This window comes from Parambassis ranga, chromosome 21 (genome assembly GCF_900634625.1).
Source record: "Parambassis ranga chromosome 21, fParRan2.1, whole genome shotgun sequence".
NCBI lineage: Eukaryota > Metazoa > Chordata > Actinopteri > Ambassidae > Parambassis > Parambassis ranga.
The window spans coordinates 19,221,846-19,489,287 of NC_041041.1; the positions used below are offsets into that span (position 1 = coordinate 19,221,846).

Genomic DNA, 267,442 nt, shown 5'->3' on the forward strand with positions numbered 1-267,442 from the left:
TAATTAAAAAAGAATGAATAAAACCTGAAAGAGTGTACAGGATCTGAATACATTTACTTTTGTGTCAAATGGCCTTATTTAGGTCAAACTGCTTTGTGTATTACTGCCTGGCTGTATAGTTACAATGGTCCCACAGTCAAATATGTCGTGTCAAGCCAAATGTAGTCTTAGCTAAGGAGTGTGTACATACTGCACAGTCTGGATGTTGCAGCATCAAAGAATATGTGCAGCATAGGTGATTATTCATGTGTAGTTTTAGCAAAATAAACCACTGAAACACTGCACATTATAGACAGGTGATGCACATTGTAGCTGGCTGAATGTCTAGCCTTGCACATACAACGAGCCTTAATGGCCTCTTGGTATGAAAATGCTATATAAATGTTTATTTAAATGATTTGAGTCTAGTACATGTAGGCTAATTGAGAATAGTAAGTTGCATGACAGATGCAGCTGCGTTATCTATTAGCTGTGTGGTTATGGCAATGCGTCCATAGTTTTTTGAATAATAGGCTAAAATATGGTCATATTGTCATTAAACTGCCTAAATACACTTGTAAAGTGAGGTAGCTAAATGCTAACAGCTCCTCAAAGTGCACAGATTAAACTATAAATAAACAACAGTAAATGATTTCAATAATTAGATTTTACTCAGGCCTGAACAGCTGCCACTATTCACCACTCGACACATCACATGTACACATTCATATTATATTACATTCATATTTGTATTTTGATTTTGACATGAATATATTTAGTTTCTGCAGCAGTGCAGCTTCAGAGCTAACATGCATAAAAGACAATCGACAATGAAAAAGTTCCGATCTCACATTTTCCATGCTGGAAGTTTTGCAGGGTTTCAGTCTCTGTTGAGTTTTTCCTAGATGCCAAAAATCCTTGTACGTCGGTGAGAAATGTTCGCTTTCTGTCAGAAATCGCAGTGTCAAGCTAGATCTCCGTCAGGTGGAATCCTATCGCATTTTTTAAAAAGTTTGTATGTAGTGTGGTGATGACATCATGAAATCGTCACAGCAACAAAAACATTCCTTTAATGTTGAGTTTTAAATGTTTGGATTATAATTCAACTCATAAATTGTACCATTTCTTTTTCACTAGAAGTGACTGATTTGACTTTTTTGTATTTATTAGCAAAAACTACAATATAAAATATATTTTCTTTTTTGTCTCACCTGCAGGAGTCAGGATTGTGATCTCACGTGTTTGTATATTGAGTTTTATATTGACATTTGGTTTCCACAGCAACGGACGTTACGTGTCGCCTCATCAAGCTGTCATTCATTTGGCGGCTACTTGCTAACTATTTGCTAGGCTATATGCTACATGCTAACATTAACTGTCACATCAAGACAGCAGATTGACGTCACCTTCAGCTAAATGACGGCTGTTTGCATGGTGGCAGCTCCACCACTAACATCTGTTCAACTTGTAGTTATTGTCAGTGAGTTGTCAATAAAATGCAAACAGCTGCACACTAGGAGCACATTTCAGCTTTAACACATGAACTTTGAAGACAAAGTGTTCACTGCCCATGTTCACAGGTGTTACAATGACTTTAATGTGAATGGCTGATCACTTACACCCCACCATGTTTGTTATAATATTTTCACAGTGGAAAGACGAGGCCTCCGTCTCTGCAGCCAGCCTGATTTCAGTCCATCTACTCTGCAACTTAGATCTACAGCCACGTCAAAATACTTTAGATGATCTAATAAAATACAACAATTACACAAAGAAATCCAACCAGTGTCATGTGATTATAGTTTTTTCATCTAAGCATGTTAAAAGCCAGGTTAGGCCTCAAGCTACTGTGTGTGCTGCAGCAGTTCAGACTAATCAGTTCCTTTTGAGGAACTACTGGCTGCATGGGCCTTTTTAGGAGTGACTTATATAAGTAACTTATAACCTAAGTTACATGCAAATGGTCACAATGACATGTTTTCCTTACTAATGCCATATAACCCTCTTTTACATCAGACTTTATGTTTTACTGACACTGATCGTGGTCTGGCCACAAGCTGGTCTGGTCTGGCTGTTCAACAACTGTCATGTGTGAACTGTAGCTGTTGGCACACCTGCCTTTCCTGAGGCCATCGCGACATAGATAGGTGGTGGTCAGGTCTGTCTGTCTCAAAGACATGTATATCATACTTTACTAAGTTAAAGATGAATTTCAGTTTTAAAAACACACACTGTGCTTCCTGTTTTATTTTGACAGTCCTGTCCTCCTTGTGTCTTCTCTGTGAATTCACTTCCTCTTGTTTCCCTCCACTGTGATCACCTGCTCCGCCCTCATTGTGTTGACCTGTGTGTCGTCACCCTTGTCTATTTAAGTCTTGTTCCCGCCTTTGCTCTTGTTGGTTCGTCTGCTGCTTCACCTGCTGTCTGTCTCTCCCCTGTGGTCAGCCTTCTCCTCCCATCCTCCTGGATTATCGTTCCTTTGGTTGGTTTTTCTCTTCTTGGTTTTCATGTTGTTCTTTGTTTGAACATTTGGACTGAGTGTTTAGTTGTTTGGCTTGGAATAAAGCTCACCTTTTGTTGGACTTAGTTTTCATCTTGTCTGTTCAACCATGACTTTTTTCAGAGTTTTGAATATTGCAAAATGTTTGAATTTTCTTTCTGTTTTTGTGTTTTTGTGACACAATCCTCACTCGAACAAGGAAAAAAACAGTTGTTTGTGTATAACTCCTAACTGCTCTTTGCTGTGTTCTATAAATTGAACTCACATGATCATACAATGCCAGCAGTCAGCCAAATACTGCAGCACAAATACACAAACTTGTAATGCGCATCCAAGTCCGGAACATAAAGACAGGCCTGTCAGCGCCGCCTTCTCAGCAGCCTGAAGGATCCAGCAAGAGTGACAGAGTGGACGTGGACAAGCAAGCTGCCTCAAGGTTGTGTGTGTGTGTGTAGTGGGGGGCAGGAAAAGGGGAAACAGCTGCCAGCGGAGTTTACCACAAGTCATTACTGCGCACAAGGGACAGAGGAAATGTAATTTTTACACACAGACACTTAATGGGATGCACTCAGTGTTCTTAATACACTGTCCATGACCCTGTCAGGATGTGAATCTTGACTCACACACCAAGCAGAATTTACTGTAAGCAACACATCACCTCTGCTCTTGCTCTGCTTTTTTAGTTGTGGTCACTGGGTTGTTCACACATTCCCACAGTCACAGTGTGAATTACAGTGGGATCTGATGGACAGATGGGACCCTTCAAACATGGGAAAACATGTTTTTTTTCTAGCGTAGCTATGGCACTCCAATGCTGGTTAGTTTGCCTCCTAACATAGAAGAATGGATACACAAATATCTGTGTATCCATTCTTCTACCAGGTACACCACTGATCCAACCAACAAACTGTTACGACCCTGCTGAACAGCTGATCCTGTTGATTCTTAACCTGCTGTGTTTTAATGCCTAAAGAGCAGGTTGGACACATTGTTCTATAACTCCTCCTGATACATTGACAAGGAAAAACAAATAAGATTTGTGTGTAATGTTGATTCCATCCATCCATTTTCTGAACCCACTTTGTCCTGTAGTACATGGTTACTGAAAGCAGGAACCTATCCCAGTCGTTGATGGGGGAGAGGTGGGGTACGTCCAAGTCACCAGTCTATGAGCAGGGCCAACACAGAGACACAAACAACCAGTCACACTCACAGTCTGGGCAAAGCGTCCAATCATTGACATGATTATTGATATGGAGGAGAAAGCCAGAGTACCTGGAGAAACCCACACAGGCCCGGGGGGAAACATGCATGAACTCCAGGCAGAGTCCAACCAGAGACCCCCGTGATGTGAGACAGCAGTGCTCAACACTGTCAACACTCGGCTACTAAATTGATGGACTTCTCCTTCTGTCAAAAAAACAAACCCAGGAAACGAGAGAAAACAAAAAAGATGGATGTGAGATTCAAAGTCAAAGACAAGATCCCAAGGACCTGATGTAGGTTTGTAGAACACAAAGGGTGGATGCTAAAAGTGAACATTTCCCTCAACAAAAACTGCTGTTTAAATACACATTTCTCCAAAAGAGACTCTGACAACATTTCATAATCTTTCCTAATATTTCCTACTGTGGCTTTGGGTCCTGTATTAGAATATAAAATCTGATGACTTAATGGAAAACTGACAAATGACCTTGTGTGCCACTTCTGCATATGAGTGCTGATTTGCACAGAATTGAATTGCACCATCACTTTCAGTCAACGTTGATCTTTCAGTTCCAGAGGCAACGTTCCTGAAGCGAGTGGTAAATCTGCATTAACGTTTCTGCAGAAAACATGACGGTACACTGACAATAATAATTACTGAGGATTTTTTTTTTTTTTTTGGGGGGGGGGGGGGGGGGGGGGTCTGGCAGTTCCAAGGACGGCCTTCAAACACAGTGTGTACATAAAGAACAATCAGAAGTCAAGGGAACAAAAAGCAGCTGCCAGGCCGCCAATAATAGCTACAACTGAACAATACCTTGCCAAGTAGACACACACACACACACACACGTCCACAAGCTGGCAACCACTCATAATAGGAAATCCTAATTACAATGGCTTACAATGCTTATTAAAACTACTAATAATAACTGCTAATAATTACAGCATGCCAAACCTGCCCTGGGAAGGAGGCTGGAGCAATTACACACCCAGTCAGTCAATGATTATTTCATCCAGTCAGTCAGTGAGTCAACCAGGCAGTTTGACATTCTATCATACAGGATAAGTCAGAAAAATAATAACTAGCACAAAAAAACATCAAAAAGTCTCTCTCTAGCGTCTTCATGTCTCAGCAAAAATCGACCAGGCTAACTATTAGCTTTCCAAGAAACTACAGTTTTCAGGATTCAATTTTTGGGTGCTTGATGAGGAGGACCCCCTGTGATGTTGTTAGACACAGCCAGCTGGGTGGAGGTCCCGGCACCAATCCAGAACCCAGTGGAGGAATTATGTCTCCCAGCTGGCCAGGGAGCGGCTGTGGATCCCCCCAGGAGGAACTGAAAAGATCACTGCCTTAGACAGGGAGGACCGGGCATCTCTGCTCCACCTGTTGCTACCACGACCCTGACGAACTAATCTGTTTAGATAATGGATAGATGGAAGAGCAACATTTAGCTTGCAGAACAAGCAGGAAGCTAATGTGGTTCTCATCTATATAAAGATCTTTATGTAAATATGCAAATAAATATCCACGTGATGAGGAAAAGAGGGAAAATGTTACAATCCTAAGCACTTTATCCAAAATCCAAGCACTTTCAAGGATTTCAAGCGCCCGTACCAACCCTGCTACCAGAGGTACAATGCAATTAATCTTTACTTAATTTAAATTGGGATGTTCACTAATACAAACACCAGAACTTAATAGACATTACAATCACAAAACTGAATGTGGAAAATACACACACCCACACAAAGACACAATTTGTAGATCCATACTGAACCTTGGCAGTGACTCAGGAGAATTTAATTACTTCCACTCCCTCTCCCTATTGGCCAAGAAGTCTGGAATATGCTAATTAAGCCTTGACTGATAAAATGTTTTCCTTGGCCTCTGTGTCTCATTACTGCTAACTTCTCTGATTGCAGCCAGCGTCCTGCACCCACAGTGTCTCTGACAAATAAGAAAGCACCTTATAGCACACGCACTGTGACTAAACACTTATTAATCTGTAGGATATGACCTATAGCAGCGTGATGGCATTCCGCCAGACAAACTAAGAAAACTTTGCTGCAATCAGAGTTCCTTATCTTCTTTTTTTTCTAATTGATAATTAGTCTTACATTAATTTGGGGCCAACGTCTATCTCTTATCACAAAGGTACAATTTATCAGCTGCTTAAATGATGGACTAAATTGGGTTGGCAATGTTAATGATTCACCTTGCAGGGTATGGGGAGGGGGGGGGGGGGCATGTGGGAAATAATTTCTCCTGACTCATATTTAATTAACCTTTGCAGATGTGCTGGCCGTGCACTGTAACTGAAAGAGAACATTATTTACATTTAAAATATGACATCTTCAAACAAATGTGTTTTCAAATTTGGCTTTTAATGCAAAAAAGTTGTTATATACATAAATATAAAATGTTGAAAAACAATAATACAATTGTTACAACATTATAAAAAAAAGAGATTTGAGTTTTTAGATACAAGCAATGTAATAATAAAAGAGTTCTAAGAGATCTAAGAGGTTATTTGCTGGTTCCTTCATACACTGGTCTCTGTCAAGACAGAACCATGAGTACCAGAACCTCGTATAGAAGATTCTATTGAGTACCTTCAACTTGTGCAACTCATACTGCTAAAAACATCCGTCCAGAGCCGTGCAGGATGTTTGACTTTGACTTTACTCATGCTACTGTGCCTTTTGTGAAAAAATGCTTAATTCATTTATTGTAGATTGTTCATATAAAACACTGAATTAGTTCGAAGTGTGATCAGCGTACCTCGTGCTCACAGTAGCATGCCGACAACAGCCAAACACTCTGCTGCTCCCTCCAACTCAACCAACAATTTCAGTTAAAAAGAAACAAGAGGATAAATGCTTGTGATGAGTTACATACATATTAGCTGTGTGCTGCTAGTAACAGAAATACAACCGAAAAGCTTCACCAGGCACTGACCCAGCATATACACAGCTGAGAAGACGGCCATCTTTGATTGATTGATTGATTTTGCTTTTTCTGTCTTGAAGGAGTGCGGTGTTATTGAATTAATCGCACCAAGATCAGTCATGTGATGCCACTGGGTCACTCTGTTGCTCCATGCTAACTGGTTAGCATTGTTACCTATTTCCAAGAACAGAAGTTCCTGCTTGGCAAGTATCAAACAAATTTTTATGCTTTTTTTTCCCCCATAAGAAATAAGGTTCTATTAAAATAGCGCCCTGCTGTAAGAACAGTGTTTGCAGTGTGTGAAATAAAGCTAGGTAAACAATACTCACCACCGTACTGCTGTGCTACCCTTCCATGTTAGCAGCGAGCAAATAAATGACCTAAAGGGACAGGAGTTATTTTGGTGTCAGATCCCCTGTTCTAGTATTTTACAGGTGAGTTTAATCCCCTAAAAATAAGCTTTGTTATTATTCTTTCATATTATTGTTTATTATTATTATTCTTGTCATATATTGACAGTTGATTTGGAAAGTTTGAGTGTCCATGCTGGTGCTGAAAAGTAATACTAGTATAAAAAGGACAAGTATTTGTGCATAAGTCACTACATTCAGTCAGCAAAAGCCTGCTCTTATATCCTCATCTACTGCAGAACAAAGGCTGCACATTTATATCAACTCTCCTCTTTCTTTCTTTCTTTCTTCCTTCCTTCCCTACCTGCTTTTCTTTTTCCTCCTTTTCTACTTCTATTCCTCCCTTCCCTCCTTTTCATCAGACCTTCCTTCTTCCAGTAAAAATCCAGATTTTGTTGAAAAAAAAAAGAGTTTTGACACAAAATCTAATTTACATTCTTTTGCACTGGTTCCAGTCAACATTCACTTTAATAAAATTTCAGTCATATTAACAGAATCATAACCTACCTAATGCTGAAACATAATCTCCATTGGAATTAATACTGCTGAGTATTGTGTTGAGAAACACAGTAATGCTATGATAGACTCTAACTCTTAGTCGCACTTATATGATGGTTTAGTAAGTGGCTAAATGGATCCACGGTGCGGTGCGCCGCTGACAGCACTCTGAAGCTCACTTCAGCGATGCCCACACCATCGGGTCACAGAGACATGGGATAAGTGACACAGAGTGGAAACGACCTCTGTCACCGCTCAGTTAAACACCCGCACATATAAAAAACAAAGGCTTTGCTGTCAGGTTTTCTTAAAGAGACATTTCACCACAAAATCTAATATTTATATTTTTCTGTTTTTTTTCTTTTTGCATGCAATGCTCTGACTGCGTGTCAGTGCTGGTACACAATGCTTGTCTTGTTCTTATTGAGCTTCTTCCAGAATGTTTGTGCTGATATGATATGAACATTCTGACAGAAAGTGGTTTTCCTGTATTCACAGCAGCGGAGTGGATAATCTCTGAGTGACACAGGCTGGATTAAGATGACCAAGCATGTGTATCATACATTCAGATCTTTTCAAATAAGGATAACAATTAACAAATTCACAGAGAAGTGGAAGTGCAGTACTGAAAAGCCCTGACATGTAAATAAATAAATGTCAATGTCAGATTCAGTACTTCTAAGTGGTAAGAAATCCAGCAACATGCTCCGTTCATCAATCAAACTTAATGTTTTGTATAAATGAAGCATTATTAAAAGCATGTGTTTGACAGGTATATTAGATAATTGTTGTTTAACTGTTTCTATAATTCATTGACAAAACAATATGTAATTCATCAGTGGAGTCATGAGATTGGTTTAGTGGCGTTTACCCTGTTTGGCAAGTTGCAGCCCATCCTGATAAAAAGTAGTGACAGTAGAGTCACTGGTGATGTTTATGTAGCTGTGTGAGTGAAAGTGCATGTTGAATATTCAGCCGAAGCACGATCAGTTTAGAGATGGCAAAAAATGGCATAGATACTTGTTGCAGATGGGAAGAAGTTTGGGTAAAAGCCTGAAGTCGGTTTAATCTCATCAGCCCACTTCCTGCTTTTAAAGGGAGTCTTTAAGCCACCTTATATATATTGCATTTCATCGGCAATTCACTCTATATGTCTTATAAACTGAGATAATAGATGTCAAAATCAGCCTTTCATGTTGTTATCTTGTTTATTTGTCGTGACTAGATGCACTGTTTTATGATGCTAACACATTTTCTTCATCTCATCTGGCATTTAAGGGGCTAAGTGTTAAGAATAAATGTTACTTATTCATAATAATCATATCTAAATGTGCTGTGAATGTAACGTTATAAGGTGTAATATTATAGATATTTAATGATCAGTCTCATTTGGTCGGCAGTATGTGAGTAGGCAGAGCTGTATGTTTGCCCTGTAGAGGCTTCGTTTAAATGGATCCAGTTACCTTTGTGGCTCTGACTGATGGAGAGGCGACTTAATGGTGAAAAGTAAAAAAACCCTGCTAATTTTATACTCTGTGATGATTCAAATGACTTCAACCAACAAGACATTGCATTGCATTACGTGTGCCACTCTATAATTAACCTCCTTTACCTTGCTCGTCTGTGTATTACCATATACTTCAAACAGCACCGGCAGTGTTTGATAATAATGATGATTCAAATCGCATCATTAAGAGGTTTCGACTGGATTTCACCGAGTGCTGAAAGCAGTGCTGCAGTTAATGTTGGACTTATTTTAATCTCTGGACCTGATCTGTCTACACATGCTGCAGTCACGGCATTCTTCACTCCTGTGTTGATTTGGTGTTGCTGCGTCTAGCCACCCCCTCCTGTATGGTCCCACTGGTTTGTACTGTTCTCCACCAGGTGCCTGTAACCAACCAATATATTAAAATATAAAATATTTAAGTAATATATTATACATTATATAGTAATCATATTTTTTTTTCTTTTTGGTTAATAAGATTTTTTGCTTACCTGCAATTTTTGTCATCCACAAATCGCTCCTACCTGTAACCTCCACCCCCTGTTCCACGTGTCATAGTGTCGTACCGCAGGCCACGCAGAGGAGGGGTAGGAGATGGAGGCACATCCTGTCGTAGGGGCCCTCTCTGTTGGGAGCTAAGACAGAAAACAAGGCATGGTCATACAGAGGGAACGCATGCAACATGTGACCAAAAGTAAATGGACAGTATGTGCAACTTTAGTTGGATCCACATTTTACTGACAAAATGTTGTGATGCACTTGATTCTAGACTTAACAGTTCCAAACTGACTAATTGTTGACTTAACTCATATAATAACTACACTGCTGAAAAACTAAAGGGAGCACTTAAAGAACTCCAACTCCAAGTCAGTCACACTTCTGTGAAATCAGCCTGTCCAGTTAGGATCAACACTGATTGTGAATCAGTTTCAGCTGCTGTTGTGCAAATGGAACAGACAACAGGTGGAAATGAGGCAGTTATCAAGACAGCCCTATAAAGGAGAGGTTCGGCAGGTGCTGACCACAGACCATTCCTCTGCTCTCATCCTTTCTGCCTGATGTTTGATCACTTTTGCATTTTGTCAGTGCTCTCAGCCCTAGAGACAGCATGAGGCGGTGTCTACAACACACACAAGTTGCTCAGGTAGTGCAGCTCATCCAGGATGGCACATCAATGAGAGCTGTGGCAAGAAGGTTTGCTGTGTCTGTCAGCACAGTGTCCAGAGCACGGAGGAGATACCAGGAGACAGACCAGTACACCAGGAGATGTGGAGGGGGCTGTAGGAGGGCAGGAGCATGCCCAGGCGTTGTAGGGAGGTCATACAGGCACGTGGAGGCCACACACACTACTGAGCCTCATTCTGACTTGTGGAATTTCCACTCAAGTTGGATCAGACTGTACTGTGATTTTCCACTTTTATTTTCAGTATGATTCCAAATACAGACCTCCATGGGATAATAACTTAGAACTGGAACATTTCATTTATTGAGACTTGGGATGTGTTATTTTAGTGTTCCCATTATTTTTTGAGCAGTGTATTTAGATGACAACTTTGCCAGCTGCTTGTTTCAACGGCCTCAAAAAACACTCAAAGAAATGATCTTCCCAGGTTGGTGCAATAGAACAAGAAGGCCACCCAACACTTGAAGAAATCACCCACAAAGAAAACCAACATATGGTGGCTAGATGTCCACATACTTTTGTCTAAACATAAAAACAAACAAATATTAGACACACCTTGGGTGTGGATAGTACCCAGGATCGACTCCTCGAGGGTCACCAGGTCGTGGGTATGGCTGGGTGGGTGGGTAACTGGAATAAGGCTGACCAGGTTGGGAGTTGGAGTTAGGGTAAGTAGGGGATTGGGGGTATCCTTGCTGGGCTTGAGGAGGTCCGGGGTAATGACCTGACCACGGCTGGATGGGGTACTCAGCTGGATCCAACGGACCTCGTCTGGAAAAAAAAGGAAAAAAAAAAGGAAATATAACTATTGTCAATTCAACAGCTAAAGGAGCTTTGACAGAAAAAATATGACAACAACTATATTTATTTCCATATAATAACAAGACAAAATGACAATGTTATGAAAGGCAATCAGAATAATAAACATGATTGGCCTGCATGACACCAGAACAATGCACTTTTAACCTCCTGCTCTGTCTGAAATTGCTCACTTTAAAACAAATAATCAACCTACTGCTGGCAAACGGAACACCACATCAAGAGTTGTTTTTGTGCAGTTTTCGGGTACGACTTTAGCGTTTCAAAGCTTGTTGCCTGTTTCTCTGCTACAAAATCTGTCGACCTGAGCGAGACAAGCACCCACAGCCAGCAGCTCATCCCAGCCAAAGATCACATAGCAACAGAATATAAGTGACATGTGACAGTTTTAAGTGGGCTGGGGCTCAGTTAACGCAAGCAAAGACACACACACACAGCTGTGGTAATCCGGCCCATTCCTGTTAATAGATATCGATGTCCCTTGCCCAGTGGAAAGCGAGTACACAAACATGTGTCATCCACATAGCAAACATAACGAGGTATTAGATTTTATTACACTGTCTTTCTGTCTCCCATTTGTTTTACATTCTTTTTTTCTGCTTTGCTCTTTTTATCTGGCTCTGTGGGTTTGTGTGTTTTTTTTTTGTGCGTATTGTGTGTTATGTCCAGCACTGTTGGTATTTTGTGTAAGTATGCTGTGAAATCACAAAGTGAAGCATGCACTTGTGCTCAGAGCAGAATCACGTTACTCTCAATGAGCGCCTAATGACACTTATCGCTGATACACACAGATGAGTGGGAGGGGCTGCACGGCCTCTAACCAATCAATCAGTTGACCTGTAGGCTGGAGATAATTTGAATGCACTGCAAGGGTATGCAGACATACTGACTAAATGAAACACATATTTTCACTGTGCACATACAGAGTGCTGGTGGTCTTCATGCTGACGCTAGCGTGTGTCAATTTGGGTGGTCAGCGGTGGAAAGTGTCTAACTATCTACATGCCCGGCATGTTTGGGATGTCTCTCTCTGCCCTTCCTGGCTCCGTGTCCACCGTTAGCATGTTAATGTGTATGTGTGTGTGTGTGAGCATGCACACACACTACATTTCTGCCTAACTGTCAACTCATCTGTCAACCTCTCTGTCACCTGCTTTCTGACTCATTCTGCTACACTTATTGTAAGTCACTCAGGGTAAGTGGATCAGCTACATGTCTCAAATGTCTGTCTTCGTGATAGCTGCAGCCGTTCGGTCTGCTCTTCTGCTGGGAACCAGCATGTCAGTCTGCCAGCTGCTCTGTCTGCCCATGCGTCTGCCTGATTCTCTGTCTCTCTGTCTCTTTTTAGACATTTTATGACCGTGAATCTGCCCGCCAGCCGATCCGTGGGGCTCGCTATCCACCCGCTTAGCCTGTATACCTGTGCCCATATCAGTCAGTCAATCTGTCACTTAGCATTTGGCCCCCCTGGACACGATAACGTCACCGAGGCAGAGATAAGAGCAGCCGAGAGGTGATGGGGAGGTGAAGAGGACAGGGAGAAGAGGGAGAGAGAGGGAGGGGAAGAGGACGGAGAAGTGAGGGGAAAGCTATGAGGAAGATGGTGCGGAAAACTGAAAACAGGGGCATCATGGGAAAAATACACCATCACTAACTAACCTGCATTTAAGTGAAAAGGGCTGATAAGTTAAAGATGGGAGAGCCAATTAAAAAAAAATTAAAAAAAGGAAAGTGACATCAATGGTCACACATTTTTCATAATATCAATTTATAACACACACACACCCACACACACAAACTGTTAAGATGTGCCAAAATTTTGATTAATTAAATAAAGTTAAAGTGGAAATAATTTTGGAAGCCAAAGCAGAAATCAGTGTCAGCACTCACTATTAAAAATTAAACCAGCAGCTTTGGTGCCAACTTTTTTTTTTCCACTACACTACACTTTCTTGTCATCCATGTGTTTTCCATAGGAGTAACTACTGATGTGTTGTTGTAACAGATCACTCAGTCAGCTGGAAGTGATTCAGGATGCTGCTGCATGTGTCTGTCCGTCAACCCTGTTTTAATTCAAAATGTTATTTTTGGTTCACAAAGATATGAATCGGTTAAGGCCCAATACATTCCTGATCTGCTGGTTTGCTTTCTGTTCCCAGAATCAAAAACTTAGAAGGAAGAAACAGTGTTAAGTTTTTATATTTCACAAATCGAATCTGTGATATTTTTCACTGAACTGTAAATTGTATTTTCTGGTTTTATATCTTTTTTTCCCCTTAACTTCACTACTTCTCTTTTTTTTATTTATACTTTATTTGTTTTAATGTTCCTTTTTTTCAGCATGCCTTCGCTTTCAATATTTGTTGATTAAATTAAAAATCTAAAAAAAACCTGACAGCCTAATCAATTGCAGCTCTAGTGTGACAGGACTCTCCATATTGGGGATAGTGTAGAAATCCAGTGGTAATCTTTAGAGAATCCACTGTAAATCCGGTGGCAAGTTTGGAATTCTCCCTCCAGGAACCCAGTCAGCACTGCACAGCAGCTGGGGATTACGGGGTAATGTGGATGGACCCTATTACTGGCATGCACACGCACACACATACACACAAACACACACAAAAGGACAAAAATACAGCATGAGAACTAAAACACTTATGTAGACTAACACACAGGGAGAACATTTTGCATAAACACACAATGGAGAACACACACCCCCATGTACACTGGGGGGAGGCAAATTGGCACACAGCTGGAGAGGAGTTAAGCCCAAATGAGGAGGCCGGTGGGTGTGTGTGTGTATATACTAAAAATGTGTGTGTGTAAGAGACAGAGAGAAAGTTCGAATGAGAGAAACAGATGTAATGAATGAGAACAGCTTCCTGGCACATGCTACATCTACTTTCACATAATTGAGAGAGTCATCAAACCAAAATGGAAAAATTGAAAACATTCCAAGCAGAACAGAAAAAGCCATTGAGGACTCAGTTTGAAGTGAAATTCATCTATGTAATACCTGTTTGGGGATGACTTCCTTAATGCGGTTAGTTATGCAGATAGTACACAGGTCACATATTGGGGAGGATAATTAGAAGGCTTTCTCCCCAGGTCTGACAGTAATTGAGAGTAATGTGAGCCTTTCTAATTCCCTGGTATTTAAGAGATTTCAGAGGAAACAAGGACTTGTTATATGTCCACTGCACCTGCCCCTCTCCCTCATAAACATACACACACACACACTCACACTCACACACTTTCGCTTACTCCGTCTAAAGGCCTGCATACAGCTGTTCCACTTGTGGAAACACACACATCATCAGCTATCAGCCGTGCTGGTCTCTGTGCAAGCTAGATGTAGTCCAAAGACAACCACATTCTAGAATGAGAAGCAAAGAGTTAAAGGTAAAGAGCGATATTTAGAGTGAGCATGGGGAAGAAGAGGAAATGAACCAGCGCTCTTCACATAGATAAACCCTCACCGCGTGTTGATATCCACTTAAAAACAGCTTTAGATTTAAAGTCGGTAAAGTACTTCATATATTCAAATTGCATTCAACAGCGTCAGGATTCTTTGTCAATGAGAGGCATGATATTTTGACAGTCTAGTAATAAAACTGATTAATAGCTCAAATTGTTCCACAACTGCTGTCATAATGTCATTTTGTGAAAGCACGGTGAAAATGGAGCCGCCGCCATATAACGTCCCTGGAGTTAAACTAACTTTAACTTAGTTTCATTTTCCTAATGCGATACTTCATTATGAGGGTTTAATCACAGAGACGCAAACAATGAGGCAATAAAAGCTTAAGTGGAAAATAATGAAGGGTGGAGAAGTATCTATCTGAGGAAGAGTAGGAAAAGACAGCTAAGTCTATTTGTTGGAGGACTGTGCTGGAATATGGAAAGCAGAAGATGAAAAAACAGTAGCACAGTCAGAGGCTTTTGCAAGTTACATTTAATTAAACTTAAAGATTTTTTTAAATAAATATTAAGTTTAGTAAATTATACCATCATGTTGGCATCCAATGAGAAGAGTGGAGGGCTCAGAGATGTGGGACATCTTGTAGTCGGACAAGATGACGTTATATAAAGTGCAGGTAGTGACATTAATTTAGCCCATGCACTGTGAATAAAGATGGATGAACCTTCTATGACGTCACCCAAAGGTTTTCTAAAAAAGCCGTTAGACAGCTTAGTCTCTGTTGGTGCCACATTGGCAGGGCCTGAGTCTGCCTAACACCTGGTTAATCCAAAATATGCATAGTCTGAGATTGTCTGAGACGGCACCCATCTGTCACTGAAAGTCATCATGCCCTAATTATTCATAACTTTAAGCCTTAATATAATTTAAAAAAGTGTGTTAATAAAATGTTACCCTCATAAATAATGTATAGAGAACAAAATTGTGTTTGTATTCACCAAAATGTGACTAAATACACATTGGTTACACATTCTACACTTTATACAGGGTGATATTTGATCACAAAGAAGGATCCTGACTTAATATGCTCAAAATATTATACATTTCTACAATATTTTATGCATATTTACACTGATAAATTCGAGTGTCTTTTGATGTAATTTATGAATGGGTGTATGGATGTAGCGGTACTGCAAAGGAATGCACAATTTAAACACAGTGAAAAATACAACTGGAAACCAGTTTAAGGCAAATATATCTAACAGAGAATAAAGGTTTTCAAAGTGATTGGCAGTTGTCTTTGTTTGCCTATGTAAGACAACCCTAAGCTGCTGTGTGAACATCTTGCTCCAGGTACAGTGTGTGGCACCTGGAACTGTATTAACAGTGAGTGGTGAACCAAAAAAAAAAAAACAACTTTAAACAGAAGAGAGCAAAGTCATTAAGAGTGCAGCCTGAAGCAGCAGAGAGAGGACTTTCTGTTTTATTAGGAGAGACCCAATAAGACACTAAGCTGTTTTCCTACTTATGGTTAAGTGGTTACATACTGTGTGTCTGAGTGTATGTGTGTCTGAGATGGTATTCTGTTAGTTCAGCTGTCCGTGTGGTGTGTGTGTGTTTGTGTGTGTGTGTGACTCTTAAACCTTTCTCGACTTCTGACCCCTTGAAGTCACATGACACTCCATCAGTTCCCACTAAACGCTTAAAAAGATGGGGTCAGAGGCTAAGCAAGGGTATTATCAACCGGGATTAGGGGGCATTCCACATATAGACATAACATTCACATGTTTAATACCATTTGTGAAGACTTAAAAAGCATTTGGTGGAATATTGACTCACTGACAATAATTAAACTTCAGGGAAGTTTTGTTTTTTTGGATGTGGTAAACTACATGTGCAGGGGCTTTTGCCTGTAACACAAAAGCTAACAATACTACAAATTACAAAATTATAATTCAACATTTCAGCCTAATTAGTGGAGGCTAATATTAAAATATTAAAATCAGAAACATCCTGAACATCACTATAGAAGGATGCAAAGGATGCATCTGTGGGAAGCATTTAAAGAAGCCTGAAGCATTCAGTTCCTTCAGTTGGAAAACAGCTGAAGTATATCGGAATTCTTCTAATTACATCAAATGACACATGGCATTAGCACGGCATGCTAAAGTTTGCATTGTACAGAGGAGAACCTTTTGAGAGAAGGTGGAAACTTAACAACAATTAATTGCAAAAAAGGATGAAAACTATAAGAAGGAACACCCATGTAATCAAACATGAGTTATTGTGGTTTCACAACCTAAATCATCAGAAGAGCAGCTGTAAACAAAGCAAAACAAATCTGAACACCAGGCACATTAAAGTCAAGCACTGTGAGTGGAAGAGCAAGTTCAGAGACCAGAGATCATTTCACCTGGGACTGTTTTGTCAACTGAAATGAAGATGAAATGTTTTGTTTCTTCTGCCTACTAATTTCATGTTTAGTTTGAAGACTTCACAGCCAGGGGAAATTTGTGATAAGACGACTAGCCAATGGTGTGGAAGCAGAGTGCAGGCCACTAAGGAGTCAAAACTTCATCTGTATTCTGCAGAATGACCAAAGAGCAAAGGACAGAGAGAAGGGAGATGAATGTAAAGAGGATAAGAAGGCAGCATAAACAGAGGACAAAGAGATGTGGCCACAGAGGGCTGAGCCAGATGGGAGGAAACAGAGGACAAGGAGGGGAAAGAAGACATGGAAGAGGACAAGAAAGAGAAAGGAGATGATGTTTTCCAAAAAGCTACTTTAACCAAGGAAGGTATCATTCTTATAAGAGTCTTAAAGACCCAGATAATAAAATACAAGGTGGCGGTAAAAGACAGGAAGTACACATCAACAACAACAACAACAACAAAGCGAAGGTAGGATGATGGCTACAGGTAGGAGTGAGAGAGCCTTCCAGACGCAAAGTTGACAACGGAAAAGGAGAAGAAGGAAAAGTAACAAGGAGAGGGGTGATTGAGTAGAAGAGAAAAATGGAAGAAAAAAGGCAGAGAAACAAGTGCTGCCCTCCAGAGAGCTAGCAAGCTGAAGGTCAGCATCTGCTGAGAATAATGGGCCCTACTTTAGAGCAACACACACACACACACACTCTCACACACAAACATGCACTTGCGTGTTCACGTTTCAATGAAACTGAACACCTTTCAGGGGCTCCTATCTGTCTCTGTCAATAAAGTTCTGTCAAGTATAATTAATCCAGCAGTATATCATGCATGAATTACAAACTAGTATAGGAAACTAAGAAGATTGCATTCCCTTGTGTATGAAAGTGTTTGTGCACACACTACCACGCGTGTGAATGAATGTGTGATTGTGCATAAATCGAAGTACTCATATTAAAGAACTCTGCTGAAGTGTTAAGAGAAAAAAAAACACAAAGACAAGAAGAGAATGAAAGGAAATGACCACAGGAGAATAAAAAGGGGATAGAGGGGAGCTAATGAAACGGTATGGTAATACAGTCAAAAAACTATAATAAAGGAAAACTAAGAAAAGAGGGAAAGAGAAAAAAAGGATCAATTTAGACACAAAAAGTTAAAAAAGACATCTGAAAAGCAAGAGAACAGTACAGAAAGGAAAAGAAAATGAGATGGGAAAAGGACAGAGGAGAAAGCCATTAGAGGAAAATGAGAGGAACTGAGGGATGAGGGCCTTCCAGATGGTAGGAGACTGTTGCCTCGGAAACACAGAGAGGGCAGAACAATGGGGATTTGGAGTGGTGTTTCGCATCCCATCATAATACGGCCGTGCCATTTGGAAACTGAGCGGCAAAGCTACAGCCAAAAATGACAGAGTCTGACACATTACTGCAGGCAGCTCCTAAAAAAAATATAAAATTAAAAAGTATGATCAACAAGTCAAATGAGATACGAGCTGATGGACAAACCAAAGAACATGCTCTGTAATAACACTTTATTGTGCTGATTGTCTTTGGACCTTGTTTCTCTTTCTCCATTCTCTTCATTCACATTTCCATGCACATAGCACTTTTAAAGATAAATAAATAAATAAATAAATAAATAAATAAATTGTCCTCTGACGTGTTCTCGGAAGCACTTTCCTTTATATAGAAATAATATTGCACTGTACATTTACAAAATAAACAATTTTCCTTACAGATTTTGATCAATATATTGGGCCCAGTAATATGTAGGGGTGTATATAATACTACGATTTAAATGGTGAAATATCTATTTAAAAAATCATTAATAAAAAAACGCTTTAACATGGGTGGATACAGAAGATGCTAACCTTATCTCAGGGGAAGAACCTGGAAAACCATAACATCAAATGAATCCATACATCATGTTAAGTGGTGCCAACAGAGCTTCTAGCCATAGAAACTTTTAGAAATGTAGTAGCCATGAAGACAGACTGATCACACTGGCAGTGAGCAGCCTTCACATTGAGAGAATCTGAATAGGCTGTGCCCATCTCACCTAGCTGAAATTATTCAGATGAAAGATGACATCTACACTGCTCATAAAGTGAAGGGAACACCTAAACAACACAATGTAACTCCAAGTCAGTCACACTTGTGTGAAACCAGCCTGTCCAGTTAGGATCAACACTGATTGTGAATCAGTTTCAGCTGCTGTTGTGCAAATGGAACAGACAACAGGTGGAAATGAGAGTTAGTTATCAAGACAGCCCTATAAAGGAGAGGTTCTGCAGGTGCTGACCACAGACCATTTCTCTGCTCTCATCCTTTCTGCCTGATGTTTGATCACTTTTGCATTTTGTCAGTGCTCTCAGTCTCTGCTACCTCCTCCTTTGTGCAAGGAGGAGCAGGAGGAGCACTACCAGAGCCCTGCAACAAGACCTCCAGCAGGCCACTGGATGCATGTTTCTGCTCAAACTGTCAGAAACAGACTCCATGAGGGTGGTATGAGGGCCCGACGTCCACAAGTAGGGCTTGTGCTTACAGCTCAACACCATGCAGGGTGATTGGCATTTGCCAGAGAACACCAAGATTGGCAGATTCACCATTCTGGAGACGCCGTTACTATGTAATGAATGAAGATTTTAAACTGGAATATTTCATTAATTGAGATCTAGGATGTGTTATTTTAATGTCCCCTTTATTTTTTAAGCAGAGTAGTTATTACAGTATCATACATAACCACTTACAGAAGCTACAGTGGGTTACTTCCTGAAACATAACGAAATCCATTACTGATAAGACCATATCCCATTCAAACAGCCTTCATTATTTCACATCTTGAGCCAATAAGGTTCGCCTCAGCAAGATGTAATAGTTTCAAGCTGGGGGACATGTCGCCCTGTGCAGGACCACAGGATACAAATTGCTGACAAAATTACGATCCCTCGAAAGCCACTAATTTGGTACATGAAGAGGAGTTTCGAAATAGCAGATACAACAGGGTGATTGGGGGGTGGGGGATCCATATGAACAGAGGGAAGGCTTATAAAAACATTCTCAGTTTGCATATTAGAAGTTAGCTTTGCACTACATCTGCACAGTACAAAGAACAAATGTAGTAATATGATCTGCTTCCTGCTTCATAAATCATGAGAACTATTCTTTTTTTTCCCTATTAAAGAATTTGATGTGAGCTCAAATCGTGCACCCAGCCATAATGTTGCATGAGACATGAGTCTGTAACGGAGAAACAGAACGTTCCATGCATTCACAAACACGTTTAATTATCATTTGACTATCCAATAAAACTTTGAAACTACAGAATTTCTCCAGCAGCGCGGGGACGACAGATGGTCATTAGACTGTTGCCAGATGTTAACATCGCACAGCTGCAACTGTAGAGATGTATGAAGTGGAGTCCATCTTCTTGTTCTTTAGACAGAAGTAAATAACTATGTATAATACGCCTTAATGAATTTTCCACATTTTCATGATGGACTATCCAATGTAAAGTTTGAAGATGTGATATAAAGAAGTGATAAAGGAATTTTAAAAACGAACCTCAACACAACTTTATGTCTTCAGCCTTCCAGCACCATATCACTTACCATCAAGTTCAACTCCAGGATACCCCAAAAACCTGTTAAACATTTACCAGGCTGGGACCTGAAAGAGACATTTCCTCCCTCACCCCAGGGTCCATACATAAGAAAGCATATCATGCTCTTGTCATGCCCACCTGCTGGTCCTGCAACACATTATAGGTTGTAACCCAGCATTTCTGAGTCCACAATCAAGATCAAAGCTATGACCGACGCACCAACGAGAACACATCAGAGAGAAGCTACAAGTTAGGAACAAGATAGGGTCAAGGGGAGAAAAAAAGCAGGAGGAGGGGCAGGGTCTTTCTTTCTTAGGTCCCGTACATGTCTGACAAACAAGCAAGAGTCTTGATGAGTTCAGAGGAAAAAAAAAAGAAAACAACTGGACAATGGGCTGGATTGTGCAGCAGTTGTAAAGTGGTCTGGGAAACTCTCAGGCCTGGTTGGGAGGTCTTCTCAAGAGAGATGAAGGGAGAGACGTTTCATTTCCCCTCTCTCAGCAGAGTGAAATGATATTCAACAATGCCCTGTTCACCCCAGAGTTCATGAAACATGAAGGGGCAGACAGAGAAAGAGTGGTGGGGAATACACACGACTGAAATAAGCATACAGAGACAGAGCACAGTCCAACATCTGCTTTCTTATTACTAATCAGCTAATTATCATTATAATGAGGAAGTGACAGTCTCCCCAGAAACCTGAACAACAACTCTGATTGGCTCTTTTAATCTAATAAGAGCAATAACAAGGACAAATCGGAAAGGGTGTTTGGCTAATCCAATTGGGTCAAGGCTGTGTCTCCAACAACTGTCGTTAAAGGAAATCCTTGGAGAACACAACAAAGTTGCCTTTATGTGCATTGATACAACAGGAAAATGAAGACTTCAATAGCAGACAGGATGAGAGATATTAAAATAAGAGCAGCCACCACACGGCTCTCTTTTCTTTAGGGTTAAGATGAGCTTGGTGTGAAACCCGTAACCTTCTAACCTCCTTCTGTTTCCCTTGCTTTCCTTTATAATGTAAAGAATAATATTCAAACAACAGGCCTGCCTAACGTGCACCTCTCCTTCTAGCAGAGAGCATGAAAGAATGTGTTAATGGGCCAGTAATGGTGCACACATGGTGGGGGCACAACCTGCAAATGTTGACCAAACTCAGATAGCCATCAACTGACCTCAGACTGACCGAAAACATGCAGGTGCTGGCACACTCATTCACATAATGGGCATGTATGGTACAAATTCATAACGGTATGTGCATTCATTCTGAAAAATAGGTGCCGGAAGATCTGCACTTTTAATTTTTCATGTCTGAATGAGCACCATGGACACTTCTACTTTTGTAGTACAACAGACTTCAGATGACATGCTCATGGTTTTGGTTGACATAGACTGACAGTTGAATGGGAGACAAGCTGTCCACATACAGGAGCAGGAGGAATATGAAGACAGGGCTCCCACAGAGGCAGGAATGGGTCAGACAGATGGAAATGTGGAAGGAGGTGCTCAAGAAAACTCACATGGATATTGTGCACATACCCTCCATCACTTCTGTGAGTATAACTGAAGTGCTTTAATACAGAGCTTATGTAACTGCAACCTTTGGTCCTTCCTCACCAGGAAAATGCAACATGAAGTTGATATTTCAGTTCTTAATAATGGAACATGTGAGCGTATGTTTCCAATCGCATCTCTATGAATTTGTGGGGGTGGACACTCATAGTAATAGGAGCTGAAAATGGTGACCACGTGAAAGTGGTTTAAAATGTCTTTAATGTTATATATTTGTGTTTAAAGATGATCTTTACCTAACCCCTTATCCTGTTTTAATGCCTAATCTTAACCAGTTGGTTTTTTATGTTAAAACTAGCTGCACTTAAAAAGAAAAGTTAACCACAGGCAAAAACAAAAATTTGTAAAGTGTGAAAACTCAACTCAAACTTCGACATCCATAGTCAGACTTTTGCAGCTTCGTTGGTCCAACATTAAGATAATGTCGGCCAATACAATCACATGTTCCATTAATGTAACAGGAACCAGCCAAATGTGTGTTTTCATGAGGACATTGTGGCAACTGCAGGTGTAGAAATATATCGCTCTTATCTAATAATTAGAGATACTAGATACTAGAGACGCATAATTTCTAACCTTAATAAACCACTCCACTATGAATGATTGAAAATGTTTCACATTCAAACTGGTTGACACACAAGTAGAAGTACAGTGAGGCTCTCTCACTCTCAACAGCAGCACTAAGAGGAGCTATACAGTAAGACGTCCAGAAATAGGTGAAGAGCATGGAGAGGTATTTTTTTTTTTTTTTGAAAATGGCAGTGAGAGGAGACCTACCCTATATCTCCCCACTCTTAAAAGAAAAAAACTACCAGAGATGATGCCATCAAATCTGTGTAGCCACCATTAAACATTGAGTATCCACCTATTCTGAATCACAGAACACTTCAAGTCATTTCAAGTTATCACATGTATATGCTTGACAACTGAATTGCTTTGAAATGCATTAAGAAGGAAATGTGGTCATATTTAGTATGTAAGTTATGCATAAGAGATCTGTGCTACTGAACTCCTTTAGGCCAGTTGCCAGTACTGCTGATCCTAAATAATTGCTGGTGAGACCACCGGGCCTTTCCTGTAGTGACACTGACTAATCTGTAACCAGCTGTATTGTGACCAGGTGATAGATTTCCCTAAATTTGTTTCCATTACACCAATCAGCTCACCGTTTACATCCTAAAATAAGTGTTAATCATCTGCAAAGATGTTTATTTACTCTAGCAAAAATGACTTAAGCGCCTGTGCATCTATTTGTAATATATTTAATTACAAAACCAGTTAACAGTTTTATGGAGTAACAAAATATGCAACATACCCTCAACGGACTCCTCTCTATTTCAAGCAGTGACATTTGCTGACAGTTTGTTTGGTAAAGTGTTTGTGCTTTAGGCAGGGAAACATCATCCACTGCTGGGTCATGTTTTAATTTTAGAGCCATCAAAAACTTGTCTCACAGTGCACGCACGCACACATGCACACACATGCACAATTGCACGGCGCTCCAGTTAACAAATGTCGAGTCAAACATACACTACCTGATTAAGCAGCCCTGCAGCTATTTCTGGACTTGTTTGGAAATAATATAAACACGCAATAGACACAAAATCTTCAATAGACCTCCAACACACAAAATTGTGTACGGACTCACGCACGAGTACAGGTACACAGGCATGCAGACACTAGATACACACAGCCTGCCAGCTATTTCTGGGGCCAGTGGCAAAATAATATGTTTTCATAAGGTCAACAGCCTGGATGTGGTTTCCAAACATGATCTCTTTCTCTGCCTCTCTACATGCTGAAATATCTCAAGAGTTCACTGACAGCGGAAGAAAGAGTGAAGACAGAAATGCAGAGGAAGATTAATAAGGAGAGAACGAGAAGGACATTTTATCACATTAAATGTTTTTTTTTTTATTTGCACATAGCTAGTACAGATTATGCCATGAAACAGGTTGCAGCGCAGAGTCATAGAAGTGCAATGCTTGCATAATATTTGGCTTCTGCCATGTGAGACTGGGCAAGTTGAGGCATTACGTGTATGGGCGTTTGGTGTTATCTGAGAGAGGGGTGAGCTCTTCTGTAATTTAGAGCTCAGACCTTTAATGTAAATGATTTAACACATGGAAAAGAGATAGGCCTCTCTTTAAAGTGACATAAATTCTAACACTTTAATATACACCACGGCTGAACTGCTGACCCTTTTCATAGGTTTGCTATAAGAACCACACATTTGTGTTTGTTTGTGGTTACTCCCCCAGAAGAATTAAATATTTAAAGACAATTAAATCCACTGGGCTGCAGTGTTATTAAAAGACGTCATTGTCTGAATATGAAGTTACAGGATGTGAACTGGCATGGGGCAGCACTGCAGACTGTGACCTGAAGTGGGACTTTAAGTTAGGAAAATGTTTTATTGAAGTTCATGTTCTAGACTCTATAATGATTAATAATAATAATCATAATAATAATAATAATTATTATTATTTAGTTTAACAGTGAAAACATAACACTGTATGTTTCCGGTGAAAAAAAATGCTTGCATATTTATGCAGCATAAACAGTGTTCAAGATTATTATGTCATTGATAATTTTATTTTATTTTATTTTATTTATTTTACAGAATCGAACAAGAAAATATGCTATGTTTCTAGATAATATGTATATATATATATATATAATATTATTTGGTGTTCTTCCTTAAAAAAATAAATTTAAATCATATTTATTTTTTAAAACAATATATATAGCCTGTTTGTTGCCTATTAATCAAAATTGTATGGCATTTTAGGTCTTATTTAGCACTGTACTAATTTGTGTAAAATTACTAAATATTAACATTAAGTATTATCTAAATATTATCATCAAATAAATAAATAAATAAGGAGCCAGGAACCCAGTTCTACTAACAAATTATCCTTGTCTTGGCTTGTATGCAGTCAAAGGTCACACTGTACAGTGTTACTAAGCAGTAAGCAGGCAGTTCCATGAGACTTCCATGGAAAAAAAAATATATTGTGGTCTTTTTTCAGACATGATGAGTACATGTAAAATTGGCACAGCTTTTTACAGATTACAGTACATGTTTGAAAGTGGAAACAGAGACACAGTGTACTGTAATGCAAGTGTGTGTCTGTGTGTGTCTAATTTCCCAAGACTTTTCAGATACCACAGCCAGACCTCAAAACTATCATCACTGTTCTCGCTCCCATCTGCCAAAGTCATCACCGACACACACACAGACACACTCTCTCTCTCGCTCTCACACACACACACACAGACACACACAGACATAAAAAGGAGGTGCGAAATAGCCACCCTTCACCATTTTAACAGGGGTGGGAACCTGGCCATAAACTTTCCAGCGTTCTAAACTTCTGTCTGTCATTCCGCTTAGCTTAGCATCTTACTCTCCTTCTCTGACATCTCTCTCAATGACAAACAAACACTGGTTAGTCTCCTGAAGTGAAAAAAACTAGTAATAACTACTCACTGTTAATGTTAACACCTTCCACTGGGTTGTTTTATTTTTAGATAAGAGTTTATGATAAATGGATATTATGCTTTGGTAAGCAAACAAAGGGACAACAAAAAATGTGGAAGAGATTAAGACTTCACACAGAGGTGAGACACTAATGAGTAAAGGACTTAAAAGAGGAGAGTCTAGGGAAAAGGAAAATGTTGAGATGTAAAGATAGTGAAGAAAGAGTGGAGGATTCCGGCCGAGTCCTTTCAGGAAGAGAAAGTGGCAAATGAAAAATGAGTTGCTGAAAGACCCGGAGTGACTGATGATGCTCGCAGAAGGACTGTGTTTCACTTTGAGGTTTAACATGTGTAAATGGTCAAAGTACAGCTTTTGCTTTACTATGTATTCCAAGTAAAATGTTATAGAAACTTTTGCACCGCTGCAGCCATTCAGGGACACGGTTTTTATCTGACTACATCAGAAAACACATAATGAGAAATAAATGGAAAGGGTCTTTCAAGAATGGATTAATACATTCAGGAAGCTGTTATTGTTCTTGTGTTGGCTAATGTTAGCGATATTTCATGCTGTCCAAGGAGGGAAAACAACATAAATGCACAGGGCAACAGGCTAAAGCATTGTGCACAGTAATAGCGGGGTGGTTATGTTTTCCTGGTTGCTATATATATATCTCAATTAATACACAAGTAAGTAAAGGTGTTAATATTATTTAAATCTAAAAGTTATATAAATATAAGGAACAATGAACCAGTTGACTAAGTAAGTAAATGATAATGAGCTCACTCAGATATGAATAAGAAGCTCACAAAGACTTTAAAAACTTCTCACAGAGCATAAGCCAAAGTAACTTTTGGTGGTGGGGTGGGTGGGATGGGGAGTAGAGCCAGGAATCAGGGATCAGTTTTCAACCCTGTCTGAGTGTGTGATCCCCGGGGAGAGGAAAGGTGAGTCTCCAGGCTGAGACAGAGGCCTCTAGAGACACTCAGGAAGAGAGACAAAATACACAGATTTAATTGAAAGAAGAAGAGAAGAAGGGGGGAAGATGTGGTACCTTGGTAAAGAGGCATACTGACGCTCCACCTCTTCGTACCGTGGTGTGAGCCGATGATCCGTCCCCCGGCCTGCCATCTGCTGAAGAGAAACAAATGTACAAATCACAATTATTTCCATGTGTAACTGCCTTTTTTTACAGTATATTTCTCTGTTGTGTATACAAACACAACCGACGCATACCAACACTTTGAGTCTCAGCATCTGCAATGTGCATAAGCTTCTTGCTTTTACTGTGTGTTTGTGATACAGGAGTAATTTAGGATTGACAAAGGCTAGTTATTAAGGATTTAGCGCTAGAAATGTGGTCTTCTGAGGGTTTTTATTTTGGGCGTAGAGAGGGTCTCCATCCTAGATTAGGTTACTTCAAAACAGGATGGAGTTGCCTCGCTCAGACACACACACACACAAACATGCGCAGAGTTGTGTCTCATCTCCATATTGAAAAAAAAAAGATTAAGTCAAGCTGCTGACAGTTCAATCTCTCTACTTCCTCATCTCAATGGTTCTCTCTTTACCCCTCACATCATGCTTTTTTTTCTCCCCCCACTTATTACCATTCCTCTTTGCCCCTCTCTCTCTCACTCACACACACACACAGTCGCTCTCTTAGAGATTATCCCCGTCTATTCAGAGGGGAGATTCCAGCTGCAGTGGTGTTCCTTAAAGACGCCGGCTAAACCCCAAACGTCAACACGGTGCATTAACACAAACACACACACAGATACACACACACGGCATTTCTCTGTAAATGAGTCATTTTTTTCTATCATGTGAGATTCAGCTCTAAAAAATAATGTAGCATTAAACTATTTCTTTAGTGTGTGTGTGAAAACAGGCCATTAAGTGAAAAGTACTGCACCATTGCCACTATAAAATGGTACATTTGTTCACAACTCACTTTTCTATATGGCTATATTGGAAAGTGGACACATGGTGAAAGGAAAAGAGGCATTAAATCCAAAAAAGGGACAACAGGAAGAGGGTAAAGTTCACGTCTGTCCCAACCAATGGAGACAATAGAAATCTGGCTGCTCCTTCTTCTCCTTTTCCTTGAGGTTCTGTGAATTAGATATCACAGATTACTCCTCTTTCTCTTCATCTACTATTCTCGCTGCACTCCAGGGAATGATGCTAGAAGGTGTATGAAACAGATTTGCTGGCCCTGCTTTCCTTTTGAACCACCTGTCTTTATAGCTTCAATATCTCAGGTAGAGAGAGACAGCGGGATATTAAGAGCGAATAGAGAGGTGGAGCAAAAGAATGAAAAGGCATTACAAGGAGAAGAAAGGAGGAAAGAGAGATGGGATGAATGAGAAGCAAATGAGTTACAGGGAGTAGGTGAGGGAGATGTAGAGAGGAGGTGGATATTATGAAGCCATTGAGAAGTGGCAAAGGGAGAGAAAAAAGAGATGAGAGGTGAATTATAAAACAAGGGAGTGAAAGGGGTGAAGGCGAGGGCGACGGAACGGGGGAGGTGAAAGGGACATTAATGACGCGATTTGAACAAGATGTTTAAAGAGGAAACTGGAGATGAAGACAGGGAGGGTGAGAAGATGAGAGGGTGAATGATGCATCATCCGGTGGAGACAGAGAGGGGAGAGAAATGAGTAAGGGGGTGGGAAAAAAAGGAGCGTAGAGTCATAGGTGGAGGAGTGGAGTGAAAATAAATGAAAGAGGGAGGCAGGTGGCAGAGAAATGGCAGTACAAAGATACTTTTGAAAGGGTTAATACAAGAAATGCTTCCAATAGCAGAGTGAATGTTCAGTAAGGTTTAGCTTTTTTAATGCCTAAGGATGAAGGTGGAAACACTGCACAGAGAAAAGCTGCCACTTCTCTATGTGTCAGGAACATGCTCTTATGTGTGTTTGTTTTACATGCTCCATTCTAAAAAACTCATCTAGTCTCCAACATCCAACTATGTACTTTATTCTGGTTCACTTCTTCCAAATGTTTTGGATGAACTAGGAATTTTACAGATGCCTCATGAGCTTCAAGGAGCAGGAGCTATTTGGGTGGAGGATTTGGTGGATGTTTATTCACAGTCAGAGGGCAATCACATTTGTGTATCCAAACCTGCTGTCTGGCCACCTAGGGATACAGTTAGACCAATAGCAACCTCAGGGGCTAAGACATCCCGAATTTCCCTGAGGGACCTTCCCAAAGGGATTAATGAAGTTTATTCTATTCTATTCTACATACATAAAGCCCATGTCAAGTGCTAAAAAACTGCAGTTCCCCCAACTGCCTCTTCACTTCACATATCATCACATCATCATATAATTATGAACATGACTGCTTTGACTAACAGGCATGTGATGACTCACATCACAACCTTTCTGCTTTCATCGCTGCCCACCTCAGCTCTATCCTTGCTTCACCTCCTCCTTGCCTGTATTTGGATTGACAGAGAGTTTAGGTAAACTATGATGCTGCCAACGTGGCGACAGTCAGCGCCTCCCACAACACATGTCATTTTGTTGTTGCGCACAGTCTATGGCCGAGACGGGTGGTTAGCAGCAGCAAAACTTGCATATATCATCTTTGTGTATGCAATCAAAGCAGATCACATGACACTGTAGGATCCATCCCTATAAGGAGTTGGCATTTAAACAAATTTAATATAATATGCATTTGGTTTTTGTGCACAATTGTAACTAGGGGGTCTTTTCTGTGAGGACTTATGTGGGTTACCATAAAAATGACTAAGAACTGAAATTCCAGAAGCCAGTCAGCCAGAGCAAGAAGACTCCCTGGTTTGTTTATGAGCAGAATGACTTGCTGACTACTGCCACGACTGCCTATATTAGTCTGTCTGTAACTGTGGATGTGTGTGTGTGTGAGAGAGAGGAATGTTAGATGTTAGTAGACAACTGTGACAAGACTACAGGGCAGGGCAAATACTATGACAGCTGAGCCTGCGTGGGACATACTGTACGCACCCTCTCTATTTCCCCCTCTCACACACACTGGGTTACGTGCACACAACACGTAGCACCAACAAGTGCACACAATCCATCTCTCCCCACACACACAAAATGTGTGCAATCTTTCTCTTTGAGCAGCAGCTATACTGTACGGAACCCAAACACACAGTGTCTCTCATGCACACAGCCCAAAAAAAAACACACACTTAAACACACTCCCTCTCGCTCAGTGAGGGCCGTGGCAGTAGTGTAGCGCACTGGTTGGGGTAATGGTCTAGTGAAAAACCATTTCACGGCATAGCGAGCAGAGGAGAGGCAGAGAGGAGAGCGCGGAAATCAAGCAGAAGAGACTGATACTGAAGGGAGAGGGAGCAGACACACACACACACACACACACACTGACAGGCACACATTGTAAGAAGGGCTCATCTTTCTCCTTTTAACAGACCCTTCAATTTACCCATAAAACACATACCCCCATCACTTACACCACTGACACACACACACTTTCTCCCCTTATCTTACTTTTTTCTTTCTCTGCCTATCACACACACGCACACACACACACACACACAATGGCTCCAACGTCCCATCCTTTTCACTCGAGCTGTTTCAAGGATTTCAAAGGGATTTAGATCGACATGGAGTATTTTGTGAATGCGTACTGCCTAAATGAGCCCACTTAGTCCAAATGTGGAGTGTCTCTCTCTCTCTCTCTCTCTCTCTCTCTCTCTTTGCTTTGTGCCATTTTCTTCCACACTCCTTCATCATCATCTTCCTCTTCATCCCCTCATCAGGCTCTTTCTCATCCCCACCACCTCCTCTCTCCCTGTCCACACCTCATCTTTTCCCTTCATTAACCGAGTCTCCTTTAGTGAAGTAATGGCTTCCTTGAAACAGCGTTAAACCTCTTATTTTTTCTTCCTCCTGCACCCTACATATTCCTCTACCTCCTTTATTACTTCTCATCCATCTATCACTTATCCCTTGATTATAAAAAACCCTCTCTTACATTTATTTCCATCACAATTTTTTTTTCCAAAGCAACATCTGTTTTCGAGGAAACCAGACATGTGAAAAAGACATAACAAAAAAAACGTCTTTCCTTCACTTCCAATGTCATTTTCTCTTTCTGTAAATCAATAGAGAAAGATTTTGCCCCCCTCTTCATCCACTCTCCATCTTAGGCCCCCCCACCACCTCTCCTCCTCCTCCTCCTCCTCCCACCCTGGTAGAAATCGATGAATAAGGGAAGGCTGGTTCTAATCCTTATCAGCCATATCGTTCTGCTCAGCCAGCACTTTGGGCTGACTCAATTAAAACACAGCTCTCTGCGGTTTCTCTGTTTATATATGTGTGTGTAAGTGTGGGCATTTGTGTGACATTGACAGGTCATGATATGCATAATGCCTGTGTATGTACACACACATGCATGCATGTTATCAGTCAGGACCACCTGAAGAAGAGAGTTTGGGTGCACTATACAGTGGAAATAATGTGTCTGCTCAATAAGAGCCAGACTCCTTCATATTTACATCAAATGAGGCCCCAGAGTTTAGTTACCACTGGGAAATGTTGCACCATTATAACATTCCTTCTCTTATAGCAGCTTCTCATTTTTATTATCGGTATCAACACCTATTCTCAGCGTTAGCTCAGCTATAAAATGAAGTGTCGGCTGCAAATGTGTAAACTTGTGTCTAAATTCTATAGGTGATTATCCATATGAGGTCCAGCCATCCTCTACAGTTGCCTTGTATAGAGATACAGTGCATAAAAAACAATAGTAATATCTCATTGTCTGATTCTGCATGTCTATTCAGCCCATATTTACATTTAAACACATACAAATATCAGACCCCAGTCTTGTAAAGGAAGACTTCCAGCTTTCATTCAGTTTGTCACAAGGTGTAAAAAAGTGCTTCAGGGTGCTAGAAAAATATCACACCATGCTGTGTGCTATTAGTTGGATTTTGTCGCCAGTTTATATTGAAACCCATTCTTTGTGATTATTACTCCCTGAGCATGCTCTTGATATTTCACAGGGATGGACACACACACACACACACACACACAGAAAGAGAGAGAGAGAGAGAGAGAGAGAGTGTACTATAAAATAGGAAATCCACATGTTTAATCACACTCATGCAGTCCTGCACTGTGCGTGTTTGATAGATTAATGTGCCTTTTTAATCTAAAATGATATTAGTAATATGTCACCTGAGTCTCTAGTGAGGGAGAAATAATTACACCTGTCTCCTGTGTATGCACTGAGCTATGCTTCAGCTTTTTAAACGGCACACTTTGTGTAGTTATTCTTCTTCTGTTTATTTTCCAAACTTATAATATAGCTCCATAATCTCTACTCCCATTCTTGAGTACATACAGTCAAAGGTGATACTCCCAACTATCACTCCAGAAATAAAAAAAAATAAGATCATACTCCATCTTAGCTTCCTTCACCTGCTAACCATCCACGCACACTTCCTCCTGTTTATTCATCGCACGCCCCTCCCACCACAGCATCTGTACACTTATTTACTCTGCTCAACGTAAGTGTCCATCCGTTCATTTAATACTATATCTCACCCCTCCCGCCATCCATTTATCCATCCATTCATTCTGGAGAAAGCAGTAATTGCAGCTGCTGGCAAAAAGCCATCCATATTCTCAGACTAATTACTACAGCCTCTTAACAAAGTAGCACTAAAGGGAAAGGAGTCGACAAGAGCGCTCACAAGAACATGCAGTTCACCTCTGCACACACAAACTGCCCTTAAAAAGAGGTCTTTTTATGCTTAGTCCACGTTGACCACAGAAGACAAACCAAATGCTGTATATCTGATGTGAATCTTTTGTGTTTATGATCTAACCCATTTTTTTGGATATTAATTGAGAGATCTAAAAAAATAAAATACTTATTTTCTCAAGCTGATTAGCTTTGCACAAAGACAAACTGCCAAACATGGGGTAACGAAATCCACTTACCAGCACATGTAGAGCACATTCAAAAGTCAGCTATTAATGGGATTGTTTTTAATTTGAACAAAAACCAAAGTGCAGACTGCAACTCACTATTTCATGCAGGGTTTTGTGCCAAACTAATATTTCCTGGCTAGAAACAGAAAAGCTGCACACAGCACCCCATCATTCAACTTGTACATGGATTAAAAAGTGTGTGCGTCTGCATGTGAGGAAGAAGGAGAGAGAGCGAGGGAGAGAGAGCGAGCGGATTTTGCAGGATGGATTTGATACGTGAATATACCATGTTATAGTTCAGAAACATCACAGCAAGCAAGCTGATAAATTGACTTGAACTGAGTACTGTTTTTCTTCAAGCCTTTGGTTGAGATTGCAGCTATGTTCATGTATTGTTGCACAAAACAGTCACTACTGCTGCTGAGTCGTCCCCTGCCTGTACACACACCTAATGTGTGAATGGACGACTACGTCACCTAATTCTTCAGACTTCATCCTGAGTTAAAAGTAGCTTGAGTGCAATATGCAAACACAAAAACACCTGCTGTTGTGATCTTGCTTCTCCTCCTGTTAGACTAAGAAATTATATTTAGAGTACGGAAACCATTAAGTTCCCAAGAGATAGCGGCAGAGTTTGTTTCTACTCATTTACTTACATACAACTTCGTAGACCAATGGCCAAATGGCCCCTTGGTACAGGTTCCAGAATAAAGTGAATTTCCTTAGATATCTTAAAATGGGGGACTGGGGACCTGTCCAGGGTGTACCTTGCCTTTGCCTGTTCCTGGCCTGGAGTATGTAAAGGCTTAAAATTGTATGAAACGAAGCATGTTGGCTGAGTTAGGTTGACACACCACAATGCTAATGATGCTGAGCCTATATGGTTGGGGGGGGTGCATCTTTATATAACTATAGTCTATGGCAGCAGATGTTAATTAGCTATTAGAGGCTTTTGTAAATTATTCAATCAGAAGGATGCTTTCCTTTTTTCAGTCTTTGTGCTAAGCTAAACTGATCATCTTCGAATACAGGTTTATAATTAATATACAATTTACAAAGTGCTTCTTTATGATGCTACCTTCAAAGGGATTCTTCAATATCCATTATCTGTGTAAACCAGAAGCTCAATCAGAATCAATAAGGAAAGCCTAAGAATGAGAAAACACACTAACAATAGGGCTTTGTTTCTATCCCTTAGCTTACAACAAATTTGACTCTTGCATTATATTTCATCCTTAAGCAACCAAAAATGTGTCTAAGTAGGCGGTATTTGTGTATGTGTGTGTGTTTACAAAACACAGCAGCTGTGGGCTTCCAGTAAAGTTTCCCAAATTTCTAAAACCTGGCAATGTAATTGCTGAGTCACTACTATTGATCAGCAACCCCATGACACCGCAGCCAGACATACACTGTTGGGTCGCTTTGTGCTATTGGGCTGCTTCGCGGAAAGACACGAAGTGGCAGCCAAAAGAGCGAGTGGGAAGACAAAACAACACAACTGAAAGTCTCTGACTGAACTGTAAGCAAGGCAGAGACCGAAAGAGTAAAATAATCAGGGCAAAATGTGCTTATTTGTTTACGACACCAAAGAGGCAGCAAGCATCTTTATTCTCAACCCTCTTCCAAACTGAAATGTCAGCAAAGCACTAGAATAAAGGGCTAAAAATTAAGACTGGAGCACAGTTAAATGTCACAGCGCTGTTGAGCCTGTGGTACAATTAAGACCACAGAAGGTCAATTTTCCCTAAAGCACGCAGCTTAGAGCGTCTCCCATGAATACAGCTATTAATACTGCTTAATGCAAAGCATATCCCATTTACTCAGTGTAGGTGCAGGAAGTGGAAAAGACTGCAGTGTGTGTGCGTGTGTGTGTGTGTGTCTCTAAATTAGTGTGTAAACCCTTCAATCAAATTAAAAATTATTAAGCTGGAGGTATCCTAACAAGCCTTCAGCATGCTGACAACATGAATTGCATTGATTCACCTGATTTATTTAACATCTGATCAAGACTTAACCCCCCAAATTTTCAGTGTTTTCACAACTGTAGTTGAGTTTTCTTTGTTGTTGCAAAGGAACCTGGTGGAGTAGATACGGAGCTACATGGACCCTGACTTTAATCATTGGCAGTACAGGGTCCTACATGGAGAAACCAAATTTCAGTGACTGACAAGAGGTCAGGTTAATAGCACTTATTTAGCTTCTCTTGTGCCAGTAGACATCAGTAAAATGTCCTCATATATCATTAATAGTGACATATATTTAACTTGTTTAACTTCATTTATATTGAGTCTAAAATATACAGTAGGATACAGGAATAGCAAAACCTTCTGATACTTTACTGTATTTAGCCACAACCTGACATGAGGAAGGGATAAGGATGAGTGGACTGGCAAGTCTGTGGTCTAAGGTAGAAAGAGATGAGCTGAACACATGCACGTGCAGATCAACGTTCCGTGTCATTATACAGGAAATTTGATGTTCTGCTAGTCAGCATTGGCTGTGGAAGAGAACATCAACAATTGTGACAGCAGTGATGACATCATCTCTGCTGGGTTGCACGGCTGCTAAGTGTGTTTCTGTGGATTTTCTAAAAATTGACTCCCTTCATGAGGCCAATATCTTATCAGCTACCCAGTGTATACAGCTCAGTGGCTCTTCTCCAGTAGTAAGCCACCATCTTTGTTTCGTTGCCACCGTATCTAAAATTAGATGGCTGGATTAATCTGGCAAGGGACAACAAAGAAGGTGTGACTGCGGGTGAGAATACAGACTGCGAGAAAAAAACACATTGTTCATGGCAGAACGCTACACTGTGGTGAGGTTACCGAATGATGCGTGGCATGCATGCTAATATAAATCGGAGGAACAGTTTGAACAGCAGATGGATTTAATTGTTGTTTAGCTTACACAGTGTACATGCTAAAATCCCATAAACTTTGCTTTCACTCTAAGAATCAACAACATCACAACTGCCCCTGTTTGTTCATTCCACACAAGAGTTGTGACAACTTTAACACTGCACCAAACTTACTCAACCAAACGAGGGAACAAGGAACAGAAACCATTAATTTGATTAATTTGATTTGTTCGTAGCAAGGATACCACACACAAAAACGAAGATTAAAAAAAAAAAGTTTCAAACGGTCAAACAGCGCACACAAAACTCAGCTGCAGGTTTTTTTGTGTGTGCATATATGATTATTTATTTTAGAATCAGAAGGTGAGAAAAGTGAGGCATGGATGTGAGCAAGGTAGAGAACAGGGAAACGGTAAATGTGGTAGGTGGTAGAGAGAGAGAGATGGGGATAAATAAATGATAGTAAGAGAGAAGGTAAGGCGATAGCAGAGAGGATAGGATTAGTCTCTGCTGCAAAAGCCTGAGGAGAAATACACACACGTGTGCACAATGTGGCTGCACACCGAGCGCACATCTTCTACATGCAGTAAAAAAAAAGACACACTAACACAACCAACACACATGCTTGTGCACACACACACACACAGGTTTATCCAATCCTTAGTGTTCTTAACAGTTAAGCTCGTCCTTGAAAGTGCAAGGTGGGGAGTTGATAAGAGGCAGAAAGAGAGAGTCAGGGGTGACGGCATATACAGAGGGACAGAGAGAGACGAAGAGAAAGAAAGAGAGAGAGAGGGATGACGGGATGGGGAGCCAAAAAAGTGCTGGGAGATAATTTGGTTCTCTTCTAAGCCCCCCTCCTCTACCTCCACCTCCTTGCCACCCATATAGTATATCCCTCTACCCTCATTCCTCATTTGTGGCTCCTTCCTCCTAACCTAAACTTCTTGACTTAAAAAAAAAGTTCCCCTTTTAGGATTAGCGGGAACAAAGGAAGGTGAATTCCAAGGAAGACTGGGATGGTGGAAGATGTGAGCAGCGGAGAGTGGGAGAAGGTTGGGGTTAAAGGGGAGACAATTCACCTGACCGAGGCCTATGCAGACACATAACTGGAGAGAAGACAGAGACAGATGAGGGCAGGGTGCACTTTTACCTGCTCTGCCTTTTTTTTTTTTTAACAATGTCATTGCCTTAGGTCTAAATCTCTGCTGGGTGTGTGTTTGTGGATTTTCACATTATATATTTATTTCTCTATGATATCTCAGGAGCAAGACTTAGCATAAGAGCATAAGCACATAAGAGCAGCACAGACACATTTCTACTGTGTGCATGAGAGAATGTATGCAGGTCCATGTACGGAATATGAAAAAATATAACTTCAGTGTGAGTGTGTGTGTGTGTGTGCGATTATGATTGCGTGACAGTGGGAGCAGGTGGCTACAGTGGCAGGTATGATGGAGCTGTAATAGGATGAAAGTGGCACTTTTTCCCTCTGCCTCTCGCACACACTCAGTCCCTCTTTCAGATGATTGGCTCCAGTCGGGGGGTTGTGATGTCCGTGGAGTCTTTCCTGTATTTCTTTTATTCCTTCTAATTCCATGAAAGTTTCGACCTCTTCACTCCTGTTGTCTCCTCTGTCTAGTCTCAATATGTTTTATATCGTGTTCTTTCCCCCCCCTTTTTTTTACAGCGTCCTCCTTCTCTCTCATCTCCTGGGTTTCATTTCTTTTGATGCTTTGCTTCCCCCTCCTTCATTCCCGTTGCTTCCATTTGGGTTAAATTTTTCCATTCAGGTAACAGGGGACGGTAAGCCTAACATCCTCTTAGTAAAGTGATCTTAAATCCTACATTTTTTTTAGAAACTTTTTTTAAATCAAATATGTAAAAGTACTTAAAGGAGTAACTTCTAATGATGTGAATAAAAAAAGAAAAGCCCAGAAGGCCTAAAAAGAAGCTGTGCTATTATTCTCAACGTGTAACCATAATGCCTCTTGGATGCTGGTGCTAGATGGGCTAGTGAGCCAATAATCTGTATCAGCAGGCTTCTATTCCTGCATGATGCCTCAGAAACCAAAAGCCGAGCAAGCTGGAGGTCCATTCTCAGTCAAAAACAAACCCACATCAACAAATTGACTCTGCACTCTGATTTTTCCCTCAGAATAAATCGGATTTAGAAGGTGCTGCACCTTTATTTCACATAATGCTGTGATTCAGCTAGCCGGTGTGGTAAGGCTCAGAACAGTGAGCCAGTGTCTTTACATCCACTCAGTTCTTAGCTTCCTCTCATCACTGGTGAGGCGGTAGATCAGCTCTACAGGCCATGTTTTCAACTCATGCAATAATTACAAAGCATTGTTTTGTGATGATGAGACCATGTTGATGATTTGAATGCTGAATTTTTCTTTAAATAAGAACATCAAAAATGTCTACAATGTTTATATAAGTGTGCAGCAATCCAATATGCAATATTGGTGTTGAGGTGCCGTACGCATCAGGGGTGTTTGTGTGGATGTAATATGCGAGACTGGGTACATGCGAAAGTATGATACAGACAAAGAAGTGTGGAAAATGGAGGCAACATTTGCTTTTGTGCTAGATGACATGGCTGGGAAGGAGGCAGAAATCCACTTGCTACGGTGCGCTTTTGTTCACTATGTGGACCTGAATCCATGAACAGATATGTACACATATACAGGCGGCTGTGAGTTGTTCTTTCCATTGGTCTTATTTGGAAAAATGCACACATATACACACAACTATGAAGCTTAAGTCCTTTCTGACCCATATAATATGACCCTTTAAAAACCTCTTTCTAAGAATCTACATTTTTTTAAAATTGACTAAAAACCAATGGTTTAACTCTATAAAACTGCATACTTCCATAATGTATTTTTAAGGGTTTAAGTGCTGAAAACTTCATATTGCTCTTAAAATCCTGACAAAGATCAGTGAACATGTCAATTTGCCTGAAAGCCTTGGCTGAAAGGTCAGATATAATTTTTACTACAAGAAAAGATAGTGTCATCCATTAATTTTAGAAATAAGACATTCCTTTGCAGACACAAGTAATCTGCTGATCACACTGACCAGGAGGTGGACTTAAGCTCTATAGTCCAGGTGGGGTGGGATGGGCAGACCTGCAGACAGCAGGACGGGTGGGAAAGAAAGTGAAATTGAAGAAGGGAGCAAGGGAGGGGATTAGAATCCCTCTGAAAGGCAGTCACTTCATTTCCTGGCTAACGTGGCTATGATTATCTCCTGGGTGGGAATGGAACGTTTGATGTCCCGGGACCAGACTAATCCATGGTGACTAACCTCCACCTCTCATTTCCTCTGGATTAGCTTACTCTGCTACTTAATAAAAAAAAAAGTTGAAGGTGGCTGAATATTAGCCTACAGTGGAGGAGAGATAGAAGGAGACTGGTTATGTTTCTCTATCTCTGACTGTGCAGACTGTCAGCGCCAAAAAATGACAACAGTTGTTTAAATCACATATCTTTCCTCACAAGGAACACTTGAAAAACAAAGTGAGAGGCTGTTTTTGGTTGTCAAATACAACAACACATAACAATGTGTCCTCATGCTGCTGTATGAATGAATGCATATAAAGTATTTGAATTGAGGATGGGATTTGTGAAAGAAAAAAATGGTGGAGAAGTATGTTGTAGTTGGGAGAAGATTGCCTACTAACATGGGATTATAGGGAAAAAGGTCATTATAAGGTTGTAGTCCTAAACATAATCCCTTCCTAACCCAAACAAGTAGTAGGAACAAGAAGTCCCCCAGTCTCCAATGGGAAAGGCACCATCTGCCATATTGTAACATGCTCATAAATGTGAATTTTAAAAAGGCAGAATTGGATCCACTCTAAGAGCAAAGGACAGTGGATGAGACAGAACACAGCAGTAATTGGATACATATGAGGCGGAATAACAACCGCAGAGCAAAACAGGACAACTTGTTTCAATTTGTCAACAAGATAAAAACACACAAATGAAATACACAAGCTCCCACACTTCTGCTTGTCATGGTAACCACTTGAGCTTGTCATGGTAACCACTTGGCTGTGACTTCTTGCCTGTTTGGATTGATAAATTGGTAAATCTGAAGGTGACACAGTGCTTCCAACAATTTAGGACCTCATGATTGAGGGTTATTTGCAAATTCACACAAGGACTGCAAGAACTCGCGCACACACTTTTACATCATCAAAAAGCTGCAAATTAACCAACATTTTTTTTTCTGAAAAGCTGCTGCCAAATTATGCTCAACAGTCTTTTGCAGATTTTTTTTTTCTCACCAGGCGTTTCTCAAGAGGGAAAGCCTGAAGTGTTGCCAGGTTACCGGCCAATCTGACCAATGACATGTCACTTGACCCTTTCTCTCGGCCAATGCCCTGTCTCCAACAACCGGCTGGGCCCCAGCTGGCCAATTAGCTCGCCGGTTAGTGTGGAGCTCGGCCAATGAAAAGCCCCAGGAGACTTCTGTTCAACTGAACTCACAGATGGGAGGACAGAGAGGGAAAGCGAAGGAGAGAGAGGAGTGTGTGTGTGTGTGTGTGTGCAAGAGAGAGAGTGAAAGAGGGTGTGAGGGACTTGGCCTGAATTCCCAAACACTATTGAGACATCTTCACTGGAGAGGCTGGCTAGTTTTGAGTTAGCAGTTGGAAACAAATCTATCTATTTAAAAGGAACCAATGGGAGAGTGTCACTGCTAGTAGAGGAGATTAAAAAAAAAAAAAAAAAAAAAAAAACTACACTACTAGCCTGCCACATGCAATATTTAAAAAAAATCATTTCTGACTTCATTCTATAATACTAGAAGATGCTACATGACTTAAATGTTGAATATTTGAAATGCTTATTTAGGTATAATGTCAGTGGCAGCAGAGGTTCAGCCCCTCGTCACAGAGTGTGGCTTTCTTTTTTTTGTCTCTCCTATACTTTAAACATGAACAAAAACCGTTTCGTCAGACCAATGTTTCACTGTCAATTAGGCCTAATTTAATAAAGACCTCTCAAGTCAAGTGAAGTTTGGAATCTCGAGTACTAAATAAAAAAGGTCTAAATGTTACTGAATTGAAAAAGACAGCTGCATGCAAAAAAAAAGCACCACAAAATGCAAAGAAGTGCTTGAAAAGCCTTCTCTGCCTCACTAGCTACACTGATTTGGAGTGAAAATTCACCCAGCATTTTAACAGCGTGTCTATTTCTTTCTTTTTTTTTATCACCAAAAACATTAAGTGAGACTGGCTTTCATTCAGTCAGCATTTTGGACAGCTGTATTGAAATGTCACTGTTACATAAGCCCATCCTTCTCTCAATATCTCGGCATGTGACTTGAATTTCCTCTTTTTTTTCTGTACAACTCTCACTGGGTCCTCCTCTAAAATCTTCCAGCTAGCAGTTCCGGTTTGCTTTATTAGCATGACATGGAAACTCATCTATGTGGATATAGACACACAAAAGGAAACCCAATGGAATGGAGCATATAAATCTACAACAACCATTAAATTAACATATATGCACACACACACATCTGTGGCTATGGTTCAATTTTGACACAACTTGAATAGATGTCACATCCAGATACAAATAAAACATAATACTATACCATAAATTAAGACAGGGGGCGGGGTTTTCATGAAGATTATTTAACTCCTACCTCTCCCTGTCACTCCAGTAGACTGCATCTCTCACTCCTTCACTTCTGACATCTCTTGAGTCTCTTAAACCTGCACTCATTGCAAAACTTACTGTCTCTTCCTACTGTATCTCTGGCTCTTCCGCTCTCCTCTTCTCCCTTTTCCCCCTCCATCTCTCAGTATTTCTTATCTATCAGATGACTCACCATATTCCAGCATCAGATATTTCTCTCAGAAGCTCAAGAGCTCCACGCTGCTTTAAGATTTGCGGACTATCTCCAAATACACACTCACACGCGCACTCTTTATCTTTGCTCGCTCACGCACTGACAAAAGTGAGCGCACAGGTGCACGTATTTTGATACTTAGAGGTGTGTATGTCCTCGACAACACAGCTGAGCCAACAATCTAGGGAGAAAAAAAAAAGAAATAAAACAAGCACACAAGCACAAGTACAAACACACACACTCTCACACGCACATGCACACACCATTTGGCTATCTGTCCTGTCCACAGTGCAGTGGCCAGTGGTGATAACGCTCTCCACTGGACCAAAACTCATCACTTTATGCACACACATACTTGGTCAAAGCTTTGTGTGTGTGAGAGAGTGTGTGTGTGTGTCTGCACATTTGCCTGCTGGCATCTTTCCTCAAAGCCTGAATGGAAGTCATGAGAGCTAAATAGAAATCTAAATTTGATAAGATGTAACAACATCAAGACCCATGAGCTATACCTGAAAACACATCAGTGCTGATACACAACCAAGGCCACAACCACTGGTTTTCCAGGAACGTAACCTCGACACAAACTAAGTGAACTGTATTATGACAACCATTTCTGCCAACAGCACTGCAACAAGAGGGCCTTTCACATTAGACTAAAGGATTCCTGCATGTGATAGTGATAGGCCTTTTTGTTAAATAAACCTGATGAAAAGAGCATGCAGGACTTGGGAGAATTTATTTAAACAAAGACACCAGGAGTCATCACTTGTGTGTGTGTATGTGCTGTCTTTGTTTTAGAGGAGATGTCAGGTTTAGTATTGTGCATTAGTTTGTATCTCTTAATTGCTTTTTTCCTGTGGAAGCACCGTGGCTATGTCTGGAACCATGAGCAAATTAAGAATTGCATAATCCCAGATATCCTTAAAAACAGGACAAGATGGCAGTCATATAGCTAAAACATAAATGGACACCATATACAGGGGTGCATTTTTTGTAAAGGTGTGAAATCCTAATGTTGCATCCAACTGCATCTGCAGCTAATAATAGTTTGCTATATTGGCCGATTGAATAATTAATTGATGTATTCTGAAATGTGCAAACCAGTGGAAAATGTCCTGAAAATTCCTGTTTCCAGACTAACTGTACCAAACTTCTATTCAGATCATATAATGAGGATTTAGACAATAACTTTGTTATGTTTGACTTCCCATTGCATTATAGCACAAAAAAAAGCTCAAAGAAATGATCTCGTCTGTCCTGACCTCATCAGCCTTCATCATACTTTACAAATGCTGAGTGAGCCGGTCATGGGAACCAGAAAAATAGAGGCCAGGGAAGACTTTTTGAACTGGCTGACTGTCCACATACCTTTGTGGCAAAAAGTCCAAAAAGTCCAAAGTCCTATTTGGACATTGTTATCTAAGTGGACAGTGTCAGTGGTTACCAAACACATATCACATATTAAAGGGCCCTCCCCTGCCTGCCAACATCTGTAGGAGTGTTGCCTCCCCATTTTCATTATTCTGTTAAATTCTTAGCAAAGGTGTTATCATATCATTCATCCATCACTCCCGCACTGTACAGCCCTCCTCTACCTCCCAAATTCAGATCTACAACTGTCAGTACATCATGTGAACCACTGCTTAAGAGGGACCAAAGAACCATGCGCATTTGATAGCGCCTACTGGCTATCACTGTGTAACTGTAACTCCATACTTAGCAGTCCACAGTAAACATCATTAGGTTGCTGGGTGAAATGCGGAGAATTAAATCATGGAATTACAGCTTCATCAGTTTTTCATGTGCATGACCTACATGAAATAAATACATTTTGTCTTCCTGGGACTCAAACAAATTACAGAGGTAGTCATGTGGGGACCCAGCAACCGTCGATCCATGAATCGCGCTGGATCTTGACCCAAACATTAGAAGGCCAGGCTGTAAGGAATCATGGATGTTAAAAACAGATAATAAGTCATGACATGTTGACTCATTCTGCCCTGCTGGCAGAAAGAATACACAAATCACACATGCCAGTGAGGGAGTCTGTGTTTAGGGAGAAAATGTGTGTATTCAGACATGCTTTAGTACTTTTCAGTAAAACGGGAGTGCCTGCGTTCATTCTTGAATGCACTTTGTCTGCTCTGGCATATGTGTCTGATGTATGTTTTCATCTGTGTGTTTTATTGTGTGTGTGTGTGTGTGTGTGTGTGTGTGTGTGTGTGTGCGTCAAACAGGCGTTCAGCAGTCATCAGACCAGCCAGGCACCAGTCCCAGACAGCGAGGTCAGTCATTCACTAATCATATTAACATTCCTCTATAATGACCCAATGGGTAACTCTCCATTTTCAGGCATTTTTCCCTCTCTCCTTCCTTCCTTCCATCCATCTGCCTTATACTTCACCCGTTTCTTTCCATCTGTATTTTTCCTTGATTTTTATCTCATGGTATCACTCCTGCCTCTTATTAACTTTTCTCTCCATCTTTGAAGCTCATTTGTTTTCCTGGTTTCGCATAATTTTAACTCTCACTCTCTCTTGTTTTTTTTCATTCATTCCCTCAACTTAACCCCATGACATCTTTCTTTCCATCTCCCTTTCCTTTAGACACAATCCAAAACACCCAGTCTAAATGAATATATATAAACAGGACTGTTACACAGCTACTATTAACATAAATAGATACATACACAATATGGATAGTCAGTCACCACATGTGTTTACATGGTCTCCATTTTCTGGTTCCCTCTTCAGCCCTTTTAGCATTTGTAAAGTCTGATAGGCTGATGAGGTCAGGAGGCAGCTGACAAACACATAAAGGTATCATCTAAATCCTAATTATATGCTCTAAAGATAGATAGATAGATAGATAGATAGATAGATAGATAGATAGATAGATAGATAGATAGATAGATAGATAGATAGATAGATAGATAGATAGATAGATAGATAGATAGATAGATAGATAGATAGATAGATAGATAGATAGATAGATAAAGGGACACATGTGTAGTTACTGTCAGTTCTGTGTTGTTTCAGGCATATTTCCCTGCTTAGATAATGTGTGCGTGTGTGTTCATAAGTGGATCTCTATCAACACCAGGTTGGTTTCTACAGTTTTCCAGCCAAATCAAATGGAGGCTGTGTGACTTGGCTTCGACCGTTTTTGACTCAAAATGTATTTGGCTTAATGTTCCGCAGTGGTTTTCATTAGACGTCTGCAGTTATAGTAACTCCTCACTGTGTTTCCATCGCTTCAGAGGACGGATTTCATTTCCTGAGGACTAACCCTAACCACATACATACACTGACCATCTTCTCGTGTATCTTTTTTTTGTGGTTCAGAGTATTCAAAAAAAAAAAAAAACTGCACACTTTTCAAGTTTCTTTCAATTTTCTCAGTTACTACGTGCCATTATTCCACGTCACCTCCAGCACACACCTACACACAATCCTGCTCAGTCAGCTGTGTGTGTGGTGTGAGTGATTTAACTGTTAATGGCTCCAAATCTCTGACAATAAGCCAGATAATGATTGCTACAGCCAGTCATAACCACACGGTCTTGCAGAAGATTACCGCATGACTCAGTGTGTTTTAGTTCAATGGCACCGTGGTCCACAGGGACTGAAAGGAGACAGAAACGGCATGTAGAAGAGACAGAGAAACACCAACTGTCTTAACATAAGCACCTCAAGTCTCATCTCAACAGTGAGAAAACGTATATCTGTATTTGATATTATGCATGCATACAGTACGTTGACACGGATTTCAGCTAAAGTGACTTATACCCTCCGACCAGCTTTTTTGACACGATCACACTAACCCAGCAGAGAGAGACTGAGGAAAAGTGAAGAAGGGAACAGATAAATGTTTTGCATTGAGCTTTTCCTGGACTTTTCATGCTATATCCTGAAGACATCCACTTAATAAAAAACATATTTCATTCAGATTAAATTGCTGCACAATAAGAATGAAAACTGGTCAGATGTAGAATTCCTGTTCTCTAATTGTGTTTATATCCGCCTCCAGCCTCTCCCTCATAGTTTTTCATTCATTTCTCTTGTTTTCTCCGTCTAACAGTTGTTCTGAACCATCAGTGTAAGCCCAGTTTCCTTTCTGTTCCATTAGATTCAGCACATTTGTACCGTTCCAATGCTCTACTTGTCCTTATAAGGCCAGAGTGAGAAAACAGCGTTGGGCTCAATCCCGTGATCGCACAGGAAACACCACTGTCTGATTGAAAAGTATGTATTAGTCTGCAGATGCATGACCGCATACGTATGTGAGCATGAGCGTGATCGAGCGTTTCATGAGGGCACGCGTGTTTCCCAGGGAGCCATCGCCGCCTGTGTTACTGCTGGGTTTTCCACATAACCTTTGTAAACCAGCTTATCTCAGTCATGCAGATCTCTGCTCAAAAACAGCCTGACATATATTCTTTATTAGCATCAATTTCTTTATCCACTCAGTCATTGCTTAACTTCACTGAAGCCAACAAAAGACTGCAGGTCTTACCCTGCTGTTTCTGGAATAATGCTGATGTGTCAGATGATAAATTTACATCGGCTGTCTCCAGAGATGCCAAAAGCTAAACTTTATCCAATTTGTGCGGCGAGTGAAATTTATAATGTGATTCAATTCTTGGTTGAATCTGTCAGCAAAGTAAATAAAGGGCCCTTTTTTTCCTGAAAAAAATGCATAGCACACGGAAAATCCCCCAAGTTCTGTTACACAACTGAGCTGCAGTTAAATACAAGTTAACTGGAGTGAGATGAAAAGTGAACTGAGTAGTTTATAAGAGCCAAAAAGCACCTGTGGATTAGGCACTTGATATGGAAGGTGTGTGTTCATATATCGCATGTGTTAGCAAGGTAGGAAGCAGACTTTAACATTTGCTATCTGGGTGTAGAACAACAACAAAGATATTAGACTCCCTTTGAAATGAATCCACTTCAAATCCTCTGATTAGAAATGCTTTCCTGCGTGTGATATTTGTGTGTCCGCTGCCAGCTGCGCAGTCTTTGGAGATTGAGTGAAGGGATACAGTATATTCCAGTGGGTTTATGGTCATAGAGACACAGAGAAACATGGCCTTACTTGGTACAGTCAGAGCAAAACTCCATCTCTCTCTCTCTTTAAAACTCTGCCCTTACTATATACTGTATTTACTGTACATCTATCCTTTATTTTCTTTGTCTATGAGTTTGCAGATCAGAGTATGTATAAATAGACGGACCTATCAATCATCTAAGCCAACCAACAACAGTGTTTTTATTCCCCAATGTCATATTTAATAGAATAAAAAAGATGATGTACCTCTTACTGACGAGGGGGAAATGGGAAACAGAGGTTTAGAGAGAGAAAAATAATGCTGAAAGACCATGAACCAAACTGAATATGATGGAAAACTATATTAAGAGCAAGAGAAAAAGAGAGAAAATGGAATGAGAGGGAGCTGAAAAATAGTTTTTTTTTTTTATGTACAATGCAAACAACTCTCTTAACCCTGCCTGCTCGAACAAAGAGCACTCAGCACCAAGGTTTACTGCAGTCCCTTTTTACTAATAGTGAGCTGGGGGTTTAATCCCCTGCCTGTCCACCTATAAAACACCCAAGGTAGCCTGGCTATTTCGGTTTTATAATGGCTGAAATCACATGAACAGTTTCGAGGTCATGAAGGAAAGGGTACCTTGTGTGTGTGTGAAGGGGGGCAAAGGGTTTTTTGTTTGCCCCAGCGTGACTGTAAAACGACAAATACAAAGGCTTGCAAGTAAAACCCCATGGCCTGAAGAAAATATCTGATTTTAGAGGCTTGTGGCAGATTTATAAGACCAAAATTTATAGCATTATTCTGATAGATCAAAGCGCAACCTGTAAATGGAATTACAGGCAGTACAGCCATATTTATACGCAGTACCAATTACCGACAGCATGGACAAAAAGTAGACCCATTCAGCTGGGTTGGCTCTGTGCTGCAGCACCTGGATTTTAAATTACAAGTATAACTTTTAGGTGAAAAACTGGAGGTACCTTAAATGTTAGGTCCTGTCATGTAGTCTAAACTGTTCATCAAACACGCAGCACTTGTATTTATTGTTCCAGAATCAAGTGTACTTAACCTAAATCAATAAAAATGATCGGTTCTAATATTTGTGCTGTTGCAAACTGAACAGCATATTGACAGCATAAATGCACGCCCACATGCAGGTTGCTAATAATTGTGCATCAGTTGAAGCAATATGTGACTTAACCATGGACTTCAAATAACTGTGGATGGATCTAAACTCATGGTTAATCCAAATACAGGCAAAGGGGCGAAGGGCACGTTGAGCTGAAGTGGGCAGGCAGTCACAAAAGCAGGAAGGCTGTGCTATAAGTCAGCCAGTCACCTGCCTGTCATTCAAAGTCGTGACCATTTAATAAACACTTATCTGTATCTGTAAACATATGAATATCTGCTGTAAAGGTAAACATTTTAAAAAAGAGGTTTATAGGTGTCTCTCTTTTGGAGCCAGCATCCAGAAGCCACAGGTGGAACTGTACTCTGTGCTTCATTTCTTAACTCTGGAGGTGGCAGCTTGAACATAAGCCACTACTACTACTTTTTTAAAACTTTATGCTTGGTCACATCACATACTGTATTTTATGTACTGAGACAATTACACACCAACAGCTAACAGCATGCTCTGTGTCTAACGTCAAGTTTCTGCTCTATTTCTAGGTAGGATAATGCAGATTCTTGGAGAACGCTCTCTCCCTCCTGCAGTCACGTTGACATTTGCTATAAAGCTCTATAAAGCAAGGGGAAGATGCAGATATGGCTGATAATTCCCAGGGTGTGCATTAGAGTGAGACATCCTTTACACTTGCATATCCTTTTTCAAATTGCCATTGATACATTGCATTGTCCATGCATACTTAATAATTTTATCTGTTCTTTCTTTTTCTTATTTCTTCAACTAAAGACCTATGATATACATCTTTCCACTTTGCAGATTCATCCATTCTTATAGTCCCAGCATGTAGGGGAGGTCCTTTAAAAACTTCCCATTGATATTCAATGTTGCATGAAAATGGGACTTCACTCATATAATGCATACTCCAAATGATAATTCATGTAAACAAGGTCAACATTAATGAGAAGAACTACATGATACAAGGTCCTGTCAGAGGACAGAGTGTTGCACTCTGCCAAGCCAGGTCTCACCTGCATTCACCCTACACTCCTGAAATAGAGAAAAATAAGCTGTAGCTCGCCACTGTTTTATTCTGCTTCTACAGGATGGAAAAACTGTGTGCATTGTTAGTCATGGTTCTCAGCGGGTGATACTCGTGACTAATGTACCCACACACACTCAGATCACAGCAATAAATTGTGTTATTGTAAAAAAGGCTCTCGGTCTTTGCTCAGGTCAATGCATTTCTGACCCATTTAAAGCTTCTCTCTGGCAAGGAGGTGTTAACATGATGAAGGAAGTTGAATATTTATTCTTTTTATTGTTTTCCTCTTTCCTTTTTTGATTTCTTTAGAGATGGAATGTATGCCAGCGTACCACAAAATGCTAAATATTTGTTCAATATTTGCACTCACACAATGAGAAAAAAAGGAAGAACATTTACACTTGAAATTAAAAGAAGCAAGACATAAATAAGAAAGGTTATGGGAATAGCATGCTGGGATTTTCCCAAATTCTATTGTGAATCACACACAATGGTGTGACTGTCTGTGGATGGTCACAGGGACAAAGTTAGACTGAACATTGGAGCCAGTTCAGAGGACTGGAACCTTGAACCAAGCGACAAAGAGAAACAATCCCAGAAACACACACACACGCACACACACACACACACACACACAAAAAGAATACTTATAAAAATCACACAATGCACATAAGATCGTCTACATACAGGGCAGGACCGGACACGGGTCTGACAGCACAGGGAATTTGGTTTCCATCAACAGGATGTGATTCAAGATCCTCTCATAACTGTACATATTTGGAGGTGGCACAGATGAGCCAGTGTTACAGCAGGAGCATTTTGAGCTTCACTGCCAACAATAACCCAACCCAATCGATCCCACATGTATAGCAATTCCTCTTCAAAGTGTCCTGAATACACCATATATATATATATATATATATATATATATATATATATATATATATATATACAACCATGATGAAATGGCAAAGCGAAAGAGTTCCCAGCAGAGAACACCAAAAATTCAAAGCATACTACCCGCATCTTACACTATCAGCTGAAGTCTGCATTAAAGTCACCATGCTCACAGCCAAGAATGAAACCACCACAGAGACCTGCGTCATTTTAAACCATTTACCACCGGAGAGCTCGTCATGATGGCACGAAAAATTGTAAATGCAAGGGAACAAGTTGGTGTAGCAACTGTGACGAAGAGGATGCAGACATCATCAGAAAGCTGAATGGACTCAGAGGCTGCAGAGTTTGACAGGGAGCACATGCAGAAAGAAAAGAATCGAGGACTCACTCACAACCCCTGAATCTGCCAAATGATATGGATATGAAATATCTAAATCTTAAAACCAAGGTGAACCGATATATAGCTTGGGTGTGATTTTCTTGACGATGTTTCACATCTCACCAGAAAAGCTTCTTCAGCTCTACGCTGACTGGTGGGAGTCACAGGCAGTTAACCTCTAATGGACATGGAAATAACTGCAAAGTGAGACAAAATTGCAAGGAAGGACAAAGGAGTGCTGCAGGTATTCGTGGGAACAATGCCTAACTTGTCTACTCTTGTGCAGTGAAGGTCAGGGTCCACTTTGGATGCATTTTGTATTTGAACCATAAAGGACACAATAAACCACTGAATTACAGAATATAGTTAAAGCCCTCTTAGTGCTATTGTAATTTTATATATAGATTTGAAAATAAAACACTGTATTGCTTCTGAGAGCTTTTATTCTGTATCTGACTGATCTTTTTTACATGAAAAATAACTTTTGTCCCGAAACCATTCAATACAATTTGATAAAACTATAAAAACCTCAAATTGTGCATTAGCAAAATTGCTAAACAAATTAGCAGATATATTTTAGGTGAAAGGGTAGGAATCAGGAGATGAGAGAATAGAACTAAAGGGGAAAAGGGCAAGGATTAAGAATAAACTATAAAACAATGACATAAAAAAAAAAATAGAAAATGTCATGTTCTCTTCTGTCTCCATGCTGCCATGCTAGCCCAAGAGCTACATGGCAGAAACAAAAAGCCAAGGCTCAATTCCCATAAATAGAATCGTGACAGCAAGAATAAATTAATCAGACCCAATTACGGTATGTGGTTTCAGACTCGGAATCGGACATTACCTCCCGATCAGGACTCGGATATATATTTATTAGGGCTGTCATTGTTACTGTGTTTCCGCAGATAAATCCGGCATAGTGCTGCCCAGGATGACTCTATGTTGTAGTGTAGGGGTGTGGTTGTTGCTTTGGGTGCGAGAGGTCCTGGGTTCGAGACTGGGATGAGCTGTTTCTTTGTGAAATGTAACAGTTTGAACGGATGTATTTAGATTCTGCAAGAAAGCCATGGTATACAAACATTTAGAGTTTCTCGAATTTTGTAGAAGTAATAATGCAAATATTTAACATGTGGAGCTCTCCAAGGATGATAGATCTGCAGTTAGTTTATGGCTCCAAATTGTGTTATACTGCACAAAAGGCAGGCATAATGGGAGTCGAGCACCTTGCATGCCGTAACCAGGTGAATATGAAGCACTGTAAAGCTCTTTGAGTGCCACTCAGGTAGAAAAGCGCTATATAAATGCAGACCATTTGTCTGGCATATAGCCCAGCTAATTACAAGCAAATGCCCTCCTTGCTGTATTTCCATGTTTAACTACATGGCAACGTTTCTCTCACAGATATAGGCTCCAGTATATTTGCTTTCTTGCTCCTGCTCTATAGGGGGCACGTTGTTTGTAGTGATGCTACAACCCTTCATGAAAATGTACCCTAAAGTTAGAAGTTATAGAACAAATTACCAGCACAGTGATTAGTTATGAGTTGCTCTACTGCACTAAAGTAAAATTAAGTTACCATCCAATTTTATTTTTCATCACTCTGCAAAACGGCATTCCTAATTAAATGACTAACTGTAAATGAGCACACACAGTGGTGCCTAAAGTAGAGGAAAAGCTAGATGAAAGTTATTCATGATAATTTAATGCTATAATAACGGCTGTGTCACACCGCCCACCATAACCATTGGCTTCTATACAGTACTCTCTGTCTAAGGCTGTTTGTAAAAGTGTGTGTATGTGGCAACAAGCACAGCGCCCTGTTGATTTAGTTTCCCTCTCCTTAGGGAGAAAGTCTGTTGTTGTCTTCCAAAATACACACACGAACACACACCCACCGACTGAAGCACACAATGCACTCACTTGGAAAGTTGTGGTGCGGCTTTTGTTGCTTGATAATTGTTTTTAGGCAAACATAATTTTGCTAGCGGAGACAGCTAACCCATAACCATGAATCAATGAAATGGTAATGGAGCCATAGGGAGAAAAAAAACACACACACTCACATACACACATGCACGCACTCAGTATATTGTGGTAACACTGCATGAGGAGCTTGATCTCCCCGTTCTCTGGGTGCCTTTGTGTCCTTTTTTTTTTTTAATCTCACTTTCCATTGCTTTTACTTTTTATAGGCGTACCGTAAATCCTACACAAAAAGAAAAACGTCTTACGGAGAAACAAACAAACCAATAAAAAAGGCGAAATTGAATTAGTTCGCCATCAGCTCACCTCCATAACCATTACTTCTCCCACTGCCCTTCCCATAGAGAGCCATTCAGGTAAATAATTGCTTTTTCTTTAATTAATAAATGCATCATCCTTAATGAGAGGGGGCTTGTTATGTGCTGTGGCAACTTCCACTGGGTTTTTCTCTTTCTATATTTTTATATATATATATCTTTTAAACTTAATTTCCACCTCTGAAGTATGCTAATTGCTCTCACTTCCCTCTTTATAAACAACAACAAAGTTTTCTTATTTGCAGGGGGCAAGAACAGTGTAATGTGAGCCGATCGATGGCCGGTGAGAGGAGATTGCCCCTGGCTGGTCACAAACCAAACGACTTTAAGATCTGAATTAAAGAGAGGAGGTAGGACTTTGGATCAGCACACTGTGTGGATACAACGGCAAAAGTGGTACAACACAAATAATTCAATGTATACTTTTTAAAAATGTATATCAAACAAGTGCTACAACTTTTTTTAAGTATTAATTTATCGCCGAATATTTTAACTTGCTCGGTCTAAAGTTAATTAAAAGAATTTCAGTTTGTCATGCCCCAGTCGCATGCAGTTAGGTAGTTTTATTTTATCTGTTGGCCGCATGATAATGATGTTTGACAGCTTCTGGCTACACAGAAGTGAATCATCAGGCCCTGTTCATATGAGCTGACTGGGAGAGTACATGTTGCAGTGGCTGATCTGTCACAGTGGATTAATTTTAGCTCAGTGATGAAGAACCACATTTTGTTTCTATGTTTTGCTTTTCTATTTTTTTTAAGCAAACCACAGAAGCTTAAATGTCACTGTGACACTCCTCTGGTTTGTTTACCCCCATTCTATGTGATCTGTTTCTGTAATCAGAATCATCAAAGTTAGTTGGAGACACTACTGCAATAAATCCCAGTGTGTTTGGACATCCATGGCTTTTAATGCATTGCTCCCATCCAGACATAGACCACCACCATTGAGTGTAAAAATAAATGAGGTATTTCTTTGCCTAACCCTAAATTACAGCAGTCATTGTGACAAAGGAGTCGTGTGAAATCCAGAATACAACCTAACAGCTGAAGTGAAAACAATCGCTTTGTCAGAATCAAATATGTAAAAGTACACATTTACATGTCCTTGCACTTCATTAGCAACAGTTGCAAACACTGTCACTGGAAGGTGACACCTGGAACTAATGTGGGAGGTGATTTCTCGTTAGCGCATTAATAATTTAACATTATTACAGCACTGCCAGACGTGTTTTTTTGAGCGTGACTCAGCCAGTCTGAGATCAAGAAAATAAATGTGCTTATAATTCTTTGATTTCACAAGAAAAAAAGAAAAAAAACATCAGCACCTGCAGGATGACAAGTGAGTTAAACCGAGACTCATCTCCTCTGTGTCTCATCCTCAGTGAAAAGTGGATCATATCAGCCCTATCAGTTCAATGCCTACAGGAGCCATTCACGTCAAAGAGCACCTCGCCACTGACAGCTAAAGGGCCTTGATCACTCGACTGATGCAATAAAAGCAGTGATCACACTGATAGCTGGAAGGGAATAAGAAGCTTCACAATACTGTGAATACTGTGTGGGCCAGTACTCACAGCTGGCATACAAAGACAGGCTAATAATTATGAGGCCATTTGACTGACCTGTATGTCATTCCCTGTGTGTTTGCGTGTACTGTACTGTGCCCTGCTTACCCTGTGTGGGTCGTTCTCATGCCCTCTGCGTCGCGGGTCCAGTTCTTCGTATGGTGGCACCATCCCTTCTCTTCTCGCTTGCTGGTATTCTCGTCTTAGCTGCTGGATCCTGTCCATGCTGCTTCACACACACACACACATACAAACACAGGAGGAGGCAAAAACAGAAAACATTTAGTTCAAAAACAGACACGTCATAAATGGCGAATGAATCCATAAACTGAAAAAAACAAACACCAACAGACTTTGGGTTTCTGCATCTGAGAAAGCATGTGTTGGTTCTGACCATCTGAATCCTGCCATCATCAATATGTAACGTAAAACATAACTGTCCTGATGATGAACCAGTCGACACAAGCCATCTGTTCATTCAAATTTTCCTGACAACAGAAGTTTGACTGCAGAGATAAAGACTAGACAGAGCCACCTGTTTTAAGTATGTGTGTGTGTGTGTGAGCACGCCAAAGACCACACTCTTGATCATTCTGACTGCCTACATCTAATATCTGTTTTTCCATCTTTTTCTTTTTCTCTTGCAACAGGCAAGTAAACAAAAACATCAATCATTCTATGAATATTCTCTCTCTCTCTGTCAACACAGGAAATATTAACACTGAACTCTGTTGCAGCCTGTGAGTCACGCACATATACACAAATCCACTCGCACACATATAATGGAAATGTAGAAAGTCATATTGTAGACGTACTGTATGCACCCATATGTGCCATTAGAACTGCAGTTTGCAATTTCGTGAGCTGAGTTGGTGCAAGGAGAAAAAAACACTGATGCAAAATCAGGTCATTTATAAAGCAGCACGCTCATATTTACTTCCCTGAACACAATTATGCTGCCTATGCCTTCCAAGTAGTGCAAGAAAATGCTTGGGATGTCTTTGATGGAAGAGCGAAATACTAACAACCAATATTATAAAAACACACACCTAAAGCCGTGTGTGCTACATATAAACTGTCGCACAGGATTATTCCTAATTAAAGAGTACCTATAATACAGACATTTAATTTAGCCTCTGCCTGAAACTGGTCATATCACTATCGTGCTGTGCACCTGATGGACTCGTTTCCATGTTGCCCTAGGGACATATTAATTAGATGTCCATTTAATTTTATGGGAAAATTTCATGGTCTTGTTGTTGGTTGTCACTCTGCCTAAGTGACATGCTTTATTTCTCTGATGTTGCATGGCTATACAAATTTATTCAAAAGCAGTTTATTCTACGTATGTCGGTACTACCCCTGAAACTTCTGATGTATGTGTGTGTGTGTCAGATTCATGGCCATGCAACATGAAAAAGATCAATTGTTTGCTGATCTGTGAGCTTACATTTTCTGTTACTGCTGACACTGATGACCGTAGTTAACCAAATATCCAGCAGACCTGGCTGTTACTGGTCTTTATTTGTCCTGAACAGATGCTCAGAGTTAGCATCTCAAGGCTAATACTACATAACATGATAGATTCATATCCAAACAGGCTGAAGCTAAAATTTATAGTTCGGCCATGTTTACTACGACTATCCTAAATTCTATATTATATTACATATGTATGTGACAGACAGTAAGGACAAGCGTAATAAGTCCTCTTTAAACACAGGTTGTGTGTGAGTGTATTCAGCCAGGTTATCCCCTCAGACTGGCTGCGCAGTGAGTCAGTGTCATCTCATACAGCCAACAAAAAACAGATTAACTAAGGGGAAACAAAACATACGCCCATATATGTCTGGCAACTGAGATGCAGAAAGGAATTCCACAGTGATGATGGTGGAGTGGGGAAAAACAGAATTACAACACAGCACATACCAGAAGCATGCACCTAAAGCTATACTAGCATCAGTAATACAAAAAAAAAAAAAAACTGAAACTTTTTACTGGAGGCCGTGAAAGAAACTGCATCCATGTACAAGGAACAAAATGATGATGAGCAATCCAGCTCTGGTTCCTTCCATCTGAGTGCTTCTGCAGAAAGTTGGACCTTAATAGCATTTGCTGTATTTCTGTTTTCAGTAAAAATGCAAGTCAGCAACTGTCTGAGAGTCCACAGAGATGATGGCTGCCATCCAGGAATGTGGATCTCTACTCATCCAACATCCGGCCTGCTTGGAAACATCAGGCTGCTACCTCTTCTTCAACATGAAGAAGGAGCTCAGTCAACACAGTGACAGTAATGGTGGACACACCTCTTAAGAGGGCCTCCCCCTTTTTTTGTTTCATTTACTTATTTAGACCCTTCTGGTTGCATGTGCTCCTTAAAAAAAACTGCAGTCAATCATGTCAGACAAGCTGGCAGCTCATCACATAGACAGAAAGACAAAAATAAACATGCATTGGCAAACCAAGAATCCCATCTTCCCTTCCTCCTGCCTTCGCTCTCTGATGAAACCATTCTGATTGCATGTGCTCCTAGAAAGACTGATTGCATATAAAGTCGTAGAAAAACACATGAAAGATTCAGAAAAAGATGAACACGAAATTTCACAAAGATAGCCCCAAGTTCTAGTTCATGAATGCTCAAACAGATGAGGAAAGGGGGGAGCAATTTGCAGGGACATTTTAAGAGAGAGTAGGGATTTCTGTTCTGTGTCACCATCAAACATAAACAGGCATGGGGTTTAGATTGCTAGCTAGCTACAGCTTATGTCACTCAGATGATACACACCTCATGTAGCATCTCACCTTTATTGACATGGGCCCTGGGAGTTCAGGGTGGTAAAATGTACATTCATTTCCTGTCACACACACACAAATAAACACTCATAAATACACACACACTCACACACAAAGGGTACTTTACATGATTTATCATCACACATAAAAAGAAGAGGGAAAGCACAGGAATAAATAAATGTGATAAACAGTAGGCAACGCGCAGCCATCACCAGAACCTGAGGAGGCTATTGATTAGCTTCGGAGAAAGCAGAGTGGTATGACTTCACCCTTTAACACACATGTGATCATTATACACCAATCAGATGGAGTGTACTGGCAGCCTATAGCATAGCATTGTGCTTGTGCTGACTCTATGCCTAAAATATGTAGGGCCATACCACACACACATACACACACACACACAGGAAGATCAATCTCTTGCTCTTGTTCTGTCACACCAATAATAATTCTATAAATGTTTAAAATCAGATTCTGAAACTTGGGCTTAGCTGTTAATAATGCTGCTATCAATAATTAAGACTTCTGTTCCATTAATAATGTGAGAAACATCTTAAAATATATCAGTATCCACAGGAAAGGGAATCCATCATTGTCATTAATATCTATAAATATTTACAAGACTGGATGTAATGGATGTGGTTTCTTTTCCCTGTATTTTTTTTGGCTTGCTTTAAGTCAGTTTTGGGATCTGACATGTGATCATAGGTCATGTATATTTAAGATGAATTTTTAATGATGTAATGCAGGATCTGTCAAAGCCTGCAGTAGCACAATCCATTCAGGGGGAATACTGTAGGTTATGGTTTAAGTTCTCTGAGAGATATATTATGATATTTTATGCCTACAGAAAGTGTAAATACTGACATTATCATTACTTAAACTTAGATCTAATAGCATCATTAATAAACAATAAAACAAATGACAAAAGGAACATCTATTACCTACACTGGTGTCTTGGGGTCATACCTAACTGATGTTCTGTCCCCTCTGTAGTAGGACAGATAGTGAGATGGATAGAACAGGAAAAAAAGACAAAGAATAATGACAAACCCAGCAAATGTTTTTTAGTGCTTTCTAACGGATGACTGTGAGCTGCAAGGTTTAATAAATCTGACAGAAAATGGCCACGGGACTGCAGTGTAGTCCGCCACACAAGCAGGGACACATGCATCATACACAGGGTCCAGCCAGAGATGGACAAACACACAGGTGATTAATGGTCTCCTCTTAGGTCTGACACGGGGGAAATATGTCACTCAGATTTCTGATTTACACACATATGGGCAGGTGAGAGTGTGTGTGTGTGTGTGAGTACAAAAATGAGAATCTGTAATGAGAACCCCTACTGCAGGACAGTCTACAAACACATCTGTCATAGATGTAGACTGGTCTACTCTCAGGTCTAACACGAGACCTAAGAGTAGGAAATCTTGGTATCATCAGGGACTCAATGCCACATCAGTCAGAGAAATAAAGTCAAAACAAGATCGAGGAACACATATTCTGTTTTTAAATCCCTACACTGGCTTCAAAGTAGCCTATTACATGTATCTCTCTTTAATGTCTCCGATATGAGTGTGCCAAATGAAGCTTATGGGACCTTGAGGACAACTGGGACAACCCTGCCAGTCACCCTAAGCAAAATCGTATACACCCTATCAGGTGTGAGACAGACATATATGACAATATTTAGGTTAAAATTGTATTGAAAGATATATTAAATTAAATTCTGTTCAGCAGAAAGCGTCACAAGAGGAAAACAAAACAATACAAAAAAGATTTAAAAGAAAAAAACAAACCCTACAAATACACACCTGTACAACCAGTGACCTTCTGAGAGTAGTATTTTCTTTCATTAACACAAACACAAAGTCATGATAGCCATTTGCAAAAATCGATAACACTTGAAAGCATAAACTGCAATTGATTCAAAAGCCTAAGAGTTGGTACATACTGTATACTAAATGGTTCCTCCCCCTGTTTCAAGGAAAGTGGGATGTTTTTTTTGTCAATTAAAGCTGCTAACAAAGGTCACAGGATCTGATGACCACCTCAGTCTTTTCAGCAAATGACCATTGACTTCTAATTCAAATGAGATGGACAATATTAAAGCAGAAGCCTTTGCAGAAGTCCATTTATGAATGTTAAAAATACACAACATTTTAGGTATAATAATTTGAATGTTTCCATTAACAAATATCCTAAAAACTTGTTTTTATTCCTAAGTTGCCATCAGACAGGACACACACCACAGTCGATACACACCGAGGGAGAGCAGCAGAGAAAATATAGCTTTACTGTATATTGACTGAAGATGACAAGATGGAGTTGTAGACATTTTTTTTTCTGTCCACACATCCACAGATGGCTCTGTGTGTGTGTGTGTGTTCTCCCCGGTGTGTAGCTGTAGAGTCGAGGATCGTTATCAGCTGTGTCTTACAAGGATCAGCTAGACCACAACAATGCACACAGGTCAATGCATTAGCTGTCTCTGCCTATATCTTGTATCAAACTTTGCTGCTTGCTTGCTCTCACTCTCTTCCCCTATCTCTCACACACACACACATGGGATTACTTACAATTTGCTACATTATTTTTCCTTTCACATTTTTCTAATATACTACAGTAAATCTTCACAATTGTGCCACCGTTTCTCATACCTCCATTCATCAACTTTCTCACATCCTTCCACCCTCCCCAGTTTATCCAGGTAATCACCTCTGCTGTCATTTCCACCTGCATTTCCCCTTCCCTCCCACTCTGTCTTAATCTCTTCATCATCTGCTCATCTCCATCTCCTCTGCCCTGCCTCCCATTTTCCTCCCTCGTCTCGCCCTTCATCATCTTCTTCCTCCTAATCTCCCAAGCTTGTGCTTGGTTCTAATTAGCTGACATCTCCACTAATGAAGTTTGACAACAAAAGATCACCAACGTTGGCAGGTGGGTCACAGAGGAAAAAAAGGAGAAGAAGAAGAGGGGCAAGAAGGAGATGGTGTGTGTGTGCGAGAGAGAAAGGTTCAGTAATACTGTGTGTGTGTGTGTGTGCATTGGCGTGGGCACATGTAGGAGCTGTCAGGTTGCTTTGTTACTTTCTTCTCCTCTACAGGCTAACAGGAAGTGACACGTGTTTTTAAAATGCAGCTGACAGGATATGACACTGCTTCTTATATGGCACTGTCTGCGCATGGGGAGTAATTAGCGCTCCATCGACTGCCGTGACATCAATCAGACTAGCTGTCTGAATGCCTGCATGCGCGAGAGCGACACTCACAGTGGCAGAGGAGGCTGGCATCCTATCGTGGTGACAATCAGTGTGTGTGTGTGTGCGTGTGTGTCTGAGTGTGAGTATTGTGGAGATGGAATATTGTCTGGCATGACATTATATGGACAAGCCTACTGTGTGTGCAGACGTATACGTGTGTGTGTTGTGTGTGTGATAGACAGACAGAGAGGCTGCGCTACAGGTGGTAAACTGAGCTGGCATGAAATCATGTAGGCAGGCTGTCTGGCCAGACATTCCCCTTTGACTTTAACAGCCGCGTGTGTGTGTGTGTTGCAGGAGACCAGTTTGCCTAATGTCCTAGCCAATCACAATAGCTGCAGGTTGCTATATATTAATCTAAATATATTTTAAAGCTCAACATAGTAAAACTGGAGGGATTAATAGCAACCAGAGTCCATACTAAAACACATGAATGATAAAAGCAACCTGTCATCACCAAGCAGCAACCTCTGAGACAGGAAGCCCATGTGAAAGCAGTACAAACTGCAGTACACCCAGCAGCCTCTAGGGGCTGGCTCCAAAGGTGAGTCAATCCCCGCAGACTCCCGTGTTAAAATGGCAAACTTTACAGCAGAAATGAACATGTTCACAGCCTGGTTTAAAAAAAAATCAGTTTTTGGGACATCTGTGCTGCTGACACAAAATGTAGCACTGCAATAATAGAACTGAAGTAAACAGGCTACCCCCACTATCCAACACCTGATCTAGCTACTAAATACATATTGTAATATTGGATTGGTGCAAGGAGATCTAGTACTTTTAGCATACAACATCTTAGATCTGACACAGTAACACTTATTTTTCTGGCATCCTAAATAGTTAAGAAGTACAGAATATGGATCACAGCCTAAGACTTTTGTAAACAGTGACCCCAAATTAAAGAAAGACAATATTGACAACCACTCATTCCACCACTCAGAATTATTTTGTAGGCAGTGCAGTTGTGGTGGTGTTTACAGTAAGTTGTGTTTTGTATAATGATACTACTGCACAGGAAATAAGCTATTATTTGACATTATTGAAATTTCTTGCATACAGCAGAACTATCAACCACACATGAGTATAAATTTGCGACACTAGGAAAAGGTTAAAAACAGATGCACAGGCTTTTAAAATAAAAATATAGTGAATGTCAACTGGAAATACTTAGTCACAACAAGCATCTATGCGCAGAAAAAAATAACATGAATCGCGTGCAGAGCTATTCTTCGGTCTATTGTGTTGAAAGTTTTAGTGTGTTCATCTGTGCGCGTCCTTATAAGAGGCTGAGTGTATGTGCCCATGTGTCCTTTTGCCGTGTACGTGCTGTACTGCGGGCGGATGTCCTTTGCATGGAATTTATTTTTCATTGAGAACTACTTGTGTAAATACGAGAGGCGGAAATCATAAATGAGAGGAAGAGTGCAACAGGGGGAAGAGAGAGACCTAGAAAAGGGTCTATTGAAAGAAAGAGAGCGGAGGGGGAGGAAGGGATGGAGCACACGAGTGCCTCTTGAGAGCTTTTCCTTATTAGCCAGGCTGAATCACACACTTTTGAGTCCGGAAAACACACACACACACTCTGGCCCTTTTCTCTTGTCTGCTCCCCATCAACCCCGAAAACCCTCTTCTCATTCCTCTCTTTCCAGCATCTCAGTTGAGTTTATTCTTTGCTTGTTGTTCTTCTTTCCCATCTACTTTTCTAAATCTAATGTGCACCTTTAGCCTCAGACACCCACTGACCCCCTCCTCCTTGTTCTCCTCGCATGTCCTCGCTGCGTCCAACTTGTCCCCATCTCATCTGAATTATCCCAAAACATCTACTTAGCCTCTCCCCCCCCGAATCCCTAGCTGCCTCCTCTTTTCCCCTTTCTTCTCAATAGTTGATCCACTTTTCTCATTCTCACAATTATTTTGGGTCCACTCATGTCTCCTCTCAGCCTACAAAATCTGGACCACCAAGTGTCTTGTCTAAATCGCCCTCATTTTGTAAATGTTGCAGCTCTCCATGTGCACTGACCCTCAGCTATGTGTCCAAATCCTTCCTCCTTTCTGTTCAGTTCAGTTGTCAGTTGTTCCTTCTTTTCCTGTCTTACCATTCCTTCCTGCTAATTTGTTCCTTTTCATTCCAAACAGTCATTCAACCCTTTCTTCCCCATATCCCCTTCCACATTTTTTCTTTCTTTGTTTCTTTGTTCCTAACCCCACTTAACCTTCCATTTACCTCCTTTTGGTCCCCAAAACACTTAAAGCGTCTCCCTCGTATCCGCTATGGTACTTGAATCCACTTGTGTTAATCTGAGTTTGTGCTGCAAATTCTATAGTTTGCATAACAATGTAAATTATTTCATGCATAAATAAAGTATCCATACCTTACTGACTTTCTTTGAATGGACTATGGGAGTGTGTGTAGAACCACCATTCATTTCAAGTTGAAACTAGTCAGATACATTTTGTTTTTACATTATGCAAGCACTTAAGGGTATTTGCTATTTTCATTAACAAACAACCAAAGCTGTTGTTTTTGGTGGATAGTCAATAATAGATCTGCAAATAAAGAGTGTCAACTTTAGATATAATTCTTCTTTCCAAATCAGCCTATAGGTTACTGCGCCTGGTGCAACCATTTTCACTGCAAAGCCACCCCATAAGCAAATCTAATATATGACATTGTGCATTTACCTTTTGTCTTATTGCTAATTATTGTTAGTGATATGTTGTTATAGCATACTTACCTTCTATGGATATATGAAGGAGTTTATTATTAATTTGGATTGGCACATAATGATTGATTTTGTATATATGTGACCAAAAAAAGCATGTTTAAATCTTAGTAGGGTTTGTATACAGTTTAATATATATGTTTTCACTTTATATGCATATATATGAATCTTTAATATGTGCATTTGAGTATGAAACACACCCCACCCTGCAGGCTCTCATTACCTACAAGGGATGATTAATGTAAAAAACAGCACTCTTAAACCTGGCCCTCCACAGACAGTGTGAGTGTGTGGAAGACAGTGAATATGTCTTACTGTGTAAAAGGAGCCCTGTGTGTGTGACACTCAATGAGCTGAGAAAATTTCTGATTAATTAACATGAAGGAAAGGAAAGTCTCTCCAGTGACCAGCCAGGCAGATCTAAAAGCTCATCCTCCCCGTTTCCTGTATCAGCTCCTATGTTTCACTGCTCCAGCTTTGAATACATATATCAGGAGTGTTCTGTCAGTGATGGATTTGCCTTTATGTACTGTGGCATAGTAGCTACAGTAGAATTAACTGTGTTTAACCTTGTGTCCTAGCATCTCTCAGAAAATCTAGAGGACAGTTTTATGAAAGAAAATACAAAATATAGTAGTTTAAATCTACATTACAGGTGTTTTCTACTCCCACCACTGGCTGCCTGTCCAGTTTTGTTCGAGTTTTCATAGTTTAAATGTGGTATAGAACTCATACATCATCAGACACCAGCTATAGAACAACTAGATCAGTTCACCAGTTGCTCTTAGATGTCTTCAGAGCAAGGTATAAAAGCCAAGCCTTTGAGTGGCTGCCCCATAGCTACAGAAGTATATACCTGAGCAGCACCAATCCTCAACATATTTCAAAACCTTACTAAAAATGCATCTCATTGCCCTTTAATTTGAGTGAGACTTCCTTTACAGTTTACATGTTGTTTAGGCCAATAGAATATATCATACTTTGACAACACGTGGTCAACTGCAATTGTGCTATATAAATAAATAGGACATAAATTCAATGTGTTGCATTCAATGTGTGCCTTAGATTTTACCCTGTAGCCTTCCTTCTTATTGCACTACATTATATTGTATGGTTGCACATATCCCGTCCCTATTTGGTTGCAGTAGATCTTAATGAAAAGCATCACTGTATTGCACTGTAATTCAAGGACCCGTGCTTGGACTCCCTTATGTTCCTTTCTTATTTCTTGCTGTTATTTCGCTGCACTTATCTCTTACTCATGTACTACAGTGCCCCCCCCCTCTCTCTCTCTCTCTCAAGCTCACTCCACTCTGGTCTCTCAAGGCTGATTGTTTTCTAATTGGTGTAGTGCCAGAGGTCGTGGTTGTTATGGTAACCTGTAAGGGGCACTTGGAAGGGGTGGGTAGTGGTGGTTGGGCAAGGGTGGGAGGGGGCGACCCACTCAAGAAAACCGAGGGCAGCTCTCATCCAAGGCCTAGGTGGTCACTTCAGAAAATGGACTGTGTGTGTGTGTGTGTGTGTGTGTCCTGTTGTTCATCTGACTGGCCCTCACAACTTCAAAGAGCTGTTTGAAGGCCAAGACTTGGTTTTAAAGTAATGGTTGAATTATTTTAATGCTAGCGCCTCACAGAACTTTGGATTGGGCTTTAGGTGGGATGTGAAGGTAGAAAATCCCTCACTGTATGTCAGGGTCAGTCCTTGTTGGCTTATTACACCATGGGAAAAGTCCAGAGAGAGTACAACACAAAGGGAACGAGCTCCGAGCTGAGTGGAGAGAGAGAGAGAGAGAGAGAGAGAGAGAGAGAGAGAGAGAGAGAGAGAGAGAGAGAGAGAAAAATCGCCTTATCTTTGCATGCATGTGTGTGCGTTTTTGTTGTGGGTTTGCTAAATTAGTCTGCAATAAACTTTGCCATGCATAAGAATTGTGCCGCTATGCCCTTTGGAATTAAAGGTGAACTGAGATGCAGGCAGCGTGATATAACACAATGCCGTTTGGTTAAGTTGCTGTCCTTCCAAAACACAAATGTTCAGAGGAAATCAATAAAAACACAAACATTATGATGCTGATACACTACAAAGCCAGACATATCAACCTTTGCTGTTTACTATCACTGTCTGTGAACAAATAAAAAGGCCAAACTTGTCTACTGGCAATAGGCAAGAAGTACCGAAATTTACGGACTATATACTTTTTTCATCCTTTGGCTGGGTATGCGACTTATACTCAGGTGCGACTTATTACAAATATAATGTTAGCTGTTCTGTCCCTCTCCTGACGGTTCTCTTCCACCTCCAGCTTGTCCACACTTTGCATTCCGGGCATAGGTGACACGCACGTTCATGGAACGCTTGCTTGCAGCTGAGCCGATAGGCCACAGGTCGCAATTTTAGACAGCTATATGAGCGCACAGTAGTCTGCCTTTTATTCATTTACAGGATGTTTATAGGATTTTCTGTGCGGTGAAGCTGATCATTTCTCCGCGTGAGAACTTGTTGAAATGCGCGTGTCTCACTCAATGCCCTACAGCCCTACCACTTAAGTTAGGAGGAATTCAAGAGGCAACGTTACGCTAAAAAACGTAGTGATTTACGCTGGCCTGCTGGTGCGACTTATCTATGGTTTTTTCTTCTTCATTACGCATTTTTTGACTGGTGCGACCTATAGTCTGGAAAATACAGTAAAAGGCCTTTTTTGATTGGTTTAACCCTATAAACCACTCCCTCTGGATATTTTCTCTTTTTCAGACCATTCGTTGTAAACTCTAGAGATGATGCACATTGTGCTCTTTCTTGCACATATTGTATGACAGTAACACCTGCAGACATGAAAAAGCACAGGCTGCATTTATTAGGCCTCAGACCCAGTCACGGAGTGGTTTCACAGAGCCTCAAATTAGTGGAGGCAAGCCAGCAGTTACAGAGGAAATTACATGGAAGAGTAATGCCAGCGAAAAATAGCATACTGGTGATACGGTATCTGTGTATTAGTGGCAGCTGATGAACAGGCAGCAGTCTATCTGCATCTACTATTCAGTCTGCACACACAACTACATTTTTGAGATGTATGCTGCTGGTATTTCCGTTACCACAATATCCTGTGTGTGTGTCTGTGTGTGTGTGTGTGTGTAAATAGTTGTGCTTCACTGCTTTGCTAAGGTGCTGATAGAATGGAGTCCTTAGCGATTTTGTTTATCTCCCACATGCATACAGTGGCTCTGGCCTCCCTTGATGCACAATAACTTGAGCGCACACACACACACACACACATACACACCGCTGACACACTACCTTCTTTTTTTGGAACCATCGATTACTGTCAGCCAATACTGGCCTTGCTTCTGTCTGCATCATCAGGTTTCAGGAAGTGATGATAAATGAATAGCACTATCTGTGAGGACGGCTGGCTGTGGATATAGGTTTCCAAAAATCAAGACATTTTAAGACTTGTGAAACAGAGAGGTGGGAAACCACATATTTAACTATAAACTAAATTAACAGTGTCAACAACTAAATTTAGGGGAATGTTGGGGATCTATGTGACCATTTTATTTCTGTTTATAATCACAAATTTGTTAGTTTGTAATTCCCACAGAATCTGACATTGTCTCTTGAATTGCTTAAGCTGGATCCAAATCCTTAAGCAAAACTATTTTTAACAATTTACTTCATCTAAGAGAGCTAGAAGGTGAGGTTGTGATGTTGCACAACGAAGCACTTCCGTGCATGGAAAAAACACAGGACAAGAAAGATAGTGTCACAAATCACCCCTAAGAAGCACAGAGCTGTCTATCAAACCAGATACAAAACAATAAGGTAGATGTGTGTGTGGATATATCTTTACTGGCAGGTATATTCAGAGGTAAGTGAGCTGTGACTGACATAACAAAGGTAAGGAGTTAGTGATTGTGAGGCTGAGCAGAACACACTGCGCCCAGCAAGGGTGTTTTTTTCCACACACATACACACATACACACACACTATATGTATGTCAGCGGGCACTTCAGTACACACTTATACCAAAGCTTAAAGCTAGCACAAACAATTCAATCTTTCCTTTTTGTCTGTCTCCTTCTCTTTGTTCTGAAACATGCACACAGGCAGACACACACTGGCCTGTGGCAGGTAAACATGATTTAGACGGGAGAAGGGTAAAGAGAGGGAAAATATGAAACGTCAGCAAGATGCTGTAACACAGGAGAGGAAGAGGAGGGGAGAGGGGCAGGAAAAAGGAGGGCTGAGGGTGAGTGTGTCAGACATGATTTTGGTATCAGCAATCCGCTTCTGACAGGGGTGACTATATTATACCATGACATTCACTGAAAAACACTGACAGTGTCGCCGTGTCTTACCTGTCATTAGCCGGAGCAGCGGCAGGAGGAGATGTGGTTCCAGCTCCTCTTGGTTTGTTGACTTTGGCGTACAGCCTATCAAGGGGGTCATCATCTGGGATGACTGCAGGTTCATTAGCATGATTTCCATGCACCGGAAAGCCAGAGGGGCCTTGAGGGGAAGGTGTGCGGGCATGAATGGTACTGTAGGGAGGCGATTGAGACAGAGGCTGTGGCGCTGAACCAGCGTCTCGGTCTCTGAATGACTGAATACGGGCATAGTTGGGATCTGCGTCGTCATCCTCGAAATCCGGATAAGCCGACCCGCCACCGCCACCTGGCTGGACTTTGGACCGCTGCTCTCGAAGCTCAGGATGCCCTGCCTCAATCCTGCAAGAGAAACAGAGGATTAATTAAGTCATGTCAAATATACCGAAGCAGGACATTTTTTAATGAGTTGGCTGCAGAGACACATCTTTAAACAAAACACCTAGAAGCACATCCTGGGCATCAAGCTCAGGAATGACAGGCAAGTAGTGAAGAGGCATAGAGACAATAGAGAGAGATTGGCACGGATAGCAAGCACTATATAAAAAAAAGAAACGAATGGCAAGTGGTTTCAATGTGTTCCATGAAAAGGATAAGTGAACAATCATCTGTGATCAAGCAAGAAAACAAAAGAGGTTTACAGAGTTTCTCTCAGTGACAAAGATGTCTTCATGCATACAGTATTTTAGGTGTTATCTCATCTCCAAACATCTCCCCACCTCTCTCTTTCTTCTTTCATCCTCTCAAGCTCAAGGTCACTCAGAATGTCGGACTTCTGGCGTTGCAGAGTGGCCTTTGCTTCCTTCTTCTCCTCTTTTTTCTTTCCAAATCTAGACAGAGAACCGGTACATCATTAGAAACACAGAAAACACAGCTTTCCATGGGGGTTTTAACAGCGTTCCACATGATGAAATATTATAGATGTAGATGAAGAACAAACATCACATTAACACCACTGCCGCAGCAAACACACATACACTGAGCTGTGCACACTGTGTTATTCAGTGAGAGCTTCTGGCACATTCAGTTCACTGAGCACCAAAAGGAGAGGACTGTAAGTCCCTCAGAAGTTGTTTTTTTTTTACACTTTTTTACCATACAACATTAAAATATGTCTAAATGGTAAAAGAATAAAGAAAAGTTTATAAATAGCTCCTAAATAGGCAGACAAATACAAAGTGGCAATATAATGTAAGTGGTTCTTAACTGTCTTGTATATCCAAACAGTGAATGTCAATGTAAGGAATGTTGGAATACATAAGTATATGGGTAATCCAATTACAGCTATTGCTCAATAAGAATGCACTCTATGCAGCCTAATCTAAATTAAAAGATGGCATAAACACAATAGTCTTTAAGTGGCCACATATCAATACTCAAACCACACCAGTCAATACTGTCTGTGTGTGTGGTCAGCATCAACAGCATACTCAGCACTACTGGACACTCATTACCTGGAGGAGACCCACACATAGTGTACATACAGTACACCTGATGCCGAGGTTTAAATGTGGAATGACAGCTTTAGGCTGACATTTGCTGGTCGCTGTGGGAAATGTTAGATCCTGGATGTCAATGGCACGACAGTCAATATTACAATGTTCCTTAATGTAAACCATACGTGCATGACATAGCTCATAGTATATTGTGGATATGTAACAGAAGCACCAAGACACAGGGACAGAATCTGACAGATATTCACGCATCTAGTCCCTGGATAAAAACACCATAAGCCTTTATACAGCCTGCTCAAAAAATGACCCACAGATGCTCATTAAACTTTACACCCCAACAGCCAGGCAGTGAGAAGGACATGGTGAATTGAGCCCATCAAACCTGCTAAATAGTTAATATCTCCAACATGCAAACTGTGACCTTATAACAGACCTCATGTTTTATTTATCCATTGAATTTATTGATGTATTATGCTTTTGTCTATACCTATGCTGCGCACTACTGCTGATCACGGCACCTCCTAGTGTATTATTTAAAGGAACATTCATGGCTACTTTAAAGTGTGGCTGTTTTGTTGACATGTTTTAGCCTGTGCATATCTCGCCATTGATGTGAGATGTAGTGTGAGGACGGAGGTAATAGGTTTCTTTGAAATGCCTAATGTGAATGGGGGATGGTGAAGCCTATTTACCACCCATAGAGGGGGACTCGATGGCCAATGAAGGGCTACAATCATCGGTGCGCATTAACAGCATGTGTGTGTATCCGCCTCACAGGGGACAAGCCTTGCTCTAATTACTGCTACCTACAGAGGCTTACCCTTTCCTTCAACTCCCTCTCTCTCACCCTCACTTACCCCTCTTTCACCACCATTCTTTTTTACCTTTTCTGCTTTTTTTGCCTCAGTTCTCTTACTTTTCTCTCATTAGCCTGATTTTGGCCTCTATCTATACATAGCTTACCTCGCCTTCACCCCTCTGTCCTCACTGTCTGGTTTTACAGCTTCCACCTGTCTCACTAAACTTATACTTGCCTCTTTCCTCGATGTCACCACTGCCAAGAATGAGAAGACAACAATGTAAAAGTGCTACATATTAACATCTAAACTTGTTTTCGGGGTATACAAAGCATGCACACTCACTAGCCAAGCAGATGGGAGACATAGTGAAAATGGCCTTCTGAAGTTCAAAGCAGCCATATAATGGGGAAGACAGGTACGTGAAGTGACTTTGAATGCAGCATGGTTTTTAGAATGGTCTGAAAAGGCGAAAATATCCAGTGATGTCAGAGGTCAGAGGAGGATGGTTAAACCGTTTGGAGCTGATAGAAAGGCACCAGGAATCTCTAAATGCCACTCCAGTTACGGACAGCCAACTGAGGACACAGTTCACACAGACTCACCCACATTGGACAACAGAAGACTGCAAAAACACTGCCTGGTCTGATGAGTCTCCATGTCTGCTGCCACATTCGGATGATCGGCTCAGAATTTGGTGAAAACAGCATGGCAGCATGGATCCATCATGCCTTATATCAGTAGTTTAAGGCTGCTGCTGTATTAGTGTGAGGGAGATTTTCCTGGCACCCTTAGTCCCAGCTGAGCATAGTTTAAAGACCAGAGCCTACCTACCCATGTCCAGCCCTTTATGAGCACAGCGTACCATCTTCTGATGGATACTTCCAGCAGGATAAAACACCATGTCACACATAGCTCAGATCATCGACAGCATGACAATGAGTTCACTGCACTCAAATGGCCTCCACAGTCAGCAGACCTCAGTCCAATAGAGCACCTTTGGGATGCGGTGGAACAAGACATGCACACCATGGATGTGAAGCTGACAAATCTGCAGCTACTATGTGACACTATCACATCAGTATGGAGCAAATTCTCTCTCTCCAGAAAACAACAAAAAATGGATTTGTCCTTTCAAAATCAGTTTGATAGCAGTGCTTGTCCAGGTGAAACACTAAATAACACAGCGGCATTGAGGTACTGTATGCAGCGTGCTCACTGAGTGCCTAATGAGGAACACCTGTACATCAGCCTATCTGTGCAATTATCCAATCAGCCAATCATGTGGCAGCTGTGCAATGTATGAAATCAATGGCGGTGCAGGTGAGGAGCTTCACTTCATGTTAAACATCACATGTGATGTCAGTGACTTTGACTGGGGAGTAATTGGTGGTGCCAGATGGGCTGATCTGGAGTATGACTCAAATTGCAGAGTTCCTTTGGATTTTTATTTACGTCTTTAGAATGTAGTCACAGCATGATGCAGAAAACATCCACTGCATTAACCCTTCAATGGAACACAACACCTTGATGAAGAGAGAATGGCACGTCTGGTGGATGGAGTACAACACACGACAATCAGGGCTCCTGACTCCTGTCAGCTAAAATCTGAGGCTGCAGCCTGATCTGATTAATGATCTGCTGAGACATGCAGGTGGTGGAGTCACAATTAGGTATCAATAGCATGCTCCATGTACCAAACCTGCCTTGTGTTGTTAATTCAGGCTTCTGGTAGGAATCAATCAACCTTTATTGAAGTGTGTTCTCAGCAGATTTTTAGATCCCCACATATGTTCAGGTCAAATTTGACCTTTTCTGACAATTATACACCAGTAAATATGCCACAAACTTTAAATAAATAAATAAAGGTGCTACATTTTTTACAGTCTGTTCTAGGTCAAATTTGACCCATATAGAGTGAGATAGATTTTAGGTTCACAAGTGTTGTAAATGGTGGTTTTAGGGCTCCTTGCATGCAAAAGTGACACCAGCTTACTACACAGCACCGTTTAGGGTAGTACAGTGATATGAGCTTGGCCTTGATCAAGTCACACAAGAAGCCAACACAGGGGGACAGAAGAGAATGGACACACCTACTAAAAAACAGGAATACCCTGCTTCAATTGTGTGATCGTCTTCAGATAAATGACAAGCAATAACCCTAAAAAGCATACTCCCTCTCTCTTCTCTGAAACATTCATTAACGATTAACCATTGATGTACTATTGATGTCATATAAGCTCTTGATACCTTCTGTACAGATCTCTGGCTCATTTTTTTTATAGACACTTGTTTTTTTTTCAGTTCTGACTGTGAAGGCATGGAATATGAAAAGTAAATAATGGTAAAGAACACTCATCAATTGAGTATTGTTGCTGACCTAAATGTACCACCACCTAACAGCTGCCTCTGGTATAACAATTGATACTGGAAGGTTCAGTGACCTATTCTTTATTCACCAGATCTGAAACCAACAAAATACCTTTTAGATGTACAGAGATGGGACATCTGAAGCTTGAATTGGCAGCTTACAGTCCACAGAATGTATGTATTTGCAAGCCAAAAAAGGCATATTTGTCGGTGTAGTTTAGAACCATCACTACAAACATATGTCCTATGGCTACCAGACACAATATGTTTGTTACTTATTCTTGTTTTAGTCTCCCAGAAGTCTCTGTGTTTACTGCAGATTTCTCTGTAGGGGTCAGTGAGAGACACAATTGATTACAAAAAAGCACTACTTTTGCAACCATCTGTAACTATGGAAAAGCAAGAGAGCAGACAGATATAAAAAGATAATGGACACCTAACAGCTTAATTAGACCTTTTGCTCTCCGTCTCCTCCTGTACTGTTTTTTTTTTAAACAATGTTATTAGTGGACTATCCTGGGAAGCAGCACACATACATCCACTCCCACACATACCCACAGTGACACAGATTCAGTTATGATGTAAAACATCATTACAAAAACAAAGGAAGCAGAAAAAAAGCCAAAGTCAAAACAGGACAAAACCTCGATCATCGGATTCCAAATGCACACTTTGTTAGAGAAGATAACTAGCCAAACATAAATAACTTGTTGATAAATCAAACAGCACATGCACACATACACATGGCCTCATTGTCCGCGAACACATTTTGAAATTTACAAGTTACGACATTATCACTTGAGAATCATTTCACAAGGAATATCAGCGTAAGATTAGCAGCTGATTAGCAGCCAGTTAGGATGAATACATTACCTCTTGTTGTGTCATTAGTGGGAACAGAACGCTGACTCGTGAATATTCATGAGCTAACACCACAATCTGTATGGAAAGTGTATGGCTACTCATTAGCATGTGAGAAAGACTTAATTAGAAATATATACCCAGGTTTCTTAAAGCTTCCATCTGTGCAGGGGAAGGTAGGACGAGGACGGATGTTTTACCAGGGGGACTTTCAGTTCTGATCATGGATTATAACAAAAGCCTGCAAGATGATTGACATTTCCTCACTCACTGTGTTTTTAAATATCAGCTTCATTAAACAGAACAATCAGCAGATACAGAAGAACAATAAGACAGACAGTCATGGCCCTAACTACCATTGGTCCAGACCTTTTTTTTCCGATGTGAATATAGTAAAAGTCATGTAATAATTACTCTGCTGCTGCAAAGATCGCCAACATCATTTCTTGTGTCCTCGTGGAATAGAGGCGTGAATGCTCTTGTTACTGCTAATACAATAATATCTTATATCTATCTTATATCTTGATATCTTAGCAGCACCACAGATGTTTTTGGCTGATGTCAACAAACTGACCTTGCAGTTAATTATTAGTCCCACTTAAGTGAGTGAGTTAGCTTTAGCCAGCCCAGCTAGCATTATCCCTCCATAAACATTAGACTGATGTAGTTAGAATGCCTCTCTTTCAGTCTTTTAAATGTTCAAATGAATGTTAAATAGCACGATCCCAACTTTTTTTTTTGCTAATGCTTATAATTATACAGAATTTTCTAGTGGAGCATTTTATGTCAGCATACTATTTACATACATCAGCTGACACTGGGTTTCCACCACTGGTAGATGAAAAGACTTTAAAGTAGTAGTAGTAGAAGTTAAACCTGAGCTTTGGCAAGACACATGATGGAGATGTGAGCGGAACAGCAGGTACGATGCTCTGTGTCTGAGACAGGAATGACAAGTTAGCATGCCTGCTGTTCCACACAAACACCATGTATATGACACCATACATTATTATTTCATACTTACAGTCTTACTACTATGCACATTTTAGTAACAATATAATCAGTCAAATTCAACTCTCCTATAAATGTAGTTATTTTAAGATAATTTTATCTTTGGCAGGAGAGAAGTTAGCTAGAACAGCTTGTAAATTGAGACAGAATATATGTTAAAAAAAGTACTGCACCTGCCTTTGCTGCAGATGGCAAGAAAGGTGACTGTGCCACATTAGTCTGCCAAAGACAGGTGCAACACTGTGTAGGAGGCATAAGAAACAGCACAATTCTACATGCATACATTGTCTGGTGAACTGTTCCACACTCATGCATGAGAACAAAAGCCCATTGACAAACCAGAAAAACATTGGTGCAAACATCTGTGACTCTCACTTCACCAATTCCTTCTATTCTCCTGCTCTCCTCTCACTCCCTCCCCCAGACACTCCCTCTGCTATCATTGCCAAATGGATCCCTAAGGCACTGGGTGCTTGACAAGTGTGCCACAATGACTAGCACATATGCACACACTGATGATTGGCAGGCATGACATCAGTCAGTGACACCCCAATGACTTCCTGTCATGGTGTTTGATTGGCAGAGTCCTTCCCCTGTTTCAAGCATGTTGCTCTCTAATTATGAAACAATGACATTCAATGTCTGGTCAAAAGACAGTTTGTTTTGTCTTTTCTCCTGCAAGGATGACTCGAAGTCGTCTGACGTGCACAGAGTTTGTGGTACTTTCAAGTCAGACAGACAGTGTTAAAGATCATCATCATGTTAAAGTCATGATGATTAGCCCTTCGTCGCCGGAAGAATGACTGCAGTGGGTAAAATTTTAAGGTGACTGAAAGGCCAGGCATTGTCTAGGTTGGCATGACTCATCACCACAGTAGCAAAGAAAGTGGTGGAGAAACTTGTTGCTGACAAGGGAGGGTTGTCTGGTCACATCTTTTTATGTTGACCAAGTCAACTGACTTCTGATGCCTCAACCTAAGGTAAACAAAGCTCCACAGATTGTGTCAGGGACGATGGAAGAAGGGGCACTGCAGCACCTATAATACACAGTTGTGCATTAATACAACATTAATTGTCATTTTTGTTGTATTTATTTAGAGTTCAAAAGTTGGTGATGTTGCGTAGCTATAAGCAGTAAATGTGAGTAAGGTAATACAACTTGACTATGTCTCATTATACTGTTCTTCCTCTCAGCAGCAACAGGTCTGACTGACCTCCTTGGAAGGTATGCTCCACCGGAAGAGTCACCTTTCAATCCAAGGCTAACAATCAGTTTTTTTCTCTACCGTCACCATAGTCACACCTAAAGGACACACACGGCTGCCAGACTGGTGCAAACTGCTGTTATTTGGGTAAAAGAACATACAGTCCACAGCCTAGCAAGATGGATTTTAAAAGTTGGTGAAAGTTGGTGTGTCTTTAATGACAAGTCATCCTTCTTTTCCAGAATCACTGCTAATGAGGATGTACAGTAGCAAAGTAGTAGCAAGTAGTATTTTTTAAATGTCTTTAAGATATAACGATCTAATTGATTTTTTATTTAAAAAAGGGTCAACAGCTCCGCTCCCTTGTGTGGTACAGTAAAAGTGCATGAATGCATATAAATGTAACAGAACAAAATTAACTCAAACAAAGGCAAAGCTCCACAAATCAGAATTGCCTCCTGTGAATGATAAGCAGCAGCAAAGTACGTCCATTTTCTACCATCAACCTTTTCATCCAGGCACCACAATCACACATTCAGAAAACACACTGGCATACAGTATGTACATACTCAGGCTAATAGGCCTAGCATGAAGCTGAACCATTACACAGCCCACAATAGAGCTAGTCAGTCCTAATGGGCCCCACTGTGGAGATGGGCTAATAGTCCCCACGATGGAGCACTTTAAGTCTAACAGAGGTGCTGCATTATGACCAGCTGGAGAAAGCAGAGTGAGAGACAAGAGCAAGAGGGGGGGAAATGGGACAGTATAGGGGAGAGTGTAATTATAGGTATCAATGAGAGGTAAAGAAAGGGGCTCGTGGCCCAAAGCCTCTTTCATTACAGGCAGCACTCCTTATTAAGTTGTTTTTTGCCAAGGGTAATACTTTTACATTTTTTTATTCATTTTTTTGTGATGAATAGATTATTCAACGGATAGTCAGCAAACATAAAAATACATAGAAGACAGCAACTGCAGCAGCACATGATTACAAGCCAGCAGGCAGCCATGCATTCATTATCATAGATTCTCATAAATTCACACTACTGTAAAACTGAAAATGAACAGCATGCACACGCTCTTTGCAACACACACCAACAGCCACACAAACACCATGCACTGGCGGTAACAGCAGCAGCAGCAACAGCAGCAGCGCCTGTCCCCCTCTCGGTCTGGTAGACCTTGTCCTTTCCCAGTCTCACCTAATAGATTGCCATATTTTTATTTGTACAGACATTCTCTCTCACCCTTCCTCTCTCTTTCACAGCCAGACACACACACACACACAAAACAGACACACAGATGACAGACTCGAAAACCATACTCTCATCCCGTGTGAATTCTGTGTGCAGAACATAAAGTTTAAGGGTGTGCACAGTATGTTCTCTATGTTCAGATTTATTAGAAAAATCTGAAAATCTTAAAAAGACAAAACATACACAGTTCAGACGGAAAGAAAGGGTCGCACAACTGCAGACAATATGGAGGGTGCACACATACACGCACGCTTTTTGGAAGATTCACGGTAACCATGTGCCAAATATGACAACCGTTTGACTGTGTGACCAATCATGTTTTATCACCGCATGAATATTCATGAGTAGTGCTCGCACACGTGCACTCACACACACACACACAGATGACTGGCATCTCTGATTGGCAGGTGGTAGCGGTTCAGATGATGGAGCCAGCTGTCCCCTTTTAAAGGGCATTTTAAACAAACATTCAGAATATGACTTTAATGCCTGGGTCAACAATGAGAATTACATTTCATATTACTACACTTACATGCTCTTCATTCATATTCAAAATTTGATTTTTAGAAAATGAAGTTGAGATATGGAAAAAGGATAAGAATTGCTATGTGTGTGTGTTTTTGACCTGGTGCACAGATAGAAAAATAATGTAGCAAGTTGGTAAAGAGCATCAAACCTGTGAACCACAGATAAACATGAACATTTTACTACTGAAAAACCAGAGACCTTGGAGTAAGACAGACTGTGCCATACTGCCTCTCCTCCAGACCATTAGGCCAATCAAAGGTGCCCTTAGATGAATATGACAAATCAGCAGCTCGGTCTAGATTGAACTGTACTGAATAGCACCAATTTGCCTTCTCAGTCTACCACCATTACATGCAATCAAATGCAGATAGAGAGCAGGAGCTGGAGGGAGCTGACGGAGAGAGGAAAAAAAAATTGGAATGATGCAAAGATTAGGGGGGTGTGGATGAAGAGGGCAGGGGGTAGATGTTACAGAAATATGGCTAGAAAGAGGAAAAAGAGGTCGGGATTATCACTGAGCTCTAATCAAGACCCTCTTATGGTGATGAGCCGTGAGGTGTAGAGGAAAGGGTCTAAAAAAATCCTAGGGTGTATTATATGGTTTCTTAAAGCACTCATGGCAAGATGTGATGGTGGAACTGGTGGTTTAGATGAAAGGGTGGATGGAGGGGATAGGTGTGTGAAGGGGAAGGCTCAGGCAAGATTAAACTGGAGATGTTCTCTGTGCCGTGTAGCCTATCCACACCATAATCAAGCAGAGTGGCAGAGATGGATGAACAGAGAAAAAAGGTAGCGGTTGAAATGTGGAGCACTCCAAACACTGCTAAGATGGTAAGACAAAAGTGAAGGAGGTGAAAAAGATATCTTCATTTGTGCCATGAAGGCAGTGTGTAAATTAAAGAAGGAGTAATGGACTTTTTAGAGGGCGATACAAATAACAACACAAAGGGCCGACACCTCGGGGGTGAGAGAGCAGTTAAGCCCTGTTCACATTGGAGAAAGTCAATCCAGCTAAAGGAGGATTGGAGAGCCTTTAAGCTGGATGCGTTCAGACCTATTTTCAAATCTGGCACACGCATGTGCACACTCAATCCGCCTTGTTTGCTGTCCTCCAAACAGCTTGGTGGCACCTCGTAACATACAGAGTATGAGTTTTTTTTGTCCAGTGTCGCTCGTTCCTTAGTTTTTTTCCGGTTTAAAAACTTTATTCCTTTGTAGCCACGTTGAAAATAAACTCAGGGCAAAGCTGTCATAGTTCGAGGATTGTTTACATACGGCTTTTGTACGCGACCCGGACACTGTCCCCATGAACCCAAAGCATCAGGTCGCTAGCAGGATTCGCTAGCCGGATTTTCGTTCAGACCTGAGCCACATTTGAGCCAATCCGGCTAGATCCACCTCCGAGAGGTGGATTGAAATCTATCTGGATACAGCCTGAATCCCACTTTAGCCGGATTGATTTCCCCAGTGTGAACGGGGTCTTAGATAAGCATGGAGGCAAATATACACAAAAAAAAACTGAAATAGGAAAAAGAACACATTGTGCTGCACACACTGCAAACCACTGTGTAGCAATCCTCACATCTGCTCGACAGTTTATTTGACATAATTACGAACAGTCTTGAGAGCCATTTACACACTCAACTGCAAAACAAAGACAGCATTTTAACATCATAAAAAACAAATCTGAGAAGAAGAAAAAACCTAATGACTGAACACTGCAGGTATGTGAGAGAAGTGAGGAAAACAAGACGGATATAGAAGTAAAGAAAAAGGGTGGCGACTTTAAAGCACATTAAACCTGTCTAATTAAGTATAATGGTTGCATATCAGTTTAACTGTCTAATATTTCACTTTAAATAACATGTAATTTTAAGATGTAATAATTGTGATAAGGCGGGACTTTGAAATCTGGAAATGTTTTTCTGCGTGCTGCTTCACACACACTGCTTCTTTAAGCGTATTTTAAAGGGCTGCAGCTGTATTCTGGAGATCAAATTGCAAGCCAGTGTTTTTCTTAAGATCTGTATCTGTGTAACAGTCATGTGAAATCCCACTTCACTAATAGTATGGTGATAAAAAACAAAATCATATTAGATAGCAATTAAGGTAGAAAGTTCAAACTGTTCATTAAAACACTTTGCCCCATTCAGGCAGCCGGTCTACGTGGCGTTCACACCCAAAGGTTTAAGTTAAAGATAATCACATGAAACAGTATTTAGAGCACCTCTTAAGGAAATAGGGGAACTAATCTCTTGTGTGTTTAATGATAGAAAAACAAGATCTCAGTATTTATATACTGTTTGTTATTCTGTGAATGAGAATTAACTGGAGATGGAAGATGAACTAAACATTGTTTTTCTAGAAGTGTTGAAGGAAGCGGCTTAGAAATGAACATCTCACATCCTGCTTATGGTCTCTGACAGCTGCACATGCATAACAAAGACTGGGAAGCAACAGCCAACACAACACAGTCACATCTGAAATCATCACAAGTCTGGGAGCATTTCAAAATGAGAGAAAGAGAAAGAATGTCAGCAGTACGGATTCAGGCTGACCCTTGTGTATCTTTCATATACTAATCTACAGGTTTGCCTAGATGAGATAGTTAACCTGGGAACTATAGCTATTCAGCTATCCTACAACCTCCATCCCATCAGAGTAGGTTTTTTTTACAGAGACACTAAAAGCTAGTTTCTGTATACTGATATATGCTATTATAGTCACCATTACTAAAAATGCTGCTTCTAATAGGTGTGCTTTTAGAAACAGGCTTATGTTTTGATGCGTGTCATGTTGTGGCTAACAGCAATGATTGACAGCTGCCACCTCCAGAACTCACACTGAGGTCTTTGTTCCTTCTGCCTAAAGAATGTATGTTTATGGTAAAATCTTGAAAATGACACCTGTCCTGTTAGCACAATATACTTAAAGAGGCTAATCTTAGCCTACATGAGGTAGTGGTGCTGGTTGCTTTGCGTGCAGAGAGTTGCCAAGGTGTGAAAGGTAACACCGTGGCTCCCTATATTTGAGTGGGCTCCAAAATAATGGCGCCAACCATAAGCTGCGACTTGTGGTTTCAAAGCAGCTCCAACCCAAACCTCTGGCTGACGTCACATCTCCATCTTTATATATATATATATATATATATAGTAAATAGCAGAACCACAGCAGCGTGGCTCAGCACAGCTATACCCAGCTGTAGTGGAAATACATGTCATCACACTTTGGCTGGGCACACTGTGGCTAAACCAGACCAAAGCCAGCAAATGGAAAACCCCCTTTTTTTACTCACCTCAGAAGGCCGAAGCCTATTTTCTTGCTTTTCTTTTCCGTCTCCTCAGCCTCCTCTGCTTTCTTTTTCTCCTTCTCCTTGCCTTTGCCCTTGTTCTTTTCTTTCTTCTTTGTTTTTGCTTTCTTTTTCTTGTCTTTTTTGGCTTTCTCATCTGTCAGATCAGCAACTCCCTGACGGGATGAACTACTTGCAGGGGTGTCCCGGCCTGAACTTGGCTCGGAACCGTCGTCTAGAGGCAAAGAAAGAGAGAAGGAACTCAGAAGAGATGGAGGATTAGAGTGAGGGAAAGGAGAACGATGTTTTAAAGAGGAGAAGAAAGCCACTGTGGGTTGATTTCTGCCTGCTAAATTTGCTGTAGTTGTAACATTTTGAAGTAAGAAATCTGAATCATATAATAAAGAAAACATTACATAATGACAATATCAACAATACAATCAATCAACTTCGGATTGAAATAAAAGAGTGTAAAACTGTAAAAGTGTAAACTCCGATGCCTCACACTTACATTACTTCAGACTGGAGATCTGGCTCGGAATAATGATGATAAAACACACACACATTCAGGGAACTTGTCAGATGTTATAAGATAACCAAACTAAATTAGTTCCTTCAATTGAGATTTAATTTTGTGTGGATATTCACTTCCGCCTTAATTACAAAGACTTTGTGTGTGTGTGTGTTTCTCCAGATTCACTGCTTGCACTGATCCTTGTCAGCCCACAATTGTAGGTAAAACTAATCCACCAATTACACAAGAAAGGAAGTACGCATGAAACAAAACAGGAAAAAGGGACATATTAATTCATTTCAGAGAACTGTTCTTTGTCAATTAACAGCAGCTTTGAGAGCACTGAACACTTCCAAGGATGGTGACAGATGCGGCCACCGCGTGCGTGGTGTTGACATGCCCTATTAGTCCTATCCTGTGTGAGAGCAGTGATCTGAAACAGGCCGACTCATTACTCTGGTGGTGACTGATAAGAGTTTGCTGCTAATAACACAGCTGTGGACTGAATATGTGTTGATGTTTTGAGGTATGGGGGTGCTTGTTGCAAAAGCCCTTGTCTCACTTAGCTGGAGAAAGAGTAATTGAGAAACACCTTGCATGTGGAAGTAAGCAGTGCACGCATCAATCATTGTGTTAGAAAAATCCATCTGAAGCCGAGGAAGATGTATGTCAGAGATTAGATGTGAAGATTTACAGATAAATATCTCTGTCATTTTGGAAATGGGAACGCATGGAAGGAAAAGTGTGAGTGAAATACATCAATATCCTGTTAGGATGGTTGTGTCACACTAAGCACTTCTCCGGCACTGATGTCACAGCAGTTTTTTGCATTAACTGTGAAGTGAAAAGCAGCTGTTGTAGCATCAGTGATTTGCCTGCACATGGAAAGAGAAACGCACACTATGCGACCAAAAGTAAATGGACACCCTGTGCAGCTGGTCTGTAATTGGTTATGAAGGTAAAATCTTAATGTTGCTGTCTACAACATCCATTCATCGACTAATTATTAAAGCTTTAGAGCATACAGTGGGTATTTAGACGGAAGACTTTATGTGTTAGCTGCAAAGAAATTAACCGGAAAAATCAAGGCCCGCATACAGAGTGGCTGAATGTCCACATACTTTTGTCCAAATAATGTACTTCAGAACCCTCTGGGAATAAAGTGCCAAAAACTAGCCCGATGTGCGAGATGGTTTTTGTTACATAGAACTATATGGGAGGTTGCCCTATGAAACTCTTTGAAAAGGACAGGTGCTTTCACTGAATACTGTGTCAGTCACCATGTATCAGAAGGAAACCTCAATCAAGCAAATCCAGAAATGTGGAACACAACTTGAAATCTAGCAAATAGCACTTAGCATGTTGGGGGATCATTGTTGCCTCCTTGTCCGTCTCTATGCTTCACCTACTTTCCCATTTTTGTCATTACTGTCTTTACTGTTTAATGCCTTTCCTATTCTGCATTTGGTTTGAGTGTGCATAGACAACGTATTAGCACTAAAGCTAATAAAAGAAAAAAAAAATCCCAAAATATTCTGAATGCAGACCAGAAAGGAGAGAGCACCTGATCTGAATGCAACAACAGCAGAGGAAACAAGCCAACCAAAAAAAAGAGAGAGAGAGGATTGGGAAAGGGCCAAAGCTGGACCAAACATGTGTGACTGGGCCAATCTCTCCCTGTGTTTTATTGATTTTGGGTGGTCATTCTGTAAATCTTTGCAGGCCTGACCGGTCTGCAGGTGCAATAAAAGGCCGAGGGGGCTGGTTCAGGCCCAGCTCTGGTCCTGCCAAAATCAGTGATTCAGCACACCTTTGGGAGCCTTTATAAAAGGTTTGCCCATCGTCTCTCTACCATACAAATGTACTTTCTAACACAGTGAGGCTAATTCTGTAGTGTTCTTCATCTGTCTTACCATCATCATCTTCAACTGGTCCATCGTAGGACTTATCAATAGCTGCTCTGAAGCTCTCGTTGCAGCCTCTTCCCCTGACCATATTTGGGCGAGGGCGGTGGAACGGTAGGAGCTCATTTTTCCGGTTAACCTCTGACATGGCTGTCTGAAGACTCTCCAATGAGCTGGACTTCTTTAAGCCAAGGGTTGGGCCGAGTTCTGCTGGAGTTGATGGAGCTGGGGAGAGCACAAAAGGAAAGGAAAGTTAACAGTTGCAATAAAAAGACAGCACCTGGACAGCATGTGTATTGTAAAAAAAAAATGGCTAACTTGGTTATCAAATACCCCACACCCTTCTCTGATTGGTTTAGGATGCCTGGCTGAGAGCCAGAAGGACAGCGACATCGCTGAGGAAAAAACTGTGATGCAGTTAACTCTGCTGTTGTTGAGTTTATGATGGATGAGAGGTCGGCTGTACTGTTACTACTCCTTCCATCCATTATCTCAAGTACACTGTGAGAGATATTACTGAGGGAAGAAGGGATCTAGGTAAAGGGATGATGAAGAGGACATCAATGGATGAGGAGACAGGGCAGTGTTGGGAGGTATTCATAGAAGAGAAAAGATGCTGTGAAAAGAGCCAGCCCTGCACTAAGAAGACTATACCCAGCAAACAAACAGCTGTTATCCTGCTGCACAAACCCAGCCAGAGCTAAAGGCATGCTGACTGCTAGAGTTGGATGTAGTTCAGCCCCGCTGTGATTCTTCCACCACTTGGGGGGATTGCTGTTTGTAAAACAAGCGAGGGAGGGCAGGTAATGTGCTTGTCACTGTGCACCGCCTAAAACAGGGAAGACACTGATGGTGGGCAAGATGGGGAGAAAACAGGCGAGGGAGAGGGGAGGGGGCAGTGGTCGGAAGAGACAGCAAATTAAGTTTCCTCCAGGGAATATCAGCAAGGAAAACCCTGGTGGCAAAGAGGAGGACAGAGAAAAATGAGAAGGGAAAGAGGGGATGGCTGGGCTTGATGCCAGCACAAAATACTGGTAATCCTTACACACACACACATTTTGGATTCCTCGCTAGCTCTGGCTTGTCGATATGATGCCACTGTGATTCATGATAGCTAAACTTGCATCACTTTAGCTAATGATTCCCTATACACACCGCTGCTCCGTGTGTGTGTGTGTGTGTGTGTGTGTGTGTGTGTGTGTTGTCAAAGCAAGCAGATGAGAGGGCTGATGTGACTTCCACATCTATTTAAACAACCATTAACCAAACACACACAAACACTCAAAAAGTAATAACGCACAATGAATGTATGCACATGCATAATGTAAGTCAGCTGCCGGGAGAGGAGGTGGACAAAGGCCACAGCATGGGGAGAGACTCCCATCCATAAACACAGTCCGCGTGACATTCAGATGAAAACTGAATTATTAAACCGCTGTGTGATTAATCTATACTGAATCCAGCCTGGAGTGACACAGTGACTTTTTGATACAGCTGAACAGACTTAAATCTGCAAAAGATGGCGAAAGTTTGGAAGTTTTCAAAGCAGGAAATAATATTCAAAAACATAAAACACCATGACAACCTCTACCAGCAGGAAAAACATATGGTATCTTGTAAACATACTGGTAGTGCTACAGCCATACAGACTTGTTCTAGAGTAAATCCAATGAATTTCTACATCTTTACAATGAGTCACTCACACTTTTTTGTAGCTTTGATTGACATGTTTATTGGCATTAAGTGGATGGATATATTCAAACTTGTGTTTCAGGCGATGGTGATGGAGATAGAGGACAGCACTATCTGTGAGTCCATAATTCCACAGTGGCGATGATTGCCTATCGTGTACCCAATTCACCTGATTTGTCACCCTTGGAGTATTATTTCCAGACCATAATGAAGAAGTGGTCACCATTTTTACAGCAGTGGTGCTGCCGACCGCTTTCTAGAAATCCAAGTTCCCATTTTGTACAAAGGAGGAACTGAATATAAAATATGACTATAGAGGAGGCTATGATGAAAAATAGAGATTGATGTTTTCTGCTAAAACCTATAACCCAATTACTTAAACTGGCATGACACAGTTAATAACAAAGAACCATGCGGGAGGTTAACACGTTGATAGATATGGTCTTCGTTGCAATGAAATGTGCCTTTTATTACACATATGTTCCTAAGATATTACAAAAAAAACGACTTTTTGCCATTGACAAAAACTAAAACGTGGCCAAAACCGACAATATTTCCTCACAGAATGCCGATTAACCTGGACCACCTGACTTTTAACCACAAGCACATAACTTGAAGACTAATAGGATGGATTTGTGTGAGCGTGATCTCACAAATCCATCTGCAAATTCAAACAGACATTGCACTGTACAAGCAGATCTTCAGCTCTGAGGGCGACGGCTAGCGTGTGATGCTAAGGAAGGTCTCAATTTCAATAGATAATCCCCAGTTTAAAAACTCTAAATACAGTGGATTAGCGCTTCCAGTAACATCTGAATCAAACCACTTAATCCATAAACAACATGAACTGTTCAGTCAGACTCTGATCAGACACATTGGTGATGGTTGCCTACAACATTCGGAAAACACAAATGGTAAACTAACATCACTTACAATAAATTTAAGGCATGCCTAGATTTGTACACATCAGTGTATGAAAGCATCGGGTGCAGTCACGCCCTGCTGTCTGTCCATTCTTTACATGAAATGATGATTTATCGCATGACACATAAGCCAGTTTATATATATATATGTGCATTAAATATGATTAATGTACACAGACACATACATATTTGTTTGTCAATATGTGTGTGTGTGTTCATTTTCCACTGATGATAGACAAAGTTTAGGTCGCACACTACGTGTGATGACAGTGACCTTCAAGTCCAAACTTGTCTGTTTGCAAAGAGTTGAGAAGATGGATGAACTAAATAGTTTTATAAATAGCTTGTTAGGCTGGGCATTCAGCACACACACACACTGAGCGTGATGAGCATGCATGGTCTCTCTCTCCCTCTCTTCCACACACACACACACACACACACACACACACACACACACACACACACACACACACACACACACACACACACACACACACACACACACACACACACACACACACACCACACACACACACACACACACACACACACACACACACACACACACACACACACACACACACACACACACACACATTTTTTTGCTGTGAGTAGCAGGATTTGTGTCATAAATGTAATTACTGCTGTCCAACTGTAAGATGATAGAATTAAGCTGCTTTTAGAGAGAGAGAGGGGGGGGGTGGGGGTGACAAGCAAGACAAGAATATCAAAATGGTTTGAGGGAAAGGGGGTGGCAGGTGTGGGGTTGGCAGAGAAAGACAAATGCAGTGAGAGGATGCTGAGGAAAGGGATACAAAGACAACGGGCCTGAGACTGAGGAAGGGAGGATGGGAGTGACATCAGGAGAGAGAGAGACACAGAGAGAGAGAGAGAGGAAGTAGAAGAGGAAAAAAAATGTATAAATAAAAAATGAAAAACAAAAACACAAAGAAAGAGAATGCCAAGCTGTCCCAAGGCTATTTTGTTGGCAGGAAAGCAATGGGCTACTTTCAAAGTCAAAATTACACCGAGGAGCAGCTTAGCAGCAGGCTGCGGCTACAAAGCCAGCAGACTTAACAACAGCCCCAACTTCTGCTCAACCACATCACACTATTAGAAGTTCTAATAAGGCGATGCAGCTCACTTTCTCTCTTCTACTCATATACACACTAATATACACAGAGAAAACAGGGCTTTCAGTAAAGACTATTTTTTTCCAACTCCCTGTCCCATCAGTTGAAACTCCCTCATGTTTCAAACAGACATCTGTGGAACATTATGAAAGACTTTTTTTACATAACAGCATTTATTATTCAAAAAAATCACTCTCAAATTCAATGTTTTGGCTTTTTCTAAAACAAAGTAGCTTCACCTTCCATTCAAAATATGACAGACTGTACCTATAAAATGACAGAGAATCTGACCTGAGCTGTGGTGGAGAAGAACATTCGTGTAAGCAACTGTTTCCTGTGTGTGTGTGTGTGTGTAGTGCGGTTCCAATCTCCCTGCAGATGAAATGAGGTTTTGCTATCCCACAGAGCTCCATAATAATTGAAACGGGCATCAAAAGCCATAAAAACTTGTGACATCATCCTCGTTCTCATGTCTCAGTATTTATTTACTGGTTCCCACTGAGCTTAATGCAAACGCAGCTGCACTGAAAAAAAACAGGAACATTACAGGAAATGGTACCAAAAACAATAATGCAAATATGTAGTAGAGCCGGCTTTCTACAAACACCACGGCAGTCAAAGGCTCCAATAAAGCCAACATGCATTTTTTTTAGCAAGTTAATGACTGTCTGATCCAGTATTTAATGATCTGGGTAGTTAGCTTATATGATTTCATGTGTGAGTGTGATTACAATAACTGGATTCAACCATTCCCGGTGGCAGCATGCCCTCACTTTTGTTACAGGCTATGTAGAGCAACATCTTTTACTCGAGGTTATTAGAGAAATATAGCAGAAAGGATGGTTGAAAAAGTGACATCCTCAGGTGTAATGCTCCAGCTAAAACAAATTTATAGTAACTTCACACAAATCATGACATGGGTTAATATCATTGACAGTAAAAACTATGGACAGAGCTTCCGTGACGTCACCCGTTTGTTTCTGAAGAGCCGTTTTGAGGCTCGGTGGGAGGTTCCGGGACGTGATGACCGCCGCCATGTTGACAGCGTCACGTCCGCCAAAACTCTCAAATATGGACAAAGAGGGGGAGCACGAGCGGGGTTTAGGGGGGCGGGCGATCGTGGGAGCAGGAAACACGCTGTGATACGTCAACTGTCTGTCACTCAAGCGGCAACGCCCATAATTATGCGTAATTTTAAGTCCGAATACAATTGAAACGAGTGGGTTGTAAAACAATTCACCCCCCCTACAATTGACACTAGAAGAGAACCTATCATCTGAGACCAGAGTGGTTTTTTGTACCAGGCCGTAAACATGTTAATTTCTGCTGTGAAGTCGGCCATTTTAACATGGGAGTCTATGGGAAATTACTCGCTTTTGGAGCCAACCCCCAGCTGTTGCAGCGTGAATTACAAGTTTTGACACTTCCGTATGGGCTTCCACTTTGAGCCCCGAAGGTTGCCGCTTGGTTAATATACACTATTTCATATTAGCCACAAGTTAGAGAAATTTGGAAACATGCAAAAATCATTTAATCCAACTAAAATTGATTGTTGATCATTAGTTAGCTACATCCTCATGTGTATGCTCCATGCTGTGGAGATGAACTAAACATCATTCTGCTGGAGGTGATAACAAAGTAGCTAAGAAGCGAACCTTCTTGGTTCTTCACTATCTTTGACAGTTCCACATCTGTCAGGGTGTCAGGAAAGTAACATTTAAAAACTGAGGTAACATGATCATCCAAATGTGTTAGCACGCTGTGTTAGCATTCTCCCTGTGACAAGGGACAGAAGTATTATCTTTAAGATGGAACAGAAGAGCATCAGTTATAATAAAAGAAGCAGACGTATAGCTGGTGGCTGCCCCCACCCTAGTTTGCACTAAATAAATGATATGTTAGCTAGCACATGGCTAAAACAACTGCAGGCTAAATTTGAAACCCTGATCAATACATAGGAGCCGATGAGTAATTAGTTGATTAATTGTTTTCATATAAATAATATTAAAAATAATTGTTGCAGTGATACTACGACTGATGATTCTGTTATTTATGAATGCTTTGGCCCTGAAAAATACAAACAACACATGTGACAAGGTGTCTGTACCTTTAAACAGTACAACACACCTCTCTTTTGCAGACAGTGACAACTTCCACAGAGAAACAAATGGCCTACCTCTCTCTCTCTCTCTCTCTCTCTCTCTCTCTCAAGCATCGCACAATTTATGTACAGTACAGCACATGTCAGTGATCATTGTATAAAGCCTGATAGAGATGAATGGCTGTACCAACAAGAAGCGACAGCGCTGACCATCTCCTGATTACTGCTCACCTTTATTGGCTTACTGGGAAAGATGGAGAGGGGTCAAAGGTCATTCAATATACAGAGAAGCAGCCAGGAGTACACACACAAAACAAAAAAAGAAAGCGACATAACATCAGCGTGTGTTAAACACACCTTGTAAATGACACATGCACATGGAGAAATTGTGTTTGAGATGGAACACCTGCACACACAGGCACGTAAAGTAATTGTAAAATGACGGGAAAGCTGCATGTAGGAACAGTTGTAAAGAAGAGAATGTGTGGCGGCATCGAGTGGCATCCACTGACAGACAGACGCACACAAATTGAGCTGCTCTCCCTGTGACAAATTAATCCATCAATTCACATCAGCCTAACAAGGTGGCGTTCAGGTTAAATCCAAAGCAGTCTGCAAGAGACTGGGAGACAATGAAGAACGGAAAACACTCAAAAAATCCCTGGGAAAAAAAAAGATGAGAGGAATAAAGACAATTGTATAGAGGAGGAGACAGAAGGGGATATAGAGAGATGTGGCTCTCTAAAGACATCATTTTGGCAGAAGCTTGTCAGTGTGTGACTGTTGTCAAAGTCAAAGTTCCACTAGGGAGAGATTCAGACAATGGACTGCACCACTGTCCCTCAGCATCACACCGGCCCCCTGACACACACACAGACACACACATTTTCACAGAGATGTTGTCCGCTCTAAGCTCCTCTGCCTGTTTGTCAGCCTCTAAGCCTGAATGGCGTTGGCAAGGAAGAGAGTGAGAGAGAGACAGACAGAGCTGGTGGTGGGTGGAGGAAGCACAACTATGCAATACAAAGACATACAACTACAACAAAAGCAAACAAGCATTTTGGCAGTTTAATACCAGTTTACTGTATGATAAACTTGGCAGCGTTGTCCTCGCGAGTATAGACAGATGAAGCTGGTTTTTTCACACTCAGCCATATTTGAAAGTAGAAGAGAATCTCCAAGACTGTTAGCAAAACAAGTTTTAAAGAGACAAATTAAAAGCAATAATCAACAAATTGGAAGAAATAGCTAGCACCAGCCTGTATAATCAACGACAGAGAACAGTGATTTTTTTGTACTGCCATTTTTCCAACTAAGCAGCAAACTGCTGGGAAGAGCCACATAGAAGGTCAAAAACTGCAGTTTCCTTCATGACCTCTGGGGGCTGGCTACCAATGTGAGTCAATCAGGCTAAGACAATTGATGTATGTGGCTATTTGGTCCTGTTGTTGATTCATCCTGGTTCTAATACTGACACTATAGCATTAAGTATTTAGTTTTACATATAACATGTTATAATTGTAAACGCCAGCAACTGTATGTTTTCCTATAGGGTGGCTTTTTGTCCATATTGCATAGTTGTTGACATCATCAACCATTCTGAAAACAGCCTATTGCTGCTTATTTATTTATTTATTTTTCAGCAATTTTCTAATTTCTTCTGTGGCTTCTGTTCAAAACAGAACATTATGACAACTGCACATTACATGAATTTGTATATAAAATACTTGTTTTTCATTATATTGGAACCTAAAATTAAGTAAAAATAACTGTGACATCAAGCGCTCCCTGCTCCTGTGACTGCCTGTCCGCCTCTTTGGATTCATTGTGAGTCAAGTCTTTGTGTCCATTATAATAGAAGGACAATCCTAAAGCACCAGGAGACTTTAAAAATGGGCTGATATTTCATTTCCTTTGAAATCGCCACTGTGAACATCCTGGCACCCACCTGTCATTGCCTCTATATGGCAGCACATTGAACATGTTGTCCAGGACTCATCACCATGGTAGCTAAAACGGTGAAGAGAAATGGAAAGTTTCTTTTCACCAGAAGCCTATCTATGCGTGAAAATGAAAGTAGAGTGGCAGGTCATGAAGAAGAATAATGCAACAACCGCATGGGGCACACAAACCCAAAATTATGACCACTATCCACCCTTTAACGTGGACCTTTGGTAGCCTTTGTATGCACATTCATCAGTCCCATGGCCACACAGGCAAAACGAAATAGAAAGTCTGTAATTGTGATATCATTTCAATCACCGTCACCCTCCATCCTGCCCATGGCATCAGACAAACCCTGCAAGGTTAGAGGTCTGCTCCATGCAAGAAGCCAAAACTGCATTCTGCATACCTTTAAGAACCGACACGCACATGTGCACACTGCAGATATATTCCCTTAGAATACACACAGATTACAGATCTTTTCCCTGACAAGCTTTTCATCATCTATTGCTCACCATTTACTTTCACAAGAAAACATGTCTCACACACGCTTTCTGGAAGGCACACACACACACACACACACACAGAGAGAGAGCTCCAGGCTGTCTTCGTCTACCAAAGAAAACACAGTGAAAGAAACACAGCTGCAATCGTTTGTTTTATGCCCTGTCAGCAGTTTTTGTGTTTTTGTATGTGTGTGTACTGTCCTATTTAAAGGAGCAATGATACCGACTGGTATTTAATGCTTATTTTTATTTTATTTTTCCCTGTAGTCCAACAATAATACTTGGACTGTATTTTGACATATCTAACTTTACTGCATCTTTCGTTTCCTTTTCTGCAGCTGATCTGATTTATGAAATGATAGAGCTCTGATTTCTCTGCGCTTCCACAAAGACGTCAACGCATGTCTGACCACATACCCAGACACAGACACACAGACGCAATTAGTTAGAATTTGGCCTTTTTCTAGTGTTTAGTCATCATTTTATATTTAAAATTTGCAAAAGGATGTTTTAAAACTATGCTCTGCTGTAGTCACCACACATGGGAAATTCATTTACAGTCATAGAATGGCACACATCCAAACACTTTCAGGGACTTTCTTGCACGCACATTTTATTATATAGTCGGCTTTTTTCGATCATTTTGCCACCAGATTCCGCAATATTATAATATAATGTAATAAAAAAAATCCCTGAAGTTCACATTTTCCAGAGGAGGAAGACTTTCCATTGCTATTAGGATAATTTAAAGGTTCTGTGTGTGTGTTTGTAGTGTAGTTGCCCATTGGTTTCTCAGACCATTGCTAGAAGTGAGAAAAAAATAGCATTCCCAGAAGTCATTGTCTTTAAACTGCTCATTTCCCAGGACCCCACCCCACCCCTCACTCCCTTCTCTCACCAAAGTCCACGCAGCTGTCCGACATCCCAGCGCAGGGCTGCTGGAAGCATTTCAGTTAAAAAAAAATACATTAGAGTGAAGGAAAGTGGGTTGGAAAAAAAGCTGACAAGCTTGTCAGGCACACACTCTCTTTAACAGCTCTCTGGGCTGTGTGGCATTATAGAACAGGAGACACGTTGACAGGCAACAGGTACAGGGGATGTGTAAATAGGTTTTAGTTAAAAACAACAAAAAAAAAGTCTGGAAGTCAACAAGGGGGGAAAAGATAGAGCTACTCAGAGGCTTTACTCTGAATCAGAAGAAAGACAGGGTGGGTCATCAAAGAGTGACCAACTAGTGAACCAGACCATATCATCATATTATGGTGATACATACCACTCATGTAACTGTGGACAAACCATCCACAATGTCAGCCATAGCAGGTTTCTGAAAAAAGTGCTGAGGAAGGTCGGCAGCCACGAAACTAGTCACTAAAAAACTTGTCTTGCCCATAATTGTGCAAAATTACTTTTCTTATTAGAAAAGGAGTGAGTAAAAATGCACACACTGCACAGTTAGCTAGAGACTCTATAAGAAGACTCGTTTTTATAGCCAGCCCTCCATAACGTGCTGAAGGAGCTACTTCATTTCTTCGTCCTGGCAGCTGATGCACAGTATCACCTTAACTGAAAGACTACATGCACTTATCCACATGCTTTGTTTTAGTAATGTACAGGTATTTTTAACCACTACAAGACACCCCGGTCAGTTTAATGTTTCGATCCCTCTGATGTTCTCTTTTCCTGTACAAGATGTTCTCTACTCTGCCTGTTCACATCAGTCCAGAACCACTTTTTAACCTCCGCCCCGCTGCTTTCTGGACTACAGCTACATCTCAGTTCCAAAACCAAGACGACAAACTGAAAAGGAAAAAATATATTTTCCCCATCTTCTAAACAGTTAGAGGAGGACTGTTGTTTCTGCTTCAACACTAATTTATGACAGAAACTGAACTCTGCCTGGCATTCTGTCCATATCTTATCTTTCACACTCTTTATATCACCTGGCTTGCACCTATTAGAATGGGTCTGCTACTATATCAAACCACCATGCATAAAAACAGGCACACAGCAGACTGAGGGGGGAAAAAAAGACTGGACTGATTGACAAGAATAAAGTGGCACGCAGCAAGACAGACTCATAGAGTGGGAATGAAGAGTGCTCTTATATTCAAGTAGCTACAAATGAAATGGGGGAGACTTCAAGGCAAAGAGAAAGAGGAAAGTTTGAGATCAAACTTTTAAAAGGACATGTTTGTAGGCTAGTAAAGTAAGAGCTTTTCAAGCACCAGACATCTGCTTCCTTGTGCTTGAGATTTTCTTTTAGATGACTGTGTCCTCTCTCTCTCTCTCTCTCTCGGTCTTAAGAACAATCTTGTGTACGCCCGGTCTTTAAGAAGTGGCTGCAGTCTTGCTTTTCTCTCCAGTCCTTCTGCAAATTTCACTTCCATCTGTACTTGGAGCCTCTCTAGAAATACCTACTTAATTTGTCCAGAGGAGCCAGGTGTATAAGAAGAGACAAGAGGCAGGATGCAAGAGGAGAAACTAAAGAGCCATATAAGAGCAACAGGAGAGAGATAAAGAAAATATCCATATACCGTACTGTGCATATGCTGCTTGTTTACTTTATTCTTCTTTTCTGGTCTTTTCTGGCCAATCCTCAGTCAACTGGGACTCTTGTCATACATCATCTTTAGACTCAATATGGAGAAGCTGAACATCTTGAGGGTGCAGACAAGGGTCCGTATTCACAAACAGTTTTAGGATCCTTGTAGAGAGCTATTCACTTCTCTTTCCTGAGCTTAAAAGAGATTTAAGGCAACTCTAAGAAAGGAACAGGCTGAAACATGAGAAGGCGTGGTCAACCCTGTTGCTTAGGTGTGACCAAGCGGCAACCTTCGGGGCTCAAAGTTGAAGCCCATGCGGAAGTGTCAAAACTTGTAATTCACGCTGCAACAGCTGGGGGCTGGCTCCAAAAGCGAGTAATTTCCCATAGACTCCCATGTTAAAATGGCCGATTTCACAGCAGAAAAGAACATGTTTACAGCCTGGTACAAAAAATCGCTGTGGTCTCAGATGATAGGTTCTCTTCTAGTGTCAATTGTACGGGGGGTGAATTTTTTTACAATTCACTCGTTTCAATTGTATTCGGACTTAAAATTACGCCTAATTATGGGCGTTGCCGCTTGAGTGACAGACAGTTGACGTATCACAGTGTGAGTTTCCTGCTTCCACGATCGCCCGCCCCCCTAAACCCCGCTCGTGCTCCCCCTCTTTGTCCATATTCGGAGTTTTAGTTGACGTGACGCTGCCAACATGGCGGCGGTCATCAACGTCCCGGAACCTCCCACTGAGACTCAAAACGGCTCTTCAGAAACAAACGGGTGACGTCACGGAGGCTCTGTCCATAGTTTTTACTGTCAATGGGTGTGACACATTATTGAAAGCATGTGACTGGTTCATCCACAAACAAGGCACATGAACACCACATTTAGTGTAGGTCATGTGTGCGCTGCTCTGCTGAAATTGCACTTCAGTTTTAGCTTTAGTCACTCTGAGGCCGCGTCAATGTCGAACAAGCAGATCAGTCAGGAAGGAAACACAAGGATGGCATGAAGAACATCACCGATTTTGAGAATAAAACATCACATACAGACTATGGCCTGTACATCACATTACTAGAGAGAGGTTCATTTGGAGGTTGAGAATGTTTGTCTGCTGCTCTCTTAAAACACAGAGAGCCATGCGATCCTGCACAAGCTTGAAACTCGTAATCTGACAAGTCCAGCTGAATGAGTGGCACTTATACTGCTGCAGAAAGATCAAAACTGCGAGCTGGACTGCATCAGACACATGCCCAGTGAGACGGTCTTCATAGTGTTAGTGGGGAGGTATACTAAACTTTTGCAAAAACTGTGTACACAAATATTTGAGATGAAAAATGGGACGTCATGGGACGTGCATGACTGTTTCATTTGTCTTTTGAAAACTTGTCTCAAAAACCCTTAGGCTTCTCAAAGTCTTCCTTGCTCCTCCAAACAGTTTCCACCACAAAACGTCTTTTCAGAACTAAGGAAGAACTTTTATCCTTACAAGGATTACTCCTAAATTTAAAAGGAAATTCTAAGAACATATCCCTTTTTACCCCACTTTTTAGTACTAAGACTGTTCATGAATAAAATCTCTGGGAGATTTTGGGACCAGTTGTTGGACATAGCATGTGAAAGTGTTGGTGTGTTTGGCTCACCTGCACAGTTTCCAACCACGGATCCAACGTTGCTCTCATCGGCCACTGAAACACAACAAAACTTGTGTTACAATACCGTTCATACACACACTCTCCATGTTGATTGCCCTGCTCCCTCGATATTTTTCCACTTCTTCTGACTTGCTAAAAGTACAAAAATCAAAGCACTTCAAAATGCACAAAATCCCTCAGAAACCTAAAACCTATTTTAATGTTATTGCATTTTTCTTTTCTGCCTGTGTCACCCTTTACCCCATTATTTTTTTTCAAGCTCATTTTACAAGATGGTGGAGTAGCTGCTCCATTTTCCTGTGATGTTAAATCGGCCTCAGCGCTACTGAAGTGATTTCTCTTCCTCCTTTTTCTCTCACTTCATTTGTCACACACCCTCCCCTTCTCTCCTTCAGTTCTTCATCAACTCTCTGTCTAGCCGCTGCCCCACATCTATCCCTTTCACCTTTTGCCCTTTACCCTCATATCTCTCCTCCAATGTTTTTATTTTTTCTTGAGTTACACAGTCCTTCTACCCAGCTCCCCTCTTCTCCTTCTTTCCTCCCTTTGATCACCATTCTCATTGTTAATTCTCCTTTCACTTTCTACCACTCCCACAGTGCTTCTTTTGCTTTTTTTTCCCCCCCGCTCTTCCTAAAGCCAACAAGGAACACATTGCCTGGTAGCACTGCACCAAACACACACAGAGAAAACCACAAAACCAGAGCATTGCTTCTCCAAGCAAAATACTTTTCTAATGAAAACCAAGGCTGATGTATAACTGGGTCCGTCTGACAGCATCTGCCTGCACTGCATTAACATGGCTGCTTCAGTTTGTGGATACACACAGCTTTGTGTTATTAGAGAGGAAATCTCAAAAAGCTGCAAACATACACAAACACGCTAACATTGCATTTTTCAGCAGACTATACACAGGATGTTACAAGGTGGAAGTGACTTAAATCTGCATTCTTTCAAGTTTAGTCAATGACACAATAAGCACTTGTGCCATTAATGTGGTGGTTTCTTCACGCCATGATCTTGATGATTCCACTGTGAGTAAACTGACCTCTGTATGTTTATGGGCAGAGAATTTTTTTTAAGTGTGAGACAGTGATATGCACAGAGGTGGAGTAGGTGGGGATGCACTGTGGAGGGGAATAAAGCTAGTTTACCCACTACTGCAGCTTTGACTAGTACTCGTCTTATAGGTAAGAACTCACCACGGACCACCAAAGAGCAGAGGTGCTTGGTCTGAATTAAGCACCAAAATACTCTCCACGCAGCGCCCTCACATGTGCAATGCAATGCAACACAATATGGAGCTAAACGCTTCAATTACTTTGCTATGTATATTTAGATTCTTGTCAGAAAACACATCTATCTATCTATCTATCTATCTATCTATCTATCTATCTATCTATCTATCTATCTATCTATCTATCTATCTATCTATCTATCTATCTATCTATCTATCTATCTATCTACACACATTTAAATTAAATTTAACTTCAACACAGTTTTCCACAAACAGACTGTACACCTACTTATGTTATGCACTTACAGTAAACAGCCAAAGGTATAATTAAAGGACATTAATTCAAGGAAGAGATACAAATACAAACAGAGAGAATAAAGTGACACAGATGAAGAGAGTGAGGTCAGGGAGTTCAGAATTTGGAACCAATCTTAAGTCAGTCTTCAATTTTTAATTAGGCTGGGGTGGAAAATGAAATCAGGACAAATGAAATAAAAATGAAATTATGTAACTGACCCATGAATTCCTCTGTCTTACTTTCTTAATACATGCTTTAGCACAAACGCAACAGCCTAATATATAATATATATTACATATATATATATATTACATATTACCTTGTCTGTCTATGCTGCTGAGTTCATGCAGTATATATATATATATATATATATATATATATATATATATATATATATATATATATATTATATATACTGCATGAACTCAGCAGCATAGACAGACAAGGTAATATGCGGGCATTACCAAGCACAAAGAACAGGTTAATTACTAACACATATAATATAATGACCAAACCTGCTGTTATTGGATGAACCATAAATACAAGAGTTGTATAAGACATCTTTTTCCATCTCCAAACTATCATAGCTGCTGTAGTCCTATTTATCCCTATTGTTCTTTAAGTGGCTACTTAGACTCGCTGAAACATGGCTGTAGTCAGCTTGACTAATAATTGCTGGTGAATTAAGTCAAGCTGAGCCATTGTTGTTTTTCCTAAATGGCAGAGTAGCCATAATTTGAATTATCACTTTAATTAAAATGTGCCAAGCTACACAGACTGCTAATAAATAAAGTTTTAAATAATTCTGCTGGAGGCTTTTCTGTTCCATGTCCCTTCTCTACTGAAGAAATATTATGTGACTATGAGGACATCTGTGTGTGTCTGTGAAAGTGATAAATATGTCTACTTCTGGCTCTGATATTCAAATTTAAAGACAACAGAAACTCAGCCTATTGCTGTCATTTGAAATTTTCAAAGACTAACTGCACTTAATTACACACTGTACTAATGAGCACTGCATATGGTAATGCACGGGCATATGTGCTGACAAAGAGATATTTGCTAATTGTGCTAGCTGACTTAAAAAAATGTGGGGATCATTTTTCAGCAGGAATTGGAAAAAACTCATGGGTGCAATCAAAGCATGATTCACTAAATTTCACTTTTATGTACTCTTTTCATAAAGGCCTGAATTCCAGCAAACTTCAAGCATTGTTGAACAATCTGTTCACCTGAACTTTACAGAAGTAAAAAAAACTCATCTGTGTCTTTGCTAATAGAACCACAGCCTGTTAATCAAATGTTATTATTGCTGCCGTTGCTTGGCAATAAAAACACGCCATGCCATTCAAGCAATCGTGTATTAAATCCAGATTTGTTTGTCACACACTCAGTGAAAAGTGCAAAGGAGGTGATGCATGGGCAGACAGTACATACATCAGTGTGTTATTTATGTAGAAAAAGGCGTCGGTGCCCTTCACATAATCTCTTTTGTCTCATTTTCTCTCTCACATACGCAAACATCCAGCTCCAATAGAAGGGCTAAGGGAAGTGACATTTGAAACAATGTGCTTTTGTTGCATTGCTGCATCCGCTGACACACTAACACTGATGTATGCACAGGCACCGAAATAAGTAAGCACACATACTTCTAAAGTTGACTTTTTAATGAAATGTCACTGAGGACTGGTGACAGAAATCGGAGAGCAACAGGTGCCAGAGGGTGCAGGTGAAGCGGCATCGCAGCGGCTCCAGAAGTTGACTTCCTGACATTTGTTTGCATAAATAAAAGAACATAATGAAGCTGAACTTCAGTTCTGCACTGGGTTCATCGTGCCCTGATTTGTGGTCACTGGCTGCATTTAAAAAAAAAAAAAATTAGTTTTTTGCATGATACATTAAGTATGTTATCTGTACTCGGTCAGACATCACATCACAGAAACTGAGGCCTTGAGCAGATCTGGTATTGAAAGTGACCATTTGGGATGTCTACCAACACAATAATAATGAAATAATAATAAGTTGCTGCAAGTATCCTACTCAGCTCCTCAGCTTCTGTCAATATTTTGTCAAAACATAAATTCATTTATTAGCTATGAGCATGCCTGTGTAGCTCTCCGAGCACAGCAACCTTATGCCGTATTTTAATGTTAATTAAAATAATCATTTTAAATAATTTTATTTTGATTAAAATGAACATTAAAATTACGTATTTTTAATGTTCTGCTATCTGCCCGTTGTTGAGCGTCTGCCCACAACTTCAAAGACTGTGAGGAGATGGACAGACGAGGCCAAAGACACACTTCAGGGCTGCTTTGATTTTTTTTTTTTCAAAGAATTTCCCCTAGGGGATAAATAAATAAAGCAATTCTGAATTGTTTCATGAAATACACAAACTTTATCTAATGAAAGTGGCAGCACCTGCAGGCAACATGCTGTGATGTGAAGTGCTGCTGAGTCATTGCCACCTATGTTTTCTTATAAAAGCAATACAGGAATATTCAAATTCCTTACTGTGGCCTCCCTATCCACATATTATGGCTCTATTTTTGTCAAGTTTGAGATCAGAGTTGCACCATTTTTCTGTACCAATGATTGGGCCACATGACTGGGTATTAAACTAAATAATCATGATTCATTCTCCAGTATTCGATGCCACACACAATTAGATAAACCACAATTACAGACGTCCATCTGCATGTGCAGCTGTGTCTACCTGTGTGGTTGCATGTCATAATTTGACGTCAGTCTGCAAGCCCAGTGGTGCAGCAGCCATGCATCATCAAGAATAGCATGTTAAGGATAAGATGCATGCGGCCATCATGCAGAACAGGTGCACAAAAAAAAGTCTCCCACCAGTGTGATGTTGCTTCTGAGTCGTACCCAGGTCCATGCTCTTGGAGGACTTGACGTGCTGGAACTGCTTCTGGCTTTGGTTCTGGGTGGGGGATTGGGGTTGAGCCGGGTAAGAGATGTGAGAGTTTTTCCTAAGAGAATTGGATTTAAAAAAATAAATTAAAAAAAAGTAATTTCTGGCAATGATCTGTTCATTCTTCAGCAATATTGCATTACAGAACACAGAATGAACAGCAAATTATTAAAGGAAAGTACAGAACACACTAACTAGCACAGACCTTTCCAAAGCATATGAGCTGTTGAACTCTTCCTCCTCCTCATCCATGTGGGAATAACTCCCATTGGTCACTGAGAATGAAGAAAGAGAAGAAAGAAAAACATCAATACACACTGAGAAAATCGGCAGTGATGACATGACTTTTGATAACTTGTCATCTTTCATTAGGAGTGATCAGATTGGTCACAAAACAACAGTATTATTATAATAAACATCACTGATTTAGTTGAACCGATGCAATGTTTTAGGCGCTTAGGAACTTGAAAACAGAGAAGGGAGATTTAAGTGTCAGGGCATTCAACAGGCAAGACGATGAGTGAGAGGACAGAGTCCATTGAAACAGACAGTGTTTTGAATCAGGCTGTCTAAACAGAGAGGATTAGCATCTGGTCTTTTGTACTAAAGGACCCTAAAGGGACCAAACCATATAACTGTCCCTTAAGTTTATATTCAGCGTTTTACACTGGTTACTACTGTGACTTCTTCTGCGAGTGACATCCAGCTTAGCACCGTCTCTCTCTGCTTAGTGCTAAGAGTCCAGTTACAATCACCATAGTTACACATGCGTTATTCTGTTGTTATATGGTCAAAACACAAGTTGTAGTGATGTTACTTTTGGTAAAGTGAGTGGCATTATGACATTTTTGTGCTTGGGTCATGGCTATCAGTGTATACTGCACATCACAGAAAAGGTGTATTGATTAACTTTGGAGCTTATTGTCCCATCACTTGACCTTGAGGTATCGGCCTCAAACTGCCAACCCAAGGACTAACAGACCCACAACAAGCCTTTATCTGGCCAAATACCTGATAATGATCAAATGATAATATTGTCTGTGCATAAACAGTTCTACAAAAAGCAAGTTCAAAGGTCGGCTGTCATGCTATGGTCACTGTTGGTGAGGAGAGAGCAGATTTTATGAGCATGATTTGCTGTATGGCTGTGAACAACAAAGATGCAAAGACACACAGACAAAGACAGTTTTCAGAAAGATGGAGTTCTATATCAGGTGCTACCTGCCTGATATGAAAGGGGAAAGGAAGTAAAAAAGATTTGCACTGTTAAACTGTTAAAAACAAGTGTCTTTAAAAGCAGAGGCTGCTCTAACTATGAGAATAAAATGTTACCAGTGGATATTAAAACATGTTTTTCAGTATTTGAGTCTCAATTACTGCACTTTCTTGTGGTATGTAAAGTGGCCATCCTCCAGGATGACAATACCAGCAGTGGGCCCCGGCCAGTTTGAGTTAGAGACTCCTGAATACCTCAAAAAGAGAAAGAAGAGGCTTCCACAACGTTTTAGAGCAAATTTCTGATAACAATTTAAGGCTAAACACCCAGCTGAAGTGGTTTATGGAAAAAACACGTCACAAATGTTTTAGAGTCACCTTTGTTCCTTTCGAGGATGTGATTATTTAACACTCCAAAAATGGGTGGAGGAACACTTTAACTAAACATGCCTATACTCTGATCTACTGTTAATATAAACATGCTCTATAAATATTTAAAAAGGCAGATGTTAACAGAGGGCAGGAGACTAGAAAATGTCTCATTTAAGAGCTTCCATGAAGAAACAGCATATAAAAGTTTGGGAGGAAGAAGAGACAAAAGAGGATAATATAAGAGGATGGAAAGCAGAAGCAGAAGTTGCAGCTGCAGATGTTTTGTAGTGATGTGGCTGTGTCTGCTAGATAAACGAGTTTATGACAACTTGATACGCAGACACACAATCCGCTTCAGCGTAATTTACATACAGTCATCACTTCTCAAAGTGCATAGCTGCCAAACAACACATGCTGGAGTTACTGCAAAATCAACGCTCAGTGTCCTTTATGTGCTCGACGCTTGGAAAAACGGCGGCGTCTGAACATATCACCTCCTCTCATCTCCACCCTCCCCTCACTCTCTTTCTACACTAATCACCTGCTTTATTTTTTTTCTTCTGCTCCTGTACTTGCAATCTGATATTTTGGCTGTCATTTATCTCTCCTTTCAGATCTCCCATAAATCATTTTATCTCCTGCTCAGTTTCCAGCCTTGTTTTTTTCTTTTTTTGAAACTTCCTAACTTCCTCCCTCCTCCTCCTCCTCCTCCTCCTCACTGCCGGCACCTTAATCAGCTGAACTGTCAAAAACACAGTTTTGTTTCACCTCACACACATACACACAAACACACAAATCTGTTCTCACTGACTCCCACTGTTTGAAGTGCATGAGGCATTTGCTGTGCGGATGATAGATCAATAGCAGACAGATGAGTCGCATTCTTCTTCTGCACTCAACTTCCCTTTCCTGTCATCTGTATTTATCTACAGCTAGTCTGTCCAATCATGCCTACCTAATTCTACTCACCACACAATACAAGTATATAACATTTACACAATAACAGACAATTAAGCATACTGTCACAACTTAAAACATTATAAACGGAAAAATGGAATCACATTTTAGATTCCAAGATGACAGTGTTCACTCAAAGAATGTATGCCCATAATTATGGAAATAATTCTAAGTCTTATTATAATTAAAACAAAAAAAGTGCAGTAGAGGTGGTCGGCCAGTTGTGGAAGCAGGAAGCTCACACTGTGATACGGAACCTGCCTGTCCCTTAAAGTCATTGTGGCCATAATTATACATATTTTTAGGTCCTAATATACTTAAAATGAGCGGGTTATATATAAAAATCACCTCCTCCATACAACTGTCATTACAAGGAAAGTATTAATAAAGTGCAGAATCATTTTTTTTGTACCAGGCTGTTAAGATGTTTAATTCTGCTGCTTGGTCATTTTAACATGGAGAGAGAGAGAACGCAGTGTAAATGGCAATTTTTAACACTTCTGCATTGTCTTTACTCCTCAGCCACTGAGGTTACACGCTTGCATCTAACATGTCCTTTTATGCTACTGGACTGCATAATCCCACTGACTTTGACCAAGCGGCAACCTTCGGGGCTCAGACTTGAAGCCCATGCGGAAATGGCAAAACTTGTAGTTCATGCCGCAACCACTGGGGGCTGGCTCCAGAAGCGAGTCATTTCCCATAGACTCCCATGTTAAACTGGCCGACTTCACAGCAGAAATGAACATGTTTACAGCCTGGTCCAAAAAAAAACATTCTGGTCTCAACTGATAAGTTCTCTTCTAGTGTCAATTGTACCGGGGGTGAATTTGTTTTATAACTCTTGTTTTAATTATTTTCTGACTTAAAATGACAGGTAATTATGGGCATTACCGCTTTAAGTGACAGGCGGTTGCTGTATCACAGCGCTAGTTTCCTGCTTCTATGATCACCCGACCTCCTCAACTCCACTCGTGCTGCCCCTCTTTGTCCGTATTTTGGAGTCTTGGCGGACTGTGACGCTGCCAACATGGACTGTGTCAACTTCTTCATTGAACATATACTGTTGGGTCATTCCTACATTAGGACATTTCAAGTTCTCCATCAGAAATCCAGTTTCCATATACTTTGATGACAAAATGCTTCCATAATATCAGAAACTGCATTATTTATTTCAGTTTAACTCTCCAGAGAAACAGAATACAAAGAGGCAAAGTGCACAGATAGGAAGATGGAATAAGATGCAGTGATGGATATGAGACAAATAGAAAAAAAAAAACTAACACATCTGCATAAATACATATGTAGGAAATCATTACACTGAATTTATTCCCCTGCAAAACCACAGAAACACCCTCATTTTAATTTGGACCTCAATGCTGAGTAAAATGGATTCAGTGTTTGAAATAGTTCATTAGGAGGGTAAAACACTGCAAGAGCACACACACACACATAACCACACATGCAACAACTCCCAGAGCTTGGGAAATGTGCTTACTGTATACAAACACACATTAATGTGTGTATGTAAATGACACTGTGGCTGAGGTGAATTTGAACAGCGGAGTGTGTTCAAGGTCAGAGCTGTTTGCCAGTTTCAGTGTAAACACACAGAACAGAACTGTTTAATGCTGGCCAAAAAACCCCTGAACTAACACACACACACACACAATGTGGCTATTAACACATTTCTAAACAAGCAGAGATATCATTCAGGAACAAACACACACACACACTTTATGGCAAACAAGAACATGCAACACAAGTCAGAGAAGAGTGCTTGGTAACACACACACACACAGAAAATAATGCTACATACGGCTACAATTCGCCATCCTAATCCTAAACCTACACTCTCTTAACCTTAAACTCTAAAATGTGTCCTACCAACATGAGCAAAACGAATACAGAGGACACAAACACACACACACAAAGTTCAGGCAGATAATATACGGTGGAGGGAAATGGAGTTAGTGTGAAAGCAAGATATGAAGCACACAGCACCAAAATAACTCACAGGCCGAACCCTGCAATAACAAACACACAGAACAACCGTGAGAAACAACAGGAAAAAAATACAAGCAGGGAAATGAAAGAGAGAGCAGGGACAGAACACTCTCTAATTAAGTCTGTACTCTACATGGCAAAGTCTTTTTTTTGTTTATGGTTGTTTTTAGCTTTGTTTAATCTTTCTGCATGCTTCATGATTATTAAACTTATTTAGTTACTGCAAATGATATGCCCACCTTTGATGCTGCTTTAAGGGTAAAAAAACTAAATAAAAGCATCTGGTTCAGATAGAAGGAGGGATGGAACAAGGTCAGTATCAAACAGAACAATGTTTTGTAAATTTAAGGAGCTTTATTGGGAAAAATAGTGTGTGCAGCAAATCTATGCTGTGAAGTGTGTGTTCCTACACTGCTTACGATGAAAGGACATTTTTATAGTTAAGGTACTTTCCTTCCTAGTGAAAATATGAGAAGTACCTAAAAAAACATTCCACTTACACTTACAGTGTCAAGTTTTGTTTAAGGTAAAGTTTAAGGCAAGTCATTGGTATGGTTAGTCAGTGTAACATGGAAACCAGTGAGTCTGTGTGTGTGTGTGTGTGTGTGTGTCTGTGTATCATAGTTATGAACAATTTCATAAAATAGTGCAGAACTTTGTATCAGCTCAATACTGCTCAGTTAACTCTTGAATTTAGCTACAAATGCTAATAAGACATTGCCAGATGTCAGAAACAAAAGCATGGTGTTTGAATGGATAGTGATGCTCACCACTGGATGCATAGATACTGTTTGTAGTATGGATAGAGTCCATGGTGTGACTGACTAATCCCATCTGACCGTTCACCGGGCTCATCTGTCCCGAGAGGCCTGAGGAGCTGTCAAATGAGCGATTGGGTGACGTCCCGTGATGATCCTGAAACAGATCAAACAAACACAACTCATTTGAAGCAGACACATTAAATTATTAGGTCCTCCTCTTAAACTGGCATTATTTTTCAAATACAGTGTAATATTAATATATAATATTATAATACTATTCAATTATAATTTGAAAGTACCTATACTCTTATCATTCTGAAACATGCAACACATGACAAGAGGAGGGGGGGAAAGGCGGTGTTTTTTAGTGGACTACTCAGAGACACTGAAAGAGGAAGACTCTAAAAAGATGAGGGAGCGGGATCAAGGTGAAAGAGTGGACCCCAGTTCCCATGCCCCATAGGGTTATGAGGATCTTCAGCAACACTTCACTGGTCTATTGTATGTGAGTGTGCGGCACTAACAGTCATACTGACACCTTTCCCCTCGAGGGGATCCCACTCAAGGTCCTGTAATAGTCAAACAAAGCACTGATAACAATGCTGATGTGTCTTCTTTGTGCATGTATTATTTCTTTAGAATTCCATTTGCATCTATTTGCCGTGTGTGTGTGTGCAGAAGAGTAATAGTCATTAACATGCATACATGCCATTTAGGATTTCAGTGTACTTCAGGTTTTGTTGTGTATTTGCCTCTCAGTGTTGGATAATCCCTCCACTCAAGACATCACAGTGCTGCGTGTGTGTAATAAATCCTCCTTGTCACCCATCTCTTGACCTCACACCGAGCATATACTGTACACTGATGCCCCTCGCCTAGCCTGTCCCTGATTCCAACCCAGCACACCTATCATTTTTCAGTGAGTCAGACATCCTGGGGGACCTGCTGGTATCCCAGCATGTTTAGCAGGTGCCATAGTTCAACCAGATTTCTCTCATAAGATAAATGCTTTTTTTACATTTGTTATAGACTGTAGCAAACATGGACATCCTTACTCTACAACAGCTGTTCTTTAAATTCCACTGACACAAAATCACCCAGTGACCACTTTGACAATTGGAAAGCAACATTTAAAATAAATAAAAAAAATACAAACGACATTGCAGCTTGCCTGATTTAGCTGCGCACACATGCCTCACACTTCAAGCATCGCCTCGTGTCAATTACAGAGGTCTCATTACTCATTTGCTGTACTTGGGAAGAGTTCTTTTCAGGGTGTTGGCATGCTAAAGAAGGAAATGCTTTTCACTGATGGCAGGAGTGCTGCTTGAAAACACTTAACATTTGTGTCAAATGATTAAGGAAAGGCACAAGCCCATATTAACATCATACTGTTAGTTCTGCTCATTTCTAATTAGCTTGTTTGTGTTTAGCTAAGAAATCAGTGGTCTGGAACAGGAAGACTAATAATTTGAAAAATTATTATGTTTAAAAAATATTTGTGTGATGTAAACAGGATAAAAAAAATATGATTTCTCTCTCATCAACCACAAGATCCATATTAAGGGTTTTCCACAGCTCCAATCAGCAGCACTATAAAACCTTTAGCTCCATAAGAATTCATCACCCATAGAGTTGTCATAAAACATAGACATTTTAACATGGTGGTCTATGGGAATGCACTTTTGGAGCCAGCCCCCAGAGGCCACAGAGGAGTTTGACACTTGATTTGTCCTACCTCCTCCATTGGCTGCACAATCTTTTCCAAGATTATAGCCAACGGATCTATGGGATGTCGCACAGTACATAGCAATAGATAGTGGGTGGATCGTTCCCTAAATGAAAGGAGCAGCTGGATGAAGTGACTTGAGAGAGCTGGCATGTGATGAATACCGTAAGAAGAACTGAGAGAAAGGGAACATATAGAGGAAGAAAAAAGGGATCAGAGGGGAAGAAAATAGAGTGGTCCACTTCTGTATGTTAAAAAGCATCAATACACAACTCCAATCGGGCTTTTAAGGTACAGTCTCTTATCTTCCACTCCCCTATTTTCTCTTAAGAGCAAAAAGGAAGCGTGGATGGACCTATTTGATGTCTCTAACAGCTTTCACCATCAAGCTATTGATGAGGTATGCCCTGAGCCCTGCAAGCCTGCGAGAGCACTGCTACATGCAAACACATCCACCAGGCTCCCAGTTATTTAGGACACCGACTAAAACTAGTAATTTGACACACTATAGATCCATCTTTGATGAGTGGCAGAGGATGACTCTAAATACCTACATACTGTCACCCTTGCTCTTGTCTGTGGCTTTCTTGGTGTGTGTGTGTGTGTGTGTCTGTAGGTTTAGAGGTCCTGTGTGTTTTATGTCTGTATTCCAGCAGGTCATGCAAAGGGCCCTTCACACTTGAGCCAAAAACCTAGCTTTGTGCGTGCGAGGGTTTGTACAAACAGACTACAGAGCCATGTAAAAGGCATCAGCTGAAAAGCAGACCAGATGAAAAGCATCTTTTTTTTTATACTCATAAAGAAAAGAGACGCAGCTCAGTGAAGAACACTCACTTACAAACACACACAAAGAAGCACACAGACACACACACAGACTCACAAAATATGAATAGCTGAAGTGTAAATGCTCTTTTTGCCGCTGCCAGTAAGAGCAAGAAACGAGAGCAGGGAGACTAGTGTCAAGAATGCAAAGAATGGATTGGAAGGCTAGAAAGTCATGTGCTCAGAGAGGCAGAAGCAACAGACCACAGAATAAAATAGGCTTTATTTGTTGAGAGCCAAAAGAGTAGAAAAGAGATACAGAGTGAAGATATATGCAGACTTTTCTCAGACTTTCTCTGACAGTTAATACTATATCAATGCACATAATGCAGCATGTGTCTCACCTTTATTCAAATCAAATCTCTATGCTTTTCACAGAAGCAATAGGCAAACAGATAACGTGAGTGTACCTTCAAAGCCCTCAGCACCACTAGCTGGATGGTCCCTCTTACGTTTCCCTCCTGCGACATGGAGCGGCGGAGGGTCTCCATGGCCACGTGATTGGAGCACCCCAGCAGTGACTCTCCGTTAACAGCTACCAGCTGGTCATTTATGTGCAGACGCCCGTCCTGTAAAACAGGTAATGTTTGTGCATAATGTAATCTGTTTAAATGATAAAAAACATGAACTGCTCCATTCTGTCTTTTGTTTTTAGCCTTCATGTTCATGTCAAACCAGCAAAATCCAGACTAAATCACATGACACGCACACTCTGAGGACCGTCTGACTCCACTCCAACTCATCCACAGAGACGGCCATCAGTTCTGTCTGCTCAGCTTCCCCGGTGTGTTATTTACAATGCAGACCCCTTTTCTATCCATTTCATCCGCCTGTGCTCAGACACTAACAGCTGCACCCGGTGAGTGATTGTGCTTTCTGTCTGTCTGCTGTCTCTGACATGTCAAGTGCATGTGTCCCGGTGAATAAGGGGTCAAAGGTTAACCGAGCACACAGCAGCAGAGAGGCTGAGACAGCTCAAGTGGTCCTCAGAAGACCGTCTCTTGGACGAAGTTTTGTTCTGACACTAAGTGTTATTTTCCATGATGGTCTGCTTTAATCCTTTAATTAAAGAGGTAAATGTGTCTTTTGTGTGACACTAACTGACTGTGATTAGGGCAAATATTTCATTATCACCAGAGCTCCAAGTTCAGGCTAATAAACTTTAAATTAATGTCTTCATTTGCACTGCTTTCATTTATTTTAAGCTCATTTGGTTACAGCGTGTCACCTTGTATGCAGCTCCTCCGTGTATGATGGATTTGATGAAGATTCCGAGATCCTCTCCTGTCTCTCTGGACTTGTTCCCTTTGAGGCTGATGCCAAGACCCGCAGAGCCGGTGTCATTGAGGGCCACCTCAAACATGAGTTGTTCTTTCCCGTTCTCCGAAACCAGGCCTGGCACATGGGGCACCTCGTCCTTCTGGAGGCAAGAGAAAGAGTAATGAAGCAAAAAAAAAGGGGCGAGACGCAGATGAAGGAGGGAGAGAGGTGGAAACAGGGTGAGGAAAAGTACACAAAAGGTCAGCTTATTGGACTTGAATAGTCTCCAGAAGCTAAACTAAAAGCTTTTCCATTTGAGAGAAACCATCACAGGGTGCTTTTCAGCTAAATTTCTGAAAAAAAAACTGTGGTCTCAGAGAGGAAAGGAAAATGGGGGAAAAAAAGCCATTTGGACCGTCTGCTTTTATATACCCATCTTTTCTCTACTCCCAGCACTGCAACATCAATAAAATGACCTGTGCATTTTAAAGAGGTAATTGGAGAATACGGCAAACACAGAGCCAGGGAGACAAAAGTAGGAAGAACAGAAGGAATGTAGAGTGAAGACTGTAAAAACAGACAAACAAGAACCAAAGACTGGCTGTATGGATACAAATGACTATCATAGAGCCGTGAAAAACATCATATTATCAGACAGAAGTATGGCAGTAATGACTGAGTTTGAAGCCGAGTTAGGGGGGGGGGGGGGGTATCATAAACAAAGAAAGCAAAAAGATCCTGCAAGATGAAAGTGTGTGTTTGAAGCCAGCAATGGCTCAGTGGGAGAAGTAGAGCTATTAAACCCATATCCACATTATCTGAAATAAACTGTAAACAGTATTTATCACAGAATACTCAGAAAACTTTGTGAAACCTGTAAATGTAACATATCTACAATATTATCCAGACGTACTGCTTGAATGAAAAAAAAATAAAACTTTAAAATTCTTCCGGAAAAGTGACTCATTTTGCCAAAATTGATAAAAATGTTGTTGTTGATGAGGTAGTACAAAAGCAGCAAAAAAGCAAAGCAAGCTACAGCAACCACAGTTGTTAGCATGTGCTTTGATGGCAAGCTCTGTAAAAAAGGAGCTTTTTTTGCCTGCATCTGCACAATTTGTCAATAAAACAATATAACAACAACTAAAATGTTGACAGCGTGCACGCATGGGTCGACTATACAGGCTGTAAAGGCTATCTACTGTGCACAAATAGAGCACATTCTTCTAACACAGTAGAAAAATGCAAAACGGTGCAATAAGACATTTATTTTTAGTAAATGTATTCAATATGTTTTATACATTCTGTGATATTTTGGATTATGTTTTAGCCTCTGCTGCTCCCTGAGTTAAATTTTAGCCTGCAGCAATCTCATGTTCTTAATAGGGATGTAAAGATAGACTCAGAACACCAACGAAACAACACAAGTCCATTTTTTTTTTTTTATAGTTTATGTATTATAACGTGATGCTAACAGCATTATAGACAATCTTCTTAGTTCATGATTTACCTGTAGATCTGAATAAAGAATGGTTGCCTCACTGGCAGCAGGCTGCAGCTGATGCAGTGATCACATGACTCGCCTTCATTCTGACTGTATTGGACTGACGGTGTTTCACACACACACACAGACATGGGCTGGCCACCACAGTATAATTTGTGACCCATGTTTTTGTATTTTGGACCTGATTCATTAATTATAACTGCGCAGGAGAAGGACCCCATCCTCCTTCCATTAATTACCCAGTGTTCTTGGCACACAGCCGTTAATCAATACTGACTTATGAGTAGATAACTTTCATTTTAATTTTTCAACTCTGACACTGAATCTTTGCTCCCTTTATCCAGATGATAATGGAAAAATATTCAAAGTGTGCTGCTAAACAGCAGATGAAATTTAGGAAGATATAGCTGCTACAGAGAGGAAAGGGAGTCTTGTCTTGTCTCTTACTCCATTGCCATTTGCTTCCACATACAAATGTGGCTTCTTCTATACTAATTTTACCAAAGAAAGGCTGTAATATTAACATTTCACCTCCCATTTATGTGTAAAACCCCACCCCTGAAAACTGAGGCCTGTACCGCTACACAAACATGTCATTTTTAAAATTGTTTATTATCATTACATCTATCTAGGAGTATTGTTTTAAGCATCACAACTTAGGTTGCTACATTTTTGCATTAGTGATGAGTGTCTGAAGTCTACGTTTGTGTACATGCTTGAATCCAGTCCGTGTGTGTGTGAGTGTTTGCGTGGGTCAGCAGAGTCAGGTTTAGACACTGTTTGTCTGCGGGGATTGTAGGTTTAACGGCGTTAAGCCGACACAAAGTCCTCTACTCTGCAGAAAACTGTTTTCCCTGCTTCAAAAAAAAAAACTCCCCCCATCAGACCGACTGTCCAGACCTGATAGGAAGCTCTCCGACCTTGGAAAGAACTTCAAAAAAAGAAAAACACCCAGAAGAGAAATGTTAGCTTCTTTCTGTGCATAATTACAATGAGGATTTATTAGTCTCTAAATGTCTGTCCAAAGTAATGTTTATGATTTGGCAACTTGTCAGTATTTTTGTGCCACCGCTACATGTACGTTTATTTATCTGCTTCAACTCCCTTCTTTGTTATTAATCATTTCTTTTTCTCACGCTCAGCAGAGGACAGAAGTAATGCCAGAATGAATTGAGAGCAGAGGACGGCTGGTGTTATATTGTAGAAAAGTTTGAACCAGCAGTTCTCAGCTTGGGGGTCAGGACCACCCACAGAGTTTGGAGATGTTTTATGGAATCTGACAAAAATATGCAAATGTATGTAAAGTTGTTTTCCAAGGTGATGAATTCAATTTTCCTGTAAAACAACAAATAAGCGCAGCCTCAGAGCTTTGATTATTTACTCGATAAACAAACACCACAAGGAGAAAAAAAAAAAAAAAGACAGATCTGGTGTCAAATCTGACTGATCTGTAGGATTATACAGCCAAAAAGAATCTACTACTCTTCAGTAGTATAGAAAAACAAACATTAACCAGCCTCTCTTTTTCATTATTTAAAGTTGACTTAAAACATAACACCATAGACAAATTGTCAAAGCACAATATCTATTATTTCAGCCTCACAGCTTGTAATTTCTATGTGTGATGATAAAACAATAACTGGTGGATTGCTTCTATCTGCCTGTTTCCATAATGGTGCTTGCCACAGTGCACTACATAAGCTGCAGAGATGAGCCTCCTCCTCATGCTGGTCGTTTAACATTTAAATGAGTTGCCACAATGATGGATCAACGAGAGGACATGCTATTAGAAAGACAGCTCCGTTGGTGTGTGTGTGTGTGTTTTATTAAACTGGGCCAGAAAAACATGAGATAATGATGGAGAGACACTCTGTGTGGAAAATGAACGATAACAGTCAACGACATCACCTCCATCAGCTCTCTAAGACAGATGGACTTTGAGCCACAGAGAGAAGGAGATGAACAAATATTCCATGAGATATTATGATATTATTAGGAGCCTTCTTTAAAGTAAGCTGTAAGTTAGTTTAGGGATATTTAATCAAACACGGTCGGTTCATACTTAGCTATATCACAGATGCCTACATGACCACTGCCATCAGCTGGTCATTGCAGCAACCCAAGAGTGCTTTTACAATCACCTAGGTTACTTTCTGTAGCAATGGCTGGCAACGGTAGAAATGTACATCTGAAGACCGTGTGTGTATACATTAAAGAACACTAGAGTCTCATGGAAAAGAAAAAAAACTGTTATAAGTGAATTTGTGTGTGAAGGCATCCGCTTTTCTTCTAATAATAGCAGCTGACAGTTGCCCTTCCATCAGTCATGCTGAGAGCGTGCATGTGTGGAAAGCCTCGCACTTTAGAAATGACTGCCTGAGGATCCATTTTACAAGGCCAAATAACAGTAGCCACTGCTGTGCGTTAACATGCCGGTGTAACCCACACACACACACATACACACAAATGGCTGAGATAAGTACTCCCAGGGACCAAAAATGACATCCCTCTAAATTATAAAAACAACTGTACCAGCACTGACCATGTAGGTTGGACCCTGTAGTCTAACCCCCTTCTGGTCTCAGTAAAGGCAGCGGTAGGGTGTAACAATGACTTTGAAGTCAAAGAAGATGGGGAGTCGCACAAATAGAGGAAGCAGTAGTGATAACATGTCTGTGGGGACTGCTCTATGGGTGGCTAGGATCTGTATCTAGGGGATGGAAGGAGCTTTCTTTGGCTGACCTCTATGAAACCTCTACTGTACAGGACACACAGATAAAATGTCAGTATACATCTGCAGTCCTTTGTAGTTCAGTAGCTGCAGTGTTAATGCTGCCAGTATGCAGTCTCTTCTAGAACTGTAGATTAAAGGTCTGCACCCGTGCAGGGTAAGGTCCTGTGAAACCCACAGCAGGTGTCAGGGGCACAGGGTTCGTTCTCCAAGGTTACAAGTGGTCACGGGTCGTCACATTTTCGTACAGGTTGAGAGTGCGGGCCAAGCAGCCTTCTGTTCACGTGCCAAAGATCCCCACAACCAATTGCTTCTTGGCAAAGTCAGGGATCGTTCAGGCATTGAAACATAAGACAGAATCTGTTACACATAATGTGAGACTAAAATAAGAATAAAGGCCGTGGGTGACAATAGAAGGGCATGTGACACTACGCCCATGATTAGTCTACATTGTCGTACATGTAAAACACTTGTTTTCTAATATTACTGGACCGTTTTTTTACCATGTTGTAGGATGTAATTGGGGATTTCACTTCATTGGACTACTGCATAACTCTAACACTCCCTAACACCTGCCATTTTGGACATGTTCTGACCCAGTTGTCCAGCCATCTGAATTTGATTACACGGTAATCTGTTTCTTCAATAAAACATCAAGAGGCTTCTTTGTCTATCTGTGCCTTGTGGTTTTCCACTGTCAAAACCTCTCCTCATGCCTTTGGAGGATTTTTCTGGAATCTCCCTCCACCAGTAATGGTTTAATGTCCATGCTGTAATGTGATGTACAAGTCAGATAGATAGTGTTTTATTTTGAAAATTGTCCAGATTCTCTATGTCTTTTTTGTGTTTGACTTCCTGCCAGCTTGATCTGCAGTGTGCAGACTGACACTGTTCGGCCCCGGCTGGATGCCAAAATAGACTCAGTGTGTATTTTTAGCAGAGAAGAGCAAGGGGACACTATTGCATGTGGCATTAACTAGAGTGGCTGCGATCAACTATAGTGGCCAACGCCCGGCTGTGCAAATGAAGACGGAAAGGCCTAAGGGTAAGACATTTTCTTTCGTTCCAATTAACTAACTTCAAGGACTGACTGCTGACTTCTCTCTGCTGTATCACACCTCAGAGCAGGTGCTACTGTAATAAGACAACCAAAGGTATTCCCTTCACCTTAAAGTGTTTTAATGAGCTGAGCTGACACAGGACTAGTACACAGACAAAGTCCACATTCTGGAAGTGGAATTAGAAGATGCACACAGACAGGGGAGAACATAAATTGTTACTAGCCACTGTGCTGTTCAGTAAACACGCAAGCAAGGTAAATATTGTCATATTTTTTCAAATCAATATATCTCCAAACAAAGTAGTTGCTCGACAAAGCAGGGATTAGTTGGTAAGAGTTAGAGCCATGTCTTACAATACCCTGTTGATCCCCAGTGGCTCAAACCCACCATTGACACACACGTTAAATAGAGTGTGTGGCACCGTTGCGCTGAGGGTTTAAAGTCGCAGCAGTGACGCTGGGTGATAAGATGATGAAGGAGCTGATAAACCTTCAATAAACAGCAGAGAGATGTGAGATGAGACGGAGAGCCAGAGAGAACGACAAGAGAGACGTGATACCCTTCTCGGCTGCTCTCCACTGGGATGATGGCAGCTCCTGCAGAGACACCAAGCTGCCAAGGAGTTTGTGTGTGTCTGTGTGTGTGTGTGTGCACACACAGGTCTCTGAGGATGTAACAGATGGGGGATCTACTGTAGTGACTCAGTGAGGTCACATTGGTGAAGATATCTGTGATATAACACAGAAAGACACACACACACACAATGGGTGCAGCAGTGATGGATGAGGGATTATCAGAAAGAAGAAACTGATCAATAAAGTTGTTTTGTTTTGAATGTGCTCTGTCACCGGCTACTAACTGATTTAATATGTCAGTGGGAGTGTGTGTGTGTGTGAGGAGCATCTGGCACTAAAAAGCAGGAAAAGAACAGACAGAAGAACATCTCGCAGCTCAGAGAGAAGATGCCAAAAGAAGAGCTACATAATAAGCCTGACGGAATCACATTTAAACCCTTCATTCAGTCCTGCATATTATCAGCCAAAGTGTGTTTGTGAATGGTTTATATTGATATCTACTTCACAGCTGTGCCATAATATTATATATGGATCTTTTTTTTTCTCAAAATAAATTAATGACCAAGTGCAATATTTATAAAGGGATGCACAATATCTGACATTCCAATATTATATTGGATATATCGATTTATTGCTATTTACTCACATTTTCCCCACATAATTGCAGAGGTCATTACACCTTTCTTAAAGTACATTTAAGTTAAGGTATTTAAAATGCAGCGTTGAGGGGATGCTAGTGCAGCTCATTGATGCTAGCAGACAGCAGCTATGGCTGATTTCTGAGGCTCAAAACCTCCACAATGCAAACATGCGTGTCCCCTTTACAGACATAATGACATTTTTTAAGCGTCCACCAGGGACACTGTGGACATAAGTCAGTGTCAACATATGCCAGCAGATTAAATTTTAAGACCCATATATGGAGACAATGACATCTTTCTAGTGATAGTGTTAATTCCTGATTTATCTCTTATTTGTTTGATTGCATTCTCTAATGAAACCTGCTATTGTTTGTTTTTGTTTGCTGTTTTTTTGTTGTTTTTCTTTGGGTGGGGGGGGTGTCAGACAATTTTAAAGAGTTTGTAAACTTTTCAAATGATATATGAATTACATAGATTTCTTATACAGTATATGCTGCTTTAATTACAGGATTGTATTAAATATGACTATCAGTTTTTGACTTGTCAGGATATAACTTGAATGTTTATTATTGTTTAGAATTTTATTTAGGTTTTTTATTTTTATTCTAGTCATACGATTTTACATTATTTTATATTTAGCACCTGGAATGCAAGCAATTTTCCCCCTGGGATCAATAAAGTATTTCTGATTCTGAATTATGTGCTTACTTAATTAAATGCTTTTGATATATATATTTTATATATATATATATATATATATATATATATATATATATATACCAGAATTCTAATTTGACTTTGTTTCCTTGACTCTTTAGAACCCCTTAGCAGAGCGGCAAATAAGAAACGGGTGAACAAGTGAGTTGTCAGTGATGTAAGAAATAAAATGAACTGTATGGAAGAACAAAAGAGGGGGAGGAGGGGTGAGGAATGGGGGGAGGTGTGAAATATCTGGAAGAAGAAAAGAGCATCTTTGTCTCAAACATTAGTTTCAAGACAGTAGCCAACTCAGCAGGCGTATGCTTGTTCGTGTGCGAAGAAAATTATAGAAAAAAAAAATGTTTCATGTTGTGTGTGAGTGATTGTGTGTGTATGTGCACACGAAATGGCTTAAGAGCAAGCCAACGCAGCAGGATATACACTTGCTATGTTGCGGAATGGGTATGAATATGATTGTATGTCACAGAAAAGTGACTTTGAGAAAGTGTGTGTGTGTGTGCATGTAGAGGTGGTGTAATGTCTTTGTTCTACACTCAGCACACACATTAGGAGACAACACCAGATGGTGGGTTAAAATGAGACAACGGAAGAGGGGGAGGAGAAGTTAGACAAGATCCTTCCATCATTTCATCACCATCCTTCTTCTGTTTCCTCTCCATAAACACAAACAAACTGGCATAAAACAAAGAAGAAACATCTGATGTATCACTCATTCGAGTCTGTCAGAATATGGGATAAAAACTGTATGTGGTGATTTGTATAAAACGATGTCAATAAAAATGTTGACATCACGATTGCTTCCTACTAAACTTCTATAACGCACAGTTTGCATTACACAGTAACACTAAAACAAAGTAAAGGTCAAAGGCTATCTTAGCTTATTGAGACCTCTGTAATCATTGTTATCATCTTAACACAATGTCCTCATGTAAAAGCAACCAACAAGTCAATTGCTGACAATTGCCAAAACAACATAGTAGTTTAGCCATGGTAGTCAAAAGACAGAGAAAGAGGACCGGCTGGCACCACAAACTAATCTTCACACATTCGCCTGAGGTTTTGTCTGACCCTGGTCTCCTTTTTCACTTTACATTCATTTTCACGGTCCGTTAGGTTAGGTAGAGCCCTCACAAAAAGCTGCTTTACAGTATAAGCTATGCCATTTTCTTAGTTACCATGGTGAGGACAGTTGTTTTCCTAGTGTTTCCTAGAGTTAACTAACGGCACCACATCACCACAACTAAGGCTCATTTTGCTGGGACCACAATGCTGCTTCAAGTGGTGTGATTATGAAATAAATAAGGAAAAAGTTAATAGACTTTGTATATAGTCTGGGTAAGTTTGTCTGAAAGCTGTGTATGTAGAACTACACTCCTGAAAAACCTGCCAGCTGTTGAGGTGTGCTAATACTTTTGCTTGATCTAGAGGTAAAAATGTACTTGCTGTTTTTAAACCTCACTAGAACACAAAATCCTTTATCCTGCATAAATGGTGACAAACATGTCATGGTCATTTCTAACCTCCCAATTTTCCCTTTACCTTCACAGTCTCGATCCTCGACACCTTTGCAACACATGCCTATAGCCCATATGCCATAGATCTACATTTAAAAAGTACTAGTAGTCCTAGTACTGTAGTGTAGTTAAAACCTTCACCAGTGACCATGTTGATTGCCACTGTACACACATCCCTCCATCATTTCTACACATGCTGTAGTACAACATAACACATTTCAGTTACAACTAAGGAGTGTGTTCACTGCTCTACTGTGCAGAACTGCAACTGATTTTGTTCTTCAGAAGTGTTGTGACTGCTGTATAAACACCCCCAGCTGTTAATTAGACAGAGGTGAATTCTATTGGGGCGGGCTGTCTGTCAGGAAGAGAGGGTTGAGGGCAGGAGATAGAGACGCTTTATAACAGACAGAAGAAAGTCTGTCAGTTGAAGTAATGTACATACAAGTCTGCACTCACACATCAAATCTACCCAAGCAAAGGTAAAAGTAGCACAGTTTGGATTGATGGTGGAGTGAATGTGTCTGTTTTTTCATTTAGTATTCTGTATAATTTTCTATATTCACCAAACAAGGGGGACATTTAATTAGTTCTCACACTAGACTGTATGGATTGACCCAATCCATCAATGATCCGTGTTCACCTACCCCTCACTTACAGCTAATTGGGCTTTCTGATTTTTCACCAATAAACTAACAAATTAAATACTAGCCTGAAAAGTAGGCCTAAGCACCGAAGAAGAATATGTATTTGATATACATAAATTTATACTACATATCCAGGACACACACAAACACAAGCGGTGTCCTTGAATCAAGGTGTAGTTTCAGCCTTCCTCCAAGTAGACGGAAACAACAATACTTTACCTATGGGAGACATTGTGGTGTGTAGTTTTCTATGTCGAAGGACAATGCTGTTTTTTAAATAAGCGTGAGTAGGAAAAACACAGAACCAGAGGGAGTTCAGTTTCCTGCCCGGATCAGTGTTATTTTTGTCCGGTACCAATGTGCTCAAGCTGAATGTTCAGATGGCCAAAGTTCAACTCTCTGAGTAGAGCTGCAAAATATTGTGCAACTAACCCAAATCATAATTTATTTTTTTTTTCCCCAAATTTTCACTCTAACCAACCACATAACTGTGATTTCAAAAGCCAGTCAACACAATTTCCATTTGAGAAGTATAAACTGTGTGGAAAGAGATTGTTAGATTAGTGACATGGGCTATATGCAAATCATCTGGTAACCATGGTAACTTATGGCACTCAAATCCAACCAGATTCTGTGCTTTTATTCTATTCATTATGTCCATTATGACTATTAAAACAGCAGCAGCTCAGGCCAGACTCCAGCCTGCATGTCACATCGCTCTCCAACCATTTCCAGTGTTCAACTACACCTGGGCAAAATGAACTAAACTACAGGCAACAGACCAATGCTGAACACTCTTGAAAGGCACACATCAATATGTGACCTGTGGAACATTACAATCTCTTTCTAGAATTGCCTTGCATGGGAGCTTTCTGGTATAATTTGCTGTATAATATCATGGTGGCAGTACAAAGGTTTCAAGTTGACACATAACAGGATGACAAGTGTAGTTCTTCAGCTTTATAACTCTAAAAGGTATCCTTGGCCCTTGTACAGAAGAGACTGCCACAGAGTTCAGACATGCGTACACAGTGTAACTCTGGACAAGATAAAAAACTCAGAAATGATCCTAAATGTTAACACATGCACACGTTGCTTCTTTTCCTGTCTGCAGAAACAGAATTTCCTATGGGGCTCAGGGTCGCATGCACATGTCTGTAAAGTGGAACTTCCTGGCAGCCGTTGAGGAAACATCAGTCGATAGGAGAGGAAAGAGACACAAAGGGGAAAGAAGTAACATAAAAGGAGAAGATGATATAAGTGAGAGGTTGGAAAATGAACCAAAAAGACACAACTGCTGGGTAGACAGGAGACAAGAGCAATGGTGGTCTTGTTATATTATAAGTATTATACTTTAAGAAAGTATTTTTTTTGTGCCAGTGTTGCTGTGTGTACAATAATAAAGTGAGACCTAAAAGATGTTGAAAGACAGTCATCCCCAGCTGTGACAGAAGAGATGATAGATGACGTTAGACATTACCACAGAAGAAAAAAAGGAGCTAAAACTAATACAAAAAGAAGCTATTATTTCAATAGTATCATTCTGAAAATTGGTTAACGTGCTGAAGAGCAAACATACTGAGACGCAGTCAGAAAATAATAATAGGATAGTCATCGTAGCATGCACAATGGGTGATCAGGCAGAGTCAGAAAAGAAAGCATGGAAAAATAGAAGCAGGGTGAATTAAAGAGGAGTTTATTAATAAAAAACAATGGTGAAATTCAGCGTGAACAATGAGTTAAGGGAAGACCGGCACAAAAACATTATATTATTTATGTAGTGTAAAGTGTTACATGTGATTCAAACTTTTTTAAAAGTTTTAAAGAACACTCTGAAGTAGAAAATCAGTATATAAGTGGACATAATCTTCTGTTATTCAGTAAAAATAAACCCTAACTGACATGTTGGGGTTAATGTTTACACAAAAAGGAGCTGCTGAGTTGTGCATCATCCAGGAAACATTGTTGATTGGGCCAAAAACTGCAAAATTAGAGGGAGTCAAAATTTGAATTTAAACTAATGACCCTCTAAAACAAAGGGTATCTTGTTTCAGCAACTGCTATCACATTGTGACTGGTTCTTACCATCTCTCTGGGCAGGAACATGTCTTCCTGCCGTAGGACCACGAGACACACACTCTCTCCCTGCCGGGTGCTGCGTAGCATGCACACCAACTCCTCCTGACCCACGCCAGTGATATCCACACCATTCACCTATACACACACAAAATAACAATGTTATTTCTCATCTCCAACACATTAAATCGTACATTTGAAAACAGCTTTTCTTTACCTCTAGTATTCTGTCTCCAGACTGCAAGCGTCCATCTTTAACAGCAGCTCCGCGTGGCAGAATATTTTTGACTAGAATAGGACCAGGTCCATGCACTGAGGAGTCTCTGGTTACCACAGTAAATCCAAGACCTTCTAAACCTGTACACACACACAAAGTGAACACAGAGGTGCAACACAATATGCAGTGAGACTCTAGGCCTTTCTCAACATCCAAATATCCCATATATATAGCTGTTTACTCCCTGCCGCTATATTTGTCTCACACACCCTAAACTATTCCTGAAAACTGAAAACTGTTGTTGACTCAGCTCCTGACTACATACTATAAGTGTGAGATTTAAAGCCTGAGGAGATTGTGAGTGTGTGTGTCACTTTAAACCCTTTAGCTATAGCTGCGGCAGGTGTGAAGGCTTTAAAAAAGGGTTCAGGTGTGGGCCATGGAGCAGGAACATAAAAGAAGACGAGGAAAAAAAGGAATGTGTGCAACACAGTGGAAACTGAGAATGGATGTTTGGGAAAGAAGGGCGATGAAGATTAAAACGCTAATCAGTGGGACCCCCGTGCACACACACACACACACAAACGTGCACGAAGGCAGTGACAAGCATGCATGCGTGCACAAAAAGGCCATACGCAGACAGAGCGACCGGTTGTGTGTTTTATAGACCTCATTAAGTCTGGTCTCTTTAGCGGCGCCAAGTCAGCAGTTTGGTCCAGTATGAATTCATATCAGCAGAAATGAACAGATCAATAAAGACTTAATAGACCCTGAAGAGAGGGAATCAGGAAGATGGAGAGAGGAAGGGTGAGAGGAAGGAGACTCAGCCAGGGAACTGGGAAAGGAAGCTTTGCAGAAATTAGCAGGGCAAAAAGCCATCTCTAAGGATCAGGAAATGGCAGGAAACACAAAGGGTTAATAAGGCAATATTTTTGAGATTCTATATGCAATTTGAGTTTAACAAATTGAATAAATGTGAGTGTGACTCTGTTCTGTAGCCAGGTGATCCCCACCTTTGGTCAAGTCGATCCTGAGTCTTCTTCCTCCCTTCTTATTGGCCACCAGGTTGGAGAGGGCGGGGCTTTTTTTACCGTGGGGACTCTCACTCCTCCCCTTTGAGATCTGTTTGGAGGGCATACAAGTATTTTTTTTAACAAATTCAACTACATTAAATAGTGTGACTACTTGAGAAAATGTCATTTGCACTGATTTAGTAATACAAAGTGTGATATGTATTATTCTATATACCCACACCCATACCCATAAATCGAAAGATTAATATATATAAAAAAGGATCACTTTTAAACTATCCATGTGCCAAAACATGGGATGGTATGTATTTGTTTTTAGAGAACCAACAGAAACACACACACATACAGTTCACACCTACCTTTCTGAATAAAAAATACTTTTTAATACAATAAGATAATTGCCTGTTGCTAAGTAACTGTGGCCTCTGCAGCAGCTGTTTATCAAATCTCTGCCATGTCACCATGGCGATGTTGACGAGGTGTTTTAATTTTAGAAGACATCAGTTCTAGTCAAAGAAAAATAAAATGTGGGACTGATGTTGCTTCTACAGAGCATATCCTCAGTTATCCTCAAAGATATTAAAAGAAAAAACAGTATGTGCTGGAAAGACTCAGAGTAAAGGCCATGGGAGATATTTTGGCACAAAAACCTAAAATAATGGAATCTGATACCTTCTGTTTTATATTCCCCTGATCAAGTTATTGGAAGGTTATATGCTCTCTATAAAAGTTGCAGCCAGTAGTTATTTAGCTTTGACAAAGAGCACTAAAGGAAAACAGAAACTTGAACTCAGAGAGTTCATTGTTGTTGCTAATTAATGCAACAGACTTTATGTCTCAGTTTTCATATTCGCTCAAACAATATTGTGGCAGTGAGATTACAAAAACAGATATGTGCAGAACAGATTAGACTCACCACAGCTTCCAGAGTGGCAGCTTCCTCAGCCAGGCGTGTGGTTTGATTCTCCGAGGGCTTAAACACAGGTTTGGCTTTGACAGGTGGAGGTGGCTCTTTGGTCTTGGTGATTCGGGGGCTGCTGTTTGGACCGGTGCTGTTGCCAAACAGCTGACCAATCAGGCTCTTCTCATAGCGTTCCCTATTGGAGGAGGGAACGACTTCTAGGCGGACAACGGGGGAACGCATCGCCTGGCGAAACACGTCCTGAGCTCTGGAAGGTAATGGGTAGAGGGGAAAGAAAGAGGTACGGAGGTGAGAAAATGTTAACCATGTAATTACTCATACACAGTATGACAATCTTATTATACAGCTACAAGACAAATAACATTTATATAATACATTTATGCTTCCTAATCATTATTAAAAATGAATTAATAAGTATTAATTGATGTTTATTAAAACATGACATGAACACATCAAAACCATTATAACAAGACTCTATAAAAATATTTAAATTATTTATAAAATAAACATAAGATGTTGCTGCCTTTTCTCTGCAGCTTATTATCTACAGTAAACCCATTCTACTGTACAACAGACTTAACTCTGAACTGTATGTATTTGCAACAAGTGTCTGTTTCTATTTTGATCCTCTTTGAGCTGGAGAAAGGACAGAGCCACAGAACCATGACACCTGTACAGAAGGCAATTATAATTCATAAGCTATAAAAAAGATAATTTTGCAGAGAATTAGCTTATATCAGATCACGCTAAGCAGGTTAGAGGGACCGTTGTGTCAGAAGCGCTTGGTGCGCACCATCATTCACCTCAGATAACCGGCAGAGCAAATCCAGTTTATTTACATTTTATTGGATTACACTCCTATTGTTTCCCGCCTAGATTATTATTACATGTCTAATGATTATAACTATCTGTTATAATATAACTGGAGACTATGTTTAGAGTCATGTATGAAAAATATATACACGTTTTAATACTTGGAATATATAAAAATAATGCTTGACTGTCATGAATAGGGTACTTACAGAGTCTTATGATGAAAAGTGCATCAATTCTATTTAAAACAATCCATCAACAGCTTAAAGTACACTTACAAAGTACTTTATTAGGGACACCTCTACACTTGCATATTCATGCAATTATCCAATTAGCCAATCACGTGGCTGCTGTGCAATGCAATGAATTATGCAAATACAGGTCAGAACAGGACAGCTCATGTTCACAATATAAGAACAGGGAAAAATGTGATCTTGATGACTCCAACTGTGGTTTGTTGAGTATTTTTTTAAATACTGATGTGGGGTTTTGATCAGACTCTATGGTTAATGCAGCATGGACACAAAGAATCATGGGATAGCTTGGATCACAAATAATAAAACAGATGGATCCAGGAAAAACAAATATGACCCTGCTTAATATGCATATTTTTCATCAAATATAAAATGTGCATGTGTTGGTAATATTGCAGGATGATGATATTATTGGTGCTCCTGTTTAACAATGGACAGACACATTTGTGTCGAAAAGAAAAGATAAACATGCTTTTTCAATACAGCTGCCAAGTAGGGACAATGGGCAGTGTTGTTATTGAAATGTGTTTGTAGAATATAGCCTATATTTAAAAGTGAATGTGTAGGGGTGAAAAAGTGTGTGTGTGTTTGTGTGTGCACACAGGACCATACACCTGTCTATGAACAATAGGTGCAAACCCCTCCGATGATAATCCATTTACCTACAGTACAGCATAAAATGCTTCACACATAATCTTATTACCACACCGAACGCTGGACAAGGACTGTTGTGTGGATTGTATAGAGGCTGTAATGTGATGTAATCATTGTAACATCCACATCAGTGCTTGTAATCTGTGAATCGTTTTTAGGTGTGTCTTTTATCATTTTAATGCCCTCTAATCTTATTACATCCTCAAACACCCTCATGTTAATGTACTTCTTTTCGGGTGCTTCAAATGAGAAATAAGAAAACTCTACTGGGAAACATCTGGTCTCAAATGAATAGGACCTAAGCAGAGATGCTCAGGACACCCTTTTATCTCGATCCAAGACCTCTTTGGCAATGTGGAACAACTCCCAGGCCAGCTGGGAGAGCATGTCCTGTGTTGGGCTCTGGCCATCTCACCATGCCTGGAGGATCTCTAAATAAAAGTACTTTTACAGATGGGATGTGACATCAACTGCCTTATAGCTCAGCTCCCACAACTTCTATTCAACATTTTTAGCAATCGTAAAAAGACTTTGAGAGATTTAAACTCCTCCACATAACTGTGTACCATCCCTTTCCTGGAAAGAATCATAGATTTGGAGGTTCTGGTCTGCATTCTAGCAGCAGCACAAGTGGTGTAAGTCAGTGCTGGAGGTTTTCAGTGTTATAGTCAAGAAGGACGACATCTTCTACAAAAAGCACAACTTCATGTTGTGTATATTCATCTTCTCCATGACCTTACTGTTGTCTTAGTCACTGAATTACAGCCAAGCATGCAAACACGAAAGGAACTTAAGAAGAACCTCCAGCAGAATCCCTCAAGGAACATGGTCATTAGGCTTCTCCAAGTCTAAGTCCTATGTCTTTCACTCCCTTATGGATGAGTGATGAGTGAGGGAGCCTGGGACATTGCCAATCCAGTCCACATGTGCTTTGGAGAAGGATTAATTGAGAACCAGAGCCCTTGTTTTGCTGTTCATCATTCAATAGTGAGACACGCCCTCTAACAATAGAAAGTTACACAATTATGTTAAAGAATTACAGTGAGTTCATGTAATTTAATGCTTACATGAAATATTGTTATTGTATCTGTGAAGCAGATTGTGGCCTTTTGCACTTGTTTGGCCAATTCAGTTTACTTTTAATTAGTTTGGGATCGCAGCCAATATCTCCAACATATGAAAACATAAGCAAATAAATAATAATATATCCTGGTTAGCTACATTGAAGAAATGGTATTTTGGATTTTGGATCTCTCTCTCATAGATGGAATGCCAATTTCAGAATGGAAACTTAGCTCAGGTTCTAATGCATGAAATTTCTTTCTACGCATTAATATTATCAAAAAATGTCAGGATTTCAGCACATTCATTAGGTCATTTCAAAGCGCCCAGCATAAGCTATTCATTTCAGACAACCCACACACAGATAGAACAGCGTGATACTAACTGGCTGAATGTCTTGTCCATGAGATCAACGTTGTTGATTCTGACGATGCACTCGTTCTCTTGAAATAAGCCCTCCTTTCTCGAGCGGCTTTCTTCCTCCACTCCACGTATAAACAGACCCAGAGACCTGAAAGACAAACGAGGGTAAGGAATGTTCTTATCAATACTACAGTAACTACACAAACATTAAAACAATGTATCCCAGAAGATTGTAATGTGTGATGTGGTAGCCTGCAATGTGTGGTTTACTTAAACAGAACTACAGAATGTACAGCCTAACAGCCATCCAGCTGCCTTAGAAATAATAAATATGGAAGTACAGTATACACAAGTTGACAATTAGACACCAAGACAAAGCGTGAATATGAAAGACAGCACTACAAACCAAAACTGTAGTGGAAGTGTTTAATCACGTTTTCTGGGGAAACATAATTATGTGCAGTGAAAAAGCAGATTTGGCATAACATGCAGCTTTTAACTTATACCATACACACACAAACTTCAGCTGCAGACTGATGAAACTAGGTTAAAAGGTAAAAAGAAAAATTAGGTTAGGGTTGGGTTGGGGAAAAAAATAAAGAGAAAGAGAGGAATTTGAGGAGACTGGTGGGGTCAGGTGAGTCATGAGAACACTCATAAAAAGTCATCCTGCTTTGCTTTAGGAAATCCCCCTTCCACTATCCGACTGTCACACACCCAAAGAAAAAGCCTGCTTAGCTGTGCAATTCAGCCTTCCTTGCCTTTTGTTTCCACATTGTATGTGTGAAACTGTGGCTTGTGCAGAGGCACAGCTTTCTGGGGTTGAAGTGCAGATGTATGCCTTAAATAAGTGGATATGTGATGTCTTTCTAAAAGTGTGTGACTGTCTCTGCACACAACTCACCGTCCACTGAGTGATGAGCAGTAGGGAACCACGTGGATTCCCAAGGGGCTGTCTTCTCCAAGGATCTCCACTGTCCTGGACAGGCTAAAAGCACACACACATACAGTTAAATGCACATATACACAAGTATTGTTACATTAAAAATAGAGCACTACTAATACTAGCACAGACACTGGAAAATTTAATTGCTGCCTTTTTGGAAAGTAAAAAAAAGTAGTATAAAATAGGTCAGTTGTATGCCTTGGCACCATTTGGTTGCAATTACGGAAAAAACTGATCACACTGTGAACACAGATCATGATGATGATAAAAGGCATGCTGAAAAATCTTTGTTTAGTATTTAATTCAAGGTACAGATGTGCGGCTTTGGCTTGGTTGATCATGTGTGATACACTGACAACAAAATAAACACTGCCAAGAGGAAACCATCTGATAAATACTGATAAAACACAACTATAGAGACTAATACAGGAAGTGAGGAAGAGACTATGAAGACAAAAAAGACAGGAAAAGCCTCACGTGTGGCAGCATACAAAAAAAATGTCCCTCTTGAGCAGAAGTACAATCCTCGACAGAAACATCCATGCATGCACTCATTGTGCTCAGAATACTTTTTTGTCAAGGACTTAATCCGTGCTTGTGAACGCAGCCCTTAGAGAAGGGAATGCCGACACACTATTCAAAGTCAGAGCGCTGTGTGTGTGTTTGTCGAAACTTTATTTGTGCCACTCATTCTTCTCTACGGGTTGCTTCCTCGCTTTCAATCTCTCAATGTCTAGTTTGGATTATTCAAGTGTGTATCTGCTTTACATTCTGTTTGTGTTTTAATGTGTGTGTGTGTGTGTGTGTGTGTACAGAAGTCTTTGTTTGTTTGATTAGTTTATCTATCAGAGCACAGCCATTAATCCTCTCCTGACCTTCTCTCTGCTCCCTATGTGTGTGTGTTTTTCCTAGTGAGTTTCTCTGAACTTGGTTTTGTGTTCTTTAGTTCTACCCTCGCTCTCTGTCTGTATCTCCATCAGCTTGCTCCCTCCCTCCCTCTTTCTCTTTCTAGACCATCCATCCATCCCTAAACCTCATCAACTGATAGCAGTACAGATGCTGATAAACTCCAGAGAGGGGGTTACTGATGATGGTGCATGGTAACAGGGGAGAGATGCAAAGTGCAGAAACAACTTCTCCTTCTCTTCGTCTCAGTCTGCCTCACACATGCACAAATACACACACACAAAGCTGATGCTGCATCATCGCTACTCATCTAATTTCACTTAATCCAGACAATACTAGACAACAAACTGCAAGCGGGGGTTAAAAAGAAAGGAGCCAAGGACAAAAGGGTGGAGAGAGTGAAAAGCAGAACATACTGAAAAAAGGGTGAGGATGTAACTCTTTCCAGTTCTAACTGCACTAGAGAAGTGACAGTACCCTCATGACACACCCACACAGGAAAGCAGAAGTCTTTTAAATGTCCACCAGAAGTTTGAATAAAAAGAGTGATAAAGAATCAGCACAGTATTGAGACTCCTGTACCAGACTATGTTCTGTGAGTGCTGATCAGAGGATTGCAAATATTTCGCCTATGAATGCACAAGACACACACTTTGTGGACATGCTGATATTTCATAATAAAACCATTATCGGCCAAAACCAACAACTTTATTAGCATGCATCCCTCGTCCTCAGCCCACAGTCAGAAAGTCATGAATATCTGTGCATCATGTTGTGTATATTCATCTCGTAGATGTTGAGATGACAAGATTATCCCATCAGTCAGAACACGGTCCGGTTAACACTGCGATCCACAGATCACACTGTCATAAAAAGGGAAGGGAAGAGAGGAAAGAAATCAAAGGCTGAATTAAAGAAGAAGAAACAGGAATACAGATAAATGGACAAAAGAGTTTTGGAAGTAAGGGAGGTATCCCGGTACAGTATCGTGATATGAAGAAGGGAGGAGGCACTGAATTAATTAGACAAGTCTAATGAATAGAATTAATATGAGATGGAAAATAACATCTACCCCTCCCTCTATCCCTTCCTGCTGCTGTGCTTCTGATCTCTAACACTCCACTACAACACACACATGTGAACACACATCAACGCACAAGCACTTGAGATCCATTTGCATTTCCTTTTTTTTTCTGTGAGATGTTTGACAGGCTGCATCAATGCAAAAAAAAAATGAAGTGGGGGGTGAGAGAGAGACAAAATGGGTGAGACTTTGAGAAGGGAGACATAGAGCGCAATGAGAGAACAAGAGACAGAAAAAAAAGAGCCAAACGTAGAGAGAGAAAGAGAGAAGCAGAGATGAAGAGAGCAGGTGTTCTCTTTATCCACCTGCCACTTCACTGATCCTCACTATGAAAGACAGAAACACAGAGGAGAAATAACAAAAAGGAGGATATGCATTACCAAACCACTCTCTTCCCCTCAGTGAATTTTACCCTCACATCCGTCTTTTAATTTATTGGTCTCTCTTTCTTTTTCCTGCCAGCTTTAAGTGCAGACCACACGTTATGTAAAAAAGAAACAAAGATCAGTGAACATGCAGAATAAAGGTTAATGTATGAAAATATGCAAGATTTTAAAAAATATCCAGAATATATTTATTTGATGAATAACTGGATTCATTAATAACCTATAAATCATTTATTTGATCAGCTTTAGCAAACAAAAAGTGTAATGTGCAATATACAAGGGGTGAGGGGTACAGTTTTAGAAAACAATGCACACTCTTTCTGATGTGATCTTAGTAAAAAGTCTTTTTTTCCCACTATGGTGAAGAAGATGTAAACTGAGGAGCAAAAGTGCAGCTTTCTGTGTCTTCCTGTTTTTCTCTGTTTGTTGCACTCCATCACCAGCTGCACACTCAGCTTCATTGTTTCAGCCATTTGTGGTTCATAAGGTGGAGAAGAGTTTCTGATTCACTGCGATAAGAATGTCCTCTTGACATGTTGTACCAAATAAACCTCTCAGCAGGCAAAAGGAGTTTGTTGTGAATAAGTTGCATGCACATTTTTCTCTGAGATATTCAGCTCTGTGGCAATGTGTTATTCATCGATCTGTCAAAATCATGTCAGGAGTCTCTCCTGTGTGGTGACAGGGGCTGGCCTTTCAGGACATGGGTCATTGTCGAGGGTCTTTCTGTCGTGGTGGAGTTTTCCATTATTATGGGCGTAAAAGCTCTGAGTGAGAGCTGGGTGCCAACTCACAGCGGAAGGCTTCTGGCCTCCATGACTGCCTGTCCACCTCAGCTCCACACTTGCTCCACCTCTTTGCCTGCATCAGGAGTAGATGTTAGGCTGTGACACTGCTAACATGGCAAAGGTTAGAGCCTCCGACAGGGATTCCTAAAAACTTTTATTCATTGACGTCAAGGCTGGTCTAAGGTCTATAGTGCCATATACTGTATATAAAATAGGTTGTTCTTTCAGCCATAGGAGCCGATTACTGAGCAGCGACGTGGGCCAGCCTACAGTTGTCATTGATTTGCTAATAAGCATCCGCCTGCTACCTCTCAAAGCATTGCATTGTGATGTCAGATAAACTGCCAAAAAGGGCTGGACGGCAATAAAACTAGCATAGCGGTTGATTTAGCCAACAAAATGGACAAATTTGTGATAAAAAATACCAAAAACATCCACTGACCCACTGTAGAAGAGAGCGCGTTTGTGTGCGTGGCCGTCAAAATAGCACAAGTCATGCAAGCACGGCGAGCACCCAACAAGAAACATAAATCTGTGCCCCTGCCTTCAGCTGTCCAAAAACTGCCAAAAACATATCAAACATCCCTTGTTTATTCAGTTCAAAACAAACAAATGTTTTGTTTATTTTTGTTTTGTTTTGTTTTTTGATTTTTTTTTCAAAAGGAGGATCATTTGATTTTATAAAACACAGGTCAAGACAGACCATAGAAGGAAGAATGAACCTAGTGTCACATGCTATATAAATATATATGATAAACCTTCAAATTGGACATATTGACACATAAATAGGAACAAAGGCAGACAAAGAAAAAGGTGAACCGGGGAAAAAAACAATCAAGATGACAAATGAATGAATAAGGACAGTTGTGACAGATCAGTACCCCAGTATCATCAAAAGTGGTCTTCACTGGTGATGAATTGAATTGCATCAGTGTATACACGCTGCAAAAGCCCCTCTCAAATATAGTTTGTTTTGTGCATCTAGTGAAACCTATTTACCTTTTCACCTCCTTGCTTCTGAAACACCTCCACTACAGGGCCTTATTCACAAAGAAATATAGTGGAAATGCTGTTTCAATGAACCAATTCACAGTAAATCGGTTTCCCTGTATAAAAAGGACATTTGGATTCAAAGGTAATGAGTTTTCTGGTGTGCATGCAGTGCGGTTAAAATTATGATGAGCCATTACTATATTTATAGGTATAGCTGCACATTTAAAAGGGGCACAGAGACACACATACTGTGAGGACCGCAACGTGTGTAGAAGCACACACACACACACACACAGTATTGGTAACTCAGATATAGCTCACGTACACACATTCATTTAACGTATGTTTTACTGTTGCAGTATTTATGGCTGCATTTCTTTACCCATTTTGGACTTTTTTGCAATTTCAAGGATCGTTTCCCCAGCGACCACAAAAACCATTACATCACTTTTACATTACTCACAGTTGAGATGGTTTGTGCGTGTGTGTGCAGATGATATGAGCAACAAAAAAAAGTTGTAGAGAAAAATTAAATGTGAGTCAAATGTGAACAAATGAGAAATACGAGTTCTTAAAGTGCCTTTATATTTACTGCATTTAAAGTTGTAGTACCTCATGAGGTGATCAAATTTAAACTATCATACTGTGAAAATGACGCAATACAAAAGTTACTGATCACATCTTTTATGCAGTAAATGTGATCTAATTTCTCTCTCTCTCTGTGGTTGGTTATGGAGAAAACCTACCTTCACACATTATTCTTTATTTTTTTCCTCCCTACGCTACTTTTTTTAACACTATATATGACTTAAGTGTGGATTATCTACATGGCTACACTGACCTACACATTCCTAAAACACATAGTAATAAACTATCCATTAACAGAGGTCTTTGTTGTCTGACAGAGCAGCACATTGATCACTGATGTAACAGCCACTTTCTCAAATTTACAACTAACCCATTTACTGTCTTGGTTTTGTGTGAGTCATGCTATTGCAAAGACCAGCCTTGGGTTGATTTCTGTGAGCACTTTGTGGTCTCATATTATTATTGAACATATGTGTTTTGATTCAGTCTGAGTTGGACCTTTTGGATTAAATCAAGTAAATGAGGAAAATAAAAACTACATTTGATCATTTTCATTTGTGCCACAGCCACTAATGGAAAATGAGGAAGGGGCTTACCAGACATTAGACGGTGTGCAATATGAGAAACATTCTGTGTAAATGCAGCAGTCATTGCGTTTCATAATTTTGTAATTTATATGTAGAGCATTTGTATCGCAACGACAGTGTAAATGTGCTTTATTGGTTTGTTATAATACATATAGGGCGAAAAGGGAAAAGGTGATCGCATGTATGCCATGAATGTGACCTTTAGCTATTGTTACCCAAATGACAGCAGGAGGTGGTGTCTGGCTATGATCTTTATGAAATAAATATTCTATAGTCATCAAGGATAGACAAAAAACTAAATTATACCTAATTATACTGGTTTATCAAAGCCAGTCATCTGTAGCAATCCAGACAAATATAAGACTAAAACAGGGTCCTGGACACAAATTTCATTATGTTAAAAAAGTAATAAAACACAAGAATACAAAGAGTAAACCAGGCGTGTGAAAGGCATGGCTATATCTCTACTTATTCTACTTCTAGGCTTGATGTATAATGCCACATCCTGAATGGCGGCATCATTGCTTGTTTGGTATGTGTATCTGTAGGTGCATGACTGCAGCAGTGAATGCTTCTGTCACTAATACAATGTTTTTGATAAATGCAGAGTGATGCATGTGAGGATTTTAGGTTTCAGGAATTATTTAAAAGTGCAGGGTCACAGGTGGCTGACAATGTACTATACCTGTTTTCTTTATATTATGAACGTTTTTGTAATTTTGATGTATTTTTTTTATTCTAAACAACCTGAGACAGGTGTCTTACAATGCGACTAAAACTATGACAATGTTTATGACTACTGCACAGAGATGGAGAAACTAAAGGATAATATAGCTTGAAAGCCATTTTAGATATGGTGAGATTGCCATTACTCCATCCTATCTCTATTGCAAGTGTTTTGTCACTAAATTGTAACATTACTGTGTAACAGCATGCGGTTCCGCAGTGCCTCAGCTAACATGAAAAAAAAGTTATGGTCACCTGAGTAAAGTATGGTTGCTCCCAAACAGGCTGAAAAGCCGCACTGATACTGTATACCGTATATAACCATCTGTCCTCCCTCTGTGTTAGAATGTTGCCTGCCACACACACTCCAGCCAAAACAAGCACACGCACACACACACACATGCCTAAAAGGCCCACTGGAGACACAGGGCATTCTGCACCCCTAACAGTTAATTAAGCAGCACTCATTAGTGTATGCATGTGTCTTATGTGTTCAGTTATGTCTGCCTGAGAAAAGCAGATGCAAGAGTGTTTGTAGCTGTTTATTTTTGAGCACAAGTGTGTATGTGTAAGGTCTGTGAAATTCTGTGTTGCATGTGTGTGTGTGTGTGTGAGAGAGAGAGAGCTATAGAGACCCTGACCCTGTTTTGGCAGTCTTTTGTAGTGAGCTAATGATGGAGCTTCTTTAGACTAACTTTATCTGTGAGGGCCTTGATGTGAATTAGAATACAGTTTTAATGAAGGAAAAAGTAGGACAGAAACACACACATAAACATCAATAAACATGATGCAGGCAAACATGCATATATCTATAACACGTGCAGAGACCAAGAGACAGAGATAGACTCACATTTAGAGGGAATGCATTACTATCATTTATCAAAATATCTTATTAAAAAAAAATCAATAAAAAATGAACAGAGTAACACTCACACACATACTGACCTGCCATTGAAGGTGGGTGTGCCTTGGGCTCGTTCCACCCCTGCCAGCCGCTCCACAGCAGGACTAGCTGACTGCAGAGAACAGACACAGAACACCCATCCTGTTAGTCATTGATTGGCATTTGGAGAAACAACAGTAAAAAAAAAAAAAAAAACAACAAGCTCCAAGAGCACATTAAATCTGTCAGAAAGCAGAAGACTTAATGGATCGACTAAAGAAAAACACAACAGAGCTAATATAATGTGGATATTGGGGGGCATGTGGATAAATAAAACAGGAAAAAAATGTGAATGAGCAACTAAGTGGAGTGATTAAGGAAGCTCAGTGTTTTGATTTTAGCTTTTAATGCATTACAATCAGTCTGAAATCCTGAGCTCAACAACTTAGTCTTTGTAATTTGAAAGACAAGGGAATACAAAGGGGGATGAATGAATAAATGAGTGAAGTGATGAGTGAAGGAGCTGCTAATTTGATGGATGTATGATGTACAAATAGCAATTAATATTTGAAGGCAAAAGACAGGGCTGACGAGCAGTAATAAATAACACTGTCACTGGGCTTGGCAACAAAGAGAATGAGGTGTAAGAAGGAAAAAAATGTAGATGTGAGCCAAGGGAGACGTAATGATTACTTTGTATAATAACATAGGGCTTACATTAATGGCATTCGTGTGTCTTAGGTCTAAGATATACTTGCTTTTAACTACAAGTTTGCATCCTTACAATAGATGCTTTACATATTCTGAGTAAATGTCAGAGTCCTCGGCCGTGAAATTAAGCCCATTTGGAAGTGTCAGTAACTGCATTTCCCCTCATGGCCTCTGGGGGCTGGCTCCAAAAATGAGTCAATCCCCACAGTCATCCATATTGAAATGACCAACTGTACAGCAGAAATAAACATGTGTACAGCCTGGCACAAAAACAGGTTTGGCCAAAAAAAACAAATAGAAAATTGCTGGTGCTTCACAGTCATAACATTATAATAATAAGATTATTATTATTAATATTAAGTGAAAAACCTGTATGAAAATTACCAACCACACAGAAGTACTTTTTGCTGCAGATCCAATATCCAATACAGTATGTTTATGTTTCATGAATATCAGTACAACAGATGAACACAATCAGTCCTAGCTCTGCAACAAATCCCACCTTTGTGAAGCTTAGATACTGTGAAGGACAACTATTGATTTAATTGGTCTACAGAGAGAGAAGTCCTTCTGTCACCTTTGTGCCAGCTGCTTTTCGACAAGCATCTGTGTCCAAAAACTTTCTTTGTCATGAGGTTTACCATCTGTATTCTGGAACAATCTACATCAATGTTGGCAGAATTTAAACACTTCACATAACTGATGCAAAATTAAACAGGAATTCACATTGTTATTATGAATAAAAAGCATAGCTCTATTCAGGTTTTGCGGCTTCTGGTCCTCTACAGCTACGCCATATTGTTAAAATATGATGTGTCAGATCGACATGCATCAAACTTGCATCCAACTTCTCATTCATGTCTGATCAATCACATATATATCTCATTTAAGACTACATCGTCAAATTTGATTAAAAAAATTCAGCATTGACAATCACTGTGTCCACACAGACCTGAAAAAAAACAGATTTGTGTGACACCATTAGCTTAGTAGTCCTAGACTCTGGCTTTTGCTCAAGCTTAATCTATGTGTTCACCATGTTGCATTGAGGGCAGCTAAATTAGAAAATATCAGGCTACAACAATTATAATGCTATTAAAAAAAGCATGTTATTTAAATAGTCAAATGTGATCAATTACAAAAAAATAGTCTATAAATTAGAACCAATTTGCATTAATTATCACTTGTGCATACTTGGGCTTAGAAATACATTCATGGGTGAGCATATGGAGACAAACACACACAGGTCAATAAGGCCCCATGTTCATCTTAGACACTAATGGACTCTCAACATGACCTTTCACCTCTGACCCCCCACCTCCATGCCATGCCGGCATATGACCTACTCCACCTGTCAGAGGAGGACAGAGAAAAAAAAACGAAAAGAAACTCAGACAAATGAGAAAAGAAAAGAAAAATATGAGGAAGATGACAAAGACCAGTAAAGACATACACTTGATATTGAAGACAAAGAATGTGAAGAGCTGAAGGGAAAAGAGTCAAAAGTGAATGACAGGCTGTCAATACAATAAGCATATGTTTGGGGTTTGGTGGCTTTGAAATCAATTAGTCTGGTCTAGCTGTTGATGCTGTCATGCAAGCTTAATTAGAAACAGGATGACAGGTAACATTAATTACACTAACCTCTTTGTCATAACAGCCACTCATACATTAATTATAAAGCCTCTGGTGCTTAATTGTATGTCTCATTTAATAACAGCTTGCAGAAATAGTCTCTCTCTCTCTCTCCCTTCAGAGGAGCAACTTATTAATTACCCAGGCCGACAATGTATGTTCTTATCAAAGGGTAATTTAAAACAAGCAAATGAATCTGAACGAACAAATGTCTCTCATTATTCATAATACCATTTGAGCAATCATTTGAATACTCCTATTAGGTCCACACATTGAACTCCTTGTAGTTTGAGGTCTGCAGCAGTTACTTTCAGGAGCTACAGTTATTTTCAGAATAAAGGTTACATTGTAATTTTTTTAATCAATACTCTATGCATTTTGGTTGTAAAGTTTAAGACTGCACCAGCAGTGTCAGCGAATCATGGTTTTTTACAATTAATATTTCCATCAAAACACACCACAAACTGTCCTATAAAGAAAGAGAATTTATTTACACATACAAGAAATAATGATTAAAAGACATGATGCTTTGAGTAGAAATTAAAAAATGTACTTAAGAATTATTAGAAATATGTGAAGGATGACTGCAGCGAAAAAATGAATAAATTAGTCTGTCGACTTTGGACAGCTTAATCAATAGTTGTGACCATTAGTGGACCTCCAAAAACTGTAGAGTAAAGAAGCAGGATTTCCATTTTAACTCAGTGATGGATAATCCACCATTGAATAACTATGCTTGTGATAAATGGGCTGCAAGCATTTTGTCTTCTCGGCCCAATCTAATAATTGCTAAAAGCTGATAAAAGAGCAAACTATTAGTGATATTACTAATTACTGAATGACCAATCAGGCTAAGTGTTCTCTGAAAACGTTCCCAGAGTGAGTATGATAAATTACTACACATGCCTGCAGGGCATTTTCTGCATGTATGTGTTCTTCTGTCTGAAATGAATAAACCTAAGGTAATTTATCTTAAAATATTCTGTCGGGAATGTGTATGATTAATAAACCAGAATGTGTTTCAATGCCCTGCCAGAGAGCTGAGGTGAAATAACAAAATAACACTTTGTCACAGCCTGCATGTGTACAATGGATGCATACTCATTAAAAGTTTGTTGTAATGTTGGGAAAAACACTATACATGTATCACTAGAAGGTCAAATTCACTTTGTCTTTACTATATATTCTAAATACTAAATATGGCAGGACAACATTATTATATGTGACCACATTGAGCCTATTCTTAAAGCCAGCAGGGTTCAAAATAGAAGACACTTTTTAGGTTCTTATTAGGTTGAAACATTCTGGGACTTCCAGGCATTTCAGGTACACTACGCCAAATGCACACTGACTGTCAGTAAATATGACGACATAAAATTTTAGTGTATTATTTTGACTATTTGCAAGTAAATACACACTGCACTGACTTTTAGTGGACAGTTTTACTATTTATACACTACCGTTCAAAAGTTTGGGGTCACCAGGCCAGTTCTATAGGTGGAGGAGGAGTTTTTTATCATCAATTACCGGTAGCCTTTTAACATGATTACCTAACACAATGTACCATTAGAACACAGGAGTGATGTTGCTGGAAACAGGCCTCTGTACACCTTTGTATATATTCCATTACAAATCAGCCTTTTCTAACTAGAATAGTCATTTACAACATCTAGACTGTATGTCTGATTACTTTAATGTTATCTTCATTGAAAAAATAACATTAAAAAAAAAAAAAAAACAATAAAGACATTTCCAAATGACCCCAAACTTTTGAACGGTAGTGTATATGTATGTCTTGCTAGGTGCAACCATAGCTGTGGGATGTCAAACAACTGCTTTGTTGTCAAATAGGGGGACATTTGTCAGGAGGATGAAAAAAACTCAACATGTCTGGAAAATAGCATTCGATTGTACGGAAGTCTAAAAGATAATAACCCAACCTTTTACTTAATTTATGACCTCAGTAAACGTTTTTTTTTTTTTTTATTCAATTCTTGTAAATGATGGTCACATTATAGTGGCCCCCTTTTACAACTGTCAAGTTCCACTTTCTCTTCCAATATGGTCACATCAGGCTTCAAAAACAACGTGATCAAAATGCCAACTACAAGGCTTTGTAAACTAATGGGTGACTAATGGACTGCTATTTAATCTTTTACATACCGTCTGTGTTCCCAAAAATCAAAAAACATTGAAATGTTTGCAAACATCCTAATTATTGTAATAAACTATTACTATGTACTAAATATGCTAAACTAAGGACACAAGCACATTTGGACATGTAGTTTTAACAGCAGCCTGAAATAAGTCGTCTTTCAGTGTTAAGAATAGATGTATTTTACCAAATGGTTCTGTTTTATTAGACTATTGTTTAGTGTAAATCATGCAACTTCAGTTCCCCAATTGTACACATACGGAGCAGGGAAAAGGGAATAGAATAGAATAGAATAGAATAGAATAGAATAGAATAGAATAGATAGCACAGGAAAACTAAGTTATTTCACAGACAAACATGAATTGGTGGCACAAACGCCATGATGCATGCATGCAAACACACCCAGGTGCAGCATGATTAATATGTGCTATACAGCCTTATTAGCCCCAATAGGATTCTAGGCAGGAATAAGTACTCCCAACCTGATTAACACATAACTAACCTGCAACCCTGTGTGTGCATGGATGAGTGACTGTATATGTGCTGTATGCATGACAGAGAGAGCAAGAAAAAAAAGAGTGATTTTGTGACTTACTGTACTCATCTGTGCCTGCCATTAAAAAAGAGGGAGCACTGCATCTCTAAATCTGTCTAGGTTGAAATTAAATAAAGGGAGGGGACAAAAGACAGAGACAGAAGAAAGACAGAGAATTACTGCAAGAAGAGTACTTTCTTCCCCTCATCGCTCTCCCCAAAAGGCCAAGTGACAATTTGAACAATTACCAAGGGGCCATTACCTCTATCTGAACCTGGCTTGTTGAGGAGAGACAAATGAGTGGGTGAATATGTGTGTATGTGCGACTATGTCAGTAAGTGTGTATGTGTATGAGTGACGGAGAAAAAGAAAGAGAAACCCAGAAAGAGAATTTCTTTGTTTACAGTAGACAGTTACCACAGTCATTTACCACACTAACACTTATGTGGTAGTTATTGCAGCACAGCAGGTGTGAGACAGAAAAGCATAGAGAGATGGGAATGTGTGCGCACTGAAGGACATCAAGCAGGCGAGGGGAAAAATAGTAGAAGGAGATTTTATTTTACACTTATGTCATAATGACTGGACTACACCGTGTAATTTATACAGGGTACAGAGAACACTCTGCTGAAATTGGTATATTTATAACCAGCCAAAAAGCATTTATTTTTTTAACTGCTTCATATTCACCAAACTTCGGTGTCCAGCTTAAAAAACAATTCTGTAGAGCAAAGACTGAAGTGGATCTCTACAAAAAAATTCTAAAGATTGGTTATTATTATAATATAAACAAAAAAGGGTTCTTCACACTGATACCATATAATTCTATTCCATCCCGTTTTTATTGTTTTGAATAAAGTCTATCATAACCATCTGAACACACTTCTGTGCATCTACGATTATCTTTAAATACAGTCTCACTCACTGAATTGAACAAGTGTCCTGGTGGTGCTTTAGGGCAGTGTTACTCAGTTAATACAGTTTGAAGGCTTAGTGTCTGCTGTGTAGCCACTGATGGGCAGCTCTGACTGACAGTTGGTCCGCCTGCTGCTCTCACCGGCTTCTCGACTCGCCCTTTCTCTGGCTGTCGGACCGTCTGTTTCCAAGAATGAACAGTGAGTATTTTCTCTGAACATGTAGTCCTACACTGTCAGTTCAAGAATTACATTAAGAACCTTACACTGAAGTTCACTTGTTGAATGATTTCAGGTAAGACCACTGATCCCAAATTATTTATTACATAGTTTATTGTATTATTATATCAATATTGTTGAAATATTGTTATACCAAACGCCCACAACAGTGACTGAAAACTGTTCTAGGATTTCTGTGAAGCACTGGCTTTCAAACTCTAGCTAATTTTGGACCATTATAGAACTGTTGGAGCAGCAGCGTCTTATTCACAACACTATAATAAGCCAGCTACATTTATTGTGTTCCGAGAGCTTATTTTAGGAAGCTAGGGTGTTCTGGGAATATCCATCCAGAGGACCTTTGGAATTCCCCAAGATGAGCTGGTGGAGGTGGCAGGGAGGAGGGAATTCTGGATTTCCCTGCAAAGACTGCTGCCCCTACAACCCAACCAATGCAAAATGCAAAAATCATCAGAGGCTGGACAATAAAACATGAAAACTAATGTTAACCATAAACCTTGTTCTTATCCAAAGCCCTATTAAAAAAACTGACTTCAAGACATAGGAACAAGTAATGCTACAACGTACTCCTTGCTAGCTTTTGACGTTAATGCACAGAAATAAGGCTATTTGTAGTTAGACAAAGGCTATAGCTATAGATCACATATATGTATACTATTGTTCCAGTCAGACCTACAGTACAGATGACACCCTGTAATATGTCACATTTACAGCTACAGGAGTAGTGAAAATACAGCTAAAACATAAGGAGTTCGAGGTGAGCTCAAAATAACACATTCTGCAGTCCTGAACTTCCACATATTTTCAAATTGCAAATCAAAACACAGTACAGGTCTATTACTGGTTGGCAATCATATGACTTTTCTATAGACATTCATTGGTTCAGATCAAGACAACAAAACAGCTCTTTGTTTAACACTGTGGGACATGTTGTAGTCACAAACGTGTTAGGTCACCATCGGCAACAACAATAAGCCTGGAGACTGACCACCTCTGAGTACCAATCACATTCCCCTAAAGAGCTGAACCCTGCTAACAGGTCGTTCTAATGGGAATACAGTGTGATTAAAATTAGATGTTTGTCCAGCAGGAGTCTCAAGAGTCAACAGATCACTGCTCAAGAGTCCAATCAAAAGCATGGAGATCCCTTAGCCAGTGAACTAGAGGGATTCTTCTGTGTCCAACAATCTGTAGGGAATATAAAACTGTAACACCAAGTATTTTTTCAGTTGGGTTAAAGCATGTCTACGTCCTTTAAACTGTGTGTATGCATAAAAGTTTGTGAGGGGAAGGTAAAGGAGGGGGATCAGCGAGATAAATATTAAAATCTTAGCTGATTTGCAAGCAGAAGCTATAGAGAATTAAGAGGACAGTAAAACCAGACATTGCTTGTTTGCTTGTTTGCGGACTAATATCTAATGTGAATGGCATCAGTTGTGAGAAAGAGAGAGACAAAGGGAAAGGGGGAGGAAGGAGTAGATAAGGTAAAAGGACTAAGTGTCTGCCCTATGCCCTGCTGAGGAAGGGAAAGGAAATATGAAAGGAGAAGGGGAAAATGGAGAGCCATCCATCTTTGTTAATGGAGCCTGAAGTGACAAAGTGCGTCTGGATTACAAAGGGCATGAAGACACTACGGGCACCATTCACCCTAAACCTTTAAACACATCCACCACTGTCTCCCATGCTGACCCATGTCAGTACACCACTTGAGAGAAAATATAAAATGCTATTCTTAAAAACTTACATTTCAAGCAGCATTTTAATGAGGTATATACAACATTAGGGAACAGTGGTGCAATCTGAATCTGGCCAAGGATGAATGCTGGATGAAAGGGTCATTAAAATCAAAATGTTTATCCCAGTGGGAGTCTTAATGTACTTTGCATATTTAATGATGACCTGCTAATTAGATTACAACAGAACAACAGGAAAGCTCATGGCGCCCATGACAATTGATTAAGAAAAATCTATATCTTACAAAAGCTGATGAGCCTATCCAAACACATTTAAATTGCTGGCATAAGAATTTAGGAGATAGATTTAGTGATATCAATCAGTTTGCCTTTCAGGCAAATTAAAAAAGTAATTTTATTTAATATATTATTTAATGTTCCGCTTTTGGTTTGCAGCTGGATTCTTGTGAAGCGATAGGATTGTACAACAATCAATTTTGCCAGGATTCAAGACACTGCATGCACTGTCTGAACAACTGGGGTTTGGACCTATCAGGAACAAGTTATGGGCAAATTGCCAATAGCAGAGAGAAGCAATCTACCAGGTAACTTTTGAGAAGTGCCTGCTCTTTCCAGACTCTTTCCACTGACGACCTCCCATTCGGTTCTCTTTTTGTATTCCAACTTCAGACTGTATATAACAATGGATGGAACATCAGTTTTTTTTCAAACCAGACTGTGAACATGAGTCATGTCTGTAGGGATTTTTGGAGCCAGGCTTCAACTGCAGTTTATAACACCTGCACTTGGACTTCATTTCCCAACTTCAGAAGTCACAGCTTGATTTTGTGTATCAGTTGTTGTTGTTGTTTTACTTTAAAAAATCCTAAACACACCCCTAACTTATAGGACTCTTAAATGTTTTTTTAAGTGTTTTAGTACTCGGACACTTTGGGGTCTTACCATCACAGGTGTGTCTTCATTGAAGATTTCAGTCTCTGTTGGCTGAGGGCTAAGGGCTGAGTCGCTGCTGCTTCTCACCAGTAGTGGTGTATCTGTAGAATGCACACACACAAAATACATTAACAAATGTAGAGGATGTATTGTGTATGTTTTGGATTTAGGACTACTTGCAGTGACAAAAATATTTAATGTTGAGTTTAGACACCCTGACCACTTTTTCCCCCCTTTGTGTTTCTGCAGATAGGAATTTTAAACAAAAATGGAGACACAACAGTAATGTAACATGCAACAATACTGATACTTTCCTAGATCATTTTGCATACTATGCTACTTTTCCTTATAGTTTCCGCAGTGAAAGTAAAGAGTAACTACAACCAATACACAAGCACACCAATGTGACTGTCTTCACACAGCAAATGCTATTTTGATGGAGTCACAGTTCAGCAAAATTCATGTCTAATAATAATTTTTCAGTTGACAAGATACAGACCCTTAGATAGTTATGCAATGCTACACAAAGGGGTGTGTTTTTCGAGTGTCAGCGGCAGAGAAAAAGAAACAGAGAAGAGATTTGAATATTTTTTCTTTTTTTTTTGTTAGGCTGACAAAATTAATTTCCCCTCTGTCATTGTAATATTACAGTCAGAGTGTGCTTAAGAAACAGGAATAGAAATAGAAAAACAGTGTCTTTTTCTTTAGTTTTTAAGAGTAAGGACTAATTTTGTAAACTCCAAAGGAGCTAAATAGCAGGTAATACATTACCAGGACAACATTTATTTTTTGAGGAAAGAATGCCAAAACCAGCACGTTGCCAACTCAGTTACCCACATACATTAAGCTCATTAAAATCATCCACAGCAAACCTACTTCTCTAGCACTTCCAATCATCGAAGCACAACAGGAGTATATGTGGGTCCATATCTTGTTCATTACGTACAAGGCCCATTCCTGAAGCCATTTTCGGAGATGTGAGTATACACACAACGCCATAATGTAGGTCTGCAGTGTGCAGGAAGTTAATGTATGATCGGTTCCCATCACTGAACTCGCTGGTGTTCATGCATCCAAATAGCCTATAAGTGGCTGATTTGCAGCTATGTGTAAAAAGTAGGTAACATATGATAGTGTCTCCATCCACACATCTCATCAGCACCATGCATAAAATCATCATTTAACAGAACCTGATAGATGAAACGTACTGCAACATTACCTGTGCTGCTGGGGAATAGTAAAACTGGGAGGAAAGTCAACACTGCACATAGCTAAGAAAATAAATAAGATGTATAAGTAGTGGTACACTTATGATCTGTGTGGTATACTATAAAACCTCCAGCCTACCATCCCCACTCATAGAGACCATCAATCCATAAATACATTAAGAACACTGTCATGTTAGCGTCTATAGTTGTATTGGGAATAGAATGGTAAAGATGGTGGTGTGGGTGGAGGGAATTCTATATGGCTTGACTACTCAGAAGACGGGCCAAATGATATTTGTAGGGTCATATATTGATTGTCACAAAATGGACCCTTGGTGCTCTTAAGACCGGCTGGGGGATATGGATTACATCAAACCTCTAATCAATTCATCTCTTCAAAGAAAGGCAATGAAAGAGGGATATAGACAGATGGAGGACAAAAGATGTACGAATGAGAGACAGCTGGGACAGACACAAATCAAAAATATGTACAACATCCACAAGTAAAGTGCACATACGGCAAAGTGTAATAAAAAGATAAAGCATTGGAAAATGGTTAAGATACAAATATATTAGGACTGCAGACTTTTAGGTTTCAGTTAAAAAGTTTGGCAATGGATTTTTAGAGAAAACAAAAGTAATATATACAGTGTGGACAGATTCATTTAATTAACGCAAAACTAATGTGTCTTTGACATGTGGAGCCTCCAACTCAAAAGACCACTACAATCAATGTTTTTTCACTCTAATGGGAAACATTTTCCTATCCATACTCAAGCTGATTATGCATCTTTCAGCCCATTCATTCTTGATTTTAAGCATCTGGTGCTCATCAACATCACTTTACCACTGTTCTTTTGAGTCTGCCACTTGTGTTACTTATGTCACAATTAACATGCCAGCAAAAGAAAAAAAAATCTGGCGACAGAGAACACAAAAAGAGAGATGGCTCAAAGTACTACATACTGTTCAGGAAATGGAGCTGAGTGACACAAAGAAGAGTGGTGTACTATGCAAACATGAGGAGAGACAGAAGAAGATTTACACATACAGAAAAAGAGAGGAACAATGTGCAAGAGACCTGGACAACTAACAGTGGAGAGACAAGTGTTTGGACTGAGAGAAAACATTAGACAGTGATAGAGGCCTAACTCTGACCTTCTCACGCTGACAGTGAAAGTCTCCAGAGCTCCGTTACCTCTAATCTCCTATGACAGTCACACATTACCACTAATCTCTGCTGACAGGCAGCCATGCTGAAACAGACTAAACTTCCTGCCTTAACAGTGTCTGGATCACACAGCAAAAAAGCTCCTTTGCAATTGAAGAAGGTCATACACACTGATGTGTCAATTCTGTTAGAAATAAAACTGGCAGAATGGGTGTAAGATACACTTTTCAAGTATTATACAAGCCTAAAGAACTGATGGACACCATTCAAACTGAGTAGGATGTTTCAATATTATCAACATGTTTGAAAATGGATGCACTATGCTGATGGACTGAACACAAGTTATACAGATTAGCATTAGCACGCTTCATTCAAGAAACATTTTGAAATCCACTCACACTCACTTGTATCGTATCTCTACTAAACAAGCATACGAATTGAAAAAAGACAGAGAGAAGATGGAACGGAAAAAGGAGTGGGATACTGAGAAAAAAAGGTCCGGCACATAGGTCTGCTCCAGGTAACAGTAACCAGACACAGACATCAGTTTTTGCTCTGCAGCCTGACAGAACACACACACTTCCTGTCTTCTCCTTCTCCTCATCTGACTGTCTTTCATCTGCAGCTTACTGTGTATCTCAGAGACAGTGCTGCCAACATTTCAGCCATCATGATTTCTTTATAGTCTTGTCCATCAAATCCTGTCCTTTGTCTGTAGAAGTTAACATCACCCTTTGTGTGTACAAAACATTCAATTTATGGGTCTGAAGCTAAGAATATACTGCACCTTCCAGATTCTTTTTTAAAGATTGTGTGCCAAGTATCATCCAAACTAAATCTGTTTCTCATTTAACATCAGTTGTGGCATTGACCTGCACTGACCTACAGGTTACATCTAAAAGGTAATGGGCTTCCCTGCATGACTCTTTTTTTCACTGCTAAATCAGAAGATGTCTTTGAAATAGAATGTAGACCATGTGACACTAAACCTTGGCATTTAACAGTCCCAGCCTGTTCTTCCAGTCAACAGTTGGGGGAATACAAAGAGCCAGCACTAGACTATTATGGATGCCAGAGTTTAAATGGAGTGACTTGTAAGCAGGACAGTTCTTTCTGTGGTTAAGTCTAGTGATGTAATGACAAATGCAGGAGCCTAACTGACGTTAAGCAGCTCTTCTAGAGAGAAGAGGGTCTAGGGGAAAAAGTATACAGACAGCTTTTGGTCCAGGTTGGAGCAAAGACATCCCCACTGGTAAAACAGAACAAAACAATTACTCACTGGACTTGAGTGCTGAGGAATTGACTTCAATCTCTCCTCCTGTGATTGGCTGGAAAACGGAAAGCTCAGCGTGGTAAAGGTCAGGGCTAGGGGCGTGGCTGGAGTTGGCCAATCCCCTCTGCTGGGCTTCCTGCTCCTCATACACCGCCATCAGCTGTAACAAAACAAAAACACAATCATTTAACATTTATAATAAAACACACGATTCACACCAGAATTTTCTATTTGCTTTTCACATAGAGAAGCTGCTTCAAGTACACAACCAGTGTGCTAAATGCAGTAAACTGCATTATAGAACATAAAGCAGTACACAGAGGTAGTGTGAATCTATTTAAAATGATAAAAAATCTACAGCAACAGATCAGCAAATCTTTTCAGACATTTCAGCCTGCACTGATCACATTTGTTCAAGTAAACCATAATATCATTTTTCTGTGGGTTTATGCATGTGTATGCACTCAACCTGAGTATTACCTTGTGGATGAGGACGCTATAGAGGACATTCAAGGAGCCCAGCATTCCCGCGACAAGAGTGTGTGTCTACTGGTTTGCAGCTGACTCCATTCGTGGTCCCTTACATGTGTGCTACACCCTGCTAGCTCTAACTGTGTTATATAGTGGAATCCCTGTCTATTGACTATTACACTGAGTCTGCGTTTAGCCTAACATAGCACAGAGCTTGTCAACACAGTGTTCTAGGGGCCTCCATGTAAAAGCTGAATAGACCTCTGTGTGTGCGCATGTATGTATGTGTGTCATGTCTATAGTGACCAAGAGTAAAGAAAGGGGACTTTGCCAGCAAAGCCAGAGGCTTCCTGGAACCCAGAAGTATGCAACATATAGATTCACATGCATCATGAGTGACTGCACTGCAGTTGCTTGGCTGCCTTGTTTGCAGAAAAAAGTGGAAGACCATTAAGCCAGAGCTAAAAAAAAAATAAAGGCAATATAAGAATTCAAATATAGCAATCGTTTTCAATTGAAACTATTTTATGTTTTGTTAAATGTATCAAACTATGTTGAACCCAATTAACTGAAGTAATTAATCTCTGATTTATTTACTGTCTATACACAGCATCATTAGGCAGAGAGCAAAATGGTGCTGAGTTACACAATATTGCAGCTCTCTCATCATCTTCCCATCCATATCTCACCAGCTATTCAGCACAACCAAGGCCTCTCAATTTCTCACATTCATGTTCTGTCACACTCCCTTTCTTCAACTGCCTAATTTCGGGCCTGATTTGCTGCCCCCATTGACCAGGGGGTTGTTGCCTAATTATTTTTCTAAATTAATCTTGAAGTGTGTATTGTCAATCTGATTTAACCACTCCTGAACAAGGCAGAGCTGCCCTGATCTTGACTCAAGCTGCCACAGTAGCCGATGCAGAACAGGAAGCATCATCAACCAGGTGCTGACTGTTTTTACAGACCACAAACATGGCAGCAACCAAAATACGCATGTAACTAGCTAGAATAAGGATTCAAGGATCTTTTATTGTTATACCAGCTCACCTTTACATGTTTATGGTCTGAAATAAGGCCTCGGGTCCGGGTTAAAGCCACAAAAGAAGAGCAGAGTATAAAAATAACATATAAAATATGCAATGTAGACCAAAATTTCCTCAACGTTGTAATAACAAGGCTTACCCAGGAGCTCGAAAAGCCGCTGCACCACTGTGTGCCGCCATCTTGGATCATCAATAAGAAGACCAACTCAGGACTTATGGCAACAACATGAGTGAATTTACTGTCTCATGCAAGATATGTTGCAAAAGGGCCAGAGCATTGATCACCCCACATAATTGTTTCTAAATCTGTGAGATCTCATGTCTGTGGAATCACCATGGAAATCGTCATGATTCTGTGGTATGTCATTATGATGTTTAGCTAAAATTGTCCTCATGTGTATGGTTTCCAATGTTTTTAAAATCATTTAAGAAAATCTGCTAGTGTGTAGGAAGCCTTACAAACTGTCCTGCTCCATCAAACCTAATTTGCTTTTTTCATGTTCTTTTTCTGTCTTACCACTCTTTACTTTTTTATTTACACAGTAATTTTCATTTGATGATGATTAGTTACAATTTTTATGACTATTCTGACAAGGTGCTTTTGTGCAAACTTTTGTCCAGCAGCTACTTGCAGAGATGGCAATTAGGAATAAAAGAACAGAAGAAGGGATACAGAGGTGGAGATGGGGTCAGATTTTTTTTTTCTATTAAAGAAGCATATTTTTGTATAAAAAGAGCTCCCATTTTTAACCAGTTTCAGTAAATCTGTCTGTTAGACAGCAAGCAGAAAAAGACTAATAGCTTCCAGATAAAAACGTGCACGGGGTGGCAGAGATTCTTAAAAAAGAACATCTAAAAGAATGGCTGGAAGAAAAATGTGTAGACAAATTCAACAGAGCCTTGCCAAGTCTCTTAAAAAGCAGAGGTGAAAAGAAAAGGAAAGACAACCAGATGAGACAGGGGAGGACTTTGCCTCTGTTCTGTTCGACAGGGGACTCAAAGACCTGCCAAACAAAATGACACCGCGGGCTGAGCATGCGAGGGAAAGAGGGGTGAGGGAGTCGGAGAGGTGAGACTGCACAGACTGAAAGCACAGAAAAAGAGAGAGAAATGGGCAAGAAGAACTGTGTGTGCGAGAGAGAGACTCGGAGGGGATTATAATGATAATAATGAGGAACACTGACAGATGTGCTGCACCGTAAAAACCTCTGGGATGTCAAAGAGTAAAGAGCAAAAAGCAAACCTGAAACTTGAGATCGTCTGAGAGTGTCACTGTGTCAAGTGCTGGTGCAATGATGTGTCCACTTTCAACAAAATGAAAAGTTACTGCCAACTGTGCCTCTGTTCTTCTTACACCAGCTAGTCCAGAGACACAGGTTAGATTTTATTTAAAGGTATCTCTTATAAGACAGATCATGATATAGTCTCTGATAATCAAGCACCGATACCACTGTGGGCCCACTTTCTACTATTACACATAACATTAATCTTCATCAGCTATTCTGTCACTAAAGTCAACTGACTCAAAGATGAAGATGCTGGTGAAATCCATTTTTTCCTGTCTTCCTTTATTTTCACTTTCAGCATCCTGTCAAAACACGCATTTTACTTTGATCATGTTGCTGACAAGCTGATGTAGAAATGCCTTTATCCATCTGTGGGCTTCAATTCTTCAGCTCAAAAATGCCATCTGAGCAAGAAATAATTTCATCTTTATTTGGGCTTAGGAATACTGTGGCAGTTTGCTCAAGTAAAAATGCCCAATGTACTGTTGGGTTTTCAAATGTACTGCCAAATATCCATGAGTGACACCTTCATAATAAATTAGTGAAGATAGTTCCCTTCTAGAACTGTACTGCCTGTAGCATTTGTCAATATTGTGTGGTCAAGACTAAGTTTACCTTAGGTAACTGAATGTTAATGTGTATGTGAGGTAACTGTGTGTGTGTGTGTGTGTCCCACCCACACAGGTGCAACAAAGCAGACAAAGCAGCAGGATATGTCAATACAATACATAAGACACATATTGCAAAGACACACACAGCCTAACTTGCAACCTCCAGGGGTGCCACTTGAGGATGGCCTCAAAAGGAAGCCAATCCCAATACATCCCCACATCAAAAGTAGAAACAAACATGTTTACAGCCTGGTACAGAAACTGCTCTGACCTCTGTAGATAATTTTCCTGTTCCTGGCAAATGTACAGGGGTTGAATTTTCATGTAAGTCACATTTAAATGTTACTGAGAGACAGTTGGTGTTGTCACATACTAACACCCTAGATCTTGGTCCATCTTTGGATTAGCTAGGAGTTAGGAAGACTCAAACAATGCCAAGATGGCAACGGCCACAGCCACAAGACTGGGTGATGATCTTTACAAATAAACTGTGTGCTGTATATTGTCCAATATTTTTTATGTACAGACTGAACCACAGTCTGCCAGTACCAAAAGAGCCTAATTCTCACTTTTTTTAAGTGTTACAAACACCGATGTTGCATCTTATACTATGCTATGTTACTGACAAATAATTGCCAGAAGATTGGTGCAAATGGATCCATATTTTAAAGATATTAGACGAATGCTACTCACCTATTAACTGTTGAAGAGAAACATTTTATTGTGCTGCACCTCATGTGCAACACAACATGGATGCTATTGTGTACATTAACATGCGTTATGTGTAACATGTGTGAGGGCTTAATGAAGTGCCAACTAGGTTCCTTTTATAAAAATTAAAAGAGCCCATCAAATTTCTCTAGATAGAATAATGCTGACAATTTTAAATGTGCAATATCACATCAGTGTACATATGTGCGTGCGCACACACTTTTTTTCACATGATATGCTTTTTAATCGGGTCGATTAGGGCTTGATTGATTAGTTTGCCATGAATCAATAAAATACTACAATCAGCCAAATGCATGAGCCTATACACTTCATGGACACAATGCTTGAACACACTCTCCTTCGAGCGCACACACACACACACAAACACAATCTTTAAATATGCTTGAGCTGTCTTCACACCACTGAGCTCTGATTTCCACTCAAAGCCACTTACAATAAAAAAATCTATGATGTGCACATGTGTGTGTGACATCTTATGGAGTAAGCAATGTAATCTAACTAAGCAATGACCACTCCATCACCAAAGCTTCAACAACAGGACAATTCACGACCACACCCGTCCATGCATGTGAAGAAGACGTGTGTGTGTGTGCAAAGGTCTGTGGCTAGTCAAGATAGCTTGCCTTGTGCAGATTATTTTATAGGCAAGCTGGAACTTTGCAGTCAGTTTGGGGTATTATGCATAAGAAAATGCATATATATTTAGGGTAAAATAATATATTTCCTTTCCTTGGCTATATGCTGATATAGTGCCAGCTGTGCTATTTGCTTCCTTCTAAAAAATAATGTTATTAATAAACACAATGAAAAGTGTCTCTTCAAGGTCCAGAAATTACACAGCTATTACTCTGATGCAACTGTTCTTTATAAAAAAGAAACCATGTCTGATCACACACACACACACAAACATGTACAGACACACACACTGATACACAGGATAGACTGACAGCTCCACCTAGCTCTGCATAATAGAAACTGCATGTGAACTGTATAATGAAGCTGTTGACCCCTACCACCACCATTACTGCTGTTGCCCTAACCTGCACACCTGGACACCTCTGGCCCTTAAGGTCTCTTATTTGATCATTATGCATGTTTGCTATTTAAACAACAGAAGTGTCTTCTTCCTGTGAGAAGCAAAGAAAAACGAAGACACACAATTTCATTTTATCTTACCACAGAAAGTCTCCATTGAAAAATCCCTTAGTGCAGAATGTGCACAACGTCCAAGCTTTCACACTATAGTGAATTTCTAAACATGTACAATGAGCCTCTAATACCGTGTCATTATCCTTCCATGTCTATTTGATGTAATGCCAAAGTTTAAAGGCATGTTATGTCTCATGACACAATTTCGGATGCATCTTCCACAAAGAGCTACTGTGAAGGCAGGTCTCTCCAGCAAGCACATAGCCCTTCTCTAAGCATGAGACATACGATTTTAAAAGCCCAGCACATTTCTGTGTGATGACCATAAAAATAGTTGTGAAGATCACAAAGAGAATTTGAATGAACCCTGAGGCAGGTCAGCTCTTCTATACTGGGGCTATGTACAAGTTGGCCTTTTCGTCTTTCATCAGCAGATATTCATGCTTAGCCCTGTTTTCCCCTCTGGCTTCACTTTGCTTCCTATCTTTTGCTTTTTCCTTTCCTCCTGGTTGCCTCCTTTCATTATCATTTTGCTTCCTCTCATTTACCCTGCCTCTGTCCTGTTCCTGTTGGTGCCATTTGTAGCCTTTATCACAGACACGCTCTTCAAATGAGTTGAGTTGTAGTGGTTCCTTACAAATCAGCTGATGTAAATCATCATGTTCCAGCACTTTGCTCTATTGGATACACCCACACACCAACAAAGAGCTTATTGATTAACACATGAATCTGATACACCCGTGCTCACTCTCTCAATCGTGATACTTTGTTTAACCCAACTATTTTATTCCCTGATGTAATTTTGTCCTCTGTCTCATTTGTTTTAATCACTTGTTCCATTTAAATATTTTATAGACAGAAGGTGAGTGAGGACAAGTCAAACATCAACAAAACATACCGTTATTATAACAACACTTGAGGACAGGGACTAAAACATCTACACACACCCACATCTGTGACCTCTCCGCTACAATCAATCCATCGCTGTGGCAATCGATAATTAGGGCGGTGTTGTCTCTGTATGAGGAATATGGATGAATTAAATTCACCTACTCAGCAGTTTAAGGTCTGTGTAAGTGTGCGTTTGTGTAGGTTTGTGTATGCTCACCCTCTATTGATCTGCAGTCACCTTACCTCTCCGTAGAGCAAGACAGACAGGAGTTAAAAGATAAATGGGGGATAGAAATACTGTGAAGAATGAGACACACAGCCATAAAGACATAGAGAGGGAGGGGGGAGGGTCACAGGAACACTATGTCAACTGATGCAGACAGCAAAGAGCCAGACAAAAATGCAGAAATATATTATATGGACATACTATTTAAACATAGAGAAACATTTTAGCTGTCAGAAGTAGAGCAGCCTCCATCACCGGCAGTACAAATGTTGAGTGAACTTCAGACAGACAAAACTTCAGAGTCTGCCAAAGTATAATGACAAGTTCTGTTTCCTCAGTTGTGCAGATGGTTGGTGTGCTTGTCTGCACTGATATTTGCATGAATGTACTGTGCACTTACTCTACATATATGCATTTATATTTGTGAAGAATATCTGTGTATGTGCATGTTGGTGCGTGTTAACCATCTACCAGTCATCTCCCTGAGGCTGTGTGTAGACCACATTTGGCCATATGGAACAGCATTATGGAGATACACAGTGGCACAGATGGACACATTCTGTGCAAGCCATATTCTCAATGATCTACCAGTAGCAGCCTAAATGACAGCACTCATAAACCAGAGGAGCCTGTTAACCAGAGAAAGCTACACAGAACGTAAATGAGGAATGGTGTATGAAACCATAGACACTGATAAGGATTTGAGAGGGTTACTTTGAACATTAAAAGGTGTTTGCAAGTGGTGATGGTGTCTCTGCATCCAACCTAAAGCTTGAACTGAGTAAGAAATATTACCTCTATGTTTCAGATCTTATCTTTCTCTTTTTAATATTTAATATTCTCTCCCTGATATAAATGAGGTTCTACAACACATCAGAACCTTTTTAGAACCTGTAGAAGACCATGCTACATTTAGTCGGCTATCACGTTCTGCATTAACATTAATCAGCAAACTGCTGATAGTGAAACTGGTGAAACCAAACAGCAACATTCAGGTTCAGCCATTAAACCAACAAGGAAGTGTGAAAAATTCCAGTTTACACAAACAGGAAGTTAAACCCTATTGACCCCTGTGGTCAGCAGAAAATGTTTTTTAAAAAACGATTCCAGTCTCCACTGAATAAGTATATATATATATATATATATATTTTTTTTTTTTATTCATATTAATATCAGGACTTAAGGGGACCACTGAATGACAGGTGTATGTTGCATCACAGTGCAAGCTTCCTGTTTCGCCACTGCCCACCTGCCTCAGCTCCAATCACACTCCACCTATATATTTAATAATAATATAATATATAATATAATATATTTTGATATATTTATGACGCTGCTAACATGGCAGTGCTCACAGTGTTCTGGGACATCCCACAGTAAATCAACACATCACTTCAAAACCCTACAGGCGACATCACAGATGATTTATCCATAGTTTTTTTTTTCTTTTTTCCTTGAAGCTCAATGGGTGAAACACGATTGCAAAAAGAAGAAACTGTTAAAAAAGAAAGAGTTATATCACCACTGTAGCAACTGTAGCCAGCAGTAAGGTGAATGGATGGTAAAACCTGAAGTGAGGCAGCTATGCATTATTCAGATCATTCAGGCATCTTTGAACTAATTGAATAAGCTTGTTGTTCAAGATTGTCTTTTTCACCATCAATGATGTTGTTAATCTACAATACAGGACTGAAAAATGGAACCATTACCATCAAGTACCAATTCCAAGTATCGGTACTGGTATAATTCCAAGTGAATGGTACCCAACACCAAACCAAATCAAATCTTTAAAGAAAAAAAAAGAAAAAAGTCTCAATGTCCCAATGTCATCCCTCATGAATATATTGTCACGTCCTTATTATTTATTGATGATAAAGCACAGAATCTTTTCTAAGTTGTCAATGTTAAAATCATTGTCAAGGTTTAGTGCTTCTATCCCCTGATAGCTCATTTATCCAGCCTTGGTTCTCTCATCCTCTCCTTCCCCCCTTCCACCATCTTATCTCAGTCGATTGGCTCTCCATATAACAATGAATGTCTGAGTGGCTTTTGAAGTAGGATTTGCTGTCTGTCAGATGTGACTGATTAGGCTACACACACACCATGTTCTCACATACATGTGAACACAGTCACTCACACACACATTCAAAGTGTTTTGATGATTGTTATCTGAGGATTATTGTGTCAAAATGCTAAGCAGTAATAACTGTCAGCTGACAGCCGTAAATCTGGATCAGTATACACATATCAATACAAACACACAGAAACACAAAGAAGAAAGTAGAGGACAGATTAAATCAAAAAAACATGTTATTAGCTTTCTAGAGTGGTAGCGATTAAATGCATGACAAACGCGATTTTGGTTTATGATCCTAAAATACAGATTCATTACAATGCACTTTGAAAAAAGTGTGCCCTTCTATACAATACAGGACTGCTGCTTTAGCCATCACATGTTGGAAATCTTTAAGCACTTTGGGGATTATGGGGTTAATTGTTGAAAGGTTGTCTCCTGACCCTCAGACAGCTTATCTGCTTTAGAACTAAAGAAGTACAATCAATCTCACCTTGCCACTCCAAAACACGCAGAGAAAATAAATACTTCTGCCGTCATTGTCCTTTTATACAAAAGGACGAATGTCTTATGAACATCTTAAACCAACAATTTCACCCGATAATCTAAATAACCCAAGGTAAATCTCACCATTTACTTCATACATATTTTTGATACAATGATAGAATTGCTTTCTTTGGTACTGTTTTACATTTTAAAAGGTAGGGTAGAGGTTAAAATCACCCTTCTTCACCAGCCAAAGCTAGCTTTAAACTCCCTGGTGGGTGTTTTTAGCTCTTTAAGCAATATCCAGAAACTTCAGCTGGATGAAGACACCAAATAAAAGACAATCCCATTTCTTTCAAATATAGTTCCAGGAAAAAAAACATCTTGTATTTAGGACAATACGGTACATATAGAGTACTTATACATACATTTTAAGTACAGATCCAGACATATTTGTCATAATTTCCTATTAAACAAGTGCTATTAGTAGTATCTGACAACAGCACCAGGCATGGTTTTAGCAGCAACTGCCAGTTTGTAAAAATATGTGACCAGTCTCATAGCAACAGCATGTAAGATGACCAGGTCTTCTCGCAGGCATCTGCTGAATGTTATCAGCCAAAAAATAAAGATGTCCGATGTCTTTAAATTCTGTTTAAAAACATTATTTCATACTTGGCAGATAAAATTCAACAAAATACAGCTGAGAACACATTAAAAGAAACAAGGTTTACTTGTAAAGCTGACCCTTTACAAACCTTGGGTGCATGTTTCTCCCATCCTGACTTTTACTCCTTTATTTCCTTTCTCCCACCCCTCCATCATACTGTCTTACCTCCACCTACTCAAGGTGAATGACAGAAATTATGTGACGCCTACTCAGGGAGCTGATGATCCGTGTGTGTGTATCCGTGTGTAGGGGTTAGGCAATTAAATGTGCCTGTTATCATCACTCACACATTCAGGGACAGGTTCACTCTTTGTAAAGCTCTCACCGCCTAGGGCATTACTCTGTAGTAAGTATTTAAATCTTTTTGCTGGTAGCTTTGTGTGTATGTGTGTGACCACATACACACACACAGTAAATCTCTCCCTAACATACCTACATACAGCTCACACACATCACATGGACAGCGCTTCTTCCTAAAAGGGTTGACATGAAAGGTGGTCGCTTTAACATCTCTATGATTGAGGTGAAGAGTAAGGCTTAAAGCCAACACAGTGATTACATTAGTCTTCCAAATAGATCATATCATCTATTCACAAGACCATAAATCCAATCCAGCTTGACACTAAATGATGTGTACTTAAAGGGACAATCCACCTTAATACAGACAGCAAAAGTACAGCTGCAGAAGTCTCATGTGAAGTTTTAGCATCCTGCAGCACAAAGCATGATACCTTCAAAGACTTCCATGGTAATGACTTAGAGGCTTTTCAAATCATTAGATCAAGTAGCAAATGATGCTGTCTCTGCTGCTATGCTGTAATCATAATGAACTACAGAATGGGACTGGTAGCATTTCAGAGGTTAAGTGTAAGGGATTTCTAAGCTGTATTCGCACTCAAAATCTGTAGGCTGTCATAATATCAGCTGATTTGACTGTTCTCATAATGCAAAAATTATTTTGACAGAAATATGTTCTGATATATCTTATGTTGCTGCTTGATATACTAACAGCTAGTGATGACTAAAGGTGAAAATAACTCCAGGTTTAGGAGTACGCTGATGAGTTGTTTTTTGAGCAAATGAAAATGTAATGTCAGCTTTAGGAATTTAATTTCATTTAAACAGATGGGCTTGTTTTAAATCTCTGATACAAAAACACAGCTATCACTAGCAAACAACAAAACCAGGGTTGTGTGAGTGCCAAAAGGTATAATATAAAAGGTATATTCACTTAAGGCTGTTGCTGTTAGAATTAACACTGACACTATATTTTCTCTTGCTCTTTAGGCGTTTGACCTTTTTGGAATCATAAAGTTTGTACCTCAGTTTATGTGGGGCCCAACCCTCACCTGAAACATGTCCAATGTCCATGCATTTTGATCCACTAGAGACTGGCCGCTGCAAACAATGACTATCAGCTGTCTGGACATACAAAGCAGCACTGCACTGCTGTCCTTGACTAGTGGTAGTGCATTACTCTTAAATTCCTCTGCACAGTCTTCTGCTGTATAAGTGGATATGAAGTTTGCAAAAACTGCAGCAAAAATTGCAGAAGTACAATTTGTGGTTTATAAAGCAACCCTGCAGGCCTTTTGCTGGACAATGAACAGTAAACCACAGAAGCTGGATATATAGCAGAAGGTGAAAAAATCCTATGGTGGATGAATGCTGGTTATAAATCAACAGTTTCCCTGTACAGATAAGGCAAAGACCTAATGTGTTGCTTTGTCCTCGTGAAGACTAATTAAATCCACACATTTCTTACAAACTATCAAGAGAGAAATAAAAGTTGAATGGAATGTGACACAGCTGGACCAACAGAGAATCTTATAAAATCCTAGTGGTTACTTATTCGCTCTTTCAGTCCATCCACACTCACATTCAGGCACTTCATTATGATAATTCATCATCAGAATGAATCTACAATGAGGTGCACTTCATAACAATAACAATTACTAACACACACACACACAATTTCATGCAGTACCATGTATTCATCTATTCTAGGTGGGTCCCAGGTGCAGATGTGTTTTCTTAATTAACAACCAAGGCCCATGAAGACTACAGGCTTCTCTGTTTATTACACTCGTAATTACCCCTTTCACTTCCACCCTGTGTGTTTAATTTCAACCACTATGTTAACCCTTTCTCCATCACTTAAAATCAATCTTCCATATTCTGCCGGGAAGCTCTCTCATGTTGTCACCTCATGCCCATCTCACACACTGTTACCATTAACCTCACATTTGTCTTTATTTCACTCTCTTCCATATTTCTTTAATTACCAGCCTCCGTCTGTCTTAGATTTTATTCACTCTAGCAATTAACCCCTTTCTCTCTCTCAACCCTTTGCTTCTCCTTTCATATGCTCTTACAAATTGCACCTATCTATCTCACTCTCCTAATGTTCTCTCTCCCTCTCTCCCTCCCTCCCTCTCCCTCCCTCTTTTTCACTCTCTCATCCTCCCATCTCTTACTTTCCACTCCCTTTCTCACAAATGCCATTACTCAATTAACCTCGCTTGGTTCCTGGCTAAGGGTCAACATATGTATCAGGTCTGAATCTCATCTGTGTGTGCCTTTGACAAATGGAGGGTCCACACATACACACACACACACACACAAGGTGTGACTCCAAAATGATTGGATTCATTAGAGAAAAGGGTGGAAGAGAGAGGTATGTGGTGAAGGGGAAAGAAGGGGGTAAGATGAACGAAGGGAGGCCAAAGAATGACTAAATACTGTTAGAGAACTCAGGGCACGGAAAAGAGAGACCAAGAAAAAGAAGCCAAAAAAGGAAGTATATGAAAAACAAGTATTGGTAAAAGACTGGCTTTAACTAGACCATTTAATAGATTGACAGGTGCTTCTAGCTAGAGCAGAGCAAGAGTGTAAAGAGAGGAAAAGGACAAATTGTGGACAGCACAAAGAGCTGGGAAAGAGTAGACATTTGAGAGAGAGCTTTTAAGTTCATTACAGTGAGCTCCCACTGCTTCCTTTTTATCCTGTCATAATGAGCAACCTCTCAATGTAACATGGAGATAATGATACATGAGCCAAGCCTGGATGACCTTTAGGAAAATTTTCCATTAATTGGAAAAATTGAGCCAGGCCACATCTATCTTAAAACATCAGTTTTAGTAATATTTATGAATATATACCATAGCAACATTTGCTGTTATAGCATATAGTTAAACCAGCATACTTAGACATGTGCATACTGCATGTGCTTTTTGTATTACCGTACTATTTAATGACTTTAAGTGAGAAGCAAGATACAAAGTGAATTAACTGCATGATCCATCCATCCATTCATATGCATTTTTGCGTAATCATACACACACCCAGAGCCACAAAGAAAAGAATGCACACATTTAGCAGATGGCTGGTGGTTAAGAGAGTGTGAATGATAAAATCTGCCTGCTATTCTGTCGCCTTGTCCATTATTCCACTCCACTGCTTTTAAAGAGTGTGAGTGCGTAAGCACAGTGCGTATCTGTGTGTGGATCTTTCCGCGTGCACCACACATCTGTGTCTGAGTGAAACAATCCCTTTACGTCACTTTTGTGTCATACATGAACAATACTAAAATCAAACCATTAAATGAAAGCATTAAAAACAGCCATTTAATTTTCGCTCTATTCTGCTTTTATTGTTTCTGCCCCTCATGTGTGACGGGTTGTAAGCAATCAAACTAATGGAACATTACAGGCCTATTCAAAATGGGCCACACAAGTAATGTTGCATTACCATGTATGTGATCAAGTGAAACATGACGTACTTGTAACATATGAGGCTCATGAAGGTTGAAGTCATTGTGTTATGTGTGTGTGTACAAGAGAAGAGTGTCAGTAGCATTCAATCAAAGTGTATCACCAAATATACTGAACATACACATATTTGTTCCAGCAAAGAAGTAATGAACTTGAATGAATAGTGGATGGAGTCAGCAGGAAACCTATTTTAGCAACAAACAAGTGTAGATAAGTATTGAATTTACACATTTAACCTATTGACTTAGGCAAATCTGTGTATTATAACAACTTAACAGCCACAAAAGAAAAAACATGTCAATATTACAGATCGGCCATCAGATCGGCAATCAGCTGCCCAGATTTCTGAAGCTTGGCCATAGAAAAACACATATTGGTTGGAAGAACATTATCAACTCTATAGTATAATTCTATAAGGAACAGACAGTATTATTTAGTTCTATGTACTAGCATAAGTACCTCATTCATTCTACTGTAACCCTACAATCGAGTCTGAACTAAATCCCCAAATCTAAAACTCATTGGTCCTCCCAAAGATGGATGTATATCTTACACACACAGCCACATCTTATGTAGATATGAGTAAGGATAAATTCTCTTTTTTGTTTTCCCCATATGATCACAGCTAACAGACATCCCATGAAATTTTGTGTATCATTGCCCTGATCTGCACTTGAATAACCCTGTCAAAGATCATTATGTTTGCACAGAAACCTGGCAGAAGACAGAAGGGTGTGTGCACTCTTTGGTATTCTTGGGGTTTTCCACTGGGCAGCTCCTCAAAGAAATTTGGTTCAGTTATGCCTTCAATGCCACAACAAATTCAGGAAAACTATGTGTAAATTCCCCTATAAATCCTGTTAACAGCACTCTTCGATTTGATGAAACTTGATGCATATCTAGTGATCACACTGTCTGGCTTGCTGATGAGATGAAACAACCTTAACAGCCTGACTTGGAAGACGTCAAGATGGACAGTTGGGAGAGTCATGCCAACTCAATGGGGAGTACAGTGCAGTCTGTGTGTGCGCATATTTCCCTCCGTGTGTTAGTTTGCCAGTCCGCCAAAGCCATTTGCTCAAGAAGATAATAAGGCTAACAGTTCGCATCTCTGTTTCTTTTATATTTAAATAATGCTCAGCTTGCTTTTCTTTTCTTTTTTAAACTTTTTCTTTTGTCTGTCTGGATCACTTTCTGTTGTCTTGGCCCACGGTGCAATATCGCAAGACTCAGTGGGTGGCAGGAGCAAAGCAGGGACAAACATTCAGTTGCTGCAGTGTCTTTGTAGTGAAAAGAATGTGTATAATAGCTTTAAAATCTGAAATTAAAATTAAGCTTATATGTTTTACAAGTGAAGTAAAATTTAGACAAAACAAAGCAGAACAGGAAACACGCATCAGCCATCAGTGTATTACTTTTACACCAGACTCGCAAAATGAATCAAATCAACACATGCTGAGGAGGTGTGGGAATCTGAGGAAGTGAAATATAACCCGTGTCAAGGCTTTGTTTGGTTTTAGACAGCTTACTTGAGTTTCATTTTTAATTTTTGCTTGTGTTTATTTCCCATTTGAATTTGTTACTGTTAAAAGTCAGAGATGGGTCAAGAATTAAGAACAGTCTTTGGCTTTTTTAAATGTTATATCCTCTAATCCTACTTTAAAATGTTTTATTCACTATTAGACCTCAATAATTAAAACAACGAAAGGTCAGTATGGCTCCAGAATTTTCGGTTAAATTTCTAATAATGAGTTAATTATTCAGGCTGCTCCCTCCCTTCTGTGATCTTCTACTTCTGGGCAGTTTACCATAGCCATTAGCATGAAATCTATCAGCCTATCAGTGGTAAATAACACCCACAGCTAGAACTTAATAATGTATTTCTGCCTTTTAGTCCAAATACTGCCTTTAACTTATAGTACACAAACACATTAATACTGGTTTTGCCAGTGGTGATAGTTCTTCATACAAATGAAATAATTAGAGCCATACAAAACATTTAATTCACCCTAGTGAGTTCCTCCCTAGTGAGAAATGGTAATATGAGGCAGCTGCACGATTTATTTAGATGTGCACAAACTCTCATAAACACACATGCAAAAAAATCATTTGGCTGAGCTAATGTATGTGTTGCATCATTTGCAGACTGATTGCTGCCATCACTGATTGTGTGAACTCCTAATAACATTTACAATGGAGCTGGAATATAATCATTTAGACATCCATCATTACAGATTGCTTTAGTTTAACTTTTAGAAGCCAATTAACTGCTGGGCTATTAGTTCCGTTTGGTTGAAAACACATTTATTCAAGATCAGATACTGTCTGTATCAATTTATTATAGAATATTATTTTGTCATATACAGAGTGTGTGTGTGTAAGTTTTTCATAAAAACTAGTAGATTCATTAATCAATGGGTGAAATGATTACAATAATTTAGACTATAATACACTAATGCCTGATGTATATGTTTACTTTCTTCGTGTCCTGCTCTGTTCTGTACAACCCAAATCTACTTTCTTCACTTATTTAAGCTTAAACAGCCAAGAAAGGGTAACCTTGATAGGGCATCAGTGTACGTTGACTGTATTGGAAGACCTTTGCTTTATTACCCTGCTGTCTTACCCTGATCTAAAACCTCACAACGTTTGGTTTTTATCTCCAATGTGAAATGCTACATCTGCAGCCACTGAGGTCAAATGAGTCTCCAGCAGTTTAACACAGATTCAATATATGTGAGACAATGCACTAAATACAATAACACCATGTATTACATATGTATGTATGAGAGTTAGACCAACAATTCTGAACTTGTGTGATGTGTTACACATGTTTCTGTGTGACAGTTCACTTGTCTGGGGTGAAAATTTGTCATTTAATTCTAATTGCTCCAAGTTGGAGATAAGTTTTATTTAATGACAGTATATTACTGCTGAATCAGCTCTCATTTTGAAGCTGCTTAGTTACACAACCATCATGTATGTAAAACACAGGGTGAAAAAAACATCATAAACATTATATCCAACTGCTAATCAATGTTAAATACTCCTACACATAAAGGAAGTTTACTCAAAGTTGATGCAGATTTTCTGTGTGTACCCTCACAACCACTCATCTAGCCTTGGAAAAAAAATAGTTATGATATGCCAATATACTTTCTTCTTTGCCACTCTTAATAAGCACCTGCATATATGTATTTTTATCCAGGCCTGTTCCACAGTTTTCCCAGCCTTTCCCTTGCTGCCATATCTCTCTCAAACCGTCACCCAGCTCTCCACTGCTCTACATGCCCCCCCCCCCTTCTTCTTCCACTTCCCTTACTAGCCCCATTTTCCCCCTGCTCCCTTCACACGAGCTTAGCTCTGTCATTCCGAGGAACAAAACACGAACCATTCAGAATGAGGCAATTATGACTCTGTTGGAAGGGTTATTATGCATAATGCCCCATAATCCTCCTCTACACTTTCCATCATAAATGACATGAACATTTAGCCTGTGTGTAGTATATATGTGCTGGGCTAAAGTTCCTAACATTTCCTGAAGACCAGCAGATTCAGCTCCAGCTTAAAAAAAAAAAAAAAAAAATCACAGACACAATACCATGGTTAAAGCGTTGATTAGTAAAGACGATGCAGTCGCAACATGATTATTCATAGCTACTTGTTCTGGTGTGACAAGATAATGAAGACAATAGACACCAGACAGTCAGGCGGGGTTTGACTGAAATCTTATGTATTAAGGTAGCTGGTGATTAGCTTCTCGCACGTGTATGTGTGTGTCTGTGTGTCTATATGTGTGTGCTATTGCTGGATAACATGTCAACATTAATTGAACCGTGAGACTTAAAAGGGATTATAACGTGCATGTGACATGACATATTGAGAAGCTGTAATTTGTGTGGGCGGCCTCTGACATGGTCCACATTCAGTCACAACATTGTAATCACAGGAAATGTAACAAAAATCTAACACTTGAAACAAGCAGACAGACGTGCAACAAATCTCATTGTTCACGGTGCACCTCTGTGTTAAGATTAATAATCATTTTAGTATTGTGTTAAGTATTAATCACTCATTTTTGGTACTTTTTGAATATGATTAAGCTTTGTGGCATCATTTTCCGTATTGGCTGGCCAACTTTTAATGACATTTTTGTTAATTCTCCTTGAATCTCAATAATCTTATTTCTTATTTGTAATATACTTAAACACTTGCAGTATCCTGGAATGCTGTCTATATAATGTCACTGAAACAGTTTTTTTTTAAAATAATAAAACAAAGTTACTGTTGTCTGCCGCTTGTGGGCTTTTATATGAATGTCTTATTATCCCACAAAGACCCTGACCTGATTTTGTTCATTCTCTGAGTGGCTGCTCTGTTATCTCCACCTCCCATGGTTCCCTGGGCTTGACCCAAGACTCAGTTTATCTAACCATGAAACGTTTTATTATTCGAGACATGCATTTTTACTTTGCTATGGCTATAGATTTTAGGGTAGATTATCTTAACTAAATAAAACACATGCCAATCACTTCCAGGATGGCTGCTAATCACATTGTACCTCACACCTTACTAGCCTTACTTACTGACAATTTCCCCCTGGGTGTAATAAAAAAAATGCTGATTCTGTATCTGATTCTGAATTAATTTATTAAATTTAGCTTGGACAAAGAAAAAAAGGTTTCATTCGTGCATGCTACTTTTTCTAGCTAAGCTATGTTTCCCAGCTATCAAAATTTAGAGGTATAGGAAATTTCATTAGACACAGTGGAAAACACAGCATACTATGAAAATATAAACTTTTTTCTTTACCCTTCTTGCTGTTTTTCCAGCCTGTCCTGATCTTTTAGGGCAACTGAGATCAGATATATTTTCCTTTTCGAGTGTGATGTCAGCTCACAAAGGTTAAGTGAATGAACAGAAGGACACTCACTCTCACACATACACACGTACAAAGTATTCTACCCACCTTTGACCCCAAACCCCTCCATATAAAGTGGCAAACTGGAGAGAATAATATTGACATGGCTTGCACAAAAGAAAGCATTGTTGCTTGTTGCTTTCACACATTGCACTGGTTGCATTTACTCAGTATCTTAGAGTGTGTTTGCATGTATGTGTGTACACAAGACCAGAGTTAGAAGAGGTAAAATATACACTTTCTATTTTTCCGTTCTAGTATTTCTGGTACATTGTAATGTGGTGAGAATTGTTGCAACCTAATTGTTTTTAAGACTTAACGGAAGCAATGTAAGTCATTAGGACAGCTTTTGCTTAAAAACTACAATTAAACAAAGTGTATGTCTCTATGGCAGTAAATTGCAGCCAAAGGGTGCTAAGGTCCATGTAAAACCACACAATGTCTTCAAATGTCAGCTTAAATGTGAGTGTTCTTGTCGTAATAGCCATAGTACTACACTACCAAGTAATGCATACATTCTTGTCCTAGTCCTTCAAAAGGGTATAAAAGTCATAAAACACTCTGCCTGTCCATTGTAAGTGTTGTTCAGATATCATTTCTTGTCATTTTCTTTATGAAGCCTGACATTTCCCATTATATAGTAATCATATGTGTTTTCATCGATGAGTTGCCATGTGTGTGCATGCACCAGTGTATCTGATAGTCCTTGAGAAGGGTAGAGGGACCATAAACCTTCTGTTTCTTTAGCACCTGAGATATCTGCCATTAGCCGAACAGTGAAATACATTTGATGAGGCTATGGCCTCATTGCTAAATTGCAATACACTGACACATATATCAGTCTACACTGACAGTCAACATATATTAACAGAGCACCCTTTACTGTATGTGCACACTGTATGTGTGTAGCTGAATTATCAGCTTGCAGAGATATATGAGTCGTAATGTTAAAGCTTTCACAGTGATATAGAGTGCCAGCTGTGCAATGTAATAAATATTCTACTCTCTGTTTTTGATCGGGTAAAAAGGGTACATGTTCATGATTGGGGTTGAACAAGGATCCATTATAAAAGATAAAGTTAAGGCTGTGATTGTTTGAATGTGTGTGTGTGTTTGTGAAAGGGTGTGGGTTGCGGTCAGATCAGGGGAGGGCTTTCTCTGATATTAAATCTTATTTGTCAGTAAAGCATAAACTGCATGTGTGCGTGTGTGTGTCTGATTAAGTGTACGTGACATTAACGTCCCAACAAACATCAATATCACACTAGGCAACAGTGTTTCTCCCCCATCTCCCCATTACCAGCTAACCTTTTAAACAAACCCTAGACCCTGTAAGTCTGTTTCTGCATACCTTCAAGATGGCAAAAATACATTAGGAATAACTCCTTCCAGCAACATAGAAAATGCTGATGGGAATCCATATTTTCTGCTTACTTTTCATTTTCATTGGCATAAAGCTGTGAGTGGGCTTGAAAAACAATGTGCAAGGGAGACATTAGGGTAATGGAGAAAAAAAAGTGGGAGTGAGAGGGGGTTGGGCAGGGCTAGATGGTGGTCTAAAAGTAAATTTGCAAATCACACACAGAAAGTTACCTGAAGTATTGCTCACCAAATTCCGCCTGGTCTACTGCAAGTATTTTTTAGTACTTTTGAGGGGGATACATCTGTGAGTATGCTGAAACGCCATTAAAAATGTTTTCTTGAAGTTCTACAGCCAGGTTAGGATAAAGTAAACATGTACTTTGAGACATTCAAATGACCGCAATCTACTCATGTTCATGAAGGTAGAGATCAGCGTATAATATTAAACTGTATGTATAAACATAAAATCTTCATACATAGTGGAAAAATGGCATGACTAATTAAGATTTTTACATGCCTTCACAGTCCAGGTAATCAATGGGAAACACTAGATAAGGGAAAACACATGCTGAACTAATGCATGCAGAATGCAATTGGATCAGCTATACAACTTGTCTTAGCCAGGTGTAAGTACAATCTGTATAGGACAACACTAACGTAAACTATGCATAGCAGCAGCATTAGCTCAACATTGGAAACCCAACCAAAAACATTGTTTCCCTTGACCTGGAAAGCACAGTGTTTGTCCACAAATGAGCACATACGAGCTCTGAGGTTTTTTTGATAGTTCAATAATCTCTTAATTATTTAACAATTAACTGATTCAGGCATATGCAAACTGACAAGAGAAAAAATAATAACTTCATTTAACTAGCTTTGCTGTTTGATTGACTTATTAATATGACTGCTAAATTACTAGAAAAAAATATGAAGGACAAAAAAGGACAAGAAAGGTTTTGAAAAAATAAAATAAAATAGATCATGTAAGGATAAGTAAGTAAGGGTATATTAAATGCATTTTTATACCAGATGTAAATGTTAAACTGGGATATCATGATCCACACATAACAAAATATCAAATTTAAATGAGGCCTTAAAACACCCATGTTTGCTTGCAGTCGCTATTGTAAATAAATATAAATAAGTCCAAACACTCACAGATCTAAAGCCCATTTCTCCAGTGCATCACTTGAGCATACTTCAGCTGTATTTTTGACCTCTGTCTTGGACAGACCTCAGATATCTTCTGTTTTCTTTGTGGTTATGAACCTAAAGCCAGGCAGACTCACTCTGTCTACAGTAAAACACTCATCTGGGATTAGGAGCCATTTATTCATCTCAGCTCAGTAATACTATGAGAGCCTCGCTTCAGAATCCAATGAATATTTCACACTTTCATTTCATATGCAATCTCTGCTGCTTCAGAAGTGTGTATTGCTGGGTATCGTTCTGCACAGTTTTATTTCTTTGCGTTTGTGTTATGTCTTAGCATATGTGTGTTTTTTGGGGAATTAGTGTGTGGCACTTTAGCTGATCCCAGTACTAAAATGTGTATTTTGTGAGAGCCGAGTGCTTTTATGTTTGGTTTTCAGTTCTGCATTCAATGTTTTCACATATGTTTGGTGACAAGGTACTGTCTTTCCAACTGCAAAAAAAATAACAAATCTTATATGAATATGAGCAGAAACAGCATGTAGGAGAAATGGGAGACAAAACTGCAACATAGTTTTTTCCCCCAACACACAGTATGCATAATCATAAATTTGCCCCTAGAAGCCTGTTAGACCAGCTTTAAGTCTGGACCTGCTATTCAAATGATTAAACGCTTATCTAATCATTTGGCATCAACTCATACTGGTACTGCTACCACTGCTTCCTCCGGACAATACACAATGAAAAAAGCTGCACAGCATTTCAGTTGCAGGCTGATGTTTACCTTTGTAGCCATGTCTTTGCCTCATAAATTGATGGAAAGGTAAATTCTGCACTTATAAAGTCAAATCTATCTCTGTTCCACTGCTCCCATGTGGAAAAAAAAAGAACAAATGCACCCTGAAACAACTCAATATTCTGTTCCTCCTGACTGATTTCAGACACATTCTTTCTCTTAGCCTGCACTAGTAAATGCATTAAATACATTTAATCTTGCTTCATACCAATTCTGTGGCTGAAAAACCAGTGCAGATCACACCCCTGCTAACACTGATTGATCACGGGTCCAGACTGTAACACCTCCACATAAAAAAGCGTTACAAACAAGATCACAGTGGCATGGGGCAAGTGACAACTAGCCAACAGCAGGACCAGTCCATGCTGTTCTCTGAATCTTTCTAAAACCATGGCAACAGGCTCTCATAATAGTAATCCCCTAGGTCAGTTGCTGGTCTCCTGACTTTTTTTATTGCTTCTGTCACTGAGTCATCTGCCCCCTGGGCTGCAGCTTACTGTGTCATATACCCACCCATTTTGACAAAGGGCTCATCAGGAAAATCCATTCAGCACAGGGACCAATCTAGGCTATGACTCTTTCCAAAAACAGCATGTGAATATTGTTTTTTTTACAGAAGAGAATATATTTCTACAAGTTCTGTGTTAGTGTTGCCAAAAAATACTCTGACAAATAAAGACTCGCAACAAAGGAAATACCTTTCTAGCAGGATCTAAAAAGAATACTTATTTTGACATGAACACAGGCCTGAGTACCAGTTAAAATAGGAAAGCAGTTCATCCCAAAGGTTCTTACAGCCTCTAGAGAAATTGCAAACCACAGCAACTTAGTTCTTAATTAGTTCTGAGAATTTCCAACAAATCCTGCAGTATTTATACATCCTTAAAGGCATACAGTATGAGCTGAGGACCGGGAAGTACACCGTACATTATCTAGCCTGCAGGTTCTTCAACTTTTTGTAGCTGTGACCTAAATGAAAAATTCAGTTCACCATGGGACACATAGGCTCATTAAAACATGTTGACACTCTTTTAATGTGCAGCGCCACCAAGAGAAGGCTCAAGATTCATTAAAGGTCCTAAGCCATGGTTCAAAAAGTCCTGAATCTAGGCTATGTATCATATTCTAATCACACCAGAGTCTAAGACTGAATGTGAGGCCTATACTTTTCCAAAGGCTATAATGAAAAATGACATATTCCTCAGGGGAAAAGGAAGAAAAAACTGGTAATGTATGGATTGGGTTTGCCTCAAGTCTCCAAAACTGAATTGCAAATGACACTGCATAATGCTGAAGGCAACATAAAACCTTTACCTTAAAATTTTGCTCAAGAGGCAATATTTTATCCAAGGGAGTGTCTTAAACATACCCACAGAAATGGATGGCTTGAACGCAGTGAACATGTATCCCTGTATAGAGAACTAGATATGCCTGACAGTGGATATTTTGGTCAGTCAGTCACATGTCTGTGCAATCTCTTTATTGCTGGTCAGTCAAGAAACAGGCAATTTTAATAAGAGGTTACAAAAACCCTCACACAAGAGTTAGTCTGATTGCTTGTAGTTAGCTTTAACTCTTAAACACACTCCAGCCCTTTTTCTACCTTAATAATAATAATAACTTATTTTAGTTTAACCTATTTATATAGCACTTTTTTAAATGCACAGTTTCAAAGTGCTGTACAATAAAATAAAAGTAGGAACAACGGTGAGTGGTTAAACTACCATCCAGTGAAATTCATAAAATAGGACAGGAAATGCACAAGGTAAGTCAATAAAATATAAAAACAATTAAAAATAGTAGAATAAAATAAAAATAAAAATACAATTAGGCCCGTAAGATAAAACCAGGGTAAATGCATAAAGCAATAGAACAATAATAAAATGCAATACTGTAAAACAATGAATGAATAGATAAATAAAGCGGTTTAGGAAAACGCTAAGTGATAAAAGTACATTTTAAGAAGAGATTTAAAAGGAGACACTGCAGACACCTTAAATCAAATTATGTAAAAATACGATGCCAATGTAATGTAAGGGGAAATTCTTACCTTGTCCTTGTCTTCAACCAGATCACTGAGTATATCATCAGGGTCCAGAATCCCCCCATCACAGTATTCAACATGGTGTGTCCGAACCAGGAAGTCTCCTTCCTATAACACAAAATGCAACTAATGTGAAGCAAATTATGAACAGACCTGCTTACGTTGAGTTACTGTAGATGTCAAGTGTTTTTTTACAACAGTTCAACAAATTTCTGGTGTTTGTGTTGATGTCTTTCACATCAGGATTTCTATCACACCGCAGAACATACTGCTCTTGTTAAGACTGAATGAACCAAGAAACAGAAACCAACAGAAACATGCATTTGACATAGTAGACTCCCATGTTTGAATGACAGGGGCTACCATATATTCCTGACTATAGGTCGCACTGGACTATAGGTCGCACCACCCAACAAATGTGTAATAAGGAAGAAAAAACTACAGTACTCACACCAGAGTACCAGCGGGCCAGCGTAAATCACTATGTTTTTAGCGTAATGTACCTCTTGAATTCCTCTTAACTTAAGTGGTAGGGCTGCAGGGCATGGAGAGTGAGACACATGCATTTCAACAAGTTCTCACGCGGAGAAATGATCAGCTTCACCGCACAGAAATTTCTATAAACATCCTGTAAATGAGTAAAAGGCAGGCTACTGTGCGCTCATATAGCTGTCTGGAATTAGCGACATATCGACCACACGCGTCACCTGTGCTCGGAATGCAAAGTGTGGACATGCTGGAGGTGGAAGAGAACCGTCAGGAGAGGGACAGAACAGCTAACATTATATCTGTAATGGGACGTCAGGACACAAGGCTAACTAATTGTATATTTTGTCACATATAAATCGCACCTGAGTATAAGTCGCATACCCAGCCAAGGATGAAAAAAAAGTGCGGAAAAATACACAATGTCAACCAGAATTACAGTATACATACTGGCACGGAGTACCTCAAGGCTCAATTTTTGGGTCTGTTCAGTTTATTATCATACAATTACAAAATTAACATTTTGACTAAGCAGCCAAATGACAAGATGATGAGTATTTGTGCATTTTGTTTCTCACATAGGGCAGTACATATTACTGATATTAAAAGGTGTAATGTTGATGTGATGTACACATATTAAGGAGGGCAAAGGTCAATTTATAGCAATAAAACAAACATACATTTATTAAAAGGGTTTCCCTTTTTAGGTGACAATGATGATAAGGCTGCAGCAATAAAGTAGTGGGGAATTATTCATACTATATTAACCTGACTATTTTTCTTTTGTAAACAATGCTATTGTTGGTCCAAACAAAGTTTTTGTTTTTTAAACCAGATATTGCCATGATAAGAAAGTGACTACATAAACTCTGTTATGTTATGTTATGTTATGTTATCTAACTGAAAACAAATGTAAATTGTCAGTAGATAAAGAAGATCCCTGACAAGAAACTACTGAAGTTTAGAGACTAAGGAACACAGACATTAGTCACTGTCATCTCCTCCCTCTGCCAGCAGGTAACACAGAGGGAGGCTGCCATCTTACAGAAGTTTCAAAAATTTACCAAGTTTTAACCTGGCAAAGTAATTTAACAGTTACAGAGAGTGTTTATAATTACTACCCCCTAACAGCTCAGTGTTGAATCTGCGTGGTGATTAAGTGGTGTTCCAGCTTATTAGTGTTTAGTCACAATACAACATAAGTCACAACAGTTTTACTGTGTTTAGTGACCAGTGTCGTTCTTGTTAACTGGATCAAACATTGCTTTCCACCCATTCTGACGGCTGTATTTTTTCCTGTTGATGTGTGTGAATTGTTGTGATGGCAAATAAAGCTAAGACATCTTCCAAAACAGTCTCTCCTCAACCTAGAGCATGGGGCGTGTCATACAGAACTTTAACAAAAATGTTCGCTTCAGTCATTCTGCCCAGAATCAACCTAAAAACTGATACCAAAAGTTAGACTGGTGCATCTCGAATCTTATACAGACATAAAAAGAGAAAAACATCTGCTGAATAGAAGGAGAACCAACCCAAAGCTCACAGCAACGAAGGTGCTCTTACTGTTTACCACCTCCTCTAATCTTTGCCCTCTCCTTTGTTTTTTTCCTCCACACATCTTTCCCTTGGTGCTTTGCACAGATTACAACTCTAGCCTGGCCCATTCTCTCTCCCTCCTTCCCTTTTTTTCTCCGCCGTGTTGGGTCTGTGATTAATGACACCGACACTGTACTGGACAGCTGACTACATAGAGCTGGTTGTTGAACAACATATTGAGACAACACACAAGCACGAACACACAAGCTCATACAAAAACCACACATAGCCTAGGGAAAGGTAGCACTCGAAACATTACAGGGTGGAGCTCCATTAAATCACTCTTTCAGGGTCAGGTGCTTGTCAGTGCTCTTCAAAAACTCGCATTAGAAAAAGAGTAGGATGGGAAAAGGCACACTGTGTCCCTAGATATTACTGTAAAGGCCAATCCAAAGAGAAAGTGCTTTGAACATTTTAAACACTTACCCATTTTACAGAACAGATTAAATGTATCAATCCACACTGACAGGAAGACATAGACTAGACATAGACATAGACACTAGACTAGACATAGACATTTACAGGACTGCAGACCGAACTGGTAAGAGACCATCAACACCATCCACAAGAAAGCACACATCTGCAAGATGTTCTACCAGACTGTTGTGGCCAGCGTTCTTTTCTATCCTGTGGTGTGCTGGGAAGGGAGCATTATGAATAGGGATGAATAGCGGCATGGCTGGACAGATCCAAAGGGTGGGATCTGTGTTGGGCACAAAGCGGTATCAGTGGTGGAGAAAAGGACCCGGGATAAGATCCTGTCCATCCTGGACAACTCCTCCCACCCTCAGCGCAGGTCTGACCAGGCAGAGGAGTGTGTTCAGCCCCAGGCTGCTGTCTCTGACCTGCTCCACTAACGGACTCAGAAACTCTTGCGTACCAAGAGTTTCAGCCATTCGGCTTTCCAACTCACTGGTATCCAGTGGACACACCCTTAGTTATAGTCTATGAATAGTTTTTATGGACTTTTTTTTTTTTTAATTTTCTCATTCTGTAAACACCTTTTGAACAGATGTGCAGATCCTGCACATCTGTTCATGTACCTTTGTTAACCATTACTGTCTGCATAGTCTATGTACACATTCTTGCATTTCCCTCAGGATTAATAAAGTATCTATCTACCGATCTATCTATGATTCTATGGATATGTAGCCCACATGTTTAGGCAATACACAATGTACAAGTTAATGACAAACGTGTGCTTGGTTACTTAAGATAAAGTTTTCATACAAAGGTAAAAATAGGCTGGCTCTATAAAGAACATGTTTTTCTTTATCATGGTTCAAAACATGACATTTCAACAATCACTGTTACACAAGACCCTGCATTTTATATTGTTATATTGTCCCTCACTCGTCCTCCCTCCCTTCCGTGCTAGAATTCATAGTGTGACTCCATTGTAACACTGAGTTGGCTGCCATCCAGGCCAGATGCACTGCAGGAGAAAGAGCGAGTTTTAAACATTGTGTTTACATGGTTTTATTTTCCTCTGTGCACCGTGTTTATCTCTCTTGAGCATTGTGAATCAAGGTTTAGTGACATTTTAACTCTGGGACAAAGCATGTGATATATTTTTAGAACTGCTAGGCAAAAATTGTCAGTGCCAAACTGTCATGTGAATTACTTGCATCTTTTCTAACTTTGGCTTTGCATATAGTATCTCAGTGAGAGCAGTTAATCCTTGTGCTTCAAGATGCATTCCAATGGATTTATATTTTGTCTAAACTACTTTAAAGGCAAGCCCTCAATCTATCAACCCAAGAGTAACAGAAAAAAGACTTGAACTCTACCATGTTTTACATTCCAATCGAGGACAAAAGGATAGGGAAGCATGAGCAATATTTGCCCCATGTTGCTTAAAGTCGCCTATTACATTTCAGCTAATATTCACCAAAGTGAAGTCATATTTCAGACAAATAACGCAAAAACCACACTCGGTCTGGATGCCATGTCCACATTGAAGCCCTGGGGCTTCCTGAACTATACACTCTGGCTTTCATTTCAATTAATATTGTACTTTTGAAGTATATAGACGAACAAATAGGGCTATTCATCAAATTACAACGAACCGGCTTTCATGGACCCTGGGGAATGTGAGGCTTGTATCAGAACCAAATTGCCTAATTATGTTTCTTTTACTTTCATCAATACTACCGGCAATAATCATTTTTTTCTAAGAATATCAGCAATTTATCAAGCTCCTAACATAAATTTGCAGGTGATGTCACAACTGTAAATGCAACCATAAACACTTTTTCCATGTCACATCACTAAATACTTTATGTATGGCACCTAAGGTAAGGGTGGCAAGGTTCACTCACTGAGATGAGATGTAAAGCTAACACCTGCAGATGAAAAGACACCAGCCACAACTGAAGTTTGTGTTTTACTGGCCACCAGAGTCAACACAAAAACAATGATTGTAATAGATGTAGGCTCTAACGCCAACACCAACATCCAACAGCCTCATTCCTTCCCTGACCTGCTCTTGTTTTTAGGTCATAAGCGACTCCCTTTGATTTCTTGGAACTGTAAGCAAACCACAGAGCTTAAAAGACAAAGGATAGAGAGATAAAAGCTGCAAGTACACTGATGTAATCTGAAGTGTTAGTCAGAAATCTTGTCTCTCTAAGTCTGGGTGTTTCAAAGCTAGAGGGACATTTAGATATTGTAAGATTTAGGATAAGAGTTGTAAACACACACATCTAATCCAAAAATCAAGGGGATTAGCACCTAATACAGTGTTTCACCTGATACTATTTTAGATAATCTTCTGGGTGTTAGATTCTTAAGATGATATTGAAATGATTAGAAGGTTTGAACATGAGTAAAAACTCATGTGTGTAGAATAGTGGAGATAGGTATGTGGTAAACTCCCCACATCTCCCTCATTCGTTATCTCTGCCTTTCCACTCAGCTAGTTGACACACATGTTTGGTATGCATGCTGCTGTCAAAACTGGAAGTAGTGCAAAGAAGTGGACTTTGGCACACAACAGAACAGTTTCCAAGGCTCTTGATGAGAACTCTGGTGCTAAAAATGTGAAAAGAAACTAAATAACACATTAACAGATTCAGTTCTATAATAAATTTTAATCTAGAATATAGTCTGGAATCCTCAGTCACCAGGCAAGTATGATTTACCCACACTATTAGGTACTCCTACGTAGTTGTGTCACTTAATTTGAATCAGTTGCAGTATGAATGAGCATTGCCAAGTAGCTATGGAGACTCTTCACTTTGAGAAATACCACATTTAAATCTGTGATTTTTGTTTTAATGTTTTAATTTGTTCTTGAAGCACAAAACTCAGTAACAGTGCAGCATCTACTTCTTTGGGAAAAAATACAAACCTATTGATCTTGTAATCCTGATATTAAATATATATATTTATAGCTATTTAAACCACAGATAAAATGGTCAGTGTCCACTTTCTGAAGTTGCTGAATGGGAGGTAGAAAAAAAAGAAAAGAAAAGAAAAGGTGTCAGGTTTAATCTACACATTCTTGTGGTTCGTCTGCAGAGAAGGGGTGGGCACGTGTCTCCTCCTTGCCTCTCCCCTGCTTTCACAAATAATTGCCTGGGCTTTGGCATGGGGCCAGAATGTTTTACGATTTTATCGCCTCGTTTGGCCACGCCTCATTGGCATTCCTTGCCTGGCTAATGGAAATAAAGTATACACCAACACATGCAGGAACCCCTTTATACACATCCATCTAACAATCTAATCTGTGTGTGCAAGCATAAGCATAAATATGGATACTGTAAATATTCCACCAGTCCAGAAGAACAACTGGTCTTGCAGTTTTAGAGCCTGGCCATTTTCAGACAAGAGGTGTGAAGTGTTGAAAAAAGATCAGGCTTTTAATAAATGCAATGATATGGAAAATGATCAGCATTTCTGATACTGACGTGCATATCATACCATATATCATCGTCTATAGGTGCATCAATGACTGCAGGCTTCCTTGATCCTTTATTCATTCACATTATTGGGAGGGCAATTGTTTGGTTGTAAAATGATTTAAAATATCAATTTCATGGGATGTATTAAGTATACACACAAGTTGTATATAAAAACACCAACCACATTCCCTTTAACTACAGGAGCAGGCCTTCGTAAACACGCAGCCGCCTACTTGTCTGGTTAATTAAGAAGTGTCAACAAGCTGATAACTTCCTGGCAACTCCCCATGAAAACAACCTCTGCTTTCTTCTCCCCGTCCGCTCTTCCCTCTGCTATCTGAACCATCTTCCTTTTTACATCCATTGTCTTTGTTCTGATTTCTTCAAAAGGTTTGCTCATTTCCTCACAGCCATCCCTCTACAAGCACCCTGTGTGTTACTGTGGTATTGTTTTTCCCTTTCATACATTCTCTGCCACGATTTGTGCTTTGCCTCTGTGTTCATCCATCAGTAGTGATGGCTCTATACTGCAGCTATCAACAAGCTGTTTTGCACCTTGGTGTTACAGCAAATAATTACACATCAAAGTGCAAAATGGAGATTAACCTAATAAGCAATGCTTAGTGATGGATCAGTACTTTAGAGGTGCGTCTCCTAATATTAACTTGATGCAGTTTATCTACATCCAGGTTGCCCTGGATGCTACACTGGGTTCACGGCATAGACATGTAAAAAAGGATTAAACAAAAAAACAAAGCAAAATGACCCATATAAAGTATTAAACTATGTGAATGAGCACTTTGACTGCTTCATTTTTTATCTAACATAAAAGCTGAACTAGAGAAGCCTTTCCAGAAAAAAAAAACTGAGTGCACCATTGCTGCTTCCACAGGATTAAAGAAGGTGATCTTTGAGAACCAACTGTTGCTGCTGCCCATCAATTAGGTGTTTTGAAGCCATTTCCAAAGAAATAGAGAAAGAGAAAGATTATTAACAAGAGGGCAACCCACAATTCAAAACAGCTTCTGATCATCTCAAGACTGGACATCTTAGCTTAACTGCTGCAGCTGCTGATGTCCCAAACCAATACTCACAATTATGGGTAATTCCTTGCATTTCTATGTATCTTATGGCCTACATTTTGAATTTACATCCAACTCTTACTTATTCTAAGCTATAAGCTTAGCATCAGTAAGAAACCACCTAAAAAGTGTACAAAATACTTATAAAAGACTTCAGTGCAGTATATTGTATGACCTCATGTGGTCCTCCATACAAACATTAGAGCTCTCTTACTGTCACTTTTTACTCCATCCACCCTTTCATTCCATACTGTACAGGGAAATACAAATTCTATTAGGTTTAATATAAAGGTACAAAAACAAAATTAAAAAAAAGAAATCCTCAAAACAAAATGTCCCTAGTTCTTTACAAGATGACTTTAACATCGCTTTAATGTCTGTGCTAAGCATTAGCTGCACTTTATCACCACAGTGGGCACTCCTAACAAAAGCGGCCGATAAACACTACTGCTAATGTCAGTTAGCTACAGTGGACGTATGCAGGAACACAAAAGATAATAAATATTTTATTTATTTTTTTTAATGCAAGCAGGCAGCCCAGTTTGAAGCAGATAGCAGCGGAAAGTAAGGGGAGACAGAGAGATAGACAGAAAGCAAGCCGTCTCTGTGACAATTTAAAAATATGATCTGCCAAACACAGGGAAGGAGGATTAGAGACCGGACTGCTCTACAACACACACACATATCCTGGCGTTCTAATCCTGAAACACATTAACAGCCATAATTATACAGCTACAACAGATTAGTATGGCAGAGAAATGACAGATAAGAAGAGAGTGAGAAGAAAAATATACAAATGCAAAGGATGAAGGAATGAGATGAAGCAATTAAGGAGACCAAAGAATTCACCTCCTGAGAGACGAGGAACAAAAGGTGGAGGAGAAAGATTTGTAGGAGTTGGCAAAGAAAGGTAAAATGAAAAAACACACAAGACAATATTTAAAATGCAAAAAACAAAGAACTAATGAAAAGCAGTAGGAGCGATGTCAAGGTAAAAGGAGGAAAGATGAACTGCTGACAAAGGTGTGGGAGACAGTGGGAAAACAGGGTGAGAGGGGCGCAGCAGGCCAAAACACACAGAGAGTGCATGTTCTAAACAAAGAATTTCATTGACACATGCCGGAAACAAAGTATTTAAACACTCGGGGACCTAATCAATAAAACAGGGAGGTGCGTAATTACACACATCACTGCTGCAGGAAAACACACATGGGTCATTGATTTTCAGTAAGCAATAACATTATTTGTCAGAAATTAACTGCAGTGCAACAAATACTTCTTTTTACACTGAAATTAGAGCATCTGTAGGTTTTTATACATGGAAAAAATGTCTTCCTTTCCGTTTTTTACCAGCACATAGGGCTGGACGATAAATCGATTTTATCAATAATTGGAATTTGTTCTTTAGGATGATTTGTTTTTGATGAAAATCGTTTTTAACTTCCACAGATGATGCACCCCTCTGCACTCCTGTAGTTCAAAGTGGGCTCAGTCGTCCCCCACCATATCCGACAGAGGCGCACTTAAACAACATGGCAGTCTGCAGAGAAGAGCTCACCCCTAAAAAACGCTGTTTGGAAGTGGTTCGGTTTTGCGGCATCTGAGCCAGAAGCAAGCATGCTTTAAAAAAGTGTGCTGCTGATCTTTAATAACACCGATGTCCCACTCTTTCCTGATTCCCTGCGTCACTGCGCGTTTGTGTGTGTATGAAGTAGCGTGAATAATCGAAGGAGTGAGAACTCTTTCCGTTAATACAAGATCTTTAAACAACATACAAGTTTTTGGGCCATGTCAACAAACTGGACAGACAGCTGAATGCTGCGGGCCGAGAGAGTCTGGGTCTGAGAGTTCAGACTGGATGTGGACGAAGACTAAAGGTGTCTTGCTGCGTTTTTTGTGTGTTATCATAATGTCCTTTAATCATCATGCTCATTAGTTTGTTAACCTGTTAGCTACTGTCTGCTAACCGAAGTCCATCTGTCCAACCATCAACTGGTTGTGGGTGTGCTTAAAACTTAATTTAACACATTGTCAATTTTAGCTTCAAGATGTTTTCTTTGATTATTTCAGCACCTCATGCAGCCGAGTGGGAGACACTTACTAAAAACAGCCTACACTGGGAGAGACATTTTCAAAAAAGTTTTTTTTAGCAAAGCGGAACAAAAATGACTACAATCATAAATTCATCCCATCCCCCAGCCCCAGTCTACGCACAGGTGCCTAGAGTTGGCCAAGAAAAAAACACTTCAGTCATTTGACCCAGATAAAAACACTGATTTACAGTTTATAGTTTTAGTGGATTTCTTGTCCATTGCACAACTTACCCCTTTTTAAACAGAAATGAGTAAAATAATTTTCTACTAAGAGATCAGCAAGCAAACATGTCTGTTTATTTATATGTATCACACCACAGTGACACTAAAGGAAGTGGTCACTACCGGCTCTATTTTCATACTGGAAGCAAGTCCAGTTATTTTAACCACTTGCTAAACCTATTGCAATAATATCTTAACCATAATATCTAGTGGAAACAATACATCGCTACGTCTAGGTGGAACAGTCTCACAAAGAAGAACTGGAGGTGAATGAGGAAGTATTCAGAGAGGAAGAACAGTTCCAATGACAGGGAAGCGGGTGTTTTGGTGATGTGCACAGCACTGAGGAAGGTGAAGAGGTATAGATGTATAAGTGTAAAAGATAAGAACAATAAATAAGATAAGGGGGGGGGGCAAACTCACAGGAGCGCTGTGTGAGGAAGAGGTGATGTATGGATTGGATAGCAGATTAAAAGGCAAAAGGTACAGGGAGCAAGAAAAAGAGAACGATAGGGGGAAAGAAATTGTGCATCTCCAAGTGCTACCTCACATAAACCCGAACACACATCCACACAGCTGCGACATTTCTCCTTCAATCACAACTGAGGCTATCTATCCATATGACTGCTGTGCTTTTTGAATAATGGACCCAATATGAAGCAAGTCACTGAGAAGATTTGGTTGTGTGATGGGGGTCGTGGGGTTCCTGCCCTGAGAGCAGTGCAGGGAATCAACAGCAGTCATAAAGGAATCACAGGGAGGAGTCATTTGCATTTTACACTCACAACTAAATTGGAAATGACTCGGGCCTGCTCCTGTCTGGACCATCACAATTCACATCAGATATGCTTTTAATTTTTTATACAGCAATTATGGAAAACTGGACCTCCACGGCTTTGTCTAATTTCCCAAGACTTTGGGAAGTGAAAATCATATGGTGCTTTCATGATATAAAAATGACAAAGATTCCCATTATTCTTGGATGACTTCAGGGGGAAAACTAAATGTTATGAAAGTGCTGTTTCATAAAAATTTATCTCACCTCTTTTCTGCCTGAAGTTTATGAAGACAATATCACAAAAGCTACGCAAAATGAATAATGTAGCTAACTGACAGCTCAAAGGTCAGATGGAGTCAAAGGGAGAATATTGCATTTGTTTGTGCTTTTGTTCATTTTCTCAAGCACGCTGGCCTACGTGATATCACTGTCTATTATGTTCTCCTGGTACTACAATTACTGCCACTCAAGACAGCAAAACAACAAAGCTATCAGAGCTTCTCAAAAGTACCTGCTCCAGGAGTTTTCTGTATCTCTGCGTGGCTTGCTGGATGAGATCCCTCACAGTCCATCCCTCCTTGCAAGGCACCACCACACCCGTCTGTCCGAATGTTACCGTCACCTTCATTGTAGCACTTCATCCAAGACGCAGTCCCTCTGGATGTAGGTGATAAACAGTGGTCATAACAAACTAGGAAATCTCCAAACTGAAGATTACCCTCCAGGTAGATTCGATATGTAGGCAGGAAAGTGAGAAAGTGTAAATAAAACGACTAAACAACACGTTTTAAAGAGTGTCCACAGTCAATAAAGCTCCCACATGAGACTGTCAAATGTCATCCTAGAGGCAGCAGACAAAACATCCGAATCCAATATTACTTTTCCTCTTGCAGCGCTCGCTTTCTCATCTCCTCACATCTCCTGAAGCGTTAACAGTCTTCAGGTTGCTGTATAAACTCAGTTTCCTGAAACGTTAAAGCACCGCAGTGTTTTCATAATGGAGTTCAGCGTTAACTTGTAAAAGAGAAGTTTGTCGTGTCATCTCACAGCTCACTCATCAGAAGCTAGCTGTCTGTCAGCTAGCACCACTTGGCTAAAAAATGATTAGCTTGAGATGTAACCTGGCCCGGCTGTGACAACAAGCCAAGGATGAGCGTCTTCAGTTTGCCACAAATATCCGGAGCTCTCACCACAACAATAGATGATATAGACGGCTTACTACTCGTACTGCATTGTCAATGTTACAAAAGTTTATACAAACTTTCATATCACTGTTAGCAAGCTGGCTCCTGCTAGCTAACGTTAGCCACCTTAGCTGAACTTTGGAGGGAGGGATGCAGTCGGTCGGGCATCATTCCATAAGTTTTCCCCACTCGTAACTTTCCTTTTTTTCCAAAGCGGTCAGTTACATTCACTGCATCACGGTCTAACAGAGTGTTAAAGCCTGAACGTTGTGGTGACAAAGAGGACGAAGAGAATAAACGATAAACAGACCGCGGGACTGTGAGTTGGAAAAGTTTTGAGATTCCTTCCCTGCCGTCCGCTCCTGACCAGTTCCTGACCAGCTCCTCCAGCGCTTTCTGCTGTCACTTTCTTAAAGGGGACGTGCTCCAATTAAAGCTACGGTGAAAGCACAGCTCATGGATCCGTACTGTTAGGAAACGGTCTGAGTTCATCTGAAGGGGAAATTATAACTTGATTTAAAGTTAAAGTGATACATACAATGCTATTGTTAAAAAAACATTACGGTAAGTTTAAGAAAGCTTTTATTTGTCCCACAATAGGTGGAAAAAATAAGATAAAAACAATATACATTATAAAGTAAACTGCTAATAAGATATACAATAGAGTTGAAATAAGAGTAGGATACATTATAATAACAAGTCGAAATACAGTAAAGTTATGATAACATATTAATGCAAAGATGAGTGGAGGTAAAAGTGGCTTGTAAAGCTGTCTACATAGTGCATCAAGACACTAAACTAAATGATTGTACAATGGGGTGTGGGAATATTGCACATGTTCATTGTACAGTCTGACAGCAGCAGGGAGGAATCTCTCCTTCACACACCGAGGGTGGACAGTCTGTCACTGAAGCTGTGCCGGCAGGGCCATCCATGCTTTGTCCAGCATGGATGTCAGTTTTGCCAGGACCCTCCTGTCACCCACCTCCCACACTGTGTCCAGAGAAGAGTCCAGGACAGAGCTGATGACTTTGTCCTGCTTCTTCCTCTCCCATTCAGGGATGCTGCTGATCCAACAGACCACACCGTACAGGGATGACTGATGCCACCATAGAAGGTCTTCAGGAGTGCCCCTTTACCTCCAAAAGACCACAGTCTTCTCAGAAGGTAGAGCCTGGTCCAGCCCTTCTTGAACAGCCCTTCTTTTTATGAGTTCAGATGTGTAAACTACTTTACTACTAAGTAAAGTAGCCTATTTTTTTTTAAACTTGATTATTGTTTTGTCACAATCACATAATGCAAAGTAGGCTTAGACACACATGATGATGGTGTCTATAGCATAAAAGATGAAGACACAATTTTACTGAATATTTTCCCCTGGCATGGAAAAGATATGAATAATGACATAAAAAACATGTAATGTTGCACACTGCAAGAAAGCATAAAAACTTCCATATATTTAGATAGGTGCATACATCATTAAATATAAAAAGTTTAACAAAAAATATGATACGCATGCTGTGAATTGGCTGGTCTCTTCACTTGGGTTTGTTTGTTAGCTTGACCTGCTTAGCAATCTGTAGCTACTATGCTAACATTTGAGCTGCAGTAATTATTATAGTATGCATTGTGGCTTATCATAATGGGTAAAGTATGATTTTAAAAAATACATTGCATTCAAAATGCATTATATAGCTGAGTTTTAAGTCAAGCAGACACATGGACAAGCGGAGCAACAATGATTTTGGAAGGATTTCAGGGTAAAATTCTCTAAAAAAACCATAAATATAAAAAAACATAATGTAAAAAAAAAATGGTCCAGCTTGAATAAATTATCATATAATGTTCTAAATGTTATTAATAGTAAAAGATTATGTGACATTTTAAAAATCATATCAAGTGAGAGATTTTCAGGTTAAAATTAACAACACTATAATATTAAAGAGCACGGATTATTACAGTAGACTTAAAATTTGCATTTTCCAAACCTTGAAAATCTCATCAAGCCTTTGAACATCTCTTAGTGGCTCACACAAGTTCAGAATTATTATTCTGAAGCCAACAAAAATACTGTATTTACAAAACATTTTGGCTTTTTTCAGCTTGGCTCATCTTCAAAGGGGAAAGCCCTCCCTGTGAGGAGGAGTTTGGCTTAGTAATTAGCAGCTCTAATGTATGCATGTGTAAGTCTGCTAATTGATTTGGGCTAGCTTTACTTTCTGGGTCACTGAATTCCATTGCTACTAATGAACCTCAGGGGAGAAGGAGCATTGTGCATGCACGCATTTTTTCATTTCTTTCTGTAATGTTTGGATAGAAGTACATTTTAATAATCATATAGCATATGAATTTTTGAAATGATTACATTAGCTGAGAAGTTGTGGGTGAGAGGATCAAAATACACTTTATTTTAGCTATTTTTTTTAGTCTGCATCTACAGACATATCAACTTCAGTCATGTGTGATGAAAATACACAGTATATCAAATAATCTTTTTTATTATTTACAATATGCAAACAGTTTGTAGTAGCACCAAAATATAACAAAATTTCTATTTAACCAAGTCAGGATAAAGTGACTTTATGTCTATGTCTATGCCTTTGTTGCTTCAGTGTCAGGGTCATTGCATTGTGGAAGCTGCTTCACCATCATGGCTGACACTTGAGGTGAATGAAGCTATTGTTGAATGAAACTGCATGTGACTGAGACTATGTTCACTCCATAGTGAATCAATGTAGTGTTATGGCTTATCTGACCTGATCTGAGAAGCCAAAACACAATAGATTACTCTGAAAACACCAAATAGTTAAGTTATGGTTAGATTAGATTATCTGCAAATATTTGTATTCCCATATCCATGTCTCTCATGGTCACACAAACATGCAACCCTGAGCCTCCTAACATCTCCTCCAACACAATGAAAATAGTGAAATGTTTAATAATTGCTACTCCAGTATGATCTTCTGAGTTTCAGTTGCCATTAGCCAAGGTACAAAAACAATGAATAAAACAGAAATTTGACAGAGCAGCATAGAAACCTTGTTTCACATGGTGACAAATCCTGCCCTAAACAGCACAGTCATAGCTTTAAGTTAGCCACAACTTTCAGTTCTAAGTCAGACCTAACATCAAATCCAGGAATTATTCCTAAGGTGCACTGTGTTATTTACAGTATACACTATATTTATTTACAGTATTTTATATGAGAGCAACAGTAAACACTGGTAATGTAATGACCTGAAAAACTGAGTACATCTTACATTTTTCCTGAAGAGAACAAGACACATGCTTCCTTACAAGTACTGTAAGTGGAAAAACCTCAGCTGGCAAAGTAACAAATATGACCTGATAAATTCACTTATCACAGGTTACATAAATAAGAGAAAATACAATTACCATCCCTAATTAAAAAGAAAAACAAACAAGCATTGCTAAATGAAATTAAATATATATACTAGAGCTCAGTGGGAACACTATAATATAGCTGTGGCCATAATTACATCAGGCAATTACAACACTTATTAGATAGTGTATATAAAAACGCTAATGATTCTCTATTGATATATACTAGATTATTTAAGCAATCATAACACACAATAGCAACCTGGTTTCCTCAGACACACACATACACACACCAGTGTTCAAACCTTGCCCACCTGATCCATATGGTTGTTCATTCCCCCTTCTCACCCCCCCATATGGTAGAATCCTAACCTCTGCTGTGTTCTGTGTCATGCCTCCTCCATTATGAACTGTTAGGAACCGCAGTGAACATGCTAGGAAGTGAATGCTCCCCTGCTGCTAGGCCAGGTGCATCCAGTCCCTGGCAGACAAATCAATGTGTAGAACATGTTCTGCTTTAAAAATAAAAAAAAGAAAGAAAAAGAAAGGGCACAGTGGGGGAAGAGGAAAGCATTATAAAGATTCTGGTCTAATGCAAGCAGGGTGGACACACACACACCATCTATACAAGGTACAGTACAAACTGGACATGAAAGAACATGTTATTTTATGTCCTTTATTCTGCTTCTACATTACCTCCTACTACTACTAAAATAGCCCTGCATATTCATGTTCACTCTCCATCATCCATCATATAATCAAATCATCCCAAGCAGCTTTAAATCACAGGTATTACCAGAAAGCTTTCAGTGGTAGAGAGAGAGAGAGAGAGAAAGTCCCCCCCCCCCCCCCCCCCCCCCCCACACACACACAGTAATACTAACAAGCAAGGACCCTTTCTGCAACAATGGCTGTATTCAAAACTGCCCACTGCAACCGTACATATCCAGATGGACTGAGATTAATGTTACACTTACAAAACAACAAACATAAGTTAGTGAGCTATCCAGTGCTACACAAAAACCACGTTTACTTCCATTTCCCAAAACTAGAACTGCCTGTCCTATAGCATACCGCATATTCAGCTGTGTCCTAACCCACAGGCGCTCTCAGAGCATTAAAACTGCTTTTACTTCTCTAAAGAAATAACACACAAAAACATTTTAGCACTATATGCAATGGTTTCTAATAGCTTTGTGGCCTAAGGTAGAAAGAGACATTTTAGAATAGTGAGTGAAATGAAAACTGAAATAATGTTTGCAGTTTTTTTCATGTAGCACTTAATAAATATAAAGCAACCTGCAGGGTTTGTGCCACCAACCACCTGACTCAACCTCCCTAGGTGGACTTTTGTGGCTATATATGTACACCATATGTTCATATGTTCCATTCTGGCCATCCAGCATAACCATTTGTGGTTTATGTGGCATGTGTGTATTCAGCAAATGCTACTATAATTTGTGAGGATGTGTTGGGATTATAAGCGGAAGCGTTCGCCCCATGTGGACCATGTGGACTGGTCACAGCTCCTCTTATCAACTTTCCACACAGAATGTTCTTGGTTTTCTCCCAGGTGTCTTGACATCATTAAAGTGGACCTTTAAACATTATAAAGATAAAGCTCTATTTTTTAGAGCTAAAAATTAAAGTCACATCTGCTGTTTATATGACTACATAACAAAAACTGCCTTTAACTGGTTGCATCATGTTACTGTAGAGCTGCACGTCTGGTGCAGCATCTGATGTGAACTACCTGTACGCATACATGACTAGGCCTAGTGATAGCAGAGAGGTGATATTTGAAAGGTTAAAACAGAAAGATATCTAGATGAGGAATCAGAATTTTGAGCTTCACAGCTCTTATTCTCTGCCTTCAAGTGCCCTAATGTAATAAAGATTTGAAGTCCCCTTATTAGAATAAGCTGGAAATTTGAAGTAAAGTACAATATTTTTTGCTTTACATTTGCATTTGGACAATGGAGAAATAGAGATTGAGATTTGATTGCATTTCTGAGAAAAAAAATAAAACGGTTTTTTTTTCTCCACATGAATATATTCAGCTCCTGCATACAGTAGGTGTTATTAGATCTCATTTATGTAATTCCACCTACCTTCCTTGTGAGCACATAACCCACAGAAGTCCATTATGGAAATCATGTGCACTGAATAATAATCTGACAAAAGACTGAACTTACATTTTTATGCAGCAAAGGATACAATCGGTCTTTTATTGAAATCAGTGTCTCCAATAACGCTGCATCTCTGCTGCATTCTAAACATTAGGATCGTGTCAATAAACTATATTAACAAAATAAATGCCCTGCATGTGTGCTCCACATGTTACATGTTACTGAAAGATTTTTCCTACATCCTGCAGTTTGGTCTGGTGTGTGTGTGCGTTCACATGCGTGTGTGTGTGTGTGTGAGTATGTGTGTGTGGTTTGTAGCAGGGCCAGAGATCAATTCTAGAACTTGTCAACAGGGGAGATTTCGATCAGCCACACTCTGTCCACACCCCTAAACCCCAATCCCCATACACACATGTACACACACACACACAAATGGTCAGACCCCATATCCCACTGCACAGTGAAAAGAATAACATGCTGTCAATAGACCCTTCCACTTCATGCTCTGACACATGCGCGAGGAACAGTAGCCCTATCGATCATCCCAGGTCCCTGCAGAGATCTTCAATGTGTTACACATGTACTACCCTTGCTTCTATCCAGTGCAGAATAAAAACCATTTATAGGACCACTGGGAGTTCTGGACTTGTCTTGTATGGATGGATGGATGGATAGATTGATGAATGGATGGATGCATTGATGAATGGACAGATTAATTTGTTAGGAATTGAAAAAAATACTACAGGACCCTGCAACAATAGAAAGACATTAATTAATCTGTATCTGGAGGAGTTCTGTGTGCGTGTTTTCTGCTAACATATTCGGACACACACCTCGTCTTGTATCACTCAATAGATCTAATGGGGGCATCTCTTCATTGTTTGTGTTGTGCGGCAGAATTTTTGTTGGCTATGTGTCACCATATATTGTTACTTTAAGCATTCAATTAGCTTTATGATGAAAATAATGCTGACTTGCACAGAGGAGACTGTGGTTTTAGGGTTAAGCATTAATTTTACTCATGCACATTTTGGCGCAAAAAGTTTCGAATTTTGAGTCATTGTCATGGTGTGACGGTCTCTAGTTCTCATAGTAAACAAGTCTACTGTCAGGGGTTGTGAGATGGCGGACACAAATGCAGACTTAGCCGGAGGTGAAAACAAACTCAGTTCCTTTAATATAAGCCAGGGTTCGGTACACGGGTGATCAGTCAACGTGGCAAAGGTATCCAAAAGGCAAAGGCAAAAAACAGTAGTCAAATCCAAAAAAACAAGTCACGCACAAGAGAATCCAAAACTTACTCGAAAACACGTAGGGAAAAAACACAAGAATCCAAAACTTACTCGAGAACACGTAGGGAAAAATCACAAGAGCAGAAAGGCTACTTGGACGGCTGTGTCGCATGGAAGACTCACAAAACGAACTGGCAACAAGGGGCAGGAAACACACAGGCTTTATACACAGGAGGGCGGGAAGACAATTGGACACAGGTGAAGCACATTAGGGCGGAGCAGGTAATCACAGGAGGGGGAAGGGAGCACACATGAGGAAGGGAAGTAAACAGAACTGAAACACAAGGGGAAGATCGAGTTTCAAAATAAGACAGGAAGTGACTAGTAAAACTAGAACTAATACAAACAGAAAATGAACTACAAAATAAAAGACCTGGCTGAAACCATGACAGTACCCCCCCCCCCTCAAGGAACGGCTCCCAGACGTTCCACTAGAAACCACGAGTCTGAACAAAAATACAGGGAGCAAAAAATCAGTCTAATAAGGGTCCAGAAAACAAAAACTCGGAAAACTGGGTAGAGACCCAGCGTGACGAAGTCTGGGGGGGCTCAGAGAGCAAGGCCAGAGGCTGAGAAGGCCGGGATTTCCCAGGGTCGAGAGAAACGGCGGGGGAACACCAGAGACGAGGTTGCAGACCCTCCAGGGTCTGGGCGGAAGAACAACAGAGATAGAGACGCGGCCCCTCCAGGATCCGGGCGGGAAAACAACAGAGATGGAGACGCGGCCCCTCCAGGGTCCGGGCGGAAAAACAACAGAGATGGAGACGCGGACCCTCCAGGGTCCGGGCGGAAGACCACCAGCGATGACGAGACGACGGACCCTCCTGGGTCCGGGCGGAAGACCACCAGCGATGGAGACACGGACCCTCCAGGGTCCGGGCGAAAAACCACCAGTGATGGAGACGCGGACCCTCCAGGGTCCGGGCGGAAGACCACCAGCGATGGAGACGCGGACCCTCCAGGGTCCGGGCGGAAGACCACCAGCGAGGACGAGACGACGGACCTTCCTGGGTCCGGGCGGAAGACCACCAGCGATGGAGTTGCGGACCCTCCTGGGTCCAGGCAGAAGATCAGCGAGGAAGGCGAGGCAGACCCTCCTGGGTCCGGGCAGAAGACCAGCGAAGACGATGGGGCTGACCTACCAGGTTCAGGGCAGAAGGTCGGCGGAGATGAGGAGGCTGACCCACCAGACGAGGAGGCTGACCCTCCAGGGTCAGGGCAGAAGGTCGGCGGAGACGATGAGTCTGACCCACCAGGGTCAGGGCAGAAGGTCGGCGGAGACGATGAGGCTGACCCACCAGGGTCAGGGCAGAAGGTCGGCGGAGACGATGAGGCTGACCCACCAGGGTCAGGGCAGAAGGTCGGCAGAGACGATGAGGCTGACCCTCCCGGGTCCGGGCAGAAGGTCGGCAGAGACGATGAGGCTGACCCACCAGGGTCAGGGCAGAACGCCGGCGAGGACGAGGCAGAAGACCCTTCAGGGTCCGGACAGGAAGCCAGAGCCGAAGACGAGGCAGAAGACCCTCCAGGGTCCAGACTGGAGACCGTCGCTGGAGCAGAAGACCCTCCAGGGTCCAGACTGGAAGCCAGAGCCGAAGACGAGGCAGAAGACCCTCCAGGGTCCAGACTGGAAGCCAGAACCGAAGACGAGGCAGAAGACCCTCCAGGGTCCAGACAGGAAGCCAGAACCGAAGACGAGGCAGAAGACCCTCCAGGGTCCAGACAGGAAGCCAGAACCGAAGACGAGGCAGAAGACCCTCCAGGGTCCAGACTGGAAGCCAGAGCAGGGGACCCTCCAGGGTCCCGACAGGAAACCAGAGCAGGGGGCCCACCAGGGTCCCGACAGGAAACCAGAGCCAAGGACCCTCCGGGGTCCGGACAGGAAACCAGAACTGAGGGAGGACCACCGGCGTCGGGACTGAAGACCAGAGGCGAAGGACCACCGGCGTCGGAACTGAAGACCAGAGGCGAAGGACCACCGGGGTCGGAACAGGGACTCGGGAGCGGTGGACCGCCGGGGTCGGAACAGGGACTCGGGAGCGGTGGACCACCGGGGTCGGAACAGGGACTCGGGAGCGGTGGACCACCGGGGTCAGGACAGGAAGCCGGGGACGGAACCCCACCAGGCTGAGGACTAGAAACTGGAGTTGGGGGTTCCCCAGTGACAGAATCAGTCGCTGGGGCTGAGGGTCCCTCTGGGTCAGGGCGTGGACCCAGAACAGATGGCCCTCCAAGGTCAAGGCTGGATGCACCCCCTGCATCCAGACAGGTGGCCTCCAGTGTCTCTGCCACTCCAGTCTTGGCAGGAAGTCCTCTGCGGGGGGCACTGGAGGTTTCAGGGGCAGGTGGCGATGTCTGGAGCCCGCCCTCTGGCCGAGACGGGAGGAGCGACGCCGTCTGGAGCCCGCCCTCTGGCCGAGACGGGAGGAGCGACGCCGTCTGGAGCCCGCCTCCGTGCGGAACCGGAAGTGGCGACGCCGTCTGGAGCCCGCCTCCGGGCGGAACCGGAAGTGGTGACGTCATTGGGAGCCCGCCTCCGGGCGGAACCGGAAGTGGTGACGTCATCGGGAGCCCACCCCCAGGCGGCACTGGGGAGAACGGCGTCGACTGGAGACTGGGAAACCAGGAGGGCAGAAAGGGGGCCACAGGAGCAGTGAACTCCTCCATTTCCTGGAACGCCCCGATGTAATGGATGTGGAGCCAAGGCTCTGTGCTCAGCGCTTGGTCCATGCCAGCTTTCAGTAGCTCTTTCCAGTTCCACAATGTCCCCAGTTGCTGAAGCAGGAAAACCCTGCGGTTAACCATCCGCCACATCTCCTTCTCGTCTGTGGGAGGTGAGGGCAGGTTGTCCAACAGGCTTAACTCGGCCTGGACAGTTTCCCTAAGCCGGTAAACCTGGCTCCAGAGGCGCACCATTTTAAACGGTGCCCACTGAAGGCTTCGGCTTTTAATAGCCGCTCCGACCTCTTGCATGTCTGCTGCGTCCTTTACTGGCCAGTTCGTAATGTCAGGGGTTGTGAGATGGCGGACACAAATGCAGACTTAGCCGGAGGTGAAAACAAACTCAGTTCCTTTAATATAAGCCAGGGTGATCAGTCAACGTGGCAAAGGTATCCAAAAGGCAAAGGCAAAAAAACAGTAGTCAAATCCAAAAAAACAAGTCACGCACAAGAGAATCCAAAACTTACTCGAAAACACGTAGGGAAAAAACACAAGAATCCAAAACTTACTCGAGAACACGTAGGGCAAAATCACAAGAGCAGAAAGGCTACTTGGACGGCTGTGTCGCATGGAAGACTCACAAAACGAACTGGCAACAAGGGGCAGGAAACACACAGGCTTTATACACAGGAGGGCGGGAAGACAATTGGACACAAGTGAAGCACATTAGGGCAGAGCAGGTAATCACAGGAGGGGGAAGGGAGCACACATGAGGAAGGGAAGTAAACAGAACTGAAACACAAGGGGAAGATCGAGTTTCAAAATAAGACAGGAAGTGACTAGTAAAACTAGAACTAATACAAACAGAAAATGAACTACAAAATAAAAGACCTGGCTGAAACCATGACATCTACAAGTCTAACTTCTATCAGACTACAGATCAAGACACACGTTTTTATTAACGGAACACAGAGGCAGAATGTGGCCAGTACACAAGGAAATGGAAATAAGATGTGATTTTCAACACTTCTACCAGTTAAATTAGATTTAGTTTTGTAAATTCCAAGTGGCTTTACAAGGCAATCAGTTTTTTGTTTTGTTTTATCTTTTATGTGACTGTCAAATAAGGCTCTTTTAGGCTCCGTTCACACTGGAGAAAGTCAATCCAGCTAGAGTAGGATTGAATCCGGATAGCCTTTAAGCTGGATACGTTCAGACCTATTTGCAAATCTCTCACACATGCGTGTCCGTGCTCAATCCAGCTTAACCCGGCTTGTTTGTTGTCCTCCAAACCGCTAGGTGGCACCTTGTAAAATTAAGAGTCCATGAAGGACAGTGTGCATGCATGCGTCATGGGTTTTTTTTTCTCCTGTGTGGTTCGTTCTTTCGTTTTTTGTATCTGTTTTTTTGTTTTGTTCAAAACGCAGTTTATTCCTTTGTAGCCATGTCAAAAATAAAGTTGGGGCAAAGCTGTCGTAGTTCAACAGATGTTGACATACGGATTTTGTACGCTACCCGGACACTGTCCCTGTGAACCCGGAAGTATGACGTCGCTACCGGGATTCACTAGCTGCATTTACATTCAGACCTGAGCCAGATTAAAGCCAATCCGGCTAGATTGGTTTAAATCCACCTGCCTCCGAGAGGTGGATTAAAATCAATCCAGATACATCCCGATTCACAATGTTTAGACTCAAAAAAAAAACTATCCAGATATATCCAGATACGGCCCGAATCCTGCTCTAGCTGGATTGATTTTCTCAGTTTGAATGGGGTCTTAGATGGAAATGGTAAAATCTTGACCAAATATTTGGGATCTGAATCTCACACATATCTGTCTGATATAGTTAGCAGGTGTTAATTGGACCAAAAAAAGAGTGAAAATATGACCTAGCACCTTATGCATGCACTTATAAACTAAAGTAGATCTTGTGTTTCCATCTCTCTCCTTCTTTCTCTCACATATGACACACACACACTTCTGGCTAATAGCTCAATTAACACACTGTCACATCAGAAAATGTGAGCCAACTAAATCCACCTGTCTCTAAGGAGGATAACGAAGCGAGAGGAAGTAATTGATACTATATTCACGGAAAGCTACTTTAAAAACTAATTATGTGTGTATAACAAGCAGAGAATTATTTCGACAGCTCCTGAAACCTATTAGTTGTGGGGACGGTGAGGTGTATGCGTGTGTGTGTGTGTGTATTTTATCATGTGACTATGCTGTGATCTTTCCATTCACCGCTGATGTCACAGAGCAAAAATGTAATATGTCAAGACCAGCTGTGGCTTCAGAAGAAAACTATAAAATAGCAACTCATTTATGAAATAAAAAAAATACATTTACAGCTATAGGAAAATAAAAGCAACAAGAATAAACTGGATTTGCTTTTGCAGACACATGCAGACGGGTTACAGATTGGTCTAGACTGTGCAAAGCAGAAGAAGATATGATTTGTTATTATTTTGCTTTCCGCAGACTTTCTCCATTTCCTGGTAAGATGAGAGCTTCACCTACCTCTTAATCACAACAGCACCTGCATCACTGCAGAGGCTGCACCCAGCATGCGGTCAATCTCCTTGACTCTTTTTTTATCCATCACTTGTGAACAAGACCCCGCGATACTTAAAACGCCTTCACCAAGGACAAGTTCTTCCCCTTCACCTAGACCTGCAGACGTTCACATGAGTGCCAGCAGGACAACATCACCTGCAAAAAGTAGAGAGGTAACATTCCCACAACATCTCCGTCTCTAGGTACCACAGGGAGTATAAAAGCTTGGTCTGAACCAGACTGTGTCAGGACTACAGGTTGAGGTTTTTGTAGTTTTTTTTTTGCTTTACTTCCTGTTTTAGTTCAGTACTTCCTGTTTTATTTTGACATCACTGACTCTCCTGTCAGGTGTCTTGACTTCCCCTTCCTCGTGTTCCTTCTCCTCCTCCTGGTGATCACCTGCTCCTCCCTGTGTCTCATTGTCTTCCCTGCTCCCTGTGTATATAGTCTGTGTCTCCCCTGCAGTTTGTCTTGGGATGTCCAAGCCTTAATGTTCCTCCTATTATTCATGTATGCCATGCTAAGGATCTGTTTTGTTTTTTTCTCTCTCTCTCACGCTGAGTGTGATTTTTTTTGTTACTCCTCTGAGAGACTTTGACCCCCCCCCCCCCCCGTCAGTAAATAAAGACTGCTTTGATTTTTAACTGCTCTGTGTTACCGCATCTGTGTCCACCTCCTGCACAAACCTTGACAGAGATGACCCATGAGTTGTAAATATCCTGTGACCAACAGTGTTCCCAAAAAATTGCCAGCTTCGAGGGAGACAAAGGTGACACCAGCTGCCTTGAGATGGAAACCAATCAACTGGGGGAGCCCAGGTAGCTCCTAAACAGCACTCTTCCACTACCATTCATACACACATGCAACAAACTATGAGTGCAGTACCTTCCACAGAACATTCATTGTTGGTATTTTCTATTTTCATTGGATTCGTGGACAATAAGAAAAATTTAATATCACCAGCCCGGTCTGTTAAATCAATGCACCTGGTAACATGGGCCTTTTTGCAGTGCAGTAGGACTTTGATGTGGGCTGATGAATAGGGCCATGGAACGGGGAGCAGTCCAACTCTGAATTGGATTTAGAGGAATTGCAAACCAAAAGACCAGCGGGTTCACGCCCTCCATCTCCTTCCTCACTCTTTTACAAAAAATATGACATTTTCAATGCATGAAGCAATTTAATCTCTCACTCTCCTCCATGAAAACGCCTGTAAATGAGCGTCTACGAAATTAAGGAGATGGCCCAGAGATTGGTCGGTCTGTGGGTCTCTCTCTCTCTCTCCCACTCTCTCTTCCTTTGCCTGTGTCCTGTCTTCATCTAATACAAAAAATATAAGATATTATCAATGCATGAAGCAATTTAATCTCTTTCCCTTTGCACTCTCTCTCTCTTATGAAAACGTCTGTAAATGAGTGTCTGTGAAATTAAGTGGGAGAGCGGTCTGTTTTCTTGGAGGTCAGTGTCTCTCTCTCTGTCTGTCTCTCTCTCTCCCTGCTTCTGTGATCTGTCCATTTGTCAGAGGTCAGACTTATTCCCATCTGGGAGCAGCATTTTGCCTGCCAAACATTCCCTATTACCGTATGTAAATTCAATAATTGCAAACCCATAACCACATCATCCTCATACTTTGACCTCTCATCCGGCCCCCGATGCAAACACACACACACACACTATCACACCCTGTGCCCTCATGCAAATAAGAGACAAATAAATAAATAATTGAATATGCAAAACAGTCATGTCGGGGGGCAAATCCTCAGAGAAGCAAGAGGGGAAACAACAACAAAAAGAAAAAGATAAAAAAGAAAGTAAGACAGAAAGAAGGACGTGTTGTGAAGGGTAAGAAAAAGATTGGGGCTTAAACAACATGGCAATGAAAAGAGGAGATGATAGCAAACTGACTGACTGTCTGAATGAAATCAAGGTTTTTTTTACAAAATAAGATGCAGAGAAAAACATTCTTTTGTTATGTAAAACACTAATCTCACTGGAAATGTCTTGGCCTGCTTTATTCATCCTAACATTGTCATTGCGAATAATAGCTGAGATTGACACAGACTCTTGCTTTGGATTAATCCCCCGAGCAGTTCAAAGATTTTTTTTTTACACAGAATGCAATGTGTTGATGCCCTTAAGCTGTAGAATAATATGTATGTGCACTTCTAGATATCCACCTACTGTAAGCGTGTGAACTCTTAAGCAGTCTTAGAAATGGCAGCGGGAGCATTCATTGTGTGCTTCCTGTATGCAAAGGCTGCGCTCCTTTTCAAAAATGCACAATAAGTGCATTTTAAAAAGCAAGTCATCCATCTATTGGTTTGTTAAATATTTGTCCTAGAAATTGTGTTTTTAGGCAGCAAATATAGCAACAAATATTTTACTTATAAGGGAATAGAATAAGTAATGGATTTAATTAAGAAGAAAACATCAATATTTGATCTAGTTGATTGTCAACTGAATATATCAAGATGGCGATACTAAATGTATCAATGTATAACATTGATCATTGTTCATTTGTTACTTACCCTAACCACTGATGCGTCCTGGTTTGAACCCTGATCTGCAGTGAGGCAACTGACTGCTTTGGAAAGTGTCCTATAGACCTAGTAGAACATCAGAGGCTGCAGTTCCTCCAACAGCCTGTGTGAGCAGGCTCCAAAAGTGAGTCAAAGCCCATAGACCTTTGGACATACAATTGTACCATTAAATGTCAGTCAGGCCAACTCACATCACATGCGTCCTGCTTTTGTGAGTGCCTGCCCACCTAAGAAAACCATGGATAATGCCATTTGACATTTTGTCCATATATTTGACAGTCTATGGACTGGTTGTATTATGTACTAGTCATTGTTTACAGTCTGACAAGCAGCGTGAGTTCAAATACAAGAGCTGTGTTCCAATGTAATATAGCACTCTAGAAGAATAATTAATATATGTTCTAACAGTAGCTGAAAGATCAGGGTGTTTGCATTTTGTCGAGGCCTCGTGTGACATACATGATGTAATCAAATGGACTTTCAATCAATTTGATGGGTTTAACTATTATCAAGTACAATTTTTCCACTTAATTTTCATTTCACTTGATATTTGCTATTGCTTTGTCTCACTGTTTTAGATTGGTTTGGGATAAATTCTACTTTATTAGATTAAGAAAAACACCATGGTTCAGGTCTCTACCGTTACCACGGTTACAACTCACACTACCAATTCTACATGAAAATGATAGACTGATACTGCCTCATGGTGTCTATTCCTGCTGCTAAAACATCGGGGCTGACATACAGCGGGTACAGAAAGTATTCAGACCCCTTAATTCTTTCACTCTTTGTTATATTGCAGCCATTTGCTAAAATCATTTAAGTTAATTTTTTCCTCATTAATGTACACACAGCACCCCATATTGACAGAAAAACACAGAATTGTTGACATTTTTGCAGATGTATTAAAAAGAAAAAGTGAAATATGACTTGGTCCTAAGTATCAGAGCCTTTGCTGTGACTCATATATTGAACTCAGGTGCGTCCATTTCTCCTGATCATCCTTCAGATGGTTCTGCACCTTCATCTGAGTCCAGCTGTGTCTGATGATACTGACTGGACTTGATTAGGAAAGACACACACCTGTCTGTATAAGACCTCACAGCTCACAGTGCATGTTAGAGCAAAGAGGATCATGAGGTCAGAGGAACTGCCTGAGAAGCTCAGAGACAGAATTGTAGCAAGATCCAAAAAAATCTGCTTCATAAGAGCACAGTGGCCTCCATAATCCTTAAATAGAAGACATTTGGGATTACCAGAACCCTTTCTAGAGCTGGTCGCCCAGCCAAACTGAGTTATCGGGGGAGAAGGAGGAAAGTTGCAGAGTTTACCACTTCCAACAAGACAATGACCCCAAGCACACAGCTAAAATAACGAAGTAGTGGCTTCACAACAACTCTGTGACTATTCTTGAATGGCCCAGCCAGAGCCCTGACTTAAACCCATCTCTGGAGAGAGCTAGAAATGGCTGTCCACCAACGTTTACCATACAACCTGACAGAACTGGAGAGAATCTGCAAGGAGGAATGGCAGAGGATCCCCAAATCCAGGTGTGAATACTTGTTGCATCTTTCCCAAAAAGACTCTGGCTGTATTAGATCAAAGGGTGCTTCTACTAAATACTGAGCAAAGACTCTGAATACTTAGGACCATGTATGATATTTCTTTTTTTAAATAAAGGAATGTAAAGAAGATACAAATTTGAACTATTTGTAAGTCAGAATTACATCTTTGACAGATGTTTCTCTGTATCTGCTGCATGCATGAATCAACAGTAAAAATCCCTTCTCCCTCATACACTTTATCAGTGCTGTGTTTACAGCTAAAAGGTGATATTCTACTTCAGGATTGCCTCATTTTGGAGTTATTACAAATCCTAGAAACTTACAGTAACTTACAGTAATTGTACAATTAAATACATTACTCCTATATAAAACACTTCCATAAAATGCAGAAAAACAAACTTTGTGGACCCTAAAAAAGGAAGACAAAAAATACCATCCCTGGTGTCTTTGATGAATCTGCTGAAACTGTCCGGTAGGTCAATGTAATGTTAGTCCCAGAGGTCAATACATTTGCAACATGCAGTGTTTTTTTTACTGTTTCAAATGCTTGATCTCGTGGGTGACTGGCCGCTCTTTGTTGTTACAACACAAGATGTAAACAAGGAAGGACTTTTTATGTTCTGTGATTTGTCAGGTTCAGTTCTGCTGTGGGTTCAGATGAGAGGCACAAACACTTCGTTATGACATCCACATCATTTAGGTTGCTAATTCTAAAACATCTGAAAAAAATCTTCGTGAATCTGTGTGAAAGATGTGTTCAGTGTGAACAATAAGATTGCATGTACATAAAATGGCCTGAAATCGACTTCTTTTTCTTTATTTTAAAGTTAAACATAAGGATGAAGCTGTGAGAGAAAGTGGGTGACTTCAGCAATAATGGGATGATGAAAAAAATCATTTCATATAAAATAAAATTTTAGGACATTAAACTAAATATGTAACCTTCTCCAAAATAGTCATTCAGTGCGATTGAGTGTGTTATGATAAGTGCTCCCCCTAGAGTCGGTGTAACAAAATGACTTTTCATTACAGAGCTGTAAATCCTTTGGAGAGGGGAAAAAATCATGGATTTTTATATTTTCCTAATGTCACCTCACTGTAATATCACCTCTTTTCTTCTGTTATATTTTCACTTCCTTAATCTCAAACAAATACTATAAACAGAACAAACTGTAAGGTCTGCCCAGCAGATTATTATCATTAACTGTACATCAGTCTCATCAAAAAGAGTTGTCTCCATCCCACCAGTGTGAGACACAGACCACAAGTCAAGTCAAGTCAAGTCAAGTCAAGTCAAGTCAAGTCAAGTCAGCTTTATTGTCAACTCTGCTATATGTGCTGAACATACAGAGAATCGAAATTGCGTTACTCTTCACTCCGCATAATAACTCCACAAGAAGAAACGGCGGCAGAAATAGAAGAAAATACAAAGAGAGATGTATAAAAATGAAAGAAAAACAAAAAATACTCAGAAGTGAACTTATGTTTGAGTAATGTAAATTCTAACTTCAGACCCTGTTGTACAAAGCTCAGAAAACACCAACAGATCTATTTGTCTGGAACAATATTTTCATAGTGCGCCCCCCCCCTTCATAAAAAATTCCATTCCTCTGTTCACTTTGACGAAATGGAAGGCCAGCGTCTGCAGTGTGTGAGATATTACTGTGCTGCCTCGTCAAAATGAATAATATATGACTGGCCCGAGACTGTGGCGCAGCTGAAACCACAGGAAATCAAATCCTTCTTCTTCATCATCTTCACACTCCCTTTTCAGCATTTCCTACTTTTTCTTCTTCTGCAGTGTGTGTCATGAGTTGAGGGGCTGACCTGTCAACTTCTTAGCCCACTAAAAAAAAAAAAAAAAGTGGGGGGGGGGTGGAGTTTGTGTCTCGGGGGCATGACAATGAAGTAGACATCACAGCATTACATTGAATTTTCAACAGGTCATGGTCTGATCAGGTCACAGGGCAAAGAAAGGGGGGGGGGTTAGAAAAGAAGAGTGAACTGAGAGTAGAAGAAGAAGAAGAAGAAAAGTCTATTTCATTTGACATTCAAGTGTGATTGTTGCCTGGACACACACACACTGACCTTTCAAAGCTTTCCGCTTTTTTGATAACCAATTCTTTCCCTCTCTCCTTTCCTTTCATTACAGCTGAGGACCGTTTTTCTAAAATTGCACCTGAAAAGCAGAGAAAAAAAAAGCACGCAAGCAGGCAGAAGGAAGGAAGGGAGGAAGAAAGCCCGACATACAGCACTCACACTTGAACCAGCAGGGATGGGAGAAGGGGTGTGGAGGGAAGTGACCATATTACAGCAGAAAATGTCCTAATCATCCATTGTAATTCTGCACGCTCGCCTGGGTTTCCATCCGGCTGTGTGTCACTGACAGGTGCTGCATTTTAATGACGGCGGCATGAATGCTAATGCTACATCGGATCGATACCGTTCCTCAGAGTCTGACCCTTTAACCTTCTAAGAAAAATAGAGGTACTATGTTTTCTGTACAGCAACTCAAACTGACATTTCACTTTCTTTCTGGATAGTGCTGCACATTGTTTGAACATCAGTCTTTAATTATTAACCTATTATGTCAGTACTGTATCTCTGGATCTCTTTAAGTCCAATCTAACATACAGTATGTGAATGTTTTCAGAAACAATAGGAAATGTACAGACAGGCCAAGAAGCATGTGGAAAGACGGATGGTGTAATGTGGACTGTGGTCTAAATCAACCACAGGACTGGCTTCCATCCAGCAGGCCGGGGTTAGTGTCCCTCGTCTGAACTTTAATTATTTGCTTTTTAGAATTACTGTTGGTTTACTTCAAATGTTTTATATAACATAGCTAATTTAAAGCTTTTATTCTTAGTCACCCTCCATAAAAATATAGACAACTGCATCCCAGAGCTGGCTCCTCACCATACAATGACAATCAATCAAGCTGCTTAGCTTAGCATAAAGTAAAAAGTGAGGGCTGTATTAGATGTTATGTGTACAATGACAAACTGCCTATGTATGAACAAGATATATGATGATGGCTACAATAAATTATTGTTTTTAAAAGCAGCCAAAAGACACAAAGGGCCGCAGACTAAGGAAAATTATATAAAAAAAATTATAAAAAAAGAGGCTCAAAATAGTGAATACAGGGAAGTTTGACAAACACAGACACACTGTACTATATACAAACACAGTATTAAGGCTGCAATCGACTAATAGTCAACGAAGAAATTTCTTAAACAACTAATTTAGTAGTCAACGGGTCGTTAGTGACGCCATCGCATGGCATGCAAGTGTAACTCATTTGCAGCGGGGAATGGTGTATTATGGGCGGTAATATGTTTTGGGCAGATGCGGGAATGAGCAGACACACACACACACACACACACACACACACACACACACACACACACACACACACACCTTTTTTTATTTAAAAAAAAATAAAACATGAACCGAGGGCTTCGGCCCAAGATCTTCAGCCGCATACATGATGATACATGACAATAATAAATTAGTGGTCCAAAGTAGTCGTCTATTAATTAGTCGTTAAGGTAGTCGATGACTAGTCGACTATTGAAAAAGTCATTCGTTGCTGCCCTACACAGTATGTGTGTACGCTGAGAATTAAGTGGGAGAAAAGAAAGGAGTGAAACTAACACGGGTGCAGCAGGAAGTGGAAGAAACAGACATGAGGGAAGTGATACCGACAAAATAAAACCACAGAACACCACAAGGAATCACATAAATAAATGATAAGACAACTTGTGATCCCCGTCAGAGTGAATCTTCATTTTGTATGTGCTTTTGTTTCAAGAGTGATCCATAAAGAAAGATGATCACATGACCTCTGCAGGCTTCTAAAGAAAACAAAAAAAAAAGTTTTGAGGTTTTGATGTTACCTCTTTATCTCCACTCTGTCATTATTACAACTCTGCTCAACTCCCTCTTCCCCTTTTATCTTCGTGCTAAACTCTCCCTGCCCACTTAATCTGAGTTTATAACTTTTAAAATATTATTCTTTCGCCTTCCTCCTAAAGATGTGAATTTCCTTTCAGGCTTATAAAACAATCTGGTGAAATAAATCCTCAGCGTCTATGAAAAGTGCAAAGCAGATAAATAAAAGAGAGAGATAAGAGATAAACAACATGTTCATTAGTTTCCTTGGACAGAAAACTGATAACACACTCAAAGCCTGATAGAAAGCCGAGCTTTGACAAAGCAGGAGAAATATTCTGTGTTATTTTAGTATCAGGTCTTTTCCTTTGAAGACGGTTTGTTCCCATTTGTCTTTGTAGAAGACAGGCCTCACTGTGACCTTTCAGCGCTTTTCTTTTCCACCTCCTTCCATCTTTTCTGTTTCCCTCTCGATTATTATCTGCCCAACTGCCCGTCCATTTCTCCTCCGTATCCCCCATCACTTTGAGCTTGTCCTCTTGTAATAACAGCACTTTGTCCTTTGTCTCTTAGCCCTCACTTTTTAAACAACTTCTCCATTATATTCTGCCTTCAAATGTTACACTCCTCCACCGCCATTCTCTCTGCCCCTTGGCCTTATGGGGGCTTAAGGTCAGCGGTGAGTGAGTTAGCTGAGTCAGTATAAGCCTGTAAGCCATGCTGAGGAAAACATGTCAATGATGATTCTACATTATGTTTCCCTAACAGATATTTGATTTGATACATCAGAAGATTCTATAATTAACCTAAAAAAAAAGAAAAGAAAAAAGAAACTGTGTGTTTCTGTGTGACTACTGGGGAACAGAGGGACTCCTACCAGCTGTAAAGGCAAGACACCAGCCTGAGTTTATGGTCGGTTTCCGTAGCAACACAGTGACACCACTGTACATGTGAGCGAGGTGCTAACAGGAAACAGGCTCACACAAATGCAATCTCTCTCTCTCTCTCTCTCTCTCTCTCTCTGCAGTGTGTGTGTGTGTGGAGCAGCAATGTTAGCATAATGGAAAAGATGACATTTATCCCACAAATTGCCTTGAAGTCAGCAAAATAAAATCCAGTCCTTGCAGATGGATACTGGGAGAGGAGAGGAGAGGTTTGCTATAGCAACCAATTGTTATTTGCTACTTTACATTTGTTTAACTAACATATATGCTGTATCTACTTTTATGTAAAAATAGTCTATTCTATCCTACCAGAGCTGCTGATATTGGTATTACACACACCTACAGTAGCTTCTGTGAAGCTGGATTGAACCAGTGGTGTCCAATTTCAAAGAGTGACACTGAGCCCTGGTTGCATTTGTCCAGCTATGATCACAGATCACTGCTTTTGTTTGAACCTCGCTTTCATGGTACCTGATGATTGCTCTCATTCTGTTTCCATGTGATACAAAATGAAAACAACATGCGGCACATGCGTGAACTAAAAAGACTGCCCTGTAGCAGCTCTGATGAAGAACACTGCTTCCAGTTAAGGGCAAACCTGATGCATCCTTAACATGCATATTTTTAATATCTGTGCAGGCTGTCACATTTTGACAGAGACTTCCTCAAATGTGGCTAACAAATGTCCTTTGTTTCCATGGTGACAAAGGAGACATTAGGAGGTGGATCCTTCACATATCCCAGTATTAACTGTACAGGTGGTTTTTCTTTACAAACTTTAAAATGTTAATAATGTTGCTAGGCAACAGGAGCAGCACATTTCAATAAACAGGAAGTCTTCCACAACCTAGACTAGTCTCATTTAACAACCATTGGTGTGACCTTCAAGGGTTATGCCTGAGGTCTATAGAGCCCAAACCAGAAGAAATAAAGCTATTTTTTTTTTATTTTTACATACAGTTTGCAGTAACAGGTGCAATGAACTGCATTATGCAGGAGTAAGACGGATGCCAAAAGAACCTGATTTGCCACCAAGCTCTAATTGGTACAAAGACAAATCTAATGATCCTTAAGTGGGGAATGATAGCCCCAAGCTAACTTTTCTCACTCCATAAGGATATAATACATAATTCATAGGTAACAGCTGAGCAAATGAGGACAAAGAGAGAACGAGAGAACAAGGAGATAGACAGACAGAGAGGAAGAGGGCCAGGGAGACTGGAAAATGCACAGACAAAGTGTGTGTGGTGTGTATGTGGTGAGTGATGGATGCAAGTGTCATGTGCATTCATGTGTGTATGTGTATATATATGTGAATTTGGATGCTAAACTTTTCTTGTGCATACATGTTTGTGCTGTGTGTATACATGTGTGTGTGTGTGTGTGTGTGTGTACTGTTTGGCAGGACGCTCGGCGTGTGAAACAGTGATTGAGGTGACAGTGAGCCTGTGAGAATAGTTAGCATCCACCAGACGCACACAAACTCTGTCGCATAAACACACTCATGAACACACAAGAACAGCAGCTGTTGCTAATTAAAGATTCATGCTCAAATTCCTGTGAAAACTCAATGTGGCAATGAACACTGGGGACAGGAGAGAGGGAGGAGATGGAGAGAGAGAGGCAGTATGATAGATGAAGTGGAAGAGACAGAGAGAGAGAGACAAGAGGAGAAAAGCAGTTGATGGAGATAGACAGACAAATGGAAGCATTAGGGATATGATGTGTGAATGTTGCTGCTTTTCACCTGATTAACTATTGTTCTGAATTTGAAAACACACGTACCACAGTGTGACTTCTGTCAGTAGAAAAAGGTCCCTGGAATTGAGTAAACCACAGCAACCATGCAACAAGTATGCAAAGCCATGTGTCACACGGCCATGCTTGATTTGAGTTTACATGACTATCATGTTATGTTGTTGATGTATGGTGGCTACTTTTTGAATTATAATAATAATAAGAAACTACTAGAAAAGGGCATTTCCTGAAGAAAATGCAAGTTTGATTGCTGCAGCTGAAGCATTGCTGCAGCTGAAGCAATGCTTTGAATGCTGATGTGAAGGATTGCTCTTAATTGCTGGAGAATCAGAGCAATTCAGAGCTTTGTATGCCTCTGTGTGTCAGCCTGTCACCATGGTCACAGCAGACGAGACCTCAAAAACCACTCCCACTTTGAGAGCCTGGCGCGCGGAAACTTCGGAATTAGAAAATTCTGAATACAAGTTTGATAGAGCAGCATCTAATGAGAGTTTTAAGACTAAAATGGAGTCTAGCGTGAAATTTGTAGGAGGAGATACATTTGGCAGATGACCCTCGTTGAAGGGCTCTCTCAGACTCCCGTGTTAAAAATGACACCGAAAGAATTTGAAGAACAACAGTTTGATTGCCGTTGCTAGGCAATCAAACTATTGTTCTTCAAATTCTTTTTTCACTGCAATAAGAGAAGTAACCATTAGTAAATGGTTGTTGGCACTTTTCATAGCTGATGTCAGGATTCTAGAACACTCCAAAACGTGAACTTGCTATGATGAAATATCAAATATGCTATGATATTCGAGGTGAATTCTCCTTTAATTTTCTCCAGATCTATACTGAAATAAGTCATGTATATTGCCAATTGTCATTGTCAGCAGAAACACAACCTCTGAAAGATTTTGTGGCACAACAGTTTTAATAATATAAACAATGGCCTAACATCTGTGGTTTCAAATGCAAAATATGTTCAATATAAAGTAATTGAACTTCATGCATGTTTGTATCAAAGCTGATAAATAAATATTTACCCAAATCTAGACCTTTAAACTTTTTGTGTTTTTGAGCACCCATACTGTAATATCTTGTATAGACGTGCACCTGAAATCCTCATGTCTGTTAGCCTAACCGAGCTTGACCGAAGTGAAACTTCTATGTTGATCAAAGACAGTGTATTAGTGACGGAGGCGTTCACCCACCCACACACACCAAACAAGCACTGTAGAGTTTTCTGCTGGTGAAGAACACAGAGGCACTACCTACAGATGAGAACCCTGGATGCTGATGAACATAATATACAATTTCCCAGTTTTTATCAGAAGCAGGATAAGACATATAACCAAGAGAGTGAAGTGCATGTTAAACAAAGCTTGTGGTAATTATCACCCAGTCCTTATAGATGATAACACACCTTCTGGTTATCTAGTGGCTACAAGAGAGCTCTTGGCGTCATAGTTACGGCACTGATGACCCTGGAGTGTTCAAAAAGGGGACCATAAAAAACACCATGGTAGTCATGATGATATATCTCCAGGAACAAGATTTCTTGCTTAAGATTACTGCTTGAAGTCTTTGTGTGGGAACTTCTACCACACAGATAAACATAAAATTATTCAACCAAACTGGAATAAATGAGTACAGGGAGTGCAGACTCATTAACATGTATGAAAACGCAGAAATATTTTGACTTTTAGTACAGCATCATCTCTGCCCCATGTTTCATGTTGTGCAGCTGGGATGCATTGTTCTCTGTAGAGGTCTGACTTTTTAATACTTATTCATTTATGCATCCCAGCTCAGCCTTTTAACAAACCTGTGACTCAGCTTGCAGCATTAAAAGACATTTTTACCAAAGCTGCAAGATGTGGTCCTCTGGCTAATTAAAGCTCTTCATTGCCTCTCTATATGATTTCAACAAGACAAGAAAAAAAGATCTTAGTTTCTGGGTTTGAACTCACAGGCTGGCTCAGCCTCACCAGGAACACAGAATGGTGTCTTAACAACCAAACCTGTAGTTTCTTTGTTGCTGCTTTTGGAGATGTGATGGGAAAATGACACTCCATAGGACATAAGGTCTATTGAGCTTCCCTTTGATCTTTCATAAGTGCCAAAATAGACTGTAAGCACTTTTGAAAGTTTCTCCATGGCCACAGGCTCTTTACATTTTGCATCAGATGTAACCATAACAGCCTTTCCTTTGGCATTTCCAGGCAATCAATAATTACCTGGAATGCTGTAACTCTTTTCACAAAGACACGGAGCTGCTTGCCGATCAGCTAATAAAAAGCACTCAGGCTATTTAGCCTGATTCAGATAATACAAATATATATGGTGACATTTGAGAATGCATTCCAAGTTATTTTTTGCACAATGATATTTTGGTACACTGCTACATTTTCATTGTTGTTGATATTGATTGTTGGGGGGGGGGCATAGGCGACATTTTGACAAAATATCAATATATATTTAGATTTGTTGATATATAACACATCCACACACACACACACATCTACTACAGCATGTTGCCTGGAGCAACTGATGTGTAGCTGTATCTTCCTTCTTTGTAGAACTCCACTCTTTTAAGTGATCTAAACACTGGCAGTGTCAAGCTGTGAAGCAGCTGTAAAAGGTGTTGAGGTTGATTTAACAGTAAATTAACGCTTCCCTTTAGCGCTAATGTTACAAGTAAACAAAAGACGAAATTACAGTGGCAGCTACGGTGGGATTGGTTCTTTTGAAAAGTGGCACTTTCGTCTTTGTCACCAGCATGAAAACACTATTCAGTTCACCTCCACCATTGAACTGTCTGCTTTAATACGTTTGAACGATTAATTCCATCTCTGAATGTATACCTACTATTTAAGAACAAACAGTGAGGAATTGATAGAGACTGGATTTCTAGATTAGATTTTCAGAAATTCACAAGGATGCAAAAATCCTTGTAAGGTGGAAGGAAAGGTGGTGGTTCCTCCAGGAGTCCCTCCCCCTGTGGCACCGTAGCTTTATGTAAAATGCTTCATAACAATTACAGTCCCCTCCATCTTATGCATCAAAACACACCTGGTTAAGGTAAAAAAAGGTTCAACAGTTCAATAAATTATGCAACTATAGGAGGAATAATGCTGCGAATGTTTCCAAAATTTCAACTGAAATACTTCATGCTGCCTGTCACAAAACAGGAGTCATATGATAGTGTTATAACAATACATTTGAAATTTCATGTTATTAGATGAATTGAGATAAAAGATTCCTCCCTCATTTTCTCGTCTCTTCCCTTTGAGGATTCATTAGTCCTACTCTGCCTCTCCTTCCTTCCTTCTTCTTCCCATGTCTCCTCTCTTCTGTTCAGTCTTATTATTTTGTATATTGGTGTTAATATATAGCCTGCACAGAAATATAATTTGTCCTTGCACGTCACCATGGTGGTGAAAAAATGGCTTGTTGTTAAGAAGTGATTGTGTCACCTCCAGGGTTAATTCAATGTGGAAGTGTCAAAAACTGCAGTTCCTGCTGTGGCCTCTGGGGGCTAGCTCCAAAACTTAATCAGTCCTAATAGACATGCATGGTAACATGTCCAACTATAGTAGAAATAAACATGTTTACTGGGAATTTGGGGGTCTATTAATCAGCTCAGTGTATGCCTGCTTGAGTGACAGGCAGGTGCATACAAACAGTATGTACAGTGACATTATGCACCTGCCACTGCCACTGCTGTGTGAAACGTCCAGATTTTGTCTACCATTCTGCCACTTCAGCTTATGATCATATAGTATTTTGGCAGTCATTAACAATCAACCTGTTCTGCTTGTGTGCAGGCTCTGTGCCTTCACTGACCTAAGCTTGGACATGTGTTTATTTGGCAAAGGTGTGCAAATTACAGTTGGAACTCCGACACACATTAAAGCCCATTACGGTTATTTTTTAAATGTCATTTTGATGGTTACCTCCCTAATTTTACTGAAACGTTACTAAACCCTGTTTGGAGACACGGCTGCTATAATCTGCAGTCCTTTCTGCTCCAGCTCTGCACTTTTGTTTGATTTGTGATTTGGTTTATGAACCTGCAGGGGCTTTAATGGAAGAGACACACACTCTCTGATCCCCATTATCTACCTTCTGCTGCAAAGAGAGGCAGATAAGAGGAGGAGGAGGAGGAGGAAGGAGAGGAAAGAGGCTAAAAATGACGACCAAGTCATGGCCCTCATTATCAAATCCCATCAATAGGGTGGAGAAGCAGACACAGGGACGACAAAAAGAGGATGAGAGGGTGTTGTTCATAATTAGAAAATAGTGGGATGTTAATGATCAAGCAAAAGAACAGAAAATGAGAGATTTACCAACAAAAGAAAACAGAGGCTGACCCATGGAGTGAGAGATAATAATAGAGAACAGGCCAAGCCTCTGATGTGCATGTGTGAGGGGGGGTGGAGGTGGGGATGAAGGAGCCTGGTCAGCCTTCATAAGCCATTGATTTACACAATCCCAGTCGCCACCTAATATTTCATCTGTGCTACATTTGCAATCTCCCATCCACTGAGGCCATGAGCCATTACTGATGGCCGGGATCACAGCATGGCGGCCCCTTCGGAGTAATGAGATAGAGAGAGGTGGAAAGTGAGAGACGGGGCATGCAGGAAGGAGGTGTTGGAGGAGGTAAAAAAAAAAAAAAAGTAGATGACAAAAAGAGGGATAATGGAGGAAAAGAGGAGGACGGGGATGAGGGTGGATGGAGGTTTCTCAATGTGCCATTATGGAGCATGAAAAGGAGAATATCAAATGGACAAAAACATTTCAGAGATGGGCAGAGAGAGAGAGAGAGTGATTGAGATGGGGGCTGAGTGAAAGTACAGGTAGAGAAAGACAGAGAGAGATATGAAAGGGAGATAGCATCTCTCTAATTATATCCCCTTTCACTGTCACAGCGACAGATATAAAGCTAATTCCACCTGCACTCCTTCTCCCCCTGTTCTTTTTTTTTTCCAAAAAGCTCATCGTCATTTTGTTCACCCCCTTTCACATGGAGGCTGTTTTCATGACACTGATGGCAATATCAGTCCAAACAAAAGGGACATTTTGCAGTTGCCATCTCAGCCCTCAACCACCTACATGTACCTTGCCTCTGCTGTGAAGACAGACCTCCATCTCCTTCTCCTTCTCCTCTACCTCTATGTCCTATGTGTTCCTCGCTCAACAGATGGAAACACAAGGTAACGCAATACATGTTCATACACAAAGTCTAAAGATATAGCCATAATTTCACAAATAAGACACACACCAGGAGATGTATTCTCACTCCTGGAGGTACTCTGCATTAGGGTTGCACATGTGTAAAGATGCACAGGGTAATGTGGTAAAGTGGCTGCTGGAAATGTCCACTGTGTGTACATCTGCTGGCCGGATGTTATTTGTGTTGTTGGGGATGGAACTCATCACCATGGTAACTGAAAATGGCAGCAGCAGAAGGAAACATCATTCTTTAAAAATGTGTATAAAGTTGCAAATATCAGGTAGATATTTGGATTAATGTACAAAATGTACTTGTGACTCACATAATTAATACTTCTTTCATTACTTGTGTGACCTACCTTTATTCGGTTAGTGATGTCTTTTTCTATCTGTGTATAAAATCTGATGAAGATCAAACTCACAAAGTTAATTTATTCATATCTTTTTTAAAAAAGAATTATGGCACATTATCATACCACCATACATTAGCAGTCCCAGAATTCAAAAGCATATTATATTGTAACTTTATGCTACAGATAAAAGTCCTAATTATGCCATTCTGATTATATTTGATTAAGTCTTTCTCTGCACACCCTCATCAAATCACACGATCTCATTGAAGGGGTAATTTCCTACTTCAAAAGCTAATTAAGCCAATCAGAACACAAAGGACACAAAAGACTGGATGTGGCCATGACCCAGCATGCACTACATTTAACGACATAAAAAGATTACAAAGTTTAATTGTCAATCTTTTTTTTTCCTTTGCCAGGTGATTCATGTACATTCTGTGCTCTGAATAACTTTTTTTTCCAGTTTAAACATCATTACCATCCATCCATCTCTCTGTCTATCTCTCTCTTTATCTATCTAGGGAAAAAAATGAAACAAAATTGAAGATGTGTGATCTTGACCGGACGCCAGCAATGTGCACTTCTCTCTGCAGCTCGGTACACCGCAGAGAAACTATATAAATGAACTGGCAAGGGAAAGCCCCTCCAAACGTGCCCAGAATGAGTGGCAGGATGCTCTGAACACGACTCCGTCTTACTGTCGCCGCGGGAACAGTGGAACCTGAACGAAGGGCTCAGATAGGCCCAGTGGGGAGGAGATTGCTCTGTCCCTGATTGGATGATTAGGGGCTGCGGGGGCTCAAATCAGCCGTTTTCAGGAAGAGAGTGGTTTGGTTAAGTGGATTGGCACTGTGTGTGCTCTGTGTGCACTCTTTGTGTGTGTGTGTGTGTGTGTGCTCTGCTTGTGTCTTGTGCCGATATCTGTTTAAATGTGTGTACGTGGGAGTTTGTGTGTCTGTGTGTGGTTGTGTTAAAGGAGACCAGCCTACAGACAAGGCAAGAAAGGTGTGAATAAGTGCTGTATGTCTGTGACTTCACCTAATGATAGAGCCATAGATAAAACAGGAAACAAATGGACTTAATGGACATACTGAAGAAAAAAATCTACCGCTACAAAGACAGACGTATGGAAAAGGCAGTACAGATGGGTGAACAAAGAATCAGTTATTTTAATCAGCTGGATACCCATGACAACTGCGAGATGTGTGTACGTGTGCGTTGATACACTTTTAAACTGCAGCTGCTGTCATTACCAGCTGGTAGAATAAGAAGTAGAATAAAGAGTAGGCGTGTGTATTTTGCGAGCAGCATTGTTGCGAAGTCACAGTTCCCACTAGTTTCTATGGGCTGCCTGTGTGGACTCAGCATGTTTTTTTTTCTGCCTTTTGTCAAGTGCGAGCTGCCCACTCAGGACCATTAAAACCGCCTCACAATTGGAATTTGAATTTGACAATATGAAACTGACAAAGACACACAAAAGATTGCCAAAACCGTGTTGAACATGTGAAGAAAAAGTAGGTATGAAACACACCGTATGTTCCACGAAGAACAAAGCATTACTGTACCATGCCTCAGATCTATCTTCAGCCACATAAGCTGGTTTCTCTCATTGTAAGGAATATTCCATTGTATCGTTATGCTGTAGATAAGTCCTAATTATTCCATTCTGATTATATTTGATTAAGCCATTCTCCTCACACTCTAAGAAATTACACAATCTCACTGAAGGAGTAATTTCCTACTTCAAAAGCTGATTAAGCCAATCAGAGCACAAAGGACTGGCTCTTGCCATGGCCCAGCATGCATGACGTTTAATTATCTAAAATTGCTAACAAAGTTTTCATTTTCTTGTCATCTCTTTGTGGTGTGATTCATAGTTATGTGGCCTGATAACTCTTTTAATAAAGTCCAGTCAGAGGTTTTTTTTTTTTAAAGCAAACCTTGAAGTCTTGAGTGAAGAATGGTGATGCAGCTCCATGTATGAGTCATGATAAAACACAAGATATACAAGAGTGAATGAAATAAAAAGCACAGCTATATTAGGCAGACAGGACACTTCCTGTTGATATTTTGGCTTCATTTCACTTAATGTACCAGCACATGCTCACCAAACATAACATGAGGTCAATATTTCAGTCCTTGAAAATAGAAAGTGTGTCTATTTTTGTGCCACATATGCAAAATCCAACTGCAACTAAAAGCGAAATTTAACAGCGAGTGAAAACAACACAGCTCAGGGTGTCCACCCCGTACACCTTCACCATCCCCGACCTACCTCCTCAACCCTTAGTTGGATTTGTGCATATGTTATATAAATATATGATCATATGTTCAATTAATATTGTAGAATATCAGACGATAATCAGACAATATCTGGCAGATGTATTGTGGAATCTTTCATGAGTTATATTTTACCATCTTTACTGAATTTTTTTTAAATACACTGAATGGATAATATTCATAAAAGCAAAATATGTTATATTTATGTTAATCTTAATCTTTATGTTAATCTCCTGCCATTGTCCACTTAAACAAAATAATCCATTTTTTACGGATTTGAAAAAAAATCTACTCATTACCAATTAATGGTCAATAATAATGACATAAGTATCAATAATGACATCATTACTGTTGCATAGTAAAATGTGCCATGACAATGCATGAACGGAAGTAATGCTAATGTAATGACTATTACTTTGTATTGTGGGATACTATGAATCCCTGTTATAGGATTTAATGGAGTCTATAGGACAGGCTGTATATTTTGCTACAGCTAAAATGTGATAGCCAGCTTTTCCGAAGCATCCACAGGAGTGAAGAGGAGGGTGTAGATAAAGGTGTAGGCCTCTAAGGTAATGACACCAGTGAGTTAAGATGAATAAATCTGCCTATGACAGCTGTAATTACACTCATAAAAGTGACGGCTGTTACCTAAAAATAAGAAGCCTGATACATTGATCCTATATTACCATATAATACCATCTTGTTTAGAATTTAAGGACTCATTTCTGTGCATTTAGCCCTAGCATCCTGCATTCTGTGCATTTGTGACTAGCTATTGTTTGCCTCATTTGTCAAACAATAAGTGAAAATTGGTCCGCAACATGATGTGCAGTCTTCTGAGATGTAAATATAAAACCTCAGCCTCCTGCAGGTTTAAGCATGAGTAGCCTACATGTGATGGTTTCCTCACTTTACTTGTCAGTACATGTTTTTTGTGTGCATCTTTGTGTGTCTGTGCAGAGGTGTTCATGTGTACAATGTGTGCGTGCTCTGTCCTGCTTTATTCTACAGTTTCTTCACACTAAACATCTGTTCACTCTCCCTCTCTCTCTCCAGGGGGACAGTGGACCATCTCTGTACCTACTGCTGTGATTCTGCCAGCTAATGAGCCTTTCTGATGGACACACATGTATAGTCCCATACGCACACAAATTAGCGTATGCACACACAAAACAGCACACAACACAACATGCTACACACTTTTGAAGATCATCGTATGCATGTCTAATCCCCTTAAGGATTTGGCAAACAAGAGTTTGTGGGGGAAAAACGGTGACATGTATCAGTTAGTACAGTGTGTGTTCTGCATCATGAGCGCTGTCAAACTCAAACTACAGTATGTGTCGCATTAATCACATGTTCAACAAAGCGGTCAAGTCCCCTGAGGGAAGAATGTGTCACTGAATCTGTTCAGCTGTGACGAGCACAGAGAGGAAAGGAACTACTTCACTTGCTCTCATTCAGGCAGGTGTGTTTTACAGTGTAGTAGCCAAGATACAAACACCAGCAGAGAGCCAACATTTGTGTAGCATCTTTACGATGTCTTCATTAGCATACAATCTATCGAATATACTGTTTATCAATGTGATGACAAGTTTTTCTTCTTTTTTGTGACAGCACAAATTTTAAAATACTGCCTTGTAAACGGAATTGGAATTTGTAAACCACAATCTAACCTTGACCAGCTGTGTGGTAATGCCTAATCCCAACGGCAAGGGGAACATGACATGTGACATTTTACCAAAATAAAGCAACATCATCACAGAGTGAACACAAAAACTGGGACTCCAGATAGATAGATAGATAGATAGATAGATAGATAGATAGATAGATAGATAGATAGATAGATAGATAGATAGATAGATAGATAGATAGATAGATAGATAGATAGATAGATAATTTGGGTCTTTTAAAGTAACATTGCAAACAAAGTTCACGTTAGATCAACTGTATTTTTAGTCTAAATTCATCACAAAAAAAAATCTCATAACCACAAACTACACACGAGTCATATAGAAGCACCACATGCTGTATCACACTAAAAGCAGTAGCCTTGTGTTGTGGGACATGGCACAATTCCTGGTCATACTGAAAATACAGACACTCTGTTATACAGCACTTCTTTCTGTAGTCATGAAATCTTCATCTGGATTGAAACAAAGATCTCTTAAAATATTAATATTAAAACTTTCCTGTGTGGAAGGCAAATGTTTGAGTGTAACATGGAATTCAGAACTAGTAACCTATAAGAAAAAACTGGCTTTATTAAGAATTAATAGTTTAAAATAAATGTTGCTGACCTTGAAGGTAGAAACAATGCAATGTATCAAAGAAAGCTAAATTAGATGTTTTCCTAATAAAGAATATGCTAAATCCAGTCACAGCTACTCCATATCAGATGACTTTTTCCTTCAGAACTACAAGCAAACATGGAATTATGCTAGCTCTAATGTAATTCTGTGGAAGCTAATCCAATCTGTATCTTACGTTTGATGTGTTCACATGATGTCGTTGACCAGCTGCAGTAGTGTCGCGACGCAGTGAGGAAATCAGTGGTTCCTTTCAACAAGCTCTGTTTCCAGGGTCACGGTTAGCGAGGATAATAAATCTGATCTGGTACAATATAACGTTTCCTTTGAAGCAGAAATGAACGATAACATTCCTAAAGTTTCAGAGTGGTCATTTGATTAACTAATTAATTACTAGATTGAGTATATCAAGGCTGTTGTCTTCGCTATCTGTGTATTATTATTATTATTATTATTATTATTATAAAGCACTTTGAGCTGCAGCTTTTATGTAAAGTACTATACGAATAAAGTTGGATTGATATAAAACTTTACAGAGCACTTTTTGTAGTGGCCTAGTTGACCTAAATCTTGAAAAAGTCTTTGGTGGAAAACACCAAGAGGTCAAGGAAAGTTGAGAAGGAGGATCTTTAAGAAAAGGGAAACACAAGGCTTCCACTGAGCCACATAATTAGTCAACTTGAGTGTCTGAGAACTATAAAGACCACATCTTACTACCAACCATACTACACCAGTACTTCATGTAATCTGGATTTTAACAAAACACAAACAAGCATTTTACTGATCCTGCAGCTGTTTTCTTCAGTTTATTAACATGTGAAACAGCAGATCCATGAATCTGTGCACATGTCCAAAGAGAGACAGAGCGATGATGATGATGTGCACAACAGAGGAGCATTAATTAACAAGGCTAGTCAGGCCAAATAACTGATCGCCGACATGAAGACAGGATCTAACAGCAAATGCTATTGTGTTAGTCATGGATGGTCAAGTACATGCTGTGCTGAAGGAGATCATAAAGGAAGCTCTGAAGCTCGGCTCTTATCGTGGCTAACATTGAGCTACTTATGAACATTTCTAAGCAAATTTAACCTCAGCCTAAATACAGGCAAAGCAGTGGAGCACCAGTGTAAGGAAGTTCATGTTGCACTTCCACATTTGGGCAAATGACAAATATTGCAAATGGCCTTTTGAGCCCACACAGCTATACACAAGCATTGGCCAAAATACAGCCACATGTATGCACATCTGTCCACATGACTACTGGGAGAGACCAGTAGACCTTCTTGCCTTAGAAATAGCGTGAAGCACAATATAATCTGTAATCGTCAGGACCCTGGTTGACACAAGCCTCGCAGACAGCCGTGACTCTTCTTCCACTCTCACACTCATTTTCTCACTTATTTCCACTTGTCTCTCCCCCTGAAGCAGTACTTCAAACTGCAGCCTCCTAACTTAGCCAGAGGTAACAGAATGCCTATAGCCCCTTTTTGTTCTTCCTCATTGTTAATTATTTTGGACATCCAGATCGTTGCAGCATCAAACTGAGAAAAGGCAAGTTTTGGTTTGAGGTTTGGACATAATCTTGGGAAAGATCTAAATTTACCTCCTAATTGAGGTCTGGATGGTATTTATTTAACTCGGGCTTGTAACTCCAATAAACAAATAAGCCTCCCTCCTCCACCTTGGCCTATATTAACATGCAGAATTATGCATTTAATTTTCTGTATGTAATGCATATGAGTTACCTTACACTCAGTCCATAAGACCGCTCCATAGTCTAACATTTTATATTTGTTCTGTTCTCAGCCTGCTTCCACACAACTGTTCATTTCATACCATCAGCCTATGACATCTCTCTGATGGATTGCATTATTATTTTCCTTCACCTTCCTTACCTCTTTGACTCCACCTAAATCATCAGTGAGCCAGGGCTGACATAACAGTCTGGACTGTAACACTTTATTAGTATGTAATACTCTGACTGCATATTAAGTGGAAGAAATTATGTGAGAGCAATTCATACAAAATAGACCAGACAGCGGCCTGACCTCCACTCCAGCCAGCACCTTTGGGATGAACTGAGAAGCTGACCGCGCGCCAGCCCTTATCACCCAGAATTCAGTAGTCAGCCTCTGTAATTTTCAGGTTGTGTCCCTGCAGTCAAGGCTCCAGTGCAAAGGCTGAAGACTGTTAACGATGGCACACATCAAGTTTGTGCGTCCATATGATTTTGGTGTTTATTGCACTTATCTGTGTACCTCCAGGCATCTGAAGGGATTTAATTACCCAAAGGTTTGCATGGTGTTTTCTTAAATCATCGCCGCCTCTAGCAAAGGAATAGACCAACACAACATGTAATAGTTTTCCACCGCCATGAAAACAGATCCAACAAAACAACGCACATACCGGTCAATCCTATTTTCCACACACGCTTCTTCATTATTATCTGTGCCTTTACTGCACTGTATACGCCGTATATAGGTGAACACGCAATCCACACAGAGGCTTACAAAGCCTATCAAGAGGAACGTAATAGCCTGTTACAGACTTACAGAGCAACAAAAAGACAGATTGATGTTGTCCTAAATTCTCTTCCAAGCACCACACACATGTCTTGAAATCACATAATCACGTGCACTATGTGAAGGGTCCAAAACAGGAAGTGTAAGATTCATATTTAAACTGACCATAAGTTATATGGAATGCTGCTCAGGTTTACAGTTCATTGAGGTACATAAAGAGGAGGAGACAAGGTGTACATAGATAAAAAGGAAGTAAAGAACCATCAGGGGAAGTTCTGAAGGAGTGCCATCTGGTGAAGAGTGCCATCTAGTGTGCACAGTCAAGCAATATCAAATATTAAAATGCCACATCTTTGTGTTTGGACCAAAGCATATTAAATGTGCCGGGCAAAAAACAGGGTAGCCAACAGAAGGAAAAGCATATAACCCTCATTTTGGGTCCCTTAATAATAGTTGAAGAGACATTGATGGAAATGTACTTTGTAATATAAAGTAATTCTGAAAATTTTCTTTGCTGTGTCTTTTTTTCCTACAGTGTTATTCCATTAGCTGAAATGTGCTCTCTCTACATCCATCACTGATCATTATGGCATCTTAGCGTAATTGCCCTCCCCCTGTTGTGTGTGCATGCTCGCCACTCCTGAATGCCAGCAGTAATATCTGTGAGAGAGGGAAAGGGAGAGAGGGAGAGAGAGAGAGAGAGAGAGAGAGACATATGCATACCCAGCTCATTTCCACCGCCAATCAAATTACCTGACCCAGCTGCAATACATCACTGCCAAACTGTTTATTAAACAAAAAGCCATGATTAAATTATTAATGACAGAGATTAATTAAGACCCCTGTGCAGCGCACATGCACGCACACACACAAATCCATACACCATGCACGGGCAGGAAGCTAAACACATGCTCATATAGACAAAAATGCCATTACTCTATTTCACACTTTTCAAGCAACCAGTTACCCACACAAACACACAATACAGGTCCACAGCAGTCCCCGAGGAGAGAAGAGAGCGGGGTAAGGGAATCATTTGACTTATTTAACTGTCATATGTGCCGCAGGTACAGTGGACATTGGAGCAGTTTGCCTGGCTGCATAAACAGTGAGCGGCATTGACGAGTAGTGAACCAACACCATTAACGAGCTCGCTGTCAGCAAACTTTTCTTGATGTTGCCGTGAGGGTTTGTTTATGGTGGAGCTGTAATGGTTTGTTAGGGGTAGCATCTGTTGCTGCTGGGGGTGGGGGGGCTGGTGTTTGTTTGCATGCTTATGTGCGAGGGCCAGTGTGAGTTATCACAGTATGCTCAACTTTCTACTTGCCTCAACTTCGGGAGTGCTGATTTGTTTATTGCTATTTATCAGTAAGTTCAGTGACTTTCAGGGGGTGGCAACAGGAATAGCATTGTGAACTAAGCGGGGCTAAAGCATCGCAAATATGTAACATGTGCACAGAACATAGACTGTTTATATACAGATGGACAATGTATGCAAAAGTGATGCATGTGGATGCTGCCATATTGAAAAGAGACTTTGAAGAAAGAGACACCAGATCGTTACTGTTCCGCCTCAACACCCACTCACTTCCATGCCGAGCACACCCCTCCCTTAACTCTTTGCATACCTTGGTTGTTTATGGTGATGTTCCTTTGTCATCTTTTAGCCAAAATAGCTAGTTAAATATGAAAAATGAGTATGAGTATTGGCTTTTGGTTGGGTCCATGTACTATCCATTAACATGAAGAAGGCAGGGTGTATAACATACCAGCCACAAGGGAGCAAATTAAATATTTTGACATGCTGTCATGTCGTCCATCTTTATATACAGCCTATGGTGCAATGGTGCATTTTTTTTCCCTTTCAGTTAAAACCCAGTATGATATTAAGGCCACATTTGTACTTTCTTTCTATAGTATGTCTCTGTCTTTACTGTTGAAAAGCCTCTGGGCTTGGATGGTACCGGTGTTGCTCAGGTCTGTAGAGAATTATTCGGCCTATTTTTAACACGTTTTCAGCTTCTCTTTGCCGGAGGAGTTTTGTTGCTCTACCTTGCACTTTAAAATACTCCTATAGTGTTATGTTCCAATCAGTGGGCACGCTTGTGCTTTCTGATCCTTTTTAAGTCATTGTTGCAAGGGGTTGTACCATCTCTAGGGACTTGGTGTCATATTCTTATGATGTATTTGAGCATATGTCATTTTGTAAACGTCATTTTGCCTCCATCTTTCTGCATACTAGTTAACTTTGTTATTGGTGATTGAGCTAAGAGTCCATCTACCTGCTGTGTGTGGAAAGACAAGTGTCAGCTGTTTTGTCCGTAGTATGTCTATCATGCAGAATTGATGTATTCTTGGGTTGTTGAACTTGCAATAGACCGACCGGTGAACTGTTCAGGACGTGCCCTGTCTTTTGTCCAATGACAGGTGGGATTGCCTCCATCCACCCAGCCACCCTGTACAGGTCAAGTGGTTTAAGAAGATGGATGGCTTATGTTTAACAATTAAAGTTACTTGGTTAGGTTAAACAATGGTTATTTTTACCACTTAAGCATCCTCTATGTGACACTTCCAGAGCCTGACTGGTTCAGTTTAACCCGCGTTAACATTTTTTAAATTCAGCCACCACAAGAAATCACTTGGAAACTTCTGGCACAGCTGGCTGGATTTTTTTTTTATGTTGCTCCTGCCAACAGTTGAATCTATGAGCTTCAGCACATGGTATTATGTGAGGATATCTGCAGAGGAGATGAAGGATTTCCAGCATGGCTTCCACAGTCTTACTCCAAACCACACTCATTTTTATGATAAGGGAGATCTACGGCTGGAGATTGGTCCCAGGGCAGACAAGTAGACACTGGCCATAAAAAATACACCAGCTATAAAAGAATGGTAATATGTGTGTATATGTGTGTGTGAGTAAAAGACAGAGAAAATGAATTTGCATTGTGTGTGTGTGTGTGTACAAAAAGGAGCAAGGCTGGAGAGGCCAAAACAATCACCCAGTATCAGCACTTTACGGTGGAGTATACTATATCACCGTGACAACAAAGGCAGTAAAGTGCTGTATGGTGCTGTAAAACATTGTGTGATTCTGCAGCGAGATGATCGTTAGCACAGCTGGTTAATTGCCTGACCACACCTCTCCTGACACACACACACACCAACCAGCCTTGCATGTGTGTGTGTGTAACAATGTGTGTGTGTGCACAACGTATACACACAAACATACAAGTGCTGCAAGCATTCTGCTCCCCAAAGCAGCCATAAAGATGTATGATGGATGAAGGGGAGGATGTTAAGTGTAATCAGTCAAGGAGACAAGGCAGCATTCAGATGCTGCTTGTTGTTCCAAGACAAATTCATCACACTGTAATTAGTTTGCGAGGCTTCAAACCTGTGGTCTCTTTATTATTTTACCCCACAAGCTTTGTACCTGGGGTGTTTGTCAATACGGGCCCATTAAAGAAAGATCAGGATGTTTTGTAGTAGTCTTGTCACATAAGAGCCTGGAGTCAGCCCTGAATTTAAAAATGCTTTGTGTCCTTCCTAAAGGCACCTTTTTGGCAAATATATTAATATTTTATAGATCAGTTAAAGTTAGTTATTATTTCATATAGGCCTAAGTTTCCCTGGTGGACCATTATTGCCTGCTTTAACTTGTTCTGACTTTCTGGCCTGCAGCTTTTTATTTTCTATCTTTCTTTTTTTTCAATAATTCTCTCTATTCCCCTATTTTCAGAAAAAAAAACTCTGGTACATTACACACCTTGGAACATTCTGCTGGTGGAAAGAGTCAGATATTATCCTCGAGAGTTGATAGAGATCAAAACAAAAGTTTAAGGGAGACTGAATTAGAGAGTTTTGTCAGGTACCCAGAACAGTGCTCAAACTGAAAGCCAAAGAGCTCCATGTCTGCTGGGAATGTAAATAGGCAAACAATATACAACTTCATGCCTTGTGCAACTAGACATCTAAAGATTTTATATCAGTAATGCATCTATAAGGAAGCCTTGGGACACAACCAAATATGAAAAATGATGCAAATACTGTCAACACAGAAGGAAATAAAACATGACTGTGGTGCCTAACAAATCAGCAGGTGACAACAAAACAGCTTGCGGTGTTGGGGGGATTTGAACCCTTGACTTCTAGATAGAAGTCCACAGCATTGCATGTGATTCCACCATCTCCCTCCTGATCACCAGCTGATGATCAGATGATGATGGGCAATATGTCCATGTGTTCTATTACAATAAACATAACCATATGTCCTATCGGAGGAATGTGTTATTGACCAAGTGTGACGTTAAGGACATGGTGCCTTTTGGCATGTTTTCAATATAAGGGGGTTAAAACAATAGATACAGCTTCTATTAATAGACTTTTATGGCCTCTCTAGGAGAATACTGTTGTATAACTTGTATTTGGTCACATCACACACTATGAAGCCATTTTGATTCAGATCCAAGAAGCAGCAGCGCTGATATGTATCTGAGGTCTCTGGCTGCCATTGAGGCATTTCTTCACACAGCCATAATCTGAAGGGACCAATCATCATCTGTTACCTGAGAAGTAGCATGTTAGACATTTGGCTTCAGTTCTGATACATATTCAATACTGTAATTTTTTAATTTTTTTTGTCCAGAAGCAGCTGTAGCTGTATTATTTCATGTCTATGCAGCCCATTGACTCCTCAGTAGGTATGTTATGGTACATGTGTGAGAAAATTCGACTACACCATAAAAAATATACTTGCTCTGTAGACTCCTTTGTATGTAAAGAGTAAACCACAGATAAAAATCAAACGTCATAAAAATAAATCCCTCCAAAGTTCTGTTTGTCATATATTGGTTTCATCATGAATTTTTGAAAGACAAGTTTCATTTCCTGAGCTTTCACTTTGCTTTAGCACATGCAGTACTGTATGTTTTCCCACTTCAACCACAGCTCCCCCTGTGATCCTTTTTCAGCCTCATGTGCCGATAGGCCATCCAACATGGCTTCTTAAGGCATGTAACCAAACACTAAAGCAACACAGACAAGCACATACACAAACAAAGGCAAGTACTTCCATATGCCTCTGTGTGCACGTCTGTGTGTGAGGTCTGATAAAGCTGAAGTGTTATTGCAAAAAGGAGTGTTGTGGCTCATCTGTCAGATAACTTTCTACACTGTGTATGGTTTTCTCATAGAAGAGAAAGGGAAGTATCTGCAGTATAAACAGCAGCGGTACCCTGCGACCTATAAATCAGACGCTCTTGTGTTAACAGTAACGGCTGAGCGAAGGGTGTGTGTGAAGGATCATTAAAATACACTGACAAAAAAAGGATACTACAACTCAGCCTTTCATCCATTAAATTCCTTTTGCTTGACAACATGTCACGCAGAATTTAGGGGAAGCAAACCTCAGTGATTAGATTTCTCATACAGAAATCTAATATATGTTATATTGTATATTGACATATACACACACACACACCTACATACACAGACATATGAAAGTAATAGTTACATAAGTGCTTAACTGCCATGCACAAGAAAGAAAAAAGGATCCGTGTCACATTATAAAGTGAGAAGATATTTTCATTACAAGAAAAACTTTTTCACTTCAGGGCTAGAAAAATACACTTACAGTGCATGAGCATGCATTAGAGACAGTCCTCTGATGTGATAAATTGTTATAATATAAAATGGAATTTTTACATTATATCATACATATTATATTGTTTTGTTGTTATTAACAAGTACATAGGTTGTCATTGAATGAAACTATATATGACATTGTTATGACCTAAAAAGATCTTGTTATAACAAAACTGTGGCAGTGCAGTGCTTCTGTAGAAAGTATCTTTATCAGTGATGATGATTTTTATTATATGTTGCAACAATACATGTAAGTAAAGTAGATAAGGTAAGAACTAGGCAAGGTCAAGTTATGAGTACACCTGTTTATGTAGAAGGAGGAGCCTTATGTTCCAAATGTATTTTCCTCAGTGTTCACTGTTTGAAATTTAGTTTTATTAAGAAGAAGGTCTTAGGAGCTTTTAAATTAAATTTGAAACCTTTACTAGTCACACAATGGGGAAATTGCTTAAGGCAGCCCAGCAAAGAGTGCCATACACCACTGAGTACACTGGAGGCTATGCAGGTAAAGTGTCTTGCCCAAGGACACACAACAGTGACTAGGGAGGAGTTGGGATCAAACCACCAACCTTCTGTTTACTGGACAACCCTGCTATACCACTGAGCCACTGCTTGGGCTTTATTTAAAAGAAAGCTGTTAACGCACTGTGGAATTTTGGTATCTAAAACCTAGGTTCATATACTACAGTTCAAAAGTTTGGGGTCACCAGGCCAGGTCTATAGCTCCTCTGATCAGCAAAACAGTTTCAGCTGTGTTAGCTAATCATGTTAAAAAGGCTAATGATGATTAGAAAGCTCCTGTGAAATTATGTTAGCGAAGCAGAACTGTTATGCTGATCAGAAAAGCTATAAAAGCTATAGAACTAAGTTATTAATACACTGTTGCCCATTAAAAAAATCCTCTTTTTACACCTATTTTGTAATATGTTTGGCAGACACTGATCAATAGAATTTCAAGAAGATATGCATCTGTAAACAATAATTCACATTGCCACAATCATTACATGAGAAGAGTTGACATGTTATATATGGACCATCTTTTACTTATGGATCTTTATTAGAGTGTGCAACAGCTTGTGTACGGTGCATGTATGTACAGTGTGTGTGCGTGCCAGCTAGTTTATGGCCAGTCAGCACTAATCCAGGCACTCAGCGATAATGAGGAATGAAGGGGCATCAATAACAGCCATGAGCGACACAACTGACAGGACAGCTTTTAATAATGGCCACCGTCAGCAGAGACAGACAGACAGACAGACAGATGGAGGAAAGAAAGTGATGCAAAGCAGCAAAGCGAGGGAGGGATGAAGAAGCAGAGCAGGGTGTTGATCGAGATGGATGGATAGAGATTAGGGCAGAGCGAGAGAAGGAGGGAGAGCTAGCAGAGACACAGAAAAGCTGGAGTGAGCGAGGGATGTATGGAGGGATCAAGGGTGAGACATTCATCCATTTGTACATTATCATACCCACTTATCCTTAACAGGGATGTGGAGTAGCTATCCATGTGCTGGGTGAGCTCAGCAGAGGACAGGGTTTCTCACTGTGAGGCAACAGTGCTAAGTGCTACTACAGCTTCACCACCACTAGCAGCGACATGCTGGTCAAAAACACCCACATGTGTTGGTCCACATGGCTCTGACCAATATCAAAATATAGAAGCTCTAGTTTTTCAGCAAGAAACTACACCCAATGTACTGGGGATGTGTTGGTCATGAACGAAATGGCTCTTAGAGCCGGCTCTTCGAAGTGAACGTTTGGAACCAACTCCTCCACGGGAGTCAGAGCCGTTTCTTTCCCCTCTGCTACTGTTCAAGCTACACTTGATATGTCAACTACATAAGGTGTGGTCGTGTCTGCGTGTGATCCATAAAAACCGGCTCCGAAATTCCCATCTCTACACTGTACACACACACACATGCACTGTGCTTACATACAACTTTGCTCTACACGCAGCAGGCTGGGGTTTGCGTGTCCTGTGGGACCGCTGCTTTCCTTTACCTGCATGTTTCTGCACCCAACACAAACATCATTTTGCTTTGACTCATGGTGAGGGTAGATGTTGAGGTTTAGGAAAAGATTTTAGACCCTTGTCGATATCTAACACCTTTTAAATGCAAGACATTCCCATCTCTCCACGCCAGTCACAATACCAGATACAAGCATCCCCAAGATTACAACCAACAAGTCAAGTTAATAAACATCTTTATTAATTGATCATCATCAAAAAAAAAGTTCAAATATGAACCTGTGCTGTCAAGAGTATGTCAAAGTTAACCCTAAAGTACTGTAACAGATGCTCCAGCCAACCCATCCTCACCAGGAAAATGTGTTCGTTGGAGGGGTTTACTCTTTGTAAAAATGCATTGACTGGTATGAATTCATTCATCTTTTTTATGCTTAACCCTAACCACTGGTTTTATGCCATGCCAACCGTGAGCAAAAACGAAACCTTAGAATGTACGAAAATTCAACAGCTTGCACGCAGTGTCAGGGGACTCAAACCTCAAACTCATGAGTGAAGAGACCACCATGTTAGATACCTATCCACCTTCCACACCCCTCCCATTAAGACAGAACATCACTGTGTAGCTACACACTGTACATATGTGTCACTTCTTTACTTAGAGGGTGCTGAAATTTGCTCTAAACACTAAACGTGTCCTCATCAAGTGTAAAGAAGGTCACATAGGGGGACATAAACCTAGAACAAAGCGGACTGTGACAAAGTTCTTGTCTCTCATGTCCATTATTCTCTACCCCCCTTTAAACAGGTACAAGATTATCTCCTCTGGTTTTCTCTTTAAACGGCTAACCACAAGTTTACTTTAATATATACTGAGAAAATGACTTCCATCTACTAAAGCAGCTGTGGCATGCTGATAATTATGCTGTAAATATGAAGGTACAGCTGGGGAAAAGCTCCACGGTCCTCTGTGGCCTGTGGAATGTGACTTAGCTTTATAGAAAACAAAACCAAAATGCAATTAAGCCCTTTTGCAGTTCATCACTGAAATTGAATCGTGTGAAATACAACCCAGTCATTATTAGCCGGCTGCGCTGCCAGACACTGAGATATATATACATTACAAATAATTGAGAAAAGCAGACGAATATGGATAGCATAGTTTTAATTAAGCTGCAGAGAGCCCTGTGCTGTGTTATCATGTGTGCCATAGTAATAAAGAGTACCCATGGCCAGGCAAGGATAAAGTGTCTAATCAACAGGATGTACTGTTACCTTCATCAAACAGTCCTGGATGACAGGAGTAGAAAAATAATACTCCTCTTCCAGCATCCACTTTCAGGTTTTCTGTGAAAGTTTTGCCGCAGTTTCTTTTAGTTGACAGAATGAATCAGTCACAGAAAGACAGATGGACGGACAGACAGGAGCACAGGCAGATAAAAGCTCCGTCCTCCATCTTACTTAAAATGTAAATGGTTGTGTTGGGATTGGTTAGGCCTTCGCTGCTAACGAGGCACATTGGGGTGATAGATGGAGCTTTAATTCTGAGAAGGAATTGAACTACAGGCCTGGGAGACATTAGTTAAGCAGCGTGACACTCTGCCCCATCCATCTGTGCCTCACCGGCCTCCCTTTCAGCTCTTTCTGTCCATTCTGCCACCTTGGTTTACCATTAGTCAGACACCATGTCCTGTGTTGGCCATCTATCAATCTATTGTTTCCTCCTCCTCTGCCTTCCATTCACCACTCTTTCCACTCCACTCATTTTAAAACCCAATTTCCATCTGCCCATACTTTACCCCCTTTCCTTTCCAACTTGCAGCAACTCGTCACAAACCAGCCTTTACTTTTAGCTACAATGAAGCTATGGTACCTCATAAAGGAACGTTAGCGTTGATTTCTACACAAATAAAAACTACATTCCTTACATCTTAAGAGTTACACATGGATGTTCAGAGCAGCACATCTGGCCATATGGCCCAACATTATCTGATCACCGGACCCTTATTTCTAATTTTCAATATGGTCGCCACATTAACGTCTGATCAGATTTAGGTATCACAGGAAAAACTTAGCTACAGTGAACTAAACACATGTTGCTGCTACAACTTCTAACACAGATATATGACGACTACAATATCATCTTACTGGAAGAACTGGAATGAAAATATATGCAATGTAAAAGTAAGGATATGGTTGAGAGATGACAACACACACAGGTCTTACTTAAGACCTCTAAAGGTAAGGAGGTAAGGAGTGGTAATGAGAGGCACTGGAGGACTTAAAAAAAGGAGGAGTCAGACACAAGAAATTAAGTCCAAACTATGGCTGGATTGATTGACCAAGGTGCAAAGACAATCTGACTGAATAATGAGCATCAGGGTCTATACTGTATATACACAGGTGAGTAACTGGCTGATTAAACACAGGTGAGTACCCAAAATAGCAGGAAACTAACCTAAGAGAGGACAAAGCTAACACTGCAAGAAAACAGAAAACAGAAAACAGAAAGTAAACCTCACGTGATGAAATGAATTTTTCTGTTTTCCATAATAGTCACACTGTCCACTAGCACAATACACTGGTACTGACACTGTGACACTGGTAAATAAACCATAGCTGAGACCTTCAGTAACTATGAAGATGCAAAAACATCTCTTAATGATGTTGGTGGTGCATCCGTGTTCCATTCATCATTGCTCTCCTTGCTTTGCGCCCGCCCACAGCGCTCATCATTTATCACCCTGTATCCAGCACCGCCCGCTTCTTACCTTCTCTTCCTCCTCCCCTTACTAAATATTATTCCCCAGTGCAGCCAGCTTGATCCCTCCCACTCTGACACTTTTTCAGCCTTCTCTATATCTCAGCCTCATCTTCCTCTTTCCATGGTCCTCTGCAGCACCACACCCTGCCATCCTTCCCTTTGTTCTATACACATTTCCTCACATCTTCTCTCTTAAATCACTCCGTGTTATTTACTCCTTTGTTCTTTACAAGGTGAGATCTGCCATCCCCTTTTAAGTCAAATCCACCTTCCCAATGCTATCCCCTTCCTCTTCCTCCGTGGCCACAATCTGTCCTAGCAGCCTAATAAATTATATGAGCCATTTTTTGATAGCATGTACTATCTCAGGTCCAAGCCAGATTTAGCCATAATACAAGAGTCTCTCTCCTTATGGTCAATCCATCTTTTCCCCCTTTTTCTCTCCACCAACCCCTCCCCATCCTGTTCCTTCCATCCATCCATCTACCTCCTCCTCCTCCTCCTCAGTGTTACACATCAGCCAGCGGCAAGGTAATGATTGGTTTAAACAGGTAGTCTGTATGCATGGGGGCTCACTGAACTCCACAAATGGCGTGTATTTGTGTGTCCACCCTTTGGCACGAGTCAGTGCTCTTTATCAAACTACATTATCAAACACCAGTGTGTGCAGACGAGAACTCACAGATTTAATTCATCCAAACAACTACCAACGCTTTATTGGTCAGACTTTCCAGTCACAAGTTGTGCTATGTGGAGTTGTTTTTCATTTTGCATGCATCCTGTGTCGCTTTTAGAAATATTTTGTAGATATCTGTCCTTCTAATATTATTATTATTGTTATTATTATCAGTAATGATCTGTTGCTGTAATTGGGAGCCTTCTTCTGACCCTCTGATTAACAAAGCTGAAGGGAAACATTTGCTCCTGGAACCCTCCACCTATTGCGTGATGACTTGGTCTCTATAGTGACAATGGCCAATGCCACATGGCCTATTGTACAAGATGCTGAATGAAGACCTAAACAGAAGGCTGACCAAATATAACAGGGGAAAAGAAACTCAGCAAAATATTTTAAAAAAGTAAAATAAGTACCTACCAGAGTAAAGCAAGGAAACGCAGACCGTAAACACAGCAGGTAAAACAGACACAAGGGAAAAACACAGGACTAAATACACTAAGAACTCACTGAGGACAACAACACACAGGTGGAACTAATGAGGGCAGAGCAGGCAGGAAGTAAGAATGACACATAACTTTCAAAATAAAACACATAATGGAAACTTGAAACAGCTTCATCTGCATCATGAAAATGCACTGAAATATGTCAGAAATATACTTTACCATTACTTATCAAATTTATTTTTATATCATGTTCAATGAATTTAAAAGTGTTTCACAGATGACTGATATGATGATGATGATGATGCCCAAACATAAAGCATAAACATAAAGACATGAAAAGTGCTTTATGTAACCAGGTGTAAAAATACAGATAAAATACACACAAACAGTAACATGATGTAGAGCATCATGCAAACATGAGACTGAAGGGATCCACTTGTTCATCAGTACTGAAAATGCTCTGAACATCGAAATCCTTAGAGTTGAACCACAGCCGGTTATGAAAAAACAAAGCTTCCTGCCCCACCATGTGTGTTGAAGACTTTCTTTAGCTCTATGTACATTAGGTCAGATGTATGTGTGTAAATGAATAGAAAAATGGAAGGGAGTTTTTAGTGTTATGCTATAGTTAGTAGATGATTTCATATCTGTGTCATCCTGAGTCTAGCTGCGGCGTTAGTGCCCTCTGTAATTTGGTCAGAATGAATGGTCCTTGTGTTGTCTCCACAAGCAAGCGACCTAAATGATTTCTTGGTGTAGTCAGCCCTCTGAATGTCTGCGGCTCAGCAGCCGAGAAATGATGACACCCAGACAGATACAAGGATATTACAGGCTAAAGGGCACGCTGTCTCTCTCCTAAGAGGACGGCCGGAGAGGGAACACATGTTGGCTACTCTGTGTGCACATCCACGCCCGATTACTCCAAGGCATTATCCGTCTTCTGTGTGTTTGTGTATAGTAGCGGTGTCCTGGTGATTGGGCGTTAAACACCTTTTGACATTAAAAATCACCTCACACGTTGAGGTAGGTGGAGGTGGTGGTGGTGGTGGTGGTGGGTGGTGGGGGATATTAAAGGAAAGGCACTGAGCTCACTTCTACATTACAAAGCTGAGAGGAATGCGTCTTTTTGTTGAAACTGCTGGTAAATCTAGCTTGAGTTCACAGTTTTATGCTCATTTGTGTGAACCAGCACCCACGCACGCCTACACACATGTGCGCACACAGTCACAAAGAGTGGGTGAGAAAGAGTCAGACTAAGAAAAGACCTTTGATATTTAGATTTCATCATTTGGGAAACATCTACTGTACATATTTAAATCAGGCGAAGCAGCCTTATACAACCCATCTCAGCATATAACTTGATGTCCACCATGTGACTGTATGATAGCACAATGTAAACTCATGTGTGTAAACCTGAAAATGGATGTATTTTGGAATTTCATATCAGCACATCAAGTTGTCTGTCATAGAGCAGGGGTTGCATTTATACAAGATTTATAAAAAAAAGTAGCCGCACATTTAGTTTAAAGCTTTTCCTCTGTGCTGTTATTGATCATAAATATATATTTAATAAGTTTCCACTTACTGTAGTACGCTGCAAGCAGTTCTACAGGATGGCCCGCTTCATGACTCTCTGTACATCTGTATTATTCAACAGTGCCATCTAGAGGTGGAGAAAAGTACCACATTAGTGAGGAAATCAGAAGTACCCAGAGAGAACACACCCAGGGACCGGAAACAAACTCTACACAGAAATATATAATAAGACTTCAGCACCAAGCATGCAGAGTTCAGAGCGGCGCATCGTGTCCAAATAGAAGGCTTTCTCTGTGTGTTCCCTGGTGTATTAGTGTGATATTGGCTATTTCCTGTTTTGAAGTCTGGTCACTTTACAGGCGCACAGAGACACAGATGGCCCGGTCACCTCTTGCTGATGGTCTGTGACTGGCGTGATTGCTGTGTGGTCTCTGTTTGTCCGACGCTTTCTATTCCACTGTGACATCCCTCATTCCTTTTCTATCAGTCCATTTCCTGCGTCTTGTTTTCTAGTCTGCCTGCTTCTCTGTCATGAGTAGAAACAGAAATAATGGTGAGATATTTTCATACTTGTCTCACACGAAGAACGTAGGGTCAACCGTCACAGCGAGCTTGCCAAGCAGGAAGTCGAGGGAATAAGTCTTGCCCCGTTTCAAGGTTCAAGAAGATGCAATTGTTCATGGATGAAAAAGAGCTGTCAGTTACAAAGGTTAGAATAACAACTCTAAGAAGCTACTTGGCTGTTTGAGTGTAGGATTGAGACAAAAGGAAACTTTTCTGAAGTGAGTCACATTTCTACTTTTATAAAACACTGATGAGGAAGCTGGCCTCAGACGTTCCTTCAGGTTAAATAAATAAAATAAACTGCATGAATTGAAATGAAGAGAAGGAGCACCACACCTAGTACGTGTTTGCTTTTGAAATAATGCCGGGAGTAGACAAGAAGGAAACATTAATGTTCCCATAGTCTTTCCAGTCACCCATGACAGTGTGGAATGAGTATAGACACAAAGGTATGGTCAAAAACTGAAGACAAGCTTGAATGTAAAAAACAGAAGACGCCACACATTACTAAAATGAATGCAATAATACGCTCAGCAGATAGTATCTGTTTACATATTTTCGTGAATATCTTCCATGGCAATTCACTAATACTCACTATTCATACAAAAGCAACACAAGAGACCAGTCATGCTTCCATCCCTGGAACTTCCCTGTAGGATCTTTTTAGAGTTGTTATCTGTATCTACTGCAGGGAAAGCATTAGCCCTGAAAATGTGTGTAGTGTGCCTTGACAATACACACGTATAATACAATCATAATTTTGGTATAATTTTTATAAAGTTCCTTCAGTTCAAAAATACCTAAGGAAAAAAGACTGACTGCGAATCATGATGCAAATAATCATTCATAGCTGCAAGCATGTGCTTATGTCATAATAATCGCTTAACGTCCACATACAAACTCCACAAACCAAACAATTTGCATTTTTTTCAAAATGTTAATAAATCATGTCTGCCTAAGAGGAGCCATTAAGCTCCCTCTGTCCTAATGTAGCTGCACCATAATAGTTCCAACTTTTAGCACATGCAGCAGAGCGCCTTTGCTCATAAAAGCTGTTTTTCAGCTCATGATGTTTACTCCAGCTGATATGAATGAAGTGAATGGAAAGCATGTATATGATATTCAGCAACGTTTCTTATATTATATTATTTGTAATGAACACATGCTGAGCATGCATTCATTGCCTTAAAGCACGCTGCACGTTTCACTCTGTGGCCTCTGTGTCTAAAATCATGTTTTCACCTTCTGACTCTCTCACTCAACAATCAAATATTATCAGCACCAGACCACAAGATGAATTCAATGTTGGACTTGGACACATGTCAGGCAAACAGAAAAATGTCCACCGCTCCTCCTCACGGTGAGTTAGTTGCTAAATTATTTGTCATATTAACTGTGTATGTTTGCTGTGTTTGTTCAGGCAAATATCTTAGGAGTGTCATGACGCAGGTTTTTGGACAGTTTTACTAGTGCTGCAATCAACTCACCTTCAGGCCCTCGTTAGGACAGGAAGGAAGGGTGGCTGCGCCGTGTCTGCTGTTTTTACAGCCTTGACCCAATCATGGTTTAAATTATGGCAGCGCTGCTTCCTGATCTTTTGGTCTCTCCTTTGTCTGTGTTTCTGTTCCCTCTCTCACATCCCTCCTGCATCAAGTTTATACTCATCAGCTTCAGACATTTCTCTTGCCCCACACACACACACACACACACACACACACACACACATATTACCAACCTATCATCATGAACTGCTGGTATATGACGATCGTGTGTCATGCAGAGCAAGGTTTGTCATTGATCAGCTGTTGTAATGATCAGGAGATGCAGATGATGGCGCCACCCTCATTGATTAGCTCTGACAGTTAAAAAGCATGGCATAATTCTCATTGATCATCAGTGACAGCGTGTAAAAAAATGGTGTCATCTGCATCGATTTGCTATAAAAGTATGTGGCAACGATGTGTCATTGGCCCGCGGCCTTTCACACACGCTACTATTCGTCAGATGAATGTGTGTGGCACATGTGAACACACATGGAAGGAGCTGCACAGAAACCTGCACAGCTTAGAAAGTGAGTATAAGTGGGGCAAAAGGCACTAAAATACTAAAAGAGTTGTAACAAGGGTCTTTCCCCACTGGTATGTATGAGTGAGCAGACAAATCAGAGCTGAAGTTCTCCCAGAGGTCTCAACAAAACAAAAACACAATTTCTCCTCTTTTAACCTCAGATGTCTGGATGTTGAACCTTGGCTGCCACGTCTGGAGTTCACAGAGAGTTGATAAGAGATGCTGTCTCACCCTAATAATACATCTTATTAGGCCTGAATAAACATAACTTTTCTCTGTTGAAACATTACAGGAAACGTCCAATCATCAACATGTCTTTGATAAAGTGCAAAGAATGTCTCCACTTCAAATCAAAGCAACATTCTGGCATCAATATCATATAATGAGACTCTACTGGGACATTAAAGAAATAAAAAAAGGACCAGCTTTGTGCTCTATTGATTGTAAGGCAGACTTTTCTAAATATATCAATCATGAGCACACACACACTCTGGCTTCCTCCCGCATTCTAAAGACGTGCCTGTTAGGTCACTTGGTATGTCTGTGATGGACTGGGGACCTGTCCAGGGTGTACCTGCAGGCCAGGTCTATGCCTAAACTCACTGAATGGCAGAAGCCAAGATTACCCAGCAGAACATGGCAAAAAAAAAGCATCACACTGCCTCCACCGGGTGGCCTTCTTCCCAGAGTCCATCCTGGTGCATTGCTCATTTGTCCATTGGGGTCATCATGGACACCCTGACAGGTCTAGGGCTAAGCAGATCGACACCTTTCTATCGCAACCAGCAGTAACTTTTCAGCAGTTCGTTGATGGCTGAGACAACGTGAGCCGGCCTTTACTCCCCACATGCCATCAGTGGGTCTTGGTTAATACTTTTCCTTTCTAATTTGTCGCTCTAATCCTCCCACACATCAGCTTTGAGGACAAAAATGTTCCTAATGCATCCTGTCAGTGGTCATGATTGGTGTTAACCTGCATGAGCTGAGAGCCAGAGGATCCTGCTGTTACACCTCATGCAGTGACCTATTAGAAGCTAGTTCCACTCATTTGAAGATAGTGTTTTTGTAATTACTCTCACAGCTTTGAAACTGTGTATTTCTATGGAGGTGGAGAATCCCACGCGGTGCTGACCTGTACATGCTGTCCTGCAGTGTTTTTTATTGTCTTCCTGTACCTCCTGTTGTTTCTTTGTTCCACTCATCCATTCTTCATTCACCTCTTCTTTATTGATAGAGCCGATTTTTTCTTCTTCTTCCGCTCTGTCTAACTCCCCCTATCTTTGTGATTTATATGTCCACAGTGTGTTGCTACCTTGATGAGTGCTCATCCTCACACACACACACACAAATAGATGGATGAGCTGGAGATAACTAAACCAGCCAGACTTCACTGTGAATTATAATCACCTTCAATCTGTGTGTCTGAATCCCTGCCCAGTTCTTGTTCATGTCCACGCACGTGTGTGTCTGGAAGCTGCCTCCTCCTCCGAGTCGTGCGTGAGTATCTTTCATGAATTTAAGTGATCCAGGGAGCTAAGAGAAGTTTGGTCCCTGCGGGTTGTATATGAATGTGTGTCTGTCAGTGTTCCTACTTATTATTCTCTTAGTCCCCTGGTGTTTGGGCCATCTTTCTGTTCTTCATGTGAGTTGGAATATAATTCTGTTTCCACTGCTGCTCAAATACACAGCACACAAACACACACACTATATACACACACACACACACCTTTAGGCAACAGCCATCAGGGTGAGCGGTCCATCACTCACCCTCACATAAGGTATTCAACTGCACTATGTCAATGTCATATTGTCATTGGCCATGTGTGTGTTTGTGTGTGTGTGTGTGAAAAAGCAGTGGTCTAGCAGTCTCTGAGGTGCCGGGGGTGGGGTTGGGGGGGGCATACACACTGGAAATATAAATCTCAGTCAGAAGGAGACAGAGGGAGAGGATGTGAGTAACTAAACTTCTCCACAGAAACCTGTTCGGCTTTGCAAACGTCCTCAAGAGTAAATTTAAACCAGGAACAAAGGCTCGAAACATTCCAGTGTTCAGGTGTATTTTTCATGGCAGGACTTGACAACGAACCCTGTGCTCAGGTAATAAAGACATGAATGATCACTATTCTGTGTGCTGCAATGAAATACTCCAACAGTGGAGGCATGGAAAACCTGACAAAACCAAACAAAAGCATGCCTCCACTGCTCCCATCACATAATGACTGCATATATATATATTTATCGCATAGTGAGACATAGTGTGTTTAGCAGCTTAGCAGTGCAATGTATGAGTCACTGCCCTGCAGGAAAGAGTGTTATTAATGGTAAAACTCTGCACAAACTGTGTGTGATTTTTGATTATCTAATAACCATAATATTTCAGGGTAACACTGCCATAGAGATATTTTTCATCTTAGCAAGTTAGAGGCATAGAAGTCCAGGAAGAGTTCTGTAGAATAAGACAGATGAGTAAAATGGGACGCTGCTGCCACCTCCTGCAGAGATTAGAACATTGCCAAAGTGTTTCACCATGTACACTGTATCACTGTATCTTTAAGACAGACACCAATTATTCATCATTTTAACTTCTTACATCATTATATGCTCACCATGATAATCAAAAACTTCCATGCACCAGACCTTAGAGTTCTTTACTGTCTTACACTAAGACCCCTGTGAGAAACACTGCCATGACAGTGCTCCAAACTGCCTTCTTAGAAACCAAGGAGAAGCCACGGTTTGGGAGGGTACTGTTGTTGAAAGTCTTGTCATGAACATATGTGATGATGGAGAGAGCTCCCACATAGGCTTCCTCACAGGCTGGCTGGATCTGATCCTCTGGCAGCAAGTGGCTGAACTCACCTGAAGGATCGTGCATGATAAGTAAAGCAGCCAAAACAAGTGGCATGCTAGGTTGCTATGCCACTGTTCACAGTAGACAATCTGTTTAAGGGGTGGTGTTGAAAACAGAAATGGACACCAACGGACACAGAATCAGCCTTCAGGCCTTAAACTCACCTTTATCTCTCAGCTCAAAGGTGTATGAGAATGGAATGCCAAGGAGACGAGCCCAGTCACGACTTGAACCTGAGTTTGCATCTGAGGAAGCAAGACGAGGATGAAGAGGGGAGCTCTTCTTTCTCAGTCAGCAGGAAAGCAAAGGACGATTTCAGTGTGTAATTCTTACAGAGAATTTGTGGAGATGTTCCTACAGTGTAATTCATTCCGTGCACTTTCTTCATTTCTCCTGCTGCTGCCTCGCCGACTGAAATCTTTCACAAAGAACTGAATCAAAAAGGCCTCCTACAGAAGTTTAGAAAAACATTCAGAGATGAACACACTCTCACCAGTTCATCGTAGTTGGGTGCAGAAATCTGAGGGTGTCCATACGGCAGGAGTATGAGCTGCCCCGCGGAGTGAATGGTGAGGAAACACAAGGTCTGATTAACCATCTTACCTACAGGCACAGACAGAGCTCATAAATCCTTCATATAAACCTCTTACAGGATTGTTATTTTCAGTTCAGATGTATGGATTTTTATTGATGTGTTGATTTCATTACCAACAAAGGCCATCACAGCTTTGGCTTCTGGCTCGGACCCTGCTGACGTCCCACAGTAGGTGTTGGAACAGCTGTCAAATGACACACCCACAGCTGGCAGAAGAAGTTAACCAATGTCTTAAATGGAGCTAATATGATATATGTGTTTATAGAACTAACGTATGCAGCTCGAATGATATAAAAGTACAGTATATACTACTCACTTCCCCAGTTGGCATTGAAATTTCTGTTGAGGTCAACACCGTAACAGCTGCCACTGGCAGGAGGGGGGGAGCGAGACTTTCTCCACAGACGGGTCTACACATAAATAACACACACACACATATGAGGCTCATGGTCAGGTATCATGATATATTCCCTGCAGTGTTTGGGGACTCACAGTGTCATTGACCCAGGTGAATATGTACCCATCCACATTGATCACAGGAGTGACATAGATGTCCAGATTCTGCAGCATCCTCTCCAGCTTTTTGTTGGTTTTATAGGAGTTCACAATCTAAGCAAAAGAAGACACTCACTCAAGTGTGTTTACAATATCAAATTTAACATATGTGAGTGTACAAACCTCTTTGACAAACCACTGACAGAATGCAGGAGCGATCCACTCTCGTGCATGGATACCACAGTCCATCCATATCACCTTCTTCTCCCTGGCCTCCATGTTTTTCAGGCCCAACTGGAAGCACATAATTAAGCCAACGTTGGTAAAGTAATTAATGCTGCCTATAAGCTGAGTTAAAGGTCATTTTGACCATGTGATCTTTCTCCATGCCTCTCTGATAAGTGGTTTTCTTGTGGCTAAACAGCTTTTTAGTAACAATCCCTTAACTTCTCATACTTTTTTGGGTACACAACTACAAACATATGAGGTCGGTCAGGAACAGAAATGAACACAAAACAAAACAACGGATCACAACACAAACAAGGAAAATCAAAACACAGAACACTAGCTCATGACAAGTTTCAGTTGTTTTTTGATCTTTGATCTAGAATTTTGTTGTGGCCAAGCAGTGTATTTTTCTTTACCTAAAGGCAAATGTGTTAAATACCTTCAACAGTGTGATGTTTCTTCCCTCATAGGTGCGTCCATACACAGCAGAGGAGACCAGCTCTGGGTTCCCTCTCTCCACATCCTTCATCCACTCATATATCTGCAATTCAGGTTAATCAGAATCCATCTGGCCACTTTTTAAAAATGAAATGATCCTAAAAAAACGCTGGTATAATAACATACATAACAAGCATCTAAGCCTGAATAGCATGGGGAAAACAAACAAACAAACAAACAAAGCAGAACTTCTGTATGAGACTCATACCTCATCCATTGGGTGATATTTGGTGTAGTCATAATTCCTCATTGACTCCAACCCCTCTACTAAACCATGACTGCAAAAGAAAACGTGATTAATACATGATTCTTTCCCTATCATTTGATAGATGGAGGCCTTTTAAAATTATGCTGCATGAGCTGAATCACACAGATGCTTTGGCAAGAAAATAAGCCCTCACAGTAACTCACCCGCGAGACGTCTCTAAACCACAGATTATCAGCAGGAACAAACCGAATACCCACAATTTTACTATTTTCTCCATTTGTGCATTTACACACACTGTTCAGAGACACTCTGCTCCTCACCCTGCTGTCGGCTCCAGTCGCTGCCGTGCTTTTTGTTCAGCATGTTGACCTTTGATCTCAACAGAGCATTTATAGGTGTTTAAACATCTGACACAGTTGTAAACATTGTGGGCTATAAAAGGACACACAAAAAAGAAATTATAAATTAGTTGAAGATTAACTCTTATGAGCCCAAACAATATCTGCACTTAAGCAAGAGAACACACTGTTCTTCATCTACCAATTAAAAATCTGTGTTGCAGCGACAGAGTTAGAAAGCATTGCCTCTGCTTCTGCATTCTGCACCATCAGGAGTTGCAGAATAAATGTGCCATTCATCCCCGTGTATGTGTGTGAGTGTGTGTGTGTTGTTGTTGTCCCCTGTTTCTTTTCACGTGGATAATGTAATTGACAGACGGCTCTCATCCAGGAGAGGGCAGGGGGAAGAGCATAACTAGCTGAGGATGTTGCCTGGATGTGTACTCTTGGACAAATGAGGATTTTGGATTTCTTTGGATTTCTTGAGGATTCCGAAAGACATCTGCGACAGGCGTTGTGATTTTTTGGGGGAATTTATTGTGAAGGACCGCTATCCATTGTTGAACAAACTTTTGAGAGAGGGCCAATGGGTGCTAATTTTACCGTCTGTTGCTGTCGCTACTACCTCAAACATGACAGGGAGGAGAAGAATGCTATTTTGCGGTAAGACAACCTAAATTCTGCTTTAACTTCCACAATGTCTATATATTATCTATAACATATTTTATCTCTTTCCAGTATGCAAACCACCAAACCTTCCAGACCACCCGCACAGTTATCCAGTGATTCCAGCGACAGTGACACAGAAGAGGAGAGCCTTTTTGGGCCATCACCTTCAAGAAGGAACCCGTGGAACAATCAGCAAAGCCAGAAGAGTTCTGTGGATCCGTGGGCCACCACAAAGAGAGCCGGCGACCCTTCTATCAGGCGGGGATCAGACAGAGAGTTACAGGCTTTTATCAGCATGAGAGACCAGGCCGACAAGGCTACAGAGGTGACCGAAAATTCTGAAGCAAGATTAAACATGCATATACACATAAGTGAAGACAACACTAGAACAATGGCACAGATCTGGTGTTTACACTCACTTTGGTGTGTCAGGAAAACACAATCAAGTTACTGAACACTTTTGAGGTCACCTAAATTACAGTGGATTCATACCACCAGCAGATCATTTATCTAGATTCTGGGAAATTACCTAACCTGACATCTACATGCTTGCTTTTGCATGAGTGCCCTGTGGTGCTGCTGTAATTCCAGCCTCTGTCCCCCATCCGATCCATCGGAGCTCTGTAATGTGGTGATCTAATAAGGGTAGAGAACATACAGCATACAGATGACTCTCAAAAGAAGCCTTTGATTCACAGCAGTAAATAAACTTGACCTAGATTCCAGATTAACCTAATATCAAAATTATCACATTAGAAGAAATTAATGCAGTGTTACAAGACGTGCAGCGCTGTGAAGCCATCATTATCCAGTGTACCACATTTATGCTAATGATCGTATTGCCCAGCATCATCTGACCATGGGGCTGGCAACAGCCCAAGTTGAAAGTGCACTTTAGTGTCTGAGGATCCAGCCCCCTTACACTGCAGGCTGTTTTGTGTTTTCACTTGACGATAATTTCTCTTATCATTTCTAATCATAGACTTGGACATAAAAAAAATACTTTAAAACATATTTAACAAGGACATCTGCTCATTTCACCATTTTTAGTTACCATAGCGATGAGTCCTCACCCACATGTACACGTCAGACATTAAGGTTGCCAATTTGAGGAATTACAGGTTTCAGCACACATAATGTGAGCTTTATTTCTCAGCAACACAGTTTACTGTTCCAGCCTATGGCAAAATGTTTATTTTTTAATCAGAAAATGCTAAGAAAAACTTACAAAATCATTATTATTTACATAAATCTCAGTTGCAGTATTCTTTTCAGTCTTTTTACATACAAACAAGTACTTCAATGTTTGTATGCAATATACAGTAAATGGTTTTGTGTGGTGAAATAAGAAGCATCTGACTCCAGTACAGTGCATATAAAGTTTATGTTGCTAATTTAGGGAAGCAAAATGTATGCTGCATTACTCTGCAACTGTCACTGCTTCCTCCACAGAAGGGCTGAGTGAGTTCAGTCTCGAAGTGAGAGTTCAAGTTTGGCAAACATGTGACAGTCTTCATGTTGGGAATAGCAGGCTGAGGGACACAGTGGGCACATTGTGTTAATAAATGAATTCCTTAATAGGGATGTAGGCCAACAGCCAGGGTGGACAGTCCAAAGAGAAGCTTCACAGAGGGTTTCCCAACATGTTTTGGGACTATTTGTAATATTATACCAAATAAAGTTAGGTCTGATAGGTCTGCTGTATTAAAACACAATTAAGTATTTAAGGGGGGGGGCTTACAGACCTGTAGAAGTTACAGCCTCAGCTGTGCAGTTTTAACTCACAGGTGGTTTTAATAACATTAACAATGGCTTCATTATATTCAGGTATCCCAGCAAGCCATGGCAGTGTGACACAGAGACAGCCGGAACAAAACCTGCACAGGACCCGCAGCTAAATGGGATTCAGCCCTCATTATTTTCATACCCGTGCTCTGCTTTCTTCAGTGAAAGGTCTTTTTCCTGCTAAAACAGCACTAAGAGGAGACGTCAAACGAGTTAGACTGTCAGACTTTAGTTTAATCAGTCCACTCAAGTGGAGCCACCTGTGTGGATGGACAGTGGGGACGGCTATACCAGAACATATATTTCATATATAGGTCCAATTTGTTGATTTCATACAGAGGCTCTCTGCACTTCAACCCTGCTGGTAGATTCAGTCCAGTCATGTATGTACTGATACTTTTAACCCTCATGCGTTGTTCGGGACATTTTTGTCCTCTGAGAGAAATTTTTCTGTTTATTTTGGCCATAACTTTGTCAATATGTGGACAAATTGAATCATTTTTCCTCAATAAGCTTAATTTTACATAAATTTTGTTAATATGATTTTAAAATTTTTCATAGGTCAACGGTACACTGTGGGCAAATTTTACCCCCTAATGTGTTGTTCGGGGACAAAAACGTCCCCTAACTTTAACGGTTTTAAAAATATATTAGATAAATATTTTTTTGAAATTTTTTTGCATAGACCTTTTAATTAACTTCAGTTCTAATCAACAGTAGTGAAAAACTCATTTTCCCCCAGGATTTTAACCCTTTAATCACCAATTTTATAAGGGGTGGTGCTGAAAATTGAAAAAAAAACACACAAAATGGCTCATTTTTAATAGAAAAGGTGAATGTGGACTGGATTCTTTTTAACCTTTATTATAGTCTTGGTCATGTCAAACATCAGTAAAAAAATTGACTTTATTGCATTATTAGTTTTTGCACAGCACTGGATTTTCTTTTTTTCTCCCATTTTGTCCCATAGACTTACATTATAAACACACTTTTTTTGACTGCACAGCCATGGCACTAAATAATCATGCATTCTTGATTGTTGGTGGTTTACCCTGTTGGTAGGAGGTAACATTTGTGATTTTTACAGTTAACAACTTAATTACCATATTAACCCTTTACCTGCAGGCCTGTGCTCATGTACTGTAGTTTCTGGCTTAAGTATATGGAGTTATAGGGAGTATTTTAGCACATAATTGTGTGTCTACACACTGTGTGTGTATGTTAGAGAGGAAGAGAGCCATTTGCACACTGTCAGGGAAGGAAAGTCAGGAAAATAAAGTTACTAAGTAAGTGAAGTGTACCTAATTCAGACGTACAACGGCAATGCATAAGCATGTAAAATGAAAACATCCAGGAGTTCTGGCGTCTGAAGTTGTGGATGGGTAAAATAGCTGTTTTTTTTTTTTTTTTAGCTTTCGGAAAACACGTCCTCCAGTAGAGTGACTTTACTTTTAGGTTAGTGTCTCAGTTGAGATCACTGAATTAGTCTAAGTGAGGTCTAAGTGCCCCTTTTCCATGGTGTGTTGCGCTCCACACGACCATACGTACATGTGCATGTTACTAAATAGACACCATAGATAGATAACTTGATAACATAATAAATAATCATTGACTAACCAAATCTAATCTACAGTTTAGTCCCCTACTAAAATTAGTATTAAAAGTAGTTTAGTAAAGTAAAGTAAAGTAAATTTGTTGCAGCCCTAAAAGTAAGTGCCGGGCCCTTTGATGCTGAGAGGTTCAGACTAAACAAAACAAAAACACTAGTGGACTTGCATGCATCCTCCTGGTCATTTAATGGTGACAAGAGCAGCAAGCAGCATGAAGAGAGGATTCACTTGTGCATGAGTGAAGGATTCACTTGTGAACGAATGAAGGATTCGCTTGTGAACAAGTGACGGATCTACTTGTGCAGCCTTCACAGCTTCACAGCCTGGCCCTTCATAGAGCCAGGCTGCACAATCATTTCCAGAGATTGTGCACAAGTGAATCCTCTCTTCATGTTGCTTTCTGCTCTTCTCACCATCAAATGACCACAAGGTCACATGTAAGACCACTTGCCTTTTTGTTTTGTTTAGTCTGCACCTGTAGACATCAAAGGGCCACACGTGCATAGCAACACTTTCTTTGTTTTTGTTTACTATGAAGACTCTGTGGTTGTGTGTACTCACAGACAACAAGATCAGTGTGCAAATGGCTCTCTTCCTCTCTAACATACACACACAGTGTGTAGACACACAATTATGTGCTAAAATACTCCCTATAACTCCATATACAAGCCAGAAACTACACTACATGAGCACAGGCCTGCAGGTAAAGGGTTAATATGGTAATTAAGTTGTTAACTGTAAAAATCACAAATGTTACCTCCTACCAACAGGGTAAACCACCAACAATCAAGAATGCATGATTATGTAGTGCCATGGCTGTGCAGTCAAAAAAAGTGTGTTTATAATGTAAGTCTATGGGACAAAATGGGAGAAAAAAAGAAAATCCAGTGCTGTGCAAAAACTAATAATGCAATAAAGTCAATTTTTTTACTGATGTTTGACATGACCAAGACTGTAATAAAGGTTCAAAAGAATCCAGTCCACATTCACCTTTTCTATTAAAAATGAGCCATTTTGTGTTTTTTTTTTCAATTTTCAGCACCACCCCTCATAAAATTGGTGATTAAAGGGTTAAAATCCTGGGGGAAAATGATTTTTTCACTACTGTTGATTAGAACTGAAGTTAATGAAAAGGTCTATGCAAAAAAAATTCAAAAATATATTTATCTAATATATTTTTAAAACCGTTAAAGTTGGGGGACGTTTTTGTCCCTGAACAACACATTAGGGAGAAAAAAAGAAAATCCAGTGCTGTGCAAAAACTAATAATGCAATAAAGTCAATTTTTTTACCGATGTTTGACATGACCAAGACTGTAATAAAGGTTCAAAAGAATCCAGTCCACATTCACCTTTTCTATTAAAAATGAGCCATTTTGTGTGTTTTTTTTTCAATTTTCAGCACCACCCCTTATAAAATTGGTGATTAAAGGGTTAAAATCCTGGGGGAAAATGATTTTTTCACTACTGTTGATTAGAACTGAAGTTAATGAAAAGGTCTATGCAAAAAAAATTCAAAAATATATTTATCTAATATATTTTTAAAACCGTTAAAGTTAGGGGACGTTTTTGTCCCCGAACAACACATTAGGGAGAAAAAAAGAAAATCCAGTGCTGTGCAAAAACTAATAATGCAATCAAGTCAATTTTTTTACTGATGTTTGACATGACCAAGACTGTAATAAAGGTTCAAAAGAATCCAGTCCACATTCACCTTTTCTATTAAAAATGAGCCATTTTGTGTTTTTTTTTTTCAATTTTCAGCACCACCCCTCATAAAATTGGTGATTAAGGGGTTAAAATCCTGGGGGAAAATGATTTTTTCACTACTGTTGATTAGAACTGAAGTTAATTAAAAGGTCTATGCAAAAAAATTTCAAAAAAATATTTATCTAATATATTTTTAAAACCGTTAAAGTTAGGGGACGTTTTTGTCCCCGAACAACACATTAGGGTAGTGTTTGCGAACAATGCATGAGGGTTAATCCGTATTCTTTTTATTCAGTGCTTTCATGTGCATAAAACGTTATTTGCACAGAACTTTTCTAAGTTAGTGTTGACGTCATACATAAGACCAAGTTTGTGAACAAAGCATCATCATTTCACATAGAAGAAGTAGATTTTGCTTTGTAGGGCATCGTCTTGTTTTAGAATTCTTCAGAAAACCTGTAATTTCTGTGTCACATGGGCGTCACCACCACCGCCCCATGAAGAAATAAACCAGCTATAAATATATTGCTCCATTGTAATATGTCTAAGAATACGATTCTTATAATAATCTTAGAATTATGGCTCACTCACTTTTTTTTCCTAATGAAACTGACTTTATTCTCAGGATTCATGGCTTTAATCTTACAATTCAAAGTTGTCCAAGACATTAAATATCTAAAAGAGCAAAGAGCAACGTCATAATAATAACAATGATCATCATCATTATCATCATCATCATCTCAATATTAATATTAACATTAACTTTCTTTGACTTTATTTTTTACTTTAGAGTTTTTTCTCCCCTTAGAATTCTGACTTATTTTGAAGTCAGAATTCTTTAAAAATGAATGATTTTCTACTCTATGGATCTCATAATGGGTTCTGGATTTTCTCCTTAGTTCTTTACTCTCTTTTTAGGGTTCTTTTTCTACAGTGCTGACTAGAGTTCTTAATTTTACATTTGGTCACGATGCTCCCGTCTTCTCGCTGGTCTTACCCTCTGTGCATTGGACAGTACATATTGCTAATGCAGTGACTATCAGTTCTACACCACTTTTCACAATGCACTGTTGGATACTTCGAGGGCACTACATAGGGTCTAAAAATTGTCACTACACATTCGGACAGCACTACAAAATGGCTAAGACTACATAGAGCCCTATATATACAGTAGTGTGTGATTTTGGACGCAGTCATCGACACACATTATGCTGGGGCAGGTAATCAACTGCAGGTAGAGATACAGAAGGGCAGGGGAAGTCAGCAGAACTGAAAGTAGAGGGGAGATGAGTTTGGTCACAGAACAGAGGATGAGACCAACAATATCCACACACTCATCAGAACACTTCTGACCCACCCACTTTGTATCTGGATGTGTATGCTGTTCATATTGCATTTCATTGTATTAGGTGTATTTAAATATCCATATGTTTATGTGTCCACAGGAATGGGAGCAGCTGAATTATGACATATACACTCTGCGCTATGCCAAGAGAGAAGTCAGAGCTCGATGGAGGAAGATCCTGCTGCAGCTAGGTAAAACACTGTCACACATTCACAATGTTCTCAGCCTGTTCACACTCATCTCAAATTGCTCCTATCACTCATGTTCTTCCCACTGCTCTCCTCCCCTGCAGGGTATCAGTGTGAGGTGGACGCCTTACTGTGTGTGAACTCGCAGCGCCGCTTCAGTCTAGATCAGGAACATCTTCACAAAACCACCGAACTGTTGAAACAGCTGCTGGAACACACCTCTCTGTTCCCACCCGGAACTGGACACCAGACCAGATACCTCTGTGTGATGGTAGACATAATTATACAATTCAGTAGCAGTTTCAGTGACTGCGTGCTTCTTCATATGTGCATAGAAAGCATCTATTCAGTGTCACAACATTCCATCAAGATGCTGTTGTTCCTTTATCTTACTCTTTTGTTCTGGTCATGTCTCTTCCTTGTATCCTCTCATCTTATTTGTGTTCCTCATCTCCCTCCAGGACCGCCTGGTGTCTCTGGACAGCGCTGAGGACTTTGTCAGACTGGCAAAAGAAAAATATCCCAAAAAAGAAGCCTGAGAGACAAAGACAGAAAAAAAGGAGGAGCAATGTACTTACAGAAGCACATTTTATTGTAATGTCCAATCACTGTTAAACTGTATGTCCTGCTGTACAAAAATGTATTCCATATTTTAATTTATTTGTTATTTTAACAGTTAGACTCTCACTTTTATAGTATTTTTGTCCCACTGTGATGCAGATGTTTTTTGGCATCTGTATTAAATATCATGCAATTTGCATAAACACCTAATTTTTCTTTGTGAGTATTTCAGTGTCTAACACCCATGTTTTCTTTTTAAATATCTTTTAATAATAGTGATGATAACAAATGTTTTTTTTGTGTGAAACTGAAGTGTTTTGTTGCTCATACTGTGATTTTTAAAATATACTCCATACTCTCATATTTTTGGGTTATCTGTCAATGCATTACCACTGTTTGTCCATAAGGTGGCAGTAGAGCCACAATTCAATGAGTTACACTGGAAGAAAAAAAGTATTTCACTCCAGTGTCACTTCATTCATAAAGATAATCCTTTACCAAAATAAAGGAAATATTAAGGTGTACAGTTTTTTTTCTGTGGCATTCAGGATAGCTTTAAATTGGATTTAGGAATGTTTTGATGCAGTAATGTGCATGGTATCAGTAATGCAGTCTATAGGAAATTAAACTTCCCTTTCTTCAACATTTGTGCAGGATGCAGATATATTGTCTCATCCTGGCTTTTTATCAAAACCAGTTTTAAATAAAAAGTGAAACTGTCAAACACACACTTCACACACATTTGGGACAGCGCAGATTCAAAGCCTGTGAGACAGTTTCATACAATTGATGATTGTGCACACATTCATGCTTGCTCGCACACGCAAAGAAAGAAAGTTTAGCCTGACCCAGATATTGTTCTCTCTGAGGCCCCCCTTTCCAAAGTTTGGGAAACAGATGTGGAACTAAAAAGAAGGGGGACGTTGGGGGAAGGGGAGCAGTATGAGATGCGGACCAGTGGTCTGGCAGCATTGAAAGGCATTGTGCTGCATGCACCTTTTTCTCATTAAACCATCGTATGTGTGTGTGTGTGTGTGTGTGTGTGTGTGCATTCTGCATCGATGAGTGCTTACATCATTCTCCAGACGTTCACTAAAGTATTTGCCTCACACACACACACACATACGGTATGGAGAGTGACTGACAGTGATCATGGTGTTTTATGGTCTGAAAAATGGCAGAAATGATCGTGTGAGTGACTATATGCAAGATTTTAAAAAACACATTACTGTGTGCCCACTTAAAGGGTCAAAGGCGTGTGTGTGTGCTTGTGTGTGTGCTTGTTTGCATATAAAAATCAAACTTTCCAATAGCTGGTGAGTGGTCAGGGTGAACAACACATTACAGTCACAAACACTCAGACTTCCAGGCCGTGACTCCTTGGTATGGTCAACAATTTTATGAGTAGGGTGTTGTCCACACACACACACAAATATGCAGCGTAAGTGGTAAGCAATGATCTTTTGTAGTTATGTTTTCAAGAACATCTGTATTCACTCTTTTTATTGTTACCTTTTTTTAAATGTATTTTACCACAAACTATGTCAGAAAGGGTTACTAATTTTAAGATTAACATACAGAAATAATGGTCTGAATACAGTATTTAATAATTGTATTTCTCATTCTTATGTCTCCACCATCATGCAGGTTTTGTTTTTCCTTCCACACCCTCCACCTCTTCCAAAAACTAATAAACACAGACGTGGTCCTGAGTGTCACTGAAAACCAAAGACCTTTATGTTTATGTAAACTGCACTGACTTCTGTATCTTTACTGATGAATTATAACGTGCCACTTGGATTTGGAGGTTGTACAGTTCATTTAAAGGCCTGAATCTTCTAAATACAATTAAACAACTTAAATATAAATGAGTTATTATGACTTTTCTTGGACTTTTGACTAAATATCAGTCACCTTTACAGCTGGTTGTTGCATTAACACCTGTAGGTTTGAAGAAACGGCATCACCACACACGCAATGACTCAGTGGGTTATGTTATACACACACTGAATGGATTTCCTCGTTAGATAGTGTACCATGTGTGCAGGAAAACCACATAAAATATGAAATATGACAGGTTTTCATTTACAGATGCCTCATTTTAACCCTCTCAGTGCTTCCATTGTTTATCTCTGAGGGTAATTCATGATAAGACAGCGCTGACAGCAGCGTTACACCCATGCACGCAAACTTTAACAGACATGCAGGCATGCGCACACACACACACACACACACACACACACACATTCACACAGTAATTTGTAACGGATGTTTAGAGAACGGAGCAAATAAATCAGGCGATGATGTCCTGACCTCTGTGAGCGCAGACAGAAGGTCAGATGGCAAGAGTGTGTTCGGAAAAAACGATATTATGCTGCTTTCAAGTCAAAACTACAATTATTGTCTGTGAGACAAAAAGTTTTAAGGCAGCATCTCTCATCAGATCTAAGCTGAGCTAAGCTTTTTAACTAAAAGCATGTTAATGAACAAGTGTTTGACACCGCAGTCATGCAAGCTTAATAAATAATGCAGAATACACACACACACACACACACACATCACAGATGGGTTGAGAAAGTTTTGCGGCAGGGCAGGGTGTGTACAGCATGTCTGTGGTCATCAGCGGTAGATCAGTAATTACACAACTCCACTGATGCTCCTAAAATATCCAGATTTATTTCCCTCAAATTAAAGAGACAATTAAAGGGGCATTATGTATTATTACACTTATTGATATTGCCCATTAGTGTATTGGTGGAATAAGTGACTGGAAATCATCTTTTTACTGCTGTCTAGGAGATCTAATAAAGGATTACAGCTGACTACAAGAGCACACACATCACACATGAGCTGGTCCATTAATCCATCCAGATGCAGCTATGAGTGTGTGTGTGTGTTGCAGTGTTCAGTGATGTGGTTTTGGGTGTACAAGTGATCTCACACAGCTGTCAAGTTGCCTTCCACCCCAAACCTGCCAAACGCTCCTCACCATGTGTGGACTTTTTTTGTCCTCACTGTGTATGTTTTCCTGCGCATCCTCTGCTGCTAAACGCCAGTTTTGGAAATAGCCCTGTCACAGGAGCGATTGTGGGTGGCTGGTGATGGCAGGGCAGATGGAAATCAGCACTCAAAATGTGATCATCTATGTTCAGGATCTCTTGGAGATAAACTAGTAGAAGAAAGACAAAACAAAAGTGAGCAAAGAGCTCTTGAGTAGATCCTTTTTGTCATCTTCATCCCCCACTTCTTCCTAAGCCAGACAGTGATTCACTCCACCGCTCTTGATCACCTGGCTGGGTTTTCCTTTTCGTCAACACTCATCTAATGCTCAGTCAAACTAACCTGACCCGCAGTCATAACCACATAAGAGCCCCACACTAAAACACACTCATCATTCCTCTACTGTGAATCAGAGGCTGGATCAGCACGCTGCACTGATGGTGTCTGCACAGGAGAAGCTTCCTTTTGTCATAAGAGACGTCTTTAAGTGATGTCATGCACAGATGGAAGAGCAGGGAACATGAACACACAGGTTTACTTTGTGCACAGCATAAACAGAAAATAGTCCAGTGTTTAAGACATCACTAAACAGATGTGTGTGCATCCACCACAGCTGGGAGGTTACACACAGACACAGCTCTGGAACACTAATAGGAATCTAATTCTGATTCCATGATCCTATCTACCGCAGCCCGCAACATTGACTTCATATTCTATGTCTGTCCTTTCAGCTATGTTTCCAGCTGAGTGCTTTTTATAACTATAATGATGTATTGGAATGAAGTAGAGTGAAGTATAAACAAAAAGTCCTGTGTTCAGGTTGAGTCTTCCATTTTTGTCACTGTATTGCCTCATAATGGGAAATGACTAATAGCATGAAAGGTGAGCACAAAGGTCCAATTACTGTAACTACAGATATGTCACAAACACATGGTATAGGCATGTTTGTCCAACGTGTAAGGATACATTGATTGATTAATCATATACAATCAATCAATAACACAATCATCAGGTGCAGATCCAGTAGACTACAGCAAGAGAGACCAGCTAAAGTTGCACATGGCGTCCATTTACTTTTGATCACATAGTGCATTACTGTGGGTGTACTCTGGGCCAGCAGAGTACAGTAATACACATGGATACGTGTTTTCCAGTGGGTTTTTTTTTTGGTAAATTTTGCTTAGACATGCATCTTTGTTGTATCAGCCTACCTGACCCATACACATTAGTAACTAGTTCCTGAAGAAAGCCCAGTTAGAATCACAGCTTCAGGGGAATGCTAATTCTGTCATGGTTTTGGGTTTCTGTTGTATGTTGTGTTTGGTTTTAGTAGTTACTGTATCTTTTCTTTGTGTGCCATGGTTTGTTTTACTTCCTGTCTGTCGCTGTGATTCCCTGATTCCCTCTCTTCACTGGTGTCTTGTTACCCTGGCTGGCTCTGTGTATTTAGTCTTTGCTCTCTGTCAGGTTGTCTGTTACCCCAGCCTACACGCACAGACGTCCATGTTCTCTGTTGATTCATTGCCCACATTAGCTGAAGCTGGTATTACGTTCTGCTCCGTTCCCTCCACTCTTTCCAGCAATATCTGCAATTGTCATTAAAAGCAAAGACGTTATGTAATCACTGTTAGTCTGCAAAAAAAGGAGTCTCCAAGACATAACCTTTAATAAAATGCGTATTCTACATACAGCTTTAAGGATGCATTTATTAGGGTAACAGCTTAGATAAACCATGAAGCTTGATCTTACCTGGCTACATGCGGGTCCGTAAAGGACTTACTATGGTAGCCAAAAAATGGCTGATATGGTTGTTGCAGTTGCAGATGGGAGAAGTTTTCCTTTACCATCATCTTTAGTTCCTAAACCAAGCCCAACTGAAAATAAGCATGTTTTACAGAGTAGCCTCCTAATTTGCTAACAATCGACATATTCAAATTAATTCAAGACGAGCTGGAGCCATGACGTTCATGTAGTTTCTGCTCAAAGCTACCACACATCAGTATGACTCATCTGTCGTGGTGTTTGATGAAAGGTCCTATCATATTTCTGTCCACTCATCACTGTCTCTTTTCATGTCTCATCATGCTAGAAATTTTCAAAAACTATCTTTTCACAAAAATCTGGATTATACTGTGTTCAAAAAGTGTTCCAGAAGGTTTTTTAACACTTATATTGCCTGAAACATCTTCTCCATCTGTAGATACTACAGTAGGGATGTGAGCAAGAGACTTGTTCTGAAGAAATTGGCACAGACCTTGCTACACAACTATCATCTGCTGATTGTTGTGCTACACATCTGTCTGTCTCTGTGTCTGTTAGGTAGAGGGTGCAGTTTTGATCTGGGACTCAGGCCTGACTCTGCAATCTCCACTTTTCTGTGACTCACCGCCCAGAAATCCACTCTGGTAGGTCTGTGCACACACACACATACACGCAGACATGACAAATAATGGGCTTCCACCGTTATGAGCTCATTGAAAAACAGCTGCCATTTGCTCGCTGAGGTCAAATAAGGGGGAAAGCCTTAATGTCTCACTGACTGCCTGTCTCCTTATCTGACTCCATTCCTTTACGCTCCCATATTCTCTGTTAAACTCACTTTTATAGCTGTAGTCAAGAGACTGGCAATAATGTCTCCACAACAAACAACTAACAGATGTCAAATCACAAACTACTTTGTATGCATGAGTGTACCTGCAATGCTTTAAAGCCAGCATCATCTGCCTGCCTGCGTTTTTAGCTAGTATTAGACTATTACTGTCAACAGATAATACTGAACAGGGTCTATCCTTTAATAGTTAACATTTGATCACAAGAAAGAGAGGGTATTTTCGCAGTAGCATGTGATCCCCTCAGAACAACAATGTTTTTCAAATGTTTTTATGCATTAAAACGACCTTTTCCTAACCCCTTTACCCTGGTTTCAATGTCTACAACTGACCAATAGTATGTTATGACAATTTAACTGTGATTAAACTAAGTTGTGGCTGAAAACAAAACAGCTTGTTGTCTCAGGGGCCCTCAACCCCAGACCCCTGAGTTAAAGCACATCCCCCATTTGCCCCCACTGTCCCAAAACAGTGTCCTTACTTGGACTTTTGTGGCTGTATCGTCCTATAAACGGATAACGTTGGGCAACATGTTCCGTAAATGTAATATATTGTTTAATGTCAGACCATACGCCCATCTGTTCTGTTAGCATAATGTGTCGTATCTGGTGAATGTATTATCACCTAAATGTGTTTGCATGAGGATGTGTTGCTCTGTGATGATGTTGCACAGACCCATCATTCAAATACCATTGTGTGTGTGGTTGTGTGCATGTTTTCAGTTGGCTCATCAGCCTATCTGACTCGAAAACTTTGCTCCTCCCATCCCTCTGGGAGGAACACATTAGAAACACACACACACACAGGGGTAGACCCATCTAAAAGGGAAGCTTTTCCCGGTGTGGTATGGTTAAATGACAGAGCATGAGCTCAGCAGTGGTTAAGCAGAGGGAACCAAAGGGCGAAGAGGAAAGTAGAGTCAGCTGCTTGGACGTGAAGGCCGAGAGGGAGCGATACTAAAGCCACACCTAGGACACCATGAGATGAACAGATGCAGATGGAAAAGAAGGCGCTCTTATGCTCCTCAGATTGGACTTTTTTAACACACACGTGCTTCTATCATGTGAAAAACTCATGACTGCTGGTTTTAGTGCTCCAAATCAAATATTTCCTTGAGTTGTGCGCAGACTCACAATAAAGTTTTTAATTGCATCTTCTCATAGAAATATTGGCACATCTTAAATCCTATTTCCCCTCTCTTCTTCTGCCCACACTACTTGACTCCTCTCTACTCTGTGTGAACTCACGTCTGGGTTGATACAGGACTTACGTATATGAACCACCCCCATCCCTGCTCTAATGTCCCACAGTGGGATCGGAGTGTTTAAGACAACACAGCAAGGGAGTCTTTGGTTTGTTATTTCTGGCTATGATTCATAAAGCCTTTAGCATCATAAATGAACCATGACTGGCTCCAGGTCCCTCAAAAGGGATCTCACATTCTCACTGACATCATGCTGGACTGAATCTAACAAGAGATTACATTTACATGTGTAACTGGAAGAATCGTGCAGAATCGCTCTATCACTGAAATTGAAAAGGGGGGACCTTAATGTAAACCTTGACAGGTGCTACTGCTGTTCCTCCTCTCTAAATATTTATATGGTCAAGGATAGGCCTATTGAGATATGATGATCAGTAATCACTGTACAACAGCAGAGTATCCTTGACCTTAGAGGAAGTTTGGAAGGCCTGGCTATCTCTAATGTGGAGGTGGAGGGTGAGATAGCAATGGGAGCAGGCGGAAGATGAAATTAGAGACAAGATGGAGGAGGGAGAGGAGCAGAGGAAGTGGCTGGGGATAAGATAGTTGTCCAAAAAAAAAAAGAGAAGAGGAGGAGGAGAAGGAAGAGTAGGAGGGAGCCGGCTGATTGTAGGCAGAAGGTTACTCTGGCAAACTTCTGACCATATGACAAGCTGAGAAATCCAGGCCCTGTGGTGTTTTTTTGTTAACGTTTTTAAAGCCACGGGGTTCAACTGAACTACAAAGCTGCAGCTTTTCTTTCTTTTTTTTTAACTTGGCTAGCCTCCACTTTCATATCAGCAACATCTGAGAGAGGAGTCATGTGAGGGCTTGTGTTTTTAGGTCAGTGCAATTAGCCAACAGTTTGTGTACAAGTTTTAAATGTGAAGCACCAGAAAATGTCAAAATGTATAGGATTATATTATTTTCCTATTTAATCAGATACTTGGAATTGGAACCCTTTGCTGTGTCTCACCTGAACTAATCAAATGCTAGGAGGCTTTTACATTAGCTCAGTGCAACACTATATGCAACATATTTCAAGTAACTGACCTACAGCTAGACAAGAGCAATTTGTTTTTTTTTTATATGCTGTACTGTATAACAGTCCAGAAATGCAGAGCCTGACCCCCAAGCAACAGTGGCTTGAATTTAACAAGAACAAACTTTGACAGTGGAGGGATCCCCCTGCTGATGGCTGACCAGGTAAAAGAGGAGCAGAAGGAGGGGACTGGAAGGAAAGCAGGGAGAACATCACAAAGCAAAGAAGTTAACTCCAAAACAAAAATCTAAGGGAGCAAAATGAAAAAAGTAAAAAAAAAAAAAGAAAAACAAAAGAAATATGAACAAAGTGGAAGAGTGAGGAGAACGGGAACACGGAAGAACTGACATAACAGGCTGTGTAAATAGGTGACACATAAAAATGACAAGACTCAGTTTAAGGATATGGACTAAGTACACATGGGATGTGTAACGAGACACAGGTGGAACTAATGAGGGCAGAGCAGCCAATCACGGGGGGTGGTGTTGGTATGAACATAATGAACAAGGAACGATGGCTACCAAAACAAGACAGGAAGTGCAAGAAGGAGCCAAAAAACACTAGCACAGTGGTAGCACAGAAAAATCAGACAAACTAAATCCATAGATGACGGAATGATGGAAAAAATTAAAATTACAGAAAATATGACAAAAGCTGATAAATGTTTAAACTAAACCAGAAAAAGAGGGATCATAAGAGGCTTGAATTTACCATTCTGGCTATCACTTCTTGCGTCTTATGTCCACTAATTTTCTGCTAATGCTATCACCAGCCTCCTACTTTAGCTAGAAAGTCCTAGCATTTAAGGACTTTCAAGTGTCTGTGAGCACACCATTTCAATAAATACTAATGCAATGCACTTACATTGTATTTGCATGCCTGATTAGAATGCATTTCTCTCTCAGATTAGGTTTAAAATAGCATAACGTCTTACAGTGAGGAAACTGAGGGGATGAAGCCATTGAAAGGAACAGGAGACAGGAGGAGAGAGAGAGTAAGGAAGGGGTGGAGACAAGTAGATTAAAAGAGAGACCGGAGATAAAATGTGACAAATTAGGGCAGCATCTGTTTCTTCTTTGATGCTAAAATACTCTCAGAGGAGATTTTTTCTGCCTAGCAACCCCAGTTGAAGGATAATTAAATGTTTATCTTCAACGGTAATGCCCAAAGTGATACACGCACACACACACACACACTGTTAGCAGATCCTGGCTGTTATCATGATGTATCAACTGGGTGTAACCTTACAAAGCTTACAGAGATCGTTATGACACACACACACAAACTGCAACTCCACATCTTTTTTTGTGTGTACTAAGGAAGAGTGGTTGGAGGTTTCATCTGAAGGATGAATAAAAACACTGCAGCTCTCAGATCATTCACACAAGGAGGAGGACCGGACCTGATTACAGACAAGAAGCAGAGACAATGGTTAGAAAAAGGCTGGGAACAGTGGCAGAAGGCAACACCAAGAGCAAGAGTAAAATAAAAAGAGCAAGGGGAAATGAGAAAAACAGATGCCTGAGTAGGCAGACATTAAGAAAGAAAATCAACCTGGACATTAGCTCAGTGCCTAAAATAAGTTCCTGCAGTCCTCCTGTGGCCATTAGGCTCTTTGTAAATCTACAGTGTAGATTGGCTTGTGTGGTGGTAAGCAGGAAGTCAGTGGAAATGATTTAAGACCAAAGAGCTTGTTTTTATTAGCTTTAATATTGTCTCTAGTCATAAAGGTTGAATCAAGTGTTTGCTAAAAAGTGCAACAAGGGAATAGGAAAAACATTGCGTAAAGAACCATGTGAGAAGGCCTGGGAATCTGGCCTGGAAAAGAGTGAAATTCATGTGTGAGGGAGGGATTTTCTTGCCTAAAAATACCAGTATTATATAATTAGTAGCTGCTATAGCAGGCATTTGTCTGGTTAGACTGAGCATGTCTGCTTTATTTACTCGCCATAGGCATGGCACCACTGTAGTCCTCATAGCTTATCACCCATACAATAATGGAATTTAAGAGGCTACTTATGACATAAAATGTTTTTGGACTGTAGCAATGGCCAATGTGTAACTTCTCAGTGTGTGTGGGTTTCTTTTTTATTGGTAAATAAAACATACAAAGGGAGCGGTTTAAACAACAGACATATGTTGTTTCAAAAAACACTAATGGTAATGTTGCAATGTCTGAGGCATGCCCACACATACACATACACACACTTACAAACAAGCAGTGCACCAGACCATGTCCATCTATGGTGGGCTCCCAGAGTCTTGAGAATGTGAAAACTAAACGGTGAATCATTGTTTTTCCCCCTCCTAGACACAGAATCAGAATGTTTCAGGGTCAGGGTTAGTACAAACAGGCTGTGTCTGAAATCACCCCCTAATCACTTTATAGTTGAGTTGTTAAGATTAAGGTCCTAAAAAAACATCTTCAATACAGCTTCCAAAGGATTTTATTTGATGAGCTGCAGCAGGTGCTGCTGATAAGCAAGCATTCAAGACAGTCGCCAGTCTGTCCCAACAAGTTCACTCCATGGTCAGACCCTGCAATGCTCAGAGAAATACAACAAAATACAAAAGATACATGTCAGAGCTTACAGGCCTCACTGAGCAATGTTAATGTCCTTGACAGCACAATTAGAAGAAGACTGAAACGTCTCATGCCACCTGTGAAGCATTGTGTTGGAGGGCTGATGATTTGGGCTTGTTTTGCAACCACAAGACCTGGGGAAGTTTGCAGTCATTGAGTGGACCATGAATTTCTCTGTATACCAGAATATCTTCGAGGCAAATATGGGACCCTCGGTCCAACATTTAAAGCTTGGTCCAAACTAGATCATGCAACAGGACAACGATCCAGAGTCCAGCAGCAAATCTACATCAGAATGGCTGAAAATCAAAAGAATCAATGTTTTGGAAGGGCCTAGTCAAATTCCAGAGCTCAACCCAGACTTAATGCCCAAAGTCAAAAAGTCCTCCAGTGTAAGAGTGTCATAGTGCTGCCACAACGTGTAGTCAAATTAAACCTACTTTAGTGAACTCAGTTTATCCAACAATGCATAATGAAAAACAATGTACAACCACTGCTCACTATGTTAGCATTACAAACCATCTTAAGCCTTAAGGTTAACATTTGTATATGTGTGTCATGGTAACAGCCATGACGCACTTAATGCGTCTGAGAAAAAGTTGATGCATATGTGGCCAACGTATTAAGAAATACTGCAAAATACTGCATTACTTAAACCAAGCCAAATCATCAGGAAAGTTAAAGGAAAAGGTCGAATCAGCAGGCAAAAAACTATTTAATCAGTTTAAATGATGATTCAGCATATGAGGGGTTATCTGGAAAGGTACAAAATGTTCACAAAACAGTGACAAATATTGTAGTTTCACAGTGAATGTTTTCTCATGGGAGTAATTACTGCTCACAGCTGTAAACTGTTAACCAGCTTTCATTTTAAAGCATCATATAGAAAATGAAACGGATGTGTCGCACCTCCCACTGAGTAGAAAAGAAAGAAAAATCTCTCGCAACCATTTGTAAGAAGTTGAAAGTTTTATCCCTTTTGTTTAAATACATTGAGGTCAACCTCCAGGGCTGAAAAAATAAGCTTTGTGGTAATATGGTGGTATGAAAAACTACAGTTCCCCTTGTGGCCTATGGTGGCTGGCTCCAAAAGTGAGTTGATTCCATAGACGCTTCATGTTAAAATGTCCAACTTTACAGCAATAATAAACATGTTTACAGCCTCACACTGTAGTAGTTCCATTTGTATGTTAACTCTTTGGATCTCTTTGTACTCGCTTCACCAGGATTTGCCAACATGGGACAGTGGGAGCTTCCCAAAGGGACTCAAAACAGCTCACAAACTTTATGTACAGTACAAAGGCTTTGGTGTCCCACTCTCATAAATATAAGATTTATTTATAGAATGTCTTCATCTTTGACACCAACTAAGAATGGCCTGCTTGGAGTCACAATCAGAGATCATTGTGACCTCATAAAACACACTATTGGCCTTTACTTAAAAAACTATACATCAGTCATGCCATAACCCCCTGTGCCATGTATCAGTTCTTTTGCTAATCTGTAAAAACAGTTTCAAAGTTAAAAAAGTACATATTTATATTGGGATAACACTTAGTTAATACAGTACACTTAATGCAAAGCCATGGACCTGCAAGGCATGCATACTGGAATAATAATGTATCCAATTGAAAGCTAAATTCCAGCAGGGAATAAGCAGCAGCAGGCTACAGAGTGAACAAAAAATGTGAGAGCTATCAGAAGCCAAAGTGAAACCAGAACCTCTGTGCTCTGCATTGGAACATAGCCTCACACTATATCACATTGTTTCTTCCAAGGGCTTGGATTAAATATTGAGGTTATTTTTTAACTTTTTTGAAAATTTCACTTATTAAGGTAGCTGCTACAGTGGTACAGCTAGCCTTACCACTGAGTCTGTGACGTGGCGTTTGTCCCTTCTCATTTTCCTGTCTCTCTGCACCATAAATTATTGGAAGGATTAATAAAGACCTTCGGGAGAGCGGGCTGCCCGCCCTACAAGGAACAGTTGCTCTTCTGTTCTGATAGGAGAGCAGATATTTGAGGCAGGTCACTGCACAACATCAAAAAGACCTGACCTGATTTATCTGTCCTGGTTCAGTGGACAGGTAGCTTAAGAGTGGAGTCCCTCCTAATAACGAAGCCCCCATGAAGACATGAAAAGAGCCTTCTCTTGATCTGTTTACTGCACACACACACACGGGTATATATGCTAACCCTACTGTTTATCCTATTCCAATAAAATTAGGCAGCAGCCTGTTATACTTACATGTCTGTTTCATCCATTCTATCTCTTTACCTCACAAACATTTCATTACTGTTTATGACCTGTAACTGAATATTTGACAGTTTCACAGCCGTTTTTGTGTGTTTGAATATCAACACGCTCACATTTCACATTCTCCATACTATAAATTTACTGAAAACCAAACACAAAGATTGCTACGTCAACTTCAACACACACTACGTGTCTCTCTCGCCTCATCCCTCCGGTGCCCCTGTCATATAATAACAACTGATGTCTTTCCAATGCTACTGCAGCAGCTGTACAAAGCATCTGGGAGTGTGTGTGTGTGTGTGTGTCCATATGCTTTTCCCAGTCTGTTTCCATCTGCTGGTTTCCACTCAGGCCAAACTGACTCATGCAGGTTATGATGTAACACTCAAATTCAGAAACAGGAGGGAAGAAAATATAGAAGCTACACTTTCATTTGGAGTCCCTTTTTACATAAAAAAAACATCATGCGTGCACCCACAGAAGACATTGAACTATGCGGCATGATTCAACATGATTAAAGGATCTGTTCACTCGTAGAACAACAGTTTAATTGCACCAGTTTCTGTCTCTACCCAGGCATTATGGAGGTGGATTCAACAGCATCAAAAACTGACCCACAGATCTTGATCCACCTCTCGGCGGTGGATCTAGCCGGATTGGCTCAAATGTGGCTGAACGCAAATACGGCTAACGGTGTGATACTTCCGGTTCACAGGGACAGTGTCCAGGTTGTGTACAAAAGCCACATGTGAACAACCGTGGGACTACGACAGCTTTGCCCCAAGTTTATTTTCAATGTGGCTACAAAGGAATAAACTGCTTTTTGAACCAGAAAAAAATGAAGGAGCCAGCGACACAGGACCAAAAAAAAAACGCACAATGCATGCACACATGCGGTCCTATCGCGGCCTGAACAGACTCTGTATATTACGAGGCGCCACCTAGCGGTTTGGAGGACAACGAACATACCGGATTTAACTGGAATAAGCCGGGTTGCGCACGAACACGCGTGTGTGATAGCCAGATTTGAAAATAGGTCTGAACGTATCCAGCTTAAAGGCTATCCAGATTCAATCCTACTCTAGCTGGCTTGACTTTCTCCAGTGTGAACGGGGCCTAAAAATAGGGGTGTGGCCGGTATAGCTCTTCAAGTTTAAGGTACAGGCACTTACCACTATCACACTGAAACTGTGTTCACAATAAGTTCAAACGCATTTTAAGCTCAAAGGTAGGGTAGGAGATTTTGAAAACTCAGTGAGAGTCAGCCAGATTTCGAAAGTAAACACACGCCCCTTTCTCTCAGAGGTCACCCAGAAGCCACGCCTCCCAATCACATTGACGCGCATTACCTGAAGACGAGCTGCGGTCTGTGACTTTGGGCATCATGCACGTATCTCACTGGTGCGCGCAGAGCAGGAAGAGAGCAGCCAACCAGCCAATACTCCGCGCAGGGTCGTCCCGGAGGATTGGCTGATGTTTTTAGCGTTTTATAGCTTCCACAGATGATTAATATTCTTCGTTTTAATGCGAAACTGCCAAACTAACCGGTTGCTATCGGATTGTAAAGAGAACTTACACTTATTTAACAAAAAGTGCATCAGAATGAAATCTCCTACCCTACCTTTAAATCTAATTCATTAGTTAAAAAGGAGTATGATGTGGGATCTTTAAATCTGCATAATAAAAACTACAAAACAGGATAACCTTGGTCCGTTCAACTATTTAGCAATGCAACAAATTTCCATCACAGCTGTAGTCCTGTAGCAGGGACACAGATGGAAATGTTAGAAAGGAAGATATTCCTCAGCCTCTGGCTGTACATGGATGGGCCCTGCATGTCCCATTATTATAATACTTAACTACACCCCAAGTGCATAAAACAGTTTTCCTTTCTGCTACATGCAGCTCTTCCCAAATATCTCCGTCTGCAGTTATAGTATACCTCTAATTAGAACATGACTGTGTATGACTCAGACATTTGAGGGAAGTCATCATTTCCCAGCTGTCCTAACTTTCCATGCCCTCTGTGCTTAGTAACTGTTGTTCTTGCAAACACATTGGGAATGATGCTGTTGGAGGTGGCCATCATTCATTGTTTTTCTCTTACCCCTGTTCCTCCATTCTGTTCACTCCACCTCTTTTGGTCATCTTGCTTCCTGTTCTGCACTGCAGTTATGACTCTGGATTCCTCACCAGTGTTTTGGGTAACCATGGGAATCTGAGTCATCCTTGGTAAGATTTATACCTTTGTATAGCTATGAAAAATACTTTTCTTACTCAGAAATTTCAGTCAAAAAAAAATCATTAAAAGCTATTTTTAACAGGCAGTAATGCGTTGTTCAGGAACAACTACATAAACATATGCAAATGAAGGATGTTAAACATTTCCAGGTCAGTCAGGGGGCGGTGGGGTCAGACAGGTCAGACATTGCCTGGGCTCATGCATCTTTGTTAAGTAGTCCAAAGAGCACTTTGTCCGTTGATACAGAGTAACATTTTTCAATCTGCCAAGAAGTTAGCAACCCAAGTCTGGCCATTAGTTTCCTACATGACCAAAAGCAGGAAAAGCATGCATGTCATGGGTGATGCTGTGTAGGAAAGAAGACCTAATCTGGAAACTGCTAGAATTTTCATGCACATGTCCAGGCTGATGAAAACAAGCAGTCCTGCTTTATTAAGTGATGGCCCTTCAGAGGCCTGTGCAAGAGTTAGAAAGTGTTATTGTTATCTAATACTTAGCTTTAGAAGTCATTTTCTTTGACTTAAAAAAATACCTGAGAACAATACACTAGCAATGTAACTACACACTTGTGAGCTACATTTAAAGTAAATATGAAAATATGTTTTTGCTTCAGTCCTCCAGTGTTATACAGTAAAAACAATTATATAGTTTAATTCAATCATTTATTATGTGTAAAATGTACAAGTAGCTGCACCCTACTTTTCTTAGGACACAGAACAATTTACGTCTGTCTGTAAGATCTGCTTACACACACACACACACACCTACACACACACACACTATACCCCCCGTGACTTCTCTAACTTCCTCCCTCCCAACCAGCTTGGGTTCCCTGCGGGGTTCGACAGCCCATTGCATTATGGTCTGTCACCAGGAGATAAACCAAATGCTGCACTGATGACATCATCTGTCAGTGTGTTTACTGGGGGAAATGGGACAAAGGAAGGAGGAGAGATCAGAAACCAAAGCAAAAAGTTTTGAGAAAGACAGAGGCATTCTGAGGCTTTGCTAAAAGACAAATAACAAAACAGGATCAATGTAACGGCCCAGAACAAGCAAATGTAACCCACTTTGTCTCCTCGGGTTTGTTTAGCCCACAGTAGGTTCACTAAACAATCAAATATGTATATTCTGCACTCACTGGCTTGTTTGCTTTTAGAACACTGCTGCTTAGTCTATGGATGAGCTTTTCAATTAAGAGCAGCTTACTTCTGTGTGTTATTCTTTGAAGTTAACAGATACAGTATGTCAGTGCTAACGGGTTATTTTTGTTTCTTGAATCTCCAAAAGCCACCTCATTCGGGATTTTAAGAAATACAGATGTGTCCTTCTCCTATGAGGCCCTTTCACACAGAAAGGAGGACACATCTGTATTCGCTCTGTACTGCTGCTATGAAGCTCAGGCAGCTTCTGAGCATGTGTGTTAATCCACATTTTCTAATTATTCATAATGCTTTTACACACAGATTGTTCTCTTCGCATTTTATACTTTGGCCTGTAGGGACCTGGCTCCAAAAGTGAGTCAGTCCCTGGTGATCTCCACATTAGAATGACCAACACCACTACTGAAAACTATGGGTTTTGTCCAAATTTTTAGCTCAATGGATGCACCTGGGATTTAAATGGCTGTTCTATACACAGCCTTGGTGAAAAGTCAGCAACTTTGGTTTTCCAGTGCACCTGATTGCATGCAATTTAGTGTCATTGTAGCCAGCAAACATTGTGCAGTAGATTGTATTCAACCTCTGATTTTCATTTCAGGCTCACGTGGACCCTCACATTTTTGTACATGTTTAAGGTCATAGTGTAGCACATTAACAAAATGACATTACAACTACACACAAACAAGTTGAGTTACCGCAGTATCCAACAGGCTAACAAGGCCACATGTTTCAAGACAGCCAGACAATGAGTGAAGCTATTCAGTCTTGCATATACTTAAATTAAACCACACCCACAAGCACCATCACATCTTGCAACCTAGAGGAAACATGCTAACAAGATATGTTGATGAAGATTCTCAGTCATCCAGGTCATCATACGTAGAGAAGATTGAAGCAAGGCGTCTGGACTTGTAGAGTTTTCTAGAAGACGTTTCGCTGCTCATCCAAGCAGCTTCATCAGTTCTAACTGTTTGGTGGGGAAACATGGTCGTTAGCCAGTCGTTAGACACACCTGGCCCAGTCAGCCAGAACATCACAGGTAAGTATGGAAACATTTAGTGCTATTGTTTTTAAGTTTTTTTAAGTTTTACCCAGACCCGCCCACATAGGTCTGTAACCACATATAAACCATGTTTCCCCACCAAACAGTTAGAACTGATGAAGCTGCTTGGATGAGCAGCGAAACGTCTTCTAGAAAACTCTACAAGTCCAGACGCCTTGCTTCAATCTTCTCTACGTATGCTAACAAGATACTTAGCCTTTTTCCAGCTTATGTTAGCTCTATAAATCTTTACAGCTTCTTCTGAAAACAATATGCATCAATGTAGATCGACTTGACATATCAGACTTTCATTTATTTTTACCAGCACTAGTGACCATAGTAGACATCGTCACATTTTCCGCGTGGTTACAAAACAGTGCTTATTCCCATGACAACAACAGTGGAAGTGGTCCATGAGGTGTACATGACACACTGCAAATTCAACGGTTAGAGATCTGAATCACTCATATCTGCGGTGTAGTGTAGCTAATGGTTGTGGAGGTGGTAGAGGCCATGTTGCTCTCACGCTCTCTTGGGCTGCAGATTTCCTGCACGTCTCCACAGCAAGCATCTGAGACTGAGGGGGATGATAGCAGAATCTCCAGAGGGTGACACCCACAAAATATATTTTTATTTTCTAATGTGTTTGTTTGTACAGAGACAAGACGATAAAACATCCATGAGATCTGATATATACCAGTAAAACATATAAAGTCTCAAACTAAATATACATATTTACACAGACACACTGCCATTTGTTCATTTACTACGACAACTAAGAGAGAAAAGTATACAGTAGCATGTACACTGTTTAACATGCACTGTAAAATAACATTTGAAATATATTTTAAAGTTAGTGTGGTGAGGTACACATAATGATAGGTGAAGATAAGCAGAACTAATTCACAAAAGTGTTGAGTCTAAGCTCCTAATCACTCCATCTCTCCTCAGACTGTGACCTCATCTCCCGAGGGGGGGAAGGAAGGGAAGGGGGAGGTAAAACAAGATGTTAAAAAGAGATTAGAAATGTATCTCTTGTATAAGAAGAAATATAATAGCTATTAGTGCATTGTTACACATACAAAATGAACAAAGGAGGTAGACTGACAACAAATCCCCTCGACCATCCAAAGTGCAGGTGGTAGTATGAAATGTATGTAGTATGAAATGATGAACTCAGGTGTTTTACCCATGAGACTAGGGGCCATATTCCATATCAAATCCCATATTATTTTGAAACCGTTTGTTGCTGTTTGAAAAGGTTTTAGTTTAAAAACAGATGGTTCATGACACAAAATCATCCTCATTGGTAGATGAAGCTTCTGTCTATCACATCTGTGAACTTTATCCAATCACAAATTTCCTGATTTTGTTACTAACAGAATGTTTAACCACCCATCGAAATCTTGCAAGAATGTAGGTATTTTGCAAAGCTGCATGTGAGGTATATGCTCTTCACATGACCACAAAAGGTAGAGCATAGTCACATAAACGCAGCTTTTTTCAGTAGGTTGTTTTTTTTGACTGTGTAAACTTTTGGCTGGCTTTGTAGTAAGCCTGAAATTGCCATGCAGATCAGATGGTGAACACACAATGCAATGGCGCATGCTAGTCTCAAATTTGCATACACATCCCACATTTGAAAAGAATCCATTAGCCTCAAACACCAACATTTTCCTGTTGAGAACTGTCCAAGATCTAATGATAAATAACTGTCAAGCAAAAATCCAAAAACTATCAACCAAGACCAATGACTATGACCTCATTCTCACTACAAAGCTATAAAGGAGAAAGCAAAAGACAAATAACATGTTTAGACAGCCAAAAAGACTGATTATATGATTAAAATCGTTCCAAAACTATGAGTCTGACGGATTCAGTTTCATTGGACCGATTATTCATTACATGGTTGTTTTAGATAAGCACATCAGAAGCAATAATGGTCTGAATGCTTCGGTTTGAAAACTGTAGACAAAAAAGAAAAGCGAAAGCACAGAAACAGGTCATGCTCTTGAATTAAAATGGGAGAAATCTTCCAAGAGCAGTTCAAAGGACAAGCCAGGGAACACTCCCCTGAGATACTACAGTGATTATTCAAACAAAGAACAAGACATTCATGAGAAATAAGAATGGAGCAGAGAGAAGACTAGACAAGACCTTAGTGAAGGAATTTACACAGGGGAAAGGGGAAAAAGTTGGATGAGAATGTGGAGCAGCTGTACAGTGACTTTGCAGCTGTGACCTCTTTCCTCACACTTTCTCAGAATGATCACTCTGGATGTGTTGCGCAACGCAATCACAAAAAGTTACAGTACGATTTCCACACGTCAGCGCAAAACTTCACTCTGCTCTGCCCAGATTTCTCAACTGTTATTATCTTCTGCTCTTACTTTTTCACTCACTCACTCACCTCTGACCTCACCTAATTATTCACACTTTCGCTTCTCCTCTGCTGGATTTTTGCCATTCGAAACAATCTTGTGTAATGTGTTCCAGTTTCTGCAATTTTTTGGACACAAAATTGTTTACATTATCTCATAAAATCATTTTTTTACAACATTTGCCAAGTAAAGAAACTTGTTTTTCTTGTTACAGTTAGCCCAAGCTGCATCATGGAAATCACTGATACATTTCTTATTTTGATCATCCCATGTGATTTGCTTTTAATGGCAAATCACCACATAAAATCAGTCATTGTAGCAAGAAGAACGTTTGTATATTTCTATGTAAAGCCACATCAGACTGTTAGCTTGCACAACAACCAGCTAATGGGTTTAAACTGGGATTTCCAGCTTCATCATCATTCGTCACAGAAGCAGAAGTGGTTTAAGGATGTAAACCAGGAAAACTAATTTAGTCTAGAAGTGGGGGGAATCTAAAAGAGGAATGAATAACTTTGGTAAATAGATTAAGGTTTGTTAGGGCTACCTCAGGGCTACCTCATATGGTTCAATGAAAGAATCCGTGTTAGTTCAACAAACCATCCTTCTGCATAAGCTTAAGTTCAACACAGAAACGTGGCATTAGCTTTAACGGATAATGAGAAATGCTATGTGTAAAATTGCTGACAGCAGCCAATCACATGATCTTTTAACCTTTGCACCTCTGTGAGACACAAACATGCCCATACGCATGATGTGAGTAAGTTCTGAGGTTTTACAGAAAAAAAGAACAAATACAATGTGAGCCTTACAATCACAGAAGGTTTAGTTATGTACACACACAAATGAAGAAGCAGATTGCATTTATGCTGTAGGTCTATAACTGAAAACATGTGTAGTTTTAGAAGTTCTCTTTTCTCAGTTCTTCAGAAACTGTGAGTTCAGCACGTAAGACATGACCTGGAGGGGCTTTTTTTAACAGATACAATGTTTTAAAGTTTGTGCACCACAGACTATTAGAAATTTGAACTAGAAATTAGTTCTGTGCGAATGTAAACATACAAGACACCAGAAAGAGTTCTGAAGCATGAAAAATCAAGCTGGGCTAGCTAACTGATAGTATTGAAAAATCTGCTGTTGATATATAATATTAGCTGTGTCTCAAATAAAGGGCTGCATCATACAAGGGATACATTTGGAGACTGATTGTCTCACAGTGGCAGGACAAGGCTATACCATTCCAAAGGCTTCTACAACTATGACCGACAAACGTGTCCTTCTTTTCCTTGATAAGAGGCATCTAACAGGTGGGTCCTTTGTTGCCCAACATATCCCAGTTTCATATCTTCATATCTGGGATTCATCAGCAACAGTTAAGTTTATGTCTATGGAGGTCTGTACTCCATAAGTACATATTACATTGATCTAATCCTTCGATATATTAGGCCGTGAAAGACCCACTATATGCATCCCTTTTTACCAGGTTAAGCTCTACAAAGGACATGACAAGACAGACATGTGTTCTACTGCTGTAGAGTGTAACACTGCTAAGTGTAGACTATCCTGCAGGCAGCACACACTGGAGGGTTGAATTGACTTTTTTTGTCAGAAGGCCCCTTGCCAAAGTCTTTCTGGGTGATTGTTGGATGATTTCTACACTGGTTTCCTCTCATGTTGGACTGCACAGTGGATGCAATACACTATTTGGTATTTGACAAGAATGTGTTTCACAGCTAGCTGGTCAGCATGCTAACTTCAGCAGATATCTATGCTAAGCAACACACATATGTGTTTGACATCCGGTCTTGGAATCTGGCCGTTTAATGAGTTGATTCTGAGAGGAAGACAGTTGTTACTTTTAGACAGTCTGAACTATGTGCCAGCAGTTTTCCCATGTCTGAGACAAAATGTAACAGATGAATGCTTGTACTATCACAACAAGTTCCTCTGTAACTAATCATTCCCGATGTGGAGCGAATGTTGAATAAAATAAAAAGTGCTAAGACAGATGTCACAGTTGAGCCAAACGATGCCGATATGAAATATTTCCTGACACACATCACATGGCAGAGAGCAGAGAGCCTGCACTGGCATTTCACCATGGCTTGATTGGCTTAATTTAACAGCTGACTGACGATGAATCTGTTTTACTGCTGTGACCGCTGAGATCATGACATTGCGGAGGAAATAATGACACCCAATGAGCTGTTATTCATTTCAGGGCCGGATCAGTTAGTAAATTGGTTCAGAATGTGGACTATACATCAAGTGTCAATCCATACACAGCGCAGCATGTAACTCTTCCTCATTTACTGGATTGACAAAGATCCATTCATGAGACTAGTCTTTTGCAGTTGCTGTTATCATCATAAACTGAAGTCTTTTCTTTAACTTTTGATGACGTTAAATGAGTTTCCACATTTGACTTTTTCAAAGGTCTCAGATTTGCTTGCAGAACACAAAAGTCTGCCTAACTTAAAAGGGATTTTAAAGTGTGTTCCTTCTTTTGTAAAGCTTAGCCCATGAGGCTTGTTTGCAGTGAAAGATATATATATATATATTTATATATATATATATATGACATTGTCCAGATGCCTTGCTTCAATCTTCTCTACGTATTATGACCTGGATGACTGAGAATCTTCATCAACACACACACACACACATACATATATATATATATATATATATATCTAGGTACATGTTTGGGTACTGAACGCCACCTTTGTCTGCTCAAGCCTCAAGCATTAAACTAAAAAACAGATTTCAAATAGGCCAATCAGAGGTGAACGTGGCAGGCACAGGAGCAAAGAACCAACTGATTACAACTGAACTTCCTGATTTGCACACTGTAGTAGTTAGCCTGTATCACAGGAGGATCATTTCAATAAAGCTGCCTGGACATATAAACACTTTCCAGACATTGAAACATAGGCTACTGGACACTTTCCAGACACTGACGCCATGTGACCTAATTCCTGCAGATCACTGCTCAGGCTCTGTAAAACCTACAGCCCAATATACTGCATTGGATCATTGTCTTAAAGCAAATAAACTCCAGCTACAACTGACATGGGCATCACTTAGCAGTTGACACACATTTTTATGGCTTTACTTCATCATTATAAAGACAGTTCCATTATATTACACCAAACTGACGGCTCAGTGGTGCAGATCTGGAGATACATTTCAGGAGAGAGGCTCAGGTTTTATGCAGAAAAAACATTTAAAAATGTGAAAGTTGGATGGATCATTGTTTCAGAAAAGAGTGTGTGTGTGTGTTTGCCTTATACACTACGGGCAGCATCAGTTTTTGGCATAGGCGAATGGGGCAGCTGGGCGGAATTAAGATTAAGATTTACTTCATTAATCCCCGTGGGGAAATGAAATCACATTGAAAAAAAAAAATCATCTGTGTCGCTGAGCTTATTATCTATCATATCACTGTGTGGGGAATTGGCAAATGTGTGAGAAGTTCAGTCTGTGCCGTTCAGAAAATGTTTTTATGTTTGTCCATCATCTATCCTCAGGTGCTG

At 40.3% G+C, this 267,442-nt stretch overlaps 3 protein-coding genes across 11 annotated transcripts; 1 reads left to right on the top strand and 2 right to left on the bottom strand.

Moving 5' to 3' along the window:
* Positions 1–6,877: 6,877 nt before the first annotated feature.
* On the bottom strand, positions 6,878–180,612 carry LOC114426019 (partitioning defective 3 homolog B-like). 9 transcript variants are annotated; one of them, XM_028393119.1, is made up of 27 exons: positions 180,350–180,612; positions 179,551–179,696; positions 168,884–168,985; positions 145,194–145,347; positions 141,545–141,636; positions 132,781–132,851; positions 125,736–125,819; positions 124,854–124,979; positions 121,680–121,932; positions 120,746–120,854; positions 119,733–119,872; positions 119,525–119,653; positions 108,015–108,203; positions 107,197–107,355; positions 104,245–104,389; positions 99,129–99,198; positions 98,851–98,981; positions 94,448–94,492; positions 81,975–82,190; positions 79,554–79,782; positions 67,496–67,606; positions 66,750–67,118; positions 53,728–53,848; positions 26,617–26,696; positions 10,792–11,007; positions 9,545–9,688; positions 6,878–9,437 (listed from the first exon to the last, which is right to left on the bottom strand). In XM_028393119.1, exons 2-26 carry the CDS (start codon positions 179,665–179,667, stop codon positions 9,574–9,576), a joined length of 3,573 nt encoding a protein of 1,190 aa, XP_028248920.1. In that variant the 5' UTR covers positions 179,668–179,696; positions 180,350–180,612; the 3' UTR covers positions 6,878–9,437; positions 9,545–9,573. The 9 variants fall into 9 exon arrangements, with proteins under 9 accessions (XP_028248920.1, XP_028248923.1, XP_028248922.1 ...); XM_028393122.1 differs by having other exon boundaries at positions 26,617–26,693; positions 98,878–98,981; positions 108,015–108,206; XM_028393121.1 differs by having other exon boundaries at positions 98,878–98,981; positions 108,015–108,206.
* A 53,130-nt stretch (positions 180,613–233,742) lies between these two features.
* On the bottom strand, positions 233,743–236,483 carry LOC114426560 (carboxypeptidase O-like). The gene is made up of 11 exons (XM_028394057.1): positions 236,342–236,483; positions 236,139–236,208; positions 235,872–235,973; positions 235,388–235,498; positions 235,202–235,318; positions 235,026–235,119; positions 234,823–234,915; positions 234,608–234,717; positions 234,448–234,532; positions 234,279–234,359; positions 233,743–234,122 (listed from the first exon to the last, which is right to left on the bottom strand). The coding sequence occupies exons 1-11, from the start codon at positions 236,413–236,415 to the stop codon at positions 233,920–233,922; spliced, it is 1,140 nt and encodes a 379-aa protein (XP_028249858.1). The 5' UTR covers positions 236,416–236,483; the 3' UTR covers positions 233,743–233,919.
* Positions 236,484–236,984: 501 nt separating this feature from the next.
* Positions 236,985–244,354, top strand: LOC114426758 (melanoregulin). Its single transcript, XM_028394366.1, has 5 exons — positions 236,985–237,139; positions 237,215–237,470; positions 243,695–243,785; positions 243,887–244,053; positions 244,244–244,354. The coding sequence occupies exons 1-5, from the start codon at positions 237,063–237,065 to the stop codon at positions 244,319–244,321; spliced, it is 669 nt and encodes a 222-aa protein (XP_028250167.1). The 5' UTR covers positions 236,985–237,062; the 3' UTR covers positions 244,322–244,354.
* Positions 244,355–267,442: the final 23,088 nt, after the last annotated feature.

Bases quoted from the DNA above. Each gene is read 5' to 3' on its own strand.
- LOC114426560 (XM_028394057.1), bottom strand. From the start codon at position 236,415: ATGGAGAAAATAGTAAAATTGTGGGTATTCGGTTTGTTCCTGCTGATA. The intron at 235,499-235,871 runs GTATTTAACACA...ATGTGCTTCCAG, and splicing joins GAAACATCACACTGTTGAAG to TTGGGCCTGAAAAACATGGA. The intron at 234,718-234,822 runs GTAATGAAATCA...CTGTGCCTGTAG, and splicing joins AGCTGTGATGGCCTTTGTTG to GTAAGATGGTTAATCAGACC.
- LOC114426758 (XM_028394366.1), top strand. From the start codon at position 237,063: ATGGGTGCTAATTTTACCGTCTGTTGCTGTCGCTACTACCTCAAACAT. The intron at 237,140-237,214 runs GTAAGACAACCT...ATCTCTTTCCAG, and splicing joins GAGAAGAATGCTATTTTGCG to TATGCAAACCACCAAACCTT. The intron at 244,054-244,243 runs GTAGACATAATT...ATCTCCCTCCAG, and splicing joins CCAGATACCTCTGTGTGATG to GACCGCCTGGTGTCTCTGGA.
- LOC114426019 (XM_028393114.1), bottom strand. From the start codon at position 179,667: ATGAAGGTGACGGTAACATTCGGACAGACGGGTGTGGTGGTGCCTTGC. The intron at 67,607-79,553 runs GTGAGTAAAAAA...TTCTCTGTCTAG, and splicing joins ATAGGCTTCGGCCTTCTGAG to ATTTGGAAAGAAAAAAGAGG. The intron at 9,689-10,791 runs GTGTGTCTAATA...TTTCTGTCTTAG, and splicing joins GGGTACTATCCACACCCAAG to CTCCCAACAGAGAGGGCCCC.